Consider the following 288,358-nt stretch of genomic DNA (forward strand, 5'->3'; position numbering starts at 1 on the left):
GAAATCGATTAAAGTAGAGCCATTGGTGAGTGTTACTGGGCTGCGCTGCAGCTTTACAAGACCCAAGACCTGGGTGAGAACTGGCAAGATGGCTTATTGGGTAAAGGTGCTTGTTGCCAAGCCCGAGCTCCACACCCTCACATGGTGGAAAGAGAGAACTAACTCCCAAACGCTGTCCTCTGGTCTCAACATACTCACTGTGGCATGTATGTGCCCTCACATAGATATAACAAGATAGATAGGTAGACGGACAAATAGAAATGTAGGAATTGAAAGACAAAGGAGAATGGCACTTTCATTTTTTAATTATGTTTTTTATAAAAATTATGTGTATATGTGTAGGTCTGAGTGTGGGTTTGTACACATGGAGGCAGAAAGAGGGCATCAGATCTCTTGACCGTGATGGGCGCCACCTGAAATGAGTGCTGGGAACCAAACTCCAAGTCTCAACACTCGTAACCACTGATCTATTCTGTAGTCCCACTTATTTTATTTTTAATATCAGCATCATACCTTTTTGCTGTGTGATACTCAACTTGCTCCGTCTCTCCATGCTTTGTGGTCTCAATATGTTGAACTGCCTAAAACAAAAATCTATCACCAGGTGTGAGTCGATGGCTCAGTAAGGACTGGATTTCCCAGAACTCATGTAAAAGTCAAGTGGGTATGATTATACCTGCCTGTGCATAATACCAGCAGGTGAGAGCATGGTGGCTTTTTTGTAATGCCAGTACAGAGAAGGCAGAACAGATAATCCCTGGAGTTAACAAATGACCCAGAATAACCTAAATAGTGAGCTCTGGATTCAGCAAGACCTCAATATATAAGGTCAAACATGATTGAGGATGACGTCTGATGCAAACTTTGGGCTTCTGGGTGCACATGTACCAACACACACATGTAAACATGAATACACATATACATGCATGTACATAATACACACACACACACACACACACACACAAACAAAAACCAACAAAATAAACAACCACTATCCTTTCTTCCAGTAATTCCTGACAATTGAATGCACTTTGCATGTGTTACAATTAAATGATAAAAACAAAATTGTAAACAAGTTTAATTGTGTGTATGTGTATGCATACAAGTTGTCTAGACATTTACCTCTCCTCTCTTAGTAAGTGATGAAAATATTTTCATGATTTTCATCCTGTTTATTCTCCAGCTGTGGAGAAATTAAGCATCCCAGCCTACTTAATGGACCAGAATAAATCACTACTATTTATTCCCCAAGGTAAACTTCCATGGAACCAGCAGATCTAGAAGTAACTCCCTTTGTACTCCAAGACATGCTTATTTTAGAGATGAAAGGATATATCTCCATGTCATTGTCAGACCTCAAGCACTCCAGAGGGCCATCTCATTGTTCTGAATGAATTTTTCAAGAATCTAAGGTTTTATGTCAGTTTTTAAGGAACCAGATCTGGGGGTTAGAGTGAGGGTTCAGTGGATTAAGCATGCTTTTTACTCTTCTTTTGAAAATTAAAATAGAATTGGATATTTCCCCCTTCCCTTTCCTCCCTCCAATCCCTATCTCTACCTCCTTGCTTCCTTTCAAATTCTTTTTCTTTTTTTAATACAACCTTCTGGGTCCATCTAGTGTTGTTTGTATGTATATGATTTCAACTAGACAGCTCATCTGTGGGGTGACTAAGTCTCTCTCTTGTCAGTCCTTAGTTATCTATAGTTCTTTGTCTCTGGATGAAGACCCATGAGATTGACCCCAACCTTTTCTCATACACCCCGTCACACCACGTCTGCCCTGCTGTTCCCCTCCAGCACAATCCATAGGACCTTTTTACTTCCCTGGCTTCTACACCTATACCAGGTTATATACTCACATCTGAAGATTAGGAGCTAGGAGATGCAGATGAGAAAAAAAATGTGGCATTCGTGTTTCTAGGTCTAAATTACCCAGTCAGTATATTTCCTAGTTCCACATCTTTACCAAAAAATTTTCAAGATTTATTTTTTTGCAGTTGAATAGTATTCCATTGTCTATAGGTACCACATTTTCATTATCCATTCATCGATTGAAGGATACTTTAGGTAGTTTACATTTCCCAGCTCTTATGTCGAGAGTGGCAGTGAATACGGCTGAACTAGGATCTGTGGAGTAAGATGGTAAGTCCTTTGGGCACATGCCAAGGAGTGATAGAGCTAGGTCATATGGTGGATTTATTTTTAGCTTTTTGAGAAGTCTCCATACTGATTTCCAGAGTGGCTTTAATTGGGACAGGGTAGGAGAGCAATACAGAAGGAGAGGGAGGAAAGAGGGAAATAATACTAAGGATGTTTGAAAAATCCAGGACTCAGAACTTTTGTTTAACCAAAATTACATATTTATATTCATGTTCCATGTATACTTATACAAATATAGTTTAAATAAAATTATGTCAATTGGCCTGACAATGATTCTACCTGACCTAAGAGCCATAGACCATCTAACAAAAATCTCAGAATCAGGCACTAGAAACTTCCTTTTGAATTGTTGGTCTGGGAAGTCCAAGAGACTACCAAACAACACAGGCTATTGCTGTAGCCCTTGGTTATCTCCCAAAAGTAAAGCTATTATTGCTGAAAACATTATGTACTTTGGACACAGGTCTTGGGGGATCCTAGCTATATCTCACCTGAAAGCCCTGGCGACTAACTTTCAAAGTACCAGAAGGTGCTATGCAAGCTTCCAAAACAAACAAGCATATTAAACCACACAGTGTGTGTGTGTTTGTGTGTGTGTGCAAAAAGAATACTTGCTCTTCTTGCAGAGGTTCTGGATTCATTTCTTGGCACCCTCATAGTGGTTCTCAATCATCTATAATTTCTGTTCCAGAGAATCTGACAGCCTCTTCTAATACCTGAGGATACTAGACACATGTGGTGTATATTCATAGATGTAAACATTTAAACACATAAAATAAATAAATATAATTTAAAAAACACATACAAATAAATTATAATTAAAAATTAAAACAACCAGATCTGCCCAACAAACAGGAATAAACAATAGTGCAGATAAGTATGATCAGGTAGTTACTGTCTATATCATTGCAATAGCTAAGTAGTAAACAAATACCCTGAAAATATTTGCTGACAAGATTTCAATGCACAAAAACCTTTCTGAAAAATACACTTTCTGAAATTATCCTTTAAACTATTCCATTTAAGACACATATTAATTAATAATATAACCTATATCCATTTAATAAAAAATTAGCAATTACAGAAACATGGAAACTGTATAGGGAAAGAAATGAAAATACTTAAATATAGGAAGTCCTTGATTTCATTATTTCTACATTTCTGTATTCCTCGTATTTTTTCAAAAATAAATAATTTTATAATTAAAATTGTAGTTTTAGGTTTCTTTTTCTATCTATCCTGTTTATCTGTTTGTTTGTTTTTAGAAAAGTTTCAAGTATAAAACAGGGTATCGGGGTCTCAGGTACAGTACTGGATGGATGTTCGTCTTAAGTTCCTTTTCCTTCTTTTTTTCCTTCATAAATGTGTTAGGAAACTGACAAGGAGGTATCTATCTCTCAGGATCCTTCTCATTTTTCTCTTTAGTATTTTATTGCAAGAACCACTGGGCTAAATGAACTGCCTAGAATCTTTGCCAATTGAATCTGTCAATTGGTTGAAATTTTTTTTTTGTATAACATGATTGTGCGTATTTTTATAATGAAAAATAATGTGCATGCACCATTTACTCTAAGGTACAAAGAAGAAATAGAACATTTTAAAAAGGCAATCATCGTATAAATTGTTGAATAGAAAAAGAGAACAGAGAATGGCACATAATTTAGGATTTTGCTTACATAAAATTAAAAATATTGAACAATTTTGTATACTATTTATGGTTATAACTACACGTACAGAGCTATAAAAACAAAATAGAAAATATACATCAAATGTATCTTTGTGCTTGTCCCTGGAAACCAAGGGAAATAAGATTAGGCTTGGGGACAGCATTTAACTTGTCCGCTGTGTTTCATTTTCTCTTTCTGATAGAAATTGAAAGCAAACTTACATTCAAATTATTGAAGTTTGTCAAGCTGAGGATATATCCAGATTTGTTTGTCATGTTATCAATTCTCAGTGCTTTGCAATACTGTTGATTATCCAAAACAAAATTATACATAAGTTTAAAAGAAAAATGCTGGTTTTTTCCTACATACTTCAGTAATGTTAATGGATTTCTTTTACAGTGCTAGTATCAAATCTAAGACCTTGAATACATTCTACTACTGAGCTATACTCCTACCCTTCAAGGATTATTTTGGTAAATGACAAACGAATTTAACCTTAAAGCCAGAGAACTTGAAAAAAAAAAAAAAGAGAAAAATAACAAGAGAAAGAAAAACAAAGACATGGTCAGTGAGATAAGACAGAGGCCCTGGAGCCTTGATACATCAAAGTCACCAAAGAACTCAACACTTCTCTGCTCTAGTCTGTAAGTCAGAGATTGAACAAACACATCTCTTTCAGGATTAGAGCTCCTGGATGTTCCCACTTTACTGTCGTATGACTTTTAAATTCTTTTGTTTAATTGAGTTGTCCAGACAGAGCTTATATCCACTTACCTTTTCATGGTATCTGTTACACACCCAGATTTATTCTGTCATTCCTTTTTGAACCAATGACATATCCAGGAATCATATAGAGAACATAGTTTTCTGAATTTACTTTCTCACAGTAACTTAAATTTTTGACATTTAAAAAAACTTTGTTCTGTTATGAAAGTTTGGTATGGATTGAGTAAAAGTGCAAAACCTACAATGGGTAAAGCACAAGCAAACCTCTTGTGATAAATATTATTTGTCTTGATTGTGTTGGTAGTTATACAAATATGCATATGTGATTTGATGGGATGGAATTGTACAGTCACTATGACAAAGGCAAATTCATGGTTTTGATATTATACATGGTTACTCAAGGTAGAACAACTGGGAGAACTGGGTGAATGGTCTACAGGACTCCTTTGTCTTTTAACATCCTATCAACCTAGTGTTCTATTAATTATTGCAAAAATGTCCACATGCTACTCTCAGACTCTGTGAATACTTTAGGTTATATGGCATAAGGGGAATTAAGGTTTTAGATAGTTAAGGTGGCAAATCAATTACTCTGAGTTGGGGAGACTGCCCATTCAGGCCAGTGCAATGCAATTCTAGGAGAAAGGAGAGGAGGAAGTGATGAGATGTAGGGAATCAGTCCTCCACTGGAAGGTTTGAATACAGAAAGTCTTCACAAAATGTGAAATATAAGTAGCATCCAGAAGCTAAACAATGGTTGGAAATAGAGTTTGCTCTTTTTTTTTTTTTTTTTTTTTTTGGTTTTTCAAGACAGGATTTCTCTGTGTAGCCCCAGCTATCCTGGGACTCACTCTGTAGACCAGGCTGGCCTCGAACTTAGAAATCCGCCTGCCTCTGCCTCCCAAGTGCTGGGATTAAAGGTGTGCACCACCACCACCCGGCTAGAGTTTGTTCTTATGGTTTCCAAAAGGAACACAGCTATTTTCACACCTTGACTTTAGTGAAACATGGTTTAGACTACTGACATTCACAGCAACTGAATACTAATTTATGTTATTTTAAACCACAAAGTTTTGGGAAAGTTTTTTTTTTTTTTTTTTTAAATAGCAACTATAGTAGAAACCCAACACATCCACCAGCCAGGTAGTTAAAAACTAACTCAGTCAAAGATAGGCAACTGGGGCACTGGGGCACTGGGGCACTGGGACACCGAATCACTCAGTAAAGTGCTTAGTGCACAATCATGAGGACATGAATTCATATCTTCAGCATCCTCATAAAAAGTCAGGCACAGTAAAGCCAGCACAAAAGAAGAGGTGACATAAAGATCCCAGAGAGTTGCTGGCAAGACCATTTAATGAATTGTCAAGCTCCAGGTTCGGTGAGACACCCTGTTTCAAAAAATAAGGTGCACAAAAGGGCATAAATGTGAAAAAGGGACTCAGAGAGAGGGCGTGGCAAGATGGTAGGGAAATAATAGAGGTGGAGGATGAGCATAACTAGAACGTAGTATATATGAAGTTGTAAAGAATACATTTTATTTTAAAACTTAAACACACAAGGTGAAGAAGGATTGATGAAGATACTCAATGTCCATCTCTGGACTTCTCATACCTGCATACTTATATGTATCCATATCTGCTTACACCAACATGTACTGTACTCTCGGGGCAATCATCAATATATAATGATGAATGCTATTTTTGCACTTCCATATCACCAATGAAAATCAAAGATAGCACACCTTCCTCAGAACTGCAAGGAAAGGAAACATGTTGCTCTTGATTAAATGGAGCCTATTAAACCGAAGAAGGTTTACGAAGCTGGAAATCTTGTCTTGGTCCAGTCTGAGATCTATTTGCTGAGGAATTTTCTGCTATGCTAAGAAAACTGAACTTATTTTCCAAAGACATAGAATACAGAGACAGTAGGAAAAGTGTGCTAAATTAAAAAAAAAAAGAAGACCCAATCACCTAATTTCCTATGACAGGACAATTCATTTTATTCTTTTTCTCTTGCTGTCCCCAATATCCCAATGCTTAGCACACAGTAGATGCTCAAAAACATTTGATGAATTATACTGTAAATGATAACTAATAGACCCATTCAGCGTTATATTCTACTAACCCTCATACTCTAAAATAGCCCAAACTGCATTTATTCATAAATAGGGTTTCCACATATTACCATTCCTACTTCAAAGCACAAATGTGCCATATGTTTATTTTTGCAGCGCTTACAGAGATTGGCATTTAATATATGATATTAGAGTTCCAGGATGAAATCTTTTAACTCACTCCAGGATGACTAATAGCCCAAAAGGCCCATGAATCCCAGGGGTCTCATGAACATATCTGTCATATAGGTCCATCTCTGACCCTATCACCATACCTAACAATTGGTTCCAAGAACAGTCTTCTATTTTTCTTAACCTCCTGGCTAAGTGAAATATAAAGACAGCAAGGCACAAAAGATATGCAGATAGGAAAAAAGTGAGCAAGGTAGAACTTTTTAAGAAATATGTGTTAATTAATATTTTATATTAATTAATACACTAATAATTAAGTTGTTGAGGTAAGTGCTGAACATGTGTATCTTGTTTCCATCTGTTTTCTTTTTTTGAGATTATAATGTAAATTCCATGATTTCTTCCCAGCCTTTCCTCTGTCCAAACCCTCTCATATACTCCTACTTGTTCTTTCACATTTATAGCTTCTTTTTCATTAATTATTATATGCATGTATATGAAAAAGCATTTTCAAGAAGCCTAGAGTTGACAAGTCTAGAATTTGTTAAAATGAGGCAACTTATTTAGAGTAAGGACAGTAAAAGTGGATATTAAGTGGCTCTTTTTCATAATAAAAATGCCTATGAAAGTTAATCAGAAAAATATTTGGAACAGTAGCTGCAGGCTACAGACCATGAGTATCCAAAATGATGAATTTTTGAAAATCCTTTCCATGGCTTTCATTTCAAGTTCCTGTGACCATGACAGGCAATGCAACAGGTTCTCTGTAACAACTGGGGGAAAGGCTTTTGGTTTTGGGGTTTTGTTCCATTTATTTTTTGAGACAGTGTTTCTCTGTGTTTTTCTGGAACCCCTGGCTGTCCCAGAACTGGCTTTGTAGACCAGGCTGGCCTTGAACTCAGAGATCCACCTGCCTCTCTGCCTCTCAGGTACTGGGATTAAAGGGGTGTAACGCCATCTTCTGGTTATGCAGAGGTTTTTTAACTTGAAATGCACAACTGGACTTCCTGAAATGTATGCATATGGTATATGTGTATGTAAACATGTAGTTCTCTGAAGAGCCTACACTCGGTGGCCTTCAAATTTTCATACTGGTTCATGCTGCAGTTAGAGATCACTGCTTAGGGACCACTGAGTTGGTAATGGTCCTTTTCCTACTACTCTACTTAGTAAGGCAGTATATCTTCCGGGTGTGGTTCATTTATTTAACAAGTAAAGAGAAAGTGAGTTTCTGCTTATATAAGTCATCGAGACCAGCTACTGAGTTAAGAAATCCCATTTGCCCAGAACAACATGGCAAATATTGGGAAAGGAATCGGAAAGAACTTAGTAGTGCCACAAAACTTAGGTTACTGCAGAAGAGAGAAAGGTGATAATTGATGATACATTGACAGAAACAAAATTCACTTACCAATTTTGCTGTTTAGGCAATCCCCTGACACCCTTCCTGGTTTTTGATCGTCTCGCGAGCTCTAGACATTAGTTCAGGTGTTAACAATGGCTCTAGTAAAGCGCAACAAAGTAATAGAAGTTTGAAAATATTTACAAATATCACTTAGAACTAGCTTCATTTTTTCCTTCTTGATTACATTATTTGATAGGTCAGATTTAGACTGGGGAACCACCATTTCATTCATTCCTGCTCCTGATTAATGAAATCCATCACAGAGACTTAGGACTGGGAAGCAGACACTTAAAAGAGCACCTTGTCTCGTATCATACTTCCTTAGAGCTACAGATTTTCTTCATGAACATGGTGGTCAGGATGTACTGTCTAACCCTAAGGTTTTCCTGATAAACTTAAAGCTTACTGTATTTCAAAAATAATTTAAAATTATTTTACTTCATGTGTGTGGTGTTCTGCTTTCATGTATGTCTGTGTACTATGTGCATGTCTAGTGCCGTAGGAGACCAGAAGTGTGTATCAGAGCCCTTGGAACTAGAGTTACAGATGGCCATGAACTGTCATATGGCTTCTGGGAATCAAACTCTGGTCTTCTAGAAAAAAATCAGTCAGTGCCCTTGACCTTTGAGCCTTCTCCCCAGCTCCAATGTATCTCCTCTTACCAGCCTTTCATGAAAGTAAGATGCACTCTCCAGTGTGTAGAGGGTATCTCTTTGAGTGCATGTGTATGTGCAAACATAGACTTTTATTTTGTGGTAATATCTTTGAACACAATATTTCTATTCTGTCAGACACAAAGCATCAATCTTTCTGAGGCTCTTCTACAGAAAGGCCTCTTGGTTGACAAATGTAAGATGAACCAGGTTAAAGAGCCATCGTCTCTCCGAAGCTCACTAGTCTATCAAGGTTTGCAAATTAACTATCAACTCAAATTAGGAAATATAGTGTCTTTTAAAGGTGCCTTGTACTTCAAGTAATCATAGAATTTTTTAAAGAATAAAACAAGTATGCCACAACATATGCTAACCTACTAATAATCCCAAAGAGAAGAATACTTAAACTTTGTTCAAATGAAATGGATATCTTCCTTGCCATCTTCCTGTGGGAAGGCTCTTGTGTATCCCAGGCTGATCACAAATTTGCTATCTACTTCAGGATGACTTTAAACTTCTTGTCTTCCTACCTTTTCTTTGTGAATGCTGGGATCATACCTCCATGCCCAATTTAGGTGGCGCTAAAGACTGAACATGGAGTTTTATGCAGCCCATCCTTTTAAACAAGACAGGGTCTTACTACATACCCCAAGATTTCCTTGAACTCATTGTCTCCAAGGCTGGCCTCAAACTCAGGATCTTCTTGCCTCTCAGCCTCTTGTGTGAGGGATTATACCATATCTAGGTTCACGCTTGTTCTTGATGGTCAAATTACTACATTTAGAGCCAGTGTACAAATCTTGTTCTCAAGCCTTTAGATAATCTCCAGATAAACATCAGGAGAAGCTTCTTTCTCAAGCCGGTTTGTGTGACACTTGAAAAAAAGCAATGAGAAAATGAAACTGACATTTTTTATAGGATTTGGGGATACTTGAGAAAATGGTACATAATTTGCTATCTACTGGGGAGTCATCTTACTGGGGAGAAATAAGGTGATCTGTAGACACACCATTTTGGAAAAAAAAATGTGTGCATTGTGGCTGGTCTCAAGAATTCAGCCAAGGGTTTCTGGCACATGTATGTAATGCCAGTACTCAGCAGGTGGAGGTAGGAGGACCACAAATGCAAAAGTAGCCTGGGCTACAAACAAGACCCGGTTTTAAAAATGAAAAACAAAAAACAAAAACACTAATGGCTGGAAATGTAGCTCAGAGGTAGGGTACTTCTCTAGCAGGTCCAAGGCCCCGGGCTCCATCTTCAGCTCAGGAAAAGGAGACAAAAGCTTGGACTGGAACACAACAGAAACAACACAAACACTCGACAACACAAACGGCTCAAAATCCTTTCTGCTAGAGAACAAGGAAAGACATTAGATCATAGCATTTACAAGAAAAAAGGAGCACATTCCATAGTCAAAGGCTGTGAATCATTGTTCATAAAGGAGGGAAGAGACAAAAGATCCTTGCGTCTACCTGGAGCAGGCCTCAACTAGGCAGCTTCCCTTAACAACCCCCTTCCCTAAGTTGGGACATGCTCACTGCTGTATGAGGCCGAGGCTGTTTGATAATGACCCGGGAATTTTCATGGCTGCCTGGATAGTAGTGAAGGTACGAACTTAAAGGTCGCCTGCAGTTGTGCCCTTGTCAGGGATCTTTGTTTTGTTTTCCCAGGCAACCAGCTAAGTTCTTTATGTCCAACCTTATGACCTTGGACTTGAAAGGGTGCTCTGGGGAGGGACTATTAATTAGGGAGCTCCACTCTTCAGAGGAAGTAAAATAATAAAATAAAATATAAAGTTTAAATCTGAAATCCTCCAACATGGGAAAAACAATGAAGACAAAAATGACCTGTGAATCATTCTCACTCCTTTGATCCTTCTCTCTTCTTTTACTTACTGCCAGCAGGAACATTTTAACCACAGGTACGCTAACAGATAAAAAGTTTATATATAACGGTCAAAGGCCAACTAGAATCTCCTCTTACTACAAAGGAAGGGGCTTGCAGAAGAAAAAAAAAACCTCTAGTACTGGATTTAGGAACAGAGAAACTGCAATCAATGCTTCTTTGGCTAAGACAGTCCCCCCCATAAGCAAATACTTGAGTGGGACTAGAACCTCCACAGTTAGAGTTCCATGAGCATGTCTTTCAGTGTTTTAAATCCAGCCCTTAGAGCTTTTCCTTTCTCTCTTCTACCTCCGTAAACAAGCAAAGCAAAGCGACAGCACATCTTTAGTTCGCTTTGCTCTCTGGGTAGCTTACAGGTAATCAGATTGTGAAAAAAAGAAAAAGACAGTGAGTTAAACGGAAAGCAGCAGTGTTCTGCAGTTGCTTGACTTTGGCAACAGGGAGATTGCAGGTTTGCACGTGTTGCCTGCATGTGTGCATGTGTGTGTTAAAAAAAATTGATGCATCGAAGATTAATTCATTGAACAGGCTGATTTATTTAACAGACTTGACATATGTCAAATTCTGCAATGTGCTTATATAATTGTTACCCATTTATCAGAGCTGTAATTTAGGCAAATATTTGTTTTAAAAGTATTTTCTTTGAAACGGCTTTCTCTGGCCTGCTGCACACTCAATCAGTGGCTCCTTTTAATTATGTTAACAATAGCTATTTGGTTGGAGTCTGTGAAATCTAATCTTTTCCCCAAACTCTTCATTTTTTTCAGGTAATTATTTTCAAGTTAAAAAAATCATACCACAGGAAGAATTTAAATATACATAATATTCTATGTTTTGATATTTGAGTGTTTGGTCTTCAAAAAAAGTCAGTTTCTTGACATATTGTTAATAATGACAGATATGGTACTATTAAAGTAAAAAAAAAAACTGGCTAAAGGGACAAGAGTGATTTTTTTCTTAGCCTGTTTCTGTGTGGCATAGGGATATGGAGACAGGAGGAAAAGCTGCAGATGTGCTCTACAAAGAATTAAATAGAAAAGGACAAAGTAAATGAAATCAAATTTTTAAGTCTTCCAAATTTTCTTGAATCACCCCACCCTATTTGACTACATGTGTACACACAAAAAAAAATTATGCCTTTTCAACTCAAATACATGCAATCCATCTAGTTTGTGTGGGAGGCAAAATTTTGCAAAGTATTTCCAAGAAACAAAAAAAAAAATGTCTAATCACTAGCTGCCAGAGGGGCTTTGAATTCCCCTATTGTAAATATGCTGCTTGCAAAAAATAAAAAAATAAAAAATATAAAAAAAGCACAAGGTTTATTTTGACCTCCCTGGTCTAGGAGTATGGAGACTACATAATATGTAAGGGTGGGGATAGAGGGAAATCCCACCACTACACAAGTACATTTCTGACCTAGTAAGCAAATACGCTTTTGTTGTTAGTGCTGGGTAAAATGTACAAGTCTTCCAGAAATTAGAGACTGTAATAAAAATGTACCAGCCCAAATTTAAATTGCTCACTAGACAGATGGTTAATTATATTCACAGCCACATATTTCACTGGGATAGAGTTTCAGACACTCAGCCAGTTTTATTTGATTAGCCGGTTTTCTAGTTAATATGTAAAATGACAGTTTCTTAGGGCTTTTTTGTTCCTTTCTAAAAATATATTTTCAATAAGTGTAAATGAGAACGTCACTGCTGTAAATAAAATGTGTGGTCATTCTATCCATGTGTAAAGATGTGCGATTCACCCCGCAAACCCCAAATGGTCTCTTGCAGTTCAGAGGAAACCATTACAGCACCTTTTACTCAGCAAGCAAAATATTCCAAAACTGTAAGCACACTCTGCTTCTTCAACTAAAACAGTTTTTAAAATCCCAGCGCTAAAGTAATTTATAAAGATGCTTTAAAAAAAAAAAAAAGCCGTGCCAACCCCACACCATTGTGTATTCTCAGACAAGTCTAGAAAATGAAACGTTAGAAAAGGCCACACAGTTAAGTGTGCTGTTGCGCCTAGAATTTAACAAAAGTATTTTGGAATGACCGAGTTGGAAGCCAAAGCCCAGAAGCAAAATATGAGACTCGGTCATTCCAAAATACTACCAGAAGCTAGACAAAAATCTGAAGTGCTGGTGTCAAAATGGGAATGTCAAATGATTTTTTTTTTAACTTCAGAAAAAGAGTAAAAGCCTTGCGCTGGTGGTTCAGTCTCTCACTAATGAGACAGGAGCAGTCATGCTGAAACCACTGGATTCCTCGGCTGAACCGCGCGGTCTGCACACTTTCGGGGAGCGGGGCCGCCCCACGGCCTCTGCGCCCGCAGGGCTGGACAAAATCGAGCGGCAGCAGCGAATCTGCAGGCGCGGCAGCGATGAGCTCCAGGAGTCCTGGAGGCAAGCGTCAATCTGACAGTAGGGGAGAGCGGGAAGGGGCAGTGGGCCAGTTTCCTGCAAAGGTGACAAGCCTGGGCGAGGCTCGCTCGGGGACCCTAACTTCTTGTCGGTCGCCTGCAGCAGCGGCTCGGAGCGGGTGCTGCAAGCTGCTCGCCCGTAGCCACCGCGGGGTGGCCAGAGGCGCCCGAGGCGCGCGGGAGCCGCGGGCGGGGGAGGCGTCGGTGCGGCGGTTCCTTCGCACCTCTGCAGCTTCGGCTGGGACGCCAGCCGGCGCCCGCTGCGTGCCTACATTTTCCCGCTTCCTCGGAAGCGTGCCTCGGGCCATGCCACGTTCCCCCGGACGCCCGAAGCTCCCCAGGGGTCACCGAGCAGATGGGAGGTGGCAGGCGGCTAGCCGCCGCTGCCTTTCGGCAGGCAGGCGTGTGGGAGCGGCGGCGGCGGCGGTGGCAGCTCCGACCGGCTCCCTTCCCTTCCCCTCCCCCTCCCCCGGCGGCGGCACACAGGCCTTTCCTAGATTGCAGCGCACACTCGGCGGTGGCCGCGGGCAAGCCAGGCTCCCTCGCCTCGGCGTCCTCGCTGCCTCCCGCACACAGACAGCACCCGCACGCCATTCGCACACTCTCACATTCACACACACTCACAGGCGCGCGCGCGCACACACACACACACACACACACACACACGCTCTCCCCGCCGGCTCCCCTTGCTCGGCTCCACGCTCGGCTCACCCTAGGTTCCTTGCAGCCGCCACCCCCCACCCACCCCCAGCTGCCGCCCGCCGGCTCGAGCCGGCCCGGGGAGCCAGCGAGAAGGCGGCGGGGGTGGGGGGGAGGTGAGGAGGGGAGGCTGCATGGCAGCATTCGGACTCACCTCGCAGGCTGCTTCCCGAGGTGCACGTCGCTGGTGGGTCCCGGCTGCTAGCGTCCCGAGCTGGGACGGACGCAGTCAAGGCTGGGCTGCTGCCGCTGCCTCTGTCGCCACTGCCGCTGTCGCTGTCACTCGAGCCGCCGCTGCTCCCGCTCAGTGCTGCCTCCGCCTCTGCCTCTGCTCCACGCGCGGGGCCCGGCAGGTGGACGCGCCTCGCTCCGCTCGCTCACTCTGGCTCCACCGCCGCCGCCGCCGCCGCCGCCGCACTAAATGGAGGCAGAGCTGTCGGGCTCGGGCGCGGAAACTCAGAGGCTCCACTGCCGCCCGCCGGCTCCCGGGACAGCGCTGCTCTCACCGCGCCCGCCGCTTGCCCGCTCGCCTGCTCGCCCGCGCCGGCACTGCCTGGCTCACCGGCTGCGCGGAGCCCGCTCCGCACGCGGTGGCTGCAGCTGTCCGCGAGACGGAGGTGCGGAGGGCGGTTGCGACTGCCGCTAACGCTGGGAACACTACTGCTAAATGCTGCCACTGCCGCTACTGCCACTGCTGTGGTGGTGGCGGCGGCGGCGGTGGCTGCTGCTGCTGCTGCTGCTGATGCTACTGGTTTTCCTTCCCGGGTTCTCCCCCCCTGCCTCGGCCCCCTCCTCCCCCCTTTCTCCTCCTCCTCCTCTTCCTCCTCCTCCTCCTCCTACTCCCCCTTCTCCTCCCTGGGCTGCTTGGCTCAGAGCCTCTGCGGGCTCTGCCTGCTCTCTTCTGCTTCCAGAGCTGCCTCTGCCCATTCAGAAAGGTGCCCAGAGTGGGACTGCCTCGGCTGCCACCATCGCTATTGCCCCTGCCATTGTTTCCTCCAACACAGCAGTTCTTGTTGGACGCGTTCCCCTCCCTATCCTCCTTCCCCACCACAGCCCTTCCTTTCTTTCTCGCTCTCTCCTTACCCTCTATGCGGTCCCTTCCTCGTGTGTGCCCCCCTCCCACCCTGTCTGTCTGTCTGTCCCTCCCGGCGGTCCCTTCAGACGTCCGGGAGCGCGCACTGCGCGGCCACCTGTCATAAAGGGCGCGCACCCCCCTTCTCCACCCCCACCCCGCCCCCCACTCACATTCTTGCAGCCCGCCCAGTCCACAGCGCCACCGGCTTGTTCTTCCCCCAGCAGACACGCAGCTGGACACCACTCTCCCACGCCTTTGAGGGCAGTTATGTGTTCAGAGAGGGGCGCTCTGAAGTTTCAGGAAGAATATCTGAATGGCTCCATGTATTAAACATCTATCCATCCAACCTACTCTTAACTTCAGGGCCCAAGCCCCAGGAAGGTGGATTGTGCTGGGAGGGTTGTAACAAGGCAGAGAATTGGAAAGGAATGAGGGTTTTTTGGTTGTTGTTGCTGTTGTTTGTTTTTTGCTTTTTTTTTTTTTTTTTTTTTTTTGGAAGTGAAGGAGAGAAAAGGGATTCTGAATATGGTCGGGAAGGAAATGGGATCTGACTGCTGTCACAGGAAAATTCCATAGGTGGTCATTTCTCTTTTGACATCCCAGGAATCCAACAGTACAGGAATGGAAAGCGACCCACCGGGGAACACGTAGCCTTCATCGAAGCCCTGGGTGTAAGGTTGGGGCCTGAGAGCCACAGTCATCGCTAGATGACTAGACCATCGCCACTAGAAACTAGGGTGAACCATTAAGTGTTGACGCTAGAACTGAGAGAATGAAGCTAGCTACTTTGTGTGCACTTGCTCCAGCAAGTCCTTGCCACGACCCAGCTTTCCCAGTCACTGAGAGCTCACTTTTACATTTCTCTGCTTCCACCCTGCAGCCTCATTTTCTAAGGTCAGACTTCGAGATCTGCAATGTGTAACTCCTATAACCCTTCACAGAGCCTCTAGCCTGTCACCCAACCCCCCTCCCCAGAGACAGCACAGACACAGATAATGTGTATGGGTCGTCGGGAGTGGGGTGGGGGGCGGGGGGAGAGGTTTTTCCAGGCAAAGTAAAAGATACAGAGGTCAGGCTCAAGTTAAAGGAACACATCATGCCTCTTCCATCCTTGAGCCATCGTATCTATATGGGGTGGGGGCAGGCATTTAAAACTTAGACTTGCCTAGGGGACACACTTCTGGGTGTGTTTTCAGGGAAATTTAGCTAAAGTCCACCTACCATTCCTTCTTGGAATGCTCCTTGTCAGTCCCCTTCTTTTGTATTACAGAAACTCATCCATAAATAATGGCTCATTTCTCAAACTTGGTGAGTGTTTACCTGTGTGACAACCACCATGGTGAGCAACCTACACCAATTCTTTCATTTAACCCTCATAATAAGCACAATTTTATTCCACTTTACAGGTTAGAATATTGAACCATGACAAAATATACACATCTTGAAAATAGGAATATTGCCTTAGGTACCTTGCTTACTGTGCAAGTACATTTGCTTCTTTTAGGCAGTGAGATAAATAATAAAAAAAAATTAAATAAAATTTGACATCCACCCTCAAATGCAGAAACAAATGCTAAGCATATAAAATGCCACCATCTATGGCCGCGTTTCAATTGCCAGAACGAATCACTCTTTATCCATTTGATTTCACCTTGGCTAACCATATGTGCTGTTATTCTTTTGTAAAGTTAGTTGCTAGCCAGTGAGATGGCTCCCTGGGTAAAAAGCTTATGCTTCAGTTCTGATGGTCTGAGTTCCACCTGAGGCTCCCACATGCTGAAAGAAGAAAATCAACACCCAGGAGTTTTCTTGTGCCTCTACACACGTGCCATAGTATGTACGAGTATGTGCCCACACACATGCACACACAAAAATGAATGTACAAAGGTTGTTTATTAGCTATCAGCTATTATTTTTGTCAGTGTCTCCACTCAAAGACAGCAAGGAACACACATTTATAGTGAAAACAGTTTCAGTTTGTTACTAGTTACAGTGAAGAACATACATCATAATTCTACTTATGGCTGAACTGTGTCCCACCCCCAATACTGTGCAGAAGCTCTAACCCTCAGTATCTCAGGCTGTGGCTGCTTTTGAAATAGAATAGTTAAAGAAGTGATTATGTTAAAATAGGGCCAAAGTGTGGGCTGCAATCCAGTCTTGCTAGTGTACTTAAGAAGAGAACATTAGACACACACAGAGATACCAGGAGCTCACACACTGGGAAAAAGAACACGTGAGACACTATTAGAAGGCAATCATCTGCTAGCCCAAGAGGCCTTAGGAGAAATCAAACTTGCCAACAGCTTGCTCTCAGATTTTTAATCTTCAGAATTGTGAGAAAACAATTTTTTTTTGTTTAAGCCACTCTTGTCTGTAGTATTTTGTTATGGCGCCCCAAACAAGCTAATGTAAGTATCCATGGGGTGACAATTAAGAGTTGGAGTAAAGGGTCTATTACACAATTTGGGATTTGGACAGAGGTCTAAGGAAAGTGGAGATTTGTTCCATGTTGAATACTGTCATAAAGTAAGGGATATATATGAAATGCCATTTCAATAAGTCTTATCTATATAGAGGTCAGACTAAAGTGGAAACAAGGCTTCCATGAGTGGCACAATGACCTTTTCGTCTATGGTTAGACAACACTATGAAGCAGTCTTGTTTTGTCTCTCTTTATCATGTTCTCAGAGGAACTTCATCTGATTCTGGTTTTTTTTAAAGGTTGTTTTGTCCAACAGAAAATCTTGGTTTGCCTATGAGTGGCAGAGGCAAGCTGGATCTGGTGGCACAGGCCTATAATCTCAGGGACGTGGAAGGTTATGGTGGGAAGATCAAAAATTGAAGACCTGCTTCAGCCACAGTATGGGAAAATTATTGATACCCCATCTCAAAATTTAAAACAACCTAAAACAGAAGGTTTGGGATATAGATCAGAGGTTGTATGTGCCTCACATACACAGAGCCCTAGGCTCAATCAATCCCTAGTACCAAAGTAAATCAATAAAAAGATGTAAGGGGCTGCTTTTGCTTCTTCCTCACTTGTGACATCTTAACGCCATCCATTAGCCTTGTGGTTTTAAGCAAGTTTTTAACTTCTCTGTTCCTCAATTCTTCACCTGTGATTGAGGAAAATGAGAGTAAATATAGATTGTTATGGGAGCTGAATGTATATATACAATCACATGACATAATTCACTATATATTATCTACTATATACTTGTGTTATAAAGTTCTATATAAATATATATTCTAAGGACTACATAGTCTTTAGAAAAAATGCTTGGCACACAGGCAACCTTCATTAAATGTGAGCTCTTTTCTATGTCTATTTTCTCCCACAGTCAATCATGGCATGAATTACATAATTATGCTTCTGTGTTGATACTTTCAACTGTGATAGACTGTGAGCTCTTTGAAAGCAGGGGAACTATATATTGTTATATTACTAATAGCTAATGATGATGGATAATTTTGATTGTCGACTTGACTGGATTTACAGTCACCTGAGACATGCATGTGTGGATATGTCATAAGTGTATTCCAAACAAGTTTCACTGAGAAAGACACCCACTCTGAATGTGGTCATCACTATCCCATGGCCTGTAGTCTCAGGCTGTGTGAAAGGAGAAAAAAGGAGAAAGAGAGCAGGCTACCTGCACTCAGCTCTCTCTGCTTCTTAACTAGAGATGCAATGTGACCAAAAGTCTCATAATCTTTTTTTTTATACATTCCCCACTGTGATGGAGAGTGTGCCCTTAAAATGTGAGCCAATCTTCTTTCCCTAAGTTGGTTTTTTTATATAAGGTATTATTTGGTCATCGTGGTGAGAAAAGTAACGAAAATGCTAGTTTTTGCTCAGTAGTTTCAATGATCTTGGCATTGATTTAAATGTTGTTACTCCAAGCAAACTTCTGAGACCCCCATCCCTATCTATACACTAGCCTGGGTATCCTCCTGTGGGCTTATATAACATCTGTGTTTACCTTAATCTGCACAATTACATGGAATATTAACATCGCTTATGTTTTTTCTTCCCTTTCTAAACTATTCCTTTTGGGAGAGGAGAGCAAGCACTTCAATTTCAATGCTCATGTCGAAGCACAGTGGCTAGTACAACAGAAATAACGAGACACTGGGTGGATTTTCACCATGTTCTTTGCTTTGTCTATGGTGGATCTCACATCAGGCACTATTCACAACTCTCCATGTTTTTTTAAGACTAAAGAGGCGACAGAGAATCTCTTATAGAGTGATCTTTCCTACAAAGCACATCCAAATGACAAAATCACTGTGAGGCTACAAAGAAGGATATTTTCATTTGTGAGCCAATGGGCCCTGCTATTTAAGAGCCATCAGTAGCATATTGACTGGATTTACAGTCTATTAGGGTTGGGTAAGATAAAAAGAATTTGAGAGAAGGCCATAAGAGCTTGGATTTTGACCTTAATTCTGTCAAAACCAAGCTGTGTCATATTCAATTAGCCAGACCTCTTTGAGTCTGTGCTTTTCTCTGAGGCATGTAGAGAGCACAATCTATGTATTCACTAAAAATTTGGGCTTGGTAACAACAACTAGAGTTTACTGTAATTTCTTTTTTTCTATATTCTTTGTTTACATTCCAAATAATTTCCCCTTTCCCCGATCCCCCCTCCCCATATGTCCCATAAACCTTCTTCTCTCCATCCCTTCTCCAATCACCTCCCTCCTTTTTCTCTTTCCTTATATTCCCTTCCAATGCTAGATCGATCCTTTCCAGGATCAGGACCCTCTCCATACTTCTTCATGGGAGTCATTTGTTATGCAGTTTGTGCCTTGGGTATTCAGGGCTTCTGGGATATTATTTAACTCCTTTATTACTTTCATATTTCATATCTAGGTGATTTTAAGTCTGTGGACTCTAGAACTAGTATTACAAAGTAACCAAAGCCTTTCAGAATGCTAATCAAAAGCCAAAAATACAAAGGTTTCCTGCTGGCTTTATCACCTCAACAGTCCCACAATACCACCTGCTCTTAGTAAAAGGAGGTACAGTGTCTGGAAATGTTTGAGGGCTCAAGAGGTGCTACCATCCTGTAGTTAAGTCCAGAAGCATCTTTCTATTGTGCTGAGGATAGAAACAGGATGGTATTCAGCCCAATTTAATGTAGTGCCAGAAGGGTAGAAGTTGAATGACATAAATAACATTATTTTGCTACCACATACATTTAAAATGAAGGGAACCATCATATAATATTTCATATAATATACTGCCATGGTACCCAGAGACTGTATAGAAGACATAGTAATGGCCTCTGGCTAAGGGCCTCTAGCTAACCTTTCCATGGTTACTTTCAAAGAATGAGACAAAATAACTCAAATGCATCCAGATTCAGAAGGTCAACAAATTGAAACCAATATTAGCTATTCCAGTTGCTTGAACTGAAACACCTGACATATTGAGAGAATCTTTAAATGCAGTGGAACCAACAAGCTTCCCCCAATATCCCCCTCCTTTATCTTAAATAGCATTGGAAATGGATAGACCTTGTCTTCCCCACAATGAACAAAAGTTTCCATTTTTGCCTTTCAGCAGACCTTGGAGGGGGCAAGGTATTTCTACCCTATGGGTTAGTTATTCATCTACTATCATTTGAGGCCTGTATTAGATCTCCAAAAGCTGAAAGAAATAACTAAAAGTTCCCCCCTTTTTTGCTTCAAAGAGGCCTATAGTCTAGTGGATGAAATGTAAACACTGGAAATCTAATGTCTTGGGCTGCACAGAATGAGGGCTAAGTGAGAAGTAAGAGTATCTCAGAACTTGATGGGGACAGAGGGCTTTCGGGATCCTTGAGCATTCAGCAAGTCTGATGGCCCCAGGGAAGCAGAAGCATGTTGCATACTGAGAGAGCAGATGGAGCATGTGAAAGAGCATGGGCCTAGGACACGCTCAGGCAGGATGGCGAGCAATGTGTTGGGGAATTAGTGACATTTCTTGCATGACTGAAACCAAGAACTTGCTCCAAGGAACAAGCAAATCTTGGAGGGGATAAGTCAGACCCACTTGGTAGGTTTTGGAACCCTAGAGTACTTTACCCTTAAATTCTCATTCTCTGCTTTCTAAATGGATAAAAGAAAGATCGTGGATACTTACTAGATTGGTGGTCAAGTCAGTGAATGACCTTTAGGGTTCAGCTAATAGCAATGATGAGCTTTGTGATTTATGATGTGTTTTACAAACATGTTATCTATTCATGACCATCTATTCAAAGGCCCTGCTGAAGAGAATATAGTCTCTACCCTCCTGCATCCTTGAAATGAACATCGATAATTATCAAGTTGAGCTCACTATCCTAAGCTACTAAATCAGCTAAGTCTTAGTTGCTAGAAGAGGTAACAATGGTAGGGCCCACAAATCAAGCCACACAAGGAAAGCAATGGTTCTTATCAAGTATCTGGAATATCTTATCCCCTAGCCCCATTTCCTTAGCTGATTCGAATACTGTGTTTGAAATCAGTCTGAGAAAGGACAGCTCCTGGTACTTGAAACCTTTCCTTTACAGCAGTAGTTCTTAACCTTTCTAAAGCTGCAACTCTTTAATACAGTTCCTCCTGTTGTGACCCCAAACCATAAAAGTATTTTTGTTGCTTCTTCATAACTGTCATTTTACTACTGTTATGAATCATAATGGAAATATCTGTGTTTTCCAATGGACTTAGATGACCCTTGTGAAAGGGTCGTTCAACCCTCAAAGGGGTGTTGACTCACAGGTTGAGAACTTGAAACGTACTGGAACAGGCTGAGTGACTTAAAGTTAGAAAACTGAAATCTGGGGAAAACTATTTCCATCTTCAGTAGCAAATTTGTCACTGGGAGAATCCCCAGAGCACTTCAGTATGCCCCATTTCACAGTTCCAGATACTGTCCAAAGATGTTTGTAGAGTGGCAGCATTGGAAAATTTAGGAGTAGGGGTGAGGTGAGGGACTATCAAAACCCAGGGCAGGACCATGGACAGAGATCAACAGGCCTTATTAGCAAGATGTCATGGTGAGGTGCAATTCTCCATCCATCATGAAGTTTTTGGCACTGCAATTCTGAGGATGATGTGTAGAATGTGTGGTGTCAGTTTGGGGGCTATCCTGGGTTGTGCACCTCCATAACACCATGCACACTGTGAACTCTTTATTCCTCTCTCAGGCATGCTATGGACTTTATTTGGTAAAGGAAATATTCATTCATAGCGCTGGATGTACACTCATGAGAATTACAATGTATCATGGTTTGAAGAACAGTTCTAAAGTGAAGAAACAGACTAAGTTCAGCTCTATTTCTAGCTCAGGGCTTCTATTCCATTAACGAGTACCTCCAAATACTTTTATTCATGTAAAAACCAACACATCAAAGTACCCCACCCTTCTTTACAACAATAACCCACATGAAGAGAAGGAAAATGAGCTGTGTTTTCATGGTTTGGAATCAAATAACCTGGTGTTCTGTCCCTATTTAATATAATCATGGGCATTTAGTGAGTTTTCTCAAAGCTATATAGTCCCCCCCTTTAGTAAAAAAAGTACTGATAGAAATAATCTCTATCTAACAGAGAACTTGTAAAGGAAGATCATGAGCTAAGGTATATAAAACAACTCACAAGGAGCTAGGGTGATGCTCAGTCAATAAAGAGCTTAGCACAAGAGGATGAGGACCTGATTTGGATTCTAAGCACCCACACAAAAACCAGGGTAGGGAAGTACATACCTGCAAGCCCACTGTTGGAAAGACAGAAATAGGATGATTCCTGGTACTTTCTGACAAGCCATTTTAGAAAAACTGACTGTTTAGTGAGCTGCCCTGTCTCAAAAAACAAAGTGGTAATGGGGCTGAAGAGATGACTCAGTGATTGAGAGTTCATATTTCTCTAGCAAAAGACCCAAGTTTGGTTTCCAGAACCTATGTCAGATGGCTCACAACTACCTGTAACTCTAGCTCCACTTACCCTCTCTTCTGGATTTTCTGTGCACCCCACACACAAATATACATAACTAAAACTAAAACTAAATCTTAATAAAATGGAGAGTGACGAAGATACTTAATGCTGACTTCTGAACCTCTCTCTCTCTCTCTCTCTCTCTCTCTCTCTCACACACACACACACACACACACACACACATACACACACACACACACACATACACCACACACATGTGCACTCCCATATACCTCTGTGCAAACACACACACACACACACACACACACACACACACACACACGTACACGCACACACACACACACACACACACACACACACACAGTGAAAAATTTGCATAGAATAAGTGTCTATAGAAAAATTCCAGAAGTTCTTAAAATCTCCCTTCCTGCAAGGGGCCTCCCCAATATTTTTTGTGTAGATGGTGTGAATTTGTTTCTGTCTGTACTTGAAATTCTTAATCTGTTTTCTTGTTACTCTGTTAGTAGCTGTTGATGCTGATAATAGGGATAATAATGATGGTACACCCTGGAGGATAATGGCTGTCTGATACCATGGACTAAATGACACCAAATCAAAGACAGTAAAAGATTAATTTAGAAAGGAAACAGAATCTCTGTCCAGTTTTAAGATCTACCTTTTCCTGAGCTAGCCTCTGAGATTCATTCATGTAACTATTCAAGCCAAAGTCTCAAGAATATTACACTAGGGACTGCAAAGCAAAATGTGTCTTAAGAAACCCCTACCAGGGATGAAGGGTGTGATTCAAAAGAGTGAGTGCAGGACAATGTAAGGAAAAGAATGTTTTTATTCATCTCTTTAAAAAAATGCGACTTTTTTGGCTATACATAAGCCAACCTACTGACACACCTATGACATGTGGAGTCAACACATACCCTATGTGACTATCTGCTCAGAAAAGACAATACTTGTCTATAACTTGGCTAAGTTACAGAAAATTCTCTTTTATTTCATGCCTCCCAAATCTTCAATGGCTCTTTAAAGACTCAAAAACAAATGTCAAAATCCCTAAGCTAATAAACATGAAACAGCCCCAACCTGTTTTTCCAGCTCTACACAGCTGGTGTTCCAAATACAGGGACACTTTCCATTTTCTATCTCCCTGTCTTTGTTCTGGTTATTCCCTCAGCCTAAAATGCCCTTTCTGTCCCTTCCCATATTAAAATGCTTTCCTTCCTTTAAGATTTAGCTGAAATATCATATCCTTTCTCTGGCCTTTCCTTGATTTTTCTAGGGATTCTACTACAAATTACTGCAGTCTTGGTGACTTTATAAATTTTGTTATTTCATAGTGCTAAAGGTCAGAAGTTGCTAGAAGGGGCACACTTCCTCCCGTGTGTCTAGGGAAGAATCTTTACATACACCATCCAGATTCTGATAGTTCCTGCTATTCTGTAACTTAAGGCAACATAACTACAATCTCATCCTCCATCTTCCTGATCTTCTTCCTTGTGTTCTGTATTTCTTATCTTATATTGGCATTTTATTGGGTTTAGGCATAACTGTGTTAAGTTAGTATGCTCTTATCTCAAAAGATGCCACTTAATTATATCTGTAAAATCTCTTTTTCCTAAATAAGTTTATACCCAAAGTGACAGGGGTTAGAACTTGGACACATTTTTAGATTTCCACATTCAACTTACTACCATTTCTAGAACAAATTCATGTTCTTCTTCTTTTTTTAACCTAATGTAGCACATGTTTTTGTTCAAAAGATTTTGACTTGACCATACTTTCTTCATAACAAGTATGTAAATACACCCCCCCCCATTAATCTCTCTCATACACCCAAAGTCCTTCAGGCAGAAACTATCTTATTCATCTCCATGAAACACATTGCTAATCCCAGTGCTTGACACACATGGGTGTTAATTATTGTTTAAATTTTAAGATGGCTGGCTTTACTTCTAATTTCAGGAGAGAGGGAAATGGCTATCAAAGGCAGACAGGAAGTAACAATAATGGGCCAGGTTATCTTACAGAGTAAGTGCCTGTCTGTGAGGAATAGCAGATTTTCTATAGAAGGCAACTTTAACTTTCTATGATATTATAACCCAAATAGGAGGGGTTTCTAGAGAATCCCCAACTCAAACTTTTCTGTTCCTGAATATTAGTATATCTTTCAATGATGATTTCCAGGTATAGCTATGAAAAGGAGATGCATATATGGTATAGAAATTATCATTCATGAAAGGATAAATGCATTTGATTTTATTGAGAAAGACAAGATCATCTATCACGAAGTACAACTAACCAAATGATAAATGGGAAAGTCCATTGCTCCAATCGAACTTAGGACTATAGACTTAGTCAGGAATACTTACCATTTTTTTCTCAACACATCATCCATATTCAATAAGAGGGTTCCCTATGAAACAATACTAATTACTTATGGTATATATTCTACACCCATTGCTTAGATCAGAAAGGATATTTGATTACAAGAGTCTATCTAATCATCAACCCTTTAAACACCAGAATAATCCAGTCATTCATTTTATACTGAAAGCATGTGAGCTTACAGAAGTCCACAAGAAGGTATATTTGTTATGTCTGTAAGGGTGCTAAAACTCTGGGGGAACATGTGACTAAATCTTTGGAACTGACCATAGGGATTTCAGATGCTGGAATTAAGAATAAAAATGGTGGACTGAAGGCTTCCTAGAATTCCCAGAGTGGAGGATGGTGGAATGAAGAGAAATTAAAGTATTTATTCAAAAATGTAAGAAAGAAATAAGAGAATATTTGGAAAGGAGAAGGGAAATTTTCTTGTCAAACATTCACCAAGATATACTGAAGGAAAGGACCCATGGGGTGAGAGTATGGAGTGATGAGCCCCAAACTCTAAGCTAGGCAAGAAGAAATTGGAGCCAAAAAGGAAAACAGAATTTGTACACTTTCTTTTGGGGCTTCGGTTGTGGTCCAGAAGATCTGTAGGGTTACCAGTGCACATGCGAATAGTACTTTCCAATTATATCTATTTCACACCTACTTTCTTTTTTTAATTTTCTTTTTTATTAGATATATTCTTTATTTACATTTCAAATGATTTCCCCGTTTCCTGGTTCCCCCCTCCCCGAAAGTCCCATAAGCCCTCTCCCCTCCCCCTGTTCCCCAATCAACCCCCTCCCACTTCCCTGTTCTGGTATTCCCCTACACTGTTGCACTGAGCCTTTCCAGGACCAGGGGCCTCTCCTTCCTTCCTCTTGGGCATCATTTGATATGTGAATTGTGTCTTGGGTATTCCGAGCTTCTGGGCTTCCGAGCTTCTTCCACTTGTCAGTGTGTACATACCATGTGTGTTCTTTTGTGATTGGGTTACCTCACTCAGGATGATATTTTCCAGTTCCATCGATTGTCTAAGAATTTCATGAATTCATTGTTTTTAATTGCTGAGTAGTATTCCATAGTGTAAATATACCACATTTTCTGTATCCATTCCTCCATTGAGGGGCATCTGGGTTCTTTCCAGCTTCTGACTATTATAAATAGGGCTGCTATGAACATAGTGGAACATATGTCCTTATTACATGCTGGGGAATCTTCTGGGTATATGCCCAGGAGTGGTATAATGGGGTCCTCCTGTAGTATCATGCCCAGTTTTCTGAGGAACCACCAGACTGGTTTCCAGAGTGGTTGTACCAATTTGCAACCCCACCAGCAGTGGAGGAGTGTTCCTCTTTCTCCACATCCTTGCCAACACCTGCTGTCTTAGCCATTCTGACTGGTGTGAGGTGAAATCTCAGGGTTGTTTTGATTTGCATTTCCCTAATGACTAATGATGTTGAGCATTTCTTTAGGTGCTTCTCAGTCATTCAATATTCCCCAGGTGAAAATTCTTTGTTTAGCTCTGTGCCCCGTGTTTTAATAGGGTTATTTGGCTCTCTGGAGTCTGACTTAAACAATGGAGAGAATAGAGAAATCCACACCCTCACACAGTACTAAAATTCCGTGTTAACTATTGCATTTGCTACTCATATAATCTTTATGAGATATATAATGTAGACAAAATTATTATTATCAACATTATTACACTTACCAGTTAACAGAAAGGGAAACAGGAGGGACAAGTGATTTGCTCCCAGTCACACAGTTGATAAATGAGAGTTGAACCTTTACCAGAAAAACATAACCACTGCTGCCAGAAGCTGCGTTCTCTTTCATACCATTATACTTTTGTACAATCACTTTGTTCTGCCTGGAAAGTCTTTCTCTCCTTCTCTGGTGATCTGCTGCTCACTGCCCAGGCTTAGTTTGAATGCCACAGCCTCAGTGATGCTTTCTTTGGCCTCTTACACCATCAAGAAGAATAAATGGAAAAAATTAATATGTTCACTTTTTAAAAAATAGGACAATGAGCCTCAGGGCTCTTATGCCATCTTGTATAGTATAAATATTTATTGGAATATTTACCTTATGTGTTTGATCATTTTTCTAGACTAAAAATTCCTAGCTCCCTGAGGGTAGGGACCATGCTTCCTTCTTATTACTTCTCATTATTTAGATGTTCCCCAAAACATTTCAAGAATTAGGTATCTAAGTAAGTGAATGAAGTGAAGATTTCCTACACAGTCTACTCTAGCAATAGCCCCACAGATGACTGCTCTTAAGAAATGTCGCTAAAGAACACCAAGTACTTTCTTGTACATGACTCAGTCAACAAATTAATAAAAAGAATTGACGAATCCGGGCCAATTGCCAGGTTCCTCATTCAATATGAGGTCACTTTGACCAGGACCACTATCTCTTTAAAAGGTTCATTAAGTTTCAGGGTTGATATGACCCTGAAGGCAACTCATCCCACAGAAGATGTCCTCATGCCTCTCTGCCTGAATTCAGATGGTTCTAGAAATGGAGAGAGTTTAGGGGTGGAACCAAGAAGAGGAGAAAGGCGAGTAGGAAAGGAAAGAGGAAGGAGACAACAGTGGATATGAGGTAGAGAGACAAGAGCTAAAAGGAAAGGGATACCAGAAAGCAGCAGATGTGGTTCCTTCATTCGTGAGGTGGACATCATGAGAGTTTGAAGGTGTCAGCGAATTGATACCACCTTCATGTAAAATAGTATTAACTGAACTTCTCAAAGCGTACAATTGATGTATTTAGTCACAACTCCCACCCACACAGTGCTGGTGATGACCTTCTGTGCTCCTTACACGTCATATGGTTGGTAGCAAGGTTCAGTAAACACAGGCTACGGTGTGAAGCAGATGTGAATTTACATCCTGAGCTGGGTGATGTTGTCAAGTCACTGTCTGAGGCATACTTGCCTCATCTATCACATGAGGATAATAATATTTATCACATAAGGTTATCTAGATTATGAAGATTAGTGGTGCTGGACACGAAGTACTTAGTAAATATCCAGTCAACGACACTAGCTACTGTTATGATGCAGTCAGAAAGCTGCACAAGAGGGAAAAAACAGTTTTTGGAATAAAATTTTATTGAACTCTGTTTAGGCTGTTTATTAGCTGGATTTCATATCCTCTCAGAGAAATTAACTCCTTCCTCCATTTCAGTTGCTACCTGTGCAGAGCTGTACGAAAGTTAGTACAACTTTTGGAGTTTTAATCTTAGCTCTGCCTGGGGACCATTAAGTAAATTAGCTTCTCAGCCCCTCTCTTCTTTTTTCTGTCTTGGCGCTAGGATTTAAACGCGGAGCTGTATGATGTCGTCAAGTAACACTGTCTAATGTTCATTCTCCTCATCTGTCACATGAGGAGAATAATATTTACTGTGTAAGGTTATCTACATCATGAAGATTAGTGGTGCTGTATATGAAGTATTCAGTAAACTTCTGTCAATTGATGATAGCTACTACTATGATGCTATCAGAGGCTGCATATCCTGAGTACTGGGATTACAGGCAAGCATCACCATATCTGGTGCCCTGTCCTCCACTCTAAGCCCTAGCACCTACTCTATTTCTCAGTGTTTTTCTTGGGATGGCATATAACATTTCAGGAACTCATTCTGGATATGCAGTATAGGTTCATTCTCAATAAACATGCTAATGGCATCTGCCTTGCCTGCTTGTCAAAAGAGATGTGGCATCTGAACACTAAGCTACATATCACTGCCTATAAAAGCCAGGTATACTGTTCCTTGTGTAACAGAAGTCATAGAATAGTGTCTATCCACCCGATATGAAAATTCTCTTCTTCTACACATTTGGTCATTACATCAACATGCCCGAAACTTTGACTGCCCTAATAAGCTAGAATTTAAAGGTCTAAATTGTTAATGTCCACAAACACATTTGCAACACGGCAAAGTTTGCTAAAAGCACATTTCTGTACAGAGAATTCTAATTTTCTGATTCTCTATTGACTCTTGCTATAAAGTTGAAGGCGTGTTCCCATGGAAACTGTCCCCAAAACACACTGAATCAAAAGCTTTTGGTGAAGAAGGGTCAACTCTGCTGTGTTGGCAAGGACTGGGCAAGCTTGGGCAGTGTGAGAAATGATGTACTTAAGTAGAAAGCAGTCTGAGGCGTTAGTTAACAGGATAAGGATCCACCCTATGGATAAGATCCATCGTTGTGCTCCTCCCAGCCTCTAGGAAGGATTAGGAGTTTCTACTTTAGGCTTTCATAGGCTGCATGCTAACCCCCTTTTTCTAATAGTACCCTCTCCTACCCTTTCTTCCTTTGATTAAATCTCCACAGCACTTACTACTTAACATACCAGTTATTTTACATATTTATTTTTTCTTCCTCTTCCATAAAAATGTAAGCGACATGAGAACATGATTTAGGGTTGTTGTGTTTTTCCCCATTACTGCTGTATCCTTATCATTTGGAACAATGTTTTTCTGTTGTTTTGTTTTTGTTTTTGTTTTTGTTTTTGTTTTTTCAAGACAGGGTTTCTCTGTGTGGTCCTGGCTGTCCTGGAACTCACTCTGTAGACCAGGCTGGCCCCGAACTCAGAAATCCAACTGCCTCTGCCTCCCAGAGTGCTGGGATTATAGGCATGCGCCACCATTGCCCAACTGAAACAATGCATAGTAGATAGTCAAACAGCCATTGAAAGGAGTGAACAAATCAAAGAATATTGTTCACTCTGCTCAAGAAGTACCTTTCTTCCTCTCAACCTCCTTTACCTGGCTAACTTCTTCATAGCTGACTTATTACATCTTCAGGGACTTTCCTGAATCTTACACCTTAGCCTGGAATGATTCTCCACCACAGACGTCTATACCTTCCCATGAAACATAACTAAAAAACAATAACTATGTTTTCTTGTTTGTTTTCTATGCCATTCAAGACAGAAGCTCCAAAAGGCAGGGATTGCATTCTTTTGCTAATGCCTACAACAGAGCCTGCCTTGTGTAATTTAGTTAGTTACTCACTGGGACACGATATTTAGGCTCAAACACTTACGGCTCATTATTGAACTTGGACATTAAATATAGGACTGAGGGCTCTTTTAATGGATGGTTTTAGAAGAGGGACTGAGAAGCCTTTTAATGGAGAATGCCATAAAACAAAAATAGGAAAAGCAGGTAAACGGTAAGAGTAAAACTTCCTAGAGCTCTACTTGTAGGATCTTACCATTCTGCTTGATCTTTGATACAGATCTTGGAACACTCAAGTCTGAATTGAAAAGAGAATGTGACCTGAAGAATAATAATGAAAACAGACCAAATACAAAAAACACCAGGTAGCTTTGTTTGGACATTTTTCTTTTAAAATGCAGTCTGAAAATGGTGTCATGGCCTGGACAAAAAGACAAACCATTGCACAGACAACATACACCCCCTCTTCTTGGCAGTGCCATCTTTTATATATATTGACAGTGGTGGTTGTGATGACAGCTGTGCTGGAATGCTAGAGACCTCCATAGGAAAGAAGACTATAGTAGACAACAAACTGTGCTTAAGATTTCCTTTCCTCTGTGAAGAACTGAGTTGGGATTTTGATGGGTATTGCATTGAATCTGTATATTGCTTTTGGCAAAATGGCCATTTTAACTATATTAATCCTGCTGATCCATGAGCATTGGAGGTTTTTCCATTTTTTGAGGTCTTCTTCCATTTCCTTCTTCAGAGTCTTGAAGTTCTTGTCATACAAATCTTTCACATGTTTGGTAAGAGTCACCCCAAGATACTTTATACTGTTTGTGGCTATTGTGAAGGGGGTCATTTCCCTAATTTCTTTCCCAGCCTGCTTATCCTTTGAGTATAGGAAGGCTACTGATTTGCTTGAGTTGATTTTATAACCTGCCACTTTGCTGAAGTTGTTTATCAGCTGTAGGATTTTTCTAGTGGAGTTTTTTGGGTCACTTAGGTGGACTATCATATCTTCTGCAAATAATGATAGTTTGACTTCTTCCTTTCCAATTTGTATCCCTTTGACCTCCTTATGTTGTCTAATTGCCCGAGCTAGTACCTCAAGTACAATATTGAAAAGATAAGGAGAAAGGGGGCAGCCCTGTCTAGTCCCTGATTTTAGTGGGATTGCTTCCAGTTTCTCTCCATTTAGTTTGATGCTGGCTACCGGTTTGCTGTATATTGCTTTAACGATGTTTAGGTATGGGCCTTGAATTCCTGTTCTTTCCAAGACTTTAAGCATGAAAAGATGCTGAATTTTGTCAAATGCTTTTTCAGCATCCAATGAAATGACCATGTGGTTTTTTCTTTGAGTTTGTTTATGTAGTGGATTGCATTGATGGATTTCCATATATTGAACCAACCCTGCATCCCTGGGATAAAGCCTACTTGATCATGGTGGATGATCATTTTCATGTGTTCTTGGATTCGGTTGGCAAGAATTTTATTGAGTATTTTTGCATCGATGTTCATAAGGGAAATTGGTCTGAAGTTCTCTTTCTTTGTTGGATCTTTCTGTGGTTTTGGTATCAGCATAATTGTGGCTTCGTAGAAGGAATTGGGTAGTGTTCCTTCTGTTTCTATTTTATGGAATAGTTTGAAGAGTATTGGTGTTAGGTCTTCTTTGAAGGTCTGATAGAATTCTGCACTAAAACCATCTGGTCCTGTGCTTTTTTTTTTTTTTTTTTTTTTTTTTTTTTTTTTTTTTTTTGGTTGGAAGACTTTCTATGACCCCTTCTATTTCTTTAGGGGTTATGGGACTGTTTAGATGATCTATTTGGTCCTGATTTAATTTTGGTATTTGGTATTTGTCAAGGAAAATTGTCCATTTCCTCCAGATTCTCCAGTTGTGTTGAGTATAGGCTTTTGTAGTAGGATCTGATGATTTTTTGGATTTCCTCAGTTTCTGTTGTTATATCCCCCTTTTCATTTCTAATTTTGTTAATTTGGATACTCAATTCTTCACAGAGTTAGAAAGAGCAATCCTCAAATTCATCTGGAATAACAAAAAACCCAGGATAGCTAAAACTATTCTCAACAATAAAAGAAATTCTGGGGGTATCAGTATCCCTGACCTCAAGCAATACTACAGAGCAATAGTGTTAAAAACTGCATGGTATTGGTACAGTGACAGGCAGGAGGATCAATGGAACAGGATTGAAAATCCAGAAATGTACCCACACACCTATGGCCACTTGATCCTCAACGAAGGGGCTGAAAACATCCAATGGAAAAAAGATAGCCTTTTCAACAAATGGTGCTGTTTCAACTGGAGGTCACCATGCAGAAGAATGGTAATTGATCTAACTCCAAATGGATCAAGGACCTACACATAAAGCCAGACACTCTGAAGCTAATAGAAAAGAAACTTGGGAAGACCCTTGAGGACATCGGTACAGGGGGAAAGTTCCTGAATAGAACACCAATAGCATATGCTCTAAGATCAAGAATTGACAAATGGGACCTCATAAAATTACAAAGTTTCTGTAAGGCAAAGGACACCATCAAAAGGGCAAATCAGCAACCAACAAATTGGGAAAAGATCTTCACCAATCCTACATCAGATAGAGGGCTAATATCCAATATATATAAAGAACTCAAGAATTTAGACTCCAGAAAACCAAATAACCCTATTAAAAAATGGAGTACAGAGTTAAACAAAGAATTTTCACCTGAAGAACTTCGGATGGCAGAGAAGCATCTTAAAAAATGCTCAACTTCATTAGTCATTAGGGAAATGCAAATCAAAACAACCCTGAGATTTCACCTTACACCAGTCAGAATAGCTAAGATTAAAAATTCAGGAGACAGCATATATTGGCAAGGATGTGGAGAAAGAGGAACACTCCTCCACTGCTGGTGGGGTTGCAAATTGGTACAACCACTCTGGAAATCAGTCTGGTGGTTCCTCCGAAAACTGGGCACCTCACTTCCAGAAGATTCTGCTATACCACTCCTAGGCATATATCCAGAGGATTCCCCACCATGTAATAAGGATACATGCTCTACTATGTTCATAGCAGCCCTATTTATAATTGCCAGATGCTGGAAAAAACCCAGGTATCCCTCAACAGAAGAGTGGATGCAAAAAATGTGGTATATCTACACAATGGAGTACTATTCAGCCATTAGAAACAATGAATTCATGAAATTCTTAGGCAAATGGATGGAGCTAGAAAACATCATACTAAGTGAGGTAACCCAGACTCAAAAGATGAATCATGGTATGCACTCACTAATTAGTGGATATTAACCTAGAAACCTGGATTACCCAAAACATAATCCACACATCAAATGAGGTACAAGAAGAACTGAGGAGTGGCCCCTTGTTCTAGAAAGACTCAGTGAAGCAGTATAGGGCAAAACCAGAACAGGGAAGTGGGAAGGGTTGGGTGGGAAAACAGGGGGAGGGAAGGGGGCTGATGGGACTTTCGGGGAGTGGGGGTCTAGAAAAGGGGAAATCATTTAAAATGTAAATAAAAAATTTATCGAATTAAAAAAAAGAAAAAAGAAGATCTGCCCAAGATCATACAAAAAAAAAAAAAAAAAGAAATTAAAAAAAGATTTCCTTTCCTAATAGTGCTCTGAAAGAATTAAGGAAAGTAAGATGACTCACAGGGTAAGATCCCTTGGCACAGAAGTCTAATGACCTGGATTCAAAACTCTGGATTTACAGTGAAAAGAAAAAACCAACTTCCAAAACTAGTCTTCTGGCCACACATTATCTAGGCAACCATGAAACTGTAGTCTGAATCTTTACATTTGTCTATTCTGGAATTTTTTATATGAATACATGGTACTATATTTGGACTTCCATCTTTCATTTAACATGCATTTCAGATTCATGAATGTTATGCCATGTATCTCAAAACAAAGCAAAATGAAACATAAGGTCTACAAATATACCATGGGGTACATTTTGTGTTGGCCACGTACTCCCAGGCATAATGCCTATATATATATATATATATATATATATATATATATATATATATATATATATATACATACACCATATGAAGAACCCCATAGGAAGAACAACAATATCAACTAACTGGACCCCTCAGAGCTCCCAGGGACTAAACCAACAACCAAAGAGTGCACATATGTAGCAGAGGATGGTCTTGTCGGTCATTAAAGGGAGGAGAGGCCCTTGGTCCTGAGAAGGCTGGATGCCCCAGTATAGGAGAATGCCAGGACAGGGAAGCAGGAATGGGTGGGTTGGTGACCATGGGGAGGGGGGATGGGATAGGGGGTTTTCGAATGGGATACAAGGAAAGGGGATAACATTTGAAATGTAAATAAAGAAAATATCTGATAAAAATTCAAACAAATAATTTAAAATGGAGCAGAGCACTAAACAGAGTTATCAAAAGGTGAAACACAAATGGTTGAGAAAAACTTAAAAATGTTCAACATCTTTAGTCATCAGGGATACACAAATTAAAACTACTTTGACATTTCATCTTATCCCAGTCAGAATGGCCAAAATTAATAAAAACAAATGATAGTGCAGGCTGGTGAGGATGCAGGAAAGGGGAGAGTACAAACTGGCACAGCCACTATGGAAATCAATGTAACCATTCTTCAGAAATCTGGGAATATGTCTATCCTAAAATCCAGCTATATTACTTTTGTGCATATACCTAAAGGACTCTATATATCTACCGAGACAGTTGCTCTGTCTATATGTTTTTGCAGAGTGTTTGCTGCTACTGGATTCATAATAGCAAGAAATGGAAATAGATTTGATATCTATCACCTGATGAATGGATAATGATGATGTAGTATATTTACACAATGGAATACCATCCAGCTGCTAAGAAAAGTGAAATTATGAAACTTTCAAGTAAATGGATGGTGCTGGAAGAAAATCATCCTGAGTGAGATAATTCAAACTCCCCTCCCCTGATACAAATATTGCATGTTTCCTCTTATATGTGAATGTTCACTTTTATACTGTATATATGTGTGTTTCAATTTAAATAACCTAACGTCAGTGGTTGGGGAGAGGAAGGATGGGGATCTTCCAAAGGAAGGTGAAATCGAGTGTAGTTTTATAAAAAGATAAAGGAGAAACTAAAACATAGGTATTAAATGGGGAGGAGATGGGATTCTAGGGTAATGAAAGGAATAATGTGACAATAAAACACTAACAACCCCCTGAAAAGTCATATAGAAACCTACTAATATAGAAGCTTCCCAAAGTATGCACATTTGTGAAAGGAATTTAAATGGAGCAACCATATAATGAGGAAGATAGTGCCTAAAATTAGACATCTTATGCTATAAAGCAAAATCTCCATTGCTAGGAATCATGAGTTGTTGGCCAAAGAGCTTTCATAGAAGCCCCCTCAAATATCACAGGACATTGCAATAGCTATCATTTTCTCTTCTTAACCTGATGACAGTGCCATATCACTGACAACTAACTCAGTGTAATCAAACACTGAGAAATCTAGCTGATGTCCAACTGGAGGCTTCACTCCTACAGACTAACATTTATAGTGCTATAGATACCTAGAACTCTACTGCAGGAGAAAAGTAATCGTCAACTTTACTGAGTTACATACAAACCCTGTGACCTATACTGAGACCTGACTATACAGTATACACTGGTGCAATAGTGGCACAAATTTTATGGGAGTAACCAATCATTTTTTATTGGATTTAAGCCCCACACCAGAACCCAGATTATATGTAACCTACATTAAACTGCTGAACTGGCCAAGAACCCGAGACTATATAATTCATATGTCCAGGGGAAAATTTACTGCTATTGTTTTGCTAAAGGAACATAGCAATATGATGACATATAGGTATAACCATAGAGCAAAGCATCAATTAGTCCCGATCAGAGAAGTTTCTTGTAGCATATTGGAGTTAAGAAAGTATCCACAACTGTACAATGTGGAGAAGTGACAGACTTTGGACCACTCATCCCTAAGTTAAATGTCTTTATCAAACCACTTCTCACCAATGCTCTGGAATCTATGCAGAAAAGGAGGTGGAAAGATTCTAAGAGTCAGAGGTGGTAGTTGACGCCAAGAAAAATGTTTTATATACACAGCAGGGATGATGCATATGTGAACTCATTGAGACAGTGAAGGCATGAACTAAAATCTACACAGGTTCAAACCCAATCAAACTTTGCACTGAGAAGAGGAAGTGGACATAAACCCCACTCCTAATCAAGAAACAATCTGTATTTGATATCTACTGGGAAAAGGGAAAATCAGTTTTCTGCAATAAAATTCCACTGTGTGTGTGTATACACACACACACACACATATATATATATATGTGTGTGTGTGTATATATATATATACATATATATATGTATATGTGTGTGTATATATATATATATATATATATATATATATATATATGTATGTATGTATGTATGTATATCCCTTCAGCTCCTTGGGTCCTTTCTCTAGCTCCTCCATTGGAGATGCTGTTCAGGAGGGATGCTAGTTTTTATAAATTCGAGGTATGAACTTTCAGCTGTATACTTAGCAAAGATTATTTCCCATGCTGTAGGCTGTCACTTTGCTATAATTATAGTATCCAGCAGCCTTATTTGTAATAGCCAGAAGCTGGAAACAACCCAGATGTCCTACAACAGAAGAATGGATACAGAAAATGTGGTTCATTTACACAATGGAATACTACTCAGCTGTTAAGAATGGGGACATCCTGCGTTTTACAGGCAAATGGGTAGAACTAGAAAATATCATCCTGAATGAGGCAACTCAGACCCAAAAGGACATGCATGGCATGTACTGTCTATTAAGTAGATATTAGCCAAAGAAAAAAGGTACAGAATACCCAAGATTCAGTTCACAGAACTCAAAAAGGTCAACAAGCTGAAGTGCTCAAGTGAGGACACCTCAGTCCCACTTGGGAGGGAGAAGAAAGCAATCACAAAAGGGGAGGGAAGGACTTGGGAGGGGAAGTAGATGGGGGGGGTAGGGAGATGGGAACCTGCTCTGGTATTAGGTGAGGGACAAGGACTGAAGCCCTGAGAGCCAGCAGAAAGAATGGGAACAGGCAATCTCAGGAGGTAGAAGTTTGGGGGGGGGGGGACACTCCAGAATGTACCAGAGACCTGGGAGGTGAGAGACTGTCAGGACTCAAAGGGAGGGACCTTAGATAAAATGCCTGACAGTAGGGCCAGGGAATTTATAGAGCCTACCTCCAGCAGGAAGACAGGGAATCAAATGAGGAAGAGGGGGCCCACACCACAGTCACAACTTTAACCCATAACTGTTCCTGTCTGAAAGAATTACAAGGATGGAAATGGAGAGGAGCCTGAGGAAAAGAAGTTCCAGTGACAGGCCCAAAGTGGGATCCAGTTCTAGGGGAGGTCCCAAGGCCTGACATTACTGAGGCTATGGCGTGCTCACAGAAAGGGACCTAGCATGACAGCACTCTGGAAGACCCAACAAGCAGCTGAAAGAGTCAGATGCACATATTTGCACCCAACCAATGGACAGAAGCAGCTGACCCCTGTTGTTGAATTAGGAAAGGCTGAAAGGCCGAGCAGTGGTGGCACACGCCTTTGATCCTAGCACTTGGGAGGCAAAGGCAGGTGGATTTCTGAGTTTGAGGCCAGCCTGGTCTACAGAGTAAGTTCCAGGATGGCCAGGGATACAAAGAGGAAACCCTGTCTCGAAAAACAAATACACACACACACACACACACACACACACACACACACAGAGAGAGAGAGAGAGAGAGAGAGAGAGAGAGAGAGAGAGAGAGAGAGAGAGAGAGAGAGAGAGATTATTAAAAAAAGGAAAGGCTGAAAGAAGCTGAGGAGAAGGGTAATCCTGTAGGAGGACCACCAGTCTCAGTCTGGACCCCCGAGATCTCTCAAACACTTGATCACCAACCAGGCAGCATACACCAGCTGATTTGAGGCCCTTAGCATACATACAGTAGAGGACTGCAGTGTCTGTGTTCATTCAGAGATGATGCACCTAACCCTCAAGAGACTGGAGGCCCCAGGGAGTTTAGAGGTCAGGTAGGTAGGGGGGTGGGGACATCCATGTGGAGACAGGGGTTGGGCAGGAGGTATGGGAAGTTCTCTGGTGGAAGTTCTCTGGTAGAGGTTTTCGGGTCACTTAAGTAGACTATCATGTCATCTGCAAATAGTGATAATTTGACTTCTTCCTTTCCAATTTGTACCCCCCTTGACCTCCTTATGTTGTCTAATTGCTCTAGCTAGAACTTCAAGTACTATATTGAAAAGATATGGAGAGAGAGACAGCCTTGTCTAGTCCCTGATTTTAGTGGGATTGCTTCAAGTTCCTCGCTATTTAGTTTGATGTTGGCTACCGGTTTGCTGTATATTGCTTTAACGATGTTTAGGTATGGGCCTTGAATTCCTGTTCTTTCCAATACTTTTAGCATGAAAGGATGCTGGATTTTGTCAAATGCTTTTTCTGCATCTAATGAGATGATCATATGGTTTTTTTCTTTGAGTTTGTTTATGTAGTGGATAGCATTGATTCCCTGGGATGAAGCCTACTTTATCATGGTGGATGATCGTTTTGATGTGTTCTTGGATTCGGTTGGCAAGAATTTTATTAAGTATTTTTGCATCAATATTCATAAGAGAAATTGGCCTGAAATTCTCTTTCTTTGTTGGATCTTTGTGTGGTTTTGGTATCAGCGTAATTGTGGCTTCATAGAATGAGTTGGGTAGAGTTCCTTCTGTTTCTAATTTGTGGAATAGTTTGAAGAGTATTGGTGTTAGGTCTTCTATGAAGGTCTGATAGAACTCTACTTTTTGGTTGGTCCCGTGCTTTTTTTGGTTGGGAGACTTTCTATGACCCTTTTTATTTCTTCAGGTGTTATGGGACTGTTTAGTTGATCTATTTGATCCTGATTTAGTTTTGGTGTCGGATATCTGTCTAGGAAACTGTCCATTTCCTCCAGATTCTCCAGTTGTGTTGAGTATAGGCTTTTGTAGTAGGATCTAATGATTTTTTGAATTTCTTCAGTTTCTGTTGTTATATCTCCCTTTTCATTTCTAAGTTTGTTAATCTGGATACTGTCTCTGTGCCCTTTGGTTAGTCTGGCTAAGGGTTTATCTATCTTGTTGATTTTCTCAAAGAACCAGCTCCTGGTTTTGTTGATTCTTTGTATGGTTCTCTTTGTTTCTACTTGATTGATTTCGGCCCTGAGTTTGATGATTTCCTGCCTTCTACTCCTCCTGGGTGAAATAGCTTCTTTTTGTTCTAGGGCTTTCAGGTGTGTCATTAAGCTGTTAGGGTATGCTCTCTCCATTTTCTTTTTGGAGGCACTCAGGGCTATGAGTTTTCCTCTTAGCACTGCTTTCATTGTGTCCCATAGATTTGGGTATGTTGTGTCTTCATTTTCATTGTGTTCTAAAAGGTCTTTGATTTCTTTATTTCTTCCTTGACCAAGGTATCATTGAGTAGAATATTGTTCAGTTTCCACGTGTATGTGGGTTTTCTGTTGTTTTTGTTGCTATTGAAGACCACTTTTACTCCATTGTGGTCTGATAGGAGGCATGGGATTAGTTCGATCTTATATTTGTTGAGGTCTGTCTTGTGACCAATTCGATTTTGGAGAAGGTACCATGAGGTTCTGAGAAAAAGGTATATTCTTTTGCTTTAGGATAGAATGTTCTATATATATCTGTTAAATCTAATTGGTCCAAAGCTTCAATTAGTTTCATTGTGTCCCTGTTTAGTTTCTGTTTTCCTGATCGGTCCATTGAGGAAAGTGCAGTGTTGAAGTCACCCACGATTATTGTGTTAGGTGCAATGTGTGCTTTGAGCTTTAATAAAGTTTCTTTTATGAAAGAGGGTGCCCTTGCATTTGGAGCATAGATGTTCAGGATTGAGAGTTCTTCTTGTTGTATTTTTCCTTTGACCAGCAAGAAGTGTCCCTCAGAGTCTCTTTTGATGACTTTGGGTTGAAAGTCAATTTTATCTGATATTAAAATGGCTACTCCAGCTTGTTTCCTGAGACCATTTGCTTATAAAATTGTCTTCCAGCCTTTTACTCTAAGGTAGTGTTTGTCTTTGACCTGAGGTGTGTTTCCTGTAAGCAGCAAAATGTAGGGTCCTGTTTACATATCCAGTCGGTTAGTCTATATCTTTTTATTGGGGCATCGAGTCCATTGATGTTAAGAGATATTAAGGAATAGTGATTGTTACTTCCTATCATTTTTGACGTTATTTTTTAAATTTGATTGGTTAACTTCTTTTGGGTTTGATGAAAAGTTACTATCTTGCTTTTTCCAGGGTGAAGTTTCCCTCCTTGTATTGGTGTTTTCCTCCTATTATCCTTTGTAGGGCTGGGTTTGTGGATAGATATTGGGTAAACTTGGTTTTGTCATGGAATATCTTAGTTTCTCCATCTATGGTGATTGAGAGTTTTGCTGGATATAGTAGTCTCGGCTGGCATTTGTGTTCTCTTAGAGTCTGCATGAGATCTGCCAGGATCTTCTAGCCTTCATAGTCTCAGGTGAAAAGTCTGCTGTGATTCTGATAGGTCTTCCTTTATATGTTACTTGGCCTTTTTCTCTTACTGCCTTTAATATTCTTTATTTGTTTAGAACATTTGGTGTTTTGATTATTATGTGATGGGAAGTATTTCTGTTGCGGTCCAGTCTGTTTGTAGTTCTGTAGGCTTCTTGTATATTCATGGGCATCTCTCTCTTTTGCTTAGGGAAGTTTTCTTCCATAATTTTATTGAAGATATTTGCTCGCTCTTTAAGTTGTAAACCTTTACTCTCATCTATGCCTATAATCCTTAGGTTTGGTCTTCTCATTGTGTCCTGGATTTCCTGGATATTTTGGGTTACAAGCTTTTTGCATTTTGCATTTTCTTTAATTGTTGAGTCCATGGTTTCTATGGTATCTTCAGCATCTGAGATTCTTTCTTCTATCTCTTGTATTCTGTTGTTGATATTTGCATCTATGTCCCCTGATTTCTTCCCAAGGCTTTCTATCTCCAAAGTTGTCTCCCTTTGAGTTTTCTTAGTTGTTTCTACTTCTGATTTTAGATCCTGGATGGTTTTGCTTAGCTCCTTCACTTGCTTGTTTGTGCTTTCCTGTAATTCTTTAAGAGATTTTTGTGTTTCCTCTTTCATGACCTCAGCCTGTTGACCAAAGTTCTCCTGTATTTCTTTAAGTGTTTTTTTTGCGTTTCCTCATTATTGGCTTTTGTATTCTCCTGGATTTCTTTCAATGATTTTTGTGTTTCCCTTGCAAGGGCTTCTAACTTTTGATCCATTTTCTCCTGAATTTCTTTAAGTATGTCCTTCATGTGTTCCTATACCAGCATCATGACCAGTGATTTTAAATCCAAATCTTGTTTTACTGGTGTGATGGGGTATCCAGGACATGCTGGTAAAGGAGAATTGGGTTCAGATGTTGCCATATTGCCTTGATTTCTGTTAGTGACGTTCGTGCGTTTGCCTTTTGCCATCTAGTTCTCACTGGTGTTAGTTGGTCTTGTCAATGCTGGACTCACCAGTGCAAGCTGCCCCTTCCCAGGTGGCGTCTGGTGTACAGCTTACCTCCTGCACTGCCTGGAGACAGGGTGCTGTTGCCCAGGCTGTTCAGATCCCGAAGCAGACACCTGAAGGCTCCCGTTGGGGCCTGCTGTATTCACTGGAGCACACTGACTTCTCCCAGCTGGCCACCCGGAAGCCCCTCTTGCCTCTTGCAGGACCTGGAGATGTGGCGTTGCCACCTAGGCTGATCTGGGTCTGGAAGCGGAGAGCATGAAATGTTTTTCTTTCTCTGATGATTGTGATTGATAGTTTTACTAGGTATGGTAGTCCAGGCTGGCAACTGTAGTCTCTTAGAGGCTACAGAACATCCATCCAGGCTCTTATGATTTTCAGAGTCTCCAGTGAAAGAGTCAAGCCTTACTATAATGGACCTGCCCTCATATGACTTGCCCTTTTTCCTTTGAAGCTTTAAATATCCTTTATTTGCTTTATATATTTACTGGCTTAATTATTTGTGTCATGAGGAGCTTCTTTTCTGATTGTATCTATTTAATGTCTTATATTCCTCTTGTACCTGAAGGGATGAAAAATAAGGCCTGACTCTGGTGACCCCAGGAAATCAGGAGTTTAAAATGCTATCTCGCTTTGTTAAAAAGAAACTAGGTAAAAAGGTCACATTCCAGAGCCCGTCCTTTGTTTAGACCTAGCAGAAAGGCCTTGAATAGGTGATCCTCGCCCCGTAGGGTAACTGGAAATGGGCTAAGCTTATCTTCTGTAAACTTACGCCATTACCCCTAAGCAGAGTTCACGCAGCTGTAGACATTATAGAAAACTAATTGGTCCACTGAGTGCGGGCTCCGATAATTTAAACTGATTGGCTCACATTTCGAGGGCTCTCCATGCTAAGAAATGATTGGTTTGTGATTCGTGGGCTTTGTCATAAACTTATAAAAGCTGTCGCAATTTGGCACTCGGGGTCCATAGTCATCTGACCCTTCGTGGTGCACCGCTATGGAACCCAGAATTCTGGAATAAAGAAATCCTCATGCTATTGCATCGAGACCGTTTCTCGCAAGTGATTTGGGTGTCGCCTTCTGGGGTGTGGGGTGCTGGGGCACCCTCGGTTTTTGGGGTCTTACATACCTTGACAGGCATTTGTTTCTTTAGATTGGGGAAATTTGCTTCTATGATTTTATTAAAAATATTTTCTGCGCCTTTGACCTGAGTTTCTTCTTCTTCGTCTACATCTATTGTCCATTTTTTTAATCTTTTCCTACTATCCCAGATTTCCTGATTGTTTTGTGCTTGTTTTTATTTACTTTTGACTGTTTTCCTTTCTTCCTTTCTTTATTTCTTTTTTCTTTCCATCTTTCTTTAGACTTAATATTTACTTTGACTGAACTATTCATTTCCTCTATTTTTTCTCCAAGACCTGAAATTTTCTCATCCATATCTTATAATATGTTGGTGAGGATTACTGTGAGGTTTTTGTTTGGTTTCCTGATTTCTTCATTACCAGTTTCATTTCCATTCAGGTTTACTTTAGTGATTTTATTTCTTTGTTAATTTCTACTTTCATGCCTTGAATTATTTTCAGTATTTCATTTAACTACTTGTGTTTTCACAGTCTGCATTAGGTCATTTATTCATATCCTTTTTAAGGTCTTTGAACATATTCATGCTATTTTGTAGTTTGTGGCTTTTATTTTGGCTAAATTGTTTTCCTTGAAGCCTAACACATTTGCTGGCTTCTTCAGGAGGCAACATTGTCATAGTTGTTTCCATCTAGGCGTCTGGAGTTAAGGTGATTGAGGTGCTTCTTGGTATAGATATTTGGTTTTTTTCTTTGGTGTGTGGGTGCTTCACTCTTTGGTTGTTGTTGCCCAAACTGAGTCATAGCCAAGAGTTGTGGCTGTTGATCCCTGGACATAGGGAGTTTCTGTGAGTCAGTGGAGTAAAGGACTGGAGATGGGCTAGAAGGAAAGGCTGGAAGTTGCCATCACGAAGAATTACGGGGACCCTTTGTCCTGACCAAGAGGCCAAGTCTCAGGGATGTGGGTATACATTGTAGTTTTCAAAGTAATTGGATGAAACTAAAAATATTCTGTGTGAAAATTTCACCTTGGCATGACCTTAGGTTAAAAAGACAATGGTTCTTACTTAAAAAAAAAAAAAAACTAACCCAGCCTTTCTTTAAACCAGAGTAAAACTCCAGGAAAATAAAAAAGATGACCTCAGTGTTTGCGAGAATATTAGGAAGATCTCAGCATTCATTTCACTAGATTCTGATCATCTGGGGGGGCTAGAACTTAATCCTGTCTCTATTGCACCCTTTAAAGTCCTATCCTAAAGAGTAAGCACTGAACCTAATGACCATTGGTAACCAATGCACATGTACTGACTGTATATGAATATCATTTATATTCATTAGAATATAAATGATAGTTTCTAATTATCTAAGGCAGAACAAATTAGAAGAAATTTCTTTGCAAATCAACAGTTCTCAAAGGTTTGTAAAGTATTGGAACATGTGACTAGCTCTATTTATCTTTTGTTCTGTTTTAATAGTTGATCCTAGCAAAGGTGAAAAACAGAGTCTGGCACCAATATATGTGAGCATCTTGCCATAATACTATCTCAAATATATTTCTGAACTAAATAAGCATACCAACAGGACCTCTTTACCTGCTTCCTACAAGCACACCAGACTACATTTGTCTTCTTTGTGATAATCTTACCTGTGTCCCTGAACCCCAGACTCATCCTTTCCTCTTTCATCTACCTCATCTATTTATTCTATCTCAGTGTCCTCATACTTTTTCACATTTTATTATCTTTTCTCAGATTGATTTCTCCATTCTTTCTGTCTAGTGAATACAGCTACTTATCCACACTCTCAATTCACAAGTCAATTTCTTCATGATTTCCTGAGGCAGAAGTAGGCACTTTGTCTTTTATGTAATATATATCTCAATGATAATCTATTGTATTACTATATTTTTAAAAATCTATGACACTTTCACTGAACTCAAAGTTCTAGAGTGGATTTAGATCGAAATCATCATTGTATTACCAGGCCTTAGTGCAGAAGCCATTAAAGATTAAGTATACTGAAAAAAACTTGTTAATGCTCATTAGTATGGTCTCGTTAAGGTTTACAACACAGTTAGACTAGCAAATGGATGAACACTTCAAAAACACTTGTATTCAGATGTCCACAGTGATGGATACAGGATTTAATAATAGGACACTTTAATATACAAATAAAGGGAAATTTTTCCTTTATTAGTTATGTTCTATTGTTTGATAAAACACCATGACTAAGGCAAGTTATGAAAGAAGTTTGTTTGACCTTATGGTCAGAGAGAGAAGAGTTCACGGTGGCAAAGTGAAGGCAATAGGATCAGGAAGCTGAGGACTCCTAGTTTAGACTACAAGCAAGAAGCAGAGAGAACACACTAGGAGTAAGTCTAAGACTTAAGCTCTTAAAGGCAACCTGCAGTGACATATATTTTCCAAGCAAGGCTACACCTCATAAACTGCTCCAAACAGCTCCAAATAGCTGAAGACCAAATATTCAAATGTTCAAGACTATAGAGTACATTTCTCACTCAAACTACCATACCTCCCATGTTTTTTTAAAAAGATATAGTTTCGTGTAGCTGGTGGTAAATTCTTGATCTTTTTTTTCTCTACCTCACAATGCTGAAATTACAGGGCATAGGCCAACCACATCATGCTCTGAGAAATTTATTTTTATCTAAGATTTAAAAAAAAAAAGAAAGAAGAGAAAAGCAGTAGCCATGCTTTCAAATATACAAAAAAGGAAGCTGTGGATGAACACTGGAATTTTTACATAAAATATTTTTAATTTAAAAAAATGACAAGAAATGTGATTTATTCAAAATTATGGTTAACATACACACATCTCATTATGTAAACAATTTGAGAGTTAATATTCACATCTTGTTAAAGCAATTATATATGTTTTAGAAAAGAAAAAAAATCCCATAATAAGTTGGTTGTTTTGTTCATATGAAATATCTTAATTTTCTTTTTAAATATAGTCTGGCAAAAGAACTCTTCAGCATTATTCATTATTAACCTGCTGAATAGTAGATGATTTTCCTCTGGATGACCTCCCAAGTATCTGCTTCAATTAGCTTTGGAAAAAAATCATTATTTACTTTCCTTACGTAGATGTGAAAATAGTCTGAAAAGAATAAAAAAAAGAGTCATTACTTCAAGTTTTATTAGAGTGTACCTTCTAAAATGAAGCCTGTTTCTACCACTAAGTTGAAGAATGTGCATTAAGGCTCTAGTAAACAACAAAAAAGCACATTTCCAGGAAAAATGTCAGGACTGTTGTAGTTAATAATCTGATTCATGAGTAAGGTAGAAGGTTGCTCTCAATGATCTCTAATTTCCATTTCAATGCCAATATTTTATGGTCTATAAAATCAAATCTTCCTAACCTATGATTTGAATATGTTTACTTTAAATAAAATCTACCTCACCATAAACCATATTTGTGAATCAAATCACATTGTCAATTCTTTCATTACAAAACCAAAACCAAAAGATGCCTTTCAAAATACAACAACCAATTTAAAAGCACATACCAGGTCTTGGTGGTAGGGAGGAGAACTCTGTGGTATAACAGTTGCAAGCATGCATGCACAAAGCTGAGAGTTTCATATCCAGCACCACAAGAAAAAAACAGTATATACTCAATTATGTAGAACACTGAGATAAATATGATGGTACATACCTACCCAGCACTTGAAAGGCTGAAGTAGGAGGATTTTCATTAGTTTGTGGCCATCCTGGGTTACTCATAATGAATACTGAGCATGCCAGAGTTGTATAGATATATCTTGCTTTAAAAACCACAAATGTGAAGTGTGATGGTTCATATGTGGGAGTCAGAGTAATGAGAATCACCTCAATTTTGATAGCAACATGGTCTACATAGTGAAAGTCAAGTCAGCCTGGGCTATACAGTGAGACCTTGTCTCAGAAAAATAGCACTGGGAGGATGATTACTTGGTAAAATATTTGATATGCAAGCATTAGGACCTGAGTTTGGATCCCCAACACCCACATAAAAGCTAGTCTTGGACATGAAAGAAGACAAGAAGATCCCTGGAGCTCACTTGCCAGACAGTTTGGCTTAATAGGTGACTTCTAAGTTCAGTAGGAGACCCTGAGTCAAAATACAAGGTAGATAAAAACTAAGAAAGACATTCAGCATTGACATCCACATGTGTGGAGAGCAGGAGACTACTTTCAACAGTTAGTTCTATCCTTCCACCATATTGAGACAGGGTGTCTCTTATGTCTGCTCTCCCTGGTCCACAAGTTTCTGGGTGATTCTCCAGTCTCAACCTCCAAAAAGAGTTCTGGGATTGTAGATGTGCCAAGTCTAGCATTTTATGTGAGTTCTGAGAACTGAAGTCATGTCATTGTGTTTTCAAGGCTTCCACTGTTACTCACACAATCAGCATCCCATACCTGAAGCACTGTTTTTTGAAATGTTTGTAATTTGAAGACACTTTCTAAAATTTTAAAATACACTCAGGGCACTTTTTAAAAGAACCACCCTTATCCCATGTTTTTTTTTTCAGGGCTAATCCCCCCATGCCTTTGTCTTAGATATAAAAATGTCTTAAGCAAAGCTTTAAGAAGCACATATCTTCCCCTTCCTCTGCCGCCAACTGCCCATTCTGCAGTGGTAGACCCTTGCCATGTCTGGCACAGTGAAGACCCCCATCTCCTGATACTTCCTAGAGAACCAGGAGCATGCAGGGCGTTCGGTAAGAGCCACCCCCACCTCTGGAGGGCCAGAGCCCTCGCTACCCAACAACCAACAAAATCCCCATCCTCCAGAATAACATTCCCCTTCCATTCATTCCTTTTCCCCCTTCCGCCATCACTGCCTGCCCATTCTACTGTGGTTGACCCTTGTCAGGTCTGCCACAATGAAAACCCCATTCCCTGATACTTCCTGGAGAACCAGCTACATGCAGGGCATTTGAGAGAACGAGAATCCCAGGAGTATAGATACACAGGCTTACAGTACAGAGAAGCCACAATCAGAGACAGCAAGACTAGCCAACACCAGAGATAACTAGATGGCAAAAGGCAAATGAAAAATCATTACCACAGAAACCAAAGCAATATGGCACCATCAGAACCCAGTTCTCCCACAACAGCAAATCCTGGTTAACCCAACACATCGAAAAAGCAAGTGCAGGAATAAAATCACATCTCATGATGCTGATAGAGGACTTCAAGAAGGACATAAATAACTCCTTTTAAAAAATACAGGAGAATATGGGTCAACAGGTAGAAGCCCTTAAAGAGGAAACACAAAAATCCCTTAAAGAATTTCAGAAAAACATAAACAAACAAGTGAAGGAACTGAACAAAACTACCTAGCATCTAAAAATGGAAGTAGAAACAATAAAGAAATCACAAAGTGAGACATCTCTGGAGATAGAAAACCTTGGAAAGAATTCAGGAGTCATAGATGCAAGCATCAATGACAATACAAGAGATAGAATGAATCTGAAGATGCTGAAGATTCCATAGAAAACATGGACTCAACAGTTAAAGAAAATACAGAATGCAGAAAGCTTGTAACCCAAAACATTCAGGAAATCCAGGACACAATGAGAAAACCAAACATAAGGATTATAGGCATAGAAGAGAGAGATTTACAACTTAAAGGGCCAGCAAATATCTTCAACAAAATTGTAGAAGAAAACTTCCCTAACCTAAAGAAAGAGAAGCCCATAAACATACAAGAAGCCTACAGAACTACAGACTGGACCAGAACAGAAATTCCTCTGGTCACATAATAATCAAAACACCAAATGCACTAAACAAAGAAAGAATATTAAAAGCAGTAAGGAAAAAATGTCAAGTAACTTATAAAGGGAGAACTATCAATTATAAAAGACTTCTCACCAGAAACTATGAAAGCTAAAAGATCCTGGGCAGATGTCATACAGACCCTAAGAGGACATAAATGTCAGACTACCATACCTAGAAAAACTCTCAATTACCATAGATGGAGAAAACAAGACACTCCATGACAAAAACAAATTTACACAATATCTTTCCACAAATACAGCTTTACAAAGGATAATGGGTAGAAAATACCAACACAAGGCAGAAAACCACACCCTAGAAAAAAGAATAAAGTAATCTTTCAACAAACCCAAAAGACGATAGCCACACAAACAGAATTCCACCTTTAACAATGAAAACAGTAAGCAACAATCATTTTTCCTTAATATCTCTTAACATCAATGGTCTCAATTTCCCAATAAAAAGACATAGACTAACAGACTGGATATGCAAACAGGACCCAACATTTTGCTACATACAAGAAACCCACTTCAGTGACAAAGACAGTCAGTACCTCAGAGTCAAAGGTTGGAAAACAATTTTCCAAGCAAATGGTCCCAAGAAAGAAGCTGGAGTGGCCATTCTTATATCAGATAAAATCGACTATCAACCAAAATTTGTCAAAAAAGATAAGGAGGGACACTTCATACTGGTCAGAGGAAAAGTCTACCAAGGTGAACTCTCAATTCTGAACATCTATGCTCCAAATGCAAGGGCACCCACATTCATAAAAGAAACTTTACTAAAGCTCAAAGTACACATTGTACCCCACACAATAATTGTGGGAGACTGCAACACCGTACTCTCAACATTGGACAAATCATGGAAACAGAAACCAAACAGAGACATAGTGAAACTAACTGAAGTTATGGAACAAATGGATCTAATAGATATTTATAGAACATTCCATCATAAAGCAAAAGAATAAACCTTCTTCTCAGCACCTCATGGTGTTTTCTCTAAAACTGACTATATAATTGGTCACAAAACAGGCCCCAGCAGATACAGAAATATTGAAATAATTCCATGCACCTTATCAGATCACCATGGCCTAAGGCTGGTCTTAAGTTCAAACCAAAACAACAGAAAACACACATACACATGGATGTTGAACAATGCTCTTCTCAATGATTGCTTGGTCAAGGAAGAAATAAAGAAACTAAATACTTTTTAGAATTTAGTGAAAATGAGGATACATCACACCAAAACTTATGGGACACAATGAAAACAGTGCTTAGATAGCTCTAAGTGCCTCCAAAAAGAAAATGAAGAGAGCTTACACTAACAGCATGACAGTGCACCTAAAAGCTCGAGAACAAAAAGAAGCAAAGACACCCAAGAAGAGTAGAAGGCAGGAAATAATCAAACTCAGGGCTAAAATCAACCAAATAGAAACAAAAAGAACCATACAAAGAATCAACAAAACCAGGAGCTAGTTCTTTGAGGAAAATCAGCAAGATAGATAAACCCTTAACCAGACTAACCAAAGGGCACAGAGGCACTACCCAAATTACTAAAATCAGTAATGAAAAGGGAGACATAACAACAGAAACTGTGGAAATTTAAAAAAATCATCAGATCCTACTATAAGAGCTTATACTTAACAAAATTGGAAAATCTGGATGAAATGGACAATTTTCTAGACGCATACCAGGTGCCACTGTTAAAACAGGATCAGATAAACCATCTAAATAGTCCCATAAGTCCTGAGGAAATAGAAGCAGTCATTAACAGTCTCCCATAAAAAAAAAAAAAAAAAAAAAAAAAAAAAAAAACTCAGGACCCAATGGGTTTAGCAGGGAATTCTATCAGATCTTCAAAGAAGAGCTAATACTAATATTCTTCAAACTATTCCACGAAATAGAAGCTCAAGGAACACTACACAATTCATTCTATGAAGCCACAATAATGCTTATACCTAAACCAAAGACCAAACAAGGAAAGAGAACTTCAGACCAATCTCCATTATGAACATTAATGCAAAAATACTCAACAAAATTCTGGCCAACCAAATCCAAGAATGCATCAAAACCATAATTCACCACGATCAAGGAGGCTTCATCCCAGGGATGCAGGGATTGTTCAATATATGGAAATTCATCAATGTAATCCCCTACATAAACAAACTCAAGGAAAAAAACCACATGGTCATTTCATTAGATGCTGAAAAAAGCTTTTGACAAAATCCAGCATCCCTTCATGATAAAAGTCTTGGAGAGAACGGAAGTCCAAGGCCCATACTTAAGCATAATGAAAGCAATATACTGCAAACTGGTAGCCAACATCAAGCTAAATGGACAGAAACTTGAAGCAATCCCACTAAAATCGGGGACCAGACAAGGCTGCCCATTCTCTCCTTGTCTATTCAATATAGTACTTGAAGTCCTAGCCAGAGCAATCAAGCAACAAAAGGAGGTCAAAGGTATAAAAATTGGAAAGGAAGAAGTCAAAATATCACTATTTGCAGATGATATGATAGTATACTTAAGGGACTCCAAGACTTCCACCAGAGAACTCCTAAGCTGATAAACAACTTCAGCAAATTGGATGGATATAAAATTAACTCAAACAAATCAGTAGCCTTCCTCTACTCAAAGGATAAACAAGCTGAGAAAGAAATTAGGGAAATGACACCCTTCACAATAGTCACAAATAATGTTATATACCTTGGTGTGACTCTAACCAAGCAAGTGAAAGGTCTGTATGAAAAGAACTTCAAGCTTCTAAAGAAAGAAATCAAAGAAGATCTCAGAAGATGGAAAAATCTTCCATGCTCATGCATCGGCAGGATTAATATAGTAAAAATGACCATCTTGCCAAAAGCAATCTACAGATTCAATGCGATCCCCATCAAAATTCCAAATCAATTCTTCATAGAGCTAGAAAGAACAATCTGTAAATTCTGGAAATAAAGAGAGCTGGAATAACAAAAAACCCAGGATAGCCAAACTGTTCTCCACAACAAAAGATCTTCTTGGGGAATCACCATCCCTGACCTCAAGCTTTACTACAGAGCAATAGGGATAAAAACTGTTTGGTATTGGTATAGAAACAGACAGATAGATCAATAGAATAGAATTGAAGACCCAGAAATGAACCCTCACACCTTTGGTCACTTGATATTTGACAAAGGAGCTAAAAACATCCAATGGAAAAAAAAGACACTATTTTTTTCTAGTTTTCTTTTTTTTTTAATTTATTTTCTATATTCTTTGTTTACATTCCAAATGATTTCCTCTTTCCTGGTTCCCCCCTCCCCATAAGCCCCATAAGCCCTCTTCCCTCTGCCCATTCCCCAATTACCCCCTCCCATTTCTCTGTCCTGGTAATACCCTACAATGCTGCATCAAGCCTTTCCAGGACCAGGGCCCTCCCCTTCCTTCTTCTTGGGAATCATTTGACATGTTAACTGTGAAAAGGCAGCATTTTTAATAAATGGCGCTGGATCAACTGGAGGTCAGCATGCAGAACAATGCAAATCGACCCATTTTTAGTTCCTTGTACAAAGCTTAAGTCCAAGTGGATCAAGGACCTACACATAAAACCAGATACACATAAAACCAGATACAGAAGCTTATAGAGGAGAAAGTGGAGAAGAACCTTGAACACATGGGCACAAGGGAAATTTTCCTGAACAGAACACTAATGGCTTATGCTCTAAGATCAAGAATTGACAAATGGGACCTCATAAAACTGCAAAGTTTCTGTAAGGCAAAGGACACTGTCAATAGAACAAAACGGCAACCAACAGATTGGGAAAAGATCTTTACCAATCCTACACCCAATAGAGAGCTAATATCCAATATATACAAAGAACATAAGAAATTAGAGTCCAGAGAGTCAAATAACCCAATAAAAAATGGGGTACAGAGCTAAACAGGGAATTTTCAATTGAGGAAACTCGAATGGCCGAGAGGCACCTAAAGAAGTGTTCAATATTCTTAGTCATCAGGGAAATGCAAATCAAAACAACCCTGAGATTCCACCTCACACCAGTCAGAATGGCTAAGATGAAAAACTCAGGGGACAGCAGATGCTGGAGAGGATTGGGGAAAGAGGAACACTTCTCCATTGTTGGTGGGATTGCAAGCTGGTAAAAACTACTCTGGAAATCAGTTTGGCGGTTCCTCAGAACCCAGAAGATTCTCCAACATGTAATAAGGACACATGCTCCACTATGTTCATAGCAGCCTTATTTACAATAGCCAGAAGCTAGAAAGAACCCAGATGTCCTTCAACAGAGGAATGGATACAGAAAATGTGGTATATATACACAATGGAGTACTATTAAAAACAACGAATTCATGAAATTCTTAGGCAAATGGATGGAACTAGAAAGTGCCATCCTGAGCGAGGTAACCCACTCACAAAAGAACACACATGGTATGTACTCACTGATAAGTGGATATTAGCCCAAAAGTTCAGAATACCCAAGATACTATTCACAGACTATAGGAAGCTCAAGAAGAAGGAAGACAGAAGTGGGGGTGCTTTGGTTCCTCTGAGAAAGGGAACAAAATACTCACAGGAGCAATTTTGGACACAAAGTGTGGAGGGAGCAGAGACTGAAGGAAAGGCCACCCAGAGACTGCCCTAACCTGGGGATTCATCCTATAAACAGTCACCAAATCCTGACACTATTTTGTGGACTACAAGAAGTGCATACCAAAAGGAGCCTGTTATGGTTGTCTCCGGAGGGGCCCTGCCAGAGCCTTACACATACAGAAGCAGGTGCCTCAATCCACCATCGGATTGAGTGTGGGGTCTCCAATGGAGGAGTTCAAGGGCAGACTGGAGGAACTGAAGGGATTTGCAGCCCCATGAGAAGAACAATGATGTCGGCCACCCAGATGTCCCAGGACTCCCAGGGACTAAACCATCAACCAAGAAGTATATACATGGTTCCAGCCAAAAGCGTGGCAGAAGAATGCCTTGCTGGGCATCAGTGGGAGGAGTGGTCCTTGGTCCTGTGAAGGCTCAATAGATGCCCCAACAAAGGGAAATCGAGGGGGGTAGATAGGAGTGGGTTGGGTGGAGGGGCATATACTTGGAGGCAGCAGGAGGGAGAAGGGGATGGGAGTTTGGGGGGGGGGAGAGGGGAAACTGGGAAAGTTTTTAGCATTTGAAATGTAAATGAAGAATATGGTAAATAAGATTTATTTTAAAAAAGAAGCACATATCTTTGGCAAATTCACTGGCTTTGATACTGATCAAGTTTGTGGGTTTAAAGTCCCCTGTGTCCTAGACAGTTTCATTAAATTAACTGAAGTTCAGTTTCATTAGCTGTAAACTGGACTGTAGTAAGGATTTAGTGAAATTATGTTTTTCAAATAATGTGATCACTATTTATTTTGCTGAAGCTCACAAATGATCATTAACATATGGAAGTCTTTGAGGTTTTCACCAAAGCTTTTTTTTTTTTTTTAATTTAGAAACATTCCGCTTTTAACTTTTTCATGAGGAAACTTTGCCTACTGTTTTGGCATAAAGAGAAAACAAAATAGGGCAGGGATTTTAAAGGCATTTTTTATGTGACAGACTTTCCTGGAGAAACATACATACACACACACACACACACACACACACACACAGAGAGAGAGAGAGAGAGAGAGAGAGAGAGAGAGAGAGAGAGAGAGAGAGAGTCTACTCACCCCAGATACCACAAAAGTTCAATTTGGTGAATCAATGACTTTTGTTGGAATTTCTTACAGAATTGTGGTTGAGGAGTTACTCATAGGGGCAGAAAAGGCTCTGAGACAGTTGCATCACCAATACCCACCCCAGCATGGGTGACACACCACAAAAGCTAGGAATCTGGAGCACACTGCACGGCCTGCATGAAACTTGCATACTGGAGAGTGACCTTTCCATGTGCCTCAGTTGATCTAAGCCTCTTCCAAGAAGTTCAGCTAGTCTCTGCCGCTTTTACAGGTTACCTGGCTGGTTTCTGCTTCTTGCAGGTAATAGGTCTGGCCTTAGAAACTTCTTGGAAAGGTAGGTGCCTAGTGTCTGATTACTTTCAGGGACTTCCTGAAGATATTTTGTTTCCTTTCTACTTTAGGGGGATTCCAGACAGGATGGAGTGTTTTGATCTCGAAGGAAACTACTACAGAACACTGAGCTAAGCTTTCCTACAGACCACAAGCTACACTCACTGATCTTTAAACACAGGATTTTTGAAAACCTTAAGAGATATTCGGTCAGAGCCTATAAAGATATTAGCTGTCCACCTAAATTTACAAATCAAATTTCACCATGTGATTGCTTTTCACTATAGGAGATGCTCGACACCCTCATTGTACACACTCAAAACTAGGAAACAGAAATAAAATTACTGGTCTAATTAATATCCTTAATAAAAAAAAAAGCCAGTCAATTCACTGAGTGGGTAGTTATTTGTGCCTGTACTATGTGGTTATTGTGCCTATTGCTTTCTAAGTTCAAGGCAGATTACCATCATAGAAGACACAAATTTTTAAAAGACGCAAATTCTCAAAGAGCCCCCAGTTCAATAAACACTACTTAACAGCAGGTTCTATGTGCTAAACAACAAATAGAGTAAATACACAGTAGAGTCAGCTTTTCCTAATGTCTGGAAATAGCTTTTGACATAGCAAATTTGTTGTTTTGTACTTATTTAAAATATTCATCCTAAGTTAAGACTGAAATTCTCTGTCCCATCTACTTAAAAACAAAAATAGTTTAGTTGTCCTTGCCAACAAAGTAAGCAGAAAGTCCTCAAATAAACAAAGTGTCCCATTTTGGGAGTGGGTTTAAATCCTCTCACACAAAATCCTGTTAAATATTATTATTCAATAGAGAGCCATTTCTCTGGAAGGTTCAGTATGCTTTTCTTTGTTATTAAGTTGAACATATTAACACATTTCTAGGTCTCTGAATGATCAAAAAGTTGGATTGTTTTGCAAAAGGTAAGCACTGAACTGGAGAACTGAATTTAAGTGCCAGTTCCATCATTCAGCAGCTGATATACATAGTATGTAAAATCCCTTGCCAGGCAAGCCTTTCACCCCATGTTTGAGGCTCAGAATCCACACCAAAACCCAGATGCAGTGGCATAAATCTAGAATTTCAGTACTCCTATAGTGAGAGGGGAAACAGAAACAGAAGAGTCAGCTAAAAACGCATGGGCCAGATAGACAGTAACAGAATCAAGAGAAACCCTACCTTAAAACAATTATCAGTGAGAATCCACATGTGTAACACACACACACACACACACCATGCATACTGAATAAGTAAATGAAGAAAATAGGGATAGTAATACTAATTTTATAGAATTAATGTGAGATCAAAATTAGGAAAGTTCCTCATAATCTTATTAAGGACTGAATGTCATCCCATTCAGTATATGTACCACACTTTCTTTATCCGTCACCTGTTGATGGCCATTTAGACTGGTTTTGTGTCTCAACTACTGGAACAGTGCTGCAGTGCATGTGGCACTGTAGATAACTATTCATCACACCAACTTGATTTGCTTGGATATAATCTACAAGGGGGACTGATGAGTTACTGTACCTGTAATTTTCAGTTTTTTGAAGGATCTCCCTAATGCAGAATAGCTGCACTATTCTGCCAACCATGTGCAAAGGCTTCAGTTTCACCAATGCTTCATAGCTTTCACCTTCTCATGTGTGAGAAGTATCTCATTATGATTTTGGTTTGTGTTTTCCTGATAAGGAGAGTAAACATGTATCTGTTGATCATTTGTATGTCTTCTGTTTGGATCCTTTGCATGTTTTTTCTTTTACTCTTTATTGAGTAGTTTGTGTTCCTTATGTATTTTATATATTAATTCTTATCAGATCTGTGTTATAAAACATCATTTGTGTTTCTTACCTAAATTAATTCTCTTCTATTTTTTGAAACAGGATCTTACTATGTAGCCCTAACTGGCTCAGCCCTCACTACATATATAAGGCTGGCCTCACACTCACAGAGATTCACATGACTCTGTTTCTTAAGTGCTGAAATTCCATTTATGCACCACTATGCCCAGCATAAATTAGATCTATTCGTTATTAAATTGATGTCATGATTATCCTAAAAGAAGCTGACACACTTGTTTACTCATCTGTATGAAATATTTAAGAGACTGGGACTTATAATCTTTATGTGAAAGACAAAACTTCTAATCACTTAAAAGGTAAGATTATGGCTAGTGTAATAAAGGAGACTATAAGATGATGGTGATGAGGATGGTGATGATAATGGTGATGATGATGATGAATATTGAAGACATCAAAGTTTTAGAAATTAAATAAAAAATGAGCCCAAAGTTCGCATTTTAAGGTTAGGAAAACAGTGCTAAATTACACAAATGAACTGTTATTGTAACAGATAGCACCTGTTTGATTATATACTACATGCCAAGCACTGTTTTGAGGGCTTGATGTGCATTATCATATCTAATCCTCATGATAACTCCCTAATATAAGTACTAGGGTGTTAAAACACACTCCAAGTGAGTGGGATGATGTGAGGAGAATGCTGAGTGCTTGTGAGAAAACTCCAAGAAAGGAAGACAAAGAGTCTTACAACCTTGACTTCTTCAAAAATCACAGAATTGTTCTTGAAATGTGATTTCATGCCCCTCAGGTGTATTAGATAGAAGTGAGTTGACTTCAGATTATTCATTATAATTGATTTTTGTTTTGTTTTATTTTCTTCTCATTTTTAAACTCTTAATTGATTATTTGGGGAATCTCACATCATGCATTCCAATCATGCTTTGATCAAATTCCTGGAGGTCAGCCCACCCCCACCCACCTGGGACAATGAATCTTTCTCCACCTGTATCTGCACCAGAAGTCATCAACTTAGAAGAGCCATGTGGCTGTCAGCTCTCCCTCAAGGGGCGGTGCCAGCTCCCTTGTGCTAGGTGGGGCAAGCTCTCCCATGCCTGAGAACATTAATGTGACTTCAAGCAGCAGCCCAGACCACAGACATCCACGTGGGCTTCAATAGTAATAAAGGCTGCATACATCTACATGGCTTTTGGCCATATCAGGACCACCAACCGACTCACTCATGGCCTTCAGTAGATGCACTGGTCATGGGTCTTCACATGGCCTTGGGTGTCTACATGTACCACTCACATCAGAATGCCTCCCTACCCCCACCCAAGACAGTAAAAACCAAGGACATCACCAAATGTGTAAATCCACATGGATCTCAGGCTTCATCAAGCTCTGGAGCAGCAGCATGGGTCACAATTATCACCATGGCTTCTGGTGGCTTCAAGGACCACCATGGTGCTTTGAGGAGGTCCAGTCCAGGAACTGAATCTTTCTTCATCCCGGGCTGTCATCTTAGCTCTGAATGAGGAGGATCTGGCTGCATTTGCACAAGCTCCATGCCATTGTACACCATCCCGCTGACCCTACTGGGCAGCAAGTCACCCTCAGCCTGTAGCTGCTATCACATCTCCAGTTCCTCCTCACTCCATAGCTCTTGTACCACACCATTTTTCTATCTGTACTATGTCTCCATCACATATTTGTTTATGGTATTGGTGCCTTCCTGCCCTGGGTTTCAGGGTTGGGGCCAGGGCTTTTGTTTTGTCTTGTCTTTGTCTTGTCTTTGTCTTGTCTTTGTCTTGTCTTGTCTTGTCTTGTCTTGTCTTGCCTTGCCTTGCCTTGCCTTGCCTTGCCTTGCCTTGCCTTGCCTTGCCTTGCCTTGCCTTGCCTTGCCTTGCCTTGCCTTGCCTTGCCTTGCCTTGCCTTGCCTTGCCTTGCCTTGCCTTGCCTTGTCTGTTCTGTTCTGTTCTGTTCTGTTCTGTTCTGTTCTGTTCTGTTCTGTTCTGTTCTGTTCTGTTCTGTTCTTCTCCTCTCCTCTCCTCTGCTCTCCTCACCTCTGCTCTCTTCTCCTCCTCCTTCTCTCTGTCTCTCTCTGTCTCTCTCTGTCTCTCTCTGTCTCTCTCTCTCTCTCTCTCTCTCTCTCTCTCTCTCTGGTTTTGTTTGTTTTTCAAGACAGTGTTTCTATCTATAGCCCTGGCCATCCTGGAATTCACCCTGTAGACCTGGCTGGCCTAAAACTCACAGAGATCTTCCTGCTTCTTCCTGGGTGCTGAGTTTAAAGATATACATTGCCACTTCTTGGACTTGATGTTTTCATCCCTCTATGGAAAAACAGGTTCCTGCCACATACAGCTTATCCTTGTGATTGTATAACTTCCTCACGTGACATCTTAACCTTCAGAGTATAAATTGGTTTGATTCTATGAAAAAAATTGGCTATTGCGTGAGACTTTAGTCTGTCTATTTATCGGCTCCATTCTCCCTGGTCCCACTAACTTTAGAGTAGTAAACACTAGTGTATGCATTTTAGGGAAGAAGAAACCGAAGCACAGGGAGGATGACCTGCTTAAAGTCATATCATTAGTGGGTAACAGAATAAATGTTGAAGGAAATTTCTCTGGTACAGTTTTCCTCTTCAAAAAAAAATATATATATATGTACCAACATGTGTGTATATGTATACATATATGTATGTATGTATGTATGTATATGTATATACATATATATATGCATGTATGTGTGTATATATGTATAGTTGAGAGCCTTGATGATCTGGTTCCAGCCTATTTCCACAGCCTTGATTCTCAGGCCTTATCTTCACAAAGCTTATGTTCCAGCCAACAGTTTATTAACTATGTCACATAATTTCCTAACTTACTGCTGTTTTGGTGGTGATGTCTTCTGTTCTCTTTCCTGCTACTTCAACAGGTCCAAAGGTACCTTTGGTCTTACGAGTTCCAATTCAAATGTCATCCAGTTCACTTACAAGTGACTTCAACCTACTCTGTTCATCTGAGGATCTTCACAGAGCCCTTTGGCACAAGAAGGACTTTTGTGATGGTTTTGCCAGGAGCATGGGAAAACAATAGAGCCTGTTCTTTATTGAGTCAGTTTTCTAAAGCCCTATCAGCTGGTTGGTTTATCAAAAAAATATGAGACAATGGATAGCGATGGGCCCCTTGAACTGTGTTGTCACTCTTTGGCAAGCAGATCCCATTGAATGTGGGACTATTTTCAGATGAGCAAATTTTCATTATTTATCTACATTAAAGAAAACTAGAAATGTCAAAATTGAGCAAGCAAAGAGGCAAGTAGTAGAAGGTAAGATAGGCAGACTTTTAATTGATGCATAAGCAATCATGATCTTGAATTTATATTGTTAGTATGATAGAGAAACATGGAATGACTAGAAAAATGAGAATAGTTTCTTAGAATTAAGTATGTAAACTCATAGCTTGTGTTTAATTTCAAAATCTGTGTTCATTTAAAAACTCTGAAGAGAGGGCTTATGCTCTTTGCTGTTAGAGTGATAAGGCCATAATGCTATAAAATGAAGGGTGGCTACAAGCCCAGGTTTTATTTATGTCTATGTGTGCATGTATAAAAACTACCTCCTTGTTAAAGGATGGCACTCAAAACCCTTTAAAGAGACAGTGACATCTGCTATGGGGGAGTCACACTTGGGACAACTTGATTGACCATTTTTGGCATATGCTGGTCTAAATTGGCTCATCTATTGGCTAACAATCTTTTCTGAATTAGTTCCAACTCTCCAGCAGGCACATTTCCATCTGGTTAAGTTTAGAACTCAAGCTGTGTTTTTTTTTTAAAGGCGGAAAAACATACCTTACACTGATACTAGTCTAGGCAAAGGGTTCTTACTGTTATCACCCCTGACCTCCTTTAAAATGCATTTTTTTCATTTCCTTTTGCTCGGATCTTGAGGTTAATGGTGCACTTGCTGAAATTCTTAGAACCCAGGTTTTGGAGAAGAACAAAGATGGTGGTGTTTTGAGTTTGTCTTATTTGAACAATGAAGACACAAAAGGAGATAGGGAAGAAAAAAATGCATACATCTGCAAATACTAATACACTTGCAGGTATGTCAAATGTCTGCAGACTCTCAGGGGAGGGAGCTAGACCTGATAAATAGATGCTTACCGAAAACAAGAGCCTTCTGCTGTGCAGTTCTCCCTTTGTTTCTACCTCACACACTAGCCCGTGAGACAGTATATCATAGTGTAAAGTCACACAGATGATTACAAGAGACATGACAATAAGGAAAGCCATGCAGTGCATTGCATGTAGCTGCAGCACAGTAAATCAGACTCCTGAAGGCTTCATCTTACAAGCAGCTCAGCAATGAACCTGTTGACCTTTTCTTAACAGTCTGTTCTGAACTTCCGGGTATAAATTCCCATAGCACAGTTGACTGGGTTAGCAATGGAAGGGAAGGGTGACTTAGAAGGCTGAAAACATGCTCACAATCCTGATCTTAACAAAACAGTCAAAGGTGAAGCTAAGTACTCTGTGGTCCTGTCACAGGGTTGGGGTTTAGCAGGTGTCTCAAGTTGTCTGTCGAGATCAGTATAGAGTCAGAAATCTAAGTGTGTTCAGATTGTTTTCAATCAACTATTTTAAACTATAAAATAAATCAAGGCTCACACAGTGTTTCAAAAATAACAATAGAATAATAGAGGATAATCAAACCCAGGAAATTCAAGAGTGCCACAGAACTACTAACTGAACTCAGATTTCATTCAAGATTCAGTGGTGGTGGTGGTGGGTGGAAACCTTCTCTTTACAGGTTTGGGAATATAACAGAGTCTCACACACAGTAGGCAAGTCTTCTACCAGTTAGCCCTTGGAGTTATAGTTTTTAAATTGAATTTTATCTCATTTAACTATTGCCACCATCTGGATTCCGAAACTATTTTATCACCAGAAAGAAACCCCTTTTTCCTTTTGTAATCCAATGGGGATTCTCAATTTGAACTGTTTTAACCTCTCTGATGTGGTGGCCTCTGTTAGGAAATACTCCCTTGAAACTGGGTTCCCAGGTCAAACATCCAGTCATACCTGACCTCCAGAAAAGCATGATTTTTCAATTATATCCCTGGCACAAGTAAGAACAGTTTCTACATTGCTTGGTTTCCCTTTGAAAAGCTGTGAAGTGAATGGTTAACTTTTTTTTTTATTAATTGGCTATTTTATTTGTTGACATTTCAAATGTTAAGCCTCTTCCCAGTCTCCCCTCAACAAACCCCTTTCCCCTCCCCACTCCTCTTTGCCTCTATGAGGGTGCGTCCCTATCCACCCATGCACTCCCATCTCATCCCTGTAGCATCCCCCTACTCTGGGGCAACAGTTTTTTTTTCTTTCTTTTTTTTATTCGATATATTTTTTATTTACATTTCAAATGATTTCCCCTTTTCTGGTCCCCCACTCCCCGAAAGTCACATAAGCCCCCTTTCCTCCCCCTGTTCTCCCAACCACCCCTTCCCACTTCCCTGTTCTGGTTTTGCCTTATACTGCTACACTGAGTCTTTCCAGAACAAGGGGCCACTTCTCCTTTCTTCTTGTACCTCATTTGATATGTGGATTATGTTTTGGGTATTCCAATTTTCTAGGTTAATATCCACTTATTAGTGAGTGCATACCATGATTCATCTTTTGAGTCTGGGTTACCTCATTTAGTATGATGGTCTCCAGCTCCATCCATTTGCCCAAGAATTTCATGAATTCATTGTTTCTAATGGCTGAATAGTACTCCATTGTGTAGATATACCACATTTTTTGCATCCATTCTTCTGTTGAGGGATACCTGGGTTCTTTCCAGCTTCTGGCTATTATAAATAGGGCTGCTATGAACATAGTGGAGCCTGTATCCTTATTACATGCTGGGAAATCCTCTGGGTATATGCCCAGGAGTGGTATAGCAGGATCTTTCAGAAGTGACATGCCCAGTTTTCTGAGGAACTGCCAAACTGATTTCCAGAGTGGTTGTACCAATTTGCAACCCCACTAGCAGTGGAGGAGTGTTCCTCTTTCTCCACATCCTCGCCAACACCTGCTGTCTCCTGAGTTTTTAATCTTAGCCATTCTGACTGGTGTAAGGTGAAATCTCAGGATTGTTTTGATTTGCATTTCCCTGATGACTAATGAAGTTGAGCATTTTTTAAGATGCTTCTCTGCCATCCGAAGTTCTTCAGGTGAGAATTCTTTGTTTAACTCTGTACCCCATTTTTAATAGGGTTGTTTGGTTTTCTGGGGCCTAACTTCTTGAGTTCTTTGTATATATTGGATATTAGCCCTCTATCTGATGTAGGATTGGTGAAGATCTTTTCCCAATTTGTTGGTTGCCAATTTGTCCTTTTGATGGTGTCCTTTGCCTTACAGGAACTTTGTAATTTTATGAGGTCCCATTTGTCAATTCTTGATCTTAGAGCATAAGCTATTGGTGTTCTGTTTAGGAACTTTCCTGGGGCAACAGTTTTAAGTGTTGGAAAAATATGTGAAGAAAGAATGCAAAGAAAGTAAAATACACCATACCTGCACATATGTGTATCAATCTTATGAATAACTTAGTTCTCACTTCACATTAGTTAACTTGTATACAAGTGTCTTAAGCCATGTTTGACAGCTTATTCTGGTTTTTTAGATATTTCTCCTTTGGTCTTTTTGTTCTGCCATTATAACTTCTTAGACTCTTGGGCAGCTCATTTGCTTTCCAAATTTCCACACGGCAAGTGCCAAACTGTATCCTGTTATTTGTGAAATGACTATTCCTTCCTTTCCCTTCCTAAATCCTATATAAGTCATCTACTAGGTATGGCTTCCCACCTGATGTTTTAATCTAAGTAATTGGTGGCTAACATAACCTATATTCTTGTCTTGTAGATGAGGCCTCTGGTAGTAATTAATATGGTAGTAACATAAAACGATGTTAAACTGTCCTAGTATAGGCTTCCATAGAGTAATAATGTCTCAAAATTACACTAAGATGCTCTTCTCTATACATATAAACTGGTCAGAAGAAAAGACTATATTCATTTTTACTTGCAATGTAACAACAACAGAAAACCTCACAAACTTAACTGCTGAAAACACGTATTTATCATTTTCCAGTTTTAGAGCATTCCAGGAATGGTGGAGCTATAGTTCTCTGCTCAGAGTCTCATGAGACTGAAATGAGAATGTTGGAGACTCTGGAGAATAATTTGCTTCTTAGCTCATTCAGGTTATTGGAGAATTCATTTCCTTGCAGCTATATGACAGAAGTCCATACTTTTCCTGCTAGCTGTTAGCTGCAAGTGTTCTCAAGTCCTTCAGGCTGTCTCTCTCCATAAGAAAATCACAATAGCGATGGTTGTTTTATTCCAGGCTAGATGAAACACATCTTTTTCACTTTCCCCTCCACAATCTCTCTACCCTGAGATTAGATGTGCCACATGACACAATCTATTACAAAAGGAATATGTGTCACTTCCCAGTTCTGGAAATCTTATATATGAAATGTACGTGAGGTGAACAGCAACTTTATGGGAAACATTAAAATCCTGGTTTATATAGGAGTTACTTTTTTTTAATTAAAGGTCTCTCTATGCATCACTGGGTGGCCCAGAACTTGCTATGTAGAGTAGCCTGGCCTGAAAATCACAGAGATCTGCCTGCCTCTACCTTTGGAGTGCTAGTATTAAAAGGTATGCACCACGATACCCGGATATTTTCTTTCTTATTTTAATCCTTTCATCTTTTTCTCACTTTTATTAGATCTTTGAGGTTTTTGTACAATTATTTTTATAACATTGTCCCACCCTATCTCCTACATCTCCCAGATCCATCCTCCACATCCACACCCAACTGTGTACTCTTTCTTTTCTTTTCTTTTTTTTTTTTTTTGACCCATCAAGTCCAATTTATACTGTCTGCATACTCTTGGATATGTGGTCTTCATCAAAGATATCTCCCTTTCCCAGCAACTATCAATTGCTAATAGTTTCTTAGCTATGGTGAGATTTAGGGCCCACCTCCCCTTTCCATACTGGAATTCTGCTTGGCTTGAGCTTCTACAAGTCTTGTGTGTGCTGTTTCAACTGCCACAATTTCACATATGCAATTGACCTTCTGTTTTCAAAAAATGCCCTAATTGTTTCCTTACCATTTATCTTCTCTTGATCTTAAAGTCTTCTCACACCTTCTTCCACAAGGATCTCTGAGACTTGGGAGGAGGTGTGTGATACTAATGTCTGATTCAGAGCTGAGCATTCAAAAGTCTCTTGTTTTCAGTACTTTGACCACTTGTAGATCTCTATGTAAATCGCCATCTTCTGCAAAAAGAAAACTCTTTTTAGAAGGTTAATTGATGCATTAATCTATGGGTATAATGATAAGTCACTAGAAGTCCGTTTAATACTATGTCCATTTAGCAGAATAATAGTAGTAGATTTTTCTCTAGGAACTGGGATCTGTCTTGCCACAGGTTCCTGGCCTCAATGATCCTAAAGAAAGACTCGTCCATCTGGATGAAATAGGGCTACAGAAGATCAAATAGACAGGATCAGGAAAGAAACTTGCCATGACACACTGTAGTCAAAACATTAAAACCACAGAATAAGGAAATGTTATTGAAAGCTGTGAGGAAAAAGGTCAAGTCACTTAAAAAGGCAGACCTATTAGAATAACACCCGATTATTCAGCAGAAACCTTTAAAGCCAAAAGGGCCTGGAAAGATGTACTCCAAGTCCTGAAAGACCACAACTGTCAATCCAGGCTATTAATACCCAAATTAAAGCAAATGGAAAGAGAAAAAAATTTCCCATGATAAGAAGAGATTAAAGGAATTTATTACTACAAAGGCACATTTTTAATTTTTTTTAAATTTTTTATTAGATTTTTCTTTCTTTATATTTCAAATGTTATCCTGTTTCCTGGTATTCCCTCTGAAAACCCCCTAGACCATTCTCCCTCCCCCTGGTCACCAACCCACCCTCTCCTGCTTCCCTGTCCTGGCATTCCCCTATACTGGGGCATCCAGCTTTCCCAGGACCAAGGGCCTCTCCTCTCATTGATGTCCAACAAGGCCATCCTCTGCTACATATTCAGCTGGAGCCATGGGTCCCTCCATGTGTACTCTTTGGTTGGTGGTTTAGTCCCTGGGAGTTTTAGTGGTACTGGTTGGTTCATAATGTTGTTCTTCCTATGAAACTGACAGCTCCTTCAGCTCCGTGGGTCCTTTCTCTAGCTCCTCCATTGGGGACCTTGTGCTCAGTCCAGACCTTGTACTGAGAGCCTCCACCTCTGTATTTGTCAGTCACTGGAAGAGCTTCTCAGGAGACAGCAATTCAGGCTCATGTCAGCAAGCACTTGTTGGCATCCACTTTAGTGTTTGGGTTTGGTGACTGTATGTGGGATGGATCCTCAGGTGGGGCAGTCTCTGGATGGCCTTTCCTTTAGTCACTGCTCCATACTTTGTCACTGTAGCTCCACCCATGGATGTTTTGTCTCCCATTCTAAGAAGGACCGAAGTATCCACTCTTTGGTCTTCCTTCTTCTTGAGCTTCATGTGGTCTGTGAATAGTATCTTGGGTATTCTGAACTTTTGGGCTAATATCCACTTATCAGTGAGTGCATACCATATGTGTTCTTTTGAGATTGGATTACCTCACTCAGGATAATATTTTCTAGTTTCATCCATTTGTCTAAGAATTTTGTGAAGTCATCATTTTTAATAGCTGAATAATACTCCATTATTTAAATGTACCACATTTTCTGTATCCATTCCTCTGTTGAGGGGCATCTGGGTTCTTTCCAGCTTCTGGCTATTATAAAAATGGCTGCTATGAACATAGTGGAGCATGTGTCCTTATTACATGTTGGAGCATCTTCTGGGTATATGCCCAGGAGTGGTATAGCTGGGTAGTATCATGCCCAGTTTTCTGAGGAACCGCCAGACTGATTTCCAGAGTGGCTGTACCAGCTTGCAATCCCACCAGCAATGGAGGACTGTTCCTCTTTCTTCCACATCCTCACCAACACCTGCTGTCACCTGAGTTTTTTTTTTAATCTTAGCCTTTTTGACTGGTGTGAGGTGGAATCTCAGGGTTGTTTTGATTTGCGTTTTCTTAATGACCAAGGATGTTGAACATTTCTTTAGGTGCTTCTCAGCCATTCAGTATTCCTCAGTTGAGAATTTGTTGTTTAGCTCTGTTCCCCATTTTTGAATAGGGTTATTTGGTCCTCTGGAGTCTAACTTCTTGAGTTAACAATTTGCAAATTCATCTGGAATAACAAAAACCAGGTTAGTGAGGACTATTCTCAACAAAAAAAGAACTTCTGGGGGAATTACCATCCCTGACCTCAAATTGTACTACGGAGCAATAGTGATAAAAACTGTATGGTATTGGTACAGAGTCAGGCAGGAAGGTCAATGGAATAGAATTGAAGACCCCGAAATGATCCCACACACCCATGGTCACTTGATCTTTGACAAAGGAACTAAAGCCACCCAGTGGAAAAAAGACAGCATTTTCAAGAAATGGTGCTGGTTCAACTGGAGGTCAGCATGTACAATAATGCAATTTGATCTATTCTTACTTCCTTGTACAAAACTCAAGTCCAAGTGGATCAAGGATCTCCACATAAAACTAGACACACTGAAACTAAAAGAAAAAGAAAGGGAGGAAGAGCCATGAGCACATGGGCACAGGAGAAATTTTCCTGAACAGAACACCAATGGCTTATGCTCTAAGATCAAGAATTGACAAATGGGATCTCATAAAATTGCAAAGCTTCTGTGAGGCAAAGGACATAGTCAATAGGACAAAATGGCAACCAAAAGATTGGGGAAAGATCTTTTCCAATCCTACATCCAATAGAGGGCTAATATCCAATATATATAAAGCCACTTTAAAAAAATTGCTTTGAGTAGTGAATTCTCCATCAATAGGTAACAGGATCTAACCCACAGCAATTATTTCAGCACTTGGGAACGTGGATCAGAGCTTGTAAGATATCAACTCCTACACCAGAAACGATCTATAATCTGCTTTACATACTTCAGGAAGTGGAGAAAATCCCAAAATTTCCTGTGTGAGTGACATGAAACAGGTCATGTTTCTGCATTTACTTCAGATTATATACTCACATATGAAGATTTAAAGCTAGGAACCTCAGATCATACAGAACATGCAACATTTGTCTGTCTGTGCCCAGGTTACTTTATGTGTGTATAACATAAAAAATACCAAAAGAAACCCTTCAAACCAATACAAAATGCACTAAGAAGTTAGATCTGATGTCTCTCTATTGGAGGTTTATTGTGATATTCAATATGCCTTGAACTTGCGGGGCACTATTAAGAATACAGTAGTCATGTGCCTAAGATTTGTGGGATTTGCTAGAGGATGGAGGGAAAGAGAAGCCTCATTTGTTGTTGCTGGGATGTTAAACTAATGCAGCCACTCTGAAAATCAATGTAGATAATCCCCCAAAATCTAAAAATAGATCTACCATATGACCCAGGTGTATCACTCCTTGCCATATGCCTACAAGACTGGACATCCTGCTACACAGACAGTTGTTCAGCCATGTACATTGATGATCTATTCACAACAGCTAGGAAAGGGAACAACAAACTGACAAATGGATAATGAAGATGTGGTACATATACACAATGGAATGCTATTCATCTATAAAGAAAAATAAACATTTTAGATAAAACTAAAAAGGATTATCTTGAGTGAAGTAACCCAGAGCTGGAAAATCATTGCATGTTCTGTCTCATTTGAGGTCCCTAGTTTCAAATATTCATCTGTGAATTCAGAGTATATACAGAAGCAATGAAAGAAAAGGAGACCATTTCTGGAAGTAGGGGAGCAATAGAGAGGGGAAAACACAGCACTAGTTAGCCAACGCAGAGAATGGGAAAAATAGGAGGTAGATAATTGAAAAAATGAGAGATGGGGTATGATAAGAACAAGGATGCCTGAAAATTCCATAAGGATTCATACTATTCACTATCTGCCTAAAATACCTATAATACATGTGAGTCAGTATATAAATATACATATATAATTTAAATAAAGTGTTTCCATCTGGGCTGACAAAGAAGCCTCGCCCCACCAAAAGCCACAGACCACCCAACACTAGGCATTGTTTATTCACAATTTTATAAGACCTTCAAATACATCATTACATTTTGTTTGTAATCTAAATGATTTTTGTTTCTTTCTTTGAGACAGGGCCTCATGCAGTCCAGCTTAGCCTTACATTTGCTGTGTAGTTGAGGGTGAGCATCAGTTTCTATTATCCTGTCTCTGTCTTCCAAGTTCTGGGGTTGCAGGCATGGACCATCAAGTCTTGATTCTGAATTTTGTTTTGTTTTGTTTTGTTTTTAATATAAACACTCTTTGCTATAAACGTCCCTGTTAGAAATGCTTTAGCTGTACTTCAGAGTTCTGGTAAACTATATTTCTCTTACATTTTACTTGATTCTAGGAAATTTAAAAAAAAATTAAGTGTGTGTGTGTGTGTGTGTGTGTGTGTGTGATGTGTCAGGGCCAGGCATGCCACTCCTTTCATGTAGAGAACAGAAGGCAGATTTCTATTTGGTTTTCTCCTTTTACCTTTTCATGGGTTCTGGGGGATCAAACTGAGGTCACCAGGCTTGTGTGGCAAGTGTCTTTACACACTGAGCCATTTCGCAACCCTGAACACAGCTACAAGAGCTGAGTAACAAGACCACCCTTGCTTATTGTATCAGGACTTATGTGACACTTTATACCCATTAGTGTTTGTGTTTTGTAGTTGGAACCCAAATATTTGGTGCACATATATTGACAAATGCTGTGTGTGCCCTCATGATGAATTTTGAGTGAATTCCCTTCACTACTATGTAGCAGCCTCCTTTACCTCCTTTATTTCTTTTGATTCATTTTGATTTGAAGTCTACTTCATCAAATGTTTTAGTAGCAATGTCAGCTTGGTTTGGTTTATGTTTGCTTTGGTGGATTCCTTTCTATCCTCTGATTCTCTATCAGAATCTTTATCATTGAGGTGTGTTTCTTAAACACAACAGATAGCTAGATATCTACACAGATAAATCTAGCTTTTCAGTTTAGCCAGCCAGTCTGAATTTCTTTTTAATATTTAGTGTGTGTGTGTGTGTGTGTGTGTGTGTGTGTGTCTTCAGACACACCAGAAGAGGGCATCAGATCTCATTACAGATGGTTGTGAGCCACCATTTGGTTGCTGGGATTTGAACTCAGGACCTCTGGAAGAGCAGTCAGTGCTCTTAACCACTGAGCCATCTCTCCAGCCCCCTGAATAATGCCCCTTTAATAACTACTTGAGGCCATTTACTTTTAAGGCTACTAATAATAGATATTGTTTACTATGACAATTTGACTGAGAATGGCCCCTATAGGTTCATGTATTTGAATGTTTAGTTCCCAGCTGGTAGAACTGTTTAGCAAGGATTAGAAGGTGTGGTCTTACTGGAGTGCATGTGTCACTAGGAGTAAGCTTTGAGATTTCAAATGTTCACCACATTGCCTGTTAACACACTCTCTGTGTCTCTTGCTTTTGTATCAAGATTGTCATAGTCAAGGTTTTTATTCCTGCACAAACATCATGACCAAGAAGCAAGTTGGGAAGGAAAGGGTTTATTCAGCCTACATTTCCACACTGCTGTTCATCACTAAAGGAAGTCAGATCTGGAACTCAAGCAGGTCAGGAAGCAGGAGCTGATGCAGAGGCCATGGAGGGATGTTCCTTACTGGCTTGCTTCCTCTGGCTTGCTCAGCCTGCTCTCTTATAGAATCCAAGACTACTAGCCGAGAGATGGTACCACCCACAATGGTCTGGGTCCTCCCTCCTTGAACACTAGTTGAAAAACTGCCTTACAGCAGAATCTCTTGGAGGCATTTCCTCAACTCAGGCTCCTTTCTCTGTGATAACTTCTTGTGTCAAGTTGACACACAAAACCAGCCAGTACAAAGATATAAGCTTTTAGCTACTGCTCCAGTGCCATGCCTGTCTGCTGTTATGCTCCTTGCCTTGATGGTCATAAACTGACCCTCTGGAATTGTGAGCCCAAAATCAATTGCTTTATTTTGTAAGTTGTTTTAGACATAGTATTTTAAATGAGCAATAGAAAAGTAACCAAGACATTTACTAACTGCTTAAATAATGTTGGTTATTTTCTTGTGTTTCCTTCTTATTCATTGATGTCTCTTTTGATTTGAATTTAGTATTTCTTGTCATCCAGCTCTTGGTTATCTTTATCTTTCATTTATAAAATAAGTTTTGTTTAAATATAGCTCTCATGATTCTCTCCATTCTTATCCAAAAAGTAAAGAAATATCTGCTATTTTTAGTTTACAATTTTCTAAAAGGAGAAGGAAAAAAAGGTAGGAACCTCATCAGGATTTTTCCATTTGAAAAGTTGTGAATATAGTTCAGGATTTCAGTTAACAAGAGCTTAAATTAACGGAGCACAATGAGAATATAGAGGAAAGGAAAAACTGGAGATCTCACAGGAGCAAATGTCTTAATGTATAAGCAAGGTTAACTAAATGGGCTACTTTGACAAAATACTGTATTTAAAGTGATTTCGAAGCTTTCATAAAGAAATTAGGACAATGGGGCTGAATTTAACCAAGTGAATGAATAAAGGAAGGATTTGCTTATGAGTAATCCACAAATCTAATAAAACAAAAAAAAACTATTGTTTTGAGGGTGTCAAATATGTCCTGTTCTGCACATGTCTTTGGACAATCAATGGAGTAGTAACAGGCACTAGAGTTTAAAATAAAAAAGTTTCATGCAGTGTTAGGTGGGCACTTCTTGGTTTTTCTTGAGTCTTCCATTTTCACAATTAATCCACAGAATATTTTTCTGCAACGTTCAAATATTTTAAAATAGTTCTCCATACAATTTATGATAGTAAAAATCTGAGCATCTCTTATGCTTGAATATAATAAATAGTAAGAGGAACAAACTGGAAAAAGAACAGGAATTAAAATAGAGCCTTATTTGTTCATTGGAGTTAGCGAAGACACTTGACAAGCTGCTACAAGAATTAAAAGGCAAGAAACTCTACAACCAGTGTTACACTGGAAATCAGTTTTATGTAACATACATTTACTGAATGCCATAGCAAGGGCCTTACAATATGGTATGGGAGTTACAGCAGTGGACAAAACAGTATGTAAAGAAAACACAGCACGCAAGTTGAGAAAACTGAGGCTGATGCTTTAATAGAGGGAAGAAAAGTTGTTTTTCATAATGAATTGCTGTTGCCTGCCTTAAACTTTACACTTTATTTTAATAGCTCTCAAGTTATGTAAAGAAAATAAATTATCCATCATAAAATAAGAGAACTTTATTCTTCAGTCTAATTGTATCACTGAACTTATTTTAAGTTCAATATGTATGCTTTTGCATACCTTCTCACACTCTTCTGCCATTTCTTTTTTAAGTAACCAAGTATTCTTTATTTTTCACACTCCACATTTTATTCCCCCCATCCTGTCCACCCTCCAGCTGTTCTACATCCCATACCTCCTCCCCCCCCAACTCCTGTCTCCAGGTGGATGTCCTCACCCCCCACCCCACAAGACATCTTCACTCCCTGGGGCCTCCAGCCTCTTGAGGGTTAGCTACATCATCTCTGACTGAACACAGACCAGGCAGTCCTCTGCTGTATATGTTTTGGGGGCCTCATATCAGCTGGTATATGCTGCCTAGTTGGTGGTCCAGTGTTTGAGCGATCTTGGGGGTCCAGATTAATTGAGATTGCTGGTCCTCCTACAGGGTTGCCCTTTTCCTCAGCTTCTTTCAGCCTTCCTCAATTCAACAGGAGGGGTCAGCTGCTTCTGCCATTTCTTTAAGGCCCTAGGAAACAGACATGATTTCGAGTATACAATGACATCATCTCTCTAGGGATCCTCAAAAATAGTCCACAGCAGAGCCAGGACTGGGATGCATCTTTCTTCACTCCCGCTTTAAATTTCACTTCCACTCTTTCTCTAGACTATATTTTTAAAAAGTTAAGTCAAACCATTGCCATTTTGGAAACTCTTGGCTATATTTGTTTAGGACAGTTTATTTGTTCCAAACACTAATCACTGGAACCATGTTAAAAGATACTACAATCAGAATTTACTAAAGGTGGATTCCAGTGTTTCCACAGCCCTGACAAAAGTTTAGAGTCTGAATGTTCAACAAGTTCCACTATTAATGGGGACTTTTGAAAGTATGAGCTGTGTGCTATTCCCTGTGAATTTACTGAAGGTTAAGGCAAAACCTGACCTTAACAGCTGCTTTCCCTTAAAACTTGGATCCCATTTTGATGCAGGGAGTTATTGTCCAGATGCTTTTGGTAGTCCTGTTCCTATGAGACTACTCACTCAGACAACAAATTGAGTTTCTATTACCTGCTGGGTGTGATATAAATTATAATGTGGCAAGGATACAAGTACTCAGAGGACTAGGAAACCTACCTCAGGGTTACTAAACATGTGACCCTTTCTTGGGCTGCCAGTTCTTGAACATGATATGTACATGTTTATAATATCTGTGTGCTTATGAGTGTATAAATACTATATACATGCTTATACATATATGTGGATATGCATACTCAAATATGCATATACAAATGTATTTGAAATAATATTTCTGATGACTACATTGACACAGCACAGACAAAATAAGACTGAACTGAACAACATGGTAATTCCAAGTAAAATGGAGGAGAATAAAGTGTAATTTTTGTGGGTTTTTTTCCTTCTTTTTGAAGGACACACTATAACTTGGTATAGAGAAAAGACTATAGTGGGCCTTAAATTACCGAAATGTTTTTATTGTAAATAATTTGTCTTTCCTGATATAAGTATGGAAAGCAGCTGTTAAGGTCTTGTTTTGCCATATAATGAAGCCATGTAAGAGTAGGAGATTTATTTTCAAGAGTGAACTTGCTTAATTTGCACAGCATTCGTTTATGTCATTCAGAGTCACAGTTAAGACCATGCCTATCTCTGTCCAGAAGCTAGTTTCCACATTTGACAAGAGGCCACATTTCTGACAGAGCTTGGAGCTTCAAATCACAAATCTGCATCTTATATTCCCCAAATGTTTTGTTCCCAGGACCCTTTTTATTGTCTTCAGACTTCTTGGAGATTCCAAACCACAGCTGATTGTTCAGGTAGATCAATATTTTCTATATTGGACATTAAATTTTAGAAAATTTAATAAATCTGTTTATTACTTTACTTAAATAGTAAATCCACAACCTAAAAAAGTTATAATTTTTAAACATTAAAATGTGGCATTTAATGGAAAATATAATTTACAACATGCTACTAAGAAGAGTGTTATTGTTTTACAGTTTTTCAAATCTCTTTTAATGTATAGCTTGACTTCATGTCTACTTGTGAATTCAGCCTTCTGTTTGAAGAAAATTCAGATTTAAATGACATTATGGTTGGAAAAGGGAGAGATATTTTAATAGCTTTGTCTGATAATTTTGGATATTCCCTTTTGATTCTGTAACAAACTTGGAAATTAATAGTGCTTTTTAAATGAAAGATGACAACATGAACTCTGATATCAAAGATTTGTTCAGATTCTGTTACAGTTTAATACATTAGTATATCTTGTGCTTTGAGTGGAACTTTCACCGTGTGTGATTTCAGAACAACATACATTAATTATATGGAAAATATTTTGTAGCTTTGGGCAGGTCTTCCAAATACTGCATTCCATTATAAAATATCCAGAACACCATACATGTGTCCATCTCTTCAAAATAGTCACTGCTTGGAAAGCTTTCAGGCTTACAGAGGTTGGTTCAGTTTTTTTCCTGAAAGCTTAAATGTCGCCTTAGTGACAAATATTGTCCATTGTTTTCCTTGCAGTAGCATGGCTGCTTCATTCAGTTTTGAGGCAATGCCTGCTAACTATCCATGGTTCTTTTGCTAGCTCCCAGAGGACTAAGCAAATCTTTATGGACCATCCTGCTTTCCTCCCTCCTGTAGACGTTCCTCAGTCCCATCTCCTAGACCATCCCTATTCCCAAGTGCCAGCCTCCAATAATAACACCTTGTATCTGAGAACCCCAGTAGCTTCATCTAGCAAGATTTGAGAAGCATTACCTACCAGGCAACACACAGTGACTTTTTAATTCACAGATGGTAAGATAGTATACATAAGTAATCCTAAAAATTCCACCAGAGTACACCTTCAGCTGATAAACACTTTCTGTCAAGTTTCTGGATACAAAATAACCCTATGTGGAAAAAAAAAAAGACTGAGGAAGAAATAATGGAAACTACACCTTTCACAATATCTTCAATAATGGAACATGTCTTGGGGTAACTCTAACCAAGCAAGTAAAAGACTTGTATGAAAAAAAAACTTCAAGTTTTTGAAGAAAGTAATTGAAGAAAATACAAAAAGATGGAAAGATCCCCCATGCTCATGGATCAGTAGAATTAACATAGTAAAAAAATGGCCATCCTACCAAAAGCAATCTACATATTCAATGCAATTTTTATCAAAATTCCAACGCAATTCTTCTCAGACTTTGAAAGGGCAATTCTCAGTTTCATATGGAAATAAATACACACACAAAGAAAAAAGAAAAACAGAATACCTAAAACAATCCTGAATAACATAAGGACTGCTGGAGGTATCACTATCCGTGATTTCAAGCTGCACTACGGTAATAAAAACAGCATGATAACAGTCATGTTGATCAATGGAATAGAACTGAAGACACATACATAATTCCACAGACCCATGTACACTTGATTTTTTATAAACAAGCTAGAAATACACACTGGAAAAAGCAGCATCTTCAACAAATGGTGCTGGTCAAATTGTGTATCTGTATTTAAAAGAATCCAAATACAAGCATACTTACTAAAAGCTCGACTCCAAATGGATCACAGACCTCAACATAATGCCAGATACACTGAACATGAAAGAAAAGAAAGTGGGGGAATAACTTTTAACACATTGGCACAGGAAAAGATTTTCTGACCAGAACGCCAATAGCTCGGGCTCTAAGATCAACAATTAATAAATAGGACCTCATGAAACTGAAGAGCTTCTGTACAGCAAATGATACCATCATTCAGACAAATTGACAGCCTACAGAATGGGGAAAATATCAACTTCATATCCCATAGAGGACTAATATCCCAAATATATAAAGAACTCAAATAATTGGATATCAAGAAAAGAACCCAATCTTTAAAATGAGATACAGATCTAAACAAAGCATTCTCAATAGAAGAAACTCAAATGGCTAAGAAGCAGTTAAATGGTAAATATCCTTAGTCATCAGGGAAATGCAAATCAAAAGTACTTTGAGATTTCACCTTCCAGCTGTCAGAATGGCTAAGATCAATCAAATAAATGACCGTTCATGCTAGAGAGGATGTGGAGTAACAGGAACACTCCTCTATTGCTGGTGGGAGTGCCAACTTGTACATCCACTTTGGAAATTAGCATGGCAGTACCTCAGGGAGATAGGAACTGATCTACCTCAAGATATAGCTGTACTACTCTTGGCAACCCAAAGGTTGCTTCATTATACTACAGAGACACTTGCTGAACCAGGTTTCAGAAATCGAAAAATCAGATGTTTGTCAACAGATGAATGGATAAAGAAAATACAATGTAATATTACTACAACAAGTTGGAAGCAGGGGAGGGAAGAAGAGAAAGAAGGAGGAAAGATGGAGAGGGACATTTAAAATTTAGGGGCATTTGAAGGGTTGTACGGAAACCTCTTACAGTAGAAGCTTCTTAAAATATATGTCTATACGATGGTGATCTAAATGAAATCGCCAAATTTCACAAGAGACAGAGCCCCAGCTGGATATCTTTTATCACCATATGAAGTTTCAGTACTAGAAATGGATTACATCAAAATGAGTTGCTGGCCAAAGAGATCCCATGTGAATCCCCAAACGAATCAGGCTATTAGTTGTACTCCACAAACTGACGCCAAGACTCTAATGCTGAAAATAATGCCTATACAACTCAATGAACATGGAGAAATTGAACTGGTGCCTGCTTGCAGCCTTTACTCCTACTGGTTAGTGTTCTGGTTCCCTCCCATAAGGTACTCTGCATGCTACCAAAAGAGAAAGGTAAACAGCAACCCAGTTCCAAACTGGGATTTACACTAGTGTCCTGTTTAAGTGTGGACAATACTATACTGCAATAGTAGCAAAAAGCTTGTGGGAATAATCAACAAATATCTGATTCAATTTAAGACCCATGCCATGAGATGGAACCCATACCCATTGCAGCTTGGGTAAGCAAGAACCCAAGTCTAGATAGCCCAATTGACCTAGAAGAATGCCAAGTACTTCTGTTCTAGAAAAGGAATGTGGCAACAAGGTGACAACGAATACCATTCTTTTCTACTCATGCATCAGTGACTTGCTCAGTTATCCTCAGAGAAACTTCCCCTGCAGTAAATAGGCACAAATACAGCCAGAAAATATGCCGACTATGAGAGACCTCGGATCGTTCAGCCCTAAATGGGATGTCCCCATTAAATCCATCACCTCTTGACTCAGGGAACCCTGCTGAAGAGGAGTTGGAAAGATTATAAAATCTAGAGGGGATAGCGGGCACCAAGAAAATGACCTAAACAGAGCAGAACTGATGCATACATATTAACTCACAGTGGGGGAGGCAGTGTACACTGGAACCATACCTGTATGCGCCAGATGGAACCTTAGAGCTGATAGGAGATCAAATGCGCACATTCCTATCTTCAATTGATAACCACTTGCAAGTGAAAATTTCATGTTCTTCAAGAGAGTCACTGGAGAAGCAAAGCGCCCTGCAGAGACTTGATATATTCAGGGGGGTCCTTCTCCTTGGGAGCGGGAATGGGAGACGAGCTGTGTGAGGGGGGTACTGGGAGGAGAGGAAGGCCTGATACTGGGATGTAAAATGAATAAATAAATTAATGGGGAAAAGGGGTAGGCTGCATGCCCAGAAGTACATGGCCAATAAAAAAACGAGCCCAATGAATGACAGCCTTACAGGGTCCTTGTCTCATAATGTCATGTCAGAGCCAACACCATTCTGGTTTCCTTCCCTCCTTCCTTCCTTCCTTCCTTCCTCCCTCCCTCCCTCCCTTCCTTCCTTCCTCCCTCCTTCCTTCCTTCCTTCCTTCCTTCCCTCCTTCCTTCCTTCTTTCCTTCCTTCCTTCCTTCCTTCCCTCCTTCCTTCCTTCTTTCCTTCCTTCCTTCCTTCCTCCCTCCCTCCCTCCCTCCCTTCCTTCCTTCCTCCCTCCCTCCCTTCCTCCCTTCTTTCCTTCCTTCCTTTCTTTCTTCTTTCCTTCCTTCCTTCCTTCTTCCTCCATCCCTCCCTCCCTCCCTCTCTTTCTTTCTTTCCTTCTTTCTTTGTTTTTTCTTTGTTTCTTTCTGTCTTTCATTTATTTTCACCCTATAAGTTTTGTATATATATTAGGGCTTCCAGTTTTGTGACTTTATGGGATCCCAGAATGTGCTAACACGTATGTCTCTGTGTCTCTGTTCTCTGTGCCTCATTTTGGGATCTTTTCCTTCTATTTGTTTGTTTTGTCTCATTCCAATTTGTTCATTTTTATTTTATTTTATTTTATTTTATTTTGCCTCTTAGGTTCTTGTTTTCTGATGAGAGACAGAAAGGGAGTGTATCTGGATGGGAGAGGAGGTGGGGAGTAACTGGGAGGAGTAGCAGGGGTGGGGGAACCCATAACTTAGGGAGGGAAGGATTGATTTTTCACTCCCAGTTTGAAGGTATAGTCCACTGTGGCAGGATGGGATGGCAGCAGGACATGAGACAGCTGGTCACATGGCAGTCATATCCAGGAGCCAGAAAAAGAGGAATGCCAGCATTCGGTCAGTTCCTCTTCTTTATCCAATCCAGGACATGGAATACTTGTCTAGAATTAGGGTGGGTCTTTTCATCTCAACTAATCATTTTAGAAACTTCTTCACAGATATGCACAGAGGCTTGTCTCCTAGGTGATTCTAAATCATGTCAAGTTGACAATCAATATTAAGCTTCACAATTTTACTCTTTATCAATTTGATACCCAAATACAAGCCATAGACTTCCACCCTTTGTCCTCACAGGCACATGGCCATCTTATGAAGTAAAAGACATTGTCTAACTTCAAAAGTCTGTCTAGTTCCAACATTGCTCAAAAGTAATCAATCTCTTCTAAGACTTAAGAAATCTATTATCTGTGAGCCCCTATAATCATCAAAAACAAGTCATGGAGTAAAGAATCTTGTTTGATGACACAGGAATGGAGGTATATCAAGGAATGACCACTTAAAATGAGCCAATTAAAGACACAATGGACAGTGAAAAACAGGAAAAAAAATTCAATGTCACCACATAAACAACAGAGGTCCAGTAATTGATGCTCAAGCCCATTTTCAGCGTGTGAACATGAGGTTCAGATTTAAATAGATATCCAGAGATATTTGTAACTCTGCAGTTAGAGCAAGGTGTGATTCTACCTGTCACCAATGTCTTCGCTCTAGTCTCTCCTAAAAGGTCATCTGACAAACTATAAATCTTTTCCTAGGAGACAAGATCTGCCTCTAGCTAACCCAGGGACTCAGACTTCTCAAACTTTTTTCTCCCAGCATGACATTCTTAGAAGAATTTAAGTTCCTTGGGGTCCATTGTTTCAATAATTGGATAATCAAAGGTAGAGGCATACAGGTCTGTTTTAAAGTATCTTCATTCCCATCAGAACAGTTACAGCCAGATAGCCTATCGGCAGGATCATGGGACTGCTAGTCTCATGCATCTATATTCAGTAAGGAGAGAGAAAGACAGTGAAAGACAGACAGAGAGAAAGAGACAAAGAGAGGCAGAGAGACAGAGACAGGGAGACAGAGACACATAGAGACACACAGAAATACGAAGATGTCCAAAGACACATACAAAGAGACGCAGAGATAGGAAAATACTGGTGCTCAGCTTGGTTTCTCCTTTCTATTGGGATGAGGACCTTAATTCATTGAATGGTGCAACCCACATTTATGGTACATCTTCCTACCTCAATTAACTCAATCTATTAACTCCCTCACAACCCTTATGTTGTTGGATATGGAAGCACAACTGTAACCCCAGCACTTTGGTGGATGAGGCAGGAGGACTGTGGGCTTGAGTGAAGCCTACCTAGCAGGTCCCAAGTCACCCTGAGTCACATACTGAGACAGTGTTTCAAAACAATAACAAATCAAAAATGTAACAGAGGAAAGACCTCGTGTTCCCAGATATGAAGGAGTAGTTCCCACACAGCCTTAGTAAGTGAAGTAACGTAGCATGTGGAAAATTGGTGTTTTTAGGGTTGTTTTTTTTTTTTTTTGGCTTTATTGTCACAATACAACTAAATTGTATAAGCTAGTGATTGCGCCAACATAGTCAATGAAGTAAAACCCAAGAGAATATATTAGATCACTCATTGCAACGGATGGTCTCCTATCCTAGTAATTATGTAACTTAATTAGCTCTGTGGTTTGATGCCATCAGACCAGAATGAATTCTCATGTGGCTTGTTCTCACCCTCATCACATCTTTAGAAATTATGACACATTAGGCCAAGGTTTCTCACTCTTCCTGGATCCTTTAACTGTGTAGTCTGAATTACGGAGCTAAAAAGCATTGTCTGACTCCTTCAAAACTTGAGGTCCTTTGGGCATTTGAGATTCAAAACATCCTGCATCTGCTTAGTGTTAGTTGGCTGGGTTTGGGCTTGTTACTTAGTCACTCTGGACCTCTAGTCCATCAAAATCCTGGAGGATAGAAAGTCAAAGCCAAGGTATATATAGGGCCAAGACAATGTGTCTTCAGCTTTTTGGCAGCCACAGGCATTTCTTGAATTTATCTTTAAAATTTTTCCTGTATAATATTTACTCAGTGAGTGATATTACTGAAAAGTCCTTCACACAAGTTCCAATTAGTAGAATCTGAAAACAGTTCATAATCAGGTTGAATTTTATTGGACATCTCTACCACATTCTAACTAGTCAATAAAATCAGCATGACACTTAATTTGCACAAATATTTTTAAGAGTCAAATGTTAACCACCACTTCTTAGACTACTAATTACAATTTCAAACATTAAATTAGGATGGCTATAAAGAGAGATGCAGAGACTACACAAATAAGTTGAGTTGGTTAAATTAATGTATTTCATGTCATTGTGAAATATGAAGAGTAGTATCAGACCTCTGAGACTTTGTATATGACCACTTGAAATCAAGATGAAGGCTTCACTTGAACGTATTATATTTTCTACTTTTTTCTTTTTCCTAAATTCAGACCACAAGAAATGGCAAGACTTAAGGAAAACCAAAATTCTGTACTGAAATACAAGGTCTGAAAAGGAAGTTCATCAATAAATCCAGAAAGCTATATACATTTTCCTTTGAGTATTCAACCTCACAATTCTGCATTTGGAACAAAGTGATTGCATCTTCATCAGAAAGCCTGACCAGCAGAGATTTATCAGGTGAGATGTCTGCTGGGGAACCAACTTGTTCATTTGGATAATTCTATTTATTGCATAGCTAAGAATTCCTTCCCAAGCTGCTACTGCCTCAAAATTTTCCCTCTGTGTTGTAGACCTTTGGTCATTTTGTTGCCCCATTTGGAATAGTTTTCTTATGTTAATTACTCTGATTGTTGAATGGGGCTTAATGATTACTTATATATTTCATGGATTTTTCGGAACTCGTACCTCCCATGGATTCATTTGATAACTGCTTGAGATACTCCATTAAGAGGAAATAACATGTATGGTGGCTCAAATATATATATATATATATATATGTGTGTGTGTGTGTGTGTGTGTGTGTGTGTGTATGCTATATTAAGGAAGATAAACATGGCATTGTGTATTTGGATGGGTTTGATTAGAGAAAAAGTTAAGAGATTAAGTTTGATTAGAGAAAAAGAGGGAGACAATTAGGTTTCACAACACAATGATATTCAGCATTGCACACTAGTAACCTTTAATGACAATAGATTCATTTATAACAGGTAAACAGCACCAAGACTTCACTACCTTAATGCCAATTAAGCAGTACCTGGAAATAACTTACATAACGCTATCTTTTAAAGGGTCGAAAATTGATCACAGCAGCAGCGAGTACTTACTTATATTTAGTTTTGAAACTAAATAAACTAAGATATTTAGTATCTGAAAGCTTTGACAAGATGAAACATACAATAGGACAGCAGGGTCATTATTTTTATTATTGGAAGCAATGTTTTCTCATTAAATGTTCTGAGTTAGTCAATTTTCTATTACTAGAATGAACTATTTGAAAATATGAGGTTTATCTAGCTAACAGTTTGGGAGATTCCAGGGAATTGTGATTGCATCTCAATACTGAGGAAGAGGTTTATGGGACACACCACGGTGGATGGTAATGCTGGCAATCTTTGTTAGAATAAGCACATTTTAGGAAGCAAGGGCTAGGTTTGCTCCATTTATTAACAGCTTTCTCCTAAGGACTACCAATAGATTCTGAGAGAACTTACACTCTCCATTTCCTGGGCGAAGCGGGCTAAAGTATATATCTGTTCTATTTGCCTTTGCTACCTAAAGGGGGAAATAGGGGAATTGAAAGTACTTGAAAGTGTATTTTGTAAACAAAGTCTTACTGGAATCCAGTAACGTTCATTTCTGTACTGTTTATATAGCTGCATTTGCACTACAAAGGTAAAGTCAATTAATTGTGAAACAGACTAGCTAGTCAGTAAGTTTCAATATGATCTGTTCTTCCTGTCTAGGAAAAGTTTGTTGACTAAGCTCATATTTCTTCCTATTGTGATATTCGATATAAGTATGAAAATATTAGTTACATACTTTACAACTGCATTCTGTGCATACAATTTCAGTTTCTAATTTATGCAATAGCTCTCCTTTATGAGTAACTTGGCTTTGCTCTTCATTTTTCAAGAGCACAGTCAAAGGCTACCATCTCTGGAGATTTTCTATTGCTTCTTTTAGGAATTATAACAATAATTACATTATTCCCCTCTTTCATTTTCTCCATCCAAACTCTCCCATATAGTCTGTATCATCTTACACTGATTTTTTTTTTTTTTTGCTTGTTGTTTTGAGACAGGGTTTTGTTATGTGACTCAGGCTAGTCACAAACTATGTGTTCAAATTGGCCTTGAATTCACAATCCTTTTGTGTTACCTTCCAAATTTCTGTGAAGACAAGTATGTATAATAATACTCTGATACAATGTAGCCCAAGATATCTTCACACTAGCTGTCATTCTGTCTCACGTTCCTGAAACCTGGGATCACAGCCTTAAAGAGGATCTTACCAAAGATGACCGACCACTCAGAGTATAGCCATCTGAAAGTCTATTCCAGCCAGCTGGGACTATGCCCAAGTGTTCAGGAATCTAGGTGTGACCCCACGTGTCCAGAACAAGAATTTTTAAGGGCAGAGAGCATCCAAGCATCTTGCTCTGCAGCTTCAGGGGGAAGTTTTGCTAAGCAGGTAGATTTGAAACAAATAGTTTAACCAAGGCTAAGGTTAGTTAGTGGACCGGTTAGCTGTAGGGGGCTCCGCACAAACAAGTAGTTTTAACAAAGGGAAAGATAAGATAACTAGGACATCCTGACCTTTGGTTCCTAGAATAGAGTTGGGTAATTTTCCATAAGATTCTCCAACTAGGAGATCAAAGCCTAGTTAAACCTAGAAATGACCTCTGCAAGACTACAAAATGGAGGAAGCTTTACATTGTCTTTGCCTTGTCAATAGCACCACCATACCCATTCATATGATGATTGTAAGCATTGTAAATGAACCTTATAAAGGATCATCTAGAGACTATTATGATTAAAATAAGAAGAAAAAAACCTATTTGGGGACTTCAATTTCTTATTTCAATGGCGTGACTTTGAAAAAGAAATTCTCACAATATATTACAGTATCAGTATATATACAAAACACATTTTGTATAATGAACAACATACAGCATGGTCCATTGCCAGTAAGCCGTCATATGTGTTAGCCGTAATCTCTCCATTTGTCCACAACACACTCTAACCCAAATCGCAGCCAGATCTGTATATTGTAAAATTTCAGAAAAATACAGTATGTGGGCTTTTGTGCCCAGTTTCTCCTTCCTTCTTTTCTACTTTCCTTTTGTTTTCCAGAACCAGCATTTCAGCAAGAGTACACAGCGGACTACCGTTGAGAGTGCTGGGGCTTTGAGCAGCTGTGGGTGGGGAATAAGGAAGTTTCTCCATTCCAAGAGGATGGGAAGAGTGATGGTGATGAGCTGGGAGTTTACCAGACCTTACATTCTTTATGAACTCTACAAGATGAGTTTGTATATGAGTCAATTTTTAAAAAAAAGTATTTCTAAAAACTTGTACTTACATTAGAAAAGATCACAGAACCGACATCTAAGTACTACAGTTGCTAGGCCAAGAAGTATTGAGGAACAAAATTACCCATTTCTAATTTTTTTTCAAAACAATCGATATCTTTAAAGTGCACTTATGTTGCTTTCCATTAGCAAAATCCATAAAGAAACCTAGCAGCCTAACCTTCCCTCAGTACCAGAGACCTTGAGCCACAAGTGGCCCTGCCAGATGACAGTGGCCATGGTTTGAGCTTGGCACAGCTGGAGAACAGAATGCTGAAACACAACAAAAGAGGGAAATGTCTTTGATTTCAACTGTCATATTAACTAAAAGAATCAAAAACGGATGGAAGTATGCAGCTCTGCCAGCTAGGCAGGGCAAAACAGGGGACACGGGTGACTGTGGAGGCTGACTCCACGAATGCTGGGAAGTGGACCTGTTTGGAAAGCTGTGTTTCAATGGTGATTAATTTCTTTGAGTTAGTGTGTTTACAAGGTTAATCAGTGCTATGTTATGTAGTCGCAATCCACTCTTTTTCTATAATCAAATAATTATATGTAGGGTTGTATCATAACTGCATTTAATTTTTTGAGATTGTTTAACGAAGCAATTGCACTTGTGTGTGCCCACCAGCAGCGTATAAAGGTTCCAATTTGTTCATATTCTTGCCAGTATTCTCATTATCTGCTTTTTGATGACAGCCAGCCTAGTGAGCCGAAAGTGGCAACTCACCATTTTTTTTATTTGCATTTTCATAATGGTTAATAATGCTGGACATCTTTTCATGGGCTTCTTGTCGATTTACATAGCTCCTTTAGAACATTTGTATTCAGTTCTTCCTATTTTTATTGGGTCGGATCCTGGTTTGCTTTCTATTTCTGTAAAGAACACCATAACCAAAAACAACTTGAAGAGGGAAAGGTTTCTTTCACTTCCACTTCCCTATCAGTTCATAGCAGGGGGAACTCTAGGTAGAAACTGGGCCAATCTAGGTTGCTGGGCCCTCCCACATCAATCATTAACAAAGAAAAAGCCCTCCAGACTTCCTTCTGGCAATCTGATGGAAACATTTTCCAATGGAGGTTCCTCTACCCAGATAATTCTTGTGTAAAGCTGTCAAAACAAACTATAACCAGGACATGTGACTTTTTAGAATTCTAATGTAATTTACACATCATTTATGTTTCTAGGGCTGTCATTTTCCATTCTTAACAGTGTCATTTAAAGCACAAAAGTTAATTTGTAGGGCTGCAGACATAACTCAGCCAATAAGATACTTGGTTTATGAGAATGCTGACCTGAGTTCAACTCTCCAAATCCGTTTTTTAAATTTTATTTATTTATTTTTTTGGTTTTTTTCAAGACAGGGTTTCTCTGTGCAGTCCTGGCTGTCCTGGAACCCACTCTGTAGACCAGGCTGGCCTTGAACTCAGAAATTCGGCTGTGTCTGCCTCCCAAGTGCCTAACTGATGTTTTAAAAAGTCACAGTTTTGTTGTTTTTGTTGCTGTTGAAGACCACCCTTATTCCATAGTGATCTGATAGGAGGCATGGAATTAGTTCAATCGTCTTATATCTGTTGAGGTCTGTTTTCTGAAAAATGGGGTACAGAGCTAAACAAAGAATTTTCACCTGAGGAACTTAGAATGGCTGAGAAGCACCTAAAGAAGTGTTCAACCTCCTTAGTCATCAGGGAAATGCAAATCAAAACAACCCTGAGATTTCACCTCACACCAGTCAGAATGGTTAAGATTAAAAACTCAGGAGACAGCAGGTGTTGGTGAGAATGTGGAGAAAGAGGAACACTCCTCCACTGCTGGTGGGATTGCAAGCTGGTAACCACTCTGGAAATCAGTCTGGTGGTTCCTCAGAAAACTGGCCATGACACTTCTGGAGGACCCTTCTATACCACTCCTGGGCATATACCCAGAGGATTCCCCAGCATATAATAAGGACACATGCTCCACTATGTTCATAGAAGCCCTATTTATAATAGCCAGAAGCTGGAAAGAACCCAGATGTTCCTCAACAGAGGAATGGATACAGAAAATATGGTATATTTACACAATGGAGTACTATTCAGCCATTAGAAACAATGAATTCATGAAATTCTTAGACAAATGGATGGAATTGGAGAACATCCTGTCTCAAAAGATCAATCATGGTATGCACTCACTGATAAGTGGATATTAGCCTAGAATCTTAGAATACCCAAGACACAATTCACATATCAAATGATGTCCAAGAAGAAGGAAAGAGTGGCCCTTGGTTCTGGAAAAAATCAGTGCAGCAGTGTAGGGGAATACCAGGACAGGGAAGTGGGAAGGGGTGGATTGGGGAACAGAGGGAGGGAAGAGGGCTTATGGGACTTTCAGGGAGGGGGGAACTGGGAAAGGGAAAATCACTTGAAATGTAAATAAAGAGTATATCGAATAAAAAAAGTCACAATTGGTGGTATCCTCTTGCAATCCCAAATCTTGTAGGTGGAGACTCAAAGGTCTCTGGGGTTCACTGGCTAGCCAGATGGAGCCGACTCAGTAAGTTCTGAGCTAACAAGAGACTTTGTTCCAAATTAAAAATGCGGATAGTTTAGGAACAACATTCGAAGTTATCCATGACTACCACATGCACTTGCATACACATGTGCACTCCTCCATCCCACACACACATCAATTTTTCTTTTTTATAAATTTTACTTCTTGTATCATATCCACAAATCCATTCCTTAACCCAAGGAATGGGTCACAAATATCTACTCAAGCATTTTCTCCAGGAATTTGAGGTTTTGGCATTTACATTTTAGTTTCTTAGCTGTGCTGATATTGATATTTTCATACATCGAGTGGACTTCACTTTCATTAATTTGCATGCAAATATACAGTTGTCTTTGCATTCTTTGTTGAAGAGCCATGTTTTTCCTTATTGGATGATCATGACAATTACTTCACAAATCAATTCACAATTAATATGAGGGGTTATTTTTACTGTAAATTCTATTACAGCAATGTATATTTATAGCTACATGATGATGCCATATTTTGGCAAGTTTTGCAACTAGGAAGTGAGGATTCTCCAACTTGGTATTCATTCCCCAAATGCTGTAACTATACTATTCAGGAAAATATTTAATAGAAACAGTTAAATAGAAATAAACAGTCTTGTCCCACTCCTGACTTAGGAACTAAGAATTTGGCTTTTCTCCATAAAGCAAGATGTACCACCTGAGTTTGCTCAGCAGGTAAAGGCACTTGTCATGCAAACCTGACAACCTGAGTTTAATCTGAGTTAATTTGTAGGGCTGGAGAGGTAACTAGAGCATATGTAAAAGTGGAAGACTAGAACTGACCACACAAAGTTGTCCTCTGACGTGTCATGTATGGCCTCTGCTCTCACCATAAGCACATGCTCAATACCAATAAACAAACAAACAAAGAAACCCAGGCTCTGCCCTCACCATGAACACATGCTCAATACCAATCAATCAATCAATCAATCAATAACCCAAGGCTGGAGAGATAGCTCTGCAGTTAAAAGCACATGCTCTTCCAGAGGACCAGAGTTCATTTTTCAGCACTCACATCCGACAACTGCCAACTGGCTGCCATTCTTGCTCCAGGGGATCTAAAACCCTCTTCTGGCCTCCGTGAACACTCGCACAAGTGGCGCACAGATACTCCTAGGTAAGAAAAATACATCTTAAAAAGTCTTTATGTTTTTATGACCTTTATCTTGTTAAAACATTTTTCTTCTATGCCTAGTTTATCAAGCATTGTTTTCATGAAAAGGTGCTGCGTTTATTATTTTTTTCTGATTATCAAAGTGACCATATTAATTTGGCCATTTATTCTATTAGCATAATTTTTACAATGATTTTTATTTGCTAGATTACTTTGAGATCTGAGATAAACCCCACTAGGCATATTGTACAATCTTTTTGGAAATGTTGTAGGATTTTGCTATGGTTTGAATTTGCAATGTTCCCCAAAGGCTCCTGTTTTCAAATGCTTGTTACCTAGCTGGTGGTGTTATTTTGGGAAACTGTGGAACCTTTAGGAAGTGGGGACTAGCTAGCAAGTCACTAGAAGGCAGCCTTTGAAAGTTATATCCTGGTCTGTAGTCTAGACCTGGAGTTCTGTTCTGCTATGAACAGCTTTGCACTTCTTCCTCCTCCTGTTGTTGTTGTTTTTAAATCTGCACTTACTATTGTTAGAGGTACTATTTTCTGTGTGTTGTCTTTAGTTGTGTGTCAGAATAACAATGAACTGTGAGGCGTTTCATCATTTGTAGTTGGGGCAAGTATTTGAAGTATTGGCATTAGTTAACTGGTATTAGTTAATTCAATTAGTTAATTCATAAAAATGTAACATTTTCTTTTCTTTCCTTAGCTTATAAGGAACTACATAAAGCAATCTATATCAGTCTTTTGTTGGAGTGAAAATAAAGCTGTCTTAGAATAATGGGCTATTAATGGTATCTCAGACCCACAGGAACAAATGGAGAGAACCATACATCTCACATAACAAGTTAGTGTCACAAGCCTATCTATACCTTCCTCGCTGCTTTTTTTTTTAAATAGTGATTACATTGTCCTGATTTTTGAGAATAATAATAATATAAAATGAGAGCATATAAAGGAGCAATAGAGGAATGTGATTTATTTTTTCTTCTTTAAATGTTTGGTGGAATTCAGTGATGTAATTGCCTAGGCCTTGTTTGTCTTAGTGAGTAATTTCCATTACTTATTTGTTATAGTTTTTTTAATTTGTTATTTGTTACAGTGGGGATTCCTTCTTTCATCAGTTTTGATGGGGGTTGAGTCTTTCTTCATTTATTATTTCTATTTTATATCTTCTGATTTACATCTTCTCATTTCTTCCCCTCAATCCTGACTCTGGCAAGTAGTTTTATTCATTGCTTTTCATTTACATTTTACATGTGAGAATGTACATTATTTTTATTTGTCACTGGTATATTTAAGTAAACATACTGTTGTTCTCTAACTTTACTCATGTTATGGCAAATGGCAGAACATAAATATATATAATGAAGTTTAGAAAAACATGATTTTATTGCTTCTTTACTCAGTTTCTGTTGTTCTTTTTTGCTGTAATATTTGTCAATTCATTTATGATAACTTATTTTGTTATAGTTTAAGAGGAAAGTTTAGATTATGCTTTCAAAATTAAAAAAATATACAGACATCAAAAATGATGAACTTCCCTGGACCAAGGCCTCTCACTGTGTTTGATCATTTTCACTACTCCTGGAGTATTTTCTAAATTCTCTCTCTCTCTCTCTCTCTCTCTCTCTCTCTCTCTCTCTCTCTCTCTCTCTCTCTCTGGCCTATAAATACATTGTTAATTTCAGTATATTTCAGAAATCTTCAAGTTTCTCTGTAATGATGGTTTCTTTTTCTTTCTTTCTTTCTTTCTTTCTTTTTTTTTTTTTTTTTTTTTTTTTTTTTTTGATTTGGTTTTTCGAGACAGGGTTTCTCTGTGTGGCCCTGGCTGTCCTGGAACTCACTCTGTAGACCAGGCTGGCCTTGAACTCAGAAATCCACCTGCCTCTGCCTCCCAAGTGCTGGGATTACAGGGGTGCGCCACCACTGCCCAGCTCTGTAATGATGGTTTCTAATTTCATTCTTATTGTATGTTTTCAATTATTTTAAATTTACTGAAGGTTGTTTTACGTCTACCACATGTGCACAAAAAGATGGAATATATTGGTCTGGGGTAGGATCAGTTAGCTGATACAATGTTCAAATCACAAAATCACTACTTCAAGTCACTGTTATAAAGTATACTGTCTGATATTAGGGTAACACTCCAATTTTTATGGTTAATATTTACATGGAACGCTGTCCCTATCCTTTTACTTTAACCCATTTACAGATGACATACAGTAGGACCTTGATATTTCAAACCAATTGACAATCTCTACCTTTTGTTTTTATATTGTTGAATATAGTTGAATATATTGAATATATTGTTGAATACAGTTATCTGATATCAACAGTTGTTGAGGGAACATTTATCCTTTTGATTTTTCTATATGCTTCCTCCTTTAAAAGAAAGACTCCTCTTCCTCATATAGAATTCTTTAGTAATTCATAACTATTGTCTAGTATATCACTTTTCCTTTTAATGGTGTTTTAAGTATATGCTTAGAATTATTTTCTTGGTTTTATTCTAGGACTTCCAATATACAGTATAACTTAAGAGAATACACTTCATAATTACACTATGTAGTCCAAATGAAATAAAGCACATTCCTCTATTGCTTCTTTATACACTCCCATTTTTATATTATTGTTATTGTCAAAAAATCAGGACAATATAATGACTATTTAAAAAAAAGCAGCGAGGAAGGTATAGATAGGCTTGTGATACTAACTTGTTATGTGAGGTGTATGGTTCTCTCCGTTTGTTCCTGTGGGTCTGAAATACCATTAATAGCCCATTATTCTGTTTTTTTTTTTCTTCGAGACAGGCTTTCTCTGTGTAGCCCTGGCTGTCCTGGAACTCACTCTGTAGACCAGGCTGACCTCGAACTCAGAAATCTGCCTGCCTCTGCCTCCCAGAGTGTTGGGATTACAGGCGTACGCCCCCACTGCCCGGCTTAATAGCCCATTATTCTAAGACAGCTTTATTTTCACTCCAACAAAACAATGGTATAGATTGTTTTATGTCGTTCCTTGTAAGCTAAGGAAAGAAAAGGGAATGTTATATTTTATGTTATACGTATAAATGTTATAGAAAGTATTAATGTTATTCTTGTTATACTGTCTTAAGAACCCACTAGACTGCTTCTACTGGTAGTGTTTTTCTCCTGTAGATTTGAATTACTTCCTGGGTTGCTTTTTTTTGACCTGCAAATGTTCATTTGTATTTCTTGCAGGTTTACTGACAGTGTATTTTAATGTAAGGTGTCTGGAACTCCCTTGATTTTATCTTCAATTTAAAATGACAGCTTGAGGTAAAATTACAAGTAACATTTTGTCTTTTTCTTCTTTGAAAATTCCATGCAAATATGCAATGCATTTACTTTCCTCCTCCAATTCCCACCAGACCCTTCTAATCAACACATCCCCCTCCCAACTTCATGTCTTTTTTCTTTATAGCCCACTGAGTCCAATTAACACTCCTCATATACACATAGATACAGAGTCATTCATAGAAGCATGAGTAACAACACACCAGTAGTCTCACTCCCCAATAAAATTGGTCTTCCTACCCCATTAGCCATTAATTAGCAATAGTTCCCTGATTAGAGTGGGGCCTTGGGATCCCCTCCGGTATTCTTATGGGAATTTGGACTGGCTTGATCTTGTGAAGGTAACCACAGTTGATATGAGTTTAAAAGCAATGGTCTTATCTCGAACTGCACAGCACTTCTCATCTTCCAGCTTACTTTCTTTCCAAACCCTTTTCCACAATGCTTTTAGAGCCTTGTGTGTGTGTGTGTGTGTGTGTGCATGCGTGCACATGTGTAGGGGTGGTGGTAGTGAAGTTGTTTTGTTATATATATTATATAAACGGGATATATATATACATATATGTATATATATATATCCCATTTAAAGCTGAGCACTCAGTCACTTATTCTCAGTATTTTGGCTAGTTATGAGTCTTTTTTATCAATAACTGATCACTGTCAAAAGACGTTTTTACTGACCAAGGTTAAAACACAAATATCTAGAAGGCAGTTTGACAGAATATTCATTCAGCAAAGCAGTAATAGTAGGTTCTCCCTGGGAGCTATAACCTCAACTAGACATGGGCATTTGTCCAAGTTTACAGTAACTGACATGAATTTCTTCTTGTGGAATGGGCCTTAAATCTAATTAGAAGGTAATGGAAGTCATACCAGCACTGTACCAGTGGGCACATCTGGCTGGAATATAATATTTTCGAATGAAACATTATTTCAGCAAGTTGAATGTCACTACTTTGTCTTCTGGATTTCTTGCACCTGGTCAACTGTGAGAAATCTGGGATTCCTTTGTATGTGATGATGATCGCCCCACTACGGCAGTACTTAATATTATGTTCTCCATATTTGGATTACATTCTCTTGTTTTCTTTTGTGCCTTACAACATTCTTCTTGTAACCTGGCTATTTTAGACAGATTCCTATGGCAATTATAGAAACAAATGTTCTCCTTGATTTGTAATTTTCCCAATCTCTAAGTTGACTGCTCCCAGGAAGGCTTTCCTTCTTTCATTTTTGCTCAATATTCTGGCTACTCTTTTTTTCTGCCAGCTCCTCCTAATTCAGCAGATCTCAACTTATGTATTAACATCATTTACAGGGGTCTCCTAAGAACATGGGGAAATAGACATTTACATTATGATTCATAACAGTAGCAAAATTACAATTAGGAAGTAGCTATGAAATAGTTTAATAATTGGATCACCACACCATAAGAGTCACAGCATTAAAAAGGTTGAGCCAATGTCCTAATTGATGTGTTCCAAGGCCTTTTGACAATGTCTTTACTAAAAGAGTTCTCCATGCTTTCAAATGAAGTCAGTTACCCTCAGATTGATCTATTACCTAATCACATACATTTCTCCTTGATCAGAAATTCTACAATACTGAATTGCACTGGAGTAGAGCCAATTTTGAGTGAAATTTCTACCTATGAGTAAGTTGGAGAAGAAAAATTAGCATCTCATTGTCCTCACACACGGAATATAGCTTCTACTTAACCGTGGTTTAAATGTATACTTCCAAGTGTCATGTGTTGAAAAAAGTTCATGTTAATGGCATTTGGTGATAGGATCCCAGGAAGGTAAAATGAGGTCATGACAGTGTGATGCCCATGATGGTACCATTGTTTTTGTAAGAGACATGACTAGCATGCATCTTCTCTCTCCCTGTGTATCTTCTACCATGTTATGACACAGCTTTCGTCAGATGGCGATGAGATCTTGGCATCATATTATTAGCATCACAGCCAAATAAAATTCAAATCTTTATAGCTCACTTGCTCTTGTTTTGCCATAGTAGCAGAAAATGGGCTAAGACACACACAGAGGAAAAAGGCAGGATATAGATTTTAAAAAATACAGGTAGCTCTGATGACAGAAGAAAACTGCAGCCTCAAGTAGGGAACTGAGAGATGAGGTCCTGGGTACCCCCACTATCTTCATGTCTTTCCCACACCTGCTCAGAGCAGAATGCTCAGGGTAGAGCTTCCAGCACAGAGCATATGGAATATAGCATTTCTTAAAGGCCATGGTCTCTTGCTGTTCTTAAGATTAGACTGTCTTAAATGTTTCTCCATTTCCTATATGTCCTTAGGGCATTTCAGAAGCTTTCAATAGACTATTTTTCTCTTTCAAGCAATTAAAATATAGATTTATATTTTTAAAGTATGTGCATGCAAAGTTTGTGTGGGTATGTGCACATGAGTAGGTGCCTTCAGAGGCCAGAAGATGGTGTTGTATTCTTGGAAGTAGAGTTACAAGAGTTGAACTGCCCAATGTAGGTGCTAGGAACTTTCTTGGGTCCTCTGTAAGAGCAGATATGTGTTCTTAACCACTGAGCAATCTCTCCAGCCCCTAAAAGAAGTTGTATTTTGGCTAATGTCATTCCTGTTGGGTTCTGGGAACTTCTTGGGACTTTCTAGTGGTTACCCTCAGTTCCCCATCCTATTCATACATCTCAAAAATTTTAACCCAGAATTGCTCTTGTCAAAAGGAAATGCAGGGACAAAGAGTAGAGCAGAGAATGAAGGAAAGGCCATCCAGAGACTTCCCCACCTGGGGATCCAGCCCATATACAGACACCAAACCCAGACACTATTGTGGATGCCAAGAAGTGCTTGCTGACAGGAGCCTGATATAGCTGTCCTGTGAGAGGTTCTGCCAGTGCCTGACAAATACAGATGCAGAAGCATGTAGCCAACTTTCGGACTGAGCATAGGGGCCCCAATGAAGGAGTTAGGGGAAGAACTGAAGGAGCTGAAGGGGTTTTGCAACCCCATAGGAAAGGCAATATTGACCAACCAGACCCCCTAAAGCTCTCAAGGACTAAATCATCAACCAAAGAGTACACATGGAGGGACCCATGGCTCCAGCTGGATATGTAGCAGAGGATGGCCTTGTCAGACATAAATGGGAGGACAGGTCCTTCTCCTTGGTCCTGTGAAGGCTTGATGCCCCAGTGCACGGGAATGATAGGGTGGTGAGGGGGGAGTGGGTGGGTGGGTAGGAGAGCACCCTCATAGAAGCAGGGAGACGGGACAGGGGATAGGTTTGTGGATGAGAACCTCGGAAGGGGGGGGGGATAACATTTGAAATGTAAATAAATAAAATAACCAATAAACAAATCTACAAAAAAGTAGGTATATTGTTGCTTTGCTGGTGAGCAGGTCTGTAGAGCTCCTTCTCCATTCTCAATGCTGACCCCCTACTTATTTTCTGAGTGGAAATGTGGTACAGCACACGAATTGACTCTCAGGAACTGGGGTTTTCATCCAGTGTACCAGTTTCTCTTGAAGTTCAGCTTCCTCATTTATACAATGAGAAAAAATGTATTAAATGACCTTTCAACTCTATGGTTTTATGAAATAGAAACAGAAAGGCACCAGTGAACATTTTACTGTAGCTATATGAGAACATGAAATATGGAAACAATCTGTATTTTTTTAAAGTTCCAATCTGTTTTTAATTAAAACACAGTTCATTTCCAATTCTACCTAGGTAATCAAAATTCAGGCAAGACATTTCTCTACCCCAAGCTTTCCTTCCTAATCAACTAAGAAACTGGGGACAAGTAAGAAACTAGGGACCTTTCACTGGTTGGCTATCAAAAAGTATGACAGCTTAAGGCGAAATAAAACCACTATAATTTGCCACCATTTTACCTACATAATGAACTCTGCAAATGTTTACTTTGCTTAGGAAAAATGTCAAGTTTTCACCTTTTGTATAAAGCTGCAAGGCCATATTCCCAGAGTGCTAGTAATTACCTGTACTTATTCCAAATGTATAAGGGACAAAACATCAGCTTCCCTGAACATTGCAGACAAGTCATTTCCATCAGACACTCATTTCTAGGCACAAAGACATCATGTTTATTCAGTAATGATTATCTGCATAGGTTGCTATAAACAAGAGAATTGTGGTAAGGTAAATGCTTGGCTGAGATGTTTTGTCTTGATCAGCTTGATCCAGAGTGCTTCACTCAATGTTATGATTTAGCATACAATTTACATTCCAAATCAATACACTCAGAAAGGGGAAAAGAAAGAATTTTTCTATAATTAAAAAGAAACTATAATTACAAACATATTTAAACACTTTAAACTGCTAATTCACAACAGAATACCCTGTAATAAGTTACAAGATGAGGAAATTAGCAATCTATACTGGCAAAGCTTGCTACTTGGTGATGTATTCAGCAAGTAGGAAGGATAGGACCAGGATGACAGTAGGGAAAGGGTTTAGAAACAAGGAATCACACAGTTTAAATGCCTGGCCTTTAGAGCAAAACAAGCTTTAAAAAACAACCATCCACTCAAACTGAGATCTGTCAACATAGAGGGGAAAGACAAAATGTTTCTCTTAAACTATATAAAAGACACAAATCCCTGTAGAGGAAAAGTTAATGCATATCTTGAGCTTGTCCATGTCTAGATGCAAAGGTCTCCCTGATCACAAAGCCCATATGCACACCAAGACAGTACTATCTTAAGAACAATCAGGAAGGCATCTGACTCCATTTTTATGAACCTAAATTACCTTGGGTTCAAGGTAATTTTTGTAAACTGGGATTCCCTTAAAAAGTAAATATTTTAATATTCAAAATAAAGAGATGTGAGAAATGAACGCCATCTTCTTTTTTTTCAGAGCTCAAATTTGAAAACTCTAGCTTATTTCTCCCAATAGATTTTAAAAACATTGCTGTAACACTAATGTTTTAAAATTTTATACACATTATCCTTTTGTATAATAATGTAATGTTGTGATTTAAAATTGGTATATTATAATTAAATACCATTTTCTTGGCATTTCCTATAACTGAATCATCCCAGGAAGCTTTTCTTTTATCTTTATCTATTATTTCCCTCTATAGAAGTACCTAAGATCATATAGTTTTTAAAATGTTGTCTTTAAGACTTAGTTATGGCCTCTGCACTAACTGTCTTTTTTAGATAATTTAAGTTTTGTTAGCTGATAATAGGCTAATGACTACAGTGGCCTAGGGACCATCTGCACTCATATGAAAAAAAAGAGTTTCAAAATCTTAGTGGGTAAATTGTCCTTACCCTAAAAATATTCCTACTTCCCTGGAGTAAAATGTTCCCCATATCACAAAATAACTTGCTTTAAACACTGCTGTGTACATACATGTCAAGAACAATTCTTCCTAATTACTATTACACACTGCTTGTCTGTGTAACTGAGTTTATTCCATCAACATCAGTGTAAGTATAGAAATTAACACAGAAGCAAGACTTATATAAATTGAACCACATCTCCTGTAATGGAACTGATCTATTTAAAGGATGTACTCCCTCTCCCTGTGAGAACAGCACTGATACCTATGTCTTGAAAGTAAGAAATAACAACAAAACAAACCAAAGCTAGTTTCCAGTCCAGAGCACACTGAGGTATTACCTTCAACTTTAAAGACAAGATCCCACATAACTTACTTCACTATCAAAGACTCACTGAAATACTGGCCTCAGTTTATCAAACTATTGTAATATAATTGAAGGTATTTATTAACTAAAACTAATTTACAAATCAAAAAATATTAATACTCCCATACTAAGTTATCACTTTAAACACATTAAAACCATAATGTAATAAGCAGTTTAGGACCTTTCCTGAGAAATAAAACCACATTATAAATGATTATGTGGCAATTCATGAGATACACATGTGTTTTGAACAAATTTAATTCATATTGAATCAAGAGAAGAACTTTTTTTTTTGTTCAGCTTTAAGAGACAGGGTCTTCCTATATTGCCCAGGCTAGCCTCAAATTCCTGACTTCAATTTCCTGATGAGGCTCCAGGTGCATACTACCATGTCTAGCTTAAGAGAACTTTTTAAGTGAAATGAGTATCTTGGTTTAGCAATTATTTCTAATAGGTAAAATGATTTTCTATTTTTTCTCAGTAAAACTTGAATATATCATTTAGTCTCTTTTTTACATTAGACTTAACAGACTTCATTAAATTATGAACAAGAAAAAGCCTTATAATAAACATAGCAATTCTGAAGTGTCAATATAGATTAAGATACCTTGTCATCTAAACAATATTGTATATATGGAATCCTTTTCTATTTACCAAATGTTTTAAATTGTTTTTAAGTGGACACCGACTTATATACATGTATGAGTACGTACACAGACAAACACATGTGTGGAGGTACAGCATCCTTTTTACTTATGTCTCTGTATAACTTCAGATAGCAAAAGCAGTGCACTTAAGTTGGAAATAGGAAAGGCTATTAACTCCCTAAATTTTTGGGATCATCTGCAGTATAATAACTCTCAAATGACATCAAGGTTTATGAGACTTTAAAGAAAAATTAATTTTCATCAAAAAAAATTTTGTAGTAAAAATAAAATAAAATATTAATCACTAGATAAGAGCAGCAGTGGTGATTAAAGATAACGTGAGGTTTTTTTTCCTCCAAAAAGGGCACAATAAAAACTGTAATTATACGTATTTAAAAGTAAAATGCCCAAAGTATAAATATAGTTCATTTTTGGTAAATTTTAACTCATGTGTTTTCAAACTAATTTTCAGATTGACAAGGAAATATAACTGGAGGGAAGGAAAGAGGAGAAAAAAACTATACTTCTCTTTTTATTCCTGTTTAATTTTAAGAGGAAAAAAATGTTTTCCCTACAACTTGTCAGCATTAAGGAGGTTTATAAAGACTACTTAAATTCAGAAACACTCTAATTCATCTGGTTATTGATATCAAATGGATGTCAGACTTCAAACACAGTTGTAAGGTAAAATCAAAAAGGTAACAAAAAATATGTACTGCGCACACTTGGGGCAGTAACAAGAAAATAATTTGGGGATAATTATAGATGTCACATTCAAAAGATGGTGAAAGACATAAAAATCAAACCCTCCTTTAAATAAATCATTTAATAGGATTAAAGGAATGGGAATGTATAATTTGTGTTTTTGTGAACTGGTTTTACTTCAGTGCAAATGCATATTTCAAAACCAAACAAGACAACAAAAAGAAAGATGAGAAAACATCTGTGTTCCTTAGCAGGAGCAATTCCCACAGCCTTTCACACTGTTGACAATTTCTTCTTGGAGCTTCTTTCTTTCTTCCTCTTTGGACAGACTCTCTTTTTTTGCATCCCATCCGAGGCTATCATGGTTCTGTACACGGCTGCTCTGTGTATGCCACATCTCTGAATAGATACTGTTAGAATTAGCAAGCAGACCATAGTGGGTACCACGTTCAGCTACCTTCCCCTAAAAAGAAAACACAAGGTAAATGTGGACCAAGGTCAGGTAACTAGCATAATATCTAAAACTATACAGTAATTTGTGAGGAAATATTTGAAAGACCTGTATTCATTTAAATACTTCTTCTAATTCCTTATCCAGAGCCCCAGTGTGAAAACCTGAGGTAGGAATGCTTCTTCACTGACACACTGCCCAGCCCCTGTAAACAAATGATGAGATTCCCAATAGCACAAACACCACCTTATGGAAAGAAAATGAAGCTTTACAGTTTTATTTTCATTTTGGAAGGCATAAAGAGAAGATTAAAATTCTAAAAAGGTGATATTTTCTGTAATCAGCAAATGTTCAAATCAAAAGCACTGTTATTTATACAGGGATTTAAAGGATTTAAAAACAATATTGTGAAATCCTTGTGAATTTTGAAATAAAATTTAATGAAATAAAGAAAACTTCATGAAAATGAAGTTTATTCTGTCTAGTAGCTCTCTTTGCTAACAATCCCTATTAAAAATAGCATTTCATTAATTTCACATGGGTTCCAAACATGGACCCACAAAAATTTGTTAAACATGAGAGAATTTGTCACTTTCATAGGCATTACCATTGACAGGATTTTTCCACCTCTCAAACCTGAATATCTATGCTCCAAATGCAAGGGCACCCAAATTCATGAAAGAAACTTTACATTGCACCTCACACAATAATTGTGGGTGACTTCAATACCCCACTCTCATCAATGGACAGATCAGGGAAACAGAAACTAAACAGAGAAACAGTGAAACCAACAAAAACTATGAAAGAAATGGATTTAACAGATATCTATAGAACATTTCATCCTGCCAGGCGGTGGTGGCGCACGCACACCTGTAATTCCAGCACTCTGAGAGGCGGAGGCGGAGGCAGAAGCAGGCGGATTTCTGAGTTTGAGGCCAGCTTGGTCTACAGAGTGAGTTCCAGGACAGCCAGGGCTATACAGAGAAACCCTCTCTCAAAAAACCAAATCCAAAAAAAAAAAAAAAAAAAAAGAACATTCCATCCTAAAACAAAAGAATATACCTGAATATACCTTCTTCTTAGCACCTCATAGGACCATCTCCAAAATTGACCATATAATCAGTCACAAAACAGGCCTCAACAGATACAAGAAGATTGAAATAATCCCATGCATCCTATCAGATAATCACAGATTAAGGTTGCTCTTCAATAATATCAAAAACAATAGAAAGCCCACATATATGTGGAAGCTGAATCAATGATAACTTGGTCAAGGAAGAAATAAGGAAAGAAGTCAAAGACTTTTTAGAATTTAATGAAAACAAAGCCACAATATACCCAAACGTATGGGACACAATGAAAGCAGTCCTAAGAGGACAACTCATAGCTCTGAGTGCCTCAAAAAATAAACTGGAGAGAGCATACACTAGCAGCTTGACAGCACTTCTGAAAACTTTAAAACAAAAAGAAGCAAATACATATAAGAAGGGTAGCTGGCAGAAAATAATCAAACTTTGGGCTGAAATCAACCAAGTAGAAACAAAACACTATACAAAGAACCAACCAAAACAGGAGCTGGTTCTTTGAGAAAATCAACAAGATAGATAAACCCTTAGCCAGTCTAACCAGGGGGCACAGAGACAGTATCCAAATTAAGAAAATCAAAAAAGGGAGACATAACAACAGAAACCGAGGAAATGCAAAAAAAAAAAAAAAAATCATCAGATTGTACTACAAAAGCCTTTATTCAACAAAATTGGAAAATCTGGATGAAATGGACAATTTCGTAGACAGATACTAGGAATCAAAGTTATATCAGGATCAGGTAAACTATGTAATCAGTCCCATAATCCCTAATGAAATAGATACAAGCATCAGTTAGTACTCTCCCAACCAATAAAAGCCCAGGACCAGATGGCTTCAGTGCAGAGTTCTATCAGACCTTCAAAGAAGACCTAACACCAATACTCTTCAAACTATTCCACAAAATAGAAACAGAAGGAACCCTACCCAATTCGTTCTATGAACCCACAATTACTCTGATACCTAGACCACACAAAGAGCCTACAAAGAACTTCAGTCCCATTTCCCTTACGAATATTGATGCAAAAATACTCAATATAATTCTTGCAAAATGAATCCAAGAACACATCCAAGAACTCATCCACCATGATCAAATAGGCTTCATCCTAGGGATGCAGGGATGGTTCATTATACAGAAATCCATCAATGCTATCCACTACATAAACAAACTCAAAGAAAAAAAACCACATGGTCATTTCATTAGATGCAGAAAAAGCATTTGACAAAATTCAGTATCCTTTCATGTTAAAAGTCTTGAAAAGATCAGGAATTCAAGGCCCATACCTAAACATAGTAAAAGCAATATACAGCAAACCAGTAGCCAACATCAAACTAAATAAATAGAGAGAAACTCAAAGCAATCCCACTAAGATCAGGGACGAGATAAGGCTGTCTACTCTCTCCCTATTTATTCAATATAATACTTGAAGTCTAAGCCAGAGCAATTAGACAACAAAAAGAGGTCAAAGGGATACAAATTGGAACAGAAGAAGACAAAATATCATTATTTGCAGATGATATGATTGTATACTTAAGTGACCCCAAAAAACTCCACTAGAGAACAACAGCTGATAAACAACTTCAGCACAGTGGCTTGATATAAAATTAACTCAAACAAATCAGTAGCCTTCCTTAATTCAAAGGATAAACAGGCTAAGAAAGAAATTAGGGAAACAACACCCTTCACAATACTCACAAACAATAAAAAATATTTTCGTGTGACTCTAACCAAGTAAGTGAAAGATCTGTATGACAAGAACTTCAAATTGCTGAAGCAAGAAATTGAAGGCCTCAGAAGATGGAAAGATCTCCCATGTTCATGGATTGGCAGGCCTAATACAGTAAACATGGCCATCTTGCCAAAAGCAATCTACAGATTCAATGCAATCCCCATCAAAATTCAACTCAATTCTTCATAGAGCTAAAATGAGCAATTTGCAAATTCATCTGGAATAACAAAAAACCCAGGATAGTGAAAACTATTCTCAACAATAAAAACTTCTGGCAGAATCACCATCCCTGATCACATGCTGTACTACAGAGCAATTGTGATAAAAACTGCAAGGTATTGGTACAGTGACAGGCAAGTAGATCAGTGGAATAGAATTGAAGACCCAGAAATGAACCCATACAGCTATGGTTAGTCACTCGATCTTTGACAAAGGAGCCAAAACCATCCAGTGGGAAAAAAGACAGCATTTTCAACAAATGATGCTGGTTCAACTGGCGGTTAGCATGTAGAAGAATGCAAATCGATCTACTCTTATCTCCTTGCACAAAGCTCAAGTCCATGTAGATCAAGGACCTCCACATAAAACCAGACACACTGCAACTAATAGAAAAGAAAGAGGGGGGGACATGGGCACAGGGGAAAATTTCCTGAATAGAACACAAATAATTTACTCTCTAAGATCAAGAATTGACAAATGGAACCTCATAAAATTGCAAAGCTTCTGTAAGGCAAATTATACTGTCAATAGTACAAACCAGCAACCAACAGACTGGGAAAAGATCTTTAAGAATCCTACATCTGATAGAGGGCTAATATTCAATATATACAAAGAACTCAAGAAGGTAGACTCCAGAGAACTAAATAACCCTATTAAAAATGGGGTATGGAATTAAACAAAGAATTCTCAACTGAGGAATACTGAATGCCTGAGAAGCACCTAAAGAAATGTTCGACATCCTTAGTCATCAGGGAAATGCAAATCAAAACAACCCTGAGATTCCACCTCACACCAGTCAGAATGGCTAAGATAAAAAACTCAGAGGACAACAGATGCTGGAGAGGGTGTGGAGAAAGAGGAACGCTCCTCCACTGCTGGTGGGATTGCAAGCTGGCACAACCACTCTGGAAATCAGTCTGGCAGTTCCTCAGAAAATTGGACATAGTACTACCTGAGGACCCAGCTATACCACACCTGGGCATAGACCCAGAAGATGCTCCAACATGTAATAAGGACACATGCTCCACTATGTTCATAGCAGCCTTATTTATAATAGCTAGAAGCTGGAAAGAACCCAGATGTCTCTCAACAGAGGAATGGATAGAGAAAATGTGGTACATTTATACAATGGAATACTACTCAGCTAGTAAAAACAATGACTTCATGAAATTCTTAGGCAAATGGATGGAATTAGAAAGTGTCATCCTGAGTGAGGTAACCCAATCACAAAAGAACACACATGGTATGTACTCATTGATAAGTGGATATTAGCACAGAAACTTGGAATACCCAAGATACCCATAGACCAAACGAAGCTCAAGAGGAAGGAAGACCAAAGTATGGATACTTTGATCCTTTTTAGAAGTGGAAACAAAATACCCATGGGAGGAGATACAAAGTGTGGAGTAGAGACTGAAGGAAAGACCGTCCAGAGATTGCCCTACCTGGGCAACCATCCCATAAACAGACACCAAACCCAGACACTGTTGTGGATGCCAAGAAGTACTTGCTGAAGAAGCCTGATATAGCTGTCTCCTGAGAGGCCCTGCCAGAGCCTGACAAATACAGAGGTGCATGCTCTCAGCCAACCATTTGACTGAGTGCAGGGTCCCCAATGGAAAAAGGACCCAAGGAGCTGAAGGATTTGCAGCCCCATAGAAGGAACAAGAATATGAACCAACCAGTACCCCCAGAGCTACCAGGGAGTAAAACACCAACCAAAGAGTACACATGGAGGGACCCATGGCTCCAGCTGAATGAATATGTAGCAGATGTCCTTGTTGGACATCAAAGTGAGGAGAGGCCCTTGGTCCTGTCAAGGCTGGATGCCCCAGTACAGGGGAATACCAGGACAGGAAAGCGGGAATGGGTGGGCTGGTGAGCAGGGGGAGGGGGGGGGATAGGATAGGTTGTTTTTGGAGGGGAAACCAGGAAAGGAGATAACATTTGAAACGTAAATAAAGAAACTATCCAATAAAAAAAAAGAAATATGTCATATGGGGCCAGAGATAGCTCTATTGTTCTTCATTTTTCAGAGGATCAGAGCCAGGCTCCCAGTACTCACCTTGGGTAGCTCATAATAGCCTGTAATTCCTGTTTCAGGGGATCCAAGGCCTACTTCGGGCCTCTGGACACTACACTCACATGGACAATCCCCATACCCCGCAGACGCAGACACACACACACACACACACACACACACACACACAGAGAGAGAGAGAGAGAGAGAGAGAGAGAGAGAGCCAGCCAGACAGACAGACACACTCACACACAATTAAAAATAGTCTATTTTAAAAAGGGTAAAAATGTCCTCATTGTATCATCACATCAGGAGGTATAGGAACCAGTTTGTTTCATTCCTGTTATGAAATTTGATCACATGGTTAAGGATATCTACACAATTTCTCAAATTAACCACTAAATTTTATCTTTCTGATAATAAGTTTTAGATGGGATTATTTTCAAAGTGACTGAATAATCTCTTCCTCAATAGTTTAATCAGCCTATTATGACTGTTTTCTACAACAGTTACTATAATGGTGGTTGTAAAATCTGATTCCCTTAGTTTATCATTCCTTCTACAGGCTGGCTGGTGGTATTCTTAAAGTGCTTTCCTTTTCCTCTTGGTAGTTCTTGTTTTAAAAGTATCATCATGAATACAGAAATTAGTTTTTTACTCATTGTGTTACAACTCATTAGTGCCATTATTCTTTTTACTGCTCTAATTATCCCACATTTGGCCAGTGGGAGGTCATACAAAGTGGTTCCTGTGTCCCTGTGACATGTGTTCATTAGTTTCCCAGCCCCAGATCAGCTTTTATCGAAAGAGGTTTGGTTCCTTTTAGTGAGAAACAGTAATTTAGTATCCAAGATCTGTGTGCCAGGAATGCTCATTACTTACAGACTTTCATTGCTCCCAGGCTTTTTCAGTGGACAGAATTAGAATACTTTTTGTATCAGAAATTTATATAGATAAGTCTGTTAAAACATAACCTTGTGAGAGTCTTGCTTTCCTTTGATGATTTTTTTTTACTTGAATTTTTCTTCTCCCAAGATCTCTGATCTAAGAGCAGTGCATTTACTCAGCACATGCTGCTCAATCTTGTATAGAAAATGATTTCAAAATGGGTACTTCCATAAAATCACCAACTATTTCTTTTGGACTATTTAGCCTTATAATACATTTGTGCTATATCCAAAAATATCCTGGGGTTTTTGTTGTTGTTTTGTTTTGTTTATGTCAACTTGACACAAGCTGGAGCATCTTGGAAGAAGGAACCTCAACTGATAGAATGCTTTCATAAGATTGGCTTGTAGGCAAGACTGGAGGGCATTTACTTGATTGATTATTGGGGTAGACCCCAGAACACTGTGGGTGGCGCCATCACTGTGCAGGTAGTTCTGGAGTGAATAAATAAGCAGGCTAAGCAAGCCAGGGGGAGTGAGGTAGTAAGCACCATTCATTGCTCCATGGTCTTTGCATCAGTTCCTGCCTTAGCTTCCCTCAATGGCAGACTGTAACTTGTAAACCAAGTAAATCCATTTTGGTCAGTGTTTTATCACAACAAAGATGCAAATTAGGATATTTAATAATAAGAGTATACAATTTGAGTACTGTGTTAAAAAATTACATGGGGTATTTCTATTAGTAATGTGACAGTGCTGCTTCCTGTCAGCGTTCAATTTTTCTGCTTTTGTATCCTTGATTTATTTTCATGATTTTAGTTAGCACACAATGAGCTTCACACATGCTACCAGGTCCTCTTTTATATTTTCCTTTTTAGAGTTTTATTAAGTTGCCCAGGCTTCCCTTTCCTCCCTAGTAGCTGGGATTACAGGCTTGTGTTAATAAGCCTGGCTTCTATTTTTTATAGAAACACCAATTTTGCAATTTTAGCCTCATACTCATCTTTACTTTCCATAATACTCTGATGCCTCCAGTTTCTGAGCCATTTCAGGTTTCTACAGTATCAACCAAGTCACTTTTAAAAATTGCTTTCTCTCTATTTTGGCAAATCATACTATCCAACTTTCTTAATCCTTTTAATCTACCTATTTAACATCTTCCCCATATTTGCTGATATCCTTTGTCCATTGTTAAGTCCTCTTCTAGTACATTTGTTGATTTATAATTATACTGATTTTATTCCTTCAGTTTTTGTTTTATTTGGGGTGGAGAAGGGGAGACAAATGTATCTAAACTTCTATGTTCAATCAGATGTCCCATAGATATGCCATCTTTATAGAAATGTCATAAACAAATTTTGAAAGAGTGCCTGAAGTGACAGACAGAACATCAGTTGAAAATGAGGTCATATAACTAAGCAATTAGAGACTCAACAAATAAAATACTGTGTATAGACATAAATACTATTAATGTATTAATACACTGATTCTAATTCTAATTAAAAACCAAAGAGGAAATGTTGTGAAATAACTGCACAGATACATGGAGATAGATTATTTGCTAAGAAAATCGAAAGCTCAGAAAGTACAGTTGCATAAATTGGTAAGCTTAGTTAAAAAGACTCAAAATATCAGATTTTACTTCAGGTTCTTAAATATCAAAGATAGAGTAAGATTTAAGTTACCATTTAAGATATTCTGGAATAATCATATTGGGGACATACATCTTGTCTAAAGAATGTAAACATTTATGAACAAACTAATATGTTTAAAGTTACAAGCATACAAACCCCTTATAGAGCAGAGTATAGCCTTCACAACACAAAACAATATCTACTCTTTAGAAAAATGAAAAAAATACCCTCTCAGGCTGGGAATATAGTTCAATGGTGCAACACTTGCTTGCATGTATAAGGCTCTGAGTTCAAGCTGCAGTATCATTAAAACATCCCTCTTGATTACTTAAAATTATAGAAAGCACATAATTGCTTCCTATCTCTTAACTCTCAGCATACAGGCTTCCAAAACAATAAAGAAATGAAGCACTGATTAGAAGAGAAACATAATGATGGAAAAGGCCCTGAATGTGACATAAAAAACTGAACAGTATTAGAAATAATCACTAACAGGTAGGGAAAGAGGTCCTTACAGAATGGAATAAAGGACAGTAATTAAACATTTTCAATTCTGCCAATCATAACAATGATATTTTGATTTGCTGAGAACATGTAGATAGTAGTAAGCTTATAACAGCAAATCCCTAAGACATAAAATAGGTATTTTCTTACTTTGTGTATAAGGAAAACAAAAATGTATGTGAATAAAGGACAATAATTAAACATTTTCAATTCTGCCAATCATAACAATGATATTTTGATTTGCTGAGAACATGTAGATAGTAGTAAGCTTATAACAGCAAACCCCTAAGACATAAAATAGGTATTTTCTTACTTTGTGTATAAAGAAAACAAAAATGTATGTGGTCATGTTTAAATGATCATTTTTATTTTGCTGTAATTCTTAGAACATTAAGGTTATATACAGCACTAGAACAATGAAAATACATCAAAGACACCATGCAAAGATTTATTCAAGACAAAAATGAATGCAGAAAAATTATTTTATAAAAACAACCTTTGAAAATATGCTTCCACAATGAAAAATACTTTCTTGATCAAATATTTACTTTTAGTGCTTTAATGAAGAGAATATAGTTTATTCTCCTTCAAAGTTTCATGCATTATTTCCTACAAAAGGGACTAAACCCAGTATACTATTAGGATCCAATGTTATACAAAGAACATAAATTTTGCAATATTCTTTTAGATACAATAATTAAATTTCAGGTACCTATAACTAGTTCCAATTTTCTTTGAATACTATCATTTTCCATTCTTATAGCTTCCATTAAATTTGTTCTTTGATGAGTTAACACATATATTTAAAATGTACTGCCCAACCCTCTCGTATCCTCCTTCCGCCCCTCCCACCTTCCTACAAGTGTATTTCCTTCATTAATGTTTTTTGGTTTTGTGACCCACTGGTTTTTACCAGGTCAGTCTATGTGACAATTGGTTTAGAAATATCCACTGGAGCCTGGTGGGTTCACCTTTGAGTATGAAAGTGAAGACAATGACTGCCCTCCCCTCCCATAAAATCTATAATTAGTCAATAGTTCCTTGGGAAGGGTATGGCCCTGGGAGTCCTTCTTGTATTCATGATGTGACAGCTGACTGGCCCAGTCTTGTGCAGACCCAGTGCAGATAGCTGGAGCTGTTATAAGATCATGATTACAAAATGGATAACAACATTTCATAACAATTCTCTATATCTTTTGGTTCTTTATCCTCCCAACTCCCTGCTGCATTCCTCCATGTTCCCTGAGCATTACAGCAAGTGGTATAAATGTGCTGTTTAGGGCTGAGCACTCAATTGTCAGTTATTTACTGCACCTTGAGCAGCCATGAGTCCCTGAATTCACTACCTATCACTGCAGAGAGAACTTCTCTAATTAAGGTTGAATAGCAATGAATACTAACATTTAAAGTTCATTTCTTACCTGGCTCAGGACAATGATCTCATCTGCATCAACCACGGTGGACAATCTATGTGCAATGAAAATAGAAGTTCTGTGCTTGACCACATCCCTCATGGCACCAAGAATAGTCTACAAGTTTGACAAGAGTAGGAGAAAAAACAAACCAGAGCTCTCATTAGCTTAGCGGAAATGAAAACAATCATATCTTTCCTAAAGGAACTTAGGATCTTATAGCCCCACTAAATACTTCTACCTCTAGTTCTTACTAAAGTAAATAAGACAAAGCCAGAAATCAGAGAATGTTGGAAAGTAAACATAAGTACACCAACATAAAACGATCATTTAGATAGGCAGCAGCATGTCACTAAATCTGTGGAAGGAGGCAATAGTTTCTATTTTAAAAAGCTCTGGTGATATGAGGAATATAGTCATATATAATCTTATCAGTAAGAACACAACTAAAGTAAGGAACCATTCAAGAAAGGAAAGTTCAAAGAAAGAGAGCAGTCTAAAAACTTGTAGGGTTCTTCCTTAAAAGGTAAAACACATCCATGTACTTTTTTTTTTTTTTTTTTTAACTCAAGGAAGCCCTGTTTTTCAAAAGCATTTTGAGTTCTTGTTGGTTTTTTGAGACATAGTCTCAGCATGTAGCCCTGGATGGATGTAGCACTGGCTGGTATTAGACTCACTAGGTAGATCTGGCTGTCCTTAAACTACAGAATTAAAGGTGCATGTCACTGTACCTGGCCACATTTTAAGTTTTTAATACAGTCTAGAAAATAGATTTTGTTAATTGCCTATGAAGTGTGAGACAATTACATATGTATTCAATTATCTTTTGAAACTGGGCCAAATGGGTAAAGAAGATAGTGTAGGTGATAAAGATATACTCACTGGCTTCCTTCACACACATATTTCTAAACATTTAATTTTTAAAAGCATGGAATTACTGGGAGCAGTCTTCTGACCTTAAGCTTTACTAGGACAGACTAATGGTCAAGTATAGGGCCAATATTAAACAAAACAAAACAAAAACCTGATGTTTATGGACAGTCTCTCTCCTATATAAAATTTAAATTAAGAATCCCGTGTACCTATTAATAGGGCTCACTGAAGTCCATCAAAACTTCTTCCTCTGAGGAATTCCTTGTAAATGCTTAGTGGGTTATATTCTCTGACATAATAATGCTATGCGACTTAAAAACTATTATAAATTCTATCTTGTTAGCTTGAAACATATTGTACAACATATTTAGGTATAAAGTTCTTACAAAGAGGCTGCTATTCTCTTTTGAATGGGAACTAGTTCTGTTAAATGCTCACTTAAAATATAATAAATTTGGAAATGAATGTATTTTGAACAGTTTTAAGTATGCTGCTGATAAAATAATAATGTTCCCTAAAACTTAATTCCAAATGGAAATATTACTTTACACTGCTGGTTAAGCTGAAAGGAGACCTCTTCCTTAACACAGCTCTATCACGAATTAAGAGAAAAGGGAAATTCCATGTCAGAAAAGTGGAAGGGGGTTGGTAGCAGGGGGAGGAGAGATGGGATAGGAGGTTTTCAGGGGAGTAACAAGGAAAGGGGATACCATTTGGAATGTAAATAAAGCAAATATCTAATAAAATAAAAAATTAAAAAACATTCAAGGTAAAAAAAAAACATTATAGCAAGAACTCTGCTGTTGTGGGAATTGCTGTATTTATCATATGCCCAGCTCAAACAAATGCAAAAAAAACATTTACATTTAAAAAAAGGAAAAGTAGCAACTGGAGAAACCTGCTTATCTTTGGATATAGATTAACCTACACAAAATTATCATTGCTGTTGAAACTTTTATGTGTATTGTAAAGATGCTGTTACAAGATACGATGTACTTGTTGGGTAGTATGGCAACATCATTGTCACAAACATCTTGCTGTTACACAACTCTTATAAAATGAACACAAATTGATACCAGTTCTAAGGGTTGTATGTGCTTGGCTTGTATGTCAATAGCAAGTGAAAAGCATTCTGGTATGTGCTGTGCCACGGTCATTGACATGACTTCTATTAAGGGCTGCTAAATGACAAGACAGTGACTAAAACTCTCTTCTTTCACTAGCATGTTGGGTAATGTGCACAGCTTTGCAAGATGCAAAACTATAATAATAGCATAGAGTATCACACACTTCCAAAAGGAAGCACATTTGTAAACAGATTCACTGGTTCAATGCAACCTGGATTTTGTAGCATTCATTAACACTTGCCATACAGGAAGCAGAGGTTAGGTATTTTCCTACTAAAATTTATTCAAAACATGAAGTCTTGGTTTTCAACTTGTGGGTTAAAACCTCTTTGGGAGTTGAATGATCTTTACACAGGGCTTGCATATCACATATCTTATACATTGTATCTTTACATTATAATTCTTTTTTTTCCAAGACAGGGTTTCTCTGTGTAGCCCTGCTGTCCTGGAACTCACTCTGTAGACCAGGCTGGCTTTGACCTCAGAAATCCACCTGCCTCTGCCTCTGCCTCCCAAGTGCTGGAATTAAAGACATGCGCCACCACTGCCTGGCTTACATTATAATTCTTAACATCAAATTTATGAAGTAGAAATGAAAATAATGTTATGGTTGGGGTCGCCACAACATGAGGAACTGCAACATGAGGGTTGCAGCACTAGGAAGGTGGAGAACCACTATGTAAGTAATGTAGACATTGTACTGAAACTTCCAAGGAAAAAAAGGTTGTTTTGTTATTTTCAATGTCATTTACCTCTTCAGTAATTGAATCTAATGATGAAGTAGCTTCATCATAGAGAATAACTGGGGGATCTTTCAAAATGGCTCTTGCGATTGCTACCCTCTGCTTTTCTCCTCCTAGAAAAGAAACAGGTTAATTTAAGAAAATATAATATAAGAATATTCTATTTCTAACATTTCTGTTGATTAAGATCATCAAATTATACTTGCAACATTTACGCCAACTCTTTATCACTCATTTTACTGAATCGTTCAGTCTAATTCTATATATGATATCCTTTGACAAACTATATTCCTTGGAATACAAATGTAATCTTAATGAATCTGATTCATGTCAGTGAAATAAATAATGAGAAGTAACAACTTTTATTCTCAAATTATTCTTATCAGAAACATGTTCATCATGTGTTATTTTATATTATAAGTATTTCAACATGCAATAACTTTAGATAAAAATTCTAATAGCAAAGAAACAACAAAGCAAAAGACAAATCTAATATCTGAAACTGGAAAACTTAAGGACATGAACCCATGAATATCTAAATTTATGACTTATAAGTTGGAGGTTTAAATAACTGAGCCTGATCTAGAAAATGAGATGAGATACACTATTTAGCACTAAACTACTTAACTCTACTTTTTCCTCACTTTCCTTAAATATAAGGGTATTGGATTTTGCATTAACATTAATATACCTGAACTTCTATCAATAATATAAGTGCCCCCAATAAGTAAGTCTGAATAGAATATACAAATAAAAGATTTAAAATCTTTGATCACCTGATAGCTTGAGTCCTCGTTCTCCTACTTGTGTGTCATATCCATGTGGCATTCGAAGAATTGCCTCATGAAGACCAGCTAATTTTGCTACTGCATATACTTCCTCTGGTGAAGCGTTGATGTTTCCATATAAGAGGTTGTAGTAGATAGTATTATGGAAGAGGACAGCATCCTGAAGCAGATTTATATAGACATGTGTGTGTGTGTGATATATATTTAAAGACATAAAGTAATAGTAAATATCAAACTATGTAATCCCTTTAATTTGAGGACGGTCCGGAAGTCTTAGGTCCCTTCATGGACCTAATTACCGTATATGATTTGTTGTGTTGACTTGAGACTTATTTCTAGACATTTATATGCTTAACCATATTCTTTTTCAATATAAGGGAACTCAGTCTACACAAATTATTTTATAAGTTCCTTTTTTAATTTAACATATGGTAGAAATTGTCCATTCTGAATAACAGAAACATACTTCATTGTTTTAACAGTTATGTATTTCATACTATAGATATAATTTACTTATTCCCCTATTAATGTACATTAATGTGATTAACATGTTGGAATCAAATAGCATTTTATAAATGGCTTTACAGAGTTGAGTATTTATGCGAAGAGTCAGTCCTACATGTCAACTGATAGGTCAAAGGTTTAGCTAATGTTTCCCCCTATAATATTATTGCAAATGTAGCTAGGAATGTATGTGCATGCTCTACTCAGTGGCATGTACACAGCTTTAGCAACTCAGGTCATTACACAGTTTCACTTGTTGTGACTTTTAGAGTGAAATGTGGTTTTTGTTTACATTTGTGTTTCCTTACTGATTAGGTTAAATATATTTCCATGCATTTGTAAGAAGCTTTTACTTTGGACTTGAAACTTAGCAAATAAATAATTTTTCATCATGTCTATATGTTTTTAAAGGAAGTCCACTGCAAGCTTTCATTTGATAACTCAACTTGTTCTACCATAGCATACTAAAGATAATTTATTTCAAGTGAGTATTCATCTATTTTTTATCAGTCTCTGAATGGCTCTAATTGTTAATATTCACCAGGGAACCCAATAAGCTCTCTTACATTTCATGCTCAGAACTTCAGATATTATTTAAAAAATAATCTAGTTATTTATATATCTATTATTAATGTAAATTTGTCATACTGAGTTGTATCAAAGAAACGCAAAGTTCTACACACAGAAGTATTTTTACATATTCTGTAGTCTGAACAAAATTAGCAAATGTTAACTGAAAAAAGAAAATTACAACAGAATTTGATAAAATGAAAATGAACTAAACAAATATGGTAGCCCACTCTTGTAATCCCAGCACACAGAATTGGATGGAGGAGCACCATGAGCTTGACGCTAGCCTTCACTACAGAGTGAGACCCTATCCCCAAACCACAACACAAATGGAGGTTTTTCACAATGCTTTGTACACAGTAAATATGGGTAACTGTGGGGTATAGTGAAATTGTTAATTTAGTTTATTTAAGTAAGCATTTTATTAAGTAACCATGTTACTATCTATAGGTATCTTATAACATGGTATGCAACTTATAAATAAATTTTACAAATTTAAGAAATTAAATAATATATTACTGTATCATCTAGAAAAAACATTAATGCTCTGATAAGTATTCCATCCTTTTTCTCTATTTGCAGGTGTTAATCTATATTTATAGCTAGAATATTTTGCTTGATATCTTTCAGCAAACTTTGTAATGACATACTGCTCACAATACTCAATATTCTTTAAAACTTTAATGTTGGGCTCAAGAAATAACTTACTGGTTAAGAGCACTAGGGTTAAGTGCACTGGTTGCTCTTCCAGAGGATTTCCTGGGTTCAATTCCCAGTACACAGTCAAGTCATACGTAACCCCTGATTCAAAGGATCCAAAATCCTCTTCTGATCTCAATATCAGGCATACATGAAGTACAAAGACTTACATGTAGGCAAAATACCCACTATGTTAAGTAAACAACAACAGTGTAATTTGGGAAAACATAATGATTAAAAATTGGCTACATATCACTTGATCCTGTAAGACTTCAAGCATTCGATTTGGTACATACTGGTTATTTATACTGTACCCACTTTTCACTATTGTAAATAACACTGTCAAGAACTTTGTATGTAAAGACACATGTTGTACCTTTTAATTTTTTACTAAAATTTCTTAGGGGCAGAATAATTAGAACACTTTCCTAGAATTTGATATGTATTGTCGATTTTTTTATGAAGGCTATATACTTCCCTCAGAAGAGCAAGACTCCCATTTCACAGAGTTGTGTCTAAACTTGATATCCTACATTTCAAAATCTTTATCAAGGTGATTAAAGTAAAAGTGTTATTATTTCATTTTCACTTAATTTTAAATTACTAATGTCTCCAAGAAGGATGGACAGCTTTTCTTCCTTTGTGAATCTAATGTTTTATTTTTTAAAGAAATGAGTGAAACTATTATATAGCCTAACGGAATAGCAGAACTAAGTCTCATATGAATTAGAACACAGAACCCAATGAGGTTACAGTGCAGAATGCAGTTCATTTGGCAAACATGGTTGGTTGGTCTGTCTATCTGTCTATCAGAATCATCTAAGATGAATATTAAAAAACAGAGGTTTCTGGGCTCACAATGCACCCCACAATCAAAAGCAGAGCATATGAAAAAGGAGTGGAATTTCAACAATTTCCCTAGGGTTATACCCACTAAAATTTGGAATTGTCAGGAAAGCACAGCAAAGAAAGGAGTGCCATATGTTGGAGAACTTGGGGACCTTCAGTCTGTGTGTGTGTGTGTGTGTGTGTGTGTGTGTGTGTCTCATTCTCTCTCTCTCTCTTTCTCTTTCTGTCTGTCTTTGTCTATGTTAAAGACAGAATCTCACTCTGCAGTCCAGACCTGCCTGGAATGCACTGTCTGTCTGTCTGTCTCTTTCTGCCTGTCTCTGTCCGTGTTAAAGACAGAACCACACTCTGCAGTCCGGACCTGTCTGGAATGCACTGTAGCCCAGGCTGCCTCAAACTAAAGTCAATTTTCCTATCATAGCCTTCTGAGTGCTAGAATTCCACATGTGATTACCACATCCTTCCTGATGACTCTCTTACAGGTTTTCTCCTCTCCTTTCCCCATATGATCTGTTTCTTCCAGAGATCTGATGTTGGTTTTATGAATTAGACAAGTACTCTACCATTTAGGCAGAGCCTCTGATTTCTTTATAGATTTTCAAGATAAAACCATATACCCTATAAGACTATCTACTTCCTATCTTCTTAGGCTTTACTTTAAATTTCCTTTCCTGGCCCAACAGCACTCACTAGACATTTTAAAATTATTACAATTAGTCATATACTATATGCCTCATAGTGATGAGGACACGCAATAGCAAACAAGGCTTAAAACTGAAGTTTGGTGGATTAACTACTTTGTAATTATAAACTTAATATGTTGAAAGCTATTCAAAATTACTTTAATTTTCTGACCATTTATACTGTGAATATATATATATATATATATATATATTCTCTAGAATATAATCATAACAATGATAAATAGTATCTATTTATAATGATGAAGCTGAGATGAGTACCACAACAGAGCTGATCAGTCTTAGACCTAGGGTTAGACTCCATGTCTGCTTGATTGAGGTAGGTGGATACTGTGAGGGCACCTTGATTTAGATACTGAGTTACATGCCAGCTAGGACTACATGGTAAACCACTATCTCAAAAACAGAATCTGTTCAGTAGCAGAATTTCACTTGAAAAGTCTAACATTATCTATTTCATTAGCATATTTTGACTCCTTAGATTCAAATTATTATAGTAATATACCCGCCAACCCTCTAAGAATTATATTCTGTTTTAAAATACCTGAGGTACTACTCCCACTGCCCGCCGAAGACTTTCCAGGCTCACATCTTGTATATTTTGACCAGCAAGGTAAATGCTACCCTTTTGAGGCTCATAGAAGCGAAAAAGCAGCCTCACTATCGTGCTTTTTCTGAAATTGGAGAGGAAGAAAGTTTAATCAGCATCTGTTGTCATTAGGGAAGCTCCATTTAACTACAGTAATTATTTCTCTATGATAAAAATTCACATCCAGAAATATGTGTCAATAATGTAGAATTTTATAAATAACTAAATTACCCACCCTGACCCACTACCTCCTACAATGGCCACTTTCTTTCCTGCAGGGACTTCAAAAGATACTCCATTAAGGACTTTCTGTCCTTCAATGTATTCAAAATGCACATTATCAAAGGCCACCGTGGCTGTCTGTGGTGTTATTTGAAGGGGAGATGCCATCACTTTGTCCTAACAGGGAAGAAAAAAAACAAAAAAACAGCTTAATATACTACATAGAGTAAGCTCTGCATACAATATTTTTTAATTAACAGTCAAAAAAGGAAAAATATGGGAAAGGAGGTTTATGTAAATGGAATAAGGCCACTTCCATACTTTTTTCATTCCTCACTGCATACAAATATGTGGGTAAGAAATTCCTATATATTTTGATCGCTAGGAATATTTTCTTGGGGAGGAGTTGGGGGAGAAATGATGGTAAAGAATGTATTTGTCTAACATAGTGATACAAGAATATTCTCCTAGAACAGTAGTTCTCAACCTTCCTAATGCTGCAAACCCTTTAATATAGTTCCTCATGCTTTGGTGACCCCTAACCATAAAAGTATTTTGTTAGTACTTAATAACTGTAATTTTTCTACTATTGTGAATCTGACATGCAGGACATCTGGAATGCAACCCCCTAAAAGGGGTCATGGCCACAGGTTGAGGACAGCTGATCTAGAAAAACCTAACATTCATGAGACAGTGTTCATGTTCTTTTGAAAAGGCTACTATATGCATTACTTACTTTAATCCGTGTGTCTACCTTGAGCAGAGTAAACAAAGTGTTCATATCTATGAGTGCTTGCCTTGTCTCTCTATATACAGTTCCCAGGAAGTTAAGGGGTAATGAAAGTTGAAAAAGCAGTCCATTCACCATCACTAGATCTCCAACAGTAAGGGAACCTTAGTATGCAATGGAAGAAGAAAGACATGACATAAACTTTCCCAGCTTAGGACAGAGTTTTATAGCCAATTTCTATGACAAATAGTTCTAAGTGTACATAATGAGCAACATTTAAACTGACAAAAATTGCACAGCATATGAATGCATGAAGTAGGTAAGGTAGGAACTTGGTGTACATTGTATGGAAAAGGAAAAGCATACTTATACACTATGTTTAATTTACAAAAAAGAATGACTTAAGTAATGATGGAAGTGGAAAGTTAAAAATATTTGATTTTCCTCTAAGGTAAATATATCTTGTACAGTATAAAAATGAAAATTTGTAAAAGAACATATTAAAAAAATTTGGAGTGAATGACGATCATGACCAAAAATAATGATATATCTCTTATTAATGCTATACCAAATGAATGAGGAGCAGGTGCAAATAAATGAAAAACACCTGTAAGATAGATACCCATAATTATTATAAAACAAGTCCTTTGAACTAAACAGTAAATTAATGGCATTACATTCCAGGTCTATAAGAAAAATTAAAAATGTTAGATATTAAAAAGGTTGATGTCTCAAATAATAAAAACATTTCTAAAAAGGTATCATAAAATTACATGGTTAATTTTTAAACGATGTTTCTCCTAAAGAATCAGGTTATAGACCCATAAAATGCATAAATAGAATTCTTACTTTCAATGAGTAACTCAAAGGAAATAAAAGAATTATCAATAGAATGTATTCTGATAGGAAAAGAAAAGCACTCTAAAATAGCTAAATATTTTGTTGAGCATACTTTACAATTAACTCAAAACATTTATTCCTTCCATTAACCCCTTTATAATTGTATCTAAATGTGATACCCATAGACCCATTACCTGCCATAATTCCTTGACTGGCAAGCACCATTATAGCTGTTAATCCAACACTGAAAATAGCATTTTGGCCAAAATTCAGCATAGCCAGAGTTGAGGTACTTTTCAATGAAGCAGTTTCATATGTCTTCAAGAATCCATCGTATCTTTGTGCTTCATATTTTTCATTATTAAAATACTACAAATATATAAAATAGTAACTATGGATTAATCAGAATATATACTCTTATGCAATTGGTGTAAATTTTATTACACTTGATATATAGATACACTTTGTTACAGGTCATATATAAAACTGAACTTTGAAGAAAAAATTGGGTCAGCAGGAATGGGAAGAGGATAAGAAGGGATAGTGGGGGGGAAGGTGAATAAAATCACAATACATTATATAAATGTGTGAAGTTGTCAAAAATAAAAACATATATATATATACATACACACACACACACACACACACACATTGACTTTCAGTATTAGATTATGGCATTTCTGAAAGTTTTCAAGTAAAGGATTATATTCAAAATTCAGTAATATTTAGTAAGTAGCTCATAAACTGGAACCTAAAGCTTATTATTTAAGTATGCTTTCTGTTTGTGACCCTTTCTTCACAGCCTTCCCCTGATACCTTGAATTCCCAGTTCCCACTGCCCTCACCATATCATGCCTTTTTGATGAGTCATCTGATTACTTATTTTACTTTTCTAGCATATTATAAAATCACAGGAAGTCAAGGATGGCATTATGATCTACTTTTTACCACCTTCTCCCATTATAGCACTTAGCATAGTGTTTTGTTACATGAGAGGAATCCAGCAATTATGCAGTGAATTAATGTAAATATGAATGAAATAATTAAGGAAAAGCACTATACTAGGCACTCTGAAAGATAAAAAGAACTTGCATGTCAACTTAATTAGCTATATTCATTTGTAGTCAGGATGCTAATCATGTTTATGATCATTTATAAACTAATTCAGAAGGTAAAATTCTGATATTTCCAAATAAAAACTGAAGAGGAAAGACAGAATATTCCTAAACAAAAGAAAAATGAAGTAGTATTATCCCATCATACCTAGAGATCCTATTCTAATCTGATATTCATTTTTTTTAAGGGGAAGGTGTCTAGACTTGGTTTCAGGGGCCTTTTTTTAAAGGGGTTATTTCAATTATTACATCTAAGTATACTGTAGCTGTCTTCAGACGTACCAGAAGAGGCAGGTTTTTTTTTTTTTCAACTGATGGATGTGAGCCACCTTGTGGTTGCTGAGATTTGAACTCAGGACCTTTGGAAGAGCAGTCAGTGCTCTTAACCAATGAGCCATCTCTCTAGCCCCCTAATCTGATATTCTTATGGCAACCATTAAATGAAATATCAGAACAAATGTTGGTGTGAAAGGCAGATGACAAGATACTTAAATAGCTTACCTTCACAGTTTCATAATTCAGCAGTGAGTCAATAGCAGCGTTACCTGCATCATTATCTGCTTTGTTCATTTCTATTCTAAATCTAGTTCTGTAAGACAAAGATTTACACAGTATGAAACGTATGTTATACCATAACTAATTTCGGCACTCTTGACTAGCCTCTGGGGAATATCATACCTCCAACGTGTCACTGCGACTGTGAATGCTGTATATGCACCAAGTGTTCCTAGGGTTACCAATGCAAACTGGGCACCACACCTGTAATACTGAAAAAGAAGTCAAGAGAAGAAACAAGAAGTGGTTAAACTATGTTTGACTTTCATCATTCAGCAATAAATAAGAAAAGTGAGAGATTTATCATGTATGTAACAAAAAGAAACCTCTAGCAACATATTTATCATGTAAAATAAAATGGAATAAAGTAGCATTGTAAAAATTTAAAAATAGATATTTTAGTAAAATATTACTATGAATCATGGTTAATTATATTTTGAACCAAAATTATAACTGGATATAGCAGTTTCATTTAAGCCTAAAACTTGGCAAAATGGAAAGCCTGTAGAGAACATTAATGCTTTCATTGAAAGTGTTATTTAAAATACTAAACACTTCAGATAAATAAAAAGCATTCCTTTTCTTAAAATTATTGTTTTAAAAACAATAAAATGAAATGAAACAATTTTTTAAAAAGCAGTTGATGTTCTTCTCACTTTAAAGCATCATAACAGCAAATTTCAGTCAAAGGACATTTATAAAGACTATGATGCTGATAAGTTACCTTAATCAATAGTGGATTAAAAATCAAATACCTTAGACAATCACTCAAGTTAACAAGAAAAGAAAGTCAAATGGTACCTGCCACAATTATACTATCAAATTCTAACACTGAAACAGTTTAAGCCTAAAGAGGAATTCAGTAAGATTACATTGTTTTTAACATGTTAAGATCCATAAATTGAAATATTAATATTCTGAGCACATCAATCCAATATGTGACATACAAAATTCTTGGGGAAAAAAACATTAGAAGCACTAATCAATGATCTAGTTGTCTAAAAGAATAACAGAGAATTTAGACAGTCTTTTGACGCTTGTGGCAAAATAATGAAACAAACTACATAATCTTTTTGGCATCATGGTATGCAGAAGCCTAACAGCTTCAAATATTCACTTGCTATTAATAAGACTGTAAGATAAAAACTATGAAAAATGTATTACTTACCAAAACACTACTGACAAGCGTCATCTCAAACACAATAGGGAGAAGATTAAAAACTAATGCACTGAGGACAAAACTAATGCCCCTTGTCCCTCTGTCAATAGCCTTAGATAAAGCTCCTGTCTGTCTGCTCAGATGGAAACCCAGATCCAAGTTGTGAAGATGGAGAAATACATTTTTGGCTATTCTTCGAATTGAATTTTGTGCTACTTTGCCAAATACTGCATTTCGAACTTCATTGAAAAAGGCAGCTCCAGCTCTTGATACACCATCTAACATAACAAAAGAAAAAAGTAGAGGGGGGCATAGAAGCATTAGAATCATAGCCGCGCAAGTGGCAAGGCTGCAGGAAATCTTTGTACAATGAACAGTTCATCCAATAAATAAATATAACAGAATATTTACACTAAAAGAAGCCTAGAACTCATCTACTCTAATGAATACTAACCTTTTCATCATCATGAATCCCTTTCCATGTTATTTGACCCTAGATTTCAGATGCTGAAAGATTTTTTTCCAATTAAAATACTTTTAATGTAGAAATAGCCCAGATGGCCTCATTGTGGGTAAGTGCACAATATCTAATTCAATTCTCTCAAATAACAAATGTGAAAGGCTTAGATGCTGAAGAGTCAAGTGCTTTTAGCAAGCCCGTGCTTCTGCTCTGAAGTATTTTATAAAATGTCCTTTCCAATATATGGGGCCCCAGTGTATTTGAAAGAACATTCTATTATTTTCAAATTGTATTTGTTTGTCATGGTCACTGAGTATATTTTAACAAAGCACGAATGTTCATAGATCATTAATTAGCTCCTTTCATTTAATATTAACAGTGAAAAAAGAACTGGGTTTCCTAGAGAGGTATCTTATGAAAAGTCTAGTGAAGGTGGAGGCAATGCATTTAATGTCTTGTTTTATATTATCCTTTTCCTAAACATGGAAAATGCTGCTGTATCACAGAAGTTTGGGAAAGTATAACATACAATGAGTTTTTGAAAACAGATAAAAAAAATCTCCCATAAAATAATAAAAATCCAAAATGCTAAGTTGTATTTGTAGTTAAAAGGTCATCTGCTCAAATATGATGAAACCTTTTTGAAGAAAGTCAACACCTGTAGACAGATTAAAGAATCACACATACAGCCAATCAGAACTGCTGTTGCCATGGTTGCAACTGTATTTGGTGCATCACTCAGGTTCAGCATGTTTCCCGACATCTGGTTTAGGCTGTCTACAGCATACTTAAACATGAAAGGAACCACAATATTCATGGCCTAAAAATATAAAAAACATCAGTTACCCATCATACATAAAACATTTATTATTAAAGTACAAATATTTTCCTTAAATTATTATTTCTGGTAATGTTTACTGGAATACATTTGCTGGAATTGAAATGATTTTTCTAATTTATAAAGATAAAAATCTTTGGCACTAGAAGCTCTGCTGTTTTAGGATCCCTATGACATACTGCCATGTTAATATTAATTTACAAACTATGTTTTATATTATAGTTATCTATGTATATATTTTTCTTCCCAATTATATCCTTGAGAGTTTATGTCATATTACTCTTTTATGTCCTATTCTTATAGAGTATAATGTTTTGCATATAGGAGGGGATAAATATTTCAACGTGATTTTTTTTTTACCAGACAATTTAAAGTTGAAAGTATATACCAAAGAGCACCAGAAAAGCTAAAACGTGGTAAATATGATTGATTCACTATTGGGGAAGAATACCACTGCCAGATCTGTTTAGCCCACAATAGTCTTTGTTCTACTATCATACAAAACAAACCTATCAAGCATCAAATGGTTTTATTTGCCTTGTATTTCTTTTAGAATATACTAAAAGAGTTCTAATGCAGAAAGCAATATTTAGATTCAGCATATTTATCAGACTATCAAAGTACTTTTGAAAAGATTAAATCACAGACTTAAAAGAATACAAACAATGAATATGGCCTATTAAACGCACTATATCACCTATACCATCCCTATCCTCCCTGGCTCCAGGCTCACAGGGGTGGGGTGGAGATGTCCTCTCTTTTGAATCACCTCCTTACTGGTGCTACATAAATAAGGGGGGCATCCAGTTGAGGGAGGAACCTGCTCCAGGCAGAACACGGGCATGTGAATCTGCGAATTCCCACCCCTCCTTCCCTTCATCCCTTTGGCATGAATAACAGCTGGGGAACCCAGGGAGGAGCACAGCCACCTCTGCACCAGTATGAGGTTTAATGATGTGAGTGGTAAGCAGCAGAGGTGAGATCAAAATTGAAGCCTGGTACTTGAAGTCAGAAAAATTTCCAGTATGCTACAGCTATATAAGATGGTTATAAGGAAGGGCCTTTTCATTGTACTTCTTTTGTAACTTAAAATTAGTGTTTTAAAATACACTATATTGAAGTTATTGTAAATTTTATCATGAGTAATTTAAATAAATTTGAGATGATTCCAGATTTTCCATATAATGAAATATAATTTCCTCATCTGCATTCCAATATATTTTTTAGTAGAAAGAGAAGCGATAGTTAAAACAACCATTATACCTTTGCCACAGTGACTAATGACAAAATTTAACATATTCAAGTTGTACTATTTTACTTTCTAGAAAATGTTTTCTAGGTTTGGTCAATCTAGGGAACACATTGCCATAAATATGTAGAACATGTAAATGTCATTTGTCCCATTGTTGTTATTGGCAGAAGAAGCATAGCACATAGCACAGAACAAACACTAAAACTAAATATAATTGAAAATTGTCAAATTTCCTATAAAAATACTCCGAAAAGCAAAGAAATATGTGTACTTAATACTAATAAAGTAGGAGGTTATCTTCCATGTAGATTTTTCATTGGGTATTTTTTGTGTTAGTTTCCTGGCCTTGTGATACAGTAGGGGCACGGTGTGGCAAATGGCTTTCCATATTATTCTACCTTCAGCACAACTAGAAATTAAACAATCCAGATAAATGTGAACCATTGATTGAAACTTTATTTGAAACAGTCAGTCTCACAGGAAGAGAACTGACCAAGATCTATCTACCCTTCAAACAGCAAATCACATGATATCTAATATAACTCCAGTTCTGTAACAAAACCAGGAATTTAACATTGGCGCATGTACTGGCTGGTTTTGAGTGTCAACTTGACACAGGCTGGAGTTATCACAGAGAAAGGAGTTTCAGTTGGGGAAATGCCTCCATGAGATCCAGTTGTTAGACATTTTCTCAATTAGTGATCAAGTGGTGAGGGCCCCTTGTGGGTGGTTCCACCTTTGGGCTGGTGCTCTTGGGTTCTATAAGAGAGCAGGCTGAGCAAGCCAGGGGAAGCAAGCCAGTAAGAAACATCCCTCCATGGCCTCTGCATCAGCTCCTGCTTCCTGACCTGCTTGAGTTCCAGTCCTGACTTCCTTTAGTGATGAACTGCAACGTGGAAGTGTAAGCTCAATAAACCCTTTCCTCCCCAACTTGCTTCTTGGTCATGATGTTGTGCAGGAATAGAAACCCTGACTAAGACAGCGTATTACTATAAAAAATATAATTGAAGATTACATAGAAAATATTTCTGATAAAATTCAAGAAATCCTGAAAATGTTTATAATTCCACTTTCAATGAACTTAGAATTATTGTTATGCCTACCATTTTATCTATATACTTTTCTATGATAATCTTCAATTTTAACATGTTTTTCTATATATTCAATTTTATCAGAAATATTTTCCATATAAAATCTTCAACTTTATCAGAAAATGTTTATAATTCCACTTTCAATCAATGTAGGAATACTTTTATGCCTACCATTATTGTATCTATATAAAATTTCCCATGATAATCTTCAATTTTAACATGTTTTTCTACATTTTTCTACAATTTTATCAGAAATATTTTCCACATAAATCTTCAATTCTATCATAAAATGTTTCTACTTCCTTTTTCAATTAATTTAGCAATTTTTATGTCTACTACTTTACTCTTTAGTTTTCCATGAAAATTGTCAATTTTGACATGTTTCTCTATATATCTCTTCTATCTTATCAGAAATATTTTCCACGTAACTCTTCAATTTTATCATAAAATGTTTTACTTACACTTTCAATAAATCAAAATGCTTTTCAAAAAAAATATAGAACTCATTCTGCTTTTCAACATATGTAACCTGAGTTCACCAATATGTGAGTATGATGTATGTGTTTTTCTGCATCTCATGTCTAGATTCAAATAAGTACTAGCACAATCAAGGTACAGAATTGCTCAAGCATGATAGAACTCTTTGTGCTTCTTTGAATTTACTCTCCTCTGGTCCTGTTCTGAAAACTCAATTCAATGAAATAAAATATAGAAGCGAACACATTAAAAATGAAATGAATTTAAAAAAACTCAGTAACTCAGGTAAAAAATTCAGGAGGAGGTGTTAAGTCTTACAAGTAGAAAGGATTGAGTAGAAGATAGAATATCAAGACTTGAAGGTAAAGTAAAAGAAACAAAGACTATTTAAAAAGTTAACAGATGAAAGGAATAGGCATGAAATTTCAGACCATACAAACATCAAATCTTTGAATTATAAGCATCGAAGAGAGAGCAGAACCAGGTTAATGACACAGACCTTAGCACAATTATGGAAGAAAACCTCCCCCAAACTAAGGAAAAACATATGCATATAGATATAAGCAGAATACAGAACACAGAACAGAAAAGGTCAGAACAGAAAATTCCTATGGCATTCCACAGTGATACATTACTAAATATATAAAACAAAGAAAGAGTCCATCATACATCAATAACTACAAAACTAAAAAAATACACACAAAAATCCAAACAACCAGTCCATAAATAGATTAATGAAATGAAAAGTTCTCAAAGGATATTTCTGACAGAATTTTAATATCTAGACTATATAAGCTACAAAATTAAATGCCACCACATACAACCAAGTGCAATCGATAAATGTGTTAAGGAAATGACCAGACAGTTCTCAAAATAAGGGCTACAATAAATGTATTAAGAAGAGCTTAACATCCTTAGTTATCTGGGAAATGCAAATTAAAACTATGTTGAGATTCCATTTCATTCCATTCAGAATGGGTATCAACAAGAAAATAAATGATGGCTTAGTGGGTAAAATCACATGGCTTAGCAGAAAACCAGGGTGACTGCCTCAAGCAAGGAGGAAGAAGATAACTGATAAATAGGACAGTCTTCTAAGAAAACAAATGACAACATATGTTAGTGAAAATGTGGGGAAAAGAAGCTTTATTCATAGCCGGGTATGTCAACTGGTAGAGCCATTCTGGAAATCAGTATAAAATACACACACACACACACACACACACACACACACACACACACACACACACACGACTACCATAGGAACCAGCTGTAACACTCCCAGGTATATTTACAAAAGAATACTACCACAAATAAACTTATATACACATATTTACTGCTGCTCTATTCACAATTGCAAGGAAATGGAATTAGCCTAGATGTTTATCACAGATGAATGGATAATGAAATGTTATACAATAGAATTTTACTCAGCAGCAAAGAAAAATTATATTATGAAAATTGTAGTTAAGTGGAAAGATCCAGAAATTAATTTAGTAAGTGACTTAACCCAGGCTCAAATAGCACATGCTGTTATTCATAGCTGGATTGTAGCTTTTAATATTTATGCATGTATATATATATATATGTGGATAAAGTATAGAGATAGGTCATAAAACTAGAAAAAATGGATGATTAGAGGGAAAAAGGAGACACTGTGGCAGAGAGAAATGGTCAGCTTTGAAAATATACATACAAATAACACAGATTGAGCAGATTATATTCAGGAATATATACAAAAAAAAGGAATATATATACATGAAATAACAGTGAAAAGAAGAGGCCATGAATTTTGAAGACGTGAGGGATATATGGGGACATTTGGAGGAAGGAAAGCAAAAGGAAAAATGTTGTAATTACATTATAACTTCAAAGTAACGATGATAAACCAAAAAATATTGTATAAATTTCTATAATGATGATGATGATGAAACGTGTTTTATTTTGAAAGAGTGAGCCTATCCCCTGAATCTTCCTGGTTCTCAGATTATCATGTCATCTCTCCTCCCTACATCTCTTTTGTTTCTGTTAAGATGCTATCTACCATGTTGCTAATAGAGCTGGGCTTAGAATGCAAGATGTCAGCACTCTGTTCTTCAACCTCCAAAACACTGAGCTAAATAAACAATCTTTTCTTTCTGAAATATCAGCTTTGGGTATTTTGCTATACTAATATCAAATGGACTAAAAAATATGGTACACTAAAAATGGGAAAAACTACAGTGAAAGGACAAATCAATGTTTTCCAGCTGTTAGGGTTCTAGAATAGGGTAATATAAGGGAGATTTTTGAGGGCAATGGCACTTTTCTGTATCCTGACTGACAGTGTGTACATGTGTGAGTACCCGTGTGTGTAGGTGTGTGTGTATCTCTGTATGTGTATGTGTTAAAAACCAGAGATGTATAATAACAACTGTTCTGTCACTACAGACCTGGCTTCCTAGGTATAGAACATACATGAAAATAAGAATATATCATGTACTTCCAAGTTTCATATCTCTATTTCCTTCCCCCAAAGAAATAAACTGATTATTTTTACTAGATTTAAATATGTGAAAAGATCCATTTAATCTGTAATTGCAATGTGCAATAACTTAATATTAGAAAAATAAAGGGACTTAGCCTTATAAAACTGTTTCCTCTCTTAGATAAAAATTTAAATCTGCTATTAGTCTTGAATTTCCAGAGACTGCTATATCTGTAGGAAACTGAACTCATATGAGCAGGTCAGATCATATCTCTAATCTTAGTACTTGGGGAACTAACTAGTCAGGAGGACCACAGGGTTGAAACCAGCCTGGGCTACATAGTGATAGCCCATCACAAACAAACAAAATGAATTTACTTAATTTCTAACACAAAAGTGTAAAATTGGGGATACTAATTACGTAAAGAACAGATTTAAGGAAAAGATAAAATTAACGTAATATGGTATAGGTTAAAAATGGATCAGGATGTATCTCTTAGCTACCGTTCCTGCACCATTGAATGATGACATGTTCCTACCATAATGAACTGAACTTCTAAAATGGCAAGCAAGAACCCAACTAAATGCTTTTTAAAAATAAGAGCTGCCTTGGTCATGGTATCTCTTCATAGTAGTAAAATAGTGACTAAGACAGAAGTTGGTACCAGGGAGAAAGGTATTGATATGATAGGTCTGGCTATGCTGTTTGTTGGAAGAATATGTAAGACTTTGAGACTTTGGATGAGAAAAGTAGTTGAACACTTTAAGTGGGGCTTAATAGACCATCTTAGTAGGAACATGGAAGACAGTGCTAAGAGAGATTTGAATTGTGGGGACTCAGACCAAGGGGCTTCAGAGGGGAAGAATACTGTTAAGTGATCTAGAGATCATTCTTGTGATATTTTGGTAAACAATTTGGTTGTTTTTGCCCTTGTCCTAAAAATCTGCTTGAAGTGAAATTGAAGACTTTTGGATTAGTGGTGTGGGCAGAGGAGATTTCAAGACAGTCTAGTACTGATAGAGTTCCATCGTTATTGGTAGTTAGCTTTATGCAGATCTATAATGAAAAAGAGCAAGCTGAGTAAGGAAAAATGTAAAATATACAGATTGAAGAGAAAAGGAGTACCAGGAAATAGAATTGTCCCTTCCCCCACAGCATTTAGCTGTGACATTCATGGCCTACAGCCTCCACCCTTCCCCAGGTGTTATCTCTGGCCCTTGTTCTGTAGGGAACAATACAGCTGCTTTCACCTTAACTACCAAGGCTGCCTCAGGGCAGTCTCACCTGGAGACCAGCAGAAACCTAGGAGACTGGAAGCAGGCGACCTGCTGAGAAGAAGAACCAAGGAATTCACGGCCATTTGGGGGGCAGGGTTGTTTTCTAAAGACTATATATATTGGCTAAACAATAGTAAAGTCAGTGTCTATTGGCAACTGTCTGTTGTCTTGACTCAATTCCCTTTAGTCCCCTTTCCGTTTATCCCCAGAATTCTCTTCCAGGTGTCCAGTTCGCATGTGGCCGTGGCTTCCAAGTCCCCGGTTCACATGTGGCCGCGGGCGGCTACATAGAATGTTGGAGCTAAGTCCAGTGCTCAAGGAGACTGAAACTATAAGCAAGTCCCTAATTGAAAAAAATTTTTTTCTAAGAACTGACTTGGTTATGATGTCTCTTCACAGCAGTAGAATAGTGACTTAGACAGCCTATCTCCCTAACAGAATCCATGTGGGAATTTGCTTGTTATTGTGGCACTGTTTGGAAACAGGACCTTTTAAAGGAGAAGAATCCTGAGGAGGATTTGTATAGGTCTCATGGAATTCTTAATTCTGGAGGAAGCATGGAGAGGGTCCTGATCCTGGAAAGGATTGATCTAGCATTGGAGGGGAATATAAGAACAGAGAAAAAAAGGAGGGATGTGATTGGAGAATGGATGGAGAGAAGAAGGTTTATGGGACATATGGGGAGGGGGGATCCGGGAAAGGGGAAATCATTTGGAATGTAAACAAAGAATATAGAAAATGAAAATATTAAAAAAAAAGACTGAGATGGTATAAAGTAACTGCTAGTGACAGTTCTATAAACATCCATTTGTCTTCCCTTGTATCTACTAGAGTTGATTCAACATGACACCACTGCCAGAAGCTGACTAGATGGCAACTCTATGCCTTTGGACCTTCAGAACCATTATCTTAAATAAAATGTTATTCTTCCCCCCACCCCCCCCCCACACACCTCTATACAGTTATAGCTGTCCTAGAACTCACTCTGTAGACCAGGCTAGCCTCAAACTCAGAGATCCACTTGTCTCTGGCTCTCTAGTGCTGGGCTAAAGACAAGTGCCACAATACAGGGCATCAAACTGCCTTGTCTCAGATACTCCAAAGTAGCAACAGAAACTGACTAAGGCACCATAAAGAACAGCCAAATATATGTTGCTATGTTACCAAAATTACTAGCCAATAAAGTCAGTTTGCTTAGTCCCTCAAAAGTCAGTTAATTATGACTTTCCTTTTTCTAATCATAACTATATCATTTAAGGAACATGATTCTTTCAAACTCTTCAATATCTGAAGTCTTAGATAATTAATTTTGTTCACTGTGGCCTCTGTTAACTAAGGGCACTGAAAGTACTGCTGCCAAGAAAAAATGAATATCTGAAAAAGTGAAAGAGAATTTTGTTCCTTTGTTTACTGCCTCTCTAGTCACAAAAGGAGGGGGAAAAAGAAAAATAAAGACCCGCAACACTATAGGAATATTTGATGAGCAGGACAAAACAATGCAAAAAGAGAGAGAGGTTGTTATACACTTTGTAAGGACTATCAGGTACTTGTAGGACCTTTACACAACTGAAGTCTTTATTCCTATTAAAGGGAAAATCCGAGGCAAATATAAAACAAAAACAAAATGATTTGAAAGCACAGTGTAAAATCTTTTATGTTTTATAAAGTAATTAACTTACTAAAATTAGGTTTGAGAAATAAAGCAAATGTCTTAAAAGAATTCTATCTCTTAGATGAAGAGCTACAGGCAATTAATGGCTGCTTAAGAGGAAAAATCAGTCTTCTCTGGGGATGAGTCCTGATAGGTTACATAATCTAAAGTGATTAGCACCAAATACATGTCCATATGAGCAACATTAAACAGAAGTAGCATGTTTTACATATATGTACAGACACACACACACACACACACACACACACACACACACCTGTGTGAGTATGCATGTGTATGTAAGAATAATAATTAAAGAAGATATGAAGTTAAAAAGGACTAGGGAACATTAAGGACGAGTTATAGAGGGGAAACTGTTGGGTGGAAATAATATAAATACAGTACTCATATATAATAAGTTCTCAAAAAATAAAGTAAATGTGAAAAAATAAAAATTTCTATCATATAAATACAATTCTTCTAGCTTTCTATCTTAGTAAGGGCTACTATTGTTATGATAAAACACAATGTGACCGAAAGCAACTTGGGGAGGAAAGGCTTCCATTCAAACTTTCATATCACAGTTCATCACTGAAAGCAGATAGGACAAGAACCTGGAGGTGGGAGGGAGTTGATGCAGAGACCACTGAGGAGTGATGTTTACTGGCTTGGTTTTCATGGCTTGCTCACCCTGCTTTCTTATAGAGCACAGGACCAGCAACCCAAGGGCAGCACTAGGCATAATGGGCTGGGTCCTCCTCCCTCATCAATCACTAACATAAAAAAAGCCCTATAGGTGTGTCTATGACTCATTTTTTTAATTTTTAAAAATTAATTTTTTTACAGTTCATATTTATTCTCCCCTCTCCACCCTCCAACTGTTCCATATCCCGTACCTCCTCCCCTTCCCCTGTCTCCACCTGGATGTCCCTACCCCGCACCCCACCTGACCTCTAATCTCCCTGGGGCTTCCAGTCTCTTGAGGGTTAGGTGTATCTTCTCTGAATGAACACAGACCCAGCAGTACTCTACTGTATGTGTGCTAGGGGCCTCAAATCAGCTGATGTATGCTGCCTGTTTGGTGGTCCAGTGTTTGAGAGATCTCAGGGGTCCAGATTAATTGAGACTGCTGGTCCTCTTACAGGGTCACCCTCCTCCATTTCTTTCAGCCTTCCCTAATCCAACCACAGGTGTAAATTGGCTGGGTGCAAATATCTGCATCTGACTCTTTCAGCTGCTTGTTGGGTCTTTCTGAGGTCTGCTTATTGGGTCTTTCATGATAGGTCCCTTTTTATAAGCACTCCATAGCCTCAGTAACAGTGTTAGGACTTCGAACCTCCTCTTGAGCTGGACCCCACGTTGAGGTGTGATAATAAGTATATCATGGTAGATGTACATAGAGGAATAACCTACTGAACTCATGAAGGTCAGGAAAGAAAGGGAGCGTGGAGCAGGGAAAAGGAAGAGAAACCAAGATCTTAAGCCCTTATATGATGATAATATTTCCAAATAAATTCTACCTCTTAAAACCATCTTCTAGTGATGCCATGGACTGGGGAACAAGCCTTCAACACCCAAGCTTTATAAGAGAAAAAATACCCTTATTATTTAAAGTAGGGTGAGGGGGAAAAGCAAAAATTTTGAAATATTTCCAGAGTATTGGGTTCTCATTAACAAAGTTTTTTCCTCAAGGGAAATTATTTTACTAAAGACGAACTGACTTGAGTTTTATAAATATATAATAAACCCTGAAGAGAGATACCCACTCTGCCTCTTCTTTTCTGTCTAAGCTAATTGCAGAAGTGAGAGCTGAGAGGCAATTGTAAAGGTCACATCAAAGGGTCAGAGAATCATTCCAAATCTAAGACCTGATCATGGGATTATAGAAGTATTTTCTTTAAACCACTTATAACCACATCAATAGAGCTCCTTAAGAATAGCAAGGGATTACAGCTGAAGAGACTGCATCTTTGAGAACACATTTTAAAAGGAGAAATGGAGCAGTAGTTGCTCTTGTAGAAGACCTGGATTCTGTTACCATTACCCATGTAGGGAATTCACACAAATCTGCAATGCTAGTTCCAAGGGATTAAACTCCCACTTCTAGCCTCTGCACTCACCAGGGTTACATATGGTCTACATATACATGCAAATAAAATACTATTAATAATAAAATATAAACAAATCTTTTTAAAAAGAGACTCTAGTAATAGCCAAAAATAAAATAAAAATAATTTTAAGGAAAAGGGACTGGAGACATGAATCATTTGTTGCTCTTACAGAGAAGATGCTTCAGAATCCAATACCCTCTTCTGTCCTTCACGGGGACATATACACATGCAGCATTCACTTACACAGTTACATACACATTGATATAAAAATGTTTTTTTAAAAAAAATCTTAAAATGAGCAGAGACAAAACATGAAATTTTGGCTGGTAAGTACAGCTACAGTAGATCACAAACAATTCTGATACAAATATAAAACTTCACACTAAAGGCCTATTACCTTAGTACCTTTTATTCAACATATCATGTTCAGATTTCTAAAAATTACGATGCAAATTAAAAGGCAATAAAAATCTAAATAGACAAAATAAGCATTAGAATAAGGTTTGGATGGCTTGTAAACAGACCAGGAATATATTTTTATTTTATTGTAATTTTGGCTTCTGAACCTAGGCCTTGCATATGCCACACAAGTACTGTTTCACTGGACTATATCCTCAGGTTTTAAAAACATGATCTTTAACAAATTTGAGATAGTATGTCATTAAGTTGCCTGCATTGGCCTTAAATTGCTAGCTCTCTTGTTTCAGCCTCCCAAACAACTGAAATTACAGGCCTGTGGAACCAGGCCAAGCTTCAAACAATAAATTTAAAATTACCTTTAATATATTAAAGGCATGCTTCAGTGGGAAAAGAAGATTGAACATAAGAACAGATGGGCAGTCTGAGAAAAGGACCCTCCATAAGGAAGTAACAAAGGTTAGACTAGAAATCAAGCATAGTATAAGAGAAATAAAGAATGTATTTAATGAGATAATTCATAGGCAAAAGACAACCAAAAAACTAGTGAACTTGAAGACATATTTGAACAAAAATTTTACAATGTGAAACAGAGGAAATGAAAATAATGAAAAAAGAAGAGAATATTCAAAACCACGTTCATGAGACAATTTCAAAAGCTGCTTTTTAAAAAAGATTTGCTTATTTATTATATGTATATACATTGTAGCTGTTTTCAGACACTCCTGAAGAAGGCATCGGATCTCATTACAGATGGTTGTGAGACACCATGTGGTTGCTGGGATTTGAACTCAGGACCTTCAGAAGAGCAGTTAGTGCTCTTAACTGCTGAGCCATCTGTCCAACCCATTATTATTATTATTAATATTATTATTGTTATTATATATGAGCATATTATAATACAAGTAAGAAAAGGGAAAGAAATATGATATCATCATGTCTTTTTTAAAAATAATATTAACATCAAAATAGAGACATAGGAAATTTTTAGGACAAGCAGGAGAAATAAAATGTATACCATGGCCTAACACTTTCAAACCACAGGAAATCAAAGACAGAGGAAAAAGTTAAAAGAAGTTGAAGGGAAAAGCACCCTGTAGAAAAAGACAGATAAAAATAACCTTAGAGAGGAACACTCCTCCACTGCTGGTGGGGTTGCAAATTGGTACAACCACTATGGAAATCAGTCTGGCGGTTCCTCCGAAAACTGGGCACCTCACTTCCAGAAGATCCTGCTATACCACTCCTGGGCATATACCCAGAGGATTCCCCACCATGTAATAAGGATACATGTTCTACTATGTTCATAGCAGCCCTATTTATAATTGCCAGATGCTGGAAAGAACCCAGGTATCCCTCAACAGAAGAGTGGATGCAAAAAATGTGGTATATATACACAATGGAGTACTATTCAGCCATTAGAAACAACGAATTCATGAAATTCTTAGGCAAATGGATGGAGCTAGAGAACATCATACTAAGTGAGGTAACACAGACTCAAAAGGTGAATCATGGTATGCACTCACTAATAAGTGGTTATTAACCTAGAAAACTGGAATACCCAAAACATAATCCACACATCAAATGAGATACAAGAAGAAAGGAGGAGCGGTCCCTGGTTCTGGAAAGACTCAGTGAAACAATATTCGGCAAAACCAGAACGGGGAACTGGGAAGGGGTGGGAGGGAGGACAGGGGAAGAGAAGGGGGCTTACGGGACTTTCGGGGAGTGGGGGGGGGGGCTAGAAAAGGGGAAATCATTTGAAATGTAAATAATTATATCGAATAAAAAAATTTAAAAAAATAACCTTAGACTTCTTTTCTGGAAACAAAAACAAAGTGAAGTAAACTACATAAATTATATAATTAAAAATAAGACCCACAACCTAGAATTCTGTACCCAGTGAAATTTTCCTTTAAAAGTGGAGAAGAAATACTTTCTAAAATGCAAAATTTGAAATAACTCATTGCCATGACCTGTGGCTTCTAGGAACTATTTTTAAAAGTTTATCAAAAAGAAGAAAAAAATGACCAAAACTTTAATGTACACAAAATAGATATCTGTTAGAAAGAAAAAAGTAAATGCACATAAAGCAAACATTTGTTTTCACTATTTGACCTAAAATATAACCAATTCTTCAAAAATAATAAAACAATATATTGAATAATCAGAGCTCATGAATAATCAAAATGAATGACAACAATGCCTAAATGACAGGAGGACTAAACTGGAACCACTACTCTTTATATTCCCCATGCAACAGTATCCTGCTAAGTGAAAGGAGACTTAGATTAGTGAGAAATGTCTAGTAGATGCTCTACAACCAACAGAAAACAATAATTCAAATGTTAAGAGACATAGAAAATAATCACAAAATGCTCAAAGACAAAAGAAATAGATTTAAAAACAAACAAACAAAAGCTAAACCCAAAGAACAGGACAATTGTCTTACTTACTTTCCTATTGCTATGACAAAATGTGATGACTAAGCAGGCAACTTAGGAAAGAAAGCAATTATTTGGGTGGGGGAGTCATGGTCCCAGATGGTTATAGAGTCCATGACCCTAATGGAGAGAAGTATGGCACCAGGCAGGCAGGCAGGCAGGCAAGCATGGTGCTAAAGCTGTGACTGAGACTTCTATCTGATCCACAAGCTGGAGACAGAAAGCACTAACTGAGAATGTGGTGGGCTTAGTGACACACATCATTCAAGGCCATACCTCCTAACCCTTTCTAAAGAGTTCCACTACTGGGAACCAAGTATTCAAACATAAAAGCTTATTGGGGCCATTCTCATTCAAATAACCACAACAGTAAATAGAGAAATTACACATATGGTCAATATTAATAAAACAATTATAACAAAAGATGGTCAGAATGGATTAACAAGCATCATGACACAGCTTTACTTTAATTAATCCCACAATGTATTCAAAGAAAATAAAGGAATACATAACATAGTAATATTAATTAAAATTAATTTAAAAAGTTGAAATAATTCTATTAATCTTAAAAAACAATTTTCATAACAAAAATATAACAGAAATAAAGAGGGTCACACTTCTAATAGCACATAGGTTTAAAAAGGTTTCAAGAAAACTTTTAAAGTATTTTGAATTATACAAAATAAAGTTACAGGCTGGAGATAAAGCTTAGCAGGTAGAGCGCTTGTCTAGCATGTATAAAGGCTTGAGTTCCATCCCTAGCACTGAACAAACTGAGTGCCAAGGCATACAGCTGTAATGCCAACACTTGGAAAGCGGAAACAGGAAGATCAAAAGAAGTTCAAGGCCACTTTGGCTACATTGAGTATTGGAGGAGGTCAACCTGAGCTACATGAAATCTTGTTACAAAAATCCCAAAACAATAAAATACAATTTATAATTTATCATTATTTGTAGGGCCTAGAGAAATAATACAGGGGAATTTATATAATTCAAAGCATATATCATAAAAGATCTAATCTGGATGGTATTCAATTCAAACTGAGAATATGAACCTAACACTAAAAAAACCTAGACTATAAGGAGGTTAGAAAAAGCTAGCATATAATGGAGCCTACATTAGTACAAAGTATTTATAAGTCATAATATGGATTTAGTTTTGAAGAAAAATAATTATGGGCTAAAAGTGCAACAATAAATCTTTGCAAATCAACTACAAAACAACTGTACCACAAGTAAGAAGGAAAACAATTACCATTTTTTTTAAAGATTTGGAACATTAATAACTTTTTGAAACCAAAAAATGTTGTCTATAATGATCATGGTATTACTATGTTCTCAAATTACCCCTCATAAAAGGAAAGGCTTTTTTTTTTTCAAATGACAGTTCATGCTGATAAGGATATGAAGCAAGGGGAACACTCCCCTGTTGCTGGTGGAAGTACAAACATATACACTCACGATAGAAATCAATACGGTGGTTTCTCAGAAAATTGGGGATCAATCTATCTTAAGACCCAGCTATGCCACACCTGGGCATATACCCAAAAGATGCTCCACTATACCACAAGGACACTTACTCAACTATGTTCATAGAAGGTATATTCCTAATAGCCAGAAAATGGAAACAACCTAGATGTCCTCATTGGAAGAATGGATATAGAAAATGTGGTATTTATACAATGGAATGTTACTCAGCTATTATAAATAATGAGACCATGAAACTAGCTGGCAAATGTATGGAATTAGAAAATATCATCCTGAGTGAGGTAACCCAGACCAGAAACATAATGCTATGGGTTCACTTATAAGTGGATGCTAAGTAAATGATAATCATTTATAATCCATATACCCAGAGAGGTTAGGTAAAGAGGAGGGCTCTGGGGGCGGGGCATGGATCTCTCTAGGAAGGGAAATAGAATAGATTTTAAGGGTATACTGGGGTGGGCAGAAACAGAGAGAGAGGGATCAGGTGAGGGGATGGAGACAAAGTGTGGAAGGAAACAGCTGGAATTGGGGGTATTTGATGGCATTGTGAGACAGTACAGTAGAAACTTCTTGGAATGTATGAGGGTGACCCTAGTGAGTAGTAATGGAGGATAGAGTCTGAACTGGCCATCTTTTGTAGCTAGGCAAGGCTTCCAGTGGTGGGATTAGGTCATTCGGTTGAGTTGTTGGCCAAGGGAGGTCCTATGAAGATCTATAAATACCCCAAGATAATGCTAGGCCAAAGGCTGCTCTCTACAAATTGATAGCAGAGACCCAATTGCCGAGGCCAACTTCACTCAGCTCATTGAACATAGAGAGGTCATTGAAAAGACTCATACATGGGTGGTGTTTCCAATCATCAGAAAGGCTTCCTCCAGCAGCATATGAGAGTGGGTGCAGAGACAGCCAGACATTACGCAGAGAAAGAGGAGAGAGGAGAGAGGGAGATAGGGAGAGAGAAAGGGAGAGAGGAGGTTGGGGAACCTTGTCAAAAAAGGGGGAGGAAACACTGTAGGATTCAGAGGGGATGAAGGACACAACAAGAACACAGCCACAGAGACTGAAGAGACAATCAGGGAGCCCATATGGGTCGAAGTTGGTCCTCTGCAAATGTTATGGTTGTGTAGCTTGGTATTCTTGTGGGACTCTTTACAATGGAAGCATGTGTCTGACTCTTTTGGCTCCTCCTGGGACATTTCCTCCTACTGCTTTACCTTGTCCAGCCTGAATAGGAAGGCTTTTGCCTTGTCTTATTATATCTTGTTTGGTTGTTTCTTGGAGGTCTTTTCTTTTCTGACTGGAAACAGAAGTGGAGTGAATCTGGGAGGTAAGTAGGGAGGAGCTGGGAGGAGTGGAGGGACAGAAACTGTGGTTGGGTTGTTCTATATGAGAAAAGAACCTATTTTCAGTTTTAAAAGTATTTTCTATATGCTATATTCTATAGGCACTCATAATTTCCATTCACCTCTCCCTCTTCCAGATCTAAGAGAAATAAAATATAGTTTTAAAAGAGTTTCTCTATACATTTTGGTTTCCTTCTAATTAGCTTGCAAGAATTTGGAACAGCATTTTTCATTCTATGAGTTCAATTTTCATTCTATGAGTTTGTTGGCTAAAGAATCAAATAATAGTGTTCTAAAAATATTTTAATCATCAACGATATTAGCTTAGCTAGATTTCACACCTTGATATTGACCTGTCACCAAGCAACAGAAATCTGTATTTCTGAAGGACTGGAATTCACTCTAAAAATAAATCCTAATGTAAATGTCATTACTGAAGGCTCCTCCCTTTAGCTAGACTAATTAGTCATGTTCTAACCTGCTCTCTTCAATTCACAAGTTAGTCCAGAAAACCATCTGCCTTTTACTTATTAACAAGGTATGTACACTTAGCTAAAAAAGAAATAAAGATCAGTTCACTATTTTTGCCTTGAATAGTAGCTCAGAGTCATTTTTCTCTTTAATAATTTGTGTGTAAAAGATAATCCAGCAGCCAACACTGTGCTGTACATGTTAAAAGTTGCAACATTAGCTATGAACTTATTTTCTAATACTGTTCTCTATTCAGCTTAAAGAAATAGTGAAGTATAGACTAATGATCTGTTGCTTGATCACTTGAGGAGTGGGTAAGATTCAGTGGCAGGGTCCTCAAAAGAGCCCACAGCTGAGAAAGATGTGAAAATGAAGAGTCTGCATATAGCTTTACTTTATGGAACAAAGATTCTGTCCTCAGTTGTCCTGCTCATGTCTTTGGCAATCTCCTAAATTTGGCATCTCTCTACTAGCATCTCTGTGTTTTTCCAGCCCTGGGCTGTCTCTGAGCTCACCCTGCAGTTATATCCCTGAATGCACTGCTCTCCATCTAGATGTGCTAGCATCTCAATATGTCCAAAAGTGCTATTTCCATTCTACAAACAAGATTTGTCTTACTACCTACTCGTATTGAAAGCAGCATCATTACTGCACTCCTGGCACCACCTTTGACTTTTATTCCTAATAACCAATCTGTTGCTATGTCTTAATCCCGCCTAACAACATCTCTGGAATCTTTCCCTCTCGTAATCGTTTTTCGACCATGACTTCAGTACAGTATACTATTACTCCATACCTAGACAACTACTAGTCTCATAACTAGTTGAAAAATACTTGCCATACGAAAGCATGGAAAAAAGATGGATGGTATCCCTAGAGTAGAGTAGATCTGGTACTACTTTAATCCATCTTCTACAACAGAGCCAGATTAACTTGTTGAACATATTAGTATGCTTACTCAATATTAAAGCTCTTAGTTTTCACATTATGAATTTTATATTATGGTAAAGGTATTAGGATTAGTATTTTATATTACATTATGGTGAAGGTATTTTACACACACACACACACACACACACACACACACACACACACACACCACTCTAAACTTACTTTCAATTCCTCCAAAGTACTACTCTTTCAATGGAGCCAAGATCGATTATGCACTTCTCACTAGGCCACTGTCCAAATTATCTCTACTGCTCTAACAATCTGACCTATACCGGACTCTAAAAGATGTCATTTCTTCTGCAAAATCTTTCCTAACTCACTCCCCACCATGGTGGTTGTTCCTATTGTTCCTCTAAAACCCCACAACAGTAGAATGCTACTTCTTTAAATCATTTATGATAAAATAAAATTGCCTTGCCCTGTATGATTTGAGGGAAGAAATGTGCCTCATCTACACACCTCACTTACATTTGAATACCTATACTCTGGTCTCTCTTCAGATTGTATGAATCTTTTAACCTTTTCATTTGAATACTATACAGTGAATACCAAAACAAGATTTTGTATAGAGTCTCAATATATTTCAGGGCAGGGGAAAGAATGAGCAAATAATAGCATACATAAATTTGAAACTGAGGGGGGTCTCTAAAATGTATTTACACTTAAAGCACTGAAAGCACTTAGGTTTTGTGGCTCTTTATTTTCCTTTCTCCCTTGAACCTAAGCTCTTATTTGGCACTTATGGCTATAGGTGTACTTTGTCTTGTCCTTTTCAATTTATCAGAAATAACCTCCACCAAGGCTTTGAGGAACTTCTTTTATAAAATTCAATATGCTTTCTTACAATGTTTCTACATCTTATATACTTGTTTTAAGAATGAATTCTATCAAGTTATGATTATCAGACTTTTGATTCAGGAATCACCTTGTATCACACAATTTCTGCTCAATGAATAAAATAATTATGTAAAGCAATGAAAGTCCTCAAAGTTGACTATGTTCCATTGACAGTAACTTGCTTAAAGTAACCCAGTGTTTATCACTAGAAAAAGTTATAGTATCTTTTAACAAAACATATCCTTACCTTTGCACCACCCAAAAATCCCAGGGAGATGGCAACTCTGGCTCTCAGATCTGGCCTGTCTTTAGGCCACACATAAGAAAGCATGACTTTAATGATTTTTCTAGTGTCAACATCCTTTAACTGTTGAAAGAGAGAAAACAAAGCAGTTTAATGCCATTTCAAATGTAAAAATTTTTCCTACATTATAATGAAATTATTATAGTACATTCATTCATAAATTTCTCTCTCTCTCTCTGTGTTTGTGTGTATGAATCTGTGTGTGTGTGTGTGTTGGTGCATGCAAGATAAAGCATGCATGTGGAAATTGGAAGATGAAATTTTCAAGAAATAGAATCAGTTCTTCATTTCTACCAAGGAGGTTCCTGGAAATGTACTCAGGTTTGTTAGTAAACACCTTTATCCACTGAGCAATCTCGCTAGCTATAACCAAAATTTAGTAATGTATAATTATATGAAAATCTAGGAAATGCATGACAACATTGCAAATATCCATTTCTGAGAAATTCTACTAAAAATAATCTAACTACTGTGGTCTAAATTGATTCTATTTTACCTGAAAAATCTTTTGAATCTCTCAAATTCTTTCCATTTCCAATCACTAATATAATCCAAGTTATCATTAATTCTTACCAAAGAATCCCCCCAATCCATTGTAATAGCCTCCTAACTTACTACCCTGTATTCATTCTATTCCGGATCTAGTAAGTTTACCCAATAACCAAAGGACCCTTTTCCGTTTCCTCTCATAGATCATGATTCCTTTCTTTGAGGGATCGATTTCAGTCCGAAACTAGATATACAGGGCTAGCTATCATCAGGTAAAGACACCTGCCACCAAGGTTAATAGGTTTTATCCCTAAAATCCAGAGTTAAAAGAGAACAATTAACCCCTGCAAGTTATCTTCTGATATCCTGTGCCCTGAGGCACAATGGCATGCACCACCCCGAAATAAAAAAATAAGCAAACAAGTAAGTGTTTTTGAAAAAGTCAACTTCAAATGATTCCCAAGAAGAAGGAAGGAGAGGGCCCTGGTCCTGGAAAGGTTTGATGCAGCAATGTAGGGAATTACCGGGACAGAGAAGTGGGAGGGGGTTGATTGGGGAATGGGTGGAGGGAAGAGGGCTTATGGGACTTATGAGGAGGGGGAGAACTGGGAAAGGGGAAATCATTTGGAATGTAAACAAAGAATATAGAAAATAAAAAGAAAGAATAAAGATGAAACCAGTCTCAAGAAAAAAAGTCATTGTTTTTAATAGCTAAGTAGTATTCCATGGTGTAAATGTACCACATTTTCTGTATTTCATTCCTCTGTTGAGGGAGATCTGGGTTCCAGCTTCTGGCTATTATAAACGTGGCTACTATGAAAAACATGTGACTTTATTACATGTTGGAGCATCTTCTGGGTATATGCCCAGGAATGGTATAGCTGGGTTCTCAGGCAGTACTATGACCAAATTTCAGAGGAGCTGCAAGACTGATTTCCAGAGTGGTTGTACCAGCTTGCAATCCCACCAGCAATGGAGGAGTGTTCCTCTTTGTCCACATCCTTGCCAGGATCTGCTGTCACCTGAGTTTTTGATCTTAGCCATTCTGACTGGTATGAGGTAGAATCTCAGGGTTGTTTTGACTTGCATATCCCTGATAACTAAGGATGTTGAACATAGTTTCCTTAGTTGAGAATTCTCTGTTTTGCTCTGTTCCTCATTTTTTAATAGGGTTATTTGGTTCTCTGGAGTCTGACTTCTTGAGTTCTTTGTATATATTGGATATTAGTCCTCTATCTGATGTAAGATTGGTAGAGATCTTTTCCCAGTCTGTTGGTTGCCATTTTTGTCCCATTGACAGTGTTCTTTGCCTTACAGAAGCTTTGCAATTTTATGAGGTCCCATTTGTCAATTCTTGATCTTAGAGCATAAGCCACTGGTGTTCTATTCAGGAAATTTTCCGCACTTTCTCGTCTATTAGAGTCAGTGTATCTGGTTATATATGAAGGTCCTTGATCCACATGGACTTGAGTTTTGTATATGGAGGAAAGAGTAGATCAATTTGCATTCTTCTACATGTTGACCAGCAGTTGAACCAGCACCATTTGTTGAAAAGGCTGTCTTTTTTCCACTGGATGGTTTTAGCTTCTTTGTCAAAGATCAAGTGACCATAGGTGTGTGGGTTCATTTCTGGGTCTTCAATTCTATTCCACTGATCTTCCTGCCTGTCACTGTACCAATACCATGCAGTTTTTATCATGATTGTTCTGTAGTACTACTTGAGGCCAAGGATGGTGATTCACCCAGAAGTTCTTTTATTGTTGAGAATAGTTTTCACTATTCTGGTTTTTTTTTTTTTTTTTTTTTTGATATTCTCAAATGAATTTGAGAATTGCTCTTTATAACTCTATGAAGAATTGAGTTGGAATTTTGATGGGGATCACATTGAATCTGTAGATTGCTTTCAGCAAGATGGCCATTTTTACTATAGCAATCCTGCCAATCCTAGAGCATGAGAGATCATTCCATCTTCTGAGCTCTACTTTAATTTCCTTCTTCAGAAACCTGAAGTTCTTGTCATACAGATCTTTCACTTGTTTGGTTAGAGTCACACCATGATACTTTATGTTGTTTATGGCTATTGTGAAGAGTGTCATTTCCCTAATTTCTCAAACTGTTTATCCTTTGAGTAGAGGAAGGCTACTGATTTGCTTGAGTTAATTTTTTTTAAAGATTTATTTATTGTTATATGTAAGTACAGTGTAGCTGTCTTTAGACACATCAGAAGAGGGCATCAGATCTCATTATGGATGGTTGTGAGCTACCGCTACCATGTGGTAGCTAGGATTTGAACTCAGGACCTTGGGAAGAGCAGTCAGTGCTCTTAAGCACTGAGCCATCTCTCCAGTCGTGCTTGAGTTAATTTTATATCCAGATACTTTGCTGAAGTTGTTTATCAGCTGTAGGAGTTCTCTGGTAGAGTTTTTTTGGTCACTTAAGTATACTATCGTATTATCTGCAAATAGTGATAATTTGACTTCTTCCTTTCCTATTTGTATCCCTTTGACCCCCTTTTGTTGTCTAATTGCTCTAGCTAGAACTTCAAGTACTATATTGAATAGATAGGGAGAGGGAGGACAGCCTTGTCTAGTACCTGATTTTAGTGGGACTGCTTCAAGTTTCTCTCCATTTAGTTGACTTTTGGTTTGCTGTATATTGCTTTTACTATGTTTAGGTATGGGCGTTGAAATGATGGGAGAACAGTTCTTTCCAGGCAGTATTTGGGTATGGAGCATCAGCACAGGATCAGTTCCTGGCACCGATGGAAATTGGAAGCCACTTAATTTTTGTTAATATTTATTTATTTTATTTATATGAGTACACTGTAGCTGTCTTCAGACACACCTGAAGAGGGCATCAGATCTTATTACAGATGGTTGTGAGTCACTATGTGGTTGCTGGGAATTGAACTCAGGACCTCTGGAAGAACAGTCAGTACTCTTAAATGCTGAGCTATCTCACCAGCCCAAACATATACTCTATATATAAATTAGATGTGGGACTATGTGCTAAAAGGAAAGGGTCTGCTGGAAGGGAACACAATGACATAAGGGAGTATTATAATTGGGGAAAATAAAAATATCTCATATTTCATTTTTCTCACATGAATAATTTAAACTTAAATATGTCATTGAGTATAGGTCTGTACACATGAAAACAGGAGAACTGCTTGGTGAAAGGAAAGGGATCAGTGAGACAGGGAAGAGGAGTTGATACAGAGCAAGTACACACTGTACACAGTGAGATATGTTGACAAAAATCTCATAATGAAACTCATTATTCTATATGCTGAATAAAAATAAAATTTTAATAAAGAAAACATTACATCAGAGTTGGCTAAAATTTAAAAATACTAAATAAGGAAACAAAAATTTGGCTATAACAATGTTTATGCCTGGGCTGTTTTAATAGAAACAAAATTAAAAAAATACTCCAAACACATTAACAATAGTAGCTCAAGTGAAGAGAATAACTGATAAAAGTTTATATTCTTTTATGTGTTTATATTTCCCGTAATCCGTATTATGTTCAAATTCAAATTGATTTCAAAAAGGAAAAAAGTTATACAACTTAAAGTGAATTTGGATAGCACAGAAGGTAATATACAACAAACCTAGGACAGAATATCATAAACACAGGGCACTTTTATATTATGATCACCCTCATAAAGTTCAGCAAACTACTTTGTTTGCATTTTAGGCAGTATTTTGTGCAGAGAGGAAGAGAAATAAAAGTGGTCATATTATACAAAAACACAAAGACTGTCATCCTGAGTTGTTTCAAATCCTTAAGATGGCAAAAGTATGAAATACCAAAAGTATAGTTCCTGTGTTTTATTTTACACATATACACATACTCATACTCATGAGTTAGTAAGGCATTTTAAAAAGGAATAAGGCAATAATTTTAAAATCCACTTTTTCCCAAATGAACAATCACAAAATAAATATAATTTAATGCATTATAACACAAATGAGGGGGGCATTTCAACCATTTTCCCCTTTCACAAGTTTTGTCTACCTAATTTTTCTTGATCGAGTAATGGAAAAAAGGCCCTGTTTCCACATATCTTTAGGAACATTCCCTCCTGTCAAAACCTTCTACAACACACCCCAGAAAATTTTCAATAAGGACACAGAGAAGTTACGGCTAAGAGCAAGAAAATTATTCTAGTTGGCTTAATAGTGCATAAAATGTCACCACTTCATTTAACAAAATGGGTTCTGAAGTTGTGTAATCATGCATTATGAGTCCATTAAGCTGTAAAGGACATGACTTCAGTTAGAGTTTAGATAAACTATAAAGTTTGAAATATGACTTTTTTTTTAAAAGTAGAGGCCACATCAAAAAAAAGAAAGAAAGAAAGAAAGAAAGAAAGAAAGAAAGAAAGAAAGAAAGAAAGAAAGAAAGAAAGAAAGAAAGAAAGAGAAAAAAAAAGAAAAAACGTTTTAGGGCCTGAGACAGTTTTAACAAATTTTAAATCAACTTATTCCTACTGCACCAGAGAAAATAAAATTGGGGAACATCATATAGACCACCTTCCAAAAGCACCAGTTATTTCATCTTAGACAGCCAGCAGTAATCCTGACCAACAAATGTGTTTTATCTATAGCTAGAAAGAGACCAGTAGCTTAAAACTAATTTATCATCTTTATATCAACTATGCATTGCCACTTCAACTCAGTCAAGTATAAATAAATAATGTGGAAAGGACCATCCATAGCACTTTAAGATTGTATTCTTAAAGTGTGGGACATATAATTATCAAGATGATGACAATAATTGGTCTTTGAAAAATGTAAGATGGTGCTTGCAGCCAAGTCTGATATCTGAGTTCAATCCCAGAAACCCACATGGTGAAAGGAGAGAACTGACATCAGCAACATGTGGTCTACTGACCTTTACATATCTCATGGGACACAGACATACACAGGCACATAGGCAGGCATGTTCTCTCTCTCTCTCTCTCTCTCTCTCTCTCTCACACACACACACACACACACACACACAATAACAAAATGATTTTTTTAAATGGAAAAATACTTTCTAAGGAGTAACTGCATATAGAATATTAAAAAACTATCAAGAAATAAAGGAAATGAAAGGATAGAAGTTGCTAACGTAACTGATGATATCCTAACAGCTTTTCTTGAAGTAACTAATGATATGCTAACAGGTTCTTTTAGTATCACTTATATATACGCAAAACTATGAAATTCATTTTCTAAAATAATTTTCACAATAGAATTTAAAAGCATATATTTTGAAACATAATATTGGAGGTAGAGGCAGGAGAATCATGAGCCTAGACTCCGTAGTAAGAGTCTAAAATAAAAAACCAAAACACAATGACTCTAACATGATAGAAAAAACTCTCTTCTGCCATAGAAATGTATTTTAAAGAGCTACAAAAGTTGAAGTGCATGTTTTCTCCTCTACAACTATGAAAATACATACAATGTAGCTGCAGCTAAATAGTCTCACATTTAAAACATGGAAATGATACTCAAGCCTCATTACATTGCAAAACTAGTTTTAAGTATGAGTCTTTTTTATTGGATATTTTCTTTATTTACATTTCAAATGTTATCCCCTTTCCTGTTCCCCCCAAACCTCCTCCCCTCCCTCCTCCACCTGCTTCTATGAGGGTGCTCACCCACCCACCCACCCAACCACTCCCTCTTCCCTGTCCTGGCATTCCCCTACACTGGGGCATTGAGCCTTTACAGGACCAAGGGCCTCTCCTCCCTTTGATGTCCAACAAGGCCATCCATCCTCTACTACATATGTGGCTGGAGCCAGAATGTAATGTCCAGATACTATCTTCAATTGTTTCCCCACCTTCTTTTATGAGGTGGTATCTCTCACTGAACCCGGAGCTTACTAGTTGGCTAGAATGGCTGGCCAGTGAGTACAGATCTTTCTGTCTCCACTCCACAGTACTGGGGCAATAGATACACATCATTACTATGTGCTTTATTTTTATTTTTAATATGGGTGCAAAGAACCTGAACTCATGTCCTCACGTTTGACCAGCAAGTACTTTACCCAATGAGCCACATCCATAACTCCCAGGTTTTCAAAATAAATTTTTAGAATTTCACATATGAATGAGTACTGTATTACATCTCCTTTTCCTCTCCGACTCCTTTTGTGCCCTTTCCCTCTCAAATTCAAGATCTCTTCTTCTTAGGTTTATGGGACATATGGGGAGGGGGGATCTGTGAAAGGGGAAATCATGTGGAATGTAATAAAAAAATATAGAAAATAAAAATATTTTTTAAAAAAGATCTCTTCTTCTTTAATTATCAAATCCCAGTGAAGGAGGGTTTTTTCCTTTTCATTCCTGTGTTTTTCTTTTCTCTTGCCCCCTCTCCAGAAACATACGTTTACTAGGAAGCAGGAATTTTTCAGTTCCATTAAAATCTTATGAGACCACCACTATCCTTTGCTGCCAAAACCTCTTTATGGGACATGTGATCATGCATAAATAAATGTGGAAGTATATGAGTTAATAGGGTATAACTGTAAAGCCGCAATCATACTTTTTTGTTTGTTTTGTTGTTGTTTTTTCTGAGGCAGGGTTTCTCTGTGTAGCCCTGGCTGTCCTGGAACTCACTCTGTAGACCAGGCTGGCCTCGAACTCAGAAATCCACCTGCCTCTGCCTCCCAAGTGCTGGGATTACAGGTGTGTGCCACCACCGCCCAGCACAATCATACTTATTACATGGAATAGTATTCATCATAACAATGGATCTTCAACATGGCATAGTACTCAACAGCAGGAGAGAAATCTCATGACTAAATGCACTACAAGAGAAGACCTATACTTAATAACTATAAAAAGGGCACACGAACTTAAAAACCTAAACATCTAAACTGGTTCACTTCGGAGAGTTTTCAGACATTAAGTATACCTATATTAATAAGTTCTATATATATTCTGCTGTTCAGGCAGCTTTGTACTGGTTGCCCAAAAAGTTGTCAAGTATAAATAGCAAATGTTTCCATAAGGAGTTCACTCATTTCAAGATAATCTACTCCACTGAGCTTTGACACAGTGAGAATAAGAAATAAGAAAATAGTATTTTAACAAGATTAGCAGGATTGCCCTTTCCTTACCCGATGAAGAATTTACGAATTCTGGTTTTACAGAAATCCCTATTTTTAATTTATTTTTATTTTATGTGTATTGGTGTTTTGACTATATGTATGTCTGTGTGAAGGTGTGGAATCCCCTGAAACTGAAGTCACAGACAGTTGTGAGCTGGGAACTGGGTGCTGAGAATATGGGTGCTGGGTATTGAACCCTCTTTAACTACCGAGCCTCAAACATTCCTAAATGTTAATAACAGGAAATGGACTAACTTACAAAATCAAACTGAATTTTAAAAAATTACCTACAGATAAAGCTTTTGACTACCGCCACCTAGCAAAAACAGTTCCCCCCCCCCCGAAAACCAAACTTTTGAAATAGTCTCTATTCTGTAAAATCTGGCATATAGGCTGAATGCCATCTCCCCAAAAAACTAATTTAGTATTATTTTACTGACAGACAAACAATTCAGGGAAGAAAACTCTCTTTAACCGAAGTTAAAGGCAACTTCAATTAAAGGAATAATTAAAAAGGACACTACAGTACTGTTAGACATAACAGTGACTTGATAAAAGCTAGGTCAAAAGAAAAGCAAGTTCAGTTGATATCTAACAGAAAACCCAAGAGAGCAAGCAAAGAAATCCTCCTACATTATTATAACTGTAATGTGTTTGGAATAGGAGAGGAAATTATAAATTGTCAGAAAAGGCTTGGCAATTATTGTTATTTTCTCTTTACCTCCGGGTTTGTATTCTAAGCTCGGTTAGCCTGAAATCTCAATAAAGAGTTTATGCAGCAGTGATTAGGACCTGAAGTGATGGATTATACTGCACATAAGATGGATTTGTACCTGACAGTCCATTTAACAACTTATAATAAAATGTAACTAACAAGTAGACTGATGTTCACACTGGCCAGTCTGTGAGTTCTTTATCACAAAAGTAAGTCAAGTTCGTAAAGCAAACGAAGATCCTTAGGCTGCCTGATGATGCATGAAATGAGAGCCAGAAAACTGGCTCCCCGTGTCCTCAGGTATTCTTCCGCACTGGTTTGTAGTCTCACTCACTTTTAGCAAGCTTAGATATTATTTTCCCAATCTTCCAATTTTCAATACTCCGGGATGCCTTTTCACATCTTCTGGTTATATCAAGATTTATGCTAAAGTTCTCTGATTGCTCTAGCAAGTGCCTCTTACTACCACAGGCTTCAGGCTGTATCCAATCAATGAGGAATTATTTCTAACATAGAAAAGACTATGAAGCAGAGTACTTCTTCAGTAAGTAGTCCTTTCACTGAGCTCAAACTACATTCACTAACAGTATGATGTATATTATATTGGTAAACAGTCATATGCTATTTTATCTCACTGAGAAGGACTCTGCTCCCTACCCTCACACTTCAGACCTATGCATGTTTATGTCAAGTGTCCTCCATGGCATCCAAGGGGAATGACCCTGCTAACTCTGTGACAGGGAGGGATGACAACAGCAAAGCAGCCCAAGAATAAAAAAAAAAAAAACATTGTGTCCTTGAAAACATCTAGAAGGAAAACTATTTTTCACAGAGGTTACTATTTTTTAGACCATGATATAAAAATGCCTACAGTAAGAAAGAGAAGCCAGAAGCTTAGCCATAGCAGGCTCAGTTGTGGGGAGAAGGCTTAATGAGGAAATCTAGCTGACACCCTCAACCCCCCTAATTGGTTTTTGTTGGATAGTGTGTTTGATTTGATGCTGTTAGTTCTGTTATTATTGGTACATTTACTCTGAAGCCTCACCTGAGGGGATACTCTGTTCTACCCACAGTCTTCACTGGGAACTCCAGCTGTCTGTTGTAACAGAACTTTCCCCTTTGATTTCTGCTGAATGTTTTAAACACTTGATCTGATAATGTATTACTATGTGTGTATGTATATGTAACTACCTATTGACTATTTATCTACCTATATACCTACCTACTTACTTCCCACTTATCATCTATTATTTATTGTGGCTTGCTATACACTTAATGAACTCACTCAATCAAAATTAAAAAATAATAATAATATGGCTATTGTACATCATTCTGCAGACCATACAAAACAGACAGATGATCCTACAGAAAGATATCACTAAATATTTAAACGTAGGAGTAAAAATCCCCAGTCCTGACTGGCAAAGTATCTTAGCAAGTAAATGTGCTTGGCATACAGGCCTGGCAATCTGCGTTAAATCTCCCACAGCCAGATCAAAATGAAAAGAATATACTCTATAAGGTTGTCTCTAACTTCAACATGTGTACCATGCCGTGTGCATGTTTGCATGTATTCATACATATTCACACAGAAATAACAAATAATTTTTAAAATCTCAATTCTTTTTTAAGAATCTCAATATTCTATTATAAAACAATCCATCTATTTTAAAAAGCAATATTTTCAAGTATTGAACTACCATTCCTTTTTCACAAACCCTTTATGACAGCCACACGAGGAAACAGATCACTTAAATATACTCTTAAATCAATTGTAATTGTTAATAGCAATATTTATAAAGAATATAATGGAAATTAATTTAAAAATCAAGCTGGAAATGTTTCAGTTTCTATTATTTGTTATGCTAGTAAATAGTCTATCTAGTAGTTTATATATTCTGATATTTCAACAGTTACATTTTAGATAGAATGGATGGACTTTGTCTTGTTAAGTACTGTATCCCCCATACCTATCATAAAGTTTGGCACAAAACAAGTATATAACATAAACTTTTAAAAATTAAGTTTCTTCTTAGTGTATGTGTGTGTGTGTGTGTGTGTGTGTTTGTACACATGCACAGAATCCAGAGGACAACACAAGGGATGTCAGGCTTGACAGCAAGCAATTCTACATGCTGAGCTATCTTATTGGCTCAGACATATACTTTATAAATGAATACACTGTGATTGAGGAAGGCCTTATAATCTCACACTGTAACAGCACCGAACATTTACTGAGCACCTCCTTATGCTGGACAGTATTTAAGAGTTTTAACAAGGTGAGAAGAATTACTTCATTTAAATTCCTTCTAGTATGATTATTAACCCTATTTTACAGAAAATCCTGAAGCATCCAGAATTCCAGGATTTGTTTAAGGCCATTCCATTAGGAAGTGATGTAGCCCAGACTCAAATCCAGTGTCATTCCAGAGCTGAGGCTCTCAACATACTTATATACTACATCTTACATACTACATCTCTTTTTATTTTCCATTTGACCGGCAAGCCCTATTATTTTACGATTCCATTTAATGAACGAAGTTAAAGTTATATAAAGATAAGAGAAAAAGAGCTGTAAAGAACAATATAAAATATTACAATTACAATTGTTCTGATTTTTCTGAAAAGAAATTATCTTAGAGTTTATTCAGTGTCATTTTTAAATGTGCCAACATAAAAATTTTATTCTTGGATGAGAAAATACTGTCAACATTTAAACAATACAAAATATATAAAATTCTTGTACAGTGCAGCTTAAGTGCCTGCTTCTCCTTTATTAGTCAACATATTTTTGGTCATGGAGCATTATTAGCAAATATCCTTAAGAGTCCTTACTAACAGATGATCCTGAAAACTGACAAATATCATGCCAAAGAGTAACACATGGATAAACAAATATCATTACTTCGCTAACTTTTAAAAATTCTATCATACTATACTGTGTTCATTCCAAAGATAGGCAAAAGGGTTAGTGACATATTCAGAAATGGAGATGGATGCTATATGCTTTCATTTACTTCAAAGTAAAGAGCAACACTAGACATCAAGAAATTTGAAAGTTCTCCTACCAATTATCCATTTTCGATAAGACAACTCATAATCACTTAGCACTTATATTTTATAGACATTCTTTATAAAATTTTGTTTTCTTAACTCATTGTTATTTCAAAATACCATATGTCTATATGAGAAAATGAGAGAGGGATGGGGAGGGAGAAGAGACAAAGAAGGAGCGATAAGAAAAAAGGAGAAAAAGAAGGGAGAGCGATTAGGGAAAGGCAAGCCCCAAGAAAAAGAACAGATGGAGAAATATGTAACAGTATTCTGGTGACTTTTCACTCACTCAGTTAAAGTGTAGTCCAAATAAATCTTTTTATTTCAGAGGCTCTACTATTTAACATGCCTATATGATAATAACAATGATGTTAAAGAATATCAGTAATAGCTGGATCATGTAGACAGAGGATTCACTATGAATCTAACTGATATCCTAAGAGCTAAACATGTAAAGGGAAAATACTGACCTTAACACACACAAATTCTTTATAATTACTGAACCTAATTTGTCTACTTATTTATAAGGCTAGGTTACATAACAAAGTCAGTTAATGTTACCTTAGAGATCTAAAATATAATAGCATAAACCAGTGCGTGGGAGAGATTTAAAAATCAAGATCCTGAGTTTGAAGTGAGAATGAGATACATATAGTAAGACTGTCTCAAACAAACAAATAAACAAACAAAAACCCAAAGCAACAATAACAACCACAATAGAACATTGAAGTTGACAAATACATTTTTCCCCTTCTCAGTGAATAAAGGTCTTTTGGGGGCAGGGGGCGGAGAGGTTCAAGACAGGATTTCTATGTGTAGTCTTAGCTGTCCTGAAAAATCACTCTGTAGTCCAGGCTAGCCTCAAACTCTACCTGAGATCTACCTGCCTCTGCCTCCGGACTGCTGGGATTAAACACATGCACCACTACTGCCTGACCCCATGAATACTTTTTTTAAAAATTTTACTCAACCATGAATTTTTGTTAGAAATAAAAAAATTCCTCTGTATAATACTCGTCATTTTCAATAGGGTTTTTATGCATGAGAAAGCATCATTAGATGAGCCAATCAAACAGTATTAGACTATGACAACGTTAAAGACCTATCTTCCACTCAAATATAGTCAGCAACACGAACTTCCAGTTACCTGTCATTCACTCGTTTTAGAATTAGTTTGTAAAGTTAGCATAGGAAGGCTTGATAGTCCTTCTTACCCCTTCCTTTGGGTCTGTGTGGAGTCCTCCTCCTGCGTGCCCATGCCAACATGTTCTCTTTTCTATCAGTGGCCATGCCTGGAGAGCCTAATTAAAAATGACACCAAGCCATCGATTTATTAGGTATTCCAGAATTTCAGATATTATCTTAATTTAATATAACAATTGTCCCTAAAATAAATTCAAGGGATTGCATCTAGCTTGGCATAGTAAAGCAAAACACTTTTAAAATTAGCATATAGATAAATTTATACAAAGAATATTTAAATATAACAAACACTCAAGTTATTTTCTCTAAATAGCTTTAAAACTTAGTTTCAGTGATTTAGCTAACATTAGTTTTACTTAATTTATCCTGACTCCCATTCTATCACTCATTTTAATGCTGTAAGTAAGCAAGCAAGGCTAATATAGTTAATGATTCATATTTCACTTGCTTTCCTTGCATAGATAATTTTATAATTAATAAAATCAAGTTTATACAACTGATTATTTATGTTATTATTATATCTTACAAATATATTTACAAAGTATTTTAATATTTAATAATCTAATGTATGATCTAATATTTTGCATACATGTTTTTGATTTTTCTATGGCACAGTCAATTTCTTAAAATTAAGATCAATACTCTCTGAATCATTTTTATCTTCTATGGTACATATTATATTTAGGCAAAGTAGACTGCAATGCTTCTGGATTAACTTAGAAAATAAGAGCTACATACACTTTCCCAAGTAGCTTTATATAATATATTGCCTACTATAAAATTTTCAAAGGCTTTAATATTATTGCTAAAGTCAGAGATATATAAAATAATATCATTTGGAAAAATATTAGAATTAATAAGATAATGACAATTAGGCTTAATGCTTAGATTTTATAATACTGAAAGTTTTTATGATTAAAAATACTAAATGAAGTAAATAGACTTAATGATCCTTTTGCAGTATTCATAACAATCAATAATTAATGCAAAAAGCATAGTTCTTTATGAACACAAATATATTCTGATACTATATACAGTATAACTATATCAGCTTAGAGCCAAGGTATAAAAATAGAATTATAAAATGTAAAAGTATCTTCTTATTCTTACTAATGAGACATAGAAAATAATTGTCATAAATGTGTTATCGATTTTTAGATTAACACTCCTAAGGCACTTGGTAAAAGGAAAACATCAAAGGGTGATTTTTATTCTGACAGCATCTCTTTCTGACCTTTTTCCTCTAAAAGGCTAAGTAACAAGTTTTAGTAAGGGTTCTGGTAAATATCACATAAGATGATAAGGTCTTCAATGAAGTAGAAGACTGAAATACAAACAAATTCAGTGATATCTTGGATAATGAGAAGACTGAACATATTTTCTACTTAAAAATTTAATTTAATAGTGGAAAACAAATTCATTTGTACAGTCTCTGCATAAATTAGAACAATACTTTGTGCCTTAATGGCAAACAATTACTAAACAAAGGGAAAAGTAAAGGTCCCAGGATGCAAATAGCCTTATAACTTTTTGTTCTTTTTCTATCATAGAGATTTACATGTCTCATTTCGAAGCAGTGGTAATTATGAAAGCTATCTTTCACATAAATTAACAATGAAAATAGGCCTCATCAATATTTAAACTCAGCATCACTTATCCTCCGGGTTCTAACAAACTTAAAATCCCATGGCATTCTACTATCTGAATATCTTCTAAGGTAAAGGAATGTTCTGCATTTGAAAATATGGCAATATTCTATGTATCAGTCACAAATTAGGATAAATTTGGATGTCAACAAGCTGCCATTACATTTATAAAAGCTTTCTAAAAATGTTACTCTAGTTGGCACTAATCTCAAAGGATTCAGACAGATTTCTGCAGTGGTAGATAATACCAAGATTTAATTCTGTATTCTTAATAGAAACATATCTTCCTGCCAGTATTTATTTTAAAAAAGTAAGAAAAAGGAAAGTATTTCTGAAATATAAAACATGTAGTAAATATGCAGCATAAATTGGTGAATGTTGCATGGACTTGCAAACTTTTCCTACTAGCTGTAGAAATGCTGGCTAAATCTTACCTTTGTAGCATCTAGTAACTGTCTTGAGTTGTCTTTTCCCCATCTCTGCTGTGTAGTATTTCTTAATAATTCTGTGGTCTATTGAAGAGATTAAAAAGTTAGGATAGAATTTCAGAGTGGATACTTAATATTCTAAGATTATACTTTTGTTCAAAAGCATAGCTAAAATTAAAACCACTGTCAATGTTAACAGGGATGGTTACATCTTTAATACATGCCAAGAAAGACAAAAATGTGGATAAGACTTAAATTATATTACTTATTAAAATAGCCAAGAGAATTTATTTACATATCCTATCTCCTTTACTTGACTTTTTTATTTGTTCTAATTATTTTATATCTTTGTTTTTAAAATTCCCAGTTTTTAACATCACCTCCCTTTTAAATGGCTTTTATACACCAATCAGTGCCTAGCCACAGCATACTACTAGACCAGAGTACTCTCTCCTCCTGGGCATGGGTTTCAGAAGAAGAAAAAGTTGCAGAGAGACAGATTTGGCTAAAGATACACAACCAGGTTTTGGATATAATATAACCAGAGATATAAGCCACTGGAACACAGACTGGGATAACAGATGTAGAAGTGAGATACAGGAGTCTGGAGCTGAGATTTGTTTTCCTACATACCCTAGATTTAATAGCTTAAGAAGACAACATCCCTCCCACTGCTTGAGCAAGCTAGGGGAATGGGAGAAGAAAGATTCTCAACCTGATAGAGCCAATGGATGCTGCCATAAAAAGCTAATCAGTGAGCAGGCCTTCCACACTTCCTCAAAGCCTTAGTCACAGGAAGTTCAATTAGTAGAAAGAACAATTCATAAAATACCAGAGACAAAGTTGTAACTAGTAGGTGAAAAGTCTCAATCTGGGGAATTATGGGAAAGTATAATATACACACAAAATCTAACTTGTTTGAATTACTGAGATAAGCATCCTTCCCCACTTTCCCATCTTTAGACACTGCTACAGAAGACAATCCAGGAGTAGAGATGTAGCCACATCATGCTGACTAGAAATGATAATGACTATGGTTATATATTCTATTTTATTTTATTATTTTTGTCATTTTACTCTAGACTTTAATAGTATAATCATTATTTTATTTTAGCTTGTTATCATGCCTGAATAAGCTTTTAGGACTAATGATCCTGTATGTGTGTGTGTGTGTGTGTGTGTGTGTGTGTGTACACGTGCGCATGCGCGCGGGGCAACGGAGGTAGGTGGGTAGGTGTTCTTTGCTGTGTTTTCTTGTGTCATGACCAGAAGCTCCCAAGTCCTCAGTACCAGAAAGGAAGCATCAGAAAGGTATTTAAGAGTCATACATTCAAAAGGCTCAATGGCAATATAGAAGATTCAAACAAATAAGAGAAGTATAGAAACCTATTCAAGATCTAGATGAGAAAGTGGATAAAGTCCTCAGCAATTTAGAGGACAAATTTTAAAACATGGAGAAAAAAATACAGCAAGGAATAGAAACTCTGGGAAAAATACATAGTGTTCGAAATAAAGATCAATCAAATATAAAAAAAGGAAAAGCAGAGACTATCACCAGCAGACATGTCCATAGAGAAGAACAAAATCCAGGAGTGGGAGACAATAATTTATTTAGACATGAGTATAGCCAAAATTTCTAAGAATTGTGGGATAAGTTTAAAAGAACAAATCTACAGTACTGTGCTCTACCAGTTGAGATATTGAAGGGAGCAAAATCTAAGAATTTACCAGGTAAAAAAAAGAAGCTGAACTAAGGACTAAAAACATACACAATTTATTCAATGGAATGATGACAGAAATTTCCCTAAACCTGGAGAAAAGAAATTTGGCATCAAAATACAAAAGAACAAAAACCAACCCCCCCCAAAAAAAACAACAAAAAAAAACATTTTAAAACTCAAATAGACATGGCTAGATACAACCTCTCTACAACATATCATAGTCAAAATGTTTAAAATATAAATCAAAGAATATGAATGAGGTTTCCCAAGACCTGAAAGGAAGATAATTGCCAACAAAGATGGCCATATTCTGAAAAGTAATTTTTAAAAGACATAGAAAAGTTAGAACATTTCAAAAGAAGCACAAAAGTAATTCATACCACAGGAACCAGCATTAGTAAAACTGATTAAGAATTTGATACATAGAAAAAAAAAGAAAAGACAATTTTATTCACAACAACAAAGGAAATGTTAATCTCACGGGAGGAATAAATGAACAAAGGAGAGCTAGAAAGAAGTTTGCTGGTTTGTGTCTAACTAAATGGAATAACCAGCAAATCCATAGTTAATATCAAATCCCTCTCAATAACAGTCTTAAAGACTTATGGCTTTAACCCACCATCTAAAAGATGAAGTCTAAGTGGCTAGATTAAACAACAACAATAACACAAAACCAAGATCTAATCATTTGCTGTCTCTAAAACACATATATCACTCATAAGAACATCCTCAAACTAACAATCAAAGGATGGGAATCAACCTACTAAGAAAATAGAATCCAAAAAGAAAAGGTGTTCTGCTATCTAATGAAGTAAATTTCAAACCAAAGCTACTTAGAAAGGGTAAAGAAGGTCATTATATACTGATAAAAAGAACCACTTAACACGAATATAAAACCACTATAGTTATTTTTGACACTCATATCTTCATTAAACAAATACTGAAAGGCATTAAAAGGTCATATAGGTCTTGATATAACAGTAGGAGTCAGCATTATCACATTCTCCTCTTTAGGTAGGTTTTCCAAACTACAGAACAAACATCAGAGCTAAATCAAACCATAGATCAATTGCATGTAAACACGTGTCTACTGACTACAGAACTTTCTCTATTATTGGTCACATTATAGGCCACAGGGCAAGCCTAAACAAATAACAAGACAAACTGTCTCTTGTATCTAATCAGAATATGGTAGACTAAAACTAGAAATTAATATTATGAGAAATCACAGAAACTATAAAATAAATACTCGGTCGGATACTGAACAATATATTTGAGAACTGACAGTATAGGATGTTGAAGAAATGGAAAACAATGATAATTTCAGAGTCAAATGAAAATAATAGTGTAACTTATCTGGAACTTTGTAGTACAGCTAAGGGCATTCTAAGTAGAAAGTCTATAGGTAGAGGAGTTACTTTTTTTTTTTTTAAAAGTGTCTCACATAAATAACCTACCTGGATACCTCAAGGTCCCAGAAAAAGAACAAGCCAAACTTGCGTGCAGCAAATGGCAAGAGATAGTAAAGATTAGGACAGAAGTTAATGAAACAGACACTAAAATACATAGATTCATTCAACCATGAATTTCTTCTATTACAAGGTAAATACAACTCACAACTAGTCAAACTAGCTGAAAGAAACAAAAAAGGTCTTACAATAATAAACTTATAGACATAAAAGAGACATGTTACAACAGACTCCAGTGCATTATGAAGATAATTAGAGAATACTTGTAAAACATATATTCTAAAAAGAACTGGGAAATCTAAGGAGAAACAAATAAATGTACAAACACATCTAACCTACCAAAGTAAACAAGAAGATATTCAATATACTAAAGCAGTAATTTGTACTGAAGGTTTCCCCAGTAGGATGAAGCACTCCCCAGTAGTGAGTGCTAAATACTTCTAAAACTGTTTGATAAAAATAATGAGGAAGAACACTACCAAATATATTCTATGAAGCAAGTATCACATCCTGATATCAAAACTGGAATGAACAAAACCTTAAGTAACTGGAATGAACAAAAGTTTAAGTTATGGACAAATTTCCTTTATGAGCATAGACACAAAAACATCTTTGCAAGCAAAATTCAAGGACATATCAGAAAGATCATACATCATAATTATGATGGCTAATCTTGGTGGTTAACTCTATAAAAAACTGACTGAAACACAAGCAGCTGGACATGTGTGAATAATTTTCTGAATGGATAAATGGGATCAGAAGGCTCACCCTAACTTGAGCAGCACCTTCTGGTGAGAGCCTACATAAAAAGATGTGAAGGAAAGCTTTTGCTATTTTCCTCCTTGCCTTTTCTCTTGCTGTCAAGTTCACCTATTCTGCTGCCGAGACATTCCTTCACTGTCATTAGAACCCACTTCTTCAGGATTCTAATGAAGATGAAGACCAGCTGAGACAGTTAGCCTCCTGGAATGAACAACTGTCAGATTCTTGGCCTTTCTACCAAGAGACAACCATTGTTGGAGTAGCCAGACCACAGCCTATATGGAATTCTAATTCTATTTAATATATATATATTCATTCTATCTGTTGTGTTGTTCTAGAGACCTCGAATACAACCATGCTGACTTCATTCTAGAAATGCTTAACAAAAGCAAATGTAATATAACATATAAACTGACTTAAGACAAATTACATGATCATCCCAGTAGACCCAGAAGACAATTGACAAAAAATTTCAACTAGAAAGAAAAGCAGTATGTTTTGACATACATAAGGCATATGAATAATGATAGCCAAAATTATTTGAAATGGTGAAAACTCAAAGACATTTCTTCTAAAAACTGAAATGAGACAAGTGTCCACCTTCTCCACTCTTATTCAATATTGCACATAGCTAGAACACTAAGAGAATAGAAAGGAAATAAGTAACATCAACCCATATTCATACATGATCCAATCTTAGAAGCATCCCAAACACTCTACTGAAAACCTCTCAAATCTGACAAAACAAACACTTAAAAAAATCAGTACTGTTTCTAAATACAAATAAGAAACTCACTAAAAACAAATTAGAAAAATATTTCATTTACAAGAACTACAAAAAATATCCCTATGCTGAAAACTTTTTGGAAAGAGGTTGAGGATGTTAGAAGGTGGAAAGACCTTCCACACTCATATTAGTAGAATTAATTTTAAAAAAAGCTATATTAGCAAGAGAAGTTTATAATTTAACACAATCCCTATCAAAATTCCAAGAAGAATTCTACATGCTTCATAGAACTGGAGAAATATCCTAAAATTTATATGGAAATATAAATGACCACAAACAGCCAAAGCTACCACAAACAGAAGGAATAATGCTTGGGGTGTCACAGTACCTAACTCAAATTACAATGTAGTGACAAAGAAAATGGGGAGTGTCACAAAAATATATACACAGAATAGAAGACAGGACACAGAAATAAATTCACCCAGCTAAAGAAAAACACTTTTAATAATTTATGTGCATGCGCCCATGTGAGTTCATGTATACTACATGTATGCTGGAGGCCATGAATTTTAGAAAACGTGTCAGTTCCCCTGAATGGAGTTACAGCAGGCAGCTGTGAGCCACCTGATGTGGGTGCTGGGAACCAAACTAAGGTCCAAACCCAGCAGTAAACCCTTCTTAACTGCTGAGCCATTTCTCCAGCCTTCATCCCTCTAATTCTAGACCAATATATCAGTGCACATTTTGTTGAAAAGACATACATACTCTTCCAGAAATGTGCTGGAAAACCTGATATCAGGGAGAACAAAGTAAATTTCTTGTTCAGCATAAGAAATAAAGTCAGAATGAACCAAAGACCTTAATGGAAGACCTAGATTTTTGAAACTGCTAAAATCAAGCAGAAAACCAGTTTAAGATATAGGCATAGGTAAGTACTTTCTCAGAAGAGCTCTAATAGTACAGAAAATAATGTCAACCATTGGAAAATAAGACTACATGAAATTAAAAAGTTTTTTGCACATAGGGGAAAACAGTGAAATGAAAATCTATCAAATGCAAGAAAATTTTTGCCAACTGGTCATGCTGTATAAAGACCTGCAGAATGTAAGCACCAAAAGAATACCATCTTTCCATCAAGAAGGATAATGGAGAGAAGATACTTTTCAAAAGATTAAACACAAATAGCTAACATTCTTCTTGGAATTTTGATAGGGATTGTGTTAAATTATCTACACAATCTAACATTAAATTATAACACTGGAAATTCTAAAACCAGAACTACCATATAACCTAGATATACTTCTCTTGAGTATATATCCAAATACTTGTGCTGGTTAATTTTTGTCAACTTGACACAGGCTAGACACATGGGAAAGAGGAACCTTTTTTGAAAGGAAGAAGCTTTCAGGTCAGATTGAGCTCAGATCCTCTAGGTTCTATATTCAAAGTACATGGATTTCTTCTTTCCTGAACACTGGCTTTTCCATGGTACCAGAAGGGGCCATGCAAGCTACTAAGTAGAGAGGTCACTAATAGTCCTACCCCGCTATAACTCCAATGAATCACAACCAGACCAGCATAGCACATCAACCTTAAGGATTTTGCACAACCAAATATGTGCAAAAATGCCATAATTAAATCAATTACTTTGTATGCTAACTTAGGAAACTATTTTTTTCTAAGAAGAAACAAATGAAAAACTAATTTCTCTATGGTAACACCAGATGGATATTTGTAAAATTGACACATATCTGAAATACACATCAACTCAGTGAAAAGGAATGCTTCTTAGGTCCAGTCTCTCCTGAAAGGCAAGCAATAGTCTTTACATAAGCTGTAAATGAATTATATGTCAATGTTATACATTACAAAATACCAAAAGATCAAAATCAATGAAAATGTGACATATGCAAAAGAATAGACTGAGAACGTAAGCTCATCTGTACAAAAAAAAAACCAGGGAAACTCTTGATATCTATATGCAAAGTGTCATTACAAACCTCTCTTATTTCAGATAATCTCTAACATATAATCTCTAACCAAACCATCCACTCTCAATGTTGGCTCTAGTTTCATGTCTGTTGCTATGATAAAATGCCTTAACAAAAAGCAACCCTGGGTAGAAAGTGGTTTATTTCAGCTCACGATTTCAGGTCATGGGCTGTCATTGTAGGGAAATTAAAGCAGGAACTTCAAACAGCTAGTCAAAGCACATCCACAGTCAAGAGTAGAGGGAAATTAATTTATGTATGCTTCCTTGCTTATATTGAGCTTGAATTCTCCACTCTTACACAGTTCAGTAGCTCATGCTCAGGGAATGATGCCACTCGGTGAGCTGCGTCTTCCTACATCGGGTAACTTAATTCAGACAATTCTACACAGGTATGCTTACAGGCTAAGAGAGTTTATTTGTGCTGGCCAACAACTCCTGAGCATGTGGCCTACCCTGAACTGTGGTTAATATATCCAGTGAGAGTGTACCACCCCCCTCTCAGCACTGGGACCCCACTTGGCTTGAACCTGTGGAAGCCCTGTGGATACTGACACATTCTCCCACATGATCCTAGGTTGGTTTATGTCAATAATTAAAATGAACCGTGACAATGTGTTTCAGGCACTTTACTCCTTTCTTCACCATTCCTCACTTTCAGACTTTACACAAGCTTTACTCCATTTTCTTGTAAGCTTCAAATTCAGGAAGCTGGACATCAAAAGAAACAATAAATCACATACTACTGAAGATAATGGATGTGAAAAGCATGCACAAATACCAAAGAAATTCAATATGCAGAAAATGGCAACCTGTCTCTCCAGTTTAGGAGACAGGTAAATTAAAAATATATACCATGGAGACCTGTGTTTATTTTAACTTTTAAAAGCTGGAAAAACTGAATTTTAAGGAATCTATGATTTAAGCATATCATATACTCCTACCCACACTAATAGCATTCATCAACTAACCATTAAACACACCATGCTTTATGTAGATGTTCATTAAGGATTATTAACATGAATACCAATACTAAAAACAAAGACTTACTAGGCAAAACTAATTCTATGTAAATGCGACCAAGACCCAAGAGAAAAGACTAACAAAATCAAAATTTCTTTTTGTTATATTTATGTTCTCTTTTTAAGGCAAAATTCAATCTTTACAAGAATAATGCTAGTAATATTTATTTAGTAATTATTGTTTATATTCTTTTATAATAGTTAACTTTTATAATTAAAGTCATGTTCATTATTGATGATACCTAAAGATTTAACTAATAGTAAAAGAGATTATAAAGGTTGGGTATGTAAGTCAATGGTAAACAAGCTACCTGGCATTCATAGGCCCTAAGATGGATTCTGGGCACTGGAGAAATAAAGGAGCAAAAACCACAAGGGATTTGAGGCATTTACATATTCTCCATTCGTGAAACTTTACAACAAAAGTAAGCTTACAATTATGTATCCTTGATGCTTGTAATTTTTAACACTATAAGTCGTGTGTGAATACTATTATTATCTGATCATTAGTCATCTGTGATCAAAATATAAAACATTTAAATTAACCTCTCAGGGCATTCTTAAAGAAAAACATCTGTGATACAAACCTGTTATACATTTAATCAACTTTAAAGTATTAAAAATGTGACTGCCATAAAATTTGGTTTTCTTTCTACTGAGAAATTGGAGGTGAAGAGTAGGGGGGAGTGAAAACAACAGAGAGACAGAGAGGAGACAAATAGCAGGCAAACTTCTTTTGTAATTATAATTCTCAAATGAAAGCTGAAGGGAAAAAGGACTTTTACTGTGTTCAGTTCTCAAAAGGACTGATGAATACCTAGAAAAATGGCAGCACAGCATTAAGAATTTTGGACAATCATCACTTAATCACAAAACCATGATTCTAGACTAAGTGTTGGTATTTTCAATTTTTTAGAAGAATAATTATTAAAAGTGGTAAGGCCTGAGGCACAGAAGAACTCACAGACTGTGCCAGCATCAACAGGGCCTACTCGGGTTCAGGACAAATGGGGTCCCAGTTGTTGGCCAGCACAAATAAACACAATGGTATTTTTGCAGACTTTTTGTGTCATATTGCTTCATTTGGCATTTTTTGTCTTGTTGGTTTTTTGCTTGTATATTTTGGATTCCATTTTTGGTGGTGGTGGTGATGGTGGTGGTGGTGGTGGTGGTGGTGTGTGTGTGTGTGTGTGTGCGCGCGCGAGAGACAGAGAGAGAGAGAGAGAGAGAGAGAAAGAGAGAGAGAGAGAGAGACAGACAGACAGACAGACAGACAGAGACAGAGAAACAGGCAGAGAGACAGACAGGACAGAGAGAGTGTGTTTATGTTTTGTTAAGAGAGAAGGGCATGGAGATGAATGGGTAGGAAGGATCTGAGGGAGAGGAAAAGCATGGTCATAATGTATGAAAAAATATTTTCAATAAAAATAACAAGGGTAAGGCTAAATTTATGGGAGAATATTGCATACAAGTTAAATATAAAGCAAAGCATTTTCCTCTAATTTCTACACCCAGCATTGTTCAGTACTCATATAAACATGTACAATATCATCATATTACAGATAATTAAAGGTAAGCTAGTTAATCATGTAGCTATCTCCTCACAGTTATCTTTTTGTACATGGTCATAGCACCTCAAATCTATCCTTAGAAATTTCTTATATACAATATGGAATTATTGTGGCTAGGAATATGGCTCAGTGATTAAGAGCACTGGTTAGTCTTCCAGAGGACCCTGAGGTTCAGTTCTCAAACCTCACATGGCAGCTCACGTGCATCTTTAACTCCAATTCCAGGAGAGCCAATATTCCGCTTCAGCCTTTGTAGGCACTGCATGCATATGATGTACAAATATACATGCAGGAAATACATATGTGTGTATGTATATACATACATACACATACATACATACATACATACACACACACACATACCTACAATACATACAATAATTAAAATAAAATAAAAACTTTAAAAAAAATTTAGTGAAAAGAAAAGCAAACCCACAATCCAATATGGAATAATTACCAATAGTGATGTGCTGTATTAGCCTTGCTTGTTTTATATTACTGCATTTTTGCACTTTTTGGCCAACACCTGTTCATTTCCCTTGCTTCCCTGTGCCCTCCAATAACTGCTATTCTACAATGTGTATCTACATACTCACATCTTTAGCATTCAATACAGGAGTGAAACTGTGTCATATTTTATCGGGTCTGTTTTGATTTTACATAATATCCTCCAGATTAAGTACATTGTTGCAATTGGCCAATAATACTATATTATTACTAAATTCATTACTTGCGTGCACAAATGTGCGCACATATACACATACCAATTTCTGTTTCCATGTATTCATCCACTAATACTTCATATATTAAGTACTGCGAGCAATGCTTCAATGAACATGGGAGTACCAGCATCTCTGTGACATGCCAAATTCATATCCTTATGGTATACAACCATAAGCAAGATTGCTGGATCATAACAGTTTCAATTTTGATGAAATCAAAACCCCCACAGATAACAGCTATAACAATTTATGATCTTATAAACAGCATACAATGGTTCTCTGTTCTCTACTACCTCAATTATTTATTATCTAGTATTTTCTTGAAAATAGTCATCTTAATAAGTTTGGTTTCATTGTTGCTTGTATTTGAATTTCCCTGGTGATTAGTGATTTTGAGTAATTTTTCATATAGCTGTTGGCCATTATATTATTTCTTTTTAAACAATGTCTATTCAGATCCTATGCTCATTTTTAAGTTTAAATATTTGCTACTAGATTTTATGAGAACTCCTTACCGATTTATAACATTTACTACTTATTAGATATATAATTTGTAAATAATTTCTCCCAATTCATAGGTTCCTTTATCACATTGTTTTTTTACTGCATAAGAGTTTTTTGTCTAATGTTATCCTATTTAATTTTGGTTGTCTAAGCTTGTGATGTCACATGCAAAAAGTCATTGTCAAGGCTAAGTCAAGGCTATTTTTTCTTGCTTTGCTTTAAGAATTTAGTTACCTTCACTCCCTGGAAACCCACAGGCCACTCTGGTCATAGTAAAGAAAACCTGCTGCAGCCTCCCCAACTCCCACCTCCAATGGATCACACAGATCTTCCCCTAAAGTCGCTTCCAACATTCACTGCTTTACCACAGCCCCCAAAGGTTAGCAGACACTCCTTGGGAACCCCCAGGCCACTCCAGCAAGGGAAGCTGGTGGGCCAGATGCAGACCTTTACTTCTGCTCCTCCAAACCAAATGCCCCTGTCTCATCCCCAGCTTTGTAGTAGAACAGCAGTGGCAACTTCCCAGCACCAACCTCATCTCTAGAGGATCTCATAGATCTTCCCCTCCAACACTTTCTCCCCTAATTCATTGATTGGTCCCACCCCACAACATTAGCAGGCTCTCCCTAGGTACCCTCAGAAAGCAGGTTAGCTAATTACAGATCTTCATCTCTCCCTCTGTCTTCCAAAACAAATCCACTACTCTTATCCCTAGCTCTGCAGCAAAACAACAAACCTCTCTTTCCCCCCCTGCACCCATCTCCAATGGATCACAAAAATCTCTCCCTTCAAACTTTTCCCCCACTCATCGCTTTGTCCCAGCCCTCAACTCCAGCAGGTACTCCCTGAGAACACAGAGGCCATTTAGTCCAGGTGTCTTAGTCAGGGTTTCTATTACTGCACAAACATCATAACCAAGAAGCAAGTTGGGGAGGAAAGGATTTATTCAGCTTACACTTCCATGTTGCAGTTCATCACTAAAGGAAGTCAGGACTGGAACTCAAGCAGGTCAGGAAGCAGGAGCTGATGCAGAGGCCATGGAGGGATGTTCCTTACTGGCTTGCTTCACCTGGCTTGCTCAGCCTGCTCTCTTATAGAACCCAAGAATACCAGCCTAGAGGTGGTACCACCCACAAGGGGCCCTCCCCACTTGATCACTAATTGAGAAAATGCCCCACAGCTGGATCCCATGGAGGCACTTCCCCAACTGAAGCTCCTTTCTCTGTGATAACTCTAGCCTGTGTCAAGTTAACACACAAAGCCAGCCAGTCCACCAGGGAAGCAGGCTAACTTGAGATCTTCTCTCTCCCTCCATTCCTCCAAACACAATCCCGCAGTCTCATCCCCAGTTCTTCTGCAGTGGCCTTTCCTCACTCTCTGGCTCCATTCCCAGGGGGACTGAGAAGATCCTAGTGGAACACCCTGATTTCCTCTAAGTGAAGTCCTTCCACTGCCCCCAGCCCATGCCCATTCTTAAGTCTCAGGTTGCAATAACCTGGAACACACAGCTGCCATGCACTCCTAAAATCCAGAGAAGAAACAGAAGCAAGGAACAAAGCACCTACCCAACAAAGACAAGACCAGATATCAGCACCTAGAATAACAATTTTCACGATCCTAGAAGCCTAAAAGTCACCATAAAAACACAATAAAATAACAACCAGGACAATATGGTCTTACTAGAGTTCAACAACCCAACCACAGCAAGCCATGAATATTTCAACATAACTGAAGCACAAGAAAAATACCTTAAATTAGCTTTTATCAATATGGTAGAGGCCCCTAAAGCAGGAAATGAATAAATGTCTTAAAGAAATCTATGAAAACACAAACAGGGGGAGGAAATGAATAAAAAAGTTCAAGACCCCAAAGTGGAAATCAATATAGTAAATCCAACCCAAGGGAAATCTAGAAATAAAAAACTTTAGGAATGCAGACAGGAACCACTGAAGCACAACAAAATACAAGACATGGAATACAGAATCTAGGGCATTACAGACATGACAAAAACTTGGGATACCTTAGTCAAAGAAAATGTTAAATCTAAGAAATTTCTGGCATGAAACATCCAGGGAATCTAGCACATTAAGAAAGGATCAAATCTAATGGTAGGAATAGAGGAAGGAGAAGAAATTTAGATGAAAGGCACAGAAAATATTTTCAACAAAATCACAGGAAAAAAAAACCCCTCTAACCTAAAGGAGATGGCTGTCAAAGAACAAGATGTATACAGAATTCATTAAATAGATTGAATCAAAAAAGAAAGTCCTCTCAGCAAATAATAATCAAAACACTAAACATACAGAACAAAGAAAGTATATTAAAAGCTACAAGGGGAAAACACCAAGTATCATACAAAGGAGGACCTATTAGGAGAACACCTGAATTCTCAATGATGACTCCATAAAACCATAAGTGTCTGGGTACTATGGACTCTAAGAGACCACGATCCCAGCCCAGAATGCTATGCCCAGCAAAACATTCAATTACCATAGATGGAAAAAAAGACATTTCATGATAAAAACCAAATTTAAATACCACATATCTATAAATCCAGCCCTATAGAAGGTAGGTAAACTCCAACCTAAAGAAGTTAATTTCAACCATGAAAACACAAGAAATAAATAATGATAGATCAGCAAAATTAAAATAGGAAACATACAAATAATAGTGGAGATAGCCCCAACTAGCCATCTCACCAAACTAAGTTTCTAGTTCTAGGATTGGGTTATATCTAATTGAACTGTTAGCTAAAGGGGTCCCAATGGGACCTCCCAAACAACCCAGGCCATTCCCAAGACTATACATTGCTCTCTACAAACTGACAGCAAGACCTTATTGCTTAAGACAACACCCACACTGAACATGGAGATGTCAAGCTGGTACCCACGTAGAGCCTTCATCCCTACATTCTAATGTCTTTGGTTCAGGAAGGTACTCTGCAGACTATCAAAGCAGGAATGTAAACACCAACCCAGCCACAAAGCCTTTATTTAAAATGGTGTGCTACCTGCAAGATATGCTAGGGCAATGGTGGCACAAAGCTTGTGGGAGTAATTGTCACTGGGTGCACTCCCTATGACAGAACTTATATCTAACACTGCTTGGGTGACCAAGTACCTGGGTCTAGAAACCCAGGGACCTAGGGGAAAAGCCCAGGACTGCTTTTTTACTAAAGGAACATAAGCAATAAATTGACTCCTAATGGCATTCTGCTATACTCATAGATCAGTACCTTGTTTAGCTATCATTAGAGAAGCTTCCTTCTGCAGCAGATGGGAACAAATATAGAGATCCAGAGCCAGACATAATGCAGAGAGTGAGAGATGGTGGAACACTCAGTCCTAGAAAACAAACCCTCTGAATCAACATGATCAATGCTCATATGAACTCACAGAGACTAAAGCAGCATACACAGGGCCTGCAAGGTCTATACTAGGTCCTCTGTCCATACATTATGGCTTCCAGTACAGTTTTATGGGATCCTGTATGCAAAGTTGTGCCTTCTCTTGTATCTTTCATTCTATTGGTTTGTCTTGTCCAACTTCAATATGGTTTATCTTATATTTTATTTTGTTATTTTTTAAAAGTGAATGAAAGACACACACACACACACACACACACACACACACACACAGAGAGAGAGAGAGAGAGAGAGAGAGAGAGTACATGTAGTCACTATGATAAAGGTAACAACTAAACTGTCATTTATATATACTGGGATATATACTGGGAGAAGGCAAACTGGTTTTCTCCAATGAAGAAAGGAATCATGCTTAGGAGTAGTTGACCAACATATAATGGATTTCACAGGTTTTTCTGTGTGTATATGTATGCCTTTTGTTTGGTTACACTTTGGCGGTTTGGTTTTTTTCTGTTTGGGGAATGTTTTATTTTTTGTCCCCTTGTGTGTATGTGGTGGGGTTGTTGTACTGGGTTTTTGTTAAAGTTGAGTGAATAGAGAGTGGGGAGGGGATATGTAAGTATTTAATGGAGGAAAAAATATGTTCAAAATACATATAAAATTTAAAATTATTTTAAATAATGAAAATATGAAAACATGATAATAAAATAATTAGTTATCATCAAATCTTAAGCCATTTTTCCATTCTCAGATGATTATTGTCCATAGTATAGGGATCCAAATTCATTTTTTTTTTGCAGACCCATATATATCTAGTTCTCTCAACACCATAGAAAGACTACTCTTTTCACACTGAATTGTATGCATGTAGGTTTAATTTTATCATTTATTTCTATTCCATTGGTCTGTGTGTCTGTATTCATGCTAGTACCCTACTATTTCATCACTGTAGTTTTACAATACAATTTGAAATTAAGAATCAAGATGCTTTCTACTTTATTTTTCCCTCTCAAAGCTGCCTTCCTTCATCAGAATCTTTCATGGCTCCATACATACATTAGGATTGCTTTTTTCAACTTTGGTTTTTAAAATTCTACATACATGCCTCTCTCTCTCTCTCTCTCTCTCTCACACACACACACACACACACACACAGAGAGAGAGAGAGAGAGAGAGAAAGAGAGAGAGAAAGAGAAAGAGAGAGACAGAGAAAGAGAGAGAGAGAGATCTGAAACCAAGCTCAGGGCTTGTGTATGCAGGACAACTATTCTAGAACTAAACTACTTCCCAATACAGGACCTGGAATTCTGATATAGATTTAACTAACTCTATAATATTGCTTTGGCTAGTATTGAAATTTTGGTGATATTAGTTCTTCTAATCAATAAATACCACTCAGGATACATTTCTTTTTACTTCTGTCATCTATTTCTTTTATCAATATTTAACAATTTTGAATTTTGAATAATTTTTCATTTACTTGTTTATATTTATTCCATGGTAAAGCTGTAGCTATTCCATGGTGAAATATTTTACTCTTTTTAAATGCTATAAAAAATGGGAGTTCTTTAGTTCCTTTTCCAAGTAGTAAATAGTTGAGGGTTTGCAGGCATATAATCACTTACACATCTACTCATCATGACCATTGTAGTATTAAAGCAGCAACAGATAAATGAATGTCTTGAGTTCCAGTAAAACTTAATTGTGGGCAATCAAATCTGAATTTCATTTGATTATAATTCTTTAAAATATATTTTCTTTTGATTGTTTCCCTGAATACTAAAAATTGTTTTAAAATAGCTTAACACTTAAGTCATATATAAACTCAATCTGACACAACTGCTGTAAATTGCTGAGTTGTTGAATTGTGCTCTAGATAATCTCCTTCAACCTCTAAGGATACAGGGGGATGGGGTAGAGGAAGACTGAGTCTCTGCCAGCAGGGAAGGGAAACAAATAATAAAAATGTTTAACAGCATGCATATGAACATGATGAATCCTATCACTTTATATGCTATTCTAAAATTTTTCATAAAAAATGACCATTAGCAGGCTGACAAGATGGTTCAAATGATGAACTCTAAATTCAATTTCCAGGTTCTACACAGTAGAAGCGAACTGACTCCCACTGATGCCAGCCTGCCTCAACCTTGGGCTTCAAAGCCATCTTAAAGTAAAGACAAACTAAGTTCATTCCTGTTTAATGAATAAATCTGTTTCCAAAGATTGGGGTATGCCTGCTTCTAACATTAACTACAAATACTCTGTATTGTCTTTTCCAGGAAATAGCAACCATACCTTTGTTTCAAAAAGTTGTTAGGAGCACTTATAACCCTGTATTTGTTTCAAGAGGTTGTTATGAGCACATTATGCTAATGTTTTGCTTCTGTAACTCTGCCTATTTGCCTGTCAAATCCCCCATTTGGAAACCTCCTACTCCAGACTATAAAAACCTTTATTTTCCCCATTTCCAATGCTCATGTCTTGAACCCCACCTTAGGGAGGCACAGCCCTGTAAATAATAAAGTTTGCTTCAATTAATTTGGCCATATTTGGGTCGGTGGTCTTTCTTCTCACATCTGTGGAATACCACCACTTGTCCCCTGACCTCCACATGTGTCATTGCATGTGTGAGATTGACATGAACTTTCTAAAATTCTTGAGATCTTAAGTAAATAAATGCAATAAAAGAAAAAGAAAGTGTCACCACAAAAACTCCAACATACAAAAATATGTACAGCTTTCCTCTCTTCCTCAAGTATTTTTCCTCTTATTTTCTAATTTTTATTATTTTTGAAATATAACATCAGCAAAAAATCCTATTTATCAAAGATTCTTCACAGAATTTGGAATACCCAGTTAGGTAAACTTCTTGGAAGTAAGCTGCTTAAAGTCATTTACCTGTGTAACATGATTTTGACAACATGAAACTTAACCACTACTTCTTACATTTTAGCTAATGTTATAAGATCCCACAGTGCTCGATAAGAGACTAACAATAAATTACAATGCATTTATCCATTAAAACTAGAGACCTGGCTGAGGTTGGAGCTCAGTGGGGTATGTGCTGGCTTGCCTAGCATATGCAAGGTTCTTGGTTCATTTGACAGAATCCCAAGAGTATAAAAAGACAAAAACAAAAAACAAAACAAAATAGTACAAAAGTCAGAACCAACTTATTCTAAAAAAGAAAACTAAGGAGCAAACACAAACTACCACACCATGCACATTTACTGAGAGCCCAGGTAACAATCTATTAGGCTAAGAACTCAAGAATTTTTGAAAGTTCATATCAATCTCACCGTACTCCTAGAGTTTCCAACCATACTATGTATATATATATATATATATCGAATGGAGTCATTATTACACATTTTCATCTGCAGCAGAATCCTGAGATAATATGAAAAAAAATCAAAGGATATGGAATTGGGCCTATTTTTGGTACTTAACAGTTTGACATTTGGGCAATATGATAGCCTTGCTCTTTGTGTTTATTTAGAAGAGAATCCTCAAACAACATTTCTAACTCTCATTTCCATAGCTGTTATGGAAGATCTACCACTTTGTTTAGTTATATTTTTCTATAAATGCTCATTTATGTGTGTTGCTTTCAATGGATATGTCAGACTGCTACTAAGGACTAAATTACCTGGAAAATTACCCTAAATTCATAGAAGACAACATTTTTCTTTTATGTGGGTCATTCTACAAGGCTTACTATATATACAGGTCATATACAAAACACCTCAATTCTCTTTATAAGCATTCCAGCAAATGCTGATATTTGGCACCCCTTTGGTATGAAATTGAAGCTATAATTTGCTTATAAGAGGTGTAGACTAGGAGATTATCAATATAAATACAAATCTAAGATTAGGGATTACAAATGGTACCTAATGAGTTCCTGATTAGTGCTAAAATGAGAAGGAATATTAAAGATATTTGGTTTCTGTAATTTTAAATTGCTTTTACCTTATATACACAGAGTATTTATTTATAGCATGCTGAAAGCTCCTTTCTTAAAGAAACAGGTAAAAACAGGCCTTTGATTTATTTCTGATATCAATCTGCTATTCCCCTCAAAATGGTACCTTCTGCCTCCTTCTAACCTAATTTTTTGTTTCTTTTTTTATGTTCATTGATTTTTCTTTCTTGTTTTTAATTGATAGTTTAGTGTTGCTAATGGCACTCAAGCCTGAGAAAGGTGCTAACCCTTATTCCATTATCTCCTCATAGCTAATTGTACAAGGACATGGAACAAAATAGACTGTCTTTTCTGATAATAGTATCACCCAAACCAACTGAATCAGCCCCTCCAATAAAAAGGGGGGGGGGACTTTTCCAAAATACATCACAAAATCACCCTCAAAACAAACATATAGAAAAATATCTTAATTTTGTTCGCTCTCATTGTTTCTATAGGTCTATTTAAGCCCTGAAAATCTCTCATTTTTTTCTTCTAAAAATATCAACTCTTCTTTTCAACTGCACTTCAAAAAATTCCCAAAGGTGACCATAATTCATACAACAGTTAGAACACTTGTTTTCAGGTAATGCCAGGAAGAAATCTGACAGCTCTCCTAGAAGCATTTTAAAAGCTGAAATTTTAAAGCTGCCTTGAAAAGAAGTACCTAGAGCCTCCAAGTCACTTTAGAATGCTTTAACTGTAAACAAACCTTGGACCAGGGAGATGGCTCAGCAGGCAAAAGCACTTGTCACACAAACCTAATGACCTGAGGTTGAGCTCCTGAACCCATGCAAAAAGTCAGGTGCCATGGCTCACATCTGTAATTTCAGCACTCCTACAAGGAGACAGGAAATTTACCCAGAAGCTGGCAGGTTAGCTAAAGTATGCTGTGCAGTGAAAGAAATAAGACCCTGTCTCAATGAGATGGAAGGTGACAACAAATTCCCAAAAGCTACACTCCAGACATGCATTCACTAACCCTGTCCCTGCCTCCTTCCCTCCCTCCTTCCCTCCCTCCCTCCTACTCACCCTCCTCTTTTTTTCTCTCTCTCACACAAATTAAATTTCAAAATAAATTAAACAAATAGTAATGTAAATTGTCCAAACAACTTTGGTAAATGGAGCTCACTTTTGCAATATAAAAAAAAAACAATGGGTTTTGTCTTAGACATTGGACAGAACAATGATTTCAAACACATGGTCTTTATGCTTTTAGCCTAAAAGAGAAAGATGCAGAAATAAATACCACAGCAACACAAACATTATGATGAGATAGTACCTTGACTTACTACCATTATCTACCCTAAAAATCCTGCTAGTTCAGTTCAGAACAATATAGCAAATCTACTGTTTAATAATGTAGTATTTTATTACATTTTAGGGTCTCATTTTGATCTCAGCTTGCTAAGGTATGCTTACATTATATAGGAATAGCTATTCTATAATCATTTTAGTAGAAATAACTATGGCCACTATTTTTTAACTACATGCTACTTGGCAAGCACAACGCACATTATATTACATCACTGTCTTCTTATCATACCCCTACAATGTAAGGTCCTATTGGTGCTACTGCTGCTGTTGTTAATATCCTCATTTCCAGGCAAGAAAGCCAGGCTCAAAGGCTGCTTGCTTAAGGGTATACTGTCAATAAGCAGCAGCCTGAACCCTATCACTACCAGTAATATCAACAATTTCACTTGCACTAGTGAATTTAGACTTTAGTAATTGTCATCTTCCAACACCGAGGCTGATTTTCCTGCTAACAAAGCACCTCTCATGAAAATGATAACTTTACAAAAATTGTCAGACATGAATCAACTTTAACTGACCTTTAGAGTCTAGTGAAAAACTAAAAACAACCAAAGAACACTATGAAAAAAAGCTGCTGCAAATTCTCAGAAAACAGTGTGTGAGATTTGTGCTTATTCACATATAAGCTTCATCCTCCATAGGCATAGAACCTACATTTCAAGCATGGCTTACTGAACCACAAGGGAAAACACGGTCCTTGTACTCATTGAACTGTGGTTACACATTTTGACCTGGCAGGTTCCTGAAGCATAGATTCACATGCTTACCAAACTAAAGTGAACCTGGACTGGCCTTCTATGATCATTTATTGCAATTATATAAAGCCATGGCCTGAGGCAAGAAGGAGACACTAAAAATTCCAGGAAGAAAGAGGCTAGGAGAAGATAAGGGCTTTGAACAGAGAATGGAAATATTAGCTACTGAAAGTAACAATAAATAAAGGGACTCAATACTCTATGTTAGGATCTATTTAATAAGAAGCCAGAAAAAAGAAAAAGCTGAAATGGAAAGAAATATTTATAAAAATGCCAGAATTAAAGATGAAAAAACTCCTACCTAGAAGAGGACATAAATGTCTAGAGGGAAAAACAGCCAGAATAAGATTAGATTAGAGAGATGTCTCAATGATTTTGAACACTTACTGCTTTTACAGAGGACCTGGGTTCGATTCCCAATATCAACAAGGTGGCTTAGAATCATCTATAACTCCAGCTCCAAGGGATTGATGCCCTCTTTCCAGACTCCATGGTTGCAAGTTAAACATCCATATACACAGAAGTATTTTTTTTTACTTTTTCTTCAAGATTTATTTATTTATTATATGTAAGTACACTGTAGCTGTCTTCAGACAGACCAAGAGATGTCAGATCTCATTATGGATGGTTGTGAGCCACTGTGTGGTTGCTGGGATTTGCACTCAGGACGTTTTGAAGAGCAATCAGTACTCTTAACCACTGAGTCACCTCTATAGCCCCACAAAAGTATTTCTTAAAGCAAAATAAAAACAATACATTCTAAAAGACTCTACGCAAAGCAAGTAACAAATTAAGTTTAGAGAACCAGAAGGACATCAAAATTTTCCATTTCTATACTGGATGCAAAAAAGACAATGGAGGGGAGTTTTCAAAGAACTGAAGAAAAACATTGAACTAAAAAATGTGTTCTTTAGAGACCCTCTTGCTTCAGCATGCAAATATTGGGATTATAAATATGTGCCATCAGGGGAAAAGTTCCTGAATAGAACACCAATAGCTTATGCTCTAAGATCAAGAATTGACAAATGGGACCTCATAAAACTACAAAGTTTCTGTAAGGCAAAGAACACTGTCAAAAGGACAAAATGTCAACCAACAGACTGGGAAAGGATCTTCACCAACCCTAAATCTGACAGAGGGCTAATATCTAATATATACAAAGAACTCAAGAAGGTAGAACCCAGAGAACCAAATGACCCCATTAAAAAGTGGGGTACCGAGCTAAACAAAGAATTTTCACATGAAGAACTTTGGAGGGCTGAGAAACACCTTAAGAAATGTTCAACATCATTAATTATTAGGGAAATGCAAATCAAAACAACCCTGAGATTTCACCTCACACCAGTCAGAATGGCTAAGGTCAAAAACTCAGGAGACAGCAGGTGCTGGTGAGGATGTAGAGAAAGAGGTACACTCCTCCACTGCTGGTGAGATTGTAAGATGGTGCAGCCACTTTGGAAATCAGTCTGGAGGTTCCTCAGAAAACTAGGCATGGCACTTCCAGAGGACCCTGCTATACCACTCCTGGGCATATACCCAGAGGATTCCCCAGAATGTAATAAGGACGCATGCTCCACTATGTTCATAGCAGCCCTATTTGTAGTAGCCAGAAGCTGGAAAGAACCCAGGTGTCCCTCAACAGAGGAATGGATACAAAAAAATGTGGTATATTTACACAATGGAGTACTATTCAGCCATTAGAAACAATGAATTCATGAAATTCTTAGACAAATGGATGGAGCTGGAGAACATCATCCTAAGTGAGGTAATCCAGTCTCAAAAGATCAATCATGGTATGCACTCACTGGTAAGTGGATATTAACCTAGAAACTTGGAATACCCAAGAAATAATCCACACATTAAATGATGTCCAAAAAGAATGGAGGAGTGGTCCCTGGTTCTGGAAAGACTCAATGCAACAGTATAGGGGACTACCAGAACAGGGAAGTGGGAAGGAGTAGATGGAGGAACAGGGGGAGGGAAGAGGGCTTATGGGACTTGCAGGGAGTGGGGACCCAGAAAAAGGGAAATCATTTCAAATGTAAATAAAGAATACATCGAATAAAAAAATGCTAATAAAAAATATGTGCCATCACACAATGAAACTAGATTTTTAATACAACTAAGTTGTCTTTCTAGTGTCATGGCATTGCAGACACAAATATACTATTCAGTTTTTAAAAAATAAAAGTCGCGAAAAAACCAAATTCAATATATATATATATATAAGTCAAGTTATACACTGAGGATATCTGCATTTTCTAACTCATACTTCAGTGTTAAAACCATAAGACAGGATCTCAAGATAGTAGGATAAATAATAGACTCAACTATATAACAAGCTGAAAGTCCGTCTTGAGTACAAGAAACATTATCTCAAATACTGTATCAAACAAACCCACACCAAACAAACAAAAAAGAATGACAGCCCTGTAGCCAAGGGATAAAACAGACCAAAAGTAAAAGTGTAAGAACTGGAGAAGTGGCTCAGTAGTTAAGAAAATCCACTGCTCTTCCAGTGAACCCGGAGTTTAATTCCCAGCATCCCCATGGTGGCTCTCAACTAAACGCAACTCCAGTCCTAAGGGATTCAATGCCCTCTGCTGACCTCCTCAGGCACCAACCATGCAAGTAGTACACTAACATACATGCAAGCAAAGCACCTGTATACATAAAATAAAATTCAAGTAAATAAAAAATAAACTTTAAAAAAAGGAAGTAAATTGTTTCAAAATAAGATGAAAATAAATTAAGATAATAATACTAGATATAACATAAACCAAATTGTATAAACTCAGAATAAGATTAGAGAACTTGAAAAAGATTAGAAAATAATATTTTATGGTATTAATTGAGAGAAAAGTACTGAAGCCCTGAGGACCAGCAGAAAGAATGGAAACAGGCAACCTCAGGAGATGGGAGGGGGACCCTCCAGAATGCACCAGAGACCTGGAAGGTGAGAGACTGTCAGGACTCAAAAGGAGAGACCTTGGATGAAATGCCTGACAGTAGGGAGAGGGAACTTATAGAGCCTACCTCCAGCAGAAAGACAGGGCATCAAATGAGGGAGAGGGGGGCCATCCCATAGTTTATAGAGCCCACCTCCAGCAGGAAGACAGGGCATCAAGTGAGGGAGGGGGTTACCATCCCACAGTCATAACTCTGACCCATAATTGTTCCTGTCTGAAAGAACTGCGGGGATGGAAATGGAGAGGAGGTTGAGGGAAAGAAGTTCCAGTGACAGGCCCAAAGTGGGATCCAGCTCAAGGGGAGGTCCCAAGGCCTGACACTATTACTGAGGCTATGGAGCACTTACAAAAAGGAACCTATCATGACTGCACTCCAGAAGACCCAACAAGCAGCTGAAAGAGTCAGATGCAGGTATTTGCAACCAACCAATGGACAGAAGCAGCTGACCCCTGTTGTTGAATTAGGGAAGGCTGCAAGAAGCTGAGGAGGAGGGTGACCCTGTAGGAGGACCAGCAGTCTCAATTAATCTGGACCCCCAAGATCTCTCAAAAACTGGACCACCAAAGAGGCAGCATATACCAGCTGATATGAGGTCCCCAACACACATACAGTAGAGGACTGCTGGATCTGTGTTCATTCAGAGAAGATACATCTAATCCTCAAGAGACTGGAGGCCCCAGGAAGTTTAGAGGCTAGGTGGGGTTGGGGGTGGGGACATCCACGTGGAGATGGGGTGAGGAGGTACGGGGTGTGGAACAGTCGGAGGGTGGACAGGATGGGAGGGAATAAAATATGGAGTGTAAAATAAATAAATTTATCAATTAAAAAGAAAACATTTTAGAAGCTCAAATCTGGAAAAAACAAGAATAAATAAATGACCAATGTTGTAAGGAAGAGTGGGGTTTGATAAAGCACAGTGACAGCACATTTGTCTAGCACTAGAGATCATCAGCACTACTAAAAATCAAAAACAAAAAGGGCAGTGTAAAAAGAAAATGCTAAAAATCAGGAAAAAAAGGATTCCAGATTAAATGACACAATTGAATACAGACAAAAAGGAACTAGAACAAGATCCATGAAGAAGAAAAAGTACATTTCCCAATTCCAAAAGCTACCACAAAACTACAGTAATCAATGCAGTGGTATAGTTTGATAGAATAGAACTGAGATTTCAGAAGTAACATGTGACATTTTAGGTTAGTTGACTTTTGTATGGATACTATGAACAGAAATAGACAAAAATCAGTTTTTTCATCAAATACTCAATATAACCATAGCCACATACAAAATTCTCAAAATAGCCTGCATACCTAACTAAAAGAATATGAAACATAAAATTCCTAGAAGTACATTGAAAATCTGATCATGACCTTAAGTTAGACAAAAGTTTATTCCACAAGATATCAAAAGCATTAGCAATAAAAGGCAACATTTGAATAAACTAAACATAGTCAAAGATTAAAACCTTTGGGCTTCAAATTATGAGACAGTTCACAGAACAGGAGACTAAGCATGCAAATTATATCACTGGCAAGGGAGATATCAAAAATACAAAATGTACATTTATAACATGAGAAAGAATAACCAAGCATAAAAAAAATTCAATAGATGTTTCTCCAAAAAAGTTCTACCTAAGAAAATATGCTCAAAACCATTAGCCATTAGAAGACTGCAAGTTGAAAGCACAATAAAACACCACTCCATGTCTACCAATACAGCTGAAATACAAAGGACAAATGAATACTACCAAGGACTGGAGAAACTAGATCGGAGAACCCTTTTATACACAGCACTCCCTTCTTTATCTCTAGGGGCATATTTCTACTGCCACTGAACAGTATCAAACCTTATACCAACAGTTTCATTCTTATAGATCTTCACAACTTCAACTTACATATATATTGTATTCCTCATTAAGTTGCAAATTTTCGCCTTTTACAGGCACAGATGCTCTGAGGCTTGACATATTATTGGCATATTCAAATTGCCAGAATCACTACTCTAGTGCTTTGGAAGACAGTACTATATAAGAATTACTTGCAGATAAGCAGGGTGATACTCTAGTTTATCATATAACCCAGGAAGCTAAATGACTAATGGCCTGGTAGCACATATGGTAAAGAAAAACCAATGTCATGGTTTGAATGCAAGATGCCCACAAGTTTCTACGCTTGAACACTTATTCCCCAGGTGGTGGGCACTGAGAGGTAGTGAAACCTTTGGGGCACAGGCCACTATGGAGCAAGCACTGTAGATAACAGTGGGCCACTGTTTGCTGCCCAAGTTTTCTGGTCTATGCCATGTGAAAAGCAACCACTGCAAGCTGTGCTGCCATGGACAAGGGCTACTTCTACCATCAGGCTTTCATGGACATGATGGACTGAATACTCTCAGTCATAAACAACAGAAACCTCTCTTCCCTTAAGTTGATTGTGTTGTGTATTTTGTCACAGCCAAAAGGAAAAGTAACTAAAACAACAAAAAATGATTCATGTTGTAGCATGATAGCACTAGACTTCCTTACACTAAGAACAGCACATAAAACCTAGGCACCATTTAGTTCTGGAGTTTTCCACTTAGTATTTTCAAAATGAAAGTGAGCAAAAATAACTGAACTACAAAAAACAGAAATGTAGATGAGGAGGTATATACACATAAGGTCTGAGAAAAAAAGGAAGATGTATTCTGCAGCTACACATATTTGTATGTGTACATACATATACATACACACATACACAAAGTCTAAGTGGATGATTGGGTTAGTCAGATATATGTTTAGCTCTTTTTCTTTTACTTTGTTTACTTAAGAATTTTTCTTTATAAGTTTTGACAAAGATCTTCATATATATTCTTCTAAACAAAGTATTAATAATGATAGTAATTAAAGAAAATTTGTAGATCATTTTCTAACTACTATATCAAAAAATTTGATATATAAAACATGTCTCACTCCCCTTTCCTCAGCTTCCTCTTCTTTTCCTGTTTTCCCTTCTTTTCTTCCTGAGAAAGGGACTCCTATTGTAGCCCAGGCTGGTCCTGAACTCATCTCACAACACTGCCTCAACCTCCTAAGCCTATCTTCTATGAATCTTTTTAAAGACCTCAAGGTAATTCTGATTTAGCTATTACAATATCTAAACTCAAGCCCACATTTGTGAACCACAACTAACTATACATAACTGAAAATTCATCTTCTTAAAACCCTTTTGTTCTAGCCAGGCATGCTGGTTCGTGCCTATAATCCAGTATTTAGGAGGCTGAAGTACAATGCTAAGTCCAAGCCTGAGAATGTATAGAGACATTCCAGGCCAGTTTGGGATATATAGTGGAACCCTGTCTGAAAAATACTCTCCTTCTAAAAGGGAAAAAAAATCACCATTCTATGTTAATTCAAATGACTCGCTAGTAATTGCAACACCTGGGATTACTATTTAAGTTCTATGCCAACCTGAATACCAATTAATCTTTTATTTCCATGATTTCCTTTTTTGTTTTGTTTTGTTTTTGTTTTTATAGTACTGAGGTTGGAACCTAGGTCTGTATTCATGCTTTATCACTCACCCTTCTTGTTTTTTTAAATTGTTTTTACTTTATGTGTATGGTAGTTTTGCCTACATGTATGTATGCCTAGTACTTGTAGAGGCTAGGAGAGGGTGTTGGATCCCCTGGAAGTGGAATCACAGGTGACTGTGAGCTGCCATGTGGGTGCTAGGGCTTGAAACCAGGTACTCTGTAAGAGTAGCTATCATCTTTAACAGCTGAGCGATCTCTCCAGCTCCATATTTCTCCTAGCTCCATTTCATAAAGTCAACGCTTAATTCAAAATGACACATACCAGACACTCCTGATCAATAGGTTCCTTGCTCATGATTCAACCAACCCAGGATCAAACTGCATTTATAATAACATATAAAGTTTTTCCCCAGTTATTCCCTAAAAAGTATAGTATAACAACGACTTACAAAGCATTTACATGTAGCTGTAAAGAGATTGTATAAAGTATACAGGAAGATAATTGCTGATGCAACTACTACGGTATTTTACATAAGGGATTTAAGTGTTCCCTTACCAGGGCTCTCCTAAATCACAGTCCCAATCCTCTACCGATGCTGAAGGATGATTACACTCACTTATCCTTCAAACACGCTTTGAACTTTTATAGACATCAGGGCTCTTGCCTAAAATGTTTTCTCCTTTGTTGAATCCATCCCTTGAGGCAGGATAAGGAAAGGACACAAAAATGAGTCTGGAATCAATAGTATCATTAGACAGCAGAAATCAAGACCAAAAGCCAGGCATTGAGGGCACACACCTGGAACCCCAGTGCACGCAGGACGCTGAGAAAGGTGGCAAATTCCAGGTCAGCTTGGGCTGCAGACTGAGACTTTCAAAGAACAAGAGTAAAGAAATTAAGACTAATTTCTTTCTCTTATCATTTTCCCTTCCTCTAGGGCAAATTCTTTTATTCTTTAAAAGTTTACTCTGGAACTGTTAAGAGTTAGGAAAGGAAGTAGAAGCTCTACAACCAAGACCTAACCTCATAAAGGTTAAAAACATTTAACTTCCAAATGCTCAGTATACACCATGGATCACAGGACAAACAAGCTAAAGTCACCTCCTGCATGTGTGCATTTTATAATTTTGTCAAGCCTCATTGGCAGAAAGCAGCTCAGATTCTAGCAGCTGCTTGCCTAAGAAACTGGAAGGATACAGCAAAAGGGAAATGATAACTGGGATCTTAAACTGCATGTTTACTTTAACATACTGCAGTATCACTAAAACAAGTCAGGTTCATTACAGAACACTTGGAGAACGGAACAGAAAATAATAATCATGCATCCATCATCCTACCACCCAAAGACAATTCTTTTATATTTGAGTAGGATTTATTTTAACCATCTTTTCTCCCATCCTATCTTCCTTCCTTTTTATCTTCCTCCCTTCCTTCTTATCTCCCTCCCTTCCTTCTTTCCTTCCTATCTTCCTTCCTTCTTTCCTTTTGAGACATGGTCTCTCTCCATCACCCTGGCTGTCCTGGAGCTCACATTAGGCCATCCTAGAATTTACAATGAACCATCTGCCTTTGCCTTCCAAGTGTTGGGATTAAAGGCATGCACCAACATAACCAGTTTAATCCTATTTCTCACACATACTTTTTCTTTCATAGTTGAAGGACTAGAGAATGCTAATTACCCTATTCTGACCATTACATATTGCATATGTAGTGAATTAGCAGTGTACCTCATGAATATGTATAAGTATGTGTCAATTAAAAATTAAATTTGGGAGCTGGAGAGATGGCTCAGTGGTTAAGAGCATTGGCTGCTCTTCCAGAGGACCTAGGTTCAATTGCCCACACCCACATGGCAACTCATCACTGTAACTCCAGCTCTAGGAGTTCCTACACCTTCACCCAGACACACATGCAGGCAAAACACCAACACACATAAAGTGAAAAAAATTAATTTAATTTGGTCCAGAAACAGTGTAATTCTAACACTGGGAATTTAGAATTTAGAATTTTGAGTTCAAGGCTAGCCTCAGATTTTAATTTTAAATGTTAAAATCATTTGCCCTATTGAATTTTGTGTCCTGGTTTTTCTTGTATGTATGTATACATGTATGTATGTGTATACATATATATATATGTGTGTGTATACATATATATATGTATACACATACACACATACACACACACACACACACACACACACACACATATATATTTCCTCGTATGTGACACAGAGAAAAGAACACACTTGGTGGCTGCATAGAAGATTCAGTAAGTAAAATGGTTGCTACACAACTGTGAGTGAGTTTGTATCTCCAGTGTCCAAGTAAAAGCACAGTGTAAGGGCCCATATCTGCAACCCCAGCACAGGGCAGGGAGAAAAGCTAATCCTTGGAGCTTGTTGGACAGCCAGTCTACTGAAGTGAGTGAGCTCCAGATTCAGTGAGAGAGACTGTTTCAGAAGTTAAGATGAAGGTAGAGCTCATGCACCGTCATTTGCCTACTAAGCTCCCATGTCCCTCACCAGCCGCGAAGCCATCATTATACTCCCAAGCCTAACTCTTAATTCAGCAGTTCAAGCACTGACTGCCCCTGGCCTATCTCCTGCACTGTCCCAATTTTCAGAAGGCTAGAATCTCACTTTAGATACACAACCAAAAAAAAAAAATGCATGCCCAGCTCATGTCACAAAAATACAAATAATATGAAAAGTCAGGATGATTGGTTCCCCTCAAGCCCACTAGCCCTAATGAACCCCAGAATTTTTTTAATTCATAAATTTTATCAAAGAATTCAAGTTTAAAGAAGACATAAATGGAGCTTAATGAAATTAAGTAGGATAACAAGGAAATACAAACATATGAAGTAATAAGAAATGAAGAAATTCAGGATTTGAAAACTGAATTCTGTAAAGAGACAGAAATACTGAAGAGAACTCAGGCTGAAATGAAAAATGGAACTGGAAAACTCAATGACCCACCTAGAAAACTCAGGGAAGCCTTACTAGTAGAATGTATCAAATAGAAGAAAAAGTATCAGGATGTAAAGATAAAGTAGATAAACTAAACCACTAAAGCAAAGATCATGAAAAAAAAATAAACACATAAAAGGAACATATAAGAACTGTGGGACACCATGATAGGACCAAGGCCTCGAAGGCTGACTTAATGATCATGTGATCCTATTTGTGGCACCACATGGGAAGCTATACTATATTTTGTTCAGCCTTCAGTCTAGATAAAGAAATAAAATGTAAAGGAAGAAAATGACACACTACTCCCTCAGAAATGTCATGCTAATACATCTCCAATAACAGTGCCTAAGAGTTTACACCAACACTGGCATGTGTAGATCTATTTTCATCAATATTCATCTATTTATTCAATAATTGCTCACTGTAAACTTTCAGTACAATATATTAAGAATATATTGGAACCTATATTTAATTATATGTTATATCTTACATAATGCTATATTTTTAAATTATTTTTTACTTATTCACTTTACATCCCATTCATTGCCCCTCCCCTATCAGCCCCTCCCACAATCCTTCCCCCTCTGCCTTCCTGTTCTCCTCTGGGTGGGTGAGGTCCCCTTGAATATGTCCCTACCCTGGCACTACAAGACTCTGTGAGGCTAGGCATTTCCTCTCTCACTGAGGCCAGACATGGTGGTCAATAGAACGGATGGAAAAAGACTTCATCACCTTTTGATTGTTTGGTTGGCTTCTTCGTTTTGCAGTACTGAGGGGTAAACTTACAGCCTGTGAGTGCTAGGCTAATGTTTCTCCTCTGAGCAATACCAAATAGCCCACTTTATTGCTGTTTTTACCTCATTTCTGATTTTACAAATGAAATTGATCATCTTTTCATGTATTTAGTGGCTGTGCACTTCATGATTCTTGCTCTATTTAACTCTGTTTCTACTTGAATTTTTTGATGTTCTCAAAAAGTTTCATTTGTATTAAGTCCTTTATATATTATGGACATCAAGTAACTGGGCCTAACTGGTTTTAAACATTTAGGTTTTCTAGTCATAGCTGACAAAGACATTTTATACAGGCTAGGCATGGTACCACAGCCCTTTAATCCTAGCACTCAGCAGGCAGAGGCAGGTGGATCTCCGTGAGTTCAAAGCTAGCTTTGTAATGCTTTTGTTTTGGGGTTTTTTTGGGGGGTTGTTGTTGTTGTTTGGTTTTTTTCTAGACAGGGTTTCTCTGTGTAGCGCTGGCTATCCTGAACTCACTTTGTAGACCAGGCTGGCCTTGAACTCAGAAATCCGGCTACCTCTGCCTCCCAAGTGCTGGGATTAAAGTTGTGCACCAAAGGGGAAAGCATTTGGAATGTAAACAAAGAATATAGAAAAAAGAAATGTAAATGAAGCAAATATCTAATAAAAAAAAGAAGAAAACAAAGCTAGCTTTGTCCACAGAGGGAATTCTAGGACAGCCAGGAATACACAGAGAAACCCTGGCTCAAAAATTTTACGTCATCAAATTTGTTCATTTTATTTGTTTATTCCTTTGCTCTTATTCTTAAAACACCCATTCTTTCTCTAGGAATAAATACGTTTATCACTTCTTTTCATTATTTCAAGGTTTGATCTAATGGTTACTAATCCATGAACAGTTTGGGGTTGGTACTAACGTCTAACTCTAGTGATATGAATATTAAAGAATGTACCAACATCTATATTTTATTTAAACATAGTTCATTGTATATTCGCTCATGCTAATGTGCCTGCCTATTATCACACTATTTACTTTATAATACAGTCTAATCGCTGATGGAATCATTTTTTCCTTACAAATGTAGCTACATTATATAATTCTTCCAAAATATTCTTTGCTTATTTCCCTAGGTTACTCTTCTAGATAAGTTATCAAAATAATCTCAAGATCACCTTTACAAAAATCTTTGAGGATTTTTATTAAATAAACTCTGTTAAAGCTACTAATATTTTTAAAATCAACAATGTTGAATAATTTAGCATTTTTCTCCATGTAGGCAAACTTAATTTACTTCAGTAAAGTTTTTTACTTTGGCCAAATGGGTCTCAAACATTCTACATTAATTTATTATTGATGTGCATATTTGCTGTTTATACTATAAAAATACCCCTCATATTTTCTATGAACTAAATGTCATCTTTGCAAGATATGAAATTATTTAAAACATTGTATACTAGCCTATACTGATTATATATTTATCAATAAAAAGCCTACATATAAATTGGATATGGTAGCTAATATTTGTAATTTCCAGCAACTTTTAAGACTGAGGTAAGAAGAACCTGAGTTCAAAACCAGTCTGGGATCTAGAATGAGACCCTCAGTCTCAAACCAAACAAACAAATAAACAAACAAATTGTAAGACACACAGATCATGTCCAAGAATCAGTTGAGGCTCTTAAAAAATTGCATTCACCCTAATTTCAACCCTAAGGCAAAACTTCTTTTTGATATCTTGAATAACTCATAATTACCTAAGAATAGGTTGCTATAATTACTAAGAGTAGTCAGCTTTTAATGTGACTCATAATAGGCCCACAACAACTTTTCTTTTAAGATTTTATTTATGTGTATGGATACTTTGCTTGCATGTATGCCTGTGTGCCATATGTGTGATTGGTGGCACTCAAGGAGTACAGAAGAGTGACAGATCCCTTGGAACTAGAGTTACAGTCAGTTGTGAAAGTTGCGAGGTAGCATGTAGGTTCTGGGATCTGAACCCAGGTTCCCTATAAGAGCAGCATCTGTTCTTAACCACTGAGCGCTGTGTGTGTGTGTGTGTGTGTGTGTGTGTGTGTGTGTGTGTGTGTGTGTACATGCGCTCATGCACATGAGTGTACGTGTGAATATCAGAGTCTCAGATATTCCAGGCTGGACTATATAATAAAGGATGACGGCCTTGAATTTCTGATCTTCCTGCCTATACGTCTAGAGTATAGGCAAGAGTGCCAAGAATACCAGTTTGTGCTAGTGTGCTCCATTTCGGCAGTGCACCGGATTGAACCCAGGGCTCTGGCATGCTAGGCAGGATTCTATCAAGAAAGCCACATCCCCAGCATTCCACTCTTCCAAGTGGCTCTCTTGTACCACTCTACCCCGTGCCATCATACCCACAAAAGAATATAAAGCTTTAGTACATGTATTTTTCTCTGCCTGGAATTCTCTCCTTTTGCTTCATTGCCCCAATTAACTCATATTCATCCTTCAACTAAGGATCCCTATGACCAAGAAGGCTTTCCTAACTTTGTTCTTTCTTAATAAATTTGTGCATTAAGTCCTATGGAAGCATGTATTTCCAATTTTGCATTTAAAATCTTGTTCTTGAAATGCTAGAGATTAAACCCAAGGCCCCATACATACATGTTAGGTATAAAAACTGAGCCACAACCCCAGCCCTGGATCTTTACTTTCTGCCATCATTTCACATCTATATGTCCACTGCCTCATTAATTTAGTTTACTGGATCCATGAAGGGAAAAAAGAACAATTCTGTCTCCTGTGATTTCCAGAGAACTACCTTGCTTGGAACACAACATAGTCTTTTTATGAAAGTCTGTCAAGTAAGCAAATAACAGACAGTACATCTGATATAAGTTGATATTTCTATTACTAACAAGTCTCTTATAAAAAAAAAATGGTTCAACTTCTTAACTTTTCCAGATGGTTTCAAGCATAGGGGAAAGCTTCCTACACTGCATGGTGAAGAAGTGAACTCTAGAAAAGGAGTGACAGTTTTACCAGTGCCTCAATTCTTTTTCTGTAGCCCTAGCTGTCCTGGAACTCAGAGATTCATCTACCTCTGCCTCTGCTGGGATTAAAGATGTGTGCCACCACACCCAACTCTCTAAGCAATTTTTTATTGCAGTAGTAGTCTTGGGTCAAGATTTCAAGAACTACAGCATTAATATTCATAAATGTCTGCTTACCAGAACTGAATTCAAAAATCCCAAAATGATATGGTGGGAGAAGTATTTTACTTTAAGGTAGGAGCTCAGCTCTGGTTCACTTACTATGTCACTATTCTAACAACTACATGATTCTTTGGTTTCTCAACTGTATAATTAGTAAAGCAGAATGCATTAAACCCACAGTTTCCTTTAGTAATGAGATAAAAAAAAACCTTATGATTTCATGTAAAATCACTTCTTGAACTTAAAAAAAGCAACTATCTCTGCTGGCAACTAAAACACAAGTTAACAAGCCATTGAAAATGTCATCCAAATAATATTAACAAAGTTTAGTTAAATGAAACTTGGAAAGAATAAAACAGTTGGCTTTGTAATACAACAACCACTGAAATCTGTGTTTTTATTCACTAAAGCTCTATTTTTAAGTAGAATTTTTATAAGAAGGCCGTCTGCAATTTCAAAATTAGTAAATCAAAAATCAAAGTAAGCTTAATAAAATAAAACTACATTCTGTTTTCAGCTGTTTAATGAATGTAAATGTTATATTATAGGCTATGATAATAAGCTGAAAGCCATATTAGCTCTAAAACCTCATTACTTGCTGTTCACACAGCTTTTACAGTAAGTGACAACTTAAACTGTTAAAGTACAAAAGTTAAAGTTGTTAGAAATAAAGAATAATCTTGGTGTCATACAAAGGAACACATGAACAAAACAAAAGTAGTTCTCAGCTCACTTGTTGTTTATTCTAGTGTGGTGAAGACTGTGTCCTTTTGACATAGCCTAGGGGTTGACCTCATCACCTTTCGCAATTGGCTGGCTTTTAAAAAAGTGGTTCAGGTGGGATTGGTGGCACACATCTTTAATCCGAGCACTTGGAAGGCAGAAGAAAGGGGATCTCTGTGAGTTCCAGAACAGCCAGGGCTACACAGACAGACCTTGTCAACACACCCCCACCACACACACACCACACAAAGTTCTAAGAATATAAAAGGGCCTTTGAGAAAACCAAAGTTCTGGAGAGCATATGGGTAAAGAGGAACATTTCTCCATTGTAGGTGGGATTGTAAGCTGGTTAAACCTCTCTGGAAATCAGTTTGGTGGTTCCTCAGAAAATTGGACTTAGTACTAATATTTAATGTTTCTTACAAAGTAAAGGGGGAGGAGCACACAGGGCCTAAGATCAGTGGAGTAGTTGGGAAGGCTAAGATCAGTGGAAAAGCTGGGATGGAAGCCTTCCTGCCACCATTGGCACCAGGGAACCTGGAAACTCCACAATCTTCTTCTGTGCACAGACTGCCAGGAGAGAGTGATCTCCCAGCAGTGCTTTCACTTCCGCATGCAGAGGTGAGATCTCTATCTTCTCTCTGGAGGGGACCAGCTAGGAGCACACAGGGCCTAAGATCAGTGGAACAGGTGGGACAGAAGTCTTCCCACCACCATTTGCACCAGGGAGCAAGGTCAATCCACAGCATTCCATGTATAAACCACCAAGAGAGTGCTCTCCCAGGAGTGCTTTCACTTCTGAGCCCAGAGGAGTAAGGACACAGGATTACAGGCCCACAGGAGGAACAAACTCCAGCCAGAGACAAGAATACCAACTAGCACCAGATGGCGAAAGGCAAGCACAAGAACCCTATCAACAGAAACCAAGGCCACGTGGCAACATCAGAACCCAGTTCTCCCACAACAGCAAGTCCCGGATATCCCAACACACTGGAAAAGCAAGAGTTGGATTTAAAATCGTTTCTCTTATTAGTGAGTGCATACCATGATTCATCTTTTCAGACTGGGTTACCTCACTTAGTATGATGTTCTCCAGCTCCATCCATTTGCCCAAGAATTTCATGAATTCATTGTTTCTAATGGCTGAATAGTACTCCATTGTGTAGATATACCACATTTTTTGCATCCACTCTTCTGTTGAGGGATACCTGGGTTCTTTCCAGCATCTGGCAATTATAAATAGGGCTGCTATGAACATAGTAGAGCATGTATCCTTATTACATGGTGGGGAATCCTCTGGGTATATGCCAAATAAATAAATAAATAAAATCGTTTCTCATGATGCTGATAGAGGGCTTCAAGAAAGACTTAATACAGGAGATCATGGGTCAAAGGCAGAAGCCCTTAAGGAAGAAACACAAAAATCCCTTAAAGAATAACAGGAAAACACAATCAAGTGAAGGAAGTGAACAAAACCATACAGGATCTAAAAGTGGAAGTAGAAACAATAAAGAAATCACAAAATGAGACATCTCTGGAGATAGAAAACTTTGGAAAGAATTCAGGAGTCATAGATGCAAGCATCAACAACAGAATACAAGAGATAGAAGAAAGAACCTCAGGTGCTGAAGATACCATAGAAAACATTGACTCAATAGTCAAAGAAATACAAAATGCAAAAAGCTTGTAACCCAAAACATCCAGGATTTCCAGGACACAATGAGAAGACCAAACTTAAGGTTTATAGGTATAGACGAGAGCCAAGATTTCCAACTTAAAGGGCCAGTGAATATCTTCAACAAAATTATAGAAGAAAACTTCCCTAACCTAAAGAAAGAGATGCCCAGGAACATACAAGAAGCCTCCAGAACTCCAAATAGACTGGACCGGAACAGAAATTCCTCCCGGGACATAATAATCAAAACACCAAATTCACTGAACAAAGAAAGAATATTAAAAGCAGTAAGGGAAAAGGGGCAAGTAACATATAAAGGAAGACCTATCAGAATTACACCAGACTTCTCACCAGAGGCGATGAAAGGTAGAAGATCCTAGGCAGATCTCATACAGACCCTAAGAGAACACAAATGCCAGCCCAGGCTACTACACCCAGTGAAACTCTCAATCACCATAGATGGAGAAACCAAAATATTCCATGATAAAACCAAATTTACACAATATCTGTCCACAAATCCAGCCTTACAAAGGATAATTGAGGGAAAATGCCAACACAAGGAAGGAAATTACACCCTAGAAAAACCAAGAAAGTAATCTTCCAACAAACCCAAAAGAAGATACCCACACAAACATAAAAATAACATCAAAAATAACAGGAAGCAACAATCACTATTCCTTAATATCTCTTAACAACAATGGACTCAACTCCTCAATAAAAAGACATAGACTAATGAAATATTTCTCACATAAATCTTCAATTTTATCAGAAAATGGAGAAATCTTCAATTTTATCAGAAAATGTTTGTAATTCCCATTTTAATTAATTTAGTAATGTTTTTTATGTCTACCATTTTATCTGCATTATTTTTCATGATAATCTTTGATTTTAATATATCTTTCTATATACTTCCTCTATTTTATCAGAAATGTTTTCAATGTAAATCTTGGATTTTATCACAAATGTTTCTAATTCCACCTTCAATTAATTTAGAAAGAGCTTTTATATCTACCATTTTATATGTAAAAATTATCTGACAATAGATGACATAACTTTAAATGCAGAAAACTTTAAAAATTTCTCAAAAAGCAACTACTAGACCTAAAAAACCTATAATATTACAAGATATAAAAATCATAAAATAAAAATCAACTGCATTTTAGGTACTAACAATGGTCATTGTGAAACAAAGACTGTTCTATTCATAACAGTATGAAAATATTTAGTAACAAACTTGACCAACAGGAAAGACATGCCCCCTGAAACTATAAAACTATAAACTACCTCTGAAACTAAAGAGGACATGAACAAAGCATCAAAATCTTGGGCTTATGGACTGAAAAGACTTTCTATCCATTCAACCCTTAGTGATCTATAAAGAGCAGTCTCTATCAAAACCCTAATGGTATTTTTCACAGGAAGGAAAAAAGGCGTACTGAATTTCATATGCATTCTCTAGGGATTTATAGGCACAAAAAAAAAAATCTCTAAAAGAAAAATGCTGAAGCCTGACAGATTTTCAAAACATATTATAGAACTATATACAAAAGAATGTAGTACTACTATAAAGGACAGATAGAAAAGACTAGCGAGCAGAAGAAAAATAATGATGAAATGGTATTTGAGGAGAGTCCAAGACCAGATATGAGTTCAGCATGTAGAAAAATGCAAATCGATCCATTCTTATCTCCATGTACTAAACTTCACTCCAAGTGGATCAAGGACCTCCATGTAAAACCAGACACACTGAAACTGATAGAAAAGAAACTGGGGAAGACCCTTGAGGACATGGGCACAGGGGAAAATTTCCTCAACAGAACACCAATAGCTTATGTTCTAAGATCAAGAATTGACAAATGGGACCTCATAAAATTACAAAGCTTCTATAACACAAAGGACTCACACTGTCAATAGCACAAAATGGCAACCAACAGATTGGGAAAAGATCTTTACCAACACTATATCCAACAGAAGGCTTATATCTAAGATATACAAAGAACTCAAGAAGATAGACTTCAGAGAGCCAAATAACCCCATTAACAATGGGGTACAGAGCTAAACAAAGAATTTTCACCTGAGGAATATCGAATGGAGAAGCACCTAAAGAAGTGTTGAACATTCTTAGTCATCAGGGAAATTCACATCAAAACAACCCTGAGATTTCATCTCACACCAGTCAGAATGGCTAAGATCAAAAACCCAGGAGAAAACAGGTGCTGGGGAGGATGTGGAGAAAGAGGAACGCTCCTTCACTGCTGGTGGGGTTGCAAGCTAGTACAACCACTCTGGAAATCAGTCTGGCGGTTCCTCAGAAGACTGGCAATGATACTTCTGGAGGACCCTGCTATACTACTCCTGGGCATATACCCAGAGGATTCCCCAGCATGTAATAAGGATGCATGTTCTACTATGTTCATAGCAGCCCTATTTATTATTATAGCCAGAAGCTGGAAAGAACCCAGATGTCCCTCAATGGAGATATGGATACAGAAAATGTGGTATATTTACACTATGGAGTACTATTCAGCCATTAGAAACAATGAATTCATGAAATTCTTAGACAAATGGATGGAACTGGAGAATATCATCCTAAGTGAGGTAAGCCAGTCCCAAAAGAACACTCATGGTATGCACTCACTGATAAACAGATATTAGCCTAGAAGCTTGGAATACCCAAGACACATTTCACATATCAAATGATGCCCAAGAAGGAAGGAGTAGCCCCTAGTCCTGGATACCAGGACAGGGAAGTGGGAAGGGGTCAATTGGGGAACAGGAGGAGGGAAGAGAGCTTATGGGGCTTTCAGGGAGGGGGGGAATCCAGGAAAGGGGAAGTCATTTGAAATGTAAATAAAGTATCAAATAAAAAAGTATATGTAAAAAAATGAAATGTAAATTAAGAAATATCCAATAAAAAATAAAAATAAAAAATAAACACTCAGAAATTAAGAATGTTTGTCAAGGATGTGGGGAAATAGGAACCTTCATACAAAGTGGTTCAGCTGTTGTGGAAAACTAGTTGGCAGTCCTCAAAAAGTTAAATATAGAACTTCTTATGACTCAACAGTTCTACCCTGAGGCACACATCTACAACAATGGAAATCAATAGTGGCATCACAGTGGTGAGAAGACTCATAAATGTCCTCACTGGAAAATGGATTTAAAGTTAGTGGAATAATACACAACTACTACAAAGATAAGCCCACACACATGTTTTTGGTATCTTTCTGGATATCTCTCTCCTTCTTTTAGCCCTCTTGCCTAAAATCTACATTACAAATATCATTTAATAAAATATTCAGCCAGGCAGTGGTGGTGCACGCCTTTAATCCCTGCACTTGGGAGGCAGAGGAAGGTGGATTTCTGAGTTAGAGACCAGCCTGGTCTACAGAGTGAGTTCCAGGACAGTCAGGGCTACACAGAGAAACCCTGTCTCAAAAAAACAAAAAACAAAAAATGAAAAACAAAAAAAGAAAAGAAAGAAAACAAAAATAAAATAAAATATTCAACTCTGCTTCAAAATGAATATTGTATATGAGCTGGCAGCTCTTGAAGAGGACCTGGGCTTGGTTTCTAGCCCCCATGGTGTCTTCACAATCAGCTCTAACTCCAATTCCAAGGGATCTGATGCCTTCTTACCTTCAAGAGTACCACGTACACACATGGTGCACAAACATACATGCACACAAAACACACACATAAAAATAAACAAATATTTTTTAAAAATTGTGAACTAGCCTGATGATGCATCTAAGTAGCAATAGAATTCTTACCCAGCATGTCCAAGGATCTAGTTTAGCTCCCCAGAACTGCTACAAAAAAATAAAATAAAATAAAATAAAATAAAATAAAATAAAATAAAATAAAGGAATATATCTATAGAGACTACCTGGCAGGGATTAGGGATTGGTGCATTGAAAGAAAATGCTGAATACATAATAAATTTACTGTGGAGTAATGGAAATACCTTGAAAGTAGACAGAGGTGGCAGTTGCACCACATTATTCAATTGAAAATTGGTCAATTTCAAATTATGGAACTCTTACCTCAATAACTTATATTTATTTTTAATATATTTATTATATTATATTTATTTAGGTCCTGGATTTGAAATGTGAACATACAGTGTTTAGCAATTAAATAATGTTATTTTTTAAAAAAACAAATGTTTCAAAAGGTAATGCTGTCCATCACCTCTCTTTAGAGTAAAGGATTTCTTAGGTTTTATGTAAAATTAAATAACTAACACTAGTAAGTAAAAATTTTATAAACCTGTATTAGTAACGTCAGAAATGCATTTATTTGTGGATAGTAGCAGTCTCTGGACCTTGTGTTTTTAATATGTACTGTCAGAGATAAGTATGGCTACACACCTGTAATTACAACACTTGGTGAGTAAAAGCAGGAAGATCAGGAATTCAAAGCCAGCCTTGATGATATTAAGACCCTGACTCAAAACTTAAAAATTTAAAATGTAGTCAGGCATGATGGTGAATGAGTGGAAGCAGGAATATCAGATCAAAGACATTGAGTTTGAGACTTGGGGCTCTTGAGACTTTGTCATAAAAGAAGAATGGGAAGGAAGGGGAGCAGGAAACAGGGGACAAGGGTATAACCAGAGGACACAGGAGCCAAACTTAAAGTGCTCAGTAGCCCACAACTGAAACACTCATAGTGTAAGATAAATAATGAGCATATTAGACTATTGTCTCACAATATGGCTTACTAACATACATGGGTCTATCCTAACATAAATAAATAACAATTAAATAAGGAAACTGGATGGTTCTTCCTTACAGAATAATTCCAATTGAGAAATATAAAAGGAATGAGGGAAATAGAAATATGTAATTATGCAAACACCATAGTAATAACTGCTGTAGACAAGATCCACTGACGCTTGCTAAAATTAGCTAGTGAAACTTTAGGGAGAAACATGATATTTTCATATTCAAAAAATCTTCTCTAAGGTATTTTTAATTACAAAGAAGAAAATAATACTGTATAGGACACAAGATCTTAACCAAGTGAGGGACATTACCAATGGTAGGTATAGTACTCTTGTGGTCCTGTGATATGATACACTGAGAAAGACATTGCATAATGCCTTATTAGTTAGTTAAGGCATTATAAGGGGCCTTCAACCATGTAACAGTTCCATATAACTGGAACTGTTTTTTTACCAGAATACTAATTGAGCTAGTAATTTTCAAACTCAAAAACACTTTACTTGTTCATATTACACTCTGTGTAACATAACACTATTAATAATTTCCCCTCTCCCTTAGCCTCTAGTAATTTCAAATTTCTCCACTTGATTCATCTCTTTGCCATGGCTGATTCTGGTCCTCCCTTTTTATATAGTGGTAGTTTCAGGGTTTGGCTCCTTGACTCCTTCTTTTCCTTATTCTTTAATTTCCAGAAATTATCTACTATGAAAATATACTCCCCTGAAAAACTTTATCTTAAGCCTAGATCTCTTTCTTATCTACCCAATATATTTGATATTAAAGACTAGATAAATCAAACTGGACTTGAGTTTATTTCTCCATCTTTTTTAACCGGCAAAATTGTTGTTCCCTATCCTTTTTTATTTTGGGGGGGGGGGGAGGCGATAGGTTTCAAGACAGGGTTTCTCTGTATTGCCCAGGCTTGTCCTGGAACTCACTCTGTAGACCAGGCTGGCCTGGAACTCAGAAATCCATCTGCCTCTGCCTCCCGAGTGCTGGGATTAAAGGAGTGTGCCACCACTGCCTGGCTGTTCTTCCCTATCTTAACTAATAGCATCAGTTTAGCCACCCAAGATATCAAACCCAGATACTTAGGTCTTGTTGTTTATTCTTTTTTCTTCTTTACTGTAAACTACTTGCTAATTTTTGTCAACTTTACCTCCTAATGATCTTCTTTTTTTCAATAAGGTGATAACACTTCACTGTGTTCCTTTCCAACAAAAACTCTCCATACCTCAAACCTTGTCTACCTTCCAAACTAAAACTTTTTCAAAGACCAATCCTATTATTTCTTATCCCCCAATCTTTTTCCTATTCATCTACCATGCCAACATCTACCAATATGTCTTCCATATTCATCTACAAATGTATCATCTAGAAGCTCTTCTCTGTCTTCTCTAAACTAAATATGCTTCTCCATTTCTGGGTTCTCCTAAAATCTTACACAAAGCACTTTTAAAATACTTGTCACATTTCATTTGAATTGTTGGTTTATTAAACTGTTTTCCTGCAAAATCCTGATTTGTTTAAGGGCAGGTTATGATTCATTCATTGTAGCCTCAGTGTCTACCAAATGACAAGTGCCTAACATATTTGTTTAAAATTGTAATCTGTTCCCCAGTACTCATAAAATAGCTTAAGATGATAGTGACATGTTCCTTTTCAAATGTGGAGCTGGGTTAGGTCCTGATAGACCCTAGTTTACAATAATTCTGCTACCTTTGTATGCATTTCAATACACTAAGCTATTAATATAGAACAGTTTTACAACAGTTTTATTCAAATAGCTATAAACTAATTTTTCATTCAGTAAATAGACAATGGGTATACAAAGGATCTAATACAATAAATAGACAGTATACTTCAGTGAGAGCTGTTAGTCATTGAGCTATCCGGAATGAGGAGAAATAAATAAGTCAAAAGACGTGGTTTGGGGCTGAGATGGCTCAGCAAGTAATGTACCCATTCTAGTCCTAGGTCTTCACATCCCTAGAACACACACGAAAAAAGCTGAGTGTGATCATGTTACAAGCCTGTAATCCCAGCAGTAAGTTAGCAGAAACAGGATGACACTGGGGCTTGTTGTCTTACAGCCTATCTTCAAGTTCAATGAGAGACCCTGTCTCAAAGAACAAACAAGGGAAGTGGCAGAGGTAAACAGTCGCTGTTCTCTGGTCTCCATGCACATGCATAGGTGAATGCACTCCAACACATTCATATATACATACGTACAAAATAAAACTTAATTTTAAAAGTCCTGGGTTATAGTTGTGTCACTAATTAGATGGAATATAACTGAAATGCTTGAGAAATGTTCTTAATATAATTAACCACTGTAGCCCAACCATATGACACATTACAATCTCCACAAAAATCTATTCCAGAGTTGTATTTTATTACAGAACTTTGATAATCCCAATAGCAATGGCAAACTTGAAAGAATTCCAACTCACAAAATATTTTCCCCATATTTCATCTCACTTGATCATCCTAAGAACTGTATGAAATAGGTAAATTAAGTCTATACATGTGGCCATTTTATGGTCTAAAGCAATAAGATACAGGCACAGTGATATGCTCTTGCTACAATTCTGTCCTCTACCCATGGTACAAGACTATTTGATGATAAATCTTGACAACTCTCATAACCGGCAGTACAGGCCTTTATCACTTCCGTCCTATATTACTTCAATATCCTCCTAATTGATGATATCCCTCCATTCTCTGTCTGCTTCTAATATATCCTTCAAATTGTAACCAGAACCATACTCCTAAAACAAATTTGACAATGCCATCCCTCTCTATCTATAGAGGATTAGTTACAAGATGCTTCTCTTCAGATAATCCAAATCTAAGAATACTCAAGTCTCTTATATAAATGGTATAATATTTACATATAACCTACATATTTCTTCCCAATATATTTAAATTCATCCTTAAATTACTTATAATAATTCATACAAATGTGAATATTATGTAAATAGTTGTTATATTTTGCTGTTTAGGAAATAATAATAAGAAAAGCGTCTCTGTGTTAAGTCGCTATTTAGATGTTAGCAGGATGGAAGGTCATTGAGGATGGGTACCTTTTTCATAACCAGCAGCTTATAAAACTAGTAACTGTGTAACTGCAGGATTCTGAATATTGTATTTCTGTAGTCCAGATGAAATTTTTCCCGGATTTTTTTACTTATTGACTTACACATGTGCATGTGTGCGTGTGTGTGTGTGTGTGTGTGTGTGTGTGTGTGTGTGTAGCATGTATGAAGGATGGAAGATAACTTGCAGGAGTTGATTCCCTCCTTGTCTTAGAGATGAAACACAGATCATCAGGCTTGGCAGCCTTTACTCACTGAGCCATTCACCTGTCGGCCTATTGCTGAATCTTTTTAAACTGTAGAACCCATGGATGTGAAACCCATAGATAAAAAGAGCCAATTATATTTATTAATAGCCCATAAACCACAGGACCTCCTGTGATGAGAGAAAGACCGCTCATCTGTTGTGTGGTCAAATATGATGGACACTCATGTATCTAAACTTAGCACTCTATCTACTGAGACTGAATAAGAAATTTTCATTGTAATTAAACTGATGTTTACATAGCTATGTGCAAGCCAGTAGTACTGGACAGTAAAGTGCTAAGAAGCAGGGAGCTTTTTTTCCAATCCTGATGAATAAATACGTAGAGACAGGAAGAAGTAAAAAGTGAAAGCATTTTACAAAGAACTGCTATTACTGTAAGTACAGGTTATGCCTAAGTGCCAGTATGCTGAGTGCTGGCAGAGCTTTCTTAGGCTTTGTTTTTTCTACTCCAGAAGTGGGTTTATACAGTTTGAGGGGTTTTATATAAGATATGTGTGCATATATATATATATATATATATATATATATATATATATATACACACACACACACACACACACACACACAGGCAGATTCAAAGACAGAATGTCTGCACTGTGATATAGAAGAACCCACTAATATGAACAAAAGTAATGAAGAAAAACTCAGATAAATAAGGAAACAACAGAATACTTTCAGAAAAGCTTTCTTAAACACATTAAAGAATATGTTGTGTTATTTAAAAAAGAAAAAAGAAAAAAAACACCTGGGACATATTCAGGGTTGTTAAAATGTATTACTAGGAGATAAAACCCAATAAGATTTCAAATAAATTAACATATGAATACAACCTATTTGAAAAGGCCAGTTCACTAACTGAAAAGCCTAACTGGTTTGTATTATAAAAACAGATAGATTAAACTGGTCAAGTATCCATAAAAGCAAGGTGAAGTCTGTGTTCTAGCCTACTTTTCTAACCAATCCTTTCTCCAGAGATTTAGAGTACATCCTTTTAACTTGCTGTGCTTTGCTTTTATAGCATGTGAGCATGTGTGTCTCCATTCTCTATCTGCTTCTAATATGTCCTTCATATTCCTAATATATCCTAATATTTCAGCTATAATCATGTGTGTGTGTGTGTGTGTGTTTGTGTACACATACACGATTATAGCTGAAATATACCAGCCTCCTAAATTCACATATGGAAGTGCTAAAATCCCAGTATTTAGAATGTGATATGCTTTTTAAAGATATAACTAATGAAAAATGATAAGAGATCTGGACACAGACACACACAGAAGACCACAGAAGACAAAAGAGGTCTGTATATGATATTTTGCTATGGCAACTATAGCAAACTAACAAATGCACATATGAAGTTATATAGTTGTAAAGTCAATATAGTTATTTTTTTATTCGATATAATTTTTTTATTTACATTTCAAATGATTTCCCCTTTTCTAGCCCCCCACTCCCCGAATGTCCCGTAAGCCCCCTTCTCTCCCCCTGTCCTCCCACCCACCCCTTCCCACTTCCCCGTTCTGGTTTTGTCGAATACTGCTTCACTGAGTCTTTCCAGAACAAGGGGCCACTCCTCCTTTCTTCTTGTACCTCATTTGATGTGTGGATTATGTTTTGGGTATTCCAGTTTTCTAGGTTAATATCCACTCATTAGTGAGTGCATACCATGATTCACCTTTTGTCAATATAGTTATAATAGCTGGAGAGAGTTCATACCTGACAAATACAGATGCACTTAAAATACAAAAATATATAACAATGACCAGTTATAGCACAAGTTATTCAATATCAGTAAAAATAATTGGTAATTAAAAAAACAGGTTTAAAAGCCAACTCAGATAACTAGAAACTAAATTTCTAGGAGAAACTAAATTTACACCCCTAGGATATACTTTCTCCACTCTTAACATCTTTTCCCGTCTTGAAATAGTAAAGGAAATCTGATCAGAAGATTAATGAGCATAACAAGGTATAGTTTGCAGGTAAAATTTTTACAATGGCAGATTTTATGTACTAATCCTCAAAGAGATCTATCCTACAAGCCATTTTTTCTTAGACTAAGATACTATAAAAGTGTATATCCAAACGTTCCGGATAGGTGGTAAGGGAGTTCAGTGGCAGAGTCTCAGCTAGCACGTACAAGGCAGGCTCTGGGTTCAAGCCTTACCACTATAAAAAATTAGGATAAAAAGCATATGAGCTTTAGTTATAGAAGTAAAAAATCACATACAAACTGGGTGGGGGGGGGGGTGGTAGCAGTGCACACACCTTTAATCCCAGCACTCAGGAGGCAGAGGCAGGTGATCTCCATAAATTCGAGACCAGCCTGCTGTATACAGAGTGAATTCCAGGACAGCTAGGGCTACACCAAGAAACCCTGCCATGAAAAAACAAAACAAAACAAAACAAAAAAAAAAAAAAAAACAAGAAGCCCAATTCAAAGTGATGCTACCTTACCACCATATTGTGTATCAATGGCAAAAATGCAGTGGATTTATTTATAATACTCTTGTCAACAAAATGAGGCTTTGATTCTAAATAACACTGAAGTAAATATTATTTATTCTTTGTTAAGACTTCAATTTAGCGGAATTAAGGATTTCATCATTCATTTCACAAATGAATGCCTACATGAAATCAAATATGCTGAGCTCTATGGATGACAAAAGATGAGAGAAATGTAGTTATCACTTTTACCCATAAAATTTTATCTCCTCCACAAGACATATATGATAGCTACTTATAAGAATTGGCATTACAGGTACTCAGATAAGGGCAAAAAATCAGTGTCTTAGGAGCCTATACAAATGACACTCTAGAATAAAATGTCCCTCAAACTAAGATCTGAAAACAAGCAGGGAGAAGTCAGAAAAGGGATACCACATAGACAAGGACAACAAACATGAAGAAAATGAAAAGGCACAAAGATCCCCAAAACAAGAAGCAAATCTGGGTGGATAGCAGATCCAAGTATATATTAGAGAAATAGTTAATATAGCTATATAACATAATTCATAGTTTTATAACATAGCTTTAGAACTTTAAAAGCCAAGCTACAGTATAAAAACCACTGAAATGTATAAGCAAGGAAGTGACATGGCAAAGGTTGTGCTTTGGGAAGAAGGGCTGTATGGGATACATTAGAAGAGCAAGTCCTTCTTATATATGGAGCTGGGGAGAGAAGTTCCATGTATAATAACAACGGCCCAAAACTAGGCCACAAACTGAAAAACTGGAAAGGACAGAAGGCGCTAGCTCCTTTGAATGACTAAGTAATACTATATAGTACATAAAGTATGATAGATGCGTTCTATATCTGTCATAACAATACATACTATTTTGCATATTTTGTATAATTAATGTATTATTTTTAAAAAGAAAATCATCATCTTTTAAATAACTAAATATTACCTATGAAAATCTTTTAGCTAAGTGTAGTGGCACATGTCTTTAATCCTAGCACTTGGGAGGCAGTGGCAGGTGGATTTCTCAGTTAGAGGCCAGCCTGGTTTACAGAGTGAGTACCTGGACAGCCAGGGCTGTACAGAGAAACCCTGTCTCGAAAAACCAAAACCAAAACAACAACAACAAAAAATCAAAAAACCCTAAAATCTTAATTAAAAGGCCTATCTACCAGAACAAAGATCAAAAGGGAAAATAGAAAATTTACGAAGTAGGGTTGACACTTTTACTGTGTTTTCTTAAATACTGTGTTATATAATTTAAAATGCAAATTATAATGAGGATAAAATACAGAAGATATCATTTTACTGCTATATACCTATTCTAGAATATGACAAAGTATACATTTCTTTTTAAAATTTTATTGTATTTCTATTTGTTGGGAGAGTTGTACACCACACGCGGACGCATGTATGTGTGTGTGTGTGTGTGTGTGTGTGTGTGTGTGTGTGTGTGTGTGCGTTTGTATATACACATACCTACCTCAGTGCATATGGAGGGCAGAGAAAACTCGCAAGAATGGATTCTCTTGTTTCACCAGGTGGAATCCAAGGATGAAACTTAAGTCATTTGGCTTGGCGGCAAGTGCCTTTACTCAGTGAGCCATCTTAGCAGTCCTCATATTGCATAACAACATAACATGGACTTATTAAGAATGATATAGGTTTCCATTCCATTTCAAGCATCATTACTCAGAGACAGGCTCCTTTTCTCCTACCATTAGTAGAGAACTTGACTAGAGACTTACTAGCCTGCACGTTATATCAGAGCATCAGGGGTTCCTTTTTTTAAGTGTGTGGTAGAAAGGTATAGCGATTAGAAAGCAAGTTTTACTTGGGTCTCTGCTTCTACCATGAGGTCCAGGGACTGACCTCAGGTCAGGTTATCAGGCTCATGCAGCAAGCATGTCTACCCACTTATATTCTTTATCAGGATGACAGAGTTCATAATCCCCTTGAAACTACATTAGAAATTAAGCAAACATGTATATTCATTTTTCTAAGAAAAAGGGCATTTTTAAAAGATTCTCAAAGAGCCTAATGTTATTAAAGTTTAGAAACATTATTAGAAGCTTCTATTCCCCTCTATAATCTTAATAACTAATTCAAAACAATGTGTCAAAGGCTAAGAAAATGTTACTTATTCAATTCTTCTGAACACATCTTCAGAATTCATCTTCTTAATCTCAAGTGCCATTTTCACACTAAAACTTTGTTACCATTCCTTATCATTTCTTGTCCCTGGAAGTTTCATTCTTATTTATAACTTTTATAACACTGTTGCTATTCTTCTTTACCACTGAGGAACTGTCCTGACTTTCTCAAAGGAAAAGCTGCATTTAGCACATTGCCTACTCCATAAAAGGAAGGTGTGCAAGAGTGATAGCGCATGCCTATAATCCCAGAACTCTGGGGAAGGTAGATGAGTTTGAAGCCAGCCTGAGCTACACAGTGAGAGCTTGCTCCACCCCAGCCTGGCCCTCCATCCTGGGAAGAAAAACACTTCCTAACAATCTTTTTCTAATTATTGTATATCGTTTAATGGTTATTTTCTAGTAGCTCCTAAAACAATCTAACTCTTGTGACCAAAGTTTTACCTGTTACTTCTGCTAAATTATCCCACAAAATGAGCTGCATTCTTGAATGATACAAAGTCACTTTTATCTTTAGAATCCTATTTAGGGCTGGAGAGATGACTTTGGGTTAAGAACTCAGTGCTCTTCCAGAGAACATCTCCAGCCTTTAAGGCCTCCTGTTCGCACATATACAAACCTTACCCACACAGAGCCTCACAAACAGAGACACACACAATTTAAAATAACAAAAAGAATACTTATTTAAATTATGATTAGTAGCTATTTATTTTGCCTTTAGAAACTAACATTGTATAGACAATGTATGGAGATATTTCAGAGTTCAAAGATAGCCTGGTCTACAGAGGAACTAAGACAGCAAAGGTTAGGTATGAAAGAAAACATCAAAAACAGAAAGATGGTGAAAATGTACGTGTTCCAGCCCCAGCAAGCAGCAGAACTTGGCAGCTTCAGCCATTTGATTCTGGCTTTGGAGTCGAAGATACAAGAAAAGGGTTATGGAAGCCCCCTTCAAGACTAAGGAAAGCCACCGAGGCCAGGCAGGTGGCAGGGATGTCTGCATGGAGGCCCAAAGAGGACATTTTATGAAGTTGTGAAAGTGACACTTGGACTGTCCTGAAGACCCCAAGATGTTGAAGATGCCAGAGTCATGGATTATCTGCCAAGGAAAGTTGGTAACGAGGAGTAGAACGAGCCAGAGAGAGAGAGAGAGAGAGAGAGAGAGAGGGGGGGGGAGGTATGTTGCAGTCAACAAAGCTGAAAGGAGTTGCAGATCTGAAGAGCACTTGAACATCAGACATGGAGATACAGAGTTTGGAGTTTGCTCAGCTGGCTTTCAGGTTTACTTTGGTTGAGTATTTCCTCATTATGCTACCTTTCCTCCCTTTGGAATGGTAATGTATATTCTGTGCTATTATATGTTACAAGTATGTGATCTGCTTTTTGATTTTGATTTTACAGGGGGATACAATTAAGAGATTGCCATGAATCACAGAAGTAAGTTTGAACTTTGGGCTTTTAAACAATGTTGAGACTCTTATAGACTATGGGAACTTTTGAAATTGGACTAAATGCATTTTGCATTATGATAAACTACAAGCCTATGGAGTTGAGGGAGTGGAATGTAGTTGTTTGAATGAAAATGGCCCCCAAGAAGCTCAAGCCAGGCCCAGAGACACCTCCTCCTCCTGCTGCTTGCAGATCCAGATGTAGAACTCTCACCTCTTTCTCCAGCACCATGCCTGTCTGCACACTAACATGCTTCCTGCCATGATGATAATTGGCTGAAGTTCTGAACCTATTAAGTCAGCCCTAATTAAATGTTTTCCTTTTTAAGAGTTGTTGTGGGTTGTGGTCATGGTGTCTCTTCACAGCAATAAAAACCCTAATTAAGACGGCACCTAAAGAACAAAACCCAACAAACACGTATACCCATGTACACACACAAACACACACACACACACACACATACACAAACACATGCTTGTACAGAATTAAAAGGCTGAGGCCACTAGGAAGTAAGTAGGGCATAAGAAGAGCGCCCTCATGAATGTGATTTGTGCCCTTATAAATAAAGCCACACACAGTTAGCTTCCTTCAGCAGGTGAATATAGCTGAAAGGTACCACCAAGAGCCAGAGAACTGGACTGGATCAGACACAGCATCTGCTGGTACCCTGGTCTGTGGAAAATAAATTCCTACTGTTCATAAGCCATCCAATTTATGGTCTTTTGTTACAACAGCCCAAATAACAATGGCTATTAGGCTAAGACATTCTTTTTGTGTATGTACATTAAATCGCTCTTCCAGTCACTTCCATGTCTCTATGTTATAGCCTATGTCTCCAGTAAGTTCAGCTATTACAGAAGTAGTAAAACATGCTTTTAATTTTGTTTAAATAATAATCTTTTAGGTACTTTAAATGGCATTGAATCACCCTCTACTCTTTCAAATTCTGTACTAAGATGTAAAGACTTGCTTTGTTTTTTTTTTCTATAATTTTAGTCTTTACTTCCATTACATTTGGGATCTTCTCAGCAATCACTGTAGTTTCTTGATATGCACCTCTTGTTATGAAAGTTGGATGTGAATTAGGATCTCTGCAAAACAGAATCAGAATTATTTGTTGCCAAGTGTTGTTATAGTCCCAATTTAGTGAATTTACATTCATCTAGAAGCAAAGTCTTTTAACCTTTCTACTGTTGGTTAATTATCTGCAGCCAGTGAGATGTGGAAAAATGAGAAGGGAGAGACTTAGAGCCAAATAAAAGCAAAGCTCCAACCCCTCTGTTCATGGGGTCAAGGCCAACAATTGAACACAGTAGGGAATAGTGTCACATGCCTTTAATTGCAGCACTTGGGAGACAGAGGGAAGTAGACAAACTTCTGATAGTTTGAGGCCAGCCTGGTCTATATTATGAGTTCCAGGACAGCCATAGGAATGTAGAGATCCTTCCTCAAAAAAAAAAAAAAAAAAGGAATCTATCTTAGTTATTTTTCTATTGCAGTGATAAAACCTAATCTGACAATACATTTTTAAAAAGTATTTAATCAGGATTATGATTTCAGAGGGTTAGAGTTCATGATGGCAAGGCAAAGACACAGTGGCAGGAACAGCAGTGAGTTCACATCACAAAATGCAAACAGGAAGCAAAGAACATGCTGGGAATGGCAGGCCCTTTGAAATCTCAAAGCCTGATGACAGATGATGTGACAAACCTCTTCTAACAAGGCCACACCTCCTAATCCTTCTCAAACAGCTCTAACAAATGAGGAAGAAGTATTTGAGAATATGAGCCTCTGAGAGCCACTCTCATTCCAACCACCACAGAATCTAAAACAATTTCCACATGAAAAACACAAAGTAAGCATACTGAAATAAAAGGTGGCCTGGGCCTCACTGAGACTATCTCCTAACAAACCAAAGGAAAAAAAACAAGACTGTCTTGTTGAATACAGTAAGGGTATGAAATTATCAATAAAGCATGGCTATAATTCTAGCAACAGGGATGCCAAGACAAAAACAATCACTATAAGTCTAAAACTAGCCTGGTCTATATAGGAAGTTCTAGGCTATCCAGATATATTACAAGAGGCTGTTTCAAATAAGAGCAAAAAGAATATTCTACAATTGATATGAACATACTTACTTAAATAGTACCCCCCCCCCCCCCCCCCCGAGCAAAGCTTGTAAAAAAGTTTCATAAAAGAACAACTTAGCATATGAAATAAGATTTACATTAGAAAGTCTCCAAGGGCTCAGAAAGAATAGTAAAATCACTTAAGAGATGACCCAGAACCCATTCTGTTTCCCTCCCAGGTCACAGTCTAGAAAGTCTTCTTGAGATTAGCACAGTCACACCTGAAAGTTCTAGTCCAACTGCTACCTTTCTGAGAATGGCAGAACATCAGCATTGCTCCCACTTGACCCCAGTGACTACATTCTGAAGCTAATCTCTGATCTACTGTGCTCAACATCTAAATAAAACTCTCTCTACCTTGGGTATGCCACTATTGAGAAGGAAAATCAACTACCTTGGTTCTATATGAGGTAAGCCACTGCTTCCACTTCTTCACCCCAGCACTCAACTCCCAAATTGGTGAGACTATCACTCCCAAGTGATAGCCCTCCTCCAGCTCCAGGCTATTTCTAGATTTTGCTAGGATTAAGAATTGATCACAGGCGATAGAGAGATGGCTCAGAGGTTAAGATCACATACTACCACACTGCTCTCACAGGGAACCCAAGCTCAAATTCCCAGCACCCACTTCAGGGGGCACAAAAGTTCCTGTGACTCCAGCTCAAGATGAATGACTCCTTTCTCTGGCCTCTGCAGGCATACGCATATCTACACACACAAACACACATACATACACACACATGCAGGGTTAATATAACAAAAACAAAAATTTTAAAATAATTGACGACAGTTGCCACTAGATATAAAAAACATTTGAGACTAAAAGTTGTTCATAAAAGCAAAGACAATAAATTGGGAAGGGACTGGTAGAATTATAGCTCAGAAGCTAAACCAGGTAAGCTGGTGTGCCTGAGAAAAATCAAAAAAACTGAGGAGTGAGGCAACCAGAAAAGGCCTTCTAGGAGTCAGGAAAAAAATGTCTCAAACACCTACCTTAGCAACCATCTCTTCAAAAGAATGCAGTTTTGAATAAGTGCAACAATTTATGCCCCAGGGCATGCTGAAAACAATCTGCCAGCAACTACTGTAGGTAACTGGGCAAGACACAAAGAGATCCCTGCCCAAACCATTATCATCCCAGGCAGACTGCAGGCATACAATAAATAGACTGTGCCTCCTGAGAAGCAAAGTAAGAGGGTTAATAGAGGAGCCAGCAGTAATAAGGCAGAAAGCACTAAAATAACCCACTAGTTTCTAAACAAATAAGTGAATAATGGGCTCCAGGAGGGAGCAGACCAGTACACAGATTTGCTGTAAATATTATCTAAAATGTCTGGCTTCAAAAACAATAATAAGCATGGCACAAGTTAAGAACCAGTAAAATATGACCTGGAAAAAAAGTAAAAAGGAAATGTCTATGGATAATGTAAAGAAACATTGTAAGAGTAAAGAAAAAGGGCCTTCAAAATAGTAGCTATAGATATGCTCAAAGACTAAAGAAAATTATATTGAAAAAGTAAAGAAAGATGTCATGACAGTATCTTGTCAAAGAATATCAATCAAGTAATTTTTGTTGGTATTGTTTTGTTTATTCGTTTGATTGGTTGGTTTTTGTTTTTTTCAAGATAGGGTTTATCTGTGTAGCCCTGGCCATCCTAGAACATGATCTGTAGATCAGCTGGCCTCCCAAGTGCTAGGATTAAAGGTGTGCACCATGAAGCCCAGCTAATATACTACATATTTTTTAAAAAGAATTGAATTACTGGAGTACAAAGTGTTATAACTGAAGAATTCATTAGATGAGCTAAACACTATATTTAAAATGGCAAAAGATTTCGTGATTGTAAAGACAGATCAAATTATGCAAAGTGAGTAACAGAAAACAAGAGTGATGAAAAATTAAGGGAACCCTAGAAAATATGAGAATTTTAAGCATGCCATATACCAGATAGAGGAGAAAAGTGGAAGAAACAACATTTGATGAAAAAATGGCTGAAAACTAACAGGGTTGTTAATGAACACATCCAAGATGTTTAACAAGTAGAAAAAAAAACACAAAACACCCTCAGACACCTATACTAAAAGCCAAAATCAAGGTGAAACTCTTCAAGGAAACAATTTCTTCCTAACAAATGAATCCCCAAATTAAGAGCAGATTTCTTGGCAGGGACAAAAAAGGAAGCCAGAGCATAGTCACTTAACACATACAAATATTCTTAAAGGGTAGAAAATCTATCAAGCAAAGAGACCACTCAAAACCTGCAGGGGACTGAGAAGATCCTGGTGGAGAGCCCTGCTTCCCTCCCTCTACGTGAAGACCCTCCACTGTCCCCAGCCCACGCCCACCCTAAGTCTCTGGTTACAATAAGCAGGAACACATTTTGCTCAGAATCCTGGAGTAGCCTCAACTATTAGAATCTCAGGAGAATTTCCTACCAGGCAGCACACAGCCACCTCACTCTCCTAAGAATCAGATAGAGCAACAGAAACCAAGGAAATACCCACTCAACAAAGATCAGATACTAGTACCTTGAATTAAAATCTTCACAAACCCAGATGTCTAAATGCCAATATAAAAACTAAAAAACAAACAAACAAAAACAGCCAAGACAATAAATATGTCTTCACTAGAGGCCAGAAACTCTATCAAAGTAAACCCTTAGTATTACAACATAGCAGGAGCTCAAGACAAAGACCCTAAAATAGCCTTAATAAATATGATGGAAGTCCTTAGAGATGAAATTAATAATCCCTTAAAGAAATCTATGAAAACATAAACACACAGTGGGAGGAAATGAATAAAACAGTTTTCAAGACTTCCACTTCCTGAAAGTGGAAAGAGAATCAGTAAAGAAAACCCAAACTGAAGGAAATCTAGAAATGAAAAAAATTAAGAACTTAAACAGAAAATTCAGTGGCAAGCCTCACCAACAGAATATAAGAGCTAGAAGAAAGACTCTCAGGCACTGAAGATACAATAGAAGAAATAAATACATGAGTAAAAGAAAATGTTAAATCTAAAAAATTCCTGGCACAAAACTTCCAGGAAATCTGGAACCCTATGAAATGATGAAATCTAATAATAGGAATAGAGGAAGGAGAAGATGAAAGACACAGGACATATTTTTTAAAACATCACAGAAGAAAATTAAATTTCTCTACTCTATTTTTCTTTTTTGGGTTTTCAAGACGGTTGTTTCTCTGTGTAACAACTTTGGGTGCACTAGAACTCACGTTGTAGACCAAGCTGGCCTCAAACTCAAAGAGATCCACCTGCCTCTGCCTCCCAAGTGCTGGGATTAAAGGCATGCACCACCACACCAGGCTTACGTTTTGTTGTTGTTGTTAAGACCAGTAGTACTTGGTTCTTGGTAACCCAAGCAATGTCTGATAAAGATTCCAGCTCCTGGAGTGGACTTTAAGTCTAATCAAACTTTGGTTGTTTACTCCAACCACCTTTGTGCTAACATTGCCCTAGCATATTTTGCTGTCATCACAGCATTGTAGATCAAAGGTTTTATGGCTGGGTTTGTATTTAGACTTCTCTTTTGGCCCGCAGAGTACCTTCCATGTTCCATGAATTGTACAAGTGTTGCTGTCAGCAAAGCCTCACTGTCAAGTTTGTAGGGAGCAACCTATTGTCCTGGCATCAAGCTGGGTTGTTTGGGAAATTTCCAGGGGACCTCTTTGACAAACAACTCAATTATCCCAGTTCTCATACAAGAAGCTTCATTTGGTGACAAGAGATGGTCAACTGAGACTCTATCTCCACCATTATTTGGAGACTTCAATTAGAATTGCCTTCAAAAATTGTAGGAAGTTTCCACTGCACTGGGTTTCCATACTACCCTTCAAATACTGTTCAATTCTACCTGCCTCTCCTCATCTCCACTTTTCTTCCCATCCCCACCTGATCCTCCCACTCACATCCTCCACCCCTGCCCTCAGTCCACCTATAAAATCCATTCTATTTACTCCTCCCAGTGACACCCACATGTCCCCCTAGTCCCTTCCTCTATACCTAATGATATTTTACTTTATTCATAGATCAATACTTTACTTAGCCATCAGAGAAGGGTCTTCTTGCAGCAAATAGGAACAAAGGAACAAACAGAGAGGCCTACAGTCAGACATTACGGGGCGGGGGTGGGGGGGGGGGGGAACAGCACCAGCCAGCCAGACCTTGGAGCACACAGGTCTAAATGAAATGTTTCCATCAAATCCCTTCCCTCAGGGCTCATGGAACCCTGCAGAAGAAGAGGCAGAAAGATTGTAAGAGCCAAAGTAGATGAAGGACACCAGGAGAGCAAGTCCCTCTAAATCAACTAAGCAAAGCTCAAATGAACTCACAGATACTGAAGTAGAAAGCTCAAGACCTGCATAGGTCTACACCAGGACCTCTGTATGTATTATAACTTTCAGTAGTTTTATGGGATTCGAGTGTGTGTGAACAAGTGGATCTCTAATACTTGTGCCTTCTCTTGGGCTCTTTTCCTCCTGTTGGTTTGCCTTGTTTTATCTTACTGTATTTTATTTTGTAATATTTTACTATCCTTTTTAATGAGAGTCAGAAAGAGAGTGGGACCAGATGGGAGGGAGGGAGAGAGGGAGGGATGGGAACTGAAAGAAGTAAAGGGAGGGGAAACTGTAATCGGGATATATAAGATGAGAAAAGAATCCATTTTCAAAAAAAGAGAAAATAAATATTTTTTAAAATTTACCTAACCTAAAGATGGGCAAATACAACAACAAATAGACTGGACCAGAACAGAAAGCCCCCTCAACATATAATAATCAAAATACTAAATGCACAGAACAAAGAAAGAAGGAAAAAAAGACCAAGTAGCATATAAAGGAAGACCTACTAGAATAACACATGACTTATCAATGGAGGCTTTAAAAGCCATAAGGACTTGGACAGATGGTCTACAGATTCTGAGCCTACAGATGCCAGCCAAAACTTCTATATACAGCAAAATGTTCGATCAAAATAGATGGGGAAAAATAAAGACATTCGATGACAAAACCAAATTTAAGGATAGATTATCTACAAATCCAGTCCTACAGAAGGCATTAGAGGGGGAAATCCAACCTAAAATGGTTAGTCACATGCAAGAAAGTAAAGGAATAAATAATTCCAGACCAGCAAATTAAGGAAGGGGCAACACACACATACACTTATATACACATACATACCAACACCACCATTACCACCAGAAAAACAATAAAATAATAGGAATTAACAAACACTGCTTATTGACACCTCTCAATGTCAGTGGTCTCAATTCCCTAATAAAAAGACAGGAATAAACTGAATGGATAGGAAAACAGGATCTATCCTGCTGCTGCATCAAAGAAACACACCTAATATCAAGGACAGACATGAACTCAGGATAAAAAAAATGGAAAATGATATTCCAGGGAAATGGACCTAAGAATCAAGCTTGAGCCACCATTTTAGTCCCAACAAAATAGACTTCAAACCAAAACTAATCAGAAGAGTTAGGGAAAGACATACTCAAAGGCAAACACCACCCAGAAGAAATTGCAATTTACATCTATAGCTCAAACACAAGGGCATGCAAGTTGATAAAAGAAACACTACTACAGCTTAACTCGAATACTGACTCTCACATACTGTCTCACACACTGACAGTGGGAGACTTCAAACAATGGACAAGTCATCCAGACAGAAAATAAACAGAAATAGAGCTAACTAAACTTATAACTAACCAAATGGACCCAACATATTTACAGAACACTTCACCCAAACACAGAAGAATTTGCCTTCTCGGCACTTCATGGAACTTTCAAATCTCAACAGATACAAGAAAATTGAAATAACACCCTGAATCCTATCTTACTACCAGATTAAATCTGAATATCAACAACAGAAAGCTTACAAACTCATGGAAGCGGAACGACTCTCTAGTGAATGAAAAGGAATGTGTCAAGACAGAAATTAAGTTAAAAAAAAAGAAGTTAAAGACTATCCAGAGTTGAGTGAAAATGAAAACATCATGTACCCAAATGCATGGGACAGAATGAAGTACCTACATATAAGTAACTAAAAAATTGGAGCGCTCTCATACTAGTAACATTCAACTGAATAACTGAAAGGCCCACAACAAAAGGAAGAAATCACACACAAAAGGAATAAACAGCAAGAAATCATTAAGCTATGTGGCTGGAGAAATGGCTCAACAGTTAAGAGGACCTGGATTCAGTTCCCAGCACCTACATGGCAGCTCACAGTGGTCTGTATCTCTGCTTCCAGGGGAAGCAAAACACCAATGCACATAAAATAAAAAATAAGCCATTTTTTAAAAGAAAAAAAAGAAATTCAGGGCTAATCCTAACCATGCCAGGTATGGTAGCACATGCCTTTAATCCTAACACCTCTCTGAGGTCAAGGATAACATAGCCTACAAATTGCAGCCCAGCCAAGGCTACTTAGTACACCTATTAAAAAAGAAAATGCAAAAAAAAAACCCTTGTATATCCAAACTATTATTTGGTCACAATAAATAATGTAGTATATACACGTGCCATGATGAAACAACCCTTTAAAAATAATGCAAAATCAAAGCAACAGTCAAAAAGGTCATATACTGAGAGGTGTGTTAGTGTATGTCTTATGATCATAGACTGATTATAGACTAGGCTACATAGAAAGTTTTAAGACCAGCCAGCCTTAGTTACAGGAGACAATGTTTGTAAGGAAACAACATCAAACAAAGAGACCACATATCATATAATCCCATTCATATTAAATGTCCAGAATCGACAAATAAATAAAGAATGTACAAGTCAATGTTTGCTGCCAGGCAGTGGTGGCACATGCATTTAATCCCAGCACTTGGGAGGCAGAGGCAGGCAGATTTCTGAGTTCGAGGCCAAACTGGTCTACAGAGTGAGTTCCAGGACAGCCAGGGGCTACACAGAGAAACCCTGTCTCGAAAAACCAAAAAAGTTAGTGGTTGCTTAGACCTGGTCAGAAGAGGAAAGGCATAGAAAGAGGGACAAAAAGTAGGTTTCTTTTTGAGGCAATTGAATATGGTGGTATATATCACTGAATATGTAGAATCCATTAATATGCCCTTTTAAATGGGTGAATTACAAATGAACACAGAGTGTTGTTGTCAGGATTAATACAAACAGAGTTTTATGCTAATGTGCACGATACCTCAATTTTTACTATTTTAAATATTAATAAAATAAACTACAACTTATACAAAATTCATGAAGTGGGGATGTAGGTCAGTGGTAGAATGCTTGCCGAGCTTATATAAGACCTTGGGTTTCAGCCCTAGCACTGCAACATGATTTATAAATCTTTAAAATATAAATAATATAGTACAGTGGTAGCTGTATAATGAACTATACAGTTTAAATAGTATATAAAAAATCCTCCAATTTTAAGAATATTTTTTACACTTCAGGTGTTTCCCACCATTAATAGTATTCTATTCATTATTTGTACAAGTCAAAATTTACTGTGTCCTTGGTGACTACCAGAGTACTATTTCATAAGTACCTGACACAAAGAAAGCAGCAAATGAATGAATAGCCTCAAAAGCTTTCATTTATCCATTTTTGCGGCTTAGTTTCCTCATCTGTAAACTTAGAAGGGCTTAGATATATTCTTTAAAGCCATATTGTTCAACAGCTTTATCTATGTTGTCGATAGGTACCAGCCACACCTGCCATACCTGGAGTGTGGCTAATAGGATCAAGAAATTAATTTTCTAAATTTTAATAGCCACATCTAGAGTATGATGCAAAAAAAATTCATAGCACATCCCAGCAATGACATACTGTGGGAATATGTAAACAAAAGTTCACAAAACAATTCCTCCCTCAATATCTAAAAAGCCTAGAATTTCTTTTCTATATTACTTTATTTCACCTAAAAAAAAGTGCTATTTAACCACTAACATTTCATAACATTAAAGACTTTTCAGCTCTAAAATGTTATTCTCTACACTAATAGCAAATGTTCAGGATGCAAACTATACTGATTACTCTAAACTGATTATATACATGTATCACATATCACACAATATTGTGTATACTCCATTAAGTATACACAATAATTATTTGTCGATTTCAAATATTTTTAAATTTTAAAAATTGTATAATCCTTGTCACTTTATGCTTGTCATCCCAGTACTCGGTAGGCTGAAGCAGGAGGATCACACATTCAAGGCCTAACTGGACTACAAAACAAGACCTTGTCCGTCAAAACCAAACCATACAATTCATAAAGGCCTAACTATATGCTTCTCTTGGCCTCTATTATATAAACAGTGTTTATGATTATAGTAGTAGACAGTAAATATTTGTTGGCAGGGAGTCATAATTTAAGAACCTATTTGCTTTCCAAACAAAAATGACAGTATATTAAGGTTATACTGATGATCGTGTAGTGGCAATTAAAATATTGTCAATATATGAGAAAAACATAAACTGAAGTACAAGTACCACAGATGATTTGAAAAAACAAACTATTATTGCATGAGCTAATGTTAGTCAATTTCCCGAGGTACCATAATCACTGGCACACTAAGGGAGCGCACTAAGAACATAACTGAACAGTCATAGCAAAAGATAATAAAGCTTCTGTCTTTGAGCAGTGTACATTTTGGAGAAAAGGATAATTATGGTTTTTGCCTACGAGGGAGCTCGCCTGTCAGTGAGGGAGTTAACGTACCAATTAAATGTGCTACTTGTTTATAGGTGGTGTATGGTCCTGTTGAAGCGCACTCGCAATTTTTTTACTTCTGATTTAGTACAATCTGAAGCACGAGCCGTTTAGCACCAAATTCCATGACTAACTTTTGAAAGCAACTCCGTCTGCTTTACATTTAAAAAACAACAACAACAACCGGCAAACCCCTACAGGACAACCGGCACTGCAGGTGCCCAGTGCCTGAAACCGCCAGGCTCTCTCCTGTCCCCAAATGTGGTCTTCCTCACCGCCTCGAATTCCTAAGCCTAACTTCCTACACTCGCCGCCACTCTTGAGTTCGCCCTGAGGATCTTTCCTCAGACTGCTCCCCCTGACCTAAGGTCACGAGGGCAACCCTTTCCCTATCAGGCTCCCCTGTCCTTCACCCTACTCTCCCCAGCGCGCGGCAACACACCTGGGACAGCCGAGCGCTTCCTGCCGCACCGCCGCGCTGGTGCGAACTCCATCGCCGGCCTGAGCCGCAGATGGAGACTAGAGACCGGGTCAGAACTGCCGAATGTTTGTGCTTTTCGAAAGCAACCGCCGCGGCTGCCCAGCGCCAAGAATGTATCGCGAGCAGCGCCATCTTGAGCGAGGGAAAAAGGAACCGAGAGAGAGAGGAGGATTGTGGGACGCCGGCGGACCGAGCGCCGCGGCTTTCATTGCTTCTCCCCTCCCCCCGCTCGCGGCCGACACCGGAAATAGCTTGTGTCTGAAGAAGCCTGAGCTTAGGTATAGCTTTTTTTTTCTTTTTCCCCTGAGACTCGGGCTTTTCCTTGCACAGCCCAGAACATCAGACTACCATTGTCCTTCTCTTCTTAGTGTTGCCAGATAAAATACAGAATTGCCCACTTAAATGTTATTTCAGATAAATAAGAAATTATTGGTATAATTATGTCGCAAGTATTGCTTTGATAAATAAGACAACCCTATCTTGTCTCTCATTCTGTTCCTTTCTTCTCTCCAACTCAATGCCACGCTCCACTCTCTCCATAACCCTCATTCTCCCTGTGTATTCACGTTGAGGATTAAAGTACAGACAAGTTTTCCCCTGCAGAAGGCTTCAGAAGTGAGAGTCGCCGCCTTTATTGTAAAACCTTTCATTTTCCTGATTTGCCTTTGGTCTTTTGCTGTTCGGACAATGAGCTCTCAGGGTGCACACATATTTTATTCCACTAATTTGCCTCCTTGTAGCTCTTCCCTTTGGTTTCTTCAGAGTCCCTTATTTAAAAACTGCTAGGTAGATGGTAAGTGAACATGTTATATAGTAAAGTGGATATTTAAAGACACATTTGTATTATTTTGCCAGCACTATAATCAAACCAAATACCATGGAAATATGTTTACAAGTATCTGGGAAACAATTTCCAAATATAAATGCTACTTGAAAACCTGGAGTCAAGAAGGTACAATTTCATTAATGCATTCTCAAAAATCTCTCCTTAAACACCCCCCCCCTCTTTCTCTGAAACCCTGGCTACTGTAAACTTGCTATGTAAACCAGGCTCACCTCAAATTACAATGTCCCCCTATCCTTGCCTCTGGATTGCTAGAATTAAAAGCATGCATAACCATACCAGACTCATTTTCAAACCTTTTACACAAGGCAGGCAAGTAATCTTGAATTAATTCAGTAGAAGCATTACAAACTAATGAGAGATGTCATGAAAAAAGACAAAAGATATATATGGCCCATGCAGCCAGTTTCACTTTCTTCTGAGATCCATATCACACACCAGGTTTCTGGGGGAGAAGATAATTAGAATTTCAAATTAAAGAGGTTGGCTATCCCTTCCCACCATGTAAAGAAGATTGCTATATTGAAAGAAGGCATAAGAAAACTTTCAGGCTCAGGAGTCCAAAATGTGTATGGCAAAATAGTAGGAGATGAAACAGGGTGAACAGAAAGTCTTGATGGCAAAAGACCTTCCATTTTGTCTTAAGAAATTAATGCTGTGTACTGCAACTATTGAATATCTTAATCAGGAGAATACAGTGATCCTACTTGTATATATATCAAACCATTCTGGCTTAAGAGTATTTGGTCTAAGAGTTGGAAGTGTTGGATTAGAAAAAGATTCAGTGGACCTATAATTAGTTGTGAGTTATCATCTGTATGGACAGGAATTGAAGCCAGATCCTTTGCAAGAGCAACATGTGCTCTTAATTGCTAAACCAAGTCTCCAGTCCCCATTACCTACTTCTTAAACATAAAACTAAATGAAAATTTCAAGAAACCATGTAGAATCCTATATTTCAATCAGAAAAAGATTTTAAATTTATGAAATACCCACATCTGATACTATAGATAATTTCTCAAAATCTGGGCTTTTGTTATTAGAAATACCAACAGGTATACTATTGACATGAAGCAACATTCTTGGGGGTCTTTAAAGATTTATTTTTTTAAGGTGATAAGAAATTAACTTTTTCTTCCAAAATGAAATGAGAAAAAATACAGGAATTGACAAACACATGAAAGTTCCCTGACATGTTTTTCCCTCTTTTTATTGAGAATTTCATAGATACATAAATATAATGTAGTTTGCTCTAATCTTCCACTCCTCCATTTCCTCCCCTGCAAATGTTCTCCTATTTCTACCACTTCTCTCTGCAAACTTCAAGTGCTTGGTTTTTTTTTTTAATCCATTGAGTCCATTTAGTGCTGTCTATATGTCAAGGGCTTAGGACCATATCCCATAACATGGGCAGCTTCTTAGGGACCACATAGGAGTTGGACTTCCAAACCGTTTCCTTGCTGAGATTTTGTCTGAGTTGATCTTACAGAGGACATTGCATGCTGTCCGAACCACTGTGATTTCATATGTGCAGTTGTCCTGTTGTGTCCTCACCTGTGACTCTTATGTTATTTCCTCTTCCACAGCAATCTCTGAGCTAGTGGAGGAAGGCATGTGGTATAGATGATCCCATATAGGGCTGGTTACTCCATGATCTCTTATTCTCTGAATGTTAACCAGATATATGTATCTGTTTTAATCTCTACTGAAAAAAGTAGATAAATGATGAGATTCTCTGATGAGGGATGAAAAGATGCACTAATATATTCATATAATGTTAATTCATCAAGAGTTGGTTTAGTATGTGTCTGTGTCTGCATTTGAGTATATGCACATGAGTTCTGGTGCCCAAGGGAGCCAAAAGAGTGTATTGGATGTCCTGGAGCTGGAGTTTACAGGTAGTTGTTAGCTGCCTGACGTGCATGCTGGAAATTAAACCTCAGTCCTCTGTGAGAGCAGTAAATACTCTTAACTACTGAGCCATCTCTGCAGACCTAGTTTTGAGGTCTTTAAAGGGAGTGAATGTATTTTACAGTGGTGTTCATTTTAAGGAAAGTTCTGCAATTTAAAAAAAAATGTGAGTAACCTTGGAATATTCAAGTAGCTACTTTCTAGTGAGCTAAAAAGGTGCAAACACTTATTTACTAAATAAACAAAACATAATTGCCATAGTACCTGGGAATCTAAGATGAAATAGAAGTTGTACATTAATAGAGAAAGAACAGTGCAATAGACAGGCCAACTTGGCCTGCAACATCTGAATGCTAGGGTATTGGGGCCGGAGTGGGTAGGTAGGTGGGAGCACCCCTGTGGAGGTAGGGGGAGTGGTTGGGATGGGGGGATTTTCAGTTGCATATGTAGCTGCATATGGCCTTGTTGAACATCAAAGGGAGGAGAGGCCCTTGGCCCTGTGAAGGCTCGATGCCCCAGAATAGGGGAATGCCAGGACAGGGAAGCAGGAGTGGGTGGATTGGTGAGCAGGGGGAGGGGGGTGGGATAAGGGGGTTTTAGAAGCATGGAAAGGGGATTACATTTGAAATGTAAATAAACAAAATAATCAATAAAATTTTTTTAAAAAGAGAGAGACTGAAGTAGATACAAGAAAAACTACTATAAATAGCTGCTGCAGTCACAGATCACAAATAATACTTTATGCAGCAATTTCATCTAGTTGTAGATAACATTTTGCAACTCATCAAGCTCCTTTTTTATACCTTATTTAATTTTCACATCAACCCTGGAAGATAGGTATTATTTATTAGCAGTTTTAGCACATATTTATGAGGAAACAGGTTGCGACTTGACAAGAGGTTGAAGAGTTAATGGGAATGGAGACTAAACCTAGATTTAATGACTCCAAATACGGCACTCTTTCCACTTATTACTACTGAATTTAAAGAAAACACTGTGTATTTTGTTAAGACCACCAGGATCTTTCCGTTACTTGAAAATGCCAGAAGTTCTTCTCACTCCAGGGTTTTTGTACTTGCTTTCCTCTCTGCCTGGAACATCTCTCCTGCAGATTTGTTAATGACTTTTTCTTGCCCTTCAGGTCTCAGCTCAAATGTCATCTGCTTAAAAAAGCTTCCTAAGAGTACCTTATCTACCCCCTGCCACCATTGCCTCTCCACATTGCCCTGTTTCCATTAAAATCTTCTTATTCAAGCTGGGTTTTGTGGCACAGGCCTGCAAACCAAACTACTCACTAGACTTAGGCAGAAGGATTGAAAGTTTAAGGCCTGCTGGGGAATTAGTTATTCTATTTGTATTAATTCTTTGAGAATTTCATACAATGCATAGTGTTCATATTCACCCCCATCTCCTCCCAAATTCACTCCCACTTCCACCCATGTGACTTCATGTTCTTTTTTTTATTTATTGAAAATAGGTTCTTTTCTCATACAATATGCTCCAACCACAGTTTCCCCTCCCTGCACTCCTTTGGCTCCTCTCCACTTCCCTTCTCTCCCAGATTCACTCCCCATTTCCCTTCAGAAAAAAGCAAGCCTCCAAGACACAACAAACAAACCTAACAAAGCAAACTACAATAAGACAAGGCAAAAGCCCCCATAGTGAGGGTAAGCAAGGCAACAAATAGGAGGAAAAGTCCCAAGAGCTGGCAAAAGAGAGACACATGCTCCCACTGTTAGTCCCACAAAAACACCAAACTAACAGCCACAATGTAAAAAGAACCTTGCACAGACCCATGCAGGCCCCATGTTTGCCACTTCAGTCTCTGTGAACCCCTAGAGCCCCAGTGAGTTGATTCTGTAGATTTTCTTGTGGTGGCCTTGACCCTTTGGCTCCAATGGTCTGTCAGTCCTCTCTTTCACTGGGGTTGAATATAAGCCCTGAGTATAAGCCCTGCTTAGTTGATTTGGTGGGTGCCCTGTTGTCCTCCATCCCCTCTGACTCCTCCAATTTTTCCCCTCTTCCAAGGGGTTCCTCAAGCTCTAAAGGAGGGACTGGTTGGAGACCTCCAATTTAAACTCTTCCTTCTCTGCATAATGTTTGGCTGTGTCTCTGCATCTGCTCCTATCTGCTGGAGGAAGCCTCTCTAATGATGACTGGACAAGCCACCTGTATGTGAGGATAGGAGAATATTATCAGGAATCATTTCATTGGTTTTTCCCTAGTCATGTTTGGTTCTACCCTACATCTCTGGTCAATCTGGTCTCCAGTTCCTGGCCATCCATGAGTTGCCTCTCATGGGGTGGGCCTCAAATTAAACCACATACTCACTGGTTGGCTACTCCCACAAATTCTCCCACACTTGCCCCTACACATCTTGCAGGTAGGACAGGAAGATAGTTGGAATATTTTGTGGCAGGGTTGGTGCTCAGGTTTCTCTTTCCATAGCCTGCAGAGTACTTCATCAAAGAGGCTAGACAGTAGGGGTGAAGTCTCCATGCAGGCACCAGTTCAAGCTCTCTACATTCAATGGATGTTGTCCTTAGCAATGCCCTCCCCTGTCTGTTTTCACAGAGTGATCCTCTGTCCTAGCTTCAGCCTGCGATTGGGATCTTCATGGGATGCACCCAGCCAAGAATTTAACCAAATGCAACCCCAGCCAACAATTGGAAGTATTTCCAGGCTACAAAAGGTGGCCAGTTCAGACTCTGTATCCTCTGTAATTAGGAGTCTTCATCAGAGTCACCCTCATAGATTTCAAGAAGTTTAGACTGTACTAAGTTTCCACACTACTCCTGAAGTGTCCCTAAAATTCCAGTCATCTCTCCCTGAAACTCTCCCTCTATCCCTTTCCCTCCCACACCTGCTCCTTCCTGCTCCCATTCCCACCCACCCCCAGGTTACTGCAAACTATTCTGTTTGCCTTCCCCAGAGAGATAAATGTGGCCCCCCATAGCCCTCCTTTTTACAGAGCCTTTCTGAGTATGTGGATTGTAACTTGATTATGATTTATTTAACAGCTAATATTCACTTATAAATGAATACATAGCATGTTTGTCTTTCTGGGTCTGGATTACCTCACTCAGGATGATCTTTTCTAGTTCCATCCATTTGTTGCAGATTTCATGCAATGTCTTTTTTTTTTGTTTGTTTGTTTGTTTTTAGACAGGGTTTCTCTGTGTAGCCCTGGCTGTCCTAGAACTCACTCTGTAGACCAGGCTGGCCTCGAACTCAGAGACCCACCTGCCTCTGTGTCTTTTTTTTAAAGATCTGAGTAATACTCCATTGTGTAAATGTGAGTGAGTGTGTGTGTGTGTGTGTGTGTGTGTGTTTTCCTTCTTTGTGTTTCACTAGTCTGAAATTATTTATTTCCTGTGTGTACATGGATGTAGTTAACCTCTTTGGGTTGGAACATTCCTTCTACCAACTTCTGTAGGGTTGGATTTGTAGATATTGTTTAAATTTGACTTTATTATGGAAAATCGTATTTTCTCCACCTATGGTAATTGAAAATTTTGTTGGATATAGTAATCTTGACTGGCTGGCATCTATGGTCTCTTAGAGTCTGCAGCACATCTGTCCAACACCTTCTGGCTTTTAGAGTCTCCACTGAGAAGTCAGGTATAATTCTAATAGGTCTATCTTTATATGTTACTTGATCTTTCCCCCTTGCATCTTTTAATATTCTTTCATCGTTCTGTGTTTTGATTATGTGGTAACGGGACTTTTTTCAGATATAATCGATTTCGTCTTCCATATGCTTCTAGTATCTTTATAGGTATCTAATCTTCTATGATTTGGCTAAAAATATTTTTTATGCCTTTGAGCTGGGATTCTTTTCCTTCTTCTATCCCTATTATTCATAGGTTTGGTCTTTTCATAGTGTCTCAGATTTCCTGGATGTTTTGTGTCAGGAATATTTTATATTTAATATTTTCTTTGACCAATGTATCTATTTTTATCATATCTTCAGATTTTTTTCCATTTCTTATATTTTGTTGTTAACACTTGTCTCTGTAGTTCCTGTTTACTTATCTAATTTTTTATTTCTAGAATTCTCTCAGTTTGTGTTTTCTTCATTTTTTGTATTTCCAATTTCATGTGTTGAACAGTGTGATTTGTTGTTCCCTTCAACTGTTCTTTTTTCTTGGCTTACTTTAAGAGATTTATTCATTTCCTCTGATTGTTAATATTATTTTCCTAGATCACTTTAAGGGATTTGTTCATTTCCTCTCTACAGACTTTTTTTTTTTGACAGTTTACCATTATATAAACATTTATTTTATTTTATTTTACTATTTTTATTTTCTATATTCTTTGTTTACATTCCAAATGATTTCCCCTTTCCCGGATCCCCCCTCCCCATATGTCCCATAAACCTTCTTCTCTCCATCCCTTCTCCAATCACCTCCCTCCTTTTTCTCTGTCCTTATATTCCCTTCCCATGCTATATCAATCCTTTCCAGGATCAGGACCCTCTCCATACTTCTTCATGGGAGTCATTTGTTATGCAATTTGTGCCTTGGGTATTCAGAGCTTCTGGGCTAATTAATATCCACTTATCAGAGATTACGTTCCATGTGTATTCTTTTGTGATTGGGTTACCTCACTTAGGATGATATTTTCCAGATCAAACCATTTGCCTAAAAATTTTGTGAATTCATTGTTTCTAATTGCTGAGTAGGGTTCCATTGTGTAAATATACCACATTTTCTATATCCATTCCTCCGTTGACGGGCATCTGGGTTCTTTCCAGCTTCTGGCTATTATAAATAAGGCTGCTATGAACATAATGGAGCATGTGTCTTTATTGCATGTTGGGGAATCCTTTGGGTATATGCCCAGGAGAGGTATAGCAGGGTCCTCTGGAAGTCTCATGTCCAGTTTTCTGAGGAACCTCCAGACTGATTTCCACAGTGGCTGTAACATCTTACAGCCCCACCAGCAGGGGAGGAGTGTTCCTCTTTCTCCACATCCTCGCCAACACCTGCTGTCTCCTGAGTTTTTGACCTTAGCCATTCTGACTGGTGTAAGGTGAAATCTCAGGGTTGTTTTGATCTGCATTTCCCTAATGACTAATGATGTTGAGCACTTCTTAAGGTGCCTCTCGGCCATCCGAATTTCTTCAGGTGAAAATTCCTTGTTAAGATCTGTACTCCATTTTTTTTAATAGGGTTATTTTGTTCCCTGGGGTCTAACTTCTTGAGTTCTTTGTATATATTGGATATTAGCCCTCTATCAGATGTGGGGTTGGTGAATATCCTTTCCCAATTTGATGGTTGCCGTTTTGTCCTTTTAACAGTGTCCTTTGCCTTACAGAAACTTTGTAATTTTATGAGGTCCCTTTTGTCAATTCTTGATCTTAGAGCACAAGCTATTGGCGATCTGTTCAGGAACTTTTCCCCTGTGCCCATGTCCTCAAGGGTCTTCCCCAGTTTCTTTTCTATTAGTTTCAGTTCTACAGACTTCTATAATCTTCATATAGTTGGTTTTAAGCTCTCTCTCTCTCTCTCTCTCTCTCTCTCTCTCTCTGTGTGTGTGTGTGTGTGTGTGTGTGTGTGTGTGTGTGTGTTTGTGTAATATTCAGGGTCTGCTGTGTTAGGATAGCTGGACTCTGATGTAAATGTCACCATAGCTCTTATTATGTTCTTATTTCTAACTTTCCAGTCCAGTTCCTTCTTGGGTATGGGTCCTGCCTTAGAACTTGGTTAGCCTATCAGGAGACACACCCTAAAAGAAAACTGACTCTTCTTTAACAACTGTCAAAAGCCAATAGCTTGTCAACTAAGGATGGAACTTTGTACCCTCCTTCTTCCCCTTCCCTCCCTGCCAGAAGAGTTTAGAAGAACCTATCTTAGAACAAAATGTATAAAGAAGAAGGGTTTCTGGGAAGATACAAATGCAGGGGTATTGCACTTGTCTATTATTGGCATGGATCAAGGTCCTAAATGAACAGTTTTAAAAAAATGAATCATTTGTCATTAAATTCATTCTGAATTGGGTAAAAAATTATATCATTACCAAATAGGCTTTATTACAATATTACAGTTAGCTCAATGTATAAAAAGCACATATTTATTTATTATTAATATTCTGTAGTTGTTAGAAGTAAGTTTCCTATCTGTCCCTTACAGCAAGGTCAGTAATTGTTCCTACACTAGACACATACTTTTGATTTGGTCTTTTGACAGTCTCTCTACATTGCCCTAGCTGTCCTAGAAGCCTCTATGTAGGTCAGACTAGCCTGCAGCTCACAGAGATCCACCTGCCTCTGCTTCCCAGAGACAGAATACTGGAACTAAAGGTGTCTGCTCGCCATCTGCACCTGGGAACTAAGGCTGTTCCACAGCCCTCTATACACAAGTCCCACCAGGAGACAGCTAGTCTCCCATGAGTGCTCTCATTTCCAGGCTCAGAGCTAAGATTGCAAATTTCTCCCCAATAACTGTTCAAAGCAGGACTGGCCAGGAGCACACAGGGCTCAGGAACAGTAGAAGAGCTGGAACAGGATCCTTTCAGTCTCCATTTGCACCCAGGAGCTGGGGCTGTTCTACAGCTCTCTGTACACAGTCCCTCCAGAAGAGAGCTGGTCTCCCAGGAACTCAGACGCAGGCTACACAGGTCCACAGGAGGGACAAGCTCCACCCAGAGACAGCAAGACCAACTAACACCAGACATACCAGATGACAAAAGGTACAAGAACCCTATCAACAGAAACAAAGGCCATTTGGCAACATCAGAACCCAGTTCTCCCACCACAGCAAGTCCCAGATACCCCAACACACTGGAAAAGCAAGAGTTGGATTTAAAATAACATAATATTATGCTGATAGAGGACTTTAAGAAGCACATAAATAACTCCCAAAAAGAAATACAGGAGAACACAGGTAAACAGGTAGAAGCCCTTAAAGAGGAAACACAAAAAACCCTTAAAGAAATACAGGAAAATACAACCAAACAGGTGGAGGAACTGAACAAAACCATCCAGGATCTAAAAATGGAAGTAGAAACAATGAAGAAATCACAAAGAGAGACAACTCTGGTGATAGAAAACCTAGGAAAGAGATCAGGAGTCATAGATGCAAGTATCAACAACAGAATACAAGAGATAGAAGAAAGAATCTCAGGTGCTCAAGATACCATAGAAAATATTGACCCGATAGTCAAAGAAAATGCAAATGGCAAAAAGCTCCTACCCCAAAACATTCAGGAAATACAGGACACAATTAGAAGACCAAACCTAAGGATAATAGGTATAGAAGAGAGTGAAGATTCCCAACTTAAAGGGCCAGTAAATATCTTCACCAAAATTATAGACGAAAACTTCCATAACATAAAAAAAGAGATGCCCACGAACATACAAGAAGCCTATAGAACTCCAAATATATTAGACCAGAAAAGAAATTCCTCCCACCACATAATAGTCAAAACACCAAATGCACTAAACAAAGAATATTAAAAGCAGTAAGGGAAAAGGGGCAAGTAACTTATAAAGGCAGGCCTATCAGAATTACACCAGAGTTCTCACCAGAGACTATGAAAGCCAGAAGATCCTGGGCAGACCTCATACAGACCCTAAGAGAACACAAATGCCAACCCAGGCTGCTATACCCAGCAAAACTCTCAATTACCATAGATGGAGAAACCAAGGTATTCCATGATAAACCAAATTTACACAATATCTGTCCACAATCCAGCCTTACAAAGGATAATAAGTGGAAAACACCAATATGAGGAGGGAAACTACACCCTAGTAAAAGCAAGAAAGTAAGCTTCTTTCAACAAATCAAAAAGAAGATAGCCACAGTAGTATAATTCCACCACTAACAAGAAAAATAACAGGAAGCAACAATAACTTTTCCTTAATATCTCTTAATTTCAATGGACTCAATTCTGCAATAAAAAGACATAGACTAACAGACTGTATACATAAACAGGACCCAACATTTTGCTGCATACAGAAAATTCACCTCAGTGACAAAGACAGACACTACATCAGCGTAAAGGGCTGGAAATCAATCTTCCAAGCAAATGGTCCCAAGAAACAAGATGGTGTAGCCATTCTAATATCGAATAAAATCAACTTTTAACCTAAAGGTATCAAAAAAGATAAGGAAGGACACTTCATACCCATCAAAGGAAATATCTGCCAAGAAGAACTACCAATTCTGAACATCTATGCTCCAAATGCAAGGCCACCCACATTCATAAAAGAAACCTAACTAGTGCTCAAAGCACACATTGTATCTCAAACAATTATAGTGGGAGACTCCAACACCCCACTCTGATCAATGGACGGATCATGGAAACAGAAACTAAACAGATTCACAGTGAAACTAACAGAAATTATGAACTAAATGGATTTAACAGATACCTATAGAACATTCCATCCTAAAACAAAAGAATATAATCTTCTTAGCACCTCTCGGTACCTTCTCCAAAATTGACCATATTGGTCAGAAAACAGGCCTCAACAGATACAAGAAGATTGAAATAATCGCATGCTTCCTATCAGGTGACCACCGACTAAGGCTGGTCTTCAATAACAACAAAAATAATAGAAAGCCCACATACACATGGAAGCTGAACAACACTCTACTCTTTTTGGTCAGGAAAGAAATAAAGAAATTAAAGACTTTTTAAAATTTAATGTAAATGAAGGCAAAACATACCCAAACTTATGAGACACAATGAAAGCAGTGCTAAGAGGAAAACTCATAGCTCTGAGTGCCTCCAAAATGAAACTGGAGAAAGCATACACTAGCAGCTTAACAGCACACCTGAAAGCTCTAGAACAAAAAGAAGCAAATAAACCCAAGAGGAGTAGACAGCAGGAAATCATAAAACTCAAGGCTGAAATCAATCAAGTAGAAACGAAAAGAACTATACAAAGAATCAACCAAGCCAGGAGCTTGTTCTTTGAGAAAATCAACAAGATAGATAAACCCTTAGCCAGACTTATCAAAGGGCACAGAGACAGTATCCACATCAGCAAAATCAGAAATGAAAAGGGAGACATAACAACAGAAACTGAGGAAATCCAAAAAAAAAAAAAAACAACAGATACCAAAGTTAAATCAGGATCAGATAAATGATCTAAACAGTCCCATAGCCCCTAAAGAAATAGAAGCAGTCATTAATAGTCTTCCAGCAACTCCCCCCCCCCAAAAGAGCCCAGGATCAGATAGGTTCATTGCAGAGTTTTATCAGACCTTCAAAGAAGACCTAATATTGTCTTCAAACTATTCCACAAAAGAGAAATGGAAGGGACACTACCTAATTTGTTTTACAAAGCCACAATTAGTCTGATACCTAAACCACACAAAGACCGAACAAAGGAATTAAAGGTGTGTGCCACTATGCCTAAGCTGACACATTTTAAAGAATAGATATCATGCCAGGAGTGGTGGGGCACACCTTTATTCCTAGTACTTGGGTAGCAGAGGCAGGATCTCTGTGAGTTCAAGGCCAGGCTTGTCTACATAGTAAATTCTGTGACAGCCAGGACTTTGCCTGAAAAAAAAACTGCCTGAAAAGAGACTTTGCCTGAAAAAAAAAAAAAGAATATCGTATTAAATATAAATCAAAAGCAATGTTCAATATAATTCAGTACACAAGATTTAAAATTATAGTTAACCAATTATTGAAAGACTCTTTTCTGATCTCATATAGTATACACCTCCTGCCAAAGTAACCTACTTCAAGCAGTGTCATATTGATGATACATACTCAGTCCCAGAGTCTGTGGACTCCCACTCATTTCAATGTGCTATTAACCTCAAGCTACATGGGAGTGGAGGAAGGGTTTGACTACAGAAGACCGTGGAAGAATGCTGGGAATGGCAAGTGTAAAACTATTCCGTGTCTGGTTTAAATTTTTAAGAACAATATTCTAATAGTATAATGTTACTTTATATACCTTAACTTCTAAAGGAAAATGAAAAAGCCCAGATTTTGTCCGCCTGATGGTCAGGTCAGACACTCTTCCTTTCTAACATTCAGAGAAATCTTTCATTTTTCTTTCAAGTTCAGTTATGCATGTTTTAAATACCTTTTGAGATCTATTTTTTATTTTATGTTTGAATGTTTTGCCTGCATGTATGTCTGTGTACCATGTAAGTACCTGGTGTAGGTAGAGGCCAGAAGAAAGTGTTGGAACCTTTGGAACTGGAGTTACAGATGGTTGTGAGCCACTACATGGGTTCTGAGATCTGAACTAGAGTCCTCTACAAGAGTAACAAGTGCTCTTAACTGCCGTACCATCTCTCTCACCATGATGATGCATATTTTAAACAGCAGGTTTTAAAAATCCACTTGTCTAAGTGTTTGAATACTTTGTCAAAGTGTTTCTCACATTTGCCAGTTCACTTTCTTGACTGTATTGTATAACTTTTGAATTTGCTATTAGTACTTTAAGGAAATGAAGTCCAAAAATCAACCCTAAAGAAAAACTAATTATATGGCATAAAGATGTTTATATCAGTTTTATTCATAATGGTATCTTTTAAAATTGATCCCAAAGCTGGGCGGTGGTGGCACACACCTTTAATCCCAGCACTTGGGAGTCAGAGGCAGGCGGATTTCTGAGTTTGAGGCCAGCCTGGTCTACAGAGTGAGTTCCAAGACAGCCAGGGCTACACAGAGAAACCCTGTCTCGAAAAAAAAAAAACAAAAAAATAAAATAAAATTGATCCCAAATATTTTAAAATCAGAAATTACATGAAATACATGTATGTATACATCTGATATGTAGAAGAGTATTACAAAATAATGTTGAATGAATCTGATACAAAAAATTTGTAAGCATTTGTTACCCTACGATTTCCAGAGAGTATAATCCAAAATAAATACCTGGTGTTTAAAGGTTCATTCATCATCTTTTCCCTTTTTTGTGAAAGAACATTTATTGCTCATTTATTCTGTTGTGAGTACTGTGCTAGGTTCAAGTAGGATCATCCAATTTAATCCTCTCAAAGCTCACACGGAGTAGAGATCCAGTTATGATCCCTACTTTATAAAGACAAGAAAGGTTAGGACACTTAAAGTAGCTTAGAAGTGGTAGAATGAATGTCCAAACTCTGGTCTGAGTCCAGAGCCCATGTTCCTTATCACCATGACTATCTATCTATCATGCTTTGTTATGCAAACTGGATTTTAAGCATTAGTCACTTGAGCCCAATATCCTGAGTTCAACCCCTGGGACCCACACATTGGAAGGCAGTAACCAGGTATCACAAATTATCCTCACACCGTAGCATACACTAAATCAATGTAATTCTTAAAATTCATGTTAATTTCATCCCCAAACCTAGTGCAATGCTGGAGTTATATTTTTAACTTAATAAAAGTTTAGATATTTTAGTAAACTTTGAATCTTAATTTAAAGGAGGTTGGAAATTTTCTGTACATGTAGAAATGGTCTGCATCATTAGCCTATAACAAAATAATCATGTTAATCTTTCTCATGTATAATAACAGCTTTTTTTCATTTTTATTAAATATTTGCTTTATTTACATTTCAAATGTTAACCCCATTTCCACATTAGCCCACCAAAACCCCCTATCCCATCTCCCCTCCCCCTGCTTACCCCCCCACCCAAATTTCCTGACTTGCATTCCCCTATTCTGGGGTATAGAACCTTCATAGGACCAAGGGCATCTCCTCTCATTGATGTCTGAAATGGTCATCTTCTGCTACATATATAGCTGGAGCCATGGGTCTCTCCATGTATACTCTTTGGTTGGTGGTTTAGTCCTTGGGGGCTCTGGGTGTACTGCTTGGTACATATTATTGTGCCTCCTGCAGGGCTGCAAACCTCTTCTTAGCTCCTTGGGTCCTCTCTTGAGCTGCTCCATTGGGTACCCTATTCTCAGTCTATTGGTTGGCTGTGAGCCACAGATGTTTTGATCCACTTTCCAATAAGGATCAAAGTATCCACACTTTGGTCTTCCTTCATCTTGAACTTCATGTGGTCTGTGAGTTGTATCTTGGGTATTCCGAGCTTTTGGGCTAATAATCCACTTATCAGTGAGTGCATGCCATGTGTGTTCTTTTGTGACTGGGTTACTTCACTTAGGATGATATTTTCCAGTTCCAGCCATTTGCCTAAGAATTTCATGAAGTCATTGTTTTTAATAGCTGAATAGTACTCCATTGTGTATATATACCATATTTTCAGTATCCATTCCTCTGTTGAGGGACATCTGGGTTCTTTCCAGCTTCTGGCAATAATAACAGCTTTTAATTACAAAGTGCCAATTTGTAGAAGGAACTTGCTCCATGCTTTACATACATGAACTCCTATAATCTTTTTTGTTTGTTTTTTTCAAGACAGGGTTTTTCTGTGTAACCTTTGCTATAGGGATCATAACAGAAACTATTCTGTATGAGCTTTGAGAGAATTAAATTGGATGATACTACCTGAACCTAGTGCAGTGCTTAAAAGCAGAATAAATGATCGATAAATGTTCCTTTTAAAAGGAGAGGAAATCTCCTTCAGTCCTTCCCCCAGTTTTCCATTGGGTTCCCAGACTCAGTCCGATGGTTGGCTGTATCTGCATCTGTATTAGTCAGGCACTGGCAGAACCTCTCAGGAGACAGCTATATCAGGCTCCTGTCAGCAAGTGCTTCTTGGCATTAGCAATAGTGTTGGGAGGTTTGATGTCTGCAGGTGAGATAGATCTCTAGGTGGGGTAGTCTATGGATGTCCTTTTCTTCAATCTATGCTCCATTTTTTGTCACTGTCTTGCCTTTGCAAAAGAACAATTCTGGGTTAAAATTTTTGAGATGGGTGGGTGGCCTCATCCCTCAACTGCGGGCTGTGCCTATCTACTGGATATGGTCTCTACAGGTTCTATCTCCCCTTTGTGGGGTATTTCAGCTTATGTCATCCCTGTTGGATCCTGGGAGCCTCTTGCTTTCCTGGGATCTGGAACTTTCTAGTGGCTACCCACAGTTCCCCATGCCCCAGTGCTACATGTTTCTATTCAATTTCCTGATCCTCTGTAACTCTCTCCTGCCCTTTCCCATACCTTATCCTGCCTCTCCGTTTCCCTCCTCTCTCCCCGCCAGGTCCCTCCCTCCCTCTACCTCCTGTGATTATTTTGTTCTCTCTTCTATGTAGGATTGAAATATCCACACTTTGATCTTCCTTCTTCTTAAGCTTCAAATGTTTGTGGTATTTTTCTAGTTCAATCCATTTGCCTAAGAATTTCATGAAGTCATTGTTTTAATAGCTGAGTAGTACTCCATTGTGTAAATGTACCACATTTTCTGTATTTATTCTTCTGTTGTGGGTCATCTGGGTTCTTTCCAGCTTCTGGCTATTGTAAATAAGGCTGCTATAAACATAGCTAAACATGTGTCCTTGTTATATGTTAGAGCATGTTTTGGGTAATATGCCCAGTAATGTTATGACTGAGTCTTCAGGTAAAACTATTTCCAGTTTTCTGAGGACCCTCCAGACTGATTTCATGAGTGGTTGTACCAGCTTGCAACCCCACCAGTAGTGGAGGAGTGTTCCTCTTTCGCCAGCACCTGCTGTCACCTGAGTTTTTGATCTTAGCCATTCTGACTGGTGTGAGGTGGAATCTCAGGGTTGTTTTGATTTGTATTTCCCTGGTGACTAAGGATGTTAAACATTTCTTTAGGTGTTTCTTGGCCATTCAGTATTCCTCAGTTGAGAATTATCTATTTAGCTCTGTATCCCACTTTTAGTAGGATTATTTGATTCTCTGGAGTCTAACATCTTGAGTTCTGAAGAACAATATCAACTAACTGCCACCCCCCCCCCCCCAGCTCCCAGGGACTAAACCACCAACCAAAGAGTACCCATGGAGGGACCCATGGCTCCAGCTGCATATGTAGCAAGGGATGGCCTTTTCAGGCATCAATGGGAGGAGAGGCCCTTGGTCCTGTGGAGGCTTGATGCCCCAGAGTAGGAGAATGCTAAGGCAGTGAGGTAGGAGTGGGTAGGTGGTGGCAGAGAGCACCCTCATAGAAGCAAAGGGGATGGGGATGTGTTGTATTCCATAGCTGCCTGCAGCTATTACAAACTGGGTTGCTGGAACAGAAGCTGAGGGATGGATAGGGAAGGGGTGAAAAGAAAGAAGGGCCAGGACAATGTTTCACTGATCAATGCCAGAAACTTCAATGTAGGTCAGATCTTTTTTTTTGGGGGGGGGGGTTCCGAGATAAGGTTTCTCTGTATAGCCCTGGCTGTCCCGGAACTCACTCTGTAGACCAGGCTGGCCTCGAACTCAGAAATCCGCCTGCTTCTGCCTCCCAAGTGCTGGGATTACAGGCGTGCACCACCACCGCCCGGCTTAGGTCAGACCTTTTAACAGTTTGGGCAAACCCTTCCCCCCAGACTCCTGGCTGAGTTCCAGTGGAAGTTGTCTAGCTTCTCTTGGAGGTCCTTGTCTTGACTGCTCCGGCAGCTGGGTGGGTCACCTGCTTCATTCAGGAATTCCTAGACCTGGAGGAACAATGAGTTTAACCTTCACTGAGCTTCTCCACCCTAGGATAAAAATTCCTGCTTTAACCTACTTCCCTATTATGTCCTAACAGCAGATTCCTACACAAAGCCAGGGATTGTCCTTGACCAATGTCAAATTCAAACCATGTGCATGACTGCCCCAATATGGCTCTGTACAGGGATGGGATGGGGGGGGGGGTTATGGAGGAGAAACTGGTAAAGGGGATAACTTTTGAAATATAAATGAATAAAATGATTTTTTTAAAAAAGGGAAAATGTGATGAAGGAAACTTTAAAACATGAGGTATTTATTTTGGACTATACTCTCTGGAAATCCAAACATTACACATGCCTATGTATTTTTTGTGTCAGATTCATTCATCAGTGTTTCATTCATATTCTTCCACATATTAGAACAGCTTTTATGTGTGGGAAGCCATTCTGAGCTATTCGGACTAATGCTTACTCATGGCCCTAAGGTGGTGGCTGCTAAAATATAAGAACAATTTACTAGAGCCTTCTCCTTGAGCTATCAGTGTGAGAAGATTCCGAGAATACCACAAGATGTTCCTGCCCTAACCACGGAATGTACCTGCCTGCGTTAACTCCGTGTGCCCTCTCCAGATGACCAGATAACCTTCCTGATTCGACCCCTAGGGGTGTCTCTGCCCTTCCCTCCTCGGGCTGGTGTGAAAGTTATTTCCTTCCCTGTAAACCTTAAAACCCACTTACCTCCCCGACATTAAACGAAGCCTTGACATAACCCAGATTGACTCTGACTTTGTTAGCGTGCTTGGCTTCCTTTCTCTCTTCCCCCCATTTTTGACCCTCAGGTAGTGCCTCTTCGGGACCCTGGAATAACTGGACCTGCTGGACGGGTCATTTATGCATACATTTATTTCATGTAGACCAGGCTGGCCTCATACTCAGAGAGATCTGCCTACCTCTGTGAGTATTAGGATTAAAAGTGTGCAGTACCACTGCCTGGCACAGATTGTATGAACTAGGCAATGTTGTAATGACCATAGTTTTCTTGCAGAGGAAAACTGAGCTGGCAGAGATGAGAAATGCACTCAAGGTTATAGTTGCTCATCAACTGCACAGCAGGTCCAAAATCAGACCTAAGTCTGAACCTGCCCTCTGCACTGCTCCCCAAACTATGCTGCCTTTCACTTAGGGCATCAGCCATGGACTTATCTTACCAGGTACAACTGGTACTTTACAGCGCAATAGCCAAGGTTATTTTTGTTTTTTGTTTTCTAGAGACAGAGTCATCTACATAGTCCAGGCTTGCCTAGAGCTCACCATTCTCCTGTGTAGTGCTGGGATTACAGGTATGCACTACCATACCAACTCTATGAACTCTATGGATAATTCTTTAGAAAGAATTATCTCAAGCTGAGGATGTTGCTCAGTATAGAAATGTAGGATGTGCAAAGCCTTCAGTTCATTCCCCAGTCCTGTTATTGCAAAGCTATGTACTGTGGGAATATTCATTGTGGGAACAAATACAGCTGGCACAAGTTGGTGAAATTGGAGAATGTCATCCTGAGTGAGGTGACCCAATCACAAAAGAACACTCATGGTATGCACTCACTGATAAGCAGATATTAGCCCAGAAGCTCGGAATACGCAAGACACAATTCACATATCAAATGATGTCCAAGAAGAAGGAAGGAGGGGGGGGGCCTGGTCCTGGAAAGGCTCAGTGCAGCAGTGTAGGGGAATACTAGGACAGGGAAGTGGGAAGGGGTTGATTGGGTAACAAGGGGAGGGAAGAGGGCTTATGGGACTTTTGGGGAAGGGGGATCCTGGAAAGGGGAAATCATTTGAAATGTAAAATAAAGAATATATCGAATAAAAAAATATCTTGTTTAGTACTCATGATGGTACACACCTTGAGTCCCAGTGACTCAAAGGCTGAGGGAAGAAGGCCATTGAGATGGCTCAGCTGGAAGAAATCTGGCAACCTGAGTTTGATTATCCAGAACTCACACAAAGGTAGGAGGGGGAGAACCATATCCACAAAATTATCCTCTGGTCTCCATATGCATATGGTTGTACTTGTGCCCACAGATACACACCATGCACACATATACATCAGAATGATGATGGTGCTGATGATAAATAAAATGAACAAAAAGGATATCATTTGAACCCCAAAATGGATACCAACCTGGGTGACATAGCAAATCCCCTTCTTTAAAAATATGTCTGGCCGGGCCGTGGTGACACTCGCCTGTAATCCCAGCACTCTGGGAGGCAGAGGCAGGCAGATTTCTGAGTTCGAGGCCAGCCTGGTCTACAGAGTTCCAGGACAGCCAGGGCTATACAGAGAAACCCTGTCTCGAAAAAAACCAAATCCATATATATATATATATATATATATATATATATATATATATATATATATATATATATATCTGTTTGAACACCATGTATACCATTGCTCAGGAATTAATGAAGTAAATGAATTGTATAAATGAGCCAGTGAACTTAGAAAATGTCTTCTTATCTATGTGGTCTTCTTTCCTTGCTGCCTTCCTTTGTTTTTGAGGTAGGAATCTCTGTGTCCCAGATTGGCCTTGACTTGATGATACTTCTGCTTTAGCCTCCCAATAACTGGGATTACAGAAGTACATCATTATGTCCTTGCCCGTGCCCAGTTCAGAGCTCACTGGAAAGTCTCTATCTTCCACTTCTTTAAAGAAGTCAAGTGGTGGTTTCAAGAAGATTATGTAACAGGCAAAAAAAATAGGATGAGAAAATGAGACTGAGAAAAATTACAGATAGTTATCTTTTTAAAAGTATTTTATTGTTTCCTTTTAATACATATTTATTATTTTGTGTATGAGTATTTAAATGCATATATTTTCATGAGGCTGGTGGCAAAGAGGTCTTTTTTTAAAAAATATTTTTGGCAAAGAGGTCTTAAGGCTTAAGTATGAGGTCAGTCTTTAGAAAACTAAGTCCAATGAAGATTCTTTTGTCTTGAATTATTTTTTCAGGAGAGATCTGAATCTGCACTTAAAGAGTTTGTCTGATTAAGAAAAGCCCACCTAAAAGTCTCCCTTTTGATTAAATCAAAGTAAACTGATTGGGAGCATTTCTTATAGCAATAATTTCCCTTCACCTTTATCATAATCAAATCAAGAAAGTGTTATCTCATTATATTTACAATCCCACCCACATCCAAGGGAGGGGGTTATGATATGGCATATATACTATGGAGTAGGGACCATTGGAATCATCTTAAAATTTTGCTCATAACAACAGAAACCCTGATATTCAAGATTAAGTTGTCAGTGAAATATACCCAGTTAAGTATCTGTACATGAATGCCCATAGAGGCCAAAAACTCAAAAAATTTAATATTATGAAGCTGAGTCTTCATAATAGACTAAATAGAGAACATCCCAAATGTCTATCACTAGGTGACTAAATAAACAGTGTCAAAATATCATGCAATGGCCCAACCAATGGACAGAAGCAGCTGACCCCTGTGGTAGAATTAGGGAAGGCTGAAAGAAGCTGAGGAGGAGGGCAACCCTGTAGGAGGACCAGCAGTCTCAATTAACCTGGACCACTGAGATCTCTCAAACACCGGACCACCAACCAGGCAGCATACACCAGCTAATATGAGGCCCCCAGCACATATACAGTAGAGGACTGCAGGGTCTGTGTTCATTCAGAGATGAGGCACCTAACCCTCAAGAGACTGGAGGCCCCAGGAAATTTAGAAATCAGGTGGGGTGGGGGTGGGGGATGGGGACATCCACGTGGAGACAGGAGGTGAGGAGGAGGTATGGGATGTAGAACAGTAGGAAGGTGGATAGGGGTAGGGGAAATAAAACATGGAGTGTAAAAAATAAATAATTAATTAAAAATAAAAACTAGAGAAATTAAAAAATAATGTTTTAAAACAATTCAATTTATAAAACATTAATGTCTGCTGTGAAATGCTATTCTACAGAATATAACTGAGAAGTAAATATGGGTCAGATCTTTCTGTTGGGGTAGAAATAGTGGAAGAAATATATGCATTAAATAATTGTCTATTTTGTGTTACCCATGGCTCCAGATGCATAGGCAGCAGAGGAGGGCCTTGTTGGACATCAAAGGGATGAGAGTCCCCTGGCCCTGGAAAGGCTTGATGCAGTGTAGGGGAATACCAGGATAGGGAAGCTGGAGGGGGTGATTGTGGAACAGGGGGGGGGGGAGATGGCTTGTGGGACTTTGGGGGGGCAAGAAAGGGGAAATCATTTGAAATCTAAATAAAGAATATATCTAATTAAAAATAGAAAAAAGAAATGGAAAAATAATAATAATTGTCTGTTTAAAAAAAAAGTCCTGCAATGAAGTAATATCCAGCCATACAAAGGAATGAAGTGTTGGTACAAGATGGATGGGCCTTAACAACATTCTGCTTAGTTGGAAGATTCAGAAAACCATATAGAGCATGATTCAGAGTAAGCAAATGTAGAGAAAAACTGTACATTAGTGATTACCTACAGCGAGGATTAGGTTCTTTTTTTCTTAGGTGATAGAAATGTTCTAAATTTGATGGTGGTATGGTTGTAAAACCCTATGAATATACTAAAATCCATTGAATTGTATGCCTTAAGGGGTGAATTATGTCATATAAAATTATATCTATTAAGCTGTTTGAATAATCAAATTTTACTACCTGCTAACTTCTTTGATGTTTGGAAATTCAAACTCAGCTTCCTTATCCTTACATGGTTATAAGTGAACACAATCCTGTCCTTACTCAGTTATAATGTCTGCTTCTCAGGTTTTATGAAATTTGAATAAGTAATTATAAGGAGAAAAATGAATAATAATTATTATACAAAATACTATACAATTTTTAAATTAATGTGCATTCTATTCTGTAGCTTTGCAGTCAAGAAAGGATCTCTGTAATTCTTTTCAAAGGCTGTCTTAATAACAGCACCAAATACATCAATTCTGAAGGGTTGATATAATTTCTGCATTTCCAGGGCAAAGATCCTTCTTACCCCAACATGTCTGTTCCCTTTCATTTTTAAATAGAAATGGAGTACAGTTGCTCAATCCTATCTACCCTTTCATCTACTCCAGATCTTTTATTTAAAACCCCTCAATCCTTCTTCCCTACATCAATAAACTAATCCAGTTTCAAAGTTAAATAAGTCCAATTTCCTTAACCTTTACTCCTAAATTGAAATATCATTGCCCTTTATATAATCTTTTATAATATGAGATAAATAAGGACTGCAGGCATAAAAGTAAAATTTACTCAGGAATCTATCTATACTGTGTAATGTTTAAAGCAAAGGTCAAGAAAGAGTGAGGGCGCTGGAAGAAACATTTCATTTTATTAAAACTAAGAAGATCCTATAGCGATTACAGTTCTCTAAAATTTTAAGCAGCAGATGAAAGAGTTGCAGGCAATTAAAGCTGCAAAGAGACTAAGAATCAGTTTTCTCCAGGGATGAGCCTTCTGATAGATTATATAATCCCAACTGGTCAGCTCTAAACATATATACATATAAGTACTTGTCATTTTAAAAATGGTACTGGTTTGATAATATTCTTTTTGTTTATTAAATAATAAATGTGGGCTAGGTATATTTGCATATGTACTTAATCCCTGGCATTTGGCAGATGGAAGCAGGAGAATCTGAAGTTTACAGTCATCTTTGGTGATATAGGGATTTCTGTGTCAACCTGGATCATATGAGATTCTGTTTCAAAAATACTCTCACTATTACTACTACCACGAAGCATAAATTTAAATGATAAGAGAATTCACATGCCGTGGCAAGTTTCTGAAACACAACTCATTCTCCAGTGTGTTTCTGGGTAAGGGAGAAAATCATTATCCTTGTAACTTAGTAAAGGCATTCTTTCTTCCTTGAATTTGTACTTTGTGATTTTGCATGCTGTACTGTAGGCTAGTTATGTTAACTGAAAAAATAAAGTAGCATTGCTCTTAAACAGAACACTGAGACAGATGAAAAAAATCATTATCCAAGTATATAATCAATACAAGATATTGTAAATTTAGGATTTTAAATATAATATGTTTTCAACACTAAGGCTAGAATACACCTGAACAAATGTAAAGGTGGTGCTTTACATGCCAGAGGCATGGGTGGCAAATGTGACTCCAGGGAGCCCAAAAGGACTATGTCCAGCTCATAATCCGGGGAAACCATTTAAGTGAAGAAAGCAGAATAAGAAGGAGTCTTATTAACAGCATGGCAACACAGGTAAACACGCAGACCTAGTGTCTACTTCTGTCTTCACAGTGCTTATAATGGCCTCAGCATTATATAGGAGATAGGAACAAAGCTTTCATGGGAGTAGTTCAACTCATCCTAGTCTGGGCATAATCTGGCAAATCTTTACCTCAGACCGTCATTTCACCATGAGCTCGCAACCTTTGCCTTTTGAACATGATTTTTTTTTTTTTTTTGAGACAGGGTCTGTTATATCTCAGGTTGACCTCAAGTCAGAATGGAGCCAAGAATGATCTTAAACTTCTGATTCTCAACCTACCAAATGCTGTGTTTCTACTCATGTGCACAAGCAGGTTATGCAGGAATGCAGATCCTACCCAGGACGTTGGATGCTTTACTAACTGAACTACATCCCCAAGTCCTTCGTATGCTTTTTAAAACTTAGTTTTATTTTTTTAGGTGTGTGTGTGTGTGTGTGTGTGTGTGTGTGTGTGTGTTGGATGGGTATATGTGAGGTGCCTTCAGAGGGAGCTGGAATTTATAGGTGATTGTGGGTTGATTGATGTAGATGCTGGGAATTGAACTCAGGGTGTCTGGAAGAAGAGTACGTGTTTTTCACTACTCATATGATATTTTCAATCTTTACGTCCTCTTTATATGCTAAACATTTGCCCTCTGCACCTTCCCTATTTGTCAGTTTTTTTCTGAGGAGAGATTTCATTTGAGAAGAGTGACAATATGACAACAGCCAGGACATAAGACTTCCTGCTCAACAGGGAGCAGTTTGGAGAGCTCAAATTTGGCACTTTCCCTCTAACATTTGTGAGAGAAGAGGAAGCCTGGAAAAGTATGACATCCTTCTCCATAGTGGAGGTGGCTACATGATTAAGATAGTTTGATGCCCCATTCTTCAAGACCACTCAGATTCTCTAGGCAATACACTGCATTTGACACTGAGTGAGGTGAATATTATAGTGCCAGTCCTCATAAAATAAAGAACTTTATTGCAAGGAAAACAAACAAAAATCTCAAGCTCACTTTTCCCCCTGTTATGTTACTATAGGGGTATTTACAAAAACGGAATGGAAGATGCTTGTTGTTGACGAGATGGTAAGGACACTCATGCTTCTTCATGGTTGCATATTTCTGCTCCACCATCATCAAAGATATTTGAACTTGAGTATCACAAGATCATTTTCTAAACAAGCAATCTTCTTTTGTGTGTGTTCCTTCTTGAAAAGCCAGTTTCAAACTGTCCTGAGAAGATTCTGGAGGCTTTTCCTGGGAAACATTTAAACACCTTGCTATTAAAGGGATGTATGACTGGTATGTCTAAACCTTAACTGATTTTACCTTTTTTCTTTTCTTCATTTTCTTATCATTTTATGGTATAGAATGACAATTTAAGTCAACATGCAAGTATGACTCAGTGTTACAGGGCTGAGTTCCCCAGCACCGCAAAGAAAACATAATTAAAAGCATGAAATAGAAATGAGCAGTACTGTGAATTCTTTTTAAAAATTGACCAAATTCCAAGCAGTTGCCCATCATAGGAAAAAAATCTGAGTATTTGCAATGCCTAAAATCACACAGAAAATAAAGAAACTTTTAAATCCCTTCTTTAGGTTATTCATGCCCTGATTTTCAGTTTTATTTAATGGCTGTCCTAGTTAGGGTTACTATTGCTATGATGAATCACCTTGACCAAAAGAAAGCTGGGGATAAAAGAGTTTATTTGGCTTACTCTGCTGCATTGTAGCCCATCACTGACAGGAACTCAAGCAGGGCAGGATCCTGGAGGCAGAAGCAGATGCAGAGGCCATGAAGGAGCTTTGCTTACTGGCTTGCTCTCCATGCCTTACTCAGCCTGCTTTCCTATTAGCTCTAGGATGGCACCACGTACAATAGGCTGGGCCTTTCCATATCAATCACTTATTAAGAAAATGCCCTACAACTGAATTTTATGGAGACATATTCTCAACTGAGATTCCCTCTTTTCAGATGACTCTACTCTTATGTCAAGTTGACTTTAACTTGACATAAAACTGGGCAACACAGGGACTCACACAGAGATTTTTGGCCTCCAGTATATTTTTCACATTTGTTTTCTTGTTTGTGTTGGAGAAAGGTGGCCTATGCCATGATGCATGTGTGGAGGCCAGAGGACAACTGATGAGAGTTGTGTCTTTCTTTTCACCATATGGAAGGGATTGACCTCAGGTCAGCAGGCTTGGCAGCATGTAATTTTAACACCTGAGACATCTTACTTACCCTATCCAGTATTTTTTTTCTGAGACAAGGACTCATTACATAATCTTTTCTGCCTTTAAATGCATGGGTTTCCTGCCTCCTCTTCTTAGGTGCTAGAATTATTTGTGCACCACCATCACCATACCTGGCTCACATGTATTTTTATTTTATTACAATTTTTGTTACATATAGTATTTTTGCCAACATACTGTTTGTAAAGAAAATCACAATGTTTGCACAAAATTGTATTATCTATTTTTATTATCATGTAATATTTATTCCTTTGTATAAATATGCTTTATATGTTTCTCTGTCTTCTTATCAATGAATGTTTGGGGTTCTTGTGAATAATCCCTCTGTGTTCTGTTATATGATGACATCTCTACACTTCTAACTTTTCTGTTTTTAGTTGGAATTTTATGAAACTGAGCACTTTAAAATATATTTTCATAATTGATATATCCTCTTTGAAATCCTTATTTACAGCTTTTGCTCACTTTTATATTCTTTTTTATTGTTGTTTTACTTTTCATAAGACAAGGTCTCAAGGTGTAATGCTGAGATTAAAGGCATGAGCTACCATGCCAGGCCTCAAGGATTCACCTGTAATATTTGATGATGTGCCTTTATTCCTTTACTTAGGAAATTTGTTTTTATTCTATTAAGTCTATATCCTTTTGTGATTATTAAAATACATTCATATGAGTTATTTACTTTCCTCAAATGTATTCTACATTATCTTATTTAAGTGGTCTGCCTTTGTATTTAATTGTATTAAATTCAGACATTTCCAGTCACTATATATAGTATCTTTAATCAAGGTATTTCAGCAAAGATTGGTGTGGGGAGGACTTCAGGTAATATTTTGTAACCACAGTTACTATGTTTAAAGAAAAGCCTCCTCTTAAAACTCTTGGACATATTAAAATTCAAACTCATCATTATCAATATCCTTGCCAACGTTTGAGCAATGATACCAGACTCTAGGAATAGTAACAAGGATTGTGTGACACTAGAATCATTTGTATGCAACTTGCAGCTGATGTATATTGGGCCCTTTAGATAGTGGCAGTCATGACACTTTTTGTGGTTTAAAATGCCAAGGAAAATGAATGAGCTGCTACTTTGACTTAAATGAAGACGTTTTTATGATTGAAATTCTGCAACCGTGTGTATTTTTTAGATAAAGAACTTTAAAAATGGTTCGTTGAATTCAGGTGCCAAAATTTGTCTATGTGGTCTGTCAGACCCTCATCTGCAGCATGTTCCAGATGATACTCACTTCCTTTTCCAAAACTTCTCATCCACCTACCCCAAGACCTATTCCTCTATAGCCTTTTTTCTAAGTATACTGCCATTTTCTCATCATGACTGGCAGTCTCCTTACTTCTCTTACACTTAAGCAATCACCAAATCCTCTCCAATCTACCCCTCCCCTGCCCTCCCCTTCTCATTTCCTCCACTACTACTATTTTCCAGTCCCTCTTATCTTTTATCTCTTATCTTTTTCATAAACTGTTCCCTAGCTTACAAACAGGTTCTTTGTTTTTCCTTAGAATCCCTTTCTTCTCAGTCACCCTTCTCACTGTTGCCAGTTAGCTTCCTAACACAGGGTAAATCATACTCATGCTCCTCATATGTCTTCTCATTTCTTACAGAATAAACTCTGATATCCTGAAGTAGCAGGGCCTAGTGATTAAGAGCACAGACCTGTGAATAAAGCAGATGTGTGTCTGAATCTTTGCGAGTCACTTCCTCCTTGTTAGCTATAAGACTGTCTTCTCAGAACCTTGCTTCATCCTTTATAAAATGTGCACCACATAAAGCTCATCAGATCGTGCTGTATTTTTGTTATAGCATAAGACCTAATAAGCATTCATTTTAATATAATTATCAGACTGTCATAGTCTTAACTTGCCCTACCACCACCTGCCACTACATTCCTTTTACTGCATTGCAAAACATTCTTGTACTGGCACCTTTTCTGGGTCATTAACCTGGAAAGCTCCTCCCAACACACAGTCTCTTTTCACTCATATTGGAATTCTGTCCTTCCAGATTCAGGTCAACTACTTTTTTTATGTCAAAATTATTTTCTTCTCTCTCACCAACTCATCAACTTTATTCTTCAATTTGGTATATCTCTTACTCTGCTTTTACTACTTGTTTACTTTTCCATGCCCTTTGCTAAAGTTTGAATTCATTAAAGGACAATGATCCATTACTGTGACATTTAATTTTTGCACCAATTACAGTGCTTTTTAAATGTTATCATGCCTTGTTATACAAGTGTCTGAATGAATGAATGAATGAAAGAAAGAAAGAACACATAATGTCCATTTAGGGGAAAGGGAATCTTTTATATTTACATACTTTCTTTTAAGTTGTAGGAGGTCTCTTACAATTATTATAAAGTTTAGAAATCCACATTTCAACATCATTTCATAGCCTTCAATGGAGTGTGAAACATAATTGGTATATACAAGTATCAAAATGTCTGGTACAGAAGAGCAACAGGAAATAAATTAAGAACGGCAAGGCAAGTTCTGTGGCCATATTCACAAATAAGGAAACAAGAGGAGAGGAAATGCTAATATAGAGACAGAAAGAAAGTTGTCTAAACAATCAAATGAATTTCAACAATTGTACAGTATGGGTACAAAGATAAAGATAAGAAACTCATTCTGGCCAAAGAGATTGTAAGGGTAACATGGTAATCTCCTTCATATTTTCCCAACGGCTTTCTTGACTTCAGTATTCTACAGCCTTATTTGGTATAATACAACTTAGCACATTTATAGTTTTGCTCAAATAAGGATTACTGGTTATGTTACAGCTTCTCTGACTTTCTGGGGAAAGTAGTTCATACCTATAATCACAGCCCAGAGAGGCTGTGGAGAGAGGCAAGAGGATTGCTACAACTTCTAGGTTAGCCTTGGCTAGAAGGTGAGTTCCAGATCAGTTTACACTATATACAGGAGATCTTCTCTGACAACAAACAAGAAAAAGAGCCTCATTCGTTTTAACATAATTATTACTATCAATGTGAGCTCTTTATGTATTGATTAGATTTATGTGAATCTTGCAGTAAATATAATTTTATTTCAGCTGTGGTATAGGTATTGTTTCTTTCAATCTTTTCAATTGAGTACCAAATCTTTCTAGCCTTGGAACCATTGTGTAACATGAAAATGTAGAGGAGTTCTCTTTTAAATATTGTGGGGGGAAATGTTATATAGTAAAGTTTAAAAATTACATTTGAAAATATTCATATGTGCAAAACAGTCCATGACATTTAAAAGCTACAGCGAAATAAATTACCATCTTCTTCAATTGTATAATTCAAATCTTGCAGGTTAGTCAGCTTCACATTTCTGTAACAAAATACCAGATAAAAATAATTTACACAGAGTAAAGGAGTATTGTGTCTCACTGTTATGGAAGTTCCAATCCCAGACCCGTTTGTTGCTTTAGACCAATGTCATTGCACACCATTTTTTTGTGTATCAGCAGGAATAAAAAGAAAGAGATAAGATATAGTTGAGACATTCCCATTAAATTTATATCCTCAATGATCTAAGAGTCTTACATAAAGCCCTATCTCTCAAATGTCCTACTACTTTCCAATAGGACCTCTTTCTTGAGACCAGGCCTTTAACACAAAGAGATGAATTGTAGCCAATTCCTATGAATTGAAACATTCTTTCCCAGGGAAAAAGGAGAAGGGGTCATGAGTCTCAGAAGGCAAAGGTAACATATAAGAGGCAGAAAGCACTAGAAACTTACAATATTCATAAGAGCACTCCCCCAAGGTTGTATGGACAGTAAGCAATTGCTGGGGAGAAAAGATACTCCAACTAGCCAAGCTGCCTAAAAGTTGAACTGTCAGGGAAACTCCACCCATGAATCCCAACACTCATTTCTTTTTTTTTTTTTTTTGATATTAACATATTTATTCTTTTTTTTTATTCGATATAATTTATTTACATTTCAAATGATTTCCCCTTTTCTAGCCCCCCCCCACTCCCCGAAAGTCCCGTAAGCCCCCTTCTCTTCCCCTGTCCTCCCTCCCACCCCTTCCCAGTTCCCCGTTCTGGTTTTGCCAAATACTGTTTCACTGAGTCTTTCCAGAACCAGGGACCACTCCTGCTTTCTTCTTGTATCTCATTTGATGTGTGGATTATGTTTTGGGTATTCCAGTTTTCTAGGTTAATAACCACTTATTAGTGAGTGCATACCATGATTCACCTTTTGAGTCTGGGTTACCTCACTTAGTATGATGTTCTCTAGCTCCATCCATTTGCCTAAGAATTTCATGAATTCATTGTTTCTAATGGCTGAATAGTACTCCATTGTGTAGATATACCACATTTTTTGTATCCACTCTTCTGTTGAGGGATACCTGGGTTCTTTCCAGCATCTGGCAATTATAAATAGGGCTGCTATGAACATAGTAGAGCATGTATCCTTATTACATGGTGGGGAATCCTCTGGGTATATGCCCAGGAGTGGTATAGCAGGATCTTCTGGAAGTGAGGTGCCCAGTTTTCGGAGGAACCGCCAGACTGCTTTCCAGAGTGGTTGTACCAATTTGCAACCCCACCAGCAGTGGAGGACCAACACTCATTTCTTAATGCTGTTCTTCACAAGCTACCATCTACTCCTGCTTGGTCAGCCTCAGTTCCTTTCTGTGTAAGGTTGAACACTATGTCAATTTTCTTCTTCTATTTTTGTTTGTTTTTTTGAGACAGGGTTTCTCTGTGTAGCCCTGGCTTTCCTGGAACTCACTCTGTAGACCAATCTGGCCTTGAACTCAGAAATCTGATGCCTCTGCCTCCCAAGTGCTGGGACTCAAGGTGTGTACCACCACCGCCCGGCACCAATTTTCTTCTTAAAGCTAATAAAAGAAAACAAGAAAGACCCCCGTCAAGATGGGTACTGCATTTTTCTATGTGTTATTACTTAATTTTGTTTAGCTATGTCCCAATACTTGACAGAAATAACTTGAAAGAGGAAATACTCATTTTGGCTCACAATTTCAAAGGGTCTTCCCAGTGATCACTTGACATATCTCCAGGAGAGGCAAGGAATCCAGACAGTGGGTGCATGTTCTAGAAGCTACTCACCAATGGCATAAAGAATAGAGAAAAAAAACCCTATAACTTTCAAAGATATACCTCTACTTCTCTAGATAGACCCCATAGTCCCATCTCCCAAAATAGTACCACTTTCTGGACCAAGAATTCAACTTAGGAACCCATGTATAATATTTCATATATAAACTATAGCATGCTAGGTGTGCTAGCACAAGCTAACTCTAGCATTCGAGAGGCAAAGGCAGGTGGATCTCTCTGAGTTTGAGACAAGCCTGGTCTACTAATTGAGTTCCAGGACAGCTAGGGCTGTTACACAAAGAAACTCTATCTCAAAAACCCAAACAAACACATAGCAGTAGTTAATCATATCCGTATGATAGAATTCATTGTATTTTACAAGGTAACTATACAAATGCCTGAATTTTGGGGTCTACCCTAAAGTTTGTCTGCTACAAAGAAATGATTGAAATCTATTTCCGTGGGAAAACTTGTACATATATGCATTAAGAGAAATGGAGCATCATTATTTGTAATAGATAAAACCTTTAAAGAAATCAAAGGTTCATAGAGGATCGGTTGTAAAAATGCAATGTAGTCATAAAATGGAGTGTTTTGAGGAATGAAAACAAATGAAATGATAGCTACATGAAATGATATGAACCAATCTCAATAACATGATAGTGGGAGAGAAAATAAATGGGTCTCCCAAAGTACCTGTGCCATAATACTATTTCTATAAAGTTACATTTATCCAGATGTAAATAGCTAAAGATGCACTATATGGGAAAAAGTTAGGAAGGAAAGCAAAGCAACAATAAGGGCAAATTTTTGCTACAAGCTATATCTGCAGAGAGAGCAAAGGCAATACAATTTGGCATGGATTCATGATTCTCACAAATTGGGTAGAGAGACAGAGTATTTCAGAAGTATGTTTTTTTTTTGTGGTCAGGATTAAATTCTAGGCCTTATATATGCTCAGTAACTACTTACAACTGTGCTATGTTCCCAGTCCCAAGAGATATGTGATTCTTTGTTTCTGTATGTAATTTTAAAAACACCACCAACTCATTATTTAATAAACATAAACTCAAGTTCCCATTTTTAATATACTTGCCCAGTTTAGTGATCTTTTTGGGTTGAATTCAAGAGAATTTGAAACATTACAAATTTGCAAGATCATTTCTCTGCATTTTCTATCACTCCACAAAAAAAGGGCAATGAAAAATGCTTTCTCCATCGCTGTCTAAAGGTTCACTTTTAAGTATTCAAATCCCAGTGTAAAAAGAAATAAAAACTTCATTTCTAGAGGATAATCATTTCCCCCATGCCATTCTTAAATCTTCAAGTTCTTCCACATGGCTCTCTTAGGCAGTCTACAGACAGATACATAAAATGGATTAGCAGGATTGCATACTGTAGAATAGAATCATGTCTGTAAAAATTCATCACCTATGTGTTCATAGGAGATTTGTGCAGTGACACAGAAGTTCTTAAAACAAGTGAATTTAAAATCCAGCAACTTACACATAAAATAATAAAAATCACAAAAATGCACCCACCTGCAAGGCTACTGTTGATGCTTTCCAATGAAAGCAAGAGCATCATGAACAGCTGAATACTCTAACTAGCTAATGCAGAGCCGGAAAAGTAAGAGACAATTTTCCTATTGAGTGATCTCATGAATTTTTAATAATTTCATTTCTATACTTCAGGTAATTAAAAGAGTTTAGTGAAATAATCCCACTAATTACTTTTAGCCACAGTGTTGTAAAGCCATAGAATGGTTTTTTGAGTCTATCCATGCATAATGGTGCATGACTATAATCACAGCATTCAGTTGGAGGCAAGAAGAATGAAGAGAGTTGGAGGTCAGCCTGGGCTACATGGCCAGACCTATCTCATAGAACAATAACAACAAACTAAATGAAACAAAAAAAAGATCTTTTAAAAGAATCCTGAGTCATAGATTCTTTTATTTACTGAAAAAGGACTTGGTTCAAAGTATATAATGTTGCCATGTTTGATCATGGGATCTCAGTTAACAACTATGATTGTCTTTTCTCTCCAGATACACAGGAGATGCAGTTGTTTTGGCTGATGTACACTTTGCAGAAATAATAAATTATGTCTCCCTGTAGAGTAAGAGTCCTTTGATTTTAGTTAGATTTGAGTTAGTTAGATTCTACTCCTTTTCAAACAATAGTGATGTGTCAAAGGGTAAATGAAAAACAAATTAGTATGTACTTGAGATTCTTCTATTTAAAAGCTTAACCCATCAACACAAGTAACTACAAATGAAGTGCAATTTTGGGGTGGAGGGGCGTTTCAAGACAGGGTTTCTCTGTGTAGCCCTGGCTGTCCTGGAACTCACTCTGTAGACCAGGCTGGTCTCGAACTCAGAAATCTGCCTGCCTCTGCCTCCCAAGTGCTGGGATTACAGGCATGTGCCACCACACCCAGAAAAGTGCAATTAAAATACCACCACCTTGAAAACTAACTAGGCTTATGACTGTTTCTATTGAAAAATTATTTCCATCTTGGCATGGTAGGACACCTCTAATCCTAGCACTTAGAAGGCTGAGGCAAGAAGAATGCTGTGAGTATGAGGCCAACCTCAGCTATGGGTTCAAAAAAAATCTATCTCAGGTTTAAATAGTTTGAACATATATTCTATAGCCTAGCATGTTTGTGAAGATCTGTAGTCTGCCTCCTTGGGAGCTGAGACAAGAGGATCAGGAGTTTGAGGCCAGTACGGGACATGTCTTAAAAAAAAAAAAAAGCAACATTAACATCGTGATGTGATAGGGATCATCTATATCAAATATTCCTTAATGAAAAATATCCAAAAGCCACATTTGTTTAGTGATTTAATACCTTATATAGATGCCAAACTGTCTTAGATAATTGGAAAGAATAGTTACCATATAATTTCATCCGTGAATACTATTAACAGTGTTTTTTGAATGTTCAGCATTGTTTTAATACAAGAATTTTTTTTTAATTACATGTATTTCTAGGTGTGGTGGTACATGCCTTTTATCCCCAACATTCAAGAGAAAGATGGAGCTCTTTTCTGCAGAACTCATCACATAGAAGATTTCTAGAATGTAAATAGAAATGACAAAAACAACCACACATCCTCCTCATGCAAGCAACCATAATTAAATTGGAAAAGAAGTCACTAAAGTAGGAGTGGGCTGGTTGGGAAGAAGAAAGGTTTCACTGATGGAGGGAGTCAGGGTAATGAGGTTGAAAACTAAGTATGAAATTGTTAAAGAATTTGAAAGAGAAAAAAAGATTGGAAAAATTAAAGAATATCGCTGCCCATTTAACAGGTAACCCCCTTTTCCAAGTCATTACTGAATTAGCCCTTGACATAGATTCTATCCATGCTCAGTTTAACTTATGCCTACTGTGAGTGACAGTAGCCCAATAGTAGACTTGAGTGCCCAATTAGGAATCTAAAGGATTACCTTCAAGTTCCAACCCTCTATGCCCCTGGATCATTGCTTTACCATACTGAGACACAATTGCCTTTTCTCTAAACAAAAACAACCAACCATGATAGTCTTTCTTAGCATTAACAATTTTGAACTTTTAATGATGCAATTTTGTTATTTCTATGGTATCTGCATTATACTTGGGAATGAGTGCCTCACTTTGCTTGGTTTATAGTGGGAGTACTCTAGATAAATATTGCCAGGTGAAATGCTTTAAATCTGAGTTACAATGATGATTTAAATCATTGGATTACATGGATATTAATATATAGTTAGTTTCCTTAGGTGGCTTTGGAACAGCAGGTAATGTCAGCAATGTTCCTAATATTTAATGTCTTCTAGAGATTGATATGATAAGCTAGGTGGAAGAAAACTGATAGTACATGAATTTATTCATCTGTATCATTTATCAGAAGCTTGACAGCACCCATCACTATAATACATACTCACCGGGACAAATGTGTTATTTTTGTGTAAAATGGCTCCAAAGGTATTTTTCTTTGCCTCAAATTCCATCACACATTCCACAATCAAATTTAGAAAAGAATTGCATAGTATAAATCTAGTAGAATGTCATATATAGACAAATCTTGGTTATTATTTCAGATAAATCTAGTCTCCTTTAGAGTATTAGAGAGAAAGAGAACAACCATAGTCAAAGGCATTCTTATGTGTCCAAGTAAGTCGTTAAGCAGGGTAGAAAGCAATTATAAATTTATTTGCATGGTTTCATAGTTATTATTTTTTTATCTATCAAATGCTTATAGTTATACAGGTATTTGAGACTAGAATCAAACAGATTGGATGTGAGACACAATTTTATAGTTTTACATTCTCTGATGTTCCAGCATGCCATATGTGCAGGCAAGAGTTCAAATACAGTACAACACAGCCTGAAGCTGTGCTTTTTCAGTAAGAACTGCTTATAGAATTGTACCTTCTCTTGTATCTGGCAGTTTAGACTTCTGGTAGGTTTCCATAATATCTTAGCTGATTAGGCTGGCTTAGTGTACCTTAAATGTATAAGCCTTAGCTCCCTGATCTCTCTGGAAGACAGGAGTCCTGGTGCATGTTAGGCACTGAATATCTATATCACCAGCTTCCAAGAGAAAATGTTGCCACTGAGGAATGGGCTGCTTTGATAGATACTTTGTAGATACAGTGACAATCCTCTATTGCAGGAATCACATACAACTCTACTTGGAGATTCTGAGAAGTTTGTGCTTGTTTTCCTTTATATTTTTTCCTTTATATTTTACCCCGTGAAATTTTCCCTTCATTACTTTGCTCAATTGTTTTGCTGTTATAAATGTCAGCCATAAATACAACTATGTTTTGAGTCTTGTGAATATTTCGAGCTAATCCCTGATCTTGAGGGTGATTTTGTGGAACCCTACACATTGTACTATTTTTAAATTCTGAAATCCCAGTGTGTTTGTTAGCATTTAAAAATATGTGAACTCTGAATCATTTCTATATTGAGATGTACCCATCTATTATGTACCCATAATTGAGATAATTATATAGTACATTAAAATTTTGAATCAAACAACAGTGAACTGAATTATAAAATGCTCTGGTATTTTTCTCACATTCTAAAAGCTTTCCAAAGTGAAAATAATTAATTTTAAATTCCCTGGTTTTCTATATTTCCTTAGAGCTCAGAAATGGGCAGGAGGAGTCCTAGGAAGGACCATCTGTATACTTCAAATATGGTAAAGAGTTTACATCAGGGAAAAAAAATAAGAAAATTTCCCAGGTTTAAATATAAGAACTATTATGTATAACCTAATTACTATGTTCCCTCAGAACCAGACTCTGATGTCTGAGTTCCTCTTCTGTGAAATGGAAATGATAGCAATATTAATCTCATGATTGCTGTGAAATTTAAGTATGTTTACATGTATAAAGGACTTAGCACAATGCTGATCTCACACGTTTTCCCCATTTCTGGCATTGCTAAGGGTAGGCCCTTATCACTTAACGTTGAATGACTACTACAGCCTCTCTCAGATTCCCTTTTCTCTGGTCAGCTATTGCAGTAATGATTTTACTTGCTTTCTCCAACCCTCCAAGCAATCATTTGTTAGTACATCAAAGGAAATACCCTCTGCTTGACTTTTAGGTTCCATATCCTATCATAATACTCATTTCTCTATATCAATTTTTCCACTCTTCCACCTTAGGAGCTTTCAAACTTAAGCATTGGCCAAAGTCATTTGGACAACTTGGTAAGGCAGACATTGCTGTCCTCTCTCCGAGTTTCTGATTGTGATAGTTATTCTTGGTTGTTAACTTGCATGCATCTGGAATCAAGGAGTAAAAAAGGGAATAGTTCAATTCACTATCACCCCTGGTGACTCACTAGGAAAACTTTTGCTTCCTGATCCCATGACCTTAAGTGCTGCCAGCTTAGAAGTTTTGGTCCCAGAGGTAGAAGTGCTCCCACCAGGAGACACAACAAATTTTTTATTGAGCTGGAAGTTCAGATTTCCACCTGTCCACTTTGGCCTTAAGCTTACAGGTTCAGAAAGGAATAACAGTGTTAGGAGGGATGATTTATCCAGATTACCAAGAGGAAATTGGATTGCTTCCCCACAATGGAGATAAGAAAAATTATATCTGGAGTGCAGGAGATCCTTCAGGGTGTCTCTTGGTGCTACCATGTCTAGTCATTAAAGTGAACAGGAAACTACAACAACCCAATATAGGCTGGATGAAAAATGGCACAGGTCCTTCACTACTCCAGGAAAAAGGCCAAGCCCTGCTGAGGTGCTTTCTGACAGTGGAGGGAATACAGAATGGGCAGAGGACGAAAGTAATTATAAATGCTAGCAGAAATGAGGATTGTAGTTGACACAAGTATCATATTTAGTTAAGAATGTATTCATATATTTATGCTCTTTTCCTTGACTTATTTATTATGTAATGTAGAATAAATGAAATGAATATCAGTAATTCATATGTAAGTTTGAGATATCTAAAGAATGTCCCTCAAAAAGTATCGCCACCTAGTCTAAAATATATAATTATTGTTGTATGAGGGATAGTTATCATATGTTATGCATAATTATGTAGTTATTACTTCCATTTGGAAATTGAGTATAGCATAAGGAGGTATGACTGTGTGTCAAAATGACAAGGGGTGGACTTCTTTTGTTTTGTCTTTTTGGTTTTTTTTTTTTTTTTTGGTTTTGGTTTTGGTTTTTTCGAGACAGGGTTTCTCTGTGTAGTCCTAGCTGTCCTGGAACTCACTCTGTAGACCAGGCTGGCCTCGAACTCAGAAATCTGCCTGCCTCTGACTCCCAAGTGCTGAGATTAAAGGTGTGCGTGCCACCACTGCCCTGCAAGGGTTGGACTTGTGATGGCTATAAAAAATGTGGAAGAAAAAGCTTGCCCTCTGCCTGTTTGCTATTACTCTTGTTAGCAAGTCCATTCCTTCACTGGCAGAAGAGCCTACTTCTTTGGGATTCTGGCATATTATAAAGACAGTGGAGGACGAGAGACTCTCCCCCATCTTGGCTCCCAGATGCCAAAGAGAACTGGCAGAGCCAGGGACACGGACATAGTACGAGGCTAACATCGCTTGGGTCTAAGCCTGGCAGGCTTTTACCTGCACCCAGGCTCTGGGCAGCTCAGTGGGCCATCCCTGTGCCAACCTGGCCAGGAGGTCGTTTGCCCTGCAGTCTGCCCAGCACTTGCAGGTGCATGCGCCGCCATCTTGGCTATCAGATGCCAAAGAGATCTAACAAAGCCAGCTAGCAGACATAGCCCGAGGCTAACATCGCATGGGACTAAGCCTGGCAGGCTTTTGCCTGCACCTAGGCCCTAGGCAGCTCTGTGGGCCATCTGTGTGCCAACCCGGTCCAGAGGTCGTTTGCCCTGCAGACTGTCTGGCACTTCCAGAGGTGCTCCACCATCTTGGCTACCAGACACCAGAGTGATCTAAGGGACAGAGCCAGCTACGCAGACATAGCCTGAGGCTAACATTGCTTGGGTCTAAACCTGTCAGGCTTTTGCATGCACACAGGCCCTGGGAAGCTCGGTGGGCCATCTGTGCTCCAACCCCGTCTGGGGGTTGTTTGCCCTGCAGACTGCCCAGCACTTGCAGGGGTGCACCTTGCCATTTTGGCTACCTGACAGAACTAGTTAGGAGACATAGCCCGAGGCAAACATCGCTCGGGCCTGTCAGGCTTTTACCTGGACTCAGGGCCTGGGCAGCTAGGCGGGCCGTTTGTGCACCAACCTGATTGGAGGATCTTTTGCTCTTCAGAGGGATCAGCACTCAGAAAAGGTCCCAGCAGCAGCTGCCATCATTACCCCCTGAAGGAGAAAACGGGCAACACCAGGTTCACAGAGACAACTTGGGGCAGGACACACTAGGGCTCCAAAGGCACCACATCAGCAATCTGTGCCAGGGGAAACCCAGCCATTCAGAGGTGCTGAAATAGCTTTACAGGCTCACAGGAGGTTCAAACACCAGCCAGTGACAAGACCAACTAACACCAGAGATAACAAGATGGCAAAAGGCAAACGTAGGAATGTTACTACCAGAAATCTAGGCAATATGGCAGCGTCTGAACCCAATTCCCCAACAACAGCAAGTCCTGGATACCCCAACACACCAGAAAAACAAGATTTGGATTTAAAAATCACTGGTCAGGATGCTGCTAGAGGAACACAAAAAGGACATAAATATATCTCTTAAAGAAATACAGGGGAACATGAATAAGTTAGAAGCCCTTACAATCACTTAAAGAATCACTTAAATCACTTAAAGAAATTCAGGAGAATAGGGGGTCAACAGATTGAAACCAATAAATACAAAATGCAAAAATCACATAAAGAAATGCAGGAGAAATTGAGTCAACAGGCAGAAGTCATGAAAGAGGAAACATAAAAATCTCTTAAAGAATTAAAGGAAAACACAAACAAACAAATGAAGGAACTGAGCAAAACCATCCCGGACCTAAAAATAGAAGTAGAAACAACTAAGAAATCATGAAGGGAGACAACTTTGGAGATAGAAAACCTTGGGAAGAAATCAGGGACCATAGATGTAAATATCAACAACAGAATACAAGAAACGGAAGAAAGAATCTCAGATGCCGAAGATACCATAGAAACCGTTGACTCAACAGTCAAAGAAAATGCAAAATGCAAAAAGCTTGTAACCCAAAACATCCAGGAAATCCAGGACACAATGAGAAGACCAAACATGAGGATTATAGGTATAGATGAGAGTGAAGATTTACAACTGAAAGGGCCAGCAAATATCTTCAACAAAATTATGGAAGAAAACTTCCCTAACCTAAAGAGAGAGAGATGCCCATGAATATACAAGAAGCCTACAGAACTCCAAACAGACTGGACCAGAGTAGAAATACCTCCTGTCACATCATAATCAAACCCCCAAATGTACTAAACAAAGAAAGAATATTAAAGGCAGTAAGAGAAAAAGGCCAAGTAACATATAAAGGAAGGCCTATCAGAATTACACCAGACTTCTCAGCAGAGACCATGAAAGCTAGAAGATCCTGGGTGGATCTCATGCAGACTCTAAGAGAACACAAATGCCAGCCAAGACTACTGTAACCAGCAAAACTCTCAATCACCACAGATGGAGAAACCAAGATATTCCATGACAAAACCAAATTTACACAATATCTTTCCACAATCCCAGTCCTACAAAGAATAATAGGGGGAAAACACCAATACAAGGAGGGAAACTGTACCCTGGAAAAAGCAAGATAGTAACCTTCTTTCATCAAACCCAAAAGAAGATAACCACTCAAATATAAAAATAACATCAAAAATGACAGGAAGCAATGATCACTATTCCTTAATATCTCTTAACATCAATGGACTCAATTCCCCAATAAAAAGACATAGACTAACAGACTGGATAAGGAAACAGGACCCTACATTTTGCTGCATACAGGAAACACACCTCAGTGTCAAAGACAAACACTACCTTAGAGTAAATGGCTGGAAGACAATTTTACAAGCAAATGGTCTCAGGAAATGAACCAGAGTAGCCATTCTAATATCAGATAAAATTGACTTTCAACCTAAAGTCATCAAAAGAGACACAGAAGGACACTTCTTGCTGGTTAAAGGAAAAATCCACCAAGAAGAACTCTCAATTCTGAACATCTATGCTCCAAATGCAAGGGCACTCTCATTCATAAAAGAAACTTTACTAAAGCTCAAAGCACACATTGCACCTAACACAATAATTGTGGGTGATTTCAACACTCCACTTTCCTCACTGGACTGATTAGGAAAACAGAAACTAAACAGGGACACAGAGAAACTAATAGAAGCTTTGGACCAATTGGATTTAACAGATATTTATAAAACATTTCATCCTAAAGCAAAAGAATATACATTTTTCTCAGCACCTCATGGTACATTCTCCAAAATTGACCATATAATTGGTCACAAGACAGACCTCAACAAATATAAGAAGACTGAACTAGTCCCATGCCTCCTATCAGATCACTATGTAGTAAGAGTGGACTTCAATAGCAACAAAAACAAAAGAAAGCCCACATACACGTGGGAACTGAACAATACTCTACCCAATGATACCTTGGCCAAAGAAGAAATAAAGAAAGACTTCAAAGACTTTTTAGAATTTAATGAAAATGAAGGCACAACATGCCCAAATCTATGGGACACAATGAAAGCAGTGCTAAGAGAAAAACTCATAGCCCTGAGTGTCTTCAAAAAGAAACAGGAGAGAGCATACACTAGCAGCTTAATGGCACAAATGAAAGCTCTGGAACAAAAAGAAGCTAATTCACCAAGGAGGAGTAGAAGACAGGAAATCATCAAACTCAGGGCTGAAATCAATCAAGTGGAAACAAAGAGAACCATACAAAGAATCAACAAAACCAGGAGCTGGTTCTTTGAGAAAATCAACAAGATAGATTAAACCCTTAGCCAGACTAACCAAAGGGCACAGAGACAGTATCCAAATTAACAAAATTAAAAATGAAAAGGGGGATATAACAACAGAAACTGAGGAAATTCAAAAAAATCATCAGATCCTACTACAAAAGCGTATACTCAACACAACTGGAGAATCTGGAGGAAATGGACAATTTCTTAGACAGATACCAAATACCAAAATTAAATCAGGATCAAATAGATCATCTAAACAGTCCCATAACTCCTAAAAAAATAGAAGGGGTTATAGAAAGTCTTCCAACCAAAAAAAGCACAGGACCAGATGGCTTCAGTGCAGAATTATATCAGACCTTCATGGAAGACCTAACACCAATACTCTTCAAACTATTCCACAAAATAGAAACAGAAGGAATACTACCCAACTCCTTCTATGAAGCCACAATTATGCTGATACCAAAACCACACAAAGATCCAACAAAGAAAGAGAACTTCAGACCAATTTCCCTTATGAACATCGATGCAAAAATACTCAATAAAATTCTTGCCAACTGAATCCAAGAACACATCAAAACGATCATCCACCATGATCAAGTAGGCTTCATCCCAGGGATGCAGGGATGGTTCAATATGAGGAAATCCATCAATGCAATCCACTCCATAAACAAACTCAAAGAAAAAAACCACATGGTTATTTCATTGGATGCTGAAAAAGCATTTGACAAAATTCAGCATCCGTTCATGCTTAAAGTCTTGGAAAGAACAGGAATTCAAGGCCCATGCCTAAACATAGTAAAAGCAATATACAGCAAGCTGGTAGCCAACATACTCAGAGGATAAGCAGGTTGAGAAAGAAATTAGGGAAATGACACCTTTCACAATAGCCACAAACAATATAAAGTACCTTGGTGTGACTCTGACCAAACAAGTGAAAGATTTCTATGACAAGAACTTCAAGTCTCTGAAGAAGGAAATGGAAGAAAACCTCAGAAAATAGAAAAATCTGCCATGCTCGTGGATTGGCAGGATTAATATAGTTAAAATGGCCATTTTGCCAAAAGCAATATACAGATTCAACGCAATACCCATCAAAATCCCAAATCAGTTCTTCATAGAGTTAGAAAGAGAAATTCTCAAATTCATCTGGATTAACAAAAAAAAAACCCAGGGTAGCTAAAACTATCCTCAACAAGAAAAGAAAATCTGCGGGAATCAGTATCCCGGACCTCAAGCAATACTATATAGCAATGGTGTTAAAAACTGCATGGAATTGGTACAGTGACAGGCAGGCGGATCAGTGGAATAGGATTGAAGATCCAGAAATGAAACCACACACCTATGGCCACTTGATCTTCAACAAAGGGGCTGAAAACATCCAGTGGAAAAAAAGATAGCCTTTTCAACAAATGGTGCTGGTTCAATTGGAGGTCAGCCTGCAGAAGAATGTGAATTGATCCATCTTTACCTCCTTGTACCAAGCTCAACTCCAGGTGGATCAAGGACTTCCACATAAATCTAGATACACTGAAACTAATAGAAAAAAAAAACTGGGAAAGACCCTTGAGGACATGGGCATAGGGGAAAAATTCCTGAACAGAACACCAGTAGCTTATGCTCTAAGATAAATAATTGAGAAATGGGACCTCATAAAATTACAAAGTTTCTGTAAGGCTAAGGACACCATCAAAAGGACAAATCGGCAACCAACAAATTGAAAAAAGATCTTCACCAACCCTACATCTGACAGAGGGCTAATATCCAATATATACAAAGAACTCTAGAAGTTAGAACCCAGAAAACCAAATAACCCTATTAAAAATGGGGTACAGAGATAAACAAAGAATTTTCACCTGAAGAACTTCAGATGGCTGAGAAGCATGTTAAAAAAATGTTCAACAGCATTAGTCATTAGGGAAATGCAAATCAAAACAACCCTGAGATTTCACCTCACACCAGTCAGAATGGCCAAGTTCAAAAACTCAGGAGAAAACAGGTGCTGGCGAGGATCTGGAGAAAGAGGAACACTCCTCCATTGCTAGTGGGGTTGCAAACTGATACAACCACTCTGGAAATCAGTCTGGCCGTTCCTCAGAAGACTGGCAATGATACTTCCGGAGGACCCTGCTATACCACTCCTGGGCATATACCCAGAGGATTCCCCAGCATGTAATAAGGATACATGTTCCACTATGTTCATAGCAGCCCTATTTATAATAGCCAGAAGCTGGAAAGAACCCAGGTGTCCCTCAACAGAGGAATGGATACAAAAAATGTGGTATATATACACAATGGAGTACTATACAGCCATTAGAAACAATGAATTCATGAAATTCTTAGACAAATGGATGGAGCTGGAGAACATCATACTAAGTCAGGTAACCCAGTCTCAAAAGATCAATCACAGTATGCACTCACTGATAAACATATATTAGCCTAGAAACTTGGATTACCTAAGTCATAATCCACATATCAAATGATGTCCAAGAAGAACGGAGGAGTGGCCCCTGGTTGTGGAAAGTCTCAATGCAGCAGTATAGGGCAATACCAGAACAGGGAAGTGGGAAGGGAGGATGGGGGAACAGGAGGAGGGAAGAGGACTTATGGGATTTTGGGGGAGTGGGGAGCCAGGAAAGGGGAAATCATTTGAAATGTAAATAAAAATATATCAAATAAAAAATAAAGACAGTGGAGACATCTATCCTTGTGGACTGAACAACCACTGGATTCTTGGACCTTCCATTAGTAGACAGACATTGTTATAGTAGCTGAATCACAGCCTGTAAGCCATTCTAATAAATTTTTTCATTCTTTCTGTAATATCTGTTCTTCCATTGAACTTGTGGTTTGAATATGCTTGCCCCATGGGAAGTGGCACTATTAGGAGGGGTAGCCTTGTTGGAGAAATTGTGTCACTGTATAGGCTCCCTTCAAAGGCTCCTACTACTCAAGCTCTGTCTTCCTGGCTGCCTTCAGGTTGAGATATAGAACTCTCAGCTTCTTCTTCAGCATACAAGTCTGCCTGGGTGATGTCATGCTTCCCACCATGATGATAATGGACTGAATCTCTCTGAAACTGTAAGTCAGCACCACTTAAATGTTGTCCTTTATAAGAGTTGCCTTGGTCATTGTGTCTCTTCACAGCAGTAAAACCCTAAGACATATATATATCACTTTTTCAGAGGAGCCACTACTACTATACTACTATATCTGGTTATAGTGGTCCACACCTGTAACACCTGTAATCCTAGAACTTGAGAGTCTGAGGCAGAAGGATCAAGTGTTCCTGGCTACTGTGAACTATGTAGCAATTTTGAGGTCTATTTGATTATTAATTCTCACACTCACCTGTCCTATTGTCTTTGCTTACAAATTCTTTGCTAGCTCAGACTGCATCCAGTCCAGCTTAAAATTCTATCAATTGTTTCTGTTTTTCAAATTAGTATCTTTTATATAACCTATACCACAGTTTAACTCTATTATTGCCCTTATTTGATGCATATGACTTGTATGTCTAACAATATGGTTTTTTGTGCTTAAACTTTTTTATATTTTTTATTTTCAACTGTCATGGTGTATTTGTACGTATTTGTGTAATACTATGTGTCATTTCAATATATATATACAATCTGTAATGATCTAATCAGGGTAATTTGCATATCTATCACATCAAACATTTGCTATTGTGCAGAGGTTATGTTAATCTCCTGTGTATCATTTTTATCTTAGTATGTGTGCTGACAAAGTGAGCATAATGCAAATATTTTAAGGCAAGAATATTTTCTCTGTATTTTGTTCATAACAAGTCCAGCACTAGATTGTGTGTGTGTGTATATATATATATATATATATATATATATATATAAATTTAAAAAAATATATAATTAAATTAAATACAATTAAACATATACAATTAAATGTATATGTATTTAATAATTATTTAACTGGTTGGTTTGTGTGGCCAGTTAATACATATGGATAGTGAGATCTTGTGCTTTTTATTTTATCACTAAGCAAAGATGTCTTCAGTCTCATATCCAGAAGCCACACTAAAACTCTTGTGCCTATGATGTGAATGTTACCTGCCATGTCTTTCCAAATCTGTATTCGTCTTAATGCACTCGGAATTACAGGGCAATGATTATTACAGCAGATTCTACATAGAACACTCTTCATGATTGCAGCTCTGTACTTAATGGCAAATGGCAGCTGATTGTTTTGCTCTGCCTTAAAGTAGGAAGTACGCCATAAAAAACAATTTGATGCTGACTACTGCTTCTGAAGCTTTGTTATACTTCAAGTGCCTTCAACATTTATGGCTCTGGCAGACAGTTGAGAGACATATACCGTTTTATTTCACTCTGTATTAAAAGGCAGTATTTGTTGCTTCAACCTGCTCCTGCTACTAAACAGAAGATGTGGCTGGCTCTTTACAGATTTCAAATATGAATATCTAGCTTAATTTATGACTGTTTGGGTTGTGGTTTTCCTAAAATATTTAATATAAAATTTAAAGATGTGAAGTCATTCATGAAGCTTGAGTATTTGTTTTTATATTTGTCATCAGTGTAATAAAGCTCAACAGTGACTAGAAAAGGTACATCAATACCCCACTGAAGAACAATGGAGTGCTCTCAATTATTTCTGAATAGGTTATTTGCAAGATGGGGATTCTTTCAACTGCAGTAAAGCAGAGGAGCTTCATTTTAGCCCCCTGTGTCCTCTGATGGAAAAATCTGAATTTTGATGGCATTTCTTTAATTGTTAAGTCTTGAAACTTCAAATTTTCAAAAAAATATGTTGAGATATGTTTTCATAAAATACATAAATAAAAACATAGTAGCAATCTGGGGGCATAGCTCAATAGAAGAGTGCTGCCCCCAGACAGCAAAATGCAGACAAAGTCCTGCATTCAATCGCCAGCACTGAGAAACAAACAAAACAATAGCAGCATAAAAATAGGAAGCATTGTTATTGGTTCATAAAGCAATGTTGGCTTTGTAGTGATGGAAAAGGACAGCTTTCTTTTTTATCATTTGCTAAAGAATTGATCAGCTCATGGGTGGTGGAATGCAAAAGACAATGTTGCCTTGGCTGGTCTGCTCCAGTGAAGACACCATCTCCTGATCCATCCTAGAGAACTTGCTGCACTCAAAGAAGTTGGTAACAACCCCCTCCCACCTCTGGAGTCCCAGAGGTGCTGCTGGGGGACAGGCAAGATTCACCACCCATCAAACACCAAAATCCCCACCCCTCCAAATACCACCCCCCTTCCATTCCTTCTGCCCCTTCTGTCACCTGTCCCTCTGAAGGTGTACTGAGAGGTCTGAAAGCACGGGTAGGATCACCCCTGCTGCTCAGAGGAACCCTTCTGGAACCCTCAGGCAGGAGCCTTCTTGTTTCTGTCTCCAGCTGGGTACCATCATCTGCCACTGTGTGCCATATCCAGGTGGCACAGGGAGATAGCTAACATCCCAGGACTGGAGAGGCCTGAGAGCACAGAGCTGATCCTGGGCCACAGAGCTACATACACAAATAACACCACAAGAGAGCTGGTCTCCCAGGAGTGCCTACATAACTGTATGCACAGAGAAAACGGGAATCCCAGGAGTACAGATACACAGGCTTGTAGCATTGATACTCCATAGTCAGAGACAGCAAGACCATCTAACACCAGAGATAACCATATGGCAAAAAGCAAATGCAAGAACATTACCAATAAAAACCAAAGCACTATGGCACCATCTGAACCCAGTTCTCCCACGACAGCAAATCCTGGATACACCAAAACACCGGAAAAGCAAGATCTGGATTTAAAATCACATCTGATGATGCAGATAGAGGACTTCAGGAAGGACATAAAGAAATACAAGAAAGTATATTTGCACCAGGGAGCTGGACATCTCCACAGCCTTCTGTGCACAGCCTGCCAGGAGAGAGTGATTTCCCAGCATTGCTTTCACTTCTGAGCATAGAAGTGAGATCTACGCCTTCCTGGGATGTAAATCTTCCTGCCATCATTTGCACCAGGGAGCCTGGCAACTCCACAGCCTTCTGTGCACAGCCCACCAGGAGAGAGTGATATCCCAGCAGTGCATTCACTTCTGAGTGCAGAGGTGAGATTTCCACCTTCTCTCTGGAGGGGAACACCTAGGAGCACACAGGGCATATGATCAGTGGATCTGAGGAGTAGAGTCTTCCTGCTGCCATTTGCACCATGAAGCCAGGCGGCTCCACAGCCTTCTGTGCACAGACCCTGCCAGAAGAGAGTTAGTCTCCCAGGAGTACTGACACAGGCTTGCAGGCCCACAGGAGGGACAAGCTCCAGCCAGAGACAGCAAGACCAACTAGTACCAGAGATAACTAGATGGTGAAAGACAAGCACAAGAACCCTATCAACAGAAACTGAGGCTACTTAGCAACATCAGAACCAAGTTCTCCCACCACAGCAAGTCCCGGATACCCCAACACACCGGAAAAGCAAGAGTTGGATTTCAAATCGCATCTCATGATGCTGATAGAGGGCTTCAAGAAGGACTTAAATAGCTCCCTTAGAGAAATACAGGAGAACATGGGTCAACAACAAGGTAAAAGCCCTTAAAGAGGAAACACAAAAATCCCTTAAAGAAATACAGGAGTACATGGGTCAACAGGCAGAAGCCCTTAAAGAGGAAACACAAAAAACCCTTAAAGAATTACAGGAAAACACAAACAATCAAGTGAAGGAAATGAACAAAACCATACAGGATCCAAAAGTGGACGTAGAAACAATAAAGAAATCACAAAGTGAAACATCTCTGGAGATAGAAAACCTTGGAAAGAATTCAGGAGTCATAGATGCAAGCATCACCAACAGAATACAAGAGATAGAAGGAAGAATCTCAGGTGCTGAAGATACCATAGGAAACATTGACTCAACAGTCAAAGAAAATGCAAAATGCAAGAAGCTTGTAACTGAAAACATCCATGAACTCCAGGACACAATGAGAAGACCAAACCTAAGGATTATAGGTATAGATGAGAGTGAAGATGTCTAACTTAAAGGGCCAGTGAATATCTTCAACAAAATTATAGAAGAAAACTTCCCTAACCTAAAGAAAGAGATGCCCATGAACATAAAAGAAGCCTACAGAACTCCAAATAGACTGGACCAGACCAGAAAATCCTTCTGGTACATAATAATCAAAACACCAAATGCACAAAACAAAGAAGGAATATTAAAAGCAGTAAGGGGGAAAGGGCTAGTAACTTATAAAGGCAGACCTATCGGAAATACACCAGACTTCTCACCAGAGATGATGAAAACTAGAACATCCTGGGCAGATATGGACCCTAAGAGAATACAAATGCCAGCCCAGACTACTATACCCAGCAAAACTCTCAATTACCATAGATGGAGAAATCAAGATATTCCATGATAAAAACCAAATTTACACAATATCTTCCCACAAATCCAGCCTTCCCACATATCATCCAGATGATAGATGGAAAACACCAACATAAGGAGGGAAACTACACCCTAGAAAAATCGAGAAAGTAATCTTCTTCCAGAAAACCCAAAAGAAGATATCCACACAAACATAAAAATAACATCAAAAATAACAGGAAGCAACAATCACTATTCCTTAATAACTCTTAAAATCAATGGACTCAATTCCCCAATCAAAAGACATAGACTAACAGAAATATTTTTCATGTAAATCTATTATTTTATCAGAAAATTTTTGTAATTCCTTTCAATTAATTTAGTAATTTTTTATGTCTACTATATTATCTGCTTTATTTTTCATGATGATCTTCAATTTTAGCATGTTTTTCTATATATTTCTATTTTATCAGAAATGTTTTCTATGTAAATCTCTGATTTTATCACAAAATATTTTTAATTCCACATTCAATTTATTTGGAAAGGTTTTTATATGTCTATCATTTTATCTGTATAATTTTATCTGTCAATTTAATGTGTTTTTCTATATATTTTTTGAATTTTATCAGAAATATTTTGCATGTAAATCTTCAATTTTTCCTGAAAATGTTTATAATTCCACTTTAAGTCAACTTAGAATTATTTATATACCTACCATTTTATGTGTATTATTTTCCATGAAATAGTCAATTTTAACATGTTTTTCTATATATTTCTTGAATTTTATCAGAAATATTTTGCATATAAATCTTCAACTTTATCAGAAAATGTTTATAATTTTATGTTCAATCAATTTAGGAATACATTTATGCCTATCATTATTATATCTATATAAAAATTTCCATGATAATCTTCAATTTTAAAATGTTTCTCTACATTTTTCTACAATTTTATCAGAAATATTTTCCACATAAATCTTCAATTCTATCATAAAATGTTTCTACTTCCTTTTTCAATTAATTTTGCAATGCTTTTATGTGTACCACTTTACTATTAAATTTTCCACACAAATTGTCAATTTTAAAGTGTTTTTCCATATATCTCTTCTATTTTATCAGAAATATTTTCCATGTAAATCTTCAATTTATCACAAAATATTTTTTACTCCTTTTTTCAATAAAAGAACATGCTTTTCACACAAAAAAAAAAAAGAATTGAAGATCCAGAAATTAACCCATACACCTATGGTCATTTGATCTTTGACAAAGGAGCTAAAACCATCCAGTTGAAAAAAAAATAGCCTTTTCAACAAATGGTCCTGGTTCAACTGGTGACTTCCATGCAGAAGAATGTAAATCGATCTGTTCTTATCTCCTTGTACTAAGCTCAACTCCAAGTGGATCAAGGACCTCCACATAAAACCAGACACACTGAAACTAATAGAAAAGAAACTGGAGAAGAGCATTGAGCACATGGGCACAGGGGAAACGTTCCTGAACAGAACCCCAATAGTTTATGTTCTAAGATCAAGAATTGACAAGTGGGACCTCATAAAATTGCAAAGCTTCTATAAGGCAAAGGACACTGTCAATAGGACAAAATGGCAGCCAACAAATTGAGAAAAGATCTTTACCAACCCTACATCCGATAGAGGGCTAATATGCAATGTATACAAAGAACTCAAGAAGTTAGACTCTAGAGAGTCAAATAACCCTATTAAAAATGAGAAACAGAGCTAAACAGAGAATTCTCAACTGAGGAAACTCAAATGGCTGTGAAGCACCTAAAGAAATGTTCAATATCCTTAGCCATCAAGGAAATACAAATCAAAACTACCCTGAGATTTCACCTCACACCAATCAGAATGGCTAAGGTGAAAAACTCAGGGGACAGCAGATGCTGGAGAAGATGTGAAGAAAGAGGAACACTCCTCAATTGCTGGTGGGATTGCAAGCTGGTACAACCACTCTGCAAGTCAGTTTGGCAGTTCCTCAGAAAATTAGACATGAGGACCCAGCTATACCACTCCTGGGCATATACCCAGAAGATGCTCCAACATGTAATAAGGACACATGATCCACTATATTCATAGCAGCCTTATTTATAATAGTCAGAAGCTGAAAAGAACCCAGATGTCCTTCAACAGAGGAATGGATACAGAAAATATGGTATATTTACACAATGGAGTACCACTCAGCTATTAAAAAAATGAATTCATGAAATTATTAGGCAAATGGATGGAACTAGAAAGTGTTATCCTGAGTAAGGTAGCCCAATCACAAAAGAACACACATGGTATGCACTCACTGATAAGTGGCTGTTAGCCCAGAAGATCATAATAAACAAGATACAATTCATAGACCACCTGAAGCTCAAGAAGAAGGAAGATCAAAGTGTGGTTGCTTCTGTTTTTCTGAGAAAGGAAACAAAATACTCACAGGAGCAATTGTAGAAACAAGTGTGGGTCAGACACTGAAGGAAAAGCCATCCAGTGATTGTCCTACCTGGGGATTCATCCTATAAACAGTCACCAAACCCGGACACTATTGTGGAAGACAAGAAGTGCTTGCTGAAAGGAGCCTATTATGGTAATCTCTGGAGGGGCCCTGCCAGAGCCTTACAGATACAGAGGCAGATGCTAGCAGCCAACCATTGAGCTGAGCGTGGGGTTCCCAAGGAAGGAGCTGGAGGGAGGACTGGAGGAGGTGAAGGGGTTTGCAGCCTCATGGAAAGAATGTTGATGTCAGCTAACCAGACCCCCCCAGGGATTCCAGGGACTAAGCCATCAACCAAGGGGTACTCATGGTTCCAGCCACAATTGTGGCGGAGGAATGTCTTGTAGGGCATCAGTGGGAGGAGAGGTCCTTGATCCTATGAATGTTAGATATATGCCCCATCTAGCATTCCCCATTTCTGTGGGGAAATCGAGGTGGGGGGTAGGTGGGAGTGGGTTGGGTGGAGGGGCATCTTCTTGGAGGCAGGGGGAGGGAGGATGGGTTGGGGGTTTTCTGGGAAGGGGGGAAACCGGGAAAGGGTATAACATTTGAAATGTAAATGAAGAATGTATTCAATAAAAAAGAGGAGGATAAGAAGAAAGAAAAAAAAGAAATTGAATCCTGACAATAACTCTATGATAAAGGGAGGATTATTAGAACTCAAGAAAATGTTCTAAAGCCACTGATTAAGAGATGGCATTCCAAATAGAAAATATAAACAAGAGCTTGTATTAAGTAGATGAAGGTGGGTAACAAGAGATAAGACTCAGTATGTGTGTTAAGCCCACGAAGTCATGCTCCCATTTTAGAAATTATAAAACTGAGCTACAGAGGCTATATTAACTTTTTATAGTGAACATCTTCATAGCCTGCTGACGACTGATGTCTTAAGAGTTCTGTTGTATTTGAGGTGAAAAAACACAATCCTTTCTTTTCCTCACTAAATTATGTCTAGATGTTGAAACCATATGATGAAAAATAAATTACTACCATTTACTTGATGACAGTATGTTCTAATTGGAGACAAAGTATATGGAAGAAAATTAGCAGCCTTCTCAAGTGCTTGCTTTCTCAGACCTGAACATATAAATTGTTACAATCTAAAATGAAGAAAAAAAGCAAATGTCAGTCTGTTGCTCACAATCACACTCCTCCAGCAGGGGGTTAAAACAGACCTCCTGGGCTACTAATTATAGTATTAACAAAGGAAAACTGGGTCCTCTCTAAAGCACAGATTCCCATTTAATTTAGGCCTTCAAGATGGTGGTAAATATAACAACTATGTATTTAAGAATATGAACTACAGAGTGATATTAAATTGCATTCAAATCCCAAAGCCATTGCTAAGTCTATCCCCTATGCTGAGTCAGTTCATCTCTTTTAGCAACAGCATTTTCATCTGTAAAGACAAGGAAAGGATAGATAATTATATGATACCTAATCATAGCAAAGACTTATGAAGATTATTTGAGATTCCATGGGTGTACAATGCTCAGTCCAAGAAAATACCCCAAAGCCACTGATTAAGAAATGGCATTCCAGCCGGGCAGTGGTGGCACACACCTTTAATCCCAGCACTTGGGAGGCAGAGGCAGGTGGATTTCTGAGTTTGAGGCCAGCCTGGTCTACAGCGTGAGTTCCAGGACAGCAAGGGCTACACAGAGAAACCCTGTCTTGAACACCCCCCCCCCAAAAAAAAGGCATTCCAAATAGAAAATAAAAACAAGAGTTTGTATTGTGCACATGAAGGTGACTAACAAGAGATAAGACTAGAAATGAATCAGTATGGGTGGCTGGCCCACAAAGTCATGCTCAAGCGTTAGTCTGGGATCAGTGAGATGGCTCAGTTAAGTAAAGGCACTTGTTGCTAGGCCTGACAACCTGAGTTCAGTCTTTGGGACCCACAGGATGGAATTAAAGAATTAAAGACCTAACTGCCACAATTTAGCCTCTGGCTTTTGTATGAACCCCTCCCCACCACACACAAATGTGACTCCTCCCCCCGCCCCAAGAATTAGTTATGGGAGTTGAGCTACATCTACAACCCAAAGTGTCAGTTGTAATATGGACAAACAAGTGAATTCATTTGGCCAGTCTGGAATCATTTCTTCCCAGATACACACTATCAGCACTGGTTATGTCTGTTAACATGTTCTATTTTTATTGTTTTATAGTTATGCAATTATAGTTACAATAAAAATTCACATTTAGATTTTATCTCTTGTACTGAAACCTGAAAGTATTATCTATTAGATTTGACTGTGAATCTACAGTCATTGAAGAGCAGTCATTGTTACCCTGACATTCTAAATTATTCCCCAGAGTCGGATAATGCAAAGGAATAAAATTCAAATGAAAGTGGTGTTTGGAGAAAAGGTTGATTTATGGAGAAGTGAAGAAAATATGTTTCAGCACCTGATCTTTCAGGGATTAGGAAGGCTCGCACTCTTTGACAAGAGGGACATCTTTGAAGTAACTCTGAAGCCAAACAGCTAGGTCCAAACCTGAGTCTAAAGTCTATTAGAGCAGAAGGTGGGAAGTGGAGAGAACAAATGAACCATAACTGCAGGGACAAAGCAGTGGGTTGAAAACAGAGTAACAGATAACGAGCTAAAGCTGGAGCTGAGACTAAAGCTGCATAAGCTGAAGAAGGAGAGATTTTTAGAATTGATTTGGATGCTGTCTCAGCATTATCATTGTTTTGATGAAACACCATGACCAAAAAGCTGTGGTACGTGTGGAGGTTATTCAGCTTATATTTCTACACTGTGGTTCACCATTGACAGGGCAGGAACCTGGAGGCAGGAGCTGGTAGAGAAGCTATGGACAGGTGCTGATTACTGGCTTTGTTCTTCATGGCTTGCTCAGCTTGTTCTCTTCCCTAAAATCCAAGGTCTAGGGATGGGAACACCTACAGTGTGACAGGCCACCTGTCATCAATCCCTAATTAAGAAAAGGCCCAAGAGGCCTGCTTACAGTCAGATATTATGTAGGCATTTGCTCAGTTGACGTGCCATCCTTTCTAATGACTCTAGTTTATGGCAACTTGATAGAAAATTAGCCAGCACAGGGGCATATGTCAGAAGCTAGGTGTGGGGGGAGCAATAGTAATTTTGATTCAGATGGCATGGGCAGATGGTTTCATGACTTAATCTGAAGTTCTGTAACAGAAGAGTGACACCAATTGGAGGTTGTTCATAAGCCCTAAATAACTTACAGAGAAGTAAAGGTTTTGGCCTTATCTGTGAACTGTGAATACTTGAAGAAGGAACTTTTTACTCACAGGCAGAGATTGAATGCAAGCATTGTTCCTGGGAATCATTCTTAAACTACTTTTTAAATACCAATGTAAGTCACAATGTAAATTAAGGTGGAGAAAAGCTTAGTACTTAAGAGCATTTGTTGCTCTTTCAGAGGACATGGGTTCAATGTCCTAAACATTTCAGATCTGTGTCCCTTTGTTTCCAGCCATGTCCCAGGACAGAATGAAGGAAAGTGTCAGTCAAATTCTTACTGATTTTTTAAAAATATTTGGCCCAATAGGAAGATAGCTACCTAAATTATGATATACCAACCAGATGGAATTACATAGTTTATGAAAAGGAGATAAAAGAAAAATGAATTAAAATAGAAAACTAGATTGAATAAAGGAGAAAATAGCATATAATTTTCAATTGCAGACATATAAGTGTGTCTTTAGAAATACATTGATAAAGGCTGGAAAGAAACATGAATAAACAAGAGAACAATATTGATATAGTATAGATATAGGCATTTTTTTGAAATTTTATAATGTGTTTCTTTGACACACGCTTTCATTTCATTTTTGAAACATATGAATGCTAATGATGAAAAGTTTAAGTAGTAAATAACTATGGAAAGGAAAAAGCAAAAGTTACATTATTCAGTTTTCATCAACCTTCATTTCCTCATCCTTTTGTATAATGGAAAAGGAGCCCAGATTCCAGTTTGGTATAATCATTAAAAAGAGCACTCCTGTCTCTTTCCAGGTGATAAATGTCATGACTTTAGGTGCTGTCTCTTTATTTTGAGATAGCATTTTAATGGATATTTCATTCTAACCAGATATTCCTAATCCTTCAGTCTCTACTCTGAAGTACTGGGATTATAGATATGCTCTATTACATCCAGCTCAACTCTGATTTGCTAACTATCAAATCATTTAAAAAATACATTATACAACGAGAGGTATTGGCATATGCTTCAGTTCCACCATTCGGGAGTTAGAGGAGGTAGATCGCTGTGAATTCAAGGCCAGCCTGGTATACATAGTAAGCTCTAAAATAGCCAGTACTATGTAGTTAGTCCTTGTCTCAAACAAAAACAAACAAAACAAATAAAAATATTACATTTTAATGTATGGTGGGGGTATTTCATAGGATGCATGTGGGGGTCAGAAGACAAGTTGTGGAAGTGCGCTCTCTCAGGTTGAATTCAGATTATGAGGCTTGCCAGCAAGCTCCTTTAACTAAGGAGCCTTATTGCCAGCCCATGACTTTCATCTTGAATTCAGCCTTCTTTCCTGAACTTTATACTTTTATGTTCATAAAATAGCCACCAAACTTGGAATTTTATCATCTTCGATTATCTTCCCATCTCCCAAATGTTTCTCTCCCTTATGCCCTCCCTACTTTGACTAATGGCAATTCAATTGGCCATTCAGGTGAAATCATTTGGTTCTTCCTTTCCCTAGCAGCAAGAACAATTTGTCTACTTCATCCGTTCTATTTCTGGAATATGGTCATAATCTATTTTCTTCCATCTTCATTGCACTTGTCCTTACCTCCACCACCACTGGACTCCTGCAGTAGCTTGTTTTTGTTCCTAGTCCTCATACAATGTAGGCTACAAGCTTTACACTGCTATTCAAATAATTCCATTTTTATTTTGTTTTAATTCCTTGGCAGGGTCTCCACATATAGCATAGACTGGCCTAGAATTTGCAATCCTTCTGCCTCTGTCTCAGATTACAGGTGCACACCATTATTAAGAATAAAAAATAAGAATATTTGTGGTGCTTGGATGAAACCCAGAGCCTCATGTACTCCAGGATATCAAGCTGCATACCCAGCCTATAAGTATTCATTTAAAGTAGTTTTTGACACAATATTCTTTTTATGAAAATTTCTGCATATATCTAAGTCCAAACATTTAATGTGCATGGCTTTTAGATTTTTTTAATGTCCTAGCCTTGTCAGAGACACATGTAAGAAGTCTGCATGTAACCTAAATGTCTATAATTCCTGTTTGGAGCAAAGTCAGTTCCTTTAACACCCCTAGTCTATGTCTTCTGCAGTTCTTAAGTGCAAAGTGTCCTTTTACTTGTTCTGTAATCAACAAAATCCTTACCTTTCACAGCCCAACTAAAATGCCATCTTTCTTTGAAGCCAATTTTATCTGCTTCACTGGATAGTAATTGTTAATAATTATTACTCCTTTTCTGTTCCTACAGCAGACTATTTGGGCTTCTTCTGTAGCACCTATTCTAAACCCCCTCTATCATAAAGATTTGTTCTTATGGCAGTGAATGTAAGTAGATTTTAGGTGCCTTGAAGACAGAGACAGTGTTATAGTGACTGCTGTGTGCATAGGCATTGGACATATTCTTTGGAAAAGGATTTAATTCTTAGATTGGAATCATCTTTCATTGCCCCTTTTCACAGCCCCAATGACCCAGGATACAGTCTGGTTATAAACAAACCTTTACTTTGGAGAACTATTTTTTGTTGTTTCTTTTTTTTTTTTTTTAGATAGAGTCATAGCAGTATGTGTCCTGGAACTAGCTATTTATATCAGACTGGCCTCAAAGATCCACCTGCCTCTACCTCTTCAGTGTGGGACCCTAGAGAACTGTTTTTTAACCAAAATATGCTTTGTTGTCCTCTTATGTGGAAGAAAGTGAAGAAGCCAAGTCTCAGACCCATATAGCTTCTCTTTTCTAATGAACATAGCCTAAGTTTAGGCAAGCCAGAAGTAGCAGCAGCAAACTGGACGTTATAAAGGGATTGAAAGATCCATCTGTTGAAATTGCATTGTCGTCTATCGGGCAGTTTGTTGCCCTGGGCAGCCAGCCCTCTGTTAAATACTTACTAATTTTAGTTTGTTTTGCTCTTCTCAAAAAGTTTCATGGGTTACTTATAGACTATATAGAAAGCATAGAAAATCCATAATAAACTTAGAAATTCTCATTGCCTCAAATGTTAGGGAACCTAGGTTCTGATGATTCTGCTGTTAATTTACTATGGAATATTGGGTAAGTGAATGCCTTTGTTATGGCTTATTTCTTTTAGTTTGTCAAAATGATACAGTCAAACCAGGTCATATCCAAACTGTTTTTTTTATTTTTTTATTTTTGTTTTTTTGGATTTGGTTTTTTCAAGACAGGGTTTCTCTGTGTAGCCCTGGCTATCCTGGAACTCACTCTGTAGACCAGGCTGGCCTCGAACTCAGAAATCCGCCTGCCTCTGCCTCCCAGAGTGCTGGGATTACAGGCGTGCGCCACCACCGCCCGGCTCAAACTGTTTTTTATGCTGTGATATTGTATGGTGTGATTGTGATAAGGTCTCCCACAGGACAGCCTGAGCTCAATAAATTCTTATGTGAACAAATGTGTAAAAATGACTAAGTATTTAAAAGTGTGGCATAGTTATAAAGATTGAATACATTTAGATAGAATAAGGTATGATTAAGTAGAGAGTAAGAAGAACATATTTCAACCAAGAATATGATTTCTATGTTTAACTTTGTGTTTTAGAATAAATACTGAAATGGTTTCTGAAAGCCCAGAATATGAGTAATTATTTTTATTACTTCTTTTTTTTCCCAAGAGAGAGCCTCGGTGTCTCTGGATGTCCTGGAACTCACTATTTAGATCAGACTGGCCTTGAATTCCCACTGATCCTTCTGCTTCTGCCTCTGAATCCCAAGTGCTACTGTACCTGCTTTTATTACTCATTTCTATAATTTTTACTTTTCTCACTTTTTCTTCAATGAGAGGAATAAAATGAAAGTAGGAGATAAAATTTCCATTTATGAGAAGCACAGAAAGAGAAGAGAGAGAGAGAGAGAGAGAGAGAGAGAGAGAGAGAGAGAGAGAGAGAGAAGAAGAAGAAGAAGAAGAAGAAGGAAGAAGAGGAGGAGGAGGAGGAGGAGATGGGGGTTTATAACTTAATCTTCATATCATCCTGTCAGAAAATCGACTTTATTCACATCTTTATGGATAAAAAGTAAACCTGAGTTAAAGAAAATTCTTTAAATTCACCTTTTTAGTAAGAGGACAATCTAAGGCTGAAAGTCAGTTATTTATTAAAAAACCCTTATTCCTTATGCCACTCCCATCCCTAGTATATATACTTCCCAGAGACAGTCTTCTCATACCATTGCACTGTGAACAACAACCGAGATCTTCAGAGCTTTGGAGTTGAGGAACTAGAGATTTTATCTACATAAACCTTTCACTCAATAAAGTTATTTAAAACCTAGATACATTGTGTATGATTCCTGAACCTTCTCCTGGAGATCCTAAGATTACATGGAAACTGTATTCAGTAGTGGGAGGTTTCTCATAGTTCTGTGGCATGTGGCCTTTACTGTTCATATTCATCATCAAAGCTAGCAAAAACAAAAACAAAAAACTCAATATACACAACTAGTAGAAATAATACAGAATAATCATGGAAGTGACATCCCATTAACTTTTTCATATTCTATTATATTCTATTAAATAGAGGAAATTTACTGAACATGCCTACAGTCAGGGTAAGGGAATTACACAAAATTATGAACCTCAGGAGGCAGAGATCACAGTATAGTCTTTGAATCTTATAGTCTCAAGCATTATGTACCTGTCAAAAAGAATGAAGAAGCTAATTACTGTCATGGCATAATTTCTAGTACGTGCTGTTAAATTAAGAAACAACATATAAAAGAATATCTATAGAACATTTCCCTTTATAAAAGTAAAGGAAATGTTAGAACTTCAGTACGTCATTTGTGTAAAGAAGTACAAAAAGAAGAGAACAAACAGTAAAATGATTTGTTACATGTATGGTACAGTTGTGAATGAGATTTACATAATGGGCAAGTCAGTATATGTAGGATGAGAGGAGAGTAACCCCTGTCTGACTATGCCTTTTTATATAACATTGACACTTAATAGCATAGTGAGGTTTCACATGCTTTCAAATTAAATAATTAAAATCAGTCATCTTGGAGGTAGAGAGACAGGAATGGGTTAAAACTGAGTACAGAGAATAGCAACTACACGTGACTGGATTGCAAATGTACAATATAACTATAGTATAACTGAAGCAGGTGAGGAAGAAAATACTAATGTCTTAGGTGGACTAAAATGTGTCTTCCTCTAACAATTTGGTAAATCACTAGCTGTATTATGTGATTTTGCTTGGAAATAGGAATAATCAAGTTACAATGAAGCCATCTGGTCAGGTCTTATGGTAGTTTGGATGAGAAATGTCCCCTGTAAGTTCATTTATTTGAATATGTGGCTCCCAATCCAGTTTGGCTTAGGTCTTTATAAAAAGGGTAAAATTGGACATGGAGACAAACATGCACAGAAGGCAGATGCTGTGATGGGAGAAAGGTAGGTAAATGTTGTGGGAAATATTAAAAACCGTGAGTCAGCTCTGGCTCCAGTGTGTTCTCGCTGAGCTACTCTCCCCAGCTAGCCCCTGCTGTGTCCAATTGCTGTGTTCCCAGCTCTCATTCGCTTGTCTCTTGAGTCACTGGTTCCCTCTCCAACATTGGCTCTGTCCCATGTTCTGGTAAACAAATAGAACCACTAACCACGAGGTTGCATATCACAATACCCAGTAACCCAGTAAAATCAAGACTCTTAATGCTTGTAGTTAACCAATCAGATTTATGTATCAATAAAATCACAATTTACAAGATGCCAATACAATTTCAGAGCCAATTGATAATCATAAAAGCTTTATCCAAATTGTGCTAATCTTATGAAATCATCACATTGGCCTCTATTCTCCTCTCCTTCTCTCTCTCCTCTGCTCCCTGTCTCTGCAACTCTTAGCTCCAGCTCCATTTTTCCTGTCCAATCACAGGCCTCCTCTGCACTAATGTAATTGGACAGGGAAAATCCTGTGACATATCACCCTTTCCATTTAATAAAATTTAAAAAAACCCCACACTTTCTCTCAAAATGTAAATTGAGCACAACTATTACCATTTTGTAACTTATAAGGTATAAGATAGACCTAACATGCAGCCCAACATTTTTGTCAATAAAATAAAACACTGTTCTCTATTCTAAAAGACTATAATTTTGCACCTGACTTATGTCTAGGCTTCAGATTGAATACCATCTGAAAACCATCTTCTCAGATCTGTTCTCTCAAAGTAAATAGCCTGGGTTGGCTATGAGACTATAAGTCTTCAACCCCATCAGAAACTCAAGAACGACTGATATTAGCTGAAAATATATGGGAAGCCTAACACAGCTTCCAAAACTTAGCCAATTTATAGAGACCACTGATCACCTGGACAGTCCCTTACTTCAAAACATTGAACCATTGGTCGTCAGCTTTCTGGCCCGGGATCATCTGACAGACCTTAGAGAAACAATATATTAAGGACTAGCCTATTCTGTCTCAGCAGAATCAAGCTGTCCTAACCTGTAATTGTGTCCTTTCTTTGGACAGTATTATATCTATAAATGAAATGAGGCAATTCTTTCCTAGTGGCTGTCTCGCCACTCATAGATGCTCAATTTCTTCTTTGAATCCAACACAGGGAAAGCTGTCAGGAGCAGACTAGTCTCAACAACAGGTGAATAAATAGCATTAAATGTCACATTCTGTGGACTTCTGGTGTTATTGAAAAGCAACCACATAAAACACTCTGGACTATTGTCTGGTAACTACTCTCAGCTATTTCTAATTAAAATCTTGAACACACCCTACCAATGAACTCAGAGCCATGAGTTTGCTATTTGGCTCTAAACTCACAGGTTTAAACATCCCAGATCAGATTAAAATAACAGTTATAGAAGGACTGGGTCTAATCCTTGTACTTACAAAATTTTGTATCAATAGAAGAAATTGATACCAATGAAACCTTTAATTTTTCATCAAAATAAATTATTTATCATTGAAGAAAATATGACTTCAGCTTAGTAACAATTAAAGAGATTTCTACCAAGTGAGATTATAGCTATGCAATTAATTCTAGCTATTCCTCCTTATTCCAATATGACCTTTCTACATTCCCTAGAAAGACAACCTATTAATAACATTCTCTAGCCCCAAAGCCCGGGGGGGGGGGTCTACGACTCTTCATAACTTCTTCAAACTGAATATGGGCATTGAGATATTGTGAAGTCGGAAGGGGGGAAGGGTAGGGAAAATAGGATTGATTAGTCTCTGATGTCTGTGTCTTGACCAGATCTGGCTGGAAGTCCAGGACATCAGGAGTTCAAGCAGGTCAGTTCAGCATGTCTGATGAGGCAATTCACCAAGGCTGTATATTCTGTAATATAGAAATCTCAAACCAAAATTTTAGTATCATCAAGATAAAATTTTTGTTAGATTCTCTGGAATCTAGTCCTTTGGAGGTCTCCCTTCATCATATCTCTCTGATTCATATAACTCTGGAAGGTGTAAATACCTTAATCACCTTTTCCAAAAGCATAAAGACAAAACCTTTTTCCCAAATCAGCATATCCTTGAGCCGGTAATCAGAAAACCCTTTATTTAGACCTCTCTCCCAGAGGAATAATATAACCACAAAATTCAAAATCACACCCATTTTGAAAATCAAAACAACCTAAAACAAATGAAGTAAACTAAGATACTGTATGTGCCCATACTTAGGCCTTTCCTCTCTTTCTAAGCAGGATAAAACTCTCAAGATTACCATGCAGCCCAAGTTAGCAGAATATGAGCTTTCTGTGGCTAGTTGAACAATTTATACTATCTTTCTGTTTAGCTCTCTGCCCAGAGCCACAGACATATTTTATTAATACCTGTATAATATGTCTGTTGAGCTCTCTACACGGAGCCACAGACTTTGATAATATTGTTCAAAGCAGGCAATGATTCTCACTGCACTCTCTACTCTGGAGGCAGTGACTAATATTCCCTATCTAGTTCGAAACTTCAGGCGAAATTTCCCATGTGATTCGGACAGAATCTGAATATAAATCTATCCTAAAAGCAAATAAGCCTAATTTTAAATTCACAGTTTAATCTTTCTGTCCAAAGAGGTAGGCAAATTCCATTCTTCTCCTAATTCAGAGCAGCCTGTAATTTCCCACAGCAGGGGTCCTCAGGACTGCTAGCATTTTTTTGTTTCAACTCTGGTACTTGAGTCATGTGACTCATTTTTTAGTGCTACCCAGTTACTCACTTAACAAACAAACAAAAAAAAATAAAATAAAACTCTAACTCTCAGGCTAATAATCTCAAATTTCTAGTGGATTCTTGCTCCAACATTGGTTCACCATCTGTTGCAGGAAATATTAAAAACTGTGAGCCGGCACATTCCAGCACTAGAGCTGGCTGTGGTTGTTCTCTCTGAGCTACACTCTCCAGGTAGTCCCTGCTGAGTCTAATTGCTGGGTTCTAGCTCTCATCCGCTTGTCCCTGGAACCACTAGTTCCCTCTTTCACCATCAGCTCTGTCCCACATTGTAGTAACCAAATGGAACCACTAACTTCGTGGTTGCATATCACAATACCCAGTAACTCAGTAAAATCAAGACTCTTAATGCTGTAGCTAACCAATCCGAATAACTGCTAAGTATTCAACAAAATTGTTAAGGTCATGTGCTGTGAAAGATTGAGGAACTGTCGCACATTGGAGTAGACAAGGGAGTATCCGCAACTAATGTGAGACTTTGAATTAAATGCAAGAAAATAAAAACAGACTTTCAAAGAAAGACTACTGAAATTGCAACAGTATCAGTAATGTTATGTTAATTTAGTGTTAATATCAAATTAACTATTCCTACTGTGGGTTTTATTATGAAGGATATGTGTGTATCTCCTCTTCCATTTTTATAATTTTTCAGGAAGTCTAAAATTAATTATCTCCAAATAAAAAGTTTAAAATAATTAGTTTTGAGAGACTGTCCCACTACTCAGCAGTCATACTGAAAGGTAATATGTCTCCAGGAGAAAGGCTAATGTACAATAATTCCTTCATTTATCTTATCTTTATTCACCCCCAAATACTGTGTAATAGACAGATATCACAAAATACAACAAGAGAAATAAAGAAAAATAAACCAAAGCTGTATGGAGGCACAACAAGGTTATTCATAGGAATAAGGAATTCATTTGCAATGGCAACACGCCTGTGCTGTCCAAAAGACACCATGTCACAGTAATTCTCCCAGTCCTCTGGCTCTTAGAATCTCTGTGCTTCCTTTTCTTTAATGTTCTCTGGGATGTAGGGACTGCTTCCAGGTGATCTGTGGGTACTTTATAGTCACTTATTCTCTACACTTTGACTAAATGTGGCTCTTTGTGATAGCCTCTAATGTAAAATGAAGCTTCTTTGACATAAGAGGTGTGCTTTCCTCCGAATATAAGAATAAATACTTAGAAGAAAGTTACTTGGAATCCATCTTAAATAATTAAATTAGTAGCCATAGATTCTCCTCTCAGGTCCATGACTACTGCAGCCTTGAGTCCTTGGCTAGGATTACAGCACCAGGCATGGATTCCCTCCTATTGAATTGGCCTTAAGTCTAATCAGGCAGCTGTTGGTTGCCCTCAAGGTTTTAGTGCCACTATTGCAGTATTAGGTATATTTTTCAGGGTCAGTTATTATTGTGCTTTGCAGTCTTTAAAGCTGAGTGTTCATAATCTTGCTCTCCTGGCAGTTTGAAGAGCACCTTCCAACATTATGAAAGCTATCAGTGGGGTAGGAGGCTTTCTAGAACAATATGAGTTTGATTTTTCCATGTTTTGTGACTGAATGTGGTGTTTTCAGCAGTAGGATCTTACCATCAAGTTCTGTCAGGCAAACAATAACAATGGTAATAGCCTGTATTGTTTTGTGGGTCTCTTGAAGAAGGCATCTCTCCTCTGGCAGTAGGATTTTTGTTAGTCTATGTCTTCTGAGGAACATTATACCCACATGTGAGGTAACTCCAATTAAAAATATATTTTATGAGACAAATATGTAAATATATATTTTATATAAGCATGTACTATATATTTTATAAATATATAAAATATGTATAATATAATATGTATATGTATAATGTATTATAAAATAGGTTTCCTATAGCTTTTTCAAAAGACCATAGTGTATTTCTCGTTCTTCCCTCCTCTATACCCTCTCATTCTTCTCTACTTAGGTCTTCCTCTCCCCGTTTTTCCCCTTTTCCTCTTTCCCTCCCATAACACTTATATTTTGTGCTTTCCTTTATATCTCTTTCTCCCTACCTCCCACAGTGGTTCCTTCCTAATTTCCTGGCTTCTACAGTTACTCCAAATAATATATTCAAACCTTAAGATTCAAGTTAGGATCTGCATAAAAGAGAGAACAGGCAGTGTTTATCTTTCTGGGTCTGGGTTACCTCATTCAGTATAATAATTTCCATTTCAATCCTTTTACCTGTAGATCTTATGATTTATTTTTTCTTTTCAGCTGAATAGAATTCTATTGTATATATGTACAATACTTCCATTATCTATTCATCAGTTGATGGACATGCAGGCTGCTTCTACTTCCTAGTTATTGTGAATAGAGTGACTAGGGATAAGGCTGAGCCAGTATCTCTGTAGTAGGATGCTGACTCCTTTAGGTATATGCACAGGTGCACTACAACTGGGTCATATGGTAGATCTATGTTTAGTTTTCTGAGGAATCTCTTCCCCCCCCCCCCACATTGGCTGTACTGGTTTGCATTCCCACAAGCAGCAAAATGTTCCCTTTTCTCCAAATCCTTGCCAGCATTTGTTGTCATTTTCCTCCTTAATCTTGGCCATTGTGAATGGAATAAAATGAAATTTCAAATTACTTTTAATTTGCATTTCCTTGATGGCTAAGGATGCTGAAAAGTTTTTAAATGTATTCTGTAGCAAGTTTTATAGGATTTTTTTATTGGATATTTTCTTTTTTTTACTCTTTTTTTCTTTCTTTTTTTAACTATTTTAATTTATTTACATTTCAAGTGTTATCCCTTTACCCTGTTTCCCCCTCTACTGGAAACCCCCTCTCCTATATCCCCTCCCCTGCTTCTATGAGAGTGTTCCTCCACCCACCCACCCACTCCCACCTCCCCGCCCTTGATTCCCCTACACTAGGGCATCTATCAAACCTTTATAGGACCAAGGACCTCTCCTCCCACTGATGCCTGACAAGGCTGTCCTCTGCTACATATGCACCCAGAGCCATATGTACTCCTTGGTTGGTGGCTTAGTCCCTGGAAGCTCCAAGGGTTCTGGTTGGTTGGTATTGTTGTTCTTCCTATGGGGTTGCAAACCCCATCAGCTCCTTCAGTCTTTTCTCTACAATGGTTGGCTATAAACATCCGGTTCTGTATTTGTAAGGCTATGGCAGGACCTCTCATTAGACAGTTATATCAGGCTCCTTTCAGCAAGCATTTCTTAGCATCCACAATTGTGTCAAAGTTTGGTGACTGTCTCTGGGATGAAACCCAAGGTGGGACAGTCTCCGGATGGCCTTCCCTTCAATCTCTGCTCTATACTTTGTCTCCTTATTTGCTCCAGTGAGTATTTTGTTCCCCTTTCTAAGGAGGACCAAAAACACCTTATCAGTGAGTGCATACCATGTGTGTTCTTTTATTGTTAAGAATAGTTTTTGCTATCCTGGGATTTTTGTTATTGGAAATGAATTTGTAAATTGCTCTATGAAGAAATGAGTTGGAATTTTGATGAGGATTGTGTTGAATCTGTAGACAATTGCTTTAGGCAAGATGGACATTTTTACTGTATTAATCCTGCCAATGCATGAGCATGGGAGATCTTTCCACCTTCTAAGGTCTTCTTTGATGTCTTTCTTCAGACACTTAAGTTCTTGTCATACAGATCTTTCATTAGTTCGGTTAGAGTCACACCATAATACTTTATATTGTTTGTGGCTATTGAGAAGGGTGTCATTTCCTTAATTTCTTTCTCAGCCTGTTTATCCTTTGAGTAGAAGAAGGGTACAGATTTGCTTGAGTTAGTTTTATATCCTTACTAAAGTTGTTTATCAACTTTAGGAGTTCTCTGGTGGAAATTTTGGGGACACTTAATCATATTATCATATCATCTGCAAATAGTTATATTTTGACTTCTTTCTTTCCAATTTGTATCCATTTGACCTCCTTTTGTTGTCTAATTGCTCTGACTAGAACGTTGAGTACTATATTGAATAAATAGGGAGAGAGTGGGCAGCCTTGTCTAGTCTCTGATTTTAGTGGAATTGCTTCAAGTTTCTCTCCATTTAGTTTAATGTTGGCTACTGGTTTGCTGTATATTGCTTTTACTATGTTTAGGTATGGGCCTTGAATTCCTGATCTTTCAAAGTCTTTTAACATGAGGGGATGTTGAATTTTGTCAAATGCCTTTTCAGCATCCAATGAAATGACCATGTGGTTTTTTTTTTTTCTTTGAATTTGTTTATGTAGTGGACCGCATTGATGGATTTCCATATATTGAACCATCTCTGCATCCCTGGGATGAAGCCTACTTGATCATGGTGGATGATCATTTTGATGTGTTCTTAGATTCTGTTTGCAAGAATTTTATTGAGTATTTTTGCATCAATATTCATAAGGGAAATTGGTCTGAAGTTCTCTTTCTTTGTTGAGTCTTTGTGAGGTTTTGGTACCAGCATAACTGTGGCTTCATAGAACTAATTGGGTAGTGTGCCTTCTTTTCCTACTTTGTGAAATAGTTTGAAGAGTATTGGTATTAGGTCTTCTTTGAAATTCTGATAAAATTCTGTACTAAACCCATCTGGTCCCAGGGGCTTTTTTTTTTTTTTTTTTTTTGGCTTGGGAGACTATTAATGACTGCTTCTATTTATTTAGGGGTTATGGGGACTCCTTAGATTGTTTAATCTGATCCTGATTTAATTTTGGTATTTAGTATCTGTCTAGAAAATTGTACATTTCATCCAATTTTCCAGTTGCATTGAGAACAGGCTTTTGTAGTAGGATCTGATGATTTTTTTTTAATGTCCTCAGTTTCTGTTGTTATATCTCCCTTTTCATTTATGACTTTGTTAATTTGGGTAGTGCCCTCTGGTTAGTCTGGCTAAGGGTGTATCTGTCTTGTTGATTTTCTCAAAGAACCAGCTCCTGGTTTTGATGATTCTTTGTATAGTTCTTTTTGTTTCTACTTGATTGATTTCAGCCATGAGTTTGATGATTTCCTGCTGTCTACTTTTCTTGGGTGCATTTGCTTCTTTTTGTTCTAAAGCTTTCAGGTATGCTGTTAAGCTGCTAGTGTGTGCTCTCTCCAATTTCTTTTTAAAGCCACTCAGAGGTATGAGTTTTCCTCTTAGCACTGCTTTTATTGTGTCCTGCAAGTTTGGCTATGTTGTGCCTTTATTTTCGTTAAATTCTAAAAAAAAAACTTTGATTTCTTTTTTGTTTATTCCTTGACCAAATTAATATTGAGTAGAATATTGTTCAGCTTCCATGTGTTTGTGGGCTTTATGTTGTTTTTGTTGCTATTGAAGACCAGTCTTAATCTCTGATCTATTAGGAGGCATGGGATTATTTCAATCTTCTTTTATCTGTTGAGGTCTAATTTGTGACCAATTATATGGTTAGTTTTAGAGAAGGTACCATGAGATGCTGAGAAGAAGGTATATCCTTTTGATTTTGGATGAAATGTTCAATGAATATATGTTGAGTCCATTTGGCCCATTACTTCAGTTACTTTCACTGCATCTCTGTTTAGTTTGTGTTTCTATGATCTGTCCCTTGCTGAGAGTGGTATGTTGAAGTCTCCCATTATTATTGTGTGAGATACAATGTATGCTTTGAATTTTAGTAAAGTTTCTTTTATGAATGTTGGTGCCCTTGTATTTAGAGCATAGATGTTCAGAATTGAGAGTTCTTCTTGGTAGATTTTTCCTTTGATGAGTATGAAGTGTCCCTCCTTATCTTTTTTGGTGACTTTTGGTTGAAAGTCAGTTTTATCTGATATTAGAATGGCTACTCCAGCTTGTTTCTTGGGACTATTTGCTTGGAAAATTGTTTGCCAGCCCTTTACTCTGAGGTAGCTTTTGTCATTGACACTGAGGTGTGTTTCCTGTATGCAGCAAAATGCTGGGTCCTGTTTACATATCCAGTCTGTTAGTCTATGTCTTTTTATTGGAGAATTGAGTCCATTGATGTTAAGAGATATTAAGGAATAGTGATTGTTGCTTTCTGTTGTTTTTGATGTTATTTTTATGTTTGTGTGGCTATCTTCTTTGGAGATTTTTGAAAGAAGATTACTTTCTTGCTTTTTCTATGGTGTAGTTTCCCTCCTTGTGTTGGTGTTTTCCATCTATTATCCTTTGTAGGGCTGAATTTGTAGAAAGATATTGTGTAAATTTGGTTTTGTCATGGAATATCTTGATTTCTCCATCTATGATAATTGAGAGCTTTGCTGGGTATAGTAGCCTGGGATGACATTTGTGTTCTTTGAGGGTCTGTATGAGATCTGCCCAGGATCTTCTGGTTTTCATAGTCTCTGGTGAGAAGTATGGAGTAGTTCTGATAGTTCTGCCTTTATATGTTACTTGCCCTTTTCCCCTTACTGTTTTTAATATTCTTTCTTTGTTTTTGTGTATTTAGTGTTTTGAATATTATGTGGCAGGAGGAATTTCTTTTCTGGTTCAATCTATTTGGAGTTCTGTAGGCTTCTTTTATGTTCATGTGCATGTCTTTCTTTGGGTTAAGGAAATTTTCTTCTATAATTTTGTTGAAGATATTTACTGGCCCTTTTAAGTTGGGAATCTTCACTGTCTTATATACCTATAATCCTTTGGTTTGGTCTTCTCATTGTGTCCTGTATTTCCTGGATGTTTTGGGTTAGGAGCTTTTTGCATTTTTCACTTTCTTTGACTGTTGTGTCAATGTTTTCTATGGTATCTTCAGCACCTGAGATTCTCTCTTCTATCTTTTGTATTCTGTTGGTGATGCTTGCATCTATAACTCCTGATTTCTTTCCTAGGTTTTCTAGCTCCAGGGTTGTCTCCCTTTGTGATTTCTTTATTGTTTCTATTTCTAATTTTAGATATTCTATGGTTTTGTTCAATTCCTTTGAGTCTATTCAGTTTGAGCATCCACCTGATAATAATCTGTCTAGGTTGAGAAATTCTCACCTATGAAAAGAACACATTTTTGTTTGCTTATTTTAAAATTAACCTGTGATAAGAATGTCTAAAGAGGTCTAATTCAGAAATGAGTGGAGAATTTTAGGGACATTTTTATACCTGTGGGTAGCGAGAGGATGAAGAGTTCATTTTGATTAATGTATAGATTAGCATAAAAGAATTTTATTATGAATACAGAAGGAGTTCATAATATAAAATTTTGGAAATTGTTGCACAGGAAGTTAAAGCCTTGTGAATTTGTAAAATGCTAATTGAATTCTCTCTGATACTTCCCATTCATTTGCCTTTGAATAGAGTCCAATATAATTAATAACCAATAAAAAGTCACAGATGCCTCCAACCAAAGTAACTGAAGGTAGAGGTTTTGTAACATAGACCGTATGTGTGTATTTTTATTTCCCATGGGTGCAAGAAAAGAAAATGCAAGTATATTTTGGATCCTGTTTTGAGTATAGTATAAAAAATTGAAAATAATTGTGCATATGCAAAGGTTCTGCTACTGCCTTTCTTTGACGAAGAAAGCAAAACTCTTGCTTGGTTTAAGTAAAAGATAGATGATGCTAAATGGTTTTCAAAAGTTTTATTTTACTTCTGTCTTAAATTTGTGAAATAATGTATTTCAGAGTATAACAAATATAAACAAATAAATAAATAGTCCTATGACTTTCTGGAAATCTTCCTCTTCTAGATAAAAAAAAAAATGCTTTAATAATCAGTGATGTTCCCTGTATCTTTAGTAGTTGGAAAGACAATAAATGTATCCAATTTATTAGTTACAAAGACCAAGTAAATACTGATTTTTTTTTAATTTTTTGGCTTTGGCAAATTTTCATGGATTTGGGTGAAATTCTTATATCAGGTTGTCTAAGAAGATGATCTGAATGATTCTTTTCATATGAAGATAATTTGGGTGTAATTCATTAACAGTAAGTCAAAATGATAAAGCAGTTCTGAGTCTTCTTCATCCTAGGCACTGATCTAATATATAACATATAGACCACTGTACACATCCATAAGATAAGCTCTGAAGACATAAAGTGAAAAACATGATCTTGTCCTTAAGGAGCACCAGCTGTTAAAGTATTGGTAGGTCAGCAAGCCCTGTGCTACTGTCCTTTAGGGAATTCAGTAAATAATCATGGGCAGCGTTTTGAGAATTCTGGTGAGTTGCATTGAGCAGTTTCCATTTAGTTATTGGTTTAAGACATCATTGCCTCCAAGAATTCTTTTGGCATTGTCCAAAAGCATACTTGTGACAAGGGGAGAGAGAACTCACATTTGCTGAGTGTTCTTCATTTGTTAACAATGTACATGCCAGTTTTGTTTCATTCTCATGATAAGCCTGTGAGAAGGGAAAATCATATGATTTTCAATATCCTCAGGAGGAAAAGGAGCCTCAAGGCAATTATGTTGGCTTCACAATTTGGAAAGCATAAGGAAACAAAATCCAGCTCTAACTACGGAGCTCATTTATTTCTGCTCTGCCAAATTGTGAGGCTAGTAATGGAAATACGACTCATAATGTTAGAGGCCAGGCAGCCTGGGAGAAAATCAGAGTATGTTGCAAATAGTCTGAAATGAGGCCTGCCTTTCAAAGGGTGGGGCAGCCTGAATGCTGCCGTGGCAGCTACAGGGGTCTTGGGGGAATTCCACTCCTGCATTCCAATTGTTCTCTTTAATGCTTACTTGGATCTGTTTTCTCAAAGAAGCAGCCCTTTCCTCCCTCTATTACTTTATTGACTTTCAGTTTTCAATTGCATTGATTACTGTTCTTTATCAGTTCATTCCTTCTGAATCTTTGCATTTATTTTCTTTTTTGTACTTTTTTTTAGAATGTTGATTACCTATTTGAGACTCTTACTCATGTGCGTGCATAATGTGTTTGTGCGTGCGTGTGTGTGTGTGTGTGTGTGTGTGTGTACAGAAGACAACTTCGGGTGACCATCCATGTTTTCTACCTTGTTGAGAAAGATTTCTTTGTTGTTAGCTGCAAGGTAAGCAAAGCTAGAGGGAAGTTTTATCAGGGCTTTTTTTTGTTTGTACCCACTGGTGTTTCTGGATTGTCAGCCTCTCACAAACCCAGTCCAAGATAGCAAAGTAAAAAGGAATGCAGGGAAGTTGTCACAACAACATTCCCTGTACCCAGATGTCCATGAACTGTGAAAAGGATAAAGTTACTGGTGCTGTACTAAGCCGTGGGGTTACTTGCTTCATTTCTTCTATGCTTGACAGGGTTATTGGGGCACCCTACAATCTAGCCAATCATCTTGAAAAGGAGTAGAGAAAGCCCTGAGAGAATGTGTTATATGTTAACATGAATAGGCCATGTCAGAGATCATCTCTGAGCCTCAGATCCATGAAGGTATGGTAAAGCCTCTACCCTGGGGTGAACTTCAGAGGCATGGCAAAGCTCTGAACCATTTGGAGACTGGATGCGAGTGTTTACAGTGTGTCCACAAAAATGCCAATTATAGCTTTCCCTCCCCTGAATGGTTACAGCCTGAAGCTGGCTCCCCTATAGAGACTGCTTCTACCAAGATTAGTGAATCTTGTCTCCTTGATCCAGTTGTATACTGTAAATCCTGCCTCTCCTCATCTCCCATAACCCCACCTCTCTGTTAAACTCTATATAATAAACATGCTGAGATTCTAGGCTGCTGTGGTTTTTCCAGCTGAGAGCCCAGATGATTTCTTTTTGTGTATGTGTGTTCTTCTTTCATTCCGTCTTTAGCCCAGTCAGATCCTAGATATCAGCAGTTTGGTTTTTAGGTCACTGTGTTCTGGAAGTCACTTTGCATTCACACACTTATAATAAATACATTTCACAACACAGGGTTTTGAATTCTCCAGCTACTATTGTGAAACTGTTTCTGGCTCCCTTCATTTCTGTCAGTTTTTGCTTTGTGTTTTCTAGTGCTGTTATTGCACGTACATGTTAATAACAGCTTGATCCCTTTATAATTGTAAAATGTTCCCCATAGTTTCTGATAACATTTATATTTACTGTACATAATAATGGGTTTCGTTATGAAATTTTAAGATATATATATATATATACTGTACTTTAATCCTATTTACCTGTCCTACCTCCCAAAAGTTCCCATTCTGTTCCCAGGTTGTCTTTTACTTTGATGTGTTCATCTAATCTGGATCCTACATATGAAGAAAATGTGATATTTGTCTTTCTAACCCTGACTTATCTCACTTCACATGATGATCTCCAATTTCCTTCACTGTCTTATAAATAAATATAACTTTTCTCGTTAAGCATTTATCTGCCATG

At 37.7% G+C, this 288,358-nt stretch overlaps 1 protein-coding gene across 1 annotated transcript; it reads right to left on the reverse strand.

Annotated features, from left to right (window-relative positions):
• Window positions 1-95,002: 95,002 nt before the first annotated feature.
• Abcb7 (ATP binding cassette subfamily B member 7) lies at window positions 95,003-215,834 on the reverse strand. The gene is made up of 16 exons (XM_052170676.1): window positions 215,612-215,834; window positions 154,489-154,566; window positions 152,420-152,506; window positions 139,778-139,897; window positions 121,102-121,234; window positions 119,964-120,232; window positions 118,919-119,007; window positions 118,742-118,829; window positions 117,320-117,494; window positions 116,292-116,449; window positions 115,569-115,732; window positions 115,289-115,418; window positions 111,410-111,581; window positions 110,643-110,746; window positions 107,900-108,007; window positions 95,003-98,413 (listed from the first exon to the last, which is right to left on the reverse strand). The coding sequence occupies exons 1-16, from the start codon at window positions 215,780-215,782 to the stop codon at window positions 98,198-98,200; spliced, it is 2,262 nt and encodes a 753-aa protein (XP_052026636.1). The 5' UTR covers window positions 215,783-215,834; the 3' UTR covers window positions 95,003-98,197.
• Between the last annotated feature and the right edge of the window lie 72,524 nt (window positions 215,835-288,358).

Source organism: Apodemus sylvaticus, chromosome X (assembly GCF_947179515.1).
Source record: "Apodemus sylvaticus chromosome X, mApoSyl1.1, whole genome shotgun sequence".
NCBI lineage: Eukaryota > Metazoa > Chordata > Mammalia > Rodentia > Muridae > Apodemus > Apodemus sylvaticus.

What these genes read in the sequence shown, in the direction of transcription:
- Abcb7 (XM_052170676.1), bottom strand. Translation starts at nt 215,782, where the DNA reads ATGGCGCTGCTCGCGATACATTCTTGGCGCTGGGCAGCCGCGGCGGTT. An exon ending in TGAATTATGAAACTGTGAAG is followed by an intron (nt 117,495 to 118,741) that starts GTAAGCTATTTA and finishes ATATATTTGTAG; the next exon opens with TATTTTAATAATGAAAAATA. An exon ending in TAGATTCAATTACTGAAGAG is followed by an intron (nt 108,008 to 110,642) that starts GTAAATGACATT and finishes TCAAACTTGTAG; the next exon opens with ACTATTCTTGGTGCCATGAG.